Source organism: Amblyraja radiata, chromosome 9 (assembly GCF_010909765.2).
Source record: "Amblyraja radiata isolate CabotCenter1 chromosome 9, sAmbRad1.1.pri, whole genome shotgun sequence".
Lineage (NCBI taxonomy): Eukaryota > Metazoa > Chordata > Chondrichthyes > Rajiformes > Rajidae > Amblyraja > Amblyraja radiata.
This window is the reverse complement of record NC_045964.1, coordinates 52,484,372-52,772,729: the sequence shown is the minus strand read 5'-3', so window position 1 is coordinate 52,772,729 and position 288,358 is coordinate 52,484,372. Positions and strand designations below refer to the sequence as shown.

Genomic DNA, 288,358 nt, shown 5'->3' with positions numbered 1-288,358 from the left:
ACAAGCTGCCAGAGGAGGTAGATGAGACTGGTACTATGACAACTTTTAAAATACATTTGGATAGGGACATGGATGGGAAAGGTTTTGCAGGATATGGGTTAAATGTGGGCAAGTGGAACTAGTGTAGATGGGGCATTTTGGTCAGCATGCGAAAGTTGGGACGATGTTTGACTCTATGACTGCTTGATTTGTATATCTTCCTTCTTTGAATTGAACTAAGCAATTGAACTAACCAAATAAAAAAAATTGTCAGACAAATGTTTAATTGCTCAATGGGAGGTATTACAGGGACAATGGGAAGCATTTCAGGTGTAGTCTATGCATTTTGGGACAGATGATAAATGGAAAACAATTAAAGCTTATGCTCCCCAGATGGGCAAAGATGTAGCAAGCAGACTATATGCATTACTCTAGTTCGAATCAAGTCATGCTTCTTTCCTTGTTTAACGCAATATTTTGTTGAGAATGTTTCTGAATGTATAAAAATGTAACATTAAGAAAGGATTCTTGGAAGAGAACATTAAAATTGATAGAGGATTGGTTAAAGGACAGAAAACCGAGAAATAAACCATTTTTCTCACTGGGAGACAGTTCCTAATGAAGTGCCATAAAGCTTAAGTCGATAACTATTCAATTTATATATTCTGATGAAAAGTTTTTATCACTCAAAACATGAATTATGTTTCTCCCTCCACACATGCTCTCTGACCTAATGAACATTGCCAGCATTTTTTATTTAATTTCAGTTTTCTGACATCTGCAGCATTTTGGTTTTACATCGTTTATATTAATGGTGGAGGTCAAAAGACAATGTAAAACAAATCCAAGCTTGGGTTGCTAAGTGAACTAAAGGATAAGCGGGTTCAGATGGTGTTGGACAGAGTTGTGTAATTCATTATAATTGTCCACGGTGGTTATGGGAGATTTCAATAGGTGGACTGGAAAAATCAGGTTGGTACTGGACCCCAAGAAAGGGTGTTTGTAGAGTGTCTCCAAGATGGATTCTTAAAGCAGTTTGTACTAGAGCCTACCAGGGAGAAGGCAATTCTGGATTTAGTGTTGTGCAATGAACCGGATTTGATAAGGAAATTCAAGGTAAAGGAACCATTAGGAGGTCGTGACCATAATATGATGTTTTAATCTGCAATTTGTGAAGGAGAAGGTAAAATCAGAAGTGTCAGTATTGCAGTTGAACAAAGGGGACTATGGAGGCATGAGGGAGGAGCTGGCCAAAGTTGATGCAGAAGATGCAGGTTCATTTGATTCCAAAGACAAAGAAAGATTCGAAGAGGAGCAAGAGGCGACCATGGCTGACAAGAGAAGTCAAGGTTAGTATATAAAACTAAAAGAGAAGACGCATAACATAGCAAAGATAGTGGGAAGTCAGAGGATTTGGGGAACTTTTAGAGAACAACACAAGATAACTAAAAAGGCAATATGGGGAGAAAAGATGATGTACAAAGGTAAGCTAGCCAAGAATATAAAGGAGGATATTAAAAGCTTCTTTAGGCATGTGAAGAGGAAAAGATTAGTTAAGACAAATGTGGGTCCCTTGAAGACAGAAACAGGTGAATTTATTATGGGGAACAAGGAAATGGCAGACGAGTTGAACAGGTATTTTGGTTCTGTCTTCACCAAGGAGGACACAAACAATCCAGAAGTACAAGGGGACAGTGGATCTTAGGTGATGGAGGAACTGAAGGAAATTCACATTAGTCAGGAAATGGTGTTGGGTAGGCTGATGGGACCGAAGGCTGATAAATCCGCAGGGCCTGATGGTCTGCATCTCAGATGGCTCTAGAAATCATGGACGCATTGGTGATCATTTTCCAATGTTCTACAGATTCTGGATCAGTTCCTGTGGATTGGAGGGTAGCTAATGTTATCCCATTTTTACAGAAAGGAGGGAGAGAAAAAACAGGGAATTATAGACCAGTAAGCCTAACATCGGTGGTGGGGAAGATGCTAGAGTCAATTATTAAAGATGTAATTGCAGCGTATTTGGATAGCAGTAACAGGATCGGTCCAAGTCAGCATGGATTTATGAAGGGGAAATCTTGCTTGACTAATTTTCTGGAATTGTTTGAGGATGTAACAAGTAAAATGGATAAGGGAGAGCCAGTGGATGTTGTGTGTCTGGACTTTGAGAAAGCCTTTGATAAGGTCCCTCACAGGAGATTAGTGAGCAAAATTAGAGCACATGATAATGGGGGTAGGGTATTGACATGGATAGAAAATTTGTTGGCAGACAGGAAACAGAGTAGGAATTAACTTTCAGAATGGCAGGCAGTGACTAGTGGGGTGCCGCAAGGCTCGGTGCTGGTACCACAGCTATTCACAACATAATTGATTTAGATGAAGGAATTAAAAGTAACATTAGCAAATTTGCAGATGACACAAAGGCAGTGTGACGAGGATGCTATGAGGATGCAGGGTGACTTGGACAGGTTGGGTGAGTGGACAGATGCATAGCAGATGCAGTATAATGTGAATAAATGTGAGGTTATCCACTTTGGTGGCAACAACAAGGCGGCAGATTATTATCTGAATGGTGTCAGATTAGGAAAAGGGGAAGTGCAACGAGACTGAAAGTGAGCATGCAGTTACAGCAGGCAGTGAAGAAAGCTAATGGCATGTTGGCCTTCATAACAAGAGGATTTGAGTATAGGAGCAAAGAGATCCTTCTGCAGTTGTACAGGGCCCTGGTGAGACCACACCAGGAGTATTGTGTTCAGTTTTGGTCTCCTAATTTGAGGAAGCACATTCTTGCTATTGAAGGAGTGCAACGTAGGTTCACAAGGTTAATTCTCGGGATGGCGGGACTGTCATATGATAAAAGAATGGAACGACTGGGCTTGTATTCACTGGAATTTCAAAGGATGAGAGGGATTCTTATAGAAACAAAATTATTATGGGATTAGACAAGCTTGATGCAGGGAAACATGGTCCTGATGTTGGGGGAGTCCAGAACCAGCGGCCACAGTTTAAGAATAAGGGGTAGGCCATTTAGAACTGAGATGGGGAAACACTTTTTCACCCAGAGAGTTGTGAATTTGTGGAATTCTCTGTCTTAGAAGGCAGTGGAGGCCAATTCACTGGATGGATTCAAAAGAGAGTTTATTACAGACAGCTGTTGTCACAAGAGGATTTGGCTTTGAGTGGCGATGGGATTTATCCCCAGAAGGTAGAAAATTAAGCGAGCGTAAACTGAGTTTTTATGTCACTTGTGCCAGAGCGCACATACAAGGAGATCATGACATGCCTCTCACAGCCCTCACCTCTTCTCATGCTCTGGTTGTGAGAGAGATTGGAGTTCCAGCAAGGAACAGAAACATCAGTTGGATCCTGCCTCTGGTGGAAATAGTGGGAAATAGCCCTGCACTATCAGGGAAAAGTTAATGAAACTGATGAATAGTATTAATTCAGTCATGCCTTGAAACAATTAATGTGATGGAACAATGGTCGTGGTTACAGTTTCATTATTAGTTATCAACATTAAAATTTCATAAGGATTCTGTGTTTTTTTTTTAACCCTGTGCTTCACTGGCACTCCACTCCGCACTGGACCACTTGGACAATAAAAACACTTACGTCAGGCTGTTGTTTATAGACTACAGCTCGGCGTTCAATACCATCATTTCCTCCAAGCTGGTTACCTAGCTCATGGAACTGGGTCTCTGTGCATCCCTCCGCAATTGGAACCTCGACTTCCTCATCCACAGTCTGTTCGAATTGGCAGAAACATTTCATCCTCAGTAACAATCAATACGGGAGCACCTCAAGGCTGCGTGCTCAGCCTCCTGCTCTACTCACTGATAGGACAAAAGCTTGAGCAGCTTGGCATTCATTCCGTTCATTAAATCGATCTATTTCCAGGACAAATTACTTAATTTAGAAACATCAGCAGATTAAAAAGAGGCTTTATAGAGTATTTGTTAATGTTTATGTTCCTTTACATCCAAAGATCTCAGCCAGTGTTTCAGATCTCAATGACCAAACAGAGGTCGAGGTATAATATAGAATAGACGATCTTTCGTATAAAGTAAGAGCATACTGCAGAAATGTGTACTCTATTGCACTGCAGAAATGTGTACTCTATTGCACTGCAGAAATGTGTACTCTATTGCAAAGTGAGCAATACAGTAGTGTGCAAACATTGTATGACTGCTCGGTGACAGTTCCAGTTAGAATTTTTATGGTGTGAGTAAATTTTTGTACAGTATTGCTCATTGTGAGTCATAGCTTTTACTGTAGCAAGCTGACGTGTCTAAGCCACGTGTAGATAAAACTTACTGATATGTTTGAACGATGTTTAAAGTCTTTCTCACGTGCAGTAAAATACTGAAGATAAATCTGCCCCCACATCTCTTCCATTGCCCAATATTCATGGGCAGATTTAGATGTGTTGTTTATGGAATCTGTCTTTTTCCAGATTCGAATCAGGCCAAATGCCTTTTGGTTTTTGGAACCTTCCATTACATTTGAACAATGATTCATGCCTTCCAGACCCCATCATTGTTTCTACAACTGATTTTGACCCATCTCTGAGCACCAACTAAATAAACAAGATCATGTTGATCTGTCCATTTATTTCAACTTTCTATGTATGAGCATAGAACAATACAGCACAGGAATGAACCCTTCAGCCCACGATGTCTGTGCTGACATAATGCCTAGACTAACTCTTAACTGCTTGCACATAATCCATATCCCTCCATTCCATGCACATCCACTGTCTGGTTCTGACCATCTACCCTATTGATTCCACGCAAAATTTTATATGCTTCTATCAGGTTTCTCTTCAACCTCCCGAAAAAAGAATCCATCTGTTCAGCCTCTCCCTACAGCTAATACCTCCTAATCCAAGTATCATTCGGGTAAAACTCCTCTACACCCTTTTCAAAGCTTCCACATCCTGTAAATGGGCAACCAGAACTACATGCAACACTCCAAACATTGCCGAACCAAAGTTCTGCAAAGCTCCATCATTACTTCTTGACTCTTATACACTATGACCTAAACAATGAATACAAGGATACCATGTGCCTTCTTTACCACTTTGTCGACTTGAATTGATCAATTTCAAAAGTCAGTGTTTAGGATCAGGGCTACACTTTTAGCACATGAGAGGACCTTTCAGTAGTTCACCAGTGGAATATCATCCATCATTATACCACTGGTCCCAAATGTCGAAATTGCATCAGAATTACAAGAGTGATCCATCACCAGCAATGTACTATCCTGATTAGTACATTTGGCATAGAAATAGATGTAGGCACAATTTACTCTGGGTTAAATCAATTATTAATTGCATAGATATGTGATCAAATTCCTAAGAAAGAGTGTTGACTGACAATGTTATGTCAGTCAATGAAGTGGCAAAGTGGAGAGTCTAGGTCTCACAGTAATCAGTCCAACATAGCCACTTTAGTCAGAGTCTGGTGAAAAAGGAGACGGGCAAAATATTACAACAACTTTTTCCAATAAAAGCAATGTAATTTCTCCAGAAATGTTAAGTATGGAAAATAATTACATAAATTATATGTATAGAGTTAATCGTAGTAATTTATAGCTCATAAGGCCTCATTGATAACTCACTCTGGTGGTTATACCACTGTCATTATAAGCAGCTAGTCTGTGGTGAGAAGAAACATCCAGTTCTTTACTGGAAACAGCTGTTAATAATTTCCATCTACATCAACTCCTTTGACATTGCTCAGCCGCTTAGTAACTGATTGTTAGAAAACTCCAAAGCAGGGAAAGTAACTTTGCCTTTAAGGGTTAATTCCTCCAGAGACTTGCCAGATATGTGGATGACCTGTTCTTTTCCTACCATAATTGGCTCACCAATCCAATCCAAAAGAGAACCAGGACTTGACACGAGTTTGTAGAAGGCTTCCAACCCTGCTACATCACCCATTTCCTTTCTCCAGGGATGCTGCTGGACCGTTGAGTCACTCCAGCACTTTGTGTCTATCACGCGACATTTCATGGTCCATATTAGGCTTCCCTTCATCCACAAATTCAATACCAATTTAGGGCCAGAGGTAAAACCGAACCACAAGATAAACCAACGTGATTCAGTCTCAGTTTCCATTCATAAGTTATGGTCTCAATTTTAAACTAAGCAGTTGGGGGACATGTTGTCACTTGCACAGTTACTAAAGGTCACTTGAATAGTTCTTATTGCCACATGCAGCTGGAGACAGGGAAATTCTTGTTTTGCATAAAATCCAGTAAAATCATCTATACATAAGCACAATCATACTGTTGTGTACAAATAGATTGCTTCTGAGGCTGTGCTCAAAGAGTTGCCACATCTGGTGCCATCTTGCACCTCAAGTATCAAGTTCTTAAAAGTATTGAGTCTTATCTTGACCTTAGAGGCAGCACTGGCCCGGTGATGTAGGGGCTGGCCTGGACTGGTGATGCTATTAGCATCCTCCAGCACCACTCCGTGCTACTGCAAGCCACGTCCAATCTGCCTGCTCGTCTGACTTCCATGGGGTCTCCAGAAGCGCCTAATCCACGTCATCCCCCAGTTGTTGTAGGGCCTCCAACACTGCAACGTGCAAACATACCATCCTCTGGCCTCCCACAGCCACCGCTGCTGTGTGCTTCCCATAATTGATCACGGAACCCCCAGAGCGCTTCTAAGGGAATTGGAAACAAGCTCACAGACACTGATCATCTCTTCTGTCCACCACCATCTTGGCCAACATAATTGATGAAGCACTTTGTATGGCAACTACTCTATGTCTTAAACTTCGGCACATCATTTCTCCCACACAAACTTCTCAAACTCTGGCTTACTTTTAAAGGCACGTTTGAAAAAACTTCCTCTAATAATCAACTAATCATAATCTCGACTACTTGGGACATCAATTCTCTCTTTTGACCCTGTTAAGTATTTTCAGCATTAATAGTCATTACTATGAATACATAGTAATATCAATGCTAAGTTCAGCTTAATACAGCACAGATTTTTTTTAAAAGTGGATGCAGGAAAATATAATGAAACATTAAACTTATTGACAGAAAGATTTGGCTTCATGCTATACGGGGGAGGGTAGGAGAACCATCTCAGTGGAATAACCACGCAAGAGAGCCGTTCAAAAATGTGTCTGCAAGTTAAGTAACCTCAGATGACTCGCATGGGTTTACATCAGGTCAGAGTCCCAATGTGCTTCCTCAGCTGTGGAAGTGTATTGCCAAAAACTTGAATAACATATTTTGAGATGAATAAAATGGTCTCAACAAATTCAGGCAAGTCTGAACTACCAAAGAGTAATGTCTCTGCAATCTCAAAAGACAAAGTAAATATTTGCATTTTTCATTTCCATTCTGTCATGGAATGTTAAACCGCTCTCATTGGCTCCAATATCTGGCAATACCCAGTATTGACTCGAGATTAAGCAAATATGGAGATGGTTTAGATTTACATGGTTTTTCTGGTAACTTGGCTGTGAGCCCAACTTACTGACATTACATCAGCGCACTTTCATTGCCAGCTAACAGAAGAAGTGTTATTAATTTGAAACTCATCTTTCTCCAATCTGATTTTGATGTGGCATAAGGCCCTATTATTATTATGATGATGATTATGATAATTATTATTATTATGAGGCCTCAGCTCTTGCTGCGACCCCAGCAAATACACACCATTTAGATAATGTGCTTTTTTATTTTTTCCCACCATAAAATGGATTATTCCACATTTCCCCATTTACAAGATCTTCTGCAATTCACTTTTAGTTCAGTTTAGAGATACAGCGCGGAAACAGGCCCTTCGCCCCACCGAGTCCGTGCTGACCAGCGATCGCCGTACATTAGCACAAGAACTGCACACTAGAGACAATTCAAAATCTTTACTGAAGCTAATTAACCTACAAACCTGTACGCCTTTGGAGTGCGGAAGGAAACTAGAGCACCTGGGAAAACTCACGCAGTCACTGAGAGAGTGTCAAACTCCATACAGACATCATCCATGGTCAGGATCAAACCCGGGTCTCTGGCACTGCAAGGCTGCAACTCTACCGCTGCACCACCATTGCACCTTATCCTATATTGCCTTCACAGTTTACTCAATATTGTCGTATCGTCAATTTGATTGATAATGTAAGATTGTGGGGGATTTTGACAGGATGGATGTGAAGGGGGTATTTTCTCTTATGTTCAGGAGAAAGTTAAAATCCCCTACTATGATAACCCTATTAGTCTTGTCGCTGTCCGCAATCTCCTTTCCTCCAATTCCCATTGACATCTTTGGGGGCCTTTGGTACAATCCAAAAAGTTGATCATCCTTTTTTTTTTTTAAATTTCTTAGCTACACCCACATAGCCTTGCTGGAGGATCCTACAGTAATGTCATCTCAGACTGCTGCCATGACATTTTCCTTCATCAGGGCACGACCTTAGGAGTGAAAGGTATACTAGGAAGGTTTGTAGAGTAGAAGGATCTAGCAGTACAAGTTACATAGTTCCCCGAAAGTGGCATCGCAAGGAGATAGGGTCTTGGAGAAGTTTTGTTATGCTGGCCTTCATCAGTCTGGTTATAGAATATGGAAGTTGGGATGTTATATTACAGATGTACAAGAATTTGGTGAAACATCACTTGGAGTACTGTGAACTGTAACTGTTCACACTGGAATAGGAAAGATCCCATTGAGCTGAAAATAAAGCAGAAAAGATTTACAATAATGTTCCTCTACCCCCACCTCCCACCCCTCCTCCTCCAGGCAGAAGATCCAACGATTTTAGATTTAAGCTAAGAGGGGAAATATTTATTGGGAGCCTGAAAGGCAACTTTTTCCACAAAGAGGGTGATGAATGAATGGAATGAGCTGCCAGAAGTAGCTGAAGCACGTACAATAACACCATTTAAAATACATTTTGACAGGTAAATGGATAGGATTGTTTTATCTGGCTATGGGCCAGACCCAGGCAAATGGGACAAGCATCTTGGTCAGCAAAGTTGAATTGGGCTGAAGGGCCTGCTTCTGTGCTGAATGACTATGACTCAATGACTCTGTATTCATAACACAATATTCTGGATTCCGTTTTCTTTCTCTTTTGCATTAACTGTTGGACTCGTGTACAGTACAATTTGTCTGGATAGAATGGAAATGAACGTTTTTCATTGCAAACCAATACCAATAGTAATAATGTGGAGGCATTGGAGAAGATGCATAAGAGATTGATCAAGTTGTTGCCTGGATTGAAGTATATTTGCTGATGGAGAAGTTGTACAAGTTGAATTGAATCTGAAGCTTCGGAGACTGAAGGAACAAACCAAAAGAAGTGTATGCCTCTCATAATTTTATAGTCAGAGTAGGTAGTCAGTCTTTTCCCCCAGTGTTGAAATGCCAAATATTGGAGGGAATAAGTTTATGGTGAGGTTGTGAAAGTCTAAAGGAGATATGCAAGGTAAGTTTTTTTTTTAAAGTGATAGGCGCCTGGAACGTGCTGCCAAAGTGGTAAAGCAAATATAGTAGCAATTTAGACAGAACGGGCAGGGAATACAAGGATCGTGTGCAGGTAGATGACATTAGTTCAGGGTGGGTGTAGCCATGTTGGACCAAAGGTGTTCTTTTGCTGATTTTTGTTTCTATGATTTTGTTCCAGGACTGGCCAACTTCCAGATATATGGTTTTGAGACAGAAGGCACTCCCCATGTGAATATCCATGTCTGTTAATTTTTAATAGCTGAACACATGGTAATTGCTTCCAAGGAACTACTTAAGCGCTGAGAGATTAATTTTGCCAGGATGAGATCTCAATGAGAATTAATATTGTGGACTGTTTTATAAAAAGGATTATTAAGCAAGTTAAAATGCAAATAGCCATAGAAATAATGGATTCTAATATAATTGTTGCTTAAAAATCACACAGCTAAACAAGAAAAGATTAACAATACTTTATAAGACATTTTGCCTTTAAATTTAGATTAAATCTGATGACATAATTGCAAATTCTTTTTTGTGTGCATGACATTTAAAAAAAACGAATTATGCAATTGGGATACATTAAGAGTTTGCACAACTGCTGGAAGTTATGAAAGGCACAAAATGCTGGAGGCAGCATCTCTGGAGAGAAGGAATGGGTGACGTTTCAGGTCGAGACTCCTGCGAGTTCCTCCAGCAGTTTTTGTTTCCATCTTCCATTTAAACCAGCATCTGCAATTCCTTCCTACACATTTTGTCTGCTGTAAACTATGAATCCATATGGACATGTTTGATATTTAGAGATAGTTTCTTCATGAATCTTGTGGCCATTCTCTATATGTTTATGAATATGATAGCCATTGTCCTCCAAACCTACAGTTTAGCTCCACCAATGCTTGACCCATAAAATGAACCCTTCTGGTTTTTTTTGTATACAAACTTACATCATAGTGAAATAATTACTTTCCCCGTTGTCATTTAGGCCAATGAACCTAAATGTTGTCTCGTCATCGATGTTTGGTCCAAGAGGCTGAATACAGGTGCTATGGATGCTCCACAAAAATGCATCCTCAGCCCCTTACTATACTCCCTATACATTCACAACTATGCAGCAACATTCTGCTCTAATTCCATTTACAAATTTGGGGATGACACCACTGCAGTGGGTCAGATCTTGAACAACAATGACAGAATATAGAACGGAGATAGAGCGCTTAGTAACATGGTTTCAGGACACCAACCTCTCCCTCAATGTCAGCAAGATGAAGGAGCTAGTCATTGACATCCAGGAACATGGACTGGTTTGGCTTTACCTAAGATCACAAGAAATTAGAGAGCTCTGGATGCATCCCAGTCCATCACACAAACATGCTTCCCTCCCAATCACATCAGGAACGCAGTCAACAAAATCAAGGACCACATATAACCTGGTAATTCCCTTTTCTCCCTTCAAGCAGACGTTACAAAAGCTTGAAACCACCTACCACTAGATTCAGGAGCAGCATCTTCCCTGCTGTTATCAGCTACTTAACCATCCTCCCATGAACGAAGGGTGTAGTCCTGATCTCCCAACCTCTCTCATTATGGCTATTGCACGTTTAAAAAAATATAACAGATTCCAGCATGTGTATTTTTTTGTGTCTCCATAAAAGAGAGGTGGGGAGCTTATTGAAGAGTACTGAATTAAAAGATTAAAGAGAAATGCTTTAATAAGGCTTTTAAAGTGTCAGCGTTGGTGCAATGGACTGCATTGCCACTTTGCTTGAAAGTGATATACATCACATTTTAAGAGGCCCGTTCCCATACAAACAGCAAGAAGCACCCCATGGCCTGAGCTGAGAAAACAAAATAAGAAACTAATATGACCTTTATCAGGTAACATGGTAGAATCTCTTGTTTAATTTGCAACTAACATTATAGTGATAGAAGCCCTTCAGCCCAATTTGTCAATGTTGACCAAGACACCCCATCAACTATATGTTAGTCCATCTGCCTCCAATTGACCCATAATCTTCCAAACCTTTTCTATTCCTTTTAAATCTTTCACCTGTCCAGATGTCTGTTAAATGCTATAATAATACCAGTCTCAACTTCCTCCTCTGGCAACCAGTTCCATATACCCACCACCCTATGTGTGAATAGGTTACCTGTTAGGTTCCTGTTAAATCGTTCCCCTTTCATCTTAGACCCATGTCCTCTGATTCTTGATTCCCCTACTCTGGACAAAAGACTGCACCCTAACTACTTGTGATTTCTAAAGTGTAGTAAACAGAGTACACTGGTGGAAGAATTATGATTCAAAGTGACTGAAACTATCTATAGCAGCTCAGAAATTTGCCATTAAACCTAATAGTGACTGCAGTTAAATTGATAAATTTGAGATTAAACAGACTCACATAAAGTATTTCCTTTATACTGTTAGTGAAACAGAAATGAAGGTCATGACTTTAGCAAGTGATGCAAGGGAGTTTTTTTAATGACAGAGAAAGATGGTGAAATATCAGACAAAGTATTGAAAGAGGAAGTGAGCAATTTTCTGAGAATGGGAACAGCAGAGATGAGGTAAATGACGGCATAGCATTTGTTCAGCGTCTTAAGGGGCTGTCCCACTGCAGGGACCTAATTTGCGAGTTTAGAAGAGTTTGAACTCGACTCAAACTCGCAGCATGGTCGACACGTGGTCCTAGGAGGTCTAAGTAACTCTCCTTCATGCTCGAGAGAAGTTTCCGCATACTCGAGGCTTCAGTTTGGTCGAGGAGTATTTTTTAGCATGTTGAAAATTGTCCGCGAGTAAAAATTGGTCGGCATGTGAAAAAAAAACCAATATTTTTTTTACTCGTAGGTTTAGTCAAAGTAGGTCGGCACGTTATCGTAGGTAATTGAAGGCAATTGAAGGTAGTCGTAGATACTGTTAGTATAGTCGAAGGTGGTCGTGTTCACTCTCCACTATTTGGTATCCAACTTTCCCAAAGCTGGTCGAAGCTAGTTTTCAACAGTTGAAGGAGGTCTTCTACTTATTCGTAGGAGGTGTTCTACTTCGGCGATACAACAAGACCATGACACTTTAAAAAAAAAACTCCTAAACTATGCTAAACTCGAAAATTAGGTCCCCGCAGTGAGACAGGCCCTTTAGCATTGTGCTGAACTAATTTAGAAACTTTATATGTGCAGCATATTGTTGTTAGCAAATTGGCTTATTAGAAAATGCAAGTGAACAGCTATCCAATTGCTAACTTATTTAACATGCAAAACACTATCTGCTCCTCACACCTAGTCTCATGTCTCTTATAGTTTACAGTCTTGTTGATTTATTTATGAGAGCCCTATTGAATATTCGGAACTGATTACTGATGCATGTTTATCATGTTTATTGCAATCTATGATGCAATTTCAAAATGTTGAGTTCTTCATTTGCGAGGTTACAGTGGGAGGGACTAAACACCTTGTAGATGACAAGTAGCCAAGTAAAAATGCTTATTTAAAAAATATTTACTGATTCTATCTGGTGCAACTAACCTTCCAAAATCTGAGATATGGAAGTTGATTGCACCACATGGTGGATTACATATGGATTGGAATGGGATGCAATGACCTGGATGACCAATTCACCAATATCTGATCGAGTTTAGTTTAGAGATGCAGTGTGGAAACAGGCCCTTTGTCCCACCAAGTCCATGCAAAGCAGCAATCCTTGCACACCAACACTATCATACACACATACTAGGGACAATTTACCACTTTACCAAAGCCAATTAACCTACAAACCTTTATGTCTTTTGAGAGTGGGAGGAAACCGGACCACCTGGAGAAAACCCATGAAGACATACAGCACCCGTAGTCTGGATTAAACCCAGGTCTCTGGCTTTGTAAGGCAGCAACTCCACCACTATGCCATCCTGATATTTGGGAATTAAAATGAACCATACGAGAAAACATAATCAGCCCTTAGGACTAACTAGTGTTGAGTTCATAAATAGCCCTAAGGTTTACCTCTGTCAATGGAGACTCAGTCAGAACAACGTAACATTTAAATTGTAGTACAATGCTTTGATCAAGGAACTATTTGAGTCACTCCAGAAGGAGGCAAGGAAATGGAGCAAGAACAGGTCATATAACAGTGTATCTGCTCTCACATTTGATAAGATTATAATGATCCAATAACTCAGTTTAATTGTCCTCTCTAAACCCTGATCTCTCAATAGTACAAACATCTATTTCAACTTTGAATACATTTAATGATAATAACAGTAATTAATAACAGAATTAATGGGATGTGGAATAACATAGAACTAGTTGAATGAGTGATCAATTGTCGGCATGGACTTGGTGGGCTGAAGGGGCTTTTTCCATGCTGTATCTTTCAAACAATTTCTGCTGAAATAACATTTTGGAGGCTTTATTCAGAGGCAGTGTGCCTTCAGAGGCACATCACTAGCTGTATAGTTTAACACAAGGGTTAGAGTAACCCAATTATGATGAATGGTCTTAGACTCAAAGTTAACTCTTGTTTATCTTCCCACAGATGCAGTCTGACCCACCGAGTATTTCCAGAGTTTTCTGTTTTTATTTTAGGTTGATCGAAGTCTGGTATCAGTTGGCAGCTTTGGTGATTCACTACAAACCAAGAGTTGATCTTTGCCATCTTGTTTTGTTTTAGTAGCTAGGAAGTATTTCTACATAAAACATGAATCTTATAGTACAACACAAGATAAACTTAACCCCGAGTGGAAAATCAAAAACCTGCAGCCACTGAAAATCTACATTTAAAAAGGCAAAAAAATGCTGGAAACACTTAGTAGGTCAGGCAGAAAGCAAAGACAAAAGAAGACAGCTGGGTTACACTTCAGGTTTGAGTCCTTATTTAAAAAAAGGGTCTATGATCAGAATTGTTGACTATTTATTTGTCCACAGATCCTGCCTGGTCTGCTGAGTGTTAGAAATGTTAGCAACAAGGAGGAACTCAGAGTGCATTTGAATTAGCTTCCCAAAGCAAATATTATGGAGGCAAGTCGGAAACTGGTTATTTTGGATCTGATACTGGGCAATGAGTCAAGTTTACTAAATGATCTCCTGGGAAGTTGTAATCATGGCATGATTAAAAATTGGCATTCAGTTTAACAGTGAGGACCAGATCTGAAACAGCAGTGTTAAATTAAAATAAGGAGAATTAAGGGATTGAGTTGGATAAAGTGGACTAGGCAAATAGGTTGGCAATTAACACTGTAGACAAGAGAGCGGCAGACATTTAGGAAATGAAATAGGAGAAACAATTATGCATAGTTCTGGTCCTCCTGCTATGGAAAGGATGTCATAAATGGAAAGGATTAAAAAAAAAAAAGGATGTTGCTGGTCTGTAAGGAGTGAATTGTAAGGAAAGACTGGGCAGGTAAGGACTTCTTGTTCCTAGAGTCTAGGATGCTGAGGTTTGAGTTGAGTTGAGTTGACAGGATACTGAGTTGGATGATCAGCCATGATCATATTGAATGGCGGTGCAGGCTCGAAGGGCCAAAAGGCCTACTCCTGCACCTATTTTCTATGTTTCTGTTTCTATGTTTATAAAAATGGATAAGGTGAACAGCGACAGTCTTTTCCTCAGGGTAGGGGAGTTTCAAACTGGAGGGCATAGGTTTAAGGTGAGAGGGGAAGAAGAAGAGTCTCGATCCGAAACATCACCCATTCCTTCTATCTAGAGATGCTGCCCGTCCCTCTGAGTTACTCCAGCACTTTTTTGTCTATACTCAATGGACCCAAGAGGCAACATCTTCTCACTGAAAGTGGCTGGCAGATTGTACGAGCTGCACAGGAAGTGGGAAAGACAGATACAATTATAACATTTAAAACACTAGAACAGGCATATGGATACGGAAGGTTTGGAGGGATACGGGAAGGGCACAGGCATATGGAACTATTTTGGTTAAGCACCTCAGTAGCATGGGACAAATTGGGCCAAAGGCCCTATTCTCTATGAATCAACTACTTTATACAAAGAAAGAGGTTAAAATGAATATAGGCCCTTTTGAGAATGGGGTTGGAGGAAATAGCTATGGGTAACAAGAAAAGAGCAGTAGAGTTAAACCGATCAGACTTTATGATGGAAGAATCTCAGTGATCAAATCTGGAATCACTATCACCATGGCATTAGTATCAGGCAAACAATGAGGAGAAAAGCTGTCAAGTCCTCTGGTTCCAAAGCATCCTAGAATCTTAAAAGTAGCTGAGACAGTGGTAACATTGGTTGTTACGTTCCACAAATCCTTAGGTCTTTGAGTGGTACTGAAGAATTTGAGAATTGTCTCTATGATACAAGTATTCAGAGTGTGGTAGGCAAAACATTGGTAACTATAGACCAGTTAGCTTAACATCTATTATTGTTCAAATGTTAGAATCAATCATGGAGGAACATTTAGAAGATCATGGTAGAGACAAAATGCTGGAGTAACTCAGTGGGACACAGGATCATAATCTGATCAAGCAGAATCAGGAAGGCTTCAAGAAGGGGAAAAGATATCTGACAACTTAAAGTTCTTTGAGGAAGTATTGGCCAGAATGGATAGAGGTGAAGTGTTTTTTGCAATATATTTTGATTTTAAAAAATTGTTCAGCAAGATGCAACACTAATAGTTGCTTCACAAGATGGGAGCTAAATGGTAATATATTAACGTGGATAGAGAGTTGGCCAAAGCAAGAATTTCATTGTCCTATCTGGGACACATGACGATAAACTCTTGAACTTAAACCAAGTTGCAGGAAGCAATGAGTGAGGTTAAGGAGGTTATTTCCAGGTTGGTATCTGTGACCAGGCTGGGTACTGCAAGTGAAGCCGTTTACAATTTATACCAACAACTTAAAGGAAGGAAACCAATGTTGTGCTGCCAGTTTTGAACATTCTTATTCAGCTGGGCCCTTCTAAAAGGCCACGGCTGTGGAAGCAGCTGGGAATTGTTCCGAAAGTGAGCTTTGTCTTTAGTGTTGCAAATAAACAGATGATGATTCAGTTAGGGGGCTCTATTCCAGCTCTTAAATCAACATGGTCTAACCATAGGTACACAAAAATGCTGGAGAAACTCAGCGGGTGCAGCAGCATCTATGGAGCGAAGGAAATATGCAACGTTTCGGGCCGAAACCCTTCTTCAGACTGATGGGGGTGGGGCAGAGAAGGAAGGAAAAAGCGAGGAGGAGGAGCCCGAGGGCGGGAGAATGGGAGGAGACAGCTCGAGGGTTAAGGAAGGGGAGGAGACAGCAAGGGCTAGCAAAACTGGGAGAATTCAACGTTCATGCCATCCGGACGCAAGCAACCCAGGCGGAATATGAGGTGCTGTTCCTCCAATTTCCGGTGTTGCTCACTCTGGCAATGGAGGAGACCCAGGACAGAGAGGTCGGATTGGGAATGGGAGGGGGAGTTGAAGTGCTGAGCCACCGGGAGTTCAGGTAGGTTATCGCGGACTGAGCGGAGGTGTTCGGCGAAACGATCGCCCAACCTCCGCTTGGTCTCTCCGATGTAAATCAGCTGATATCTAGAGCAGCGGATGCAGTAGATGAGGTTGGAGGAGATACAGGTGAACCTTTGTCGCACCTGGAACGACTGCTTGGGTCCTTGAATGGAGTCGAGGGGGGAGGTGAAGGGACAAGTGTTGCATTTCTTGCGGTTGCAATGGAAAGTGCCCGGGGAGGGGGTGGTACGGGAGGGAAGGGAAGAATTGACAAGGGAGTTGCAGAGGGAGCGGTCTTTGTGGAAGGCAGACATGGGGGGAGATGGGAAGATGTGGCGAGTGGTGGGGTCACGTTGGAGGTGGCGGAAATGGCAGAGGATTATTTGTTGTATTTGCCGGCTGGTGGGGTGAAAGGTGAGGACTAGGGGGACTCTGTCCTTGTTGTGAGTGCGGGGATGGGGAGAGAGAGCAGTGTTGCGGGGTATGGATGAGACCCTGGTGCGAGCCTCATCAATGGTGGCGGAGGGGAATCCCCGTTCCCTGAAGAACGAGGATATTTCCGATGCCCTGGTGTGGAACGTCTCATCCTGGGAGCAGATGCGGCGTAGGCGGAGGAATTGGGAGTAGTGGATGGAGTCTTTACAGGGGGCAGGGTGGGAAGACGTGTAGTCCAGATAGCCATGTGGGTCAGTTGGTTTGTAGTGTAATAGCCATGTGAGTCAGTTGGTTTGTAGTGTAATAGCCATGTGAGTCAGATCGCATGGTCTAACCATATCCTAGATTGCAAAATCATTCCGATAACCTAAAATTGTGGGGGGAAAACAAACTGCTAGAAATTTGTGTGTGAGTGAGGGAGTGCTGTAGGGGGAAACCCTCAACACACATTTGGCCACATATTTTGGCAGATTGAACCAGATAATGAATCATTACAGTCACACGCGCGAAGATGCATTGAAAAACTTTGTTCAAATCGTACCATAAATTAGTACAATCAAACCATACACTAGTGCAACAAGTAGTGTAAAAGAGAAAGGAAACAGTAAAGAATTTAGTATTATTTGTTACAGAGAAAGTGCAGATTAAAAAAATGTGTGGGCCACAGCAATGTAGATTGGTAGATCGGGAATCTATCCCTGCACCATTATTTTTACTGTATAGGAAAGAGTCATTGTAATTCTGCAATAAATCATCTCATACAGAGTACACATAAATTTATGCATTTTGAACAATGGATACCATTCATCTCTTTTGTTATCTGAACCCAAAGGGGTTTTCAATTTGTCCTGTTGATCAATATTGTGGAGACAAAACTCTTTGGATGATCAGCCATGATCATATTGAATGGCGGTGCAGGCTCGAAGGGCCGAATGGCCTACTCCTGCAGCTATTTTCTATGTTTCTATGTTTATTGAGGTCTTCCCTGAACCACCCTCCTGCTGTTATAAATATTTGAAATTCTAATCTTCTTCAAAGCATGGATGGCCTCAAATGTTCATGGCAACAAGACTATAATTGGCTGGTGCTGAATCAATGGCTCTGCACAAGGTTTTCATCTAACTCCAGTCAATTTCACCATAATCACTGTTTACCAGAATACTTTAATTTTTATTTCAATTTAATGATATAGTTAAAATTTAAAAAATAACTATTTTAAGAGTTATATTTGAGACAAGAACTAAATGTTTCACATAATGCAAGTCTAAATTCTTCCAGACATGTAAATAATCCATCTCTTTGTACATTGGGGCATAGGTCCATGTACCTCCAGACTCCACAGACACCCAGCCAAGGAGGTTTGTGCTGCGTTATTCGATCATTCATTACATTGTCTCCAAGAATCATCAACAGCTTCCCAACAACTTACTGGACTGGACTTGGTAATTCCGAGTAGGATGCGTGCAAGTCATGTGTCATCTTTTATCCTGAACTGTGGAAGGAAATTTATGTGGCCTGGGGAATGCAGATAGTCATCAGTCACCAATTCAACTTATTTTCAACCCAGTCCTTTGTAAAATGTCTGGTTTGAGCAAATAACAACTATCAAATGATAGAGAGCAGTTGGTAATGCTAAATGTTGACAACACAATTAATTAATAATGAGAAATGGTAGCATTTTATCTAAAATCAATATACAGTGCAAACAGGAAGTTGTCAAGTTTAGACTATTAATCATGCTTTATTTCAAACCAACCACCACCAACCATTTTCTGCGCTTTATTTCAAACCAACCACCACCAGCAACCATTTGCTGTGCTTTATTTCAAACCAACCACATTTTCATTTTCAAACCACATTAAGGGCACTCAAGGTCAGTAAAACCACACTCACAGTTTAGTTGACATGTGTTCAGTGTTATTCACAGCTCAGGCTGAGATGTGACCCTCTCGCTCCCCCATCTTGCAGAGACTGACTGAGGCACTCAACACTTCCGTGTATTATAGTCCCTCTGGAAGCGGCTTGGCCTTCAAGAGAGATAATCTCAACATTTTTAAAACACTAATAACTCTTTTATTTTTTATCGATGGGAAAAATCCTCTTGTCCTGCGCAGCGGAGGGGGACTCTGAGTAAGATGGCCAAAGATCACAGCCGTAAGTGGCAGCGTTTTTTCTTAAATCAATATACAAAACAACAGGAAGTGGTCAAGATCAGACTTTTAGTAATATAGATAATAATACTGGCACATTCCAACTTAGCTATATTTTTAAGAGAGCTGCTGGAGAAACTCAATAGGTCAGACAGCTTCTGTGGAGGGAAATGGACTGACAACATTATGGCTCAAGACTCTTCATGTGGACTCAAAACCTTGAACATTCTTTTCCCTCTGCTGATGCTGCCTAGCCCGTCCACTTCCCCCTGCAGCTCATTTTATGCACCAGATTCCAACATCTGCATTCTCGTCTTTCCATTAGCCAACGGCATCACAGCAAGGCCTCTACCATAGAAAGTTCAGATGCACTTCCCCAGCTCCAAAACTCCCTGCAATCTGAATCCACCACACAATTCCCATCCTCCCGCACAAAGACTCCCAACATCACTGGCAGATATTCACATCTCCCTGGTCTGGAGGTTATGGTTTGAATCTACTCAGTGTGTAGACTTCCTGTTTGGCTGGAAGTTCAATCTTTCAGTCAAGCAGGTTGTTGGGAAGGAAGTCTTTCAGTGAATACTCCACTCTAGACTAGCACAAGGGCACAGCTGGTAGAGCAGCTGCCTCACAGTGCCAGGGACTCTGGGTCAATCCTGACCTCGGGTGCTGCCTGTGTGGAGTTTACATGTTCTCTCTGTGACTGCATGGATTTCCACCAGGTACTCTGGCTTCTTCCCACATCCCAAAGACAAGCGGGTTATGTCCATGTCCCACTTGGGTGATTTTTTAGGAGACTACAGGCGACTGGGCTGTCGCCACATGGTCGCTGGGTATCGCCTGTATGGTTGTGAGTAGTCTCCTCAGTCGCCCAAAGAACCGTAACGTTTTTCTGGACGGCGCCACAGTCCTTATTCTTAAACTGCGAGCCCTGGTTTTGGACTCCCCCAACATGGGGAACATTTTTCCTACATCTAGCCTGTCCACTCCCTTAAGAATTTTATATGTTTCTAAGATCATCCTCTCATCCTTCTAAATTCCAGTGAATACAAGCCCAATTGATCCATTATTTCATCATATGTCAGTCCCGCCATCCCAGGAATTAACCTGGTGAACCTACGCTCCCTCAATAGCAAGAATGTTGTTCCTCAAAATAGGAGACCAAAATTGCACACAATACTCCTGGTGCGGTCTCACCAGGGCCCAGTACAACTGCAGTAGGACCTCCTTGCTCCAATACTCAAATCCTCTTGCTATGAAGGCCAGCATCTACAATAGACAATAGGTGCAAGAGTAGGCCATTTGGCCCTTCGAGCCAGCACCGCCATTCAATGTGATCATGGCTGATCATCCACAATCAGGAACCCGTTCCTGCCTTCTCTCCATATCCCTTGACTCCGCTATCTTTAAGAATTCTATCTAACTCTCTCGATGCTTACATGCTTACTTTAATTGACTGATGAACAAGAACCCCCAGATCCCATTGTGCTTCCCCTTTTCCCAACTTGACACCATTTAGATAATAATCTGCCTTCCTGTTTTTGACACCAAAGTGGATAACCTCACATTAATCCACATTAAACTGCATCTGCCATGCATCTGCCCCCTCACCCAACCTGTCCAAGTCACCCTGCATCCTCATAGCATCCTCCTCACACTTCACACTGCCACCCAGCTTTGTGTCATCTGCAAATTTGCTAATGTTACTTTGAATCCCTTCATCCAAATCATTGATGTATATTGTAAATAGCTGAGGTCCCAGTAGTCACTGCCTGCCATTGTGAAAGGAACCCTTTAATCCCTGCTAATGTTACTTTGAATCCCTTCATCTAAATCATTAATATATATTGTAAATAGTTGCGGTCCCAGCACCGAGCCTTGCGGTATCCCACTAGTCACTGCCTACCATTCTGAAAAGGACTCGTTAATCCTTACTCTTTCTTTCCTGTTTGCCAACCAATTTTCTATCCATGTCAGCACCCTCCTCCCAATACCATGTGCTCTAATTTTGCCCACTAATCTCCTATGTGGGACCTTATCAAATGCTTTCTGAAAGTTCAGGTACAGTACATCCACTGGCTCTCCCTTGACCATTATCCTAGTTATAACCTCAAAAAACTCCAGAAGATTAGTCAAGCATGATTTCCCCTTCGTAAATCCATGCGGACGTGGACCTATCCTGCTACTGCTATCCAAATGTGCCGCTATTTCATCCTTTATAATTGACTCTAGCATTTTCCCCACCACCGATGTCAGGCTAACTGGTCTATAATTCCCTGTTTTCACTCTCCCGCCTTACTTCTGCAGTTCTTTCATAAACATTTTATCCCCTTTTACTAATCCCGTTTTCTAATGCATTGTACAAAGTAGCCAGACTGGTTATGGTATGCAATTGGCATGCAATTTCAACACAAAGGAATGCAAGAGGCTGCAGAGAGTAGTGTTCTCAGCCCAAACCATCACAGACACAGTCTTCCCCACCTTCAAAAGCATCTATATGAGGTGCTGTCTTAAGATTCAAGGGATTCCTAGGAAGGCAGCATCCATTATTAAAGATGCCACTATCAGAACCATGCCCTCTTCTTGCTGTTATCAACCAGACAGGTATGAGTTTTAAGGGCTCACTCACCAGCTTTTGGAACAGCCAATTTCCTGCAACCATTACATTTGTGAACCAGCCTGTACAACAAAAAGGTAGACACAAAATGCTGGAGTAACTCAGCAGGGCAGGCAGCATCCCTGGAGAGAAAGAATGGGTGACGTTTTGGGTCTTTTGCAAGAATTTCAATTTTATGTCAGTGCAGTTTTATTGCAAAGACAGTGCCAGCTCCGTTATCAGTAAGCAGTATTGACCCATTCCAACTGCAGGGCTGAGAAGTCAGTGTGAAAATGAACTACCATCTTGCTGCATCATTGTGGGACTATGCCTCAATTTTGAATGGGGAGGAGAAAAATACCACTGGTTTTCTCTGCCTCAAGTCAAACCTGAAGTGCAGTTCCCTGGTCCAAAGCAAGTTTTAAATTGTTGTGCTCACTCTATTTGCACGAGGGAATAAAACAAAGTAGTTCTCTTTAATTAAACGAAAAATCATCTGTAATCTTCCTTGTCGTGCAATAACCCGAGAGATATTTCTGATATTTCCAGTGCCAGCCTGGAAGCAGCCAGTTCTATACAACTTTAGTCACTGTCCATGCAATCCAGTGCCTGCTTTGAGACAGCACTGGCTGGCAAATCTCATCGAATAACCTTGTTGCAACAAACAACAAATTGGTGAGCCTTTCAAGCCATGGTGGAGAGCATAAACAACTTCTAGGTTGAAGAAAGTGTCAGAGGAAATCAACCAGTAGCTAGCTGCAAGCAGTTTTTGATTGTTTTATGTAATGACAAGGGTGACGGATTAGGGGCAAGGGCCCTTTGTGCTGATTAGTGCCTGTTCAGCTGTGTATGGTTAAAGGAAGTATTGACTAAAGTGTTCAGTTCCAAAATGATAACAATGGCTTTCAATTGCCATTGACTTTCTAACCTGCCTGGTCTTCGGACTTTCGGGGATTTAAGCCCTTCTTTTAAGGGCTTGTCCCACTTGGGCATCATTTGCCCGTCATTTACGCGACATCCTAAAAATTGGTTGGCGCTTCGTGATGTGCGCGTGAGGCGTGGTGGCGTATGCAGTGAAGCGCGGTGCCCCAGGATTTTGTGAGACTCACAATCCTCGCGCGCCACCTGCGTGAAATATCCCTTGCGCACGCTGACGTACTGATGGTGTACGCTGATGTACGTGTAGCGCGTGGTGATGCATGGTTACGCACTGTGACGCACGAACTTTGCCTATGCTAATTTATTATGCGCCACCGTCCGTAACCATGTGCCGCCCGTGCCATGTGAGCGCCGCACCACGTAACCACCCGGGTATAAAGCGAGCGTAGTTTTGAAAAATTTTCACCATAATATCTTTGATTTTCACTGGGAAAATCCATGCCACGGAGATCAGACTAAGTACGAATTATATCGCAAATGGCTCCCAAACAATGCAGGGCCCACAAGAGCACTTGGCACGCGACTGGCGTACTGCTAGACGATTTTTGCGCGACAGTCACTACCGGCCTGTCGCGTAAATGACGCCCAAGTGGGGCAGGCCCTTTAGATAGCACCTGGTGCACTATTGTGCACCACTAATATACTTTTGTGTGCTTGTTGAACCTGACAAAGGCAAGATACAACATCCAATTTTTGACCTCCCTACTCTCAGTAAAAATGCAATGCAGGGAAATTAAGGGAGAAATCAATTGATGATCTACAGTTATCCACTAAAAATTTAGCAATTTTAACAGAGTACCAGATTGGCTAACTGCCTAGAATGACTACATAAAAAAGTTTCTCCAGCTTTTTTGTGTACATAAAATCTATGATGGATCGAGGTGAGTTAGTGCCCTATGAAATAGAAGCAGGAGCTTCACCCCACCACATCTACACTAGCCATCAAACATCTAATTTGCACTGCTTCACTACATTAATCCCCACATCCCAGGTTAAAATTAAACCTGGGTCTCTGGTCGTGAAGCAACGCTCAACCTGCTTTGCCACTGCGCTGCTTTATAATCACGAGTTTCGTTACAGTTTAATTCTTTGCCTTTAGCTCTGAAAGAAGGCATGCTGAAAATAGATCAGCCCCAACAGCAGATGGGCACAGCCTAGAGCAGCTAGAACAAGGCTTCACTATCCGGCAGCCAAAACGGCAGCACAATGAAAAACAACAGAACAGATGAGAGAATGTGCTCTTGTGGGCAGTGGAACAGGGTCTCGAGCCAAGCATGTACCAGGGCAGATTCCAAACTGACACAATCATGGTTATGCTTGCGGGAAGTTTGCCCTTTTTCAGTAAAATACTTTTCCCAGTACACACAACAATTTGTATTATCGGTCAGTGCACTCCAGTCAACTGCTCCCTTGACTTACAGAGAAGAGTGAAGTAGAAGGGTGTACATAGACCAAACAAATTCAAAGGGAACTTGGCACGACGATTGACTTTTGGCTTGTTCAACAAGCTGTTTGATTCCTGGAGCCAATAAAAATCTCAACTTCAGCCAAAAATGAGCCATGGCCCCAGCTTCCTTACCACATATGGTTCCATCTGAGTGGTATTGTCACAAGCAAGATTTTTTTGTATTGAACACACTTTACACCTCATTTATTAATGCATTGCTCACTCCCAAAGCTATGATATTGATATTTTTTATTTTGCTTGGGTTGGGGATTTTATTGGAGTTTAAATTTTTAAGAGTTTCTCACTTGCACAGGGTCATTTTAACTGGTGAGATTGTGGGCTGGTATACATTAATATCACGAACATGAAGAGCCTGGTGATCAAAACTGCTTGGGTTCATCTAAATTTTGCTCTGTGGATTCTTGCACCTGATTACCAAGGTATCATATGGAAACAACCAAGTAGCAGGAGGATGTTTAGGAAGGAACTGCAGATGCTGGTTTAAACAGAAGATAGACACAAAAAGCTGGAGTAACTCAGCGGGTCAGACAGCATCTCTGGAGAAAACATCACCTATTCATTTTCTCCAGAGATTCTGTCTGACCCGCTGAGTTACTCCAGCTCTTTGTGTCTAAACAGGAAGAATTTACCTTAGTGGACCAGATTTTTCTGGGTGCTGGAATAGCTTAAAAATGCCATCACCGACCTACGCATGTGCACACTTTTCACATTTGTTTCACACGTTCACAGGTGTGGTGGAATGGGTGCTGAAAAACATCTTGTCGGCTGCCAGGGGTCAAATTTCAGTGAGATTTTTCTCCTGCTCCAGCCTCTGAGCTGGGTTTGAGCTGCACTGCCACAGTTATGAAAGCAAGATTGGTTGTTACACTACCTTCCGACTTGCACATCACCATATTAATTTCCTTCTTTTGGTCAAGTAATATTTCTAGCCGGGTTTTACACGCTTGCATGCACTTCCACAAAAATAACAGAACCATTCAGTAGTGTTCCCTCAGGCTACATTCTCAGCTTGCACAAACAATCTCATCTCTATTGGAGGGAGTGCTTCAACTCAATAAAACTGCAATTATCTGGTAACTGCCCTAACTCTGCTAAGAAAGCCAAGGATTCACTCGGCACTCAATTACAAGTATTGTTAACAGTTGGCCATTTCATTTCCAGGTGGGTTCTAATTTGGTTATGGTGCAACTGATGAACACTCATGCATTTCATGTGAGGACTTTCTGATATGCTACTAATATCTGCTCATGAGGCCAGACAAAAATAACAAACATATAGCAGAATCTCAACTTTCTTAACTCCAGTTAATCTTTCAAAACCAGTTCTTTATATCATGTAACATCTCCATTCTTTACATATGGTATTTGCTTGGGTAGGGTGTCAGTGTTTGTTTGCTCACTTCGAATCATGGTCACACAGTGGAAGAACAAGCTGCCCCACCCACTATAACCTTCAAGTACACATCAAGGTGACTTTATTTTTCAGAACTCGGCCTTCTGTGCTGTGGCATTTCTAGAGCTCGGCTAAATGCTTACACATTATGAGGACACTCGATTCAGGCGGTGCATTCCGGTTTTCAACTATCGTCTGGCAAGCCATCCAGTCTCTCATTACTAAGGCATTCAGGGCAATATCGTCGTGACACACGCACGCGCACACACACACACACGCACAGACAACACACACACACACACACACACACACACACACACACACACCACGCACACGCCCACGCGCACACCCACGCACACACCACACACCACACACACACACAACACACACAGACAACACACACACGCACACCCACGCCCACGCACACACACACACACACCACGCACAGACAACACACACACGCACACCCACACCCACACACAGACACCACACACCCACACACCCCCACACCCCCACACCCCCACACACCCACACACACACACACACACACACCCACACACACACACACACACACACACCACCCACACACCACCCACACACACACACACACACGTATTGGCATATCCTTGCTGCACCCAGCAATTAGGACATGACATAGTACTCCAGTTCTTCTCTCCGAAATGATGCTGTATGCCAAAATAAAGCAGTTTGCACCCCATGTCTCAGGAGTTTAGAAGAATGACATGATTGAAGCATTTGTTTCTGAAGTAGCTTAACAGATAGAGGGTGCTTTCCCTAATGGACAAGATTCAGTTCAGGAGCAGAGTCTCAGGACAAAGGGTTAGCCACCAAACCAATTTCTTTGCTCAGAAAGCTATTGATACAAATGATTATACACAATTCTATTCAGCAGCCAAAATAAAATGTCGGATTACAGTAGGATCTAGGGTTGTGGAGGTTGGTCAGGAAGGTGGGCAAAAACCAGATGAGCCATGAACGCTGATGATAGTGCAGGGTCCAGGAGCTGTGTGGTCTGCTTCTGCTCACATTTCTATGTTCTTAGGACTTCACTTCCCGGTGGATTCAGTCCTGTGGAGTGAATCACACTTTGACGTGGCAAGGAGATTGGAGAGAAAGTATGTGGGCACCAAGAAATGCCATAAAAAGAAAATTATATTGAACTACCATTTCAGAAGGTAATTATGTTGTCCAAGCAATATTACATCTTGATGCTCCTATAATTTGATTTTGCTGGAAGCCAGACTGAGTCAATGTTTGAAGAACAAAATAAATTTGAGCTTTGCACAGGAGTGGCTTCCCTTGGCCCTTTGACAGATACATTTAAAAGATCTTTCTCTGTACAGCATCGCCACAAATACCACCCCTCTTAACAGAGGAGAGCTGGAAAAGGCTCTCCAGCTTCTCCAAAAGCCACAAAGCCTCCTGAGAGTGGCAGAAGAAACGGGAGAGCCTTTATAGATTGTAGATCAGCAAAGAATAAAGTGTGACTTTTATTGCAGAAAATGGTCAGGAAAAGCAGGCACCAGAAACAAAATTGTAACACTGCAAATAGAGATTTGAGAACCCGAGATGTTCTCTCTGCTCCGAAACCCTTCAGCACGTGAAAGGTATAAAGCATGAGATATTAGAAGACAAGGAATCGCAGATGCTGGGGTTTGGTACAAAAAACCCACAAAATGGTGCTAGAGGAACTCACTGGGTTAGGTAGCATATGTGGAGGCAGAGGAGTAGTCGACAGTGCGATAGAAAATAAATTGTCAACTTTCCCTTTGCCTCTACAGATTTTGACTGACCGACAGTTTCTCTTGCATTCTTTTAAGCAAGTTAACTGTTTCCAAAAATAATATTTTATTCAGAATATAAAATATATCTATACACAAAACTAAAATTGTGCAAAATCTCTTCATACATTTTCAATGTCTCCACATTAAACTGTGTTATGCTCAATAATGTTCATAAGTTATAGCGACAGAATTAGGCCATTTGGCCTTAAGACTGCTCCACCATTCAATCATGGCTGATCTACCTTTCCCTCTCAACCCCATTCAAGCTTTCTCCCCATAACCCCTGACACCCGAATTGATCAAGAATCTATCAACTCTGCCTTAAAAATATTCATTGACTTGACAGGCTTGTGTGGTAATGAATTCCACAGATTCATCACCCTCTGACTAAAGAAATTCCTCTTCATCTCCTTTCTAAATGCAAGTCCCTTTATTCTGAGGCAATGGCCTCTGGACCTAGACTCTCCCACCCTCTCCACATCCACTCTATCCAGGCTTTCACTATTCGTTATGTTCCATACCCAACTTTAAACAAAACAGCCTCCAAATCAGAACAGGGAAAGACACAAAATGCTGGAGTAAATAACCAGTCCAGGCAGCAACCTTGGAGAACATGGATAGGTGATGTTTCAAGTTGGGACCCTTCTTTAGAACACTGGTTTGTCTTTGGACAAGCAGGGTGGAGATAATGGCAAGGCCCCCCCATACACTTTATCTCCAAAGATGTTCACATCTTAACCCAGTCATTTGCCAGCCTACCTGCAGGAAGTGGCAGGTTGATGCTGGACAAGGGCAGAAGAATGGCAGATGGCGTCAAATACAAGCTCCGTGATAAGCAGACACCTTCCAGGAGAGGATTTGTAGGGCATATTACAACTGCAGCATGGGAAGCTAGAACTCCAAAGAGCCAACCTCTATTATAAAGTTTCTATCTTGGATCCCAAAAAGTAAACATTGCCACAGCAATTCCAGCTCCAACAATCCAGGACAAAGAGCTTTTTAATTACCATACAATAATAAAAAACTATTTTACACGATGCTAGCAATCACAAGCCATTTTGCAAGACCATAATTTGCAATTCTGTGCTTACTTCAACCATTGTTAGTGCATGAATAGTGGCTATGAGGCCTGTCACAAGACTGTAATTAGGCTTGAGGAATCAGATGACATTACATGTTGCTTGTTCCCACAGTTTATATCATCACCATCTAGTCCCCTCCCATGTCAATCATCCCTCCTTCAATATTTACTTAAAATATTGTCCACCACATTCATTCTTCCTTTCCACAGTCCAAACTTGTCAATCAGTAACACCCAACAAAGTAATAAAACAACAAAAAGGCACGAACTCAACAGGGTCAGGCAGCATCTCTGTGGAGCATGGAGAGGTGATACTTCAGGCTGGGACATTCCTTCAGAAATTCTGTCTGATCTACTTGTATTCAGAAATATTTTATTCCTATACGTGCCGCCAATTCAGATTCCACATCTCATTACTGCTTAGATGTTTTTTAGTATTAAGTCATTCCAACTTTTATTTTGCGACAGGAATTGAAACAAAGAACATTTTTGAGTCAAATGTTTATTAGCTTAAACTCACATCCGGGACCATGAGAAAAGCAAGGATATTGGTGCTTGACTTTCCACTTTATCTTCACATTGAACTCTCTAAACACCACACCCACCAAGCATCTTGAAACAGGAAGGGTGATTAGGTCAAGGCAAGTTGATTGTCATATACACCAGTGCAAGGAAGGACCATTACAATGAAAATCTTGCTTGCAGCAGCCTCACAGACACATATGGTAAGACACACAAAAACAAATTATAGAAACATTTCTAAACGAAAGACCTTGCAAAAAGACATCAGTGTTCAGTTCAGTGCAAGACACAATTAGAAGGTAAATGTCCATGGTAGGGCAAGAAGTGGGCAGTAGCATTTTTTTTGTTGCAAAGGTAGGGTTGTGTAGGTTGGTTAAAGAATCTGATGGTCAAGAGTCAAGAGTGTTTAATTGTCATTTACCAGAAACAGGACAATGACATTCTCACTTTCTGCCACTTAAAAGCCCCATCAATACAATAACACACAAGCAAGTACACAATTAATACATATATTAATAATCAGTAATTTGGTAACCACAATTCCAAAACCCAAGTCTAGAGTGCAACCAAAAAAGTCCATGCAAGATCACAGTTGCTGAGATAGTGATTAGCGTTCAAGAGCCCGATAGCTGTTGTGAAGACGTTGTTTTTGAACCATGTGTTCATGGTTTTCAGGCTTCTGCCCAATGTAAGTAGTGGGGTGAGAGCATGGTCAGGATGGTGCAGGTATTTGACGATACTGGCTGCCTTTTTGATCCCTACAAATGTTGGAGAGGTCAGTCCCCATGATAAACCCGATAATGTCTCAGTAGCCATTTCTGAACCCAATGGCATGGTAGCCGCTCGTGTAGATTGTTCCAATGGTTAAATGGGTTGTGCCTGTGATAGACCGGGTTGAGCCCATTACTCTCTGCAGCCCGACACAAAATGCTGGAGTAACTCAGTGGGACAAGCAGCGTCTCTGGAGGGAAGGAATGGGTGACGTTTCGGGTCGAGACCTTTCCTCAGACTCCAGAGCGAGTTGTTACACAGGACAGATGCAGAAAAATCCAGCCCATTGCAGCTGTTCTTCCAGTCAGAAGAAGGGTCTTGACCCATCCTTCTATTAAGAGATGCTGCCTGTCACACTGGGTTACTCCAGCATTTTGTGTCTATCTTCAGTTTTAACCAGCATCTGCAGTTCCTTCCTACACTCACTGCTGTGTCTTGTGTTAGAAACATAGAAAATAAGTGCAGGAGGCCATTCGGCCCTTCAAGCCAGCACCGCCATCCATTGTGATCATGGCTGTGTTGCTGTGCATTGGAACTGCCACACCAAACAATAATGCAATCAGCCAGGATACTTTTGACAGTAGCACTGTAGACATTTGTTAGGCTATTTGGAGACATATCAATCTCTTTAAACTTCTTGTAAAATAGAAAGCACACACACTCTTGAAAGCAAGTGCCTTTTACATGATTACATTTACATACTGGGTCAAGGACAGATGATCCATGACGTTAACAGGCAGGAATTTGAAGTTACTAACTCTCTCCACTGCAGAACCACCAATTAAAATTGGCACATGATCTTCCCATTTCCCCATTCTGAAATCAGTACTTAGTCCCTCGTTGACATTCAGCGAGGGGTTGTTTCGTGCAATGCAAGGGTTATATAGACTTTTCAGCCAAGATGGAACGGTCTACTAGAAGCACCACATGTCAAGTAGGCTTGGTTAGAAAATGAATTGGATGCTTGGGGAAATGCTTTGGCTCACTTAGAAGAACCAGTAACCCATAGGGCCACCTGCAAGGACGCTGAGCAAGTAGATAAGATATTTTTTTCTTTCTCAGAGATATTAGAAACTAACGAAGCTTGGTGTAATAAATAACCCTCATTTGCAGTACCATGAAGAACAGTTAGTTTTTGAAAATATGATCTGCTGTGATCTGTAGATTAGGGTAGAAGTGCGAGCTCACTGGACTCCGCCTTAGGGGGATGGAGGGGGAGGGAAAGACTTCACCTTGGACCGAGATCTGGAATGGTGCCAGGACCTTAGAATACTCTAGACCAGGAATCTCTGTGAGACTACTCGCTGCCGACTGGTGCTCAAATCAGTGAAGACTTTATGAGCAGAAGGGCGTGAGATTTGTTGCTTTACTAATGCAGTTTACCCGAATAAATAGTTGTTGTTTGTAAACCCAAAATGTTCTTTCTCCATTCATTGATCCAAATCCTCAGTACGTTTTTCCAGCAGTCTCCATTTTTATTTTAAATTTCCAATATCTGCAGACTTTTGATTTTAATACCCATCATATTTTCCTTGCTCTAAAACAGAAATGTTCACAATTCAATACACCATCAGTTCACTAATCATTGTCATATACAACTGAAGGACATACAACATACAAATTTTGGAGTGAAGATTAATTGAGGGATGTGTGGGCAGGTGTATCATCAAAACAGTGCAATGCTCAGGCACTTATTACCCTTTCCACTGTGGTATCCCAAAAGCGATCTTTGATCATTTCTTGAATGTGCATGGTTTAAACAACGAATACAATTGATAATATAACCCATTTAAGTTTGGTTAAATAGGTTATATTATCAATTGTATTCCTTATTTTGCATTCCTCGAGGCAGAAGCTATTCTATGTGAGGCTTTAGTCAACCTGTCCTCATACTACAAAGAGAATCACCAATCCATCCAAAACCCAAGTCTACGCCTTCCACTTGAAGAATTAGAATGCAAATTGAAGGTTGAAGATCAATTGGAATGGAGTCAGATTGGAGCACAGTGACAACCCAATTTATCCGGTGTGACTCTCGATTGCTTAAAGGAAAAGTCAGTTCCAGAAATGCTCTTCTTAGTTAGCTGAATACCTCCAAATGGGGAGCAAATTCTACAACCATGCGATCAATAGCTTTGGCTCTCTGCTTCTCCGCTGCCAATAGACAATAGACAATAGGTGCAGGAGTAGGCCATTCAGCCCTTCGAGCCAGCACCGCCATTCAATGTGATCATGGCTGATCATCCCCAATCAGTGCCCCATTCCTGCCTATTCCTTATTCTTAAACTGCAGCCCCTGGTTCTGGACTCCCCCAACATCAGGAACATGTTTCCAGCCTCTAGCGTGTCCAAGCCCTTAACAATCTTATATGTTTCAATGAGATTCCCTTTCATCCTTCTAAGCTCCAGAGTGTACAAGCCCAGCTGCTCCATTCTCTCAGCATACGACAGTCTACGCTGCACTCCCTCAATAGCAAGAATGTCCTTCCTCAAATTAGGTACCAAAACTGCACACAATACTCCAGGTGTGGTCTCACTAGGGCTCTGTAAAACTGCAGAAGGACCTCTTTGCTCCTATCTTCGATTCCTCTTGTTATAAAGGCCAACATGCCATTCGCTTTCTTCACTGCCTGCTGTACCTGCATGCCGAGTATGCCTGTGCAGTATGGGAGCATTCAGCTCATGCAAGGAAGATTGACCCTGTGCTAAACTCAAGCTATCGCTGCATCAGTGGATGCATGAAACCTACCAAGACTGACAACATCTACCTACTCTCTGACATTGCACCTCCTGGAATCAGAAGAGCTGTACCTAGTCAAAAAGAACGCCTCAGACAATCAGAGGATGAAAGACCACCCTTTGCTACCTTAGCGTTTGAAATTATGCAGATGTTTCCTCTCTTCTGTCCATCGTTCACTAGGCTCACACTCTGGGAAGAGAGACTAGAGAAATCTCCAGAAGGCATTCACATGGCAATCGATCCCTCTGAGAAACTCCCACCAGGTTCTGACCAACCATGGACAACCTGGCCCAGTCTCAACAGACTGCGGACAGGCATGGGAAGGAGCAAATCGAACATGCTGAAGTGGGGGATATACTGAAGATGCGGCAGCATGCGAGTGCGGATGGGGCGTCTAGACAATGGAACATCTCCTGAGCTGTGACATGCGGCATGACACTTGCACTGTAAAGGATCTTGCAGAGGCCAACGACATGGCACTAAAATTTGCTCACTATTTATTGGCGAACAGTTGTGTGATGACACAAAATAATATAATTTTGGTTTGCAGACTACCCGATCAGTTTACAAGGTCTGGATTACCATACTCTTCAACACCAGTGCCATTCTGTACTCATTCCCAGACAGGACTGCATTCCTGATCTTTGAACCAGAGAATGTTCTACTTTCTATGCCTAGAATGGGGTGGACATTATTTCCCAATGGTTGAACTGATGACATACACAGCTTTGAAAAACACTTCAGTCCTTCATGTATATTCTGTAAACCCCAAGACTTGGCCACATGTACAATGGCAACAACAATATAAATATTGCACATTCACGATGGGTGTTCAGAGGGGAACGCTTGAAGAGTGGGCTGCGTCTTCCTCCAATCAGGGCGTACATGGATGACATGACCAAATAACAACAACAAAAGCATGCACCAAACGCCTGCTGGATAAACTCCAGGAAAACATCAAATGGGCACGAATGGAGATTAAATCAAGCAAATCCTGCAGTATTTCCATCGTCAAAGGCCGGCTCACTGACGAAAGGTTCCGCATCAACAACGAGACAATATCAACTGTCCAGGAGAAGCCTGTCAAAGCCTCGGGCGATGGTACACCGCATACCTCAAGGATGCAGAACAGGTGGAACAACTCAGGCAGGATACAATCAGTGGCCTCAAGCAAATCAACAACACTGCTCTCCCCAGGGAAGCTGAAGCTTTGGTGCCTTCAATTCGGTCTACTGCCCCGACTCATGTGGCCAATTACCATCTACGAGGTCGCTTTATCCCATGTCAACCAGCTGGAGAGACTGGTGAACTCACAAGTGAGGAAGTGGCTTGGACTACCATGATGCCTCAGCAGCACAGGGCTCTATGGGAATGGAGCCCTCTCACTGTCAGTCTCAAGCCTGGTGGAGGAATACAAATGTGCCAAAGTGAGGCTGAACATGACACTAACAGAATCCCGGGACCCAATAATAAGAGGTGTCGCTCCAACCCTAGCAACAGGGAAGAAATGGACTCCAGCAGCAGTGGTACTGGATGCAAAATCCACCCTTCAACATCGGGACATAGTGGGCCATGTCCAACAAGGCCGAGGGGGCTTTGGCCTGGGAGCAATGAAACCTACCTGGCAAAAGGCTACTCCAGCTGAACGTCGGCACCTGGTGGTGGAGGAGGTGCGCCACCAGGAAGAAGCAGCCAGGTGGGCCAAAGCCATATCCCAAGCCAAACAAGGCCGCTAGGTGATGTGGGATGGTGTTGAGAGGAGGAGGATCACATGGAGAGAGCTGTGGACCATGGAGTCAAATAAGTTGAGCTTCATTATCAAAGCCACATATGACGTCCTTCCCTCTCCCACAAACCTAAATCTTTGGCTGGGAGAGGATCCAGCCTGCCCCCTGTGTGCAGTTCCAGCAAACCTCAAGCACATCCTGGTCGGTTGTAAGACCAGCCTAACACGAGGCAGATACACCTGGTGCTGAGGTGTTTGGCAGCTGAACTCGAGTGCAAGAGTTACCACCATGCCTATCAATGCCCAAATAACATTCCCGCAAATACCATCCTTCATCCGGGAAGGAGAGAAACGTAGGACTAACCCCTCGCCTCTCAACTCATGCCCACTGAACGCAGCCAGGGGCTGGGAAATGCATGTTGACCTAGGCCAGAGGCTTTCGTTCCCAGTTGAAATCGCAGTTACCAACCTGCGGCCAGACCTCGGTCTCTGGTCCAACTCCTGTCGTCGTGTTTTCATCATTGAGCTGACGGTCCCATGGGAGGAGGCGGTGGACGAGGCTTATGAAAGAAAAAAGCTTCAATATTCAAACCTTGCAGCAGAGGCGGGGAGAGAGGTTGGAGGGTAAGGGTGTGTTCAGTGGAGGTGGGGTGCAGGAGCCAGTTCCACCGCAAGGCTCCTGAGGGAAGTAGGAGTCAAAGGGCAGGCACAAAGGAGGGCAATAAAAGAACTTGCAAATGCCGCCGGACGGAGCAGTCGCTGGCTGTGGCTGAAGAGGAAAGATGCTGTCTGGGCTGCCACATGACCATCTAGAGGCTAACAATAAGACACACACCCAGGTCTGATCACCCTGCGGTGGGCCTGCCTCGACTGAGGGTGTCTTGTGATGAAAGGCCGAAACACCCAGTGACGTTGAGGTGCACAACTGAAGATGCGTCTGATTGGTAGCAAATCACCTAGTGGTCTTACCCAAGAATGTCAATTGTAGTGAAAAATCTTAGGGATTGTAACATCCAGTCCTACTAATCAATCTGAACATCCTAAAATTATGTAAAGAAAACTAGGAGTGAAAAAAAATTTAATTACCACTGGAGTTGTAAAACCCTTCGATTAGAATGATTTAAAAAAAAAACCATTCCAACATCTAAACACCGGGCTTCAGCCCCATCCTACCCTTTCGGGCTTTGATTGCTGCATTTTTTTTTCTTGGAAAACTCGCTCAAAAAACCATGGTCTTCCCTAACAGGTTATATTACAGTAAATTTGGGAAATATCCTGCTATTTTGACTAGGTAGAGAGAAAAATAGATCAAATTTCCAGCTCCACTGCCATTAAAACCAATAAGAGCCTTAATACCAATGTCTTTAAGTATAGAAAAAAATATATAAATATCTGAATAAATTAAGTCATTCACCCTTCATTCATCCCTCTAGTTTCTTCCCCCCCCCCCCCCAAATAATTTCATTCACCCTCAGGTGAACCATTCACCAGTTTAAGAAGCACTGATCTAGGTTCATGTGACAATAAAGCTGCTAAAAAACAAAATATAAAACTGCTGGTGCTGGAAATCTGCAATAAAATAAAAGCTGGAAATATTTAGCTCATGCAGCATTTACAGAGCAACAGAGTTACTGTTTCAGGGTAACGACTTTCCATCAGACTTTTCTAAAAACAGCTGCTCAAACTAAAAGGTTAACCTTTTCATTCTCCTCTCGGTGCTGCCCGACCAGATGAGTAGTTTCATACTTTCCTCCATGACACTTCCTGTCCTCTGATGATGCTCCTTGTGCTCATCTCTGTGAAACCCCCCTTTGACATCAGCCCGAAGAAGGGTCTCGACCTGCAACTTCACCTATTCCTTCGCTCCATAGATGCAGCCTCACCCACTGAGTTTCTCCAGCATTTTTGTCTTCCTTCAATTTTTTTCAGCATCTGCAGTTCTTTCTTGAACATTTGGATCTCCTCCATGGCTTTCCCTGCAATCACCCTCCCAGCCACAGCTTACTGATTGCACAATGAAGAGCTACAGATCCTGACTGCCTGCCCCACATTCTCTGCTGTGTGCCATTTATTGCAGCCTTCCAAACTGTAAACCAAGCAACTAGTGTTACAATCCCAACCAAAGGCTGCAACCACAACATTTATCAGATTCTGCACTACCTTGCTTTCTTATCCAAGTCAAGTCAAGTGAGTTTATTGTCATGTGTCCCTGTATAGGACAATGACATTCTTGCTTTGCTTCAGCACACAGAACATAGTAGGCATTTACTACAAAACAGGTCAGTGTGTCCATATACCATAATATAAATATATACACACATGAATAAATAAACTGATAAACTGATAAAGTGCAAATAACAGATAATGGGTTATTAATAATCAGAGTTTTGTCCGAGCCAGGTTTAATAGCCTGATGGCTGTGGGGAAGTAGCTATTCCTGAAACTGGTTGTTGCAGACTTCAGGCTCCTGTACCTTCTACCTGAAGGTAGCAGGGAGATGAGTGTGTGGCCAGGATGGTGTGGGTCTTTGATGATACTGCCAGCCTTTTTGAGGCAGCGACTGCGATAAATTCCCACTCCTTGACCACCAACCAGCACTCTTCCCACTGTCCTGGATCCTCCAGGTTGCTCTTTCCCTCGCCTTCATCCCATGCCACGCCATGATCTTATGAATCGTCATTCCCTCTTCCTCCCATCACAGCTAAACCTATGTCCTATGCTCTCCTCCCTCCTCACCCAGTGTCACTGACATGATTAAATCCTCCCCACTTCATGACAAATGAGTGGCCCTTCCCATCTCCCCCATTAACACGCTTCCTCTAGACTTTGCATCTCAGTACTGGAACAAGACCACCTCCAGAGAGTATTATCTATGTACCTACTTCATTATCCTGCCACAAAACATTTATGAAATGCTTATAGACACAAAAAGCTGGAGCAACTCAGTGGGACAGGCAGTATCGCTGGAGAGAAGGAATGGGCGGCTTCTTCTTCTGAAATGTATATGTTACACCCTCAACCCTCCCCAGGCTTCTTCCTCCACTCTAGACTGAAGAGGATGGATAAATGCAAATTGTTTTCTTGGGGGTGTCGGTGGCATCCTGAAAGTATATAAAATGATGAGAGGTATAGATAGGGTAGAAAGCCACAGATTTGTCCCAAGGTGGAAATGTTAAATACCAGAGGGCATGGGGTTTAAGTGCGTGGCGAGGGGTAGGGAGTTTAAAGGAGATTTAGATGGATTTTTTTTCTATTTAAACATCAAGCATGGTTGGTGCCTGGAATACTCTGTCAGTGGAAGTAGTGGAAACAGATATGATAGGATTTTTTAAGATACCATTATAGGCACTAGAACAAACAAGGAATGGAGGGATAAACCACATGCAGGAAGATGGGTTAGTTTAATTAAGCCCCATGATCAACACAGACATTTTGAGTTGTTTTTGTGTATTACTCTATGGTTTACATTCCTACCTTGTTTAAACACTTTTTAACTTTGATGCCCATATATTTGTCTCTCTTTTGACTGGAGTTTTATTTCTCTCCAAGATCCCTTCAGAATTACACAGGATGAGTAATCCCAAGCCAAATGGACAAACACCTCTGATTCAAAGCAAAGCTCAGCTCCCCACTGTTTTAACCAGCTGACAGTGGGGGAGCTGTGTCAATTTTAAGAGAAATTACCGTCATAAAGTTCACATTCAAGAGATAGACACAGAGAATTTTTACTTTGACAAATGTATCAAAATATTTCAAGTAATATCAATCAAGGAATTTAAGTATTTCAAGAGATTATATTTAAGACATTATAAATACTTATCAGCTCACACCAAAATGATCACCTCAAACATGAGCAGCCACAGGCTTTTCAATAACCTGCAGTGAGATCTGACCAGAGCAAGCTACCTCTCACCCATTTCCTTCAGAAACAGATTTTGTGCAAATTAGTAACAAGGCAGATGTTACTGATCCCTGATCAGAATTTAACTGGCTATCTCCTTCCTTATTTTCATTGAGCAAAATGTCTACTAAAGGAGTCTGTGCGTTGATAAGTAAGAGCATGATTAATGTCAACTACAAAGCCCCATGACTGGTATTTTTCATCAGTGTTAACATTTTATATTGGCCCTTCCAACCAAGGCATCAAAATGCCTCATCAAAGCAAGCCTCAGGAAGACACACCTTTCACACCCTCAAGACATGGCAAATTGCTTTACAGCCAATTGAAGTACCTTTTGAAGTGTAGGCACTGTCACAATCAACAGTTTTAGGAGACGATGTGTAAAATTCAGGGGATTCAAGAATAATTTGATTGTCCCACGTGTGTGTGTTAAAGTAAATCGGTTACTGTGATAAGGCCACTATAAGCACAGCTGGTTGTGTACTTTCCACTTATTTTGATAAAGCTTCAAAAGACATGTTGATAACCCCCCTTATCTCTCTACTCTCCTGATAAGCCGAACAAATCAGGATGAGGATTTGATTCAGATGAGTTTATAGTCACATTCACCAGGTTGCAATGAAATTCCATGTTCGCATGCAGCTCAGAGAGAAAACTATACACATGGCACTATGCATAGAGCAAACAATGCAATGATGAATGCAAAACTGATGCAAAACAGCAGAATGGTGCAAAGATAGTAGTGCAGACCTGAATCTGAGCTATTTGTTACTCCACCCACCTGCCAATCAAGAAACAAAAAGCTTAAGAAGGAACTGCAGATGCTGGAAAATCGAAGGTACACAAAAATGCTGGAGAAACTCAGCAGGTGCAGCAGCATCTATGGAGCGAAGGAAATAGGCAACATTTCAGGTCGAAACGTTGCCTATTTCCTTCGCTCCATAGATGCGACTGCACCCGCTGAGTTTCTCCAGCATTTATGTGTACCTAAGAAACAAAGAGCTGCAGGTGCTGGTTAATACACAAAAGGAGCTTACACAAAAAAACTGGAGTAACTCAGCGGGACAGGCAGCATCTCTGGAGAGATGGAATGGGTGACGTTTCGGGTCAAGACCCTTCTTCAGCCTGTCAAATATCTCATTCACCTCTGTCAACCTATTACCTGCCGCACATTGTCCTGCATCCTGCCTTTTCCAGCTGTCTTCCCCCTTCCCCCGACAATCAGTCTGAAGAAGGGTCTCGACTGGAAATGTCACCCATTCCATCTCTCCAGTATGCTGCCTGACCTGCTAAGTTAACACTTAGCAGTCCTTTACTTAGTGTCCTTTGGTCGACACAAAATGCTGGAGTAACTCAACGGGACAGGCAGCCTCTCTGAAGAGAAGGAATGGGTGATGCGTCGGGTCGAGACCCTACTTCAGACTGTTGTCAGGGGAATGGGAAACAAGAGATATAAAGACAATGAAGTGGAAAGATATAGAACAAATTAATGAAAGATATGCAAAAAAGTAATGACGATAAATGAACCAGGCCATTGTTAACTGTTTGCTAGGTGAGAATGGGAACAATAGACAATAGGTGCAGGAGTAGGCCATTCGGCCCTTCGAGCCAGCACCTCCATTCAATGTGATCATGGCTGATCTTCCACAATCAGTACTCTGTTCCTGCCTTCTCCCCATATCCCCTGACTCCACTATCTTTAAGAGCCCTAGCTAGCTCTCTCTTGAAAGTATCCAGAGAACTGGCCTCCACCACCCTCTGAGGCAGAGAATTCCATAGACTCACAACTCTCTGTTTCTTCATCTCCGTTCTAAATGGCTTACCCCTTATTCTTAAATTGTGGCACCTGGTTCTGGACACCCCCAACATCGGGAACATGTTTCCTGCCTCTAGCGCGTCCAAACCCTTAATAATCTTATATGTTTCAATAAGATGCCCTCTCATCCTTCTAAATTCCAGAGTACTCAAGCCCAGCCATTCCATTCTCTCAGCATATGACAGTCCCGCCATCCCGGGAATTATCCTTGTGAACCTACGCTGCACTCCCTCAATAGCAATAACAGTACCTGGTGCGACTTGGGTGGGGGAGGGATGGAGAGAGAGGGAGTGCAGGGGTTACTTGAGGTTAGAGAAATCACTATTCATACTTGTAATGCTAACTTCCAATATTAACATGTACATTACTCCTGATGTACAGATCCTATTGTTCTGTAGGAGATTACTGGGCAACAGGGGAAGTGGTGAGAATCCACTTAATATAGAGAGATACTTGATGGGATCTTCCTATCGAGTCAACATCACAAGATTAGATATTGTTCAGCCAGAGCTGAACACGCTTCTAGGCACGTTCGTTGTAGGCAGCGAGATCGGCAGCTGTGCATTGGTTTTCCAGTTGAGGGCATTTCAGCAGATGTTCCATTGTTTGTGGTTCAATACCACACTCGCAGGTGACATCGTTGGAGTTATATCCCCACTTGTGTAGAGACACCTTGGCTCTGCCAACACCAGTTCTTAATCGAGTGCGGCATTTCCAACTGGCCCAACTTGCGTCTGCACCAGGAGGGAGTTGCTCACTTGCCGTTAGTCCCATGGTAGTTGGGGGAGATAGAGTGGATATTCTATCATCCCATACGGAGACTCATGTTTAACTTGTTGCAATGCCAGCCTCAAGAGGAGACACACAGTTAAGAAAACCTTTCCTCAACTATAGGCGACTCGGAAATGGTGTCTGGCCAAACATTGGATGTGGTTCATCTGTTATCTGCCGCTAGCGCTCCTTCATGCTGGCTCATGCTCTTCTGATGTCTAGTGGGTCTATGCCTGCCTGGTGGTAGAGGCTGTCAGTACTTGTTGGCTTGAGTCAATCTGTGAGAAGACTGCAGGAAGTATCGAGGGCTGGGTCCAGCTTCTAGGCATGGGTGGATCTTTCCCATACTGGGCATGCATAGCAGTAGAATAACAGAGTGCTAAGGCAATGGAACGTAGGGTCCGTGGGCTAGCACCCTATCTTGTGTTGGTGAGCTTACCAACAACATTGCTGCGTATGCTCACTTTCGCCTTTGTCTTCTCAATATGGCTCTTGAAGGTCAGACATCGGTTAAGAGTTACACCAAGGTAAACTGGATGCTCACAGTGCCCCAATGTTGTTCCAGACCAAGAGTTCTCCGCCCCTTGATGGGGTGAGAGCCTCTAATGCGCTGTATGATTCTTTGACTCCGTGGCTCTGCTGGAGTAATGCATTCATAAGTTGATGGCTCAGCCTTGGAATTCTCTTTTATTCACTAATTAAATTGGGATCGAGGCCAATTTCATCAAGCACTGACCTACAAACTTTTCAGTCTTTTATTGCAGCTGTCAAAATGACAAAGAGGAATTTTATTCTCACGAGTCCACACCTTCGTCCGTGAAATGAGATAGAGAATTAGGAGCAAACTTCAAAAATAAAACATTGCTTGCACTGAAACGTAACCTATCAAATGTCCTACTCTGGGAATTTGTCAGGCATTAATACCTCCAATATCCTGCAAGATTTTTTTTGTGTGCAGTCTCTTATCCATTGTGAACTTTGCAGGAAGCTGATTTAACAAACCAGTAACTGTCTTTGATTACACTATGTTTTTTTCCCCTGTGCTAATATTGATGTATTTAATTTATTGAATTTTTGTTTATAATATCTTATCTATTTGAAAACCCCCCCACAAAGTGCTGGTCAGGCAGCAACTGTGCAGAGCATAGATAGGTGAGATGTTTAGGAAGGAACTGCAGATGCTGGTTCGCACTGAAAATAGACACAAAATGCTGGAGTAACTCAGCAGGTCAGGCAGCATTTCTGGAGAAACATAGGTGATGCTTTGAGTTGGGACACTTCTTCAGACTGATTGTGGTGGGGGAGGGACAAAGCTGGAAGAGGGGAGGGGCAGAACAAAGCCTGGCAGAACATTAGGTGGATACAAGTCTGAAGAAGGGTTTCGGCCCGAAACGTCGCCTATTTCCTTCGCTCCATAGATGCTGCTGCACCCGCTGAGTTTCCCCAGCAATTTTGTGTATATATACACATGCACGCATACTCAATAAACAAACCATTATAGTGCAATAATAATAATAGTATATTGTAGTTCAGAGTTTATTTGTTGTCGTGTTTAATAGCCTGATGGCTGAAGGGAAGAAACTGTTCCTGAACGTGGATGTTACATTTTTCAGGCTCCTGAAACTTCTTCCCAAGAGCAATGGTGAAATGAGTGTGTGGCCAGGATGGTGTGGGTCTCTGATGATGTTGGCTGCCTTTTTTAGGCAGCGACTTTGATAAATCCCTTCGATGGTGGGGAGGTCAGAGTCGGTGATGGACTGGGTAGTGGCCACAACTTTCTGCAGTCTTTTCCGCTCCTGGACGTTCAAGTTGCCAATCCAGGCCACAATGCAACCAGTCAATACGCTCTCTGCTGCGCACCTGTAGAAGTTCAAGAGAATCCTCTTTGACATACCGAATCTCCGTAATCTTCTCAAGAAGTAGAGGCACTGATTTCATCAGTGTGCTGGGTCCAGGAAAGATCTTCGGAAATATGCACGCCCAGGAATTTGAAGTTTTTGACTCTCTCCACCATGATATAAACAGGATTGCGGGTCCTCAACCTTCCTCTTCCAAAGTCCACAATTAGTTCCTTGGTTTTACTGATGTTGAGAGCCAGGTTGTTGTGCTTGTACCATCTGGTCAATCGGTCAATCTCACATCTATACTCTGGATTATCACCATCTGTAATTCGTCCAACAACAGTGGTGTCATTGGCGAACTTGATGATGGAGTTTGCACTGTGAAGCCAGAGAAAAGAATAAAGAATATAGCTGGAAAGGTTAAAGCCCCTGTCCCACTTGGGCGACCCCACGGCGACATTAAGCGAACAAAAAAAAAGAATCAAGGTCGCGGTGACCTACGACCTCCTACGACCACCTACGACCTTCCACAACTATGTGAACCACCTCCTACGACTATGTTGAAGACCTCCCTCCACTATGAAGAAGACTGCCTTCGACCTCCTTCGACTATGTTGAAGACTGGCTTCGACCATGTACGTTTTACTCGAAGATGGTCTCTGGCAAATTGGTCCGTGAATGAACATGAACCCCTTCCACCTCAGAGGATCACAACAAAAACCAACAAAGACCAGTGACGAGTGTCCACAGCTCAAATGATCACCTGATAAAATGAGGTCATGTCTGCATTTTTTTTCTCACTAAAAAATGCTCCCAGGGTTGTTTTTAAATCACTCTGAACCATGCAAGCAAACAAGGAACTAGTTCGGAAGATGTTAGTAAAAATACTACTGCTGTTTGCAGTAGCCCTTTTGCTTCAGCAGCCTTTTAAGAAAGGCAGAAGGGGAAGAACAAGGGTGAAGAGGAAGCACAAGAAGGGGTCTCAATGGGTGAATGGAGCTGATGTGATGGACTGTCCCAGTACACCAGATGACTGGGAGAGAGTGGCGCTGGGCTTTGACAAAAGATGGAACTTTAAGCACACATGTGGGGCAGTGGATGGCAAGCATGCCATTCTTGTCCCTGTCCCTGTACCCCTCATTTTCCTTTTCATACAGGATGACATTCTGCTGGAACCATTCCTCAAGGTCCCCCTCCTGCTGCCTGGTGAAGGTGTAGGGCACAACCTTTCTCCTGCCCTCCCTCACCACCAATGGGGCATCTGCCTCTGATGCTGTGTCAGACACAGGAGAAAGGGCTGCTTTGCTGCCTTCTAATGAGGCAGTGAAGGATGGGGTGGTGGTGGGGACATATACGACCACCCTGGTCTCCTCCTACAGGGGTCTCTCATGCAGAGCTACCTCCTCCTGCACTATCACCTCCTGTGGCATCACTTCCTGCCACTCCTCCTCCTGGGTGGGCAACACCTGCATGGCAGCTTTTTTTTAGGGTTGTGCCCTCCCCCTGCACTGCTGCCTTTTTGGTGCCATCCCTAAAACACGTCTCCTCTCCAAAAAACGCTCCAGCTATGAATAAACATGCCCTGGAGTGACAGAGGTCATGTGCTGCTGTTTAAATCACCTTTTTTTTCTACTGACCTTTTTTTCACCCCAGAGCTATTACCTTCGACTACCTTCGACTAGCATCACGACCTACTACGACCGACTTCGACTAAAAAAATATCGATTGTTCCCACGGCGACCTATTTTTAGTCGCGATCAATTTTTAACATTTTGAAAAATACGCCGCGACCTAGCTGAAGCCTCGACTACGCGGAGACCACTCTCAACCAAGAAGGAGAGTGACGAAGACCTCCTACGACCATGTGGCGACCTTGCCGAGACTATGGGTCGCGGGCAAACTCGCCAGAGGTCGCGGTGGAGGTGGCCCAAGTGGGACAGGGGCTTAAGGGAGGAGGTGAAGTGGGTGCGACTCAAGGTGGGGCATAGGAAATCAGTGGGGAAGGAGAAAAAAATCTATGTGTATTGTGTTTATAAACCTGTTATGCTGCTGTAAATAAGAATGTGATTGTCTGTACATATGCAAATTAATTCTTAACTCTTGGTTTAACCCTTAAGGGCCTGTCCCACCAGCATGCGACTGCATGCGGCAAGCGCGACCAAATGTGGTGGCTTGAGGCGTACGGCCTCGCGGGGCCGGTCCCACTTCCAACCGCGGAGCCGTATGGAGCTGGTCCCGACATCATACTCACCAATCAGCTGGGCAGGAGGCGGGCCGACTGAATTTGGACGTCGCACGGCGTCGGGCGGTTACGTCATCACGCAACGGCACGCCGGGTGGTGACGTCATCGCGCAACGCCGCGCGCTAGGCGTACGCCGTCAAGAGGCTGTGTACGGCGTCCAGTAGCTGCAATCGGCGTCGAGACGGTGCGTACGCCCGTCGAGGTGCTGCGTACGGCCTCAATGCGGATGCAGATGCGGGCTGACAGGCCGTTGCCTCGTGGGATTTTTGGACAGTGTCAGTTTTTCGGAGCCCCGCGCGATGTCCGGACCAGCTCCGCACAACTCCATACGGCTCCGGCGATCGAAGTGGGACCAGCCCCGCGGGACCGTACGGCTCAAGCGACCACGTTAGGTCGCGCTAGCGCATGCAGTCGCATGCAGTCGCATGCTGGTGGGACAGGCCCTTTAATCTCTTTGTTTTAACCTATTTGTTACTCATCTCAGTTTGCACAGCAATGACCACCAGAGGAGCACTTTAAGATGCAAACCAGTGCTGTTAACATTTACTGGTAGATTTCATATAAACACAAAGGATATTCCCAGCAGAAGATTGTCGCCAACAGGAATGATCGGATCACAGTCAGGAGGGCTTGATCTTGTTAATCACCTTCACAGGGCTCATGAGACTATACGGTGTACTCCTATCCTTGCCACCTCTGAGATTGCTAGATCTGAGGTTGTGAAAAGAGTTGGGTCAGGTGGATTAAAGGTCTGTGAGAAAACTCAAACGTAAGAGTGATCGATCATTGGATCATAAATTTAGATTAGCAATGGAGAAGGACAAGGAAAAATATGAGGTAGACATTCTAAACTTGAAGAAAGCTAACTTCAATGGAATGATGGAATTCTTCAAAGGAGGACCAGGCTAAATGTAATATTCTGGGAGGCAAGGTGAAGAAGATAAAGAATCGGATAGAGACTATATGAGACTACGGGAATACAATGGAAGTTAACAAAAAAATGGACATCTAAAATCTTCTACTGCTATGTGAGCAGTGAATACGTTATAGTAGTGTGAATGGGACTAAGCTTGGCAGGTAGGCTGACACGGGTGAGATTGGACAATGGCTGGAGATAAAAAGATAGAAGGTGTGAGACAAAGGGTTGAAGAGTTGTGAATTGTGAAGCTAGAGGAAGGAATGTAGTTGGAAGGGGAAGGGAAGGGAGAAATAGGTGTCATTCCAGGTGGGGCACAGAGGAGGGTGGTAGAAAAGAAGGGGGCAGGATCATGTGGGGGAAGTAGGGAGAGGGTTATGTATTTACCTAAAATTGGAGAGTTCAATTTTCATACCGTTGGGTTATAAGCTACCCAAGCAGAATATTAGGTATCACTTCTCCTGTTTGAGTGTGGCCTCACCCTGGCAATGGAGGAGGCCCAGGACAGAACGGTCACTGTGAGAATGAGAAGGGGAGTTAAAATGGATAGCAACCAGGCGATCCAGCGGGCCTTGGCAGACTGAACATGTGTTCAGCAAAACGATCGATTTTACAGTCGTATTTGTCTTTTTCAAACAATGAAAATAGAATACTGCAGACAAGTATTGAACTTTTTAAACGTTTGGGATTCAGCCAAATCCAAATGTTTACAAGTATGTCAAGTGTCGAGTGTTTGTTTTATTGTCAGATGTCCAAATATGGAACAATAAACTCTTACTTACAAACTGAAGTGTTATTATTGTGGGAACAATGTTCCTTCTGTGAACTACATCCACCACATTTTCTTTGCATTTTGCAATCAATCCGGGCAAATGACTTCTCCACAGAAGCATAGGGAGGGATAGTTAAGCAGGTTGTTTTTGCTTGACCTTGCCACACTTGTCTGATCACATTTCATGGGTCAAAGCAGCTCACGGTACCGTGTTTGCCTTGGTGCATTTACACCTAATATTGAAATCCAAGCTCCAAAGGAATGCATTTCTGATGCAATCAGTACCCCTCCCTGTGTGTCTGCCAGTCACGCACAGTCCCGTGGTAGTTTTCGCTGTGTTGAAATCAAGGCTGGGTACTTTTTAAACTCTCAGTTTAACTCTCAGGATCACAAAGCTCTGACGTTTATTATCTCAACACCAAATTGTAAAAACAATATAATCTGGACACGGCAATCTACAAATAATCGTAGAATAAATACGAAAAATAAAGACTAGGCATTATCTCTGGAGAAGCAACAGATACAATTTCAGATTGAAAACTTTTCAATATTTCTCTCACTCCAGACACAGCCTGATATGGGGAATGTTTCCAACATTCTCTTATTACAAATCTATACACTGTAAATGGGTCGATTGTAATCATGTATTGTCTTTCTGCTGACTGGATAGTACGCAACAAAAGCTTTTCATTGTACCTCGGCACACGTGACAATAAACTAAACTGAACTGAACAGAAGATAAATAACCTGTCAGTCCTCTCAGAGGACAAAGCAATACATTTGTGAGCTTTGACAAGTGTAATAAAAGTTTTACAGCACTAGGGATTAGAGATCAGCCCAAAGAAGGCATATTATATCAGTAGCTCTGGCCTTTGAATGTCTTTTCAGCCATTACACAGATATTTTATAGTCTGATGCATGATTGGAAATAGCAGACAAAAATAGAGTGGTGTAGCTGAAAATGTCAGCGTCACCTGTAAAAGGTCATGAGGTGCAAAATGAAGTGGGCAGATTAAATAGGCAGTTTTGGCCTTGAACAGTGCTGCCCGCATCTTCAAATTATCATAAAGTAGGTAAAGGACAATGAATTACATTTGAAATGTAACCAGTCTGGTTTTATAGTCAAAACAGTAAACACCAAAGCCTTCCAATTGTCAGTGAAGTGATGAGTCAGGAACATGTTTACGATGGAGCTGATTGAAGGAAATGTGCTGGTCAGGGCACTGGGAGAATTCATTAATCTTCTTTGAACAGCACTGCAGTACTTTTATGCATACTGGGTGACTGACAAATGTTAGTTCAAGTTCAAGTGAGTTTATTGTCATGTGTCCCTGATAGGACAATGAATTTCTTGCTTTGCTTCAGCACACAGAACATAGTAGGCATTTACTACAAACATTGTCAACATTGGACTAGTAAGATTGTACCTTTGAGAGCATTGTGGAGGCTCAGCATGACTCTGGGCATAGAGGGGGTATATAAGTGGAGAATGGCGATATGTCAGAGAGATAGAGAGAAAGATATATATATATACATAATTAAAACACAAATCTTGACCACTTCCTGTTTGCACTGCATATTGATTTTAGAAAAAAACGCTACCACTTACGGCTGTGATTTTTGGCCATCTTACTCAGTCCCACTCCGCTGCGCAGGACAAGAGGATTTTCCCCATCGATGAAAAATAAAAGACTTATTAATGTTTAAAAAATGTTGAGATTCTCTCTCCTGTCAATCATGCTATGAAGGCCACGCCCCTTCCGGTTGGAGGGGGAGGGACTATAAAACCCGTAAGTGGGACTGCCTCAGTCTCTGCAAGATGGGAGGAGCGAGAGGTCACGACTCTCAGTGAATACATGTGAATACATGTCTACTAAACTGTGAGTGGTTTTATTGACCTGTGAGTGCCCTTAATGTGGTTTGAAAAAGCAAATGTGGTGGTGGTTAGTTTGAAAAAGCAAAGCAAATGTGGTGGTGGTTGGTTGGTTTGAAAAAGCTAAGCAAATGTGGTGGTGGTGGTTGGTTTGAAAAAGCTTATAATTAAAAGTCTAAACTTGACCACTTCCTGTTTGCACTCTATATTGATTTTAGAAAAAACACTACCACTTATGGCTGTGATATTTTGGCCATCTTACTCAGAGTCTCCTTCATCTCATCAGGTGCAGAGGATTTTTCCCATCAATGAAAAATAAAAGAGTTATTAGTGTTTAAAAAATGTTGCGATTCTCTCTCCTGTCAATCACGCCATGACGGCCACGCCCCTTCTGGTGGGACTATAAAACCCGGAAGTGTGGACTGCCTCAGTCTCTGCAAGATGGGGGGAGCGAGAGGTCACGACTCTCAGTCTGAGCTGAGATTACATGTCTACTAAACTGTGAGTGGTTTTATTGACCTGTGAGTGCCCTTAATGTGGTTTGAAAAAGCAAATGTGGTTGTGGTTGGTTGGTTTGAAAAAGCAAAGCAAATGTGGGGGTGGGGGTGGTTGTGGTTGGTTTGAAAAAGCTAAGCAAATGTGGTGGTTGGTTTGAAAAATGTAGGCAAATGTGGTGGTGGTTGGTTGGTTTGAAAAAGCTAAGCAAATGTGGTGGTGGTGGTGGTAGTGGTGGTAGTGGTGGTGGTTGGTTTGAAAAAGCTTATAATTAAAAGTCTAAACTTGACCACTTCCTGTTTGCACTGTATATTGATTTTAGAAAAAACACTACCACTTATGGCTGTTATTTTTTGGCCATCTTGCTCAGAGTCCCCTTCATCTCATCAGGTGCAGAGGATTTTTCCCATCAATGAAAAATGTGTGAGTTATTAGTGTTTAAAAAATGTTGAGATTCTCTCTCCTGTCAATCACGCCATGAAGACCACGCCCCTTCTGGTGGGAGGGGGAGGGACTATAAAACCCAGAAGTGTGGGTGTGGTTCCGTCTCTGCAAGATGGGGAGAGGGAGGTCACGACTCTTTGTCTGAGCTGTGACCCAACTGAACACACTGAATGTCCACTGAATCGTGAATGTTGTTTTTATGTGGTGTTTTGTGGTGTTTTATGTGGTTTTGTGGTGGTTGTGTGGTGGTTGTGTGGTGGTTTCACCATGCTTGAAATAGCATGAAACTGCACTTGAATTTGGTGGCCTTGCACCCTGCTTGAAGTGGCATGAAACTGCACTTGAATTTGGTGGCTTTGCACCCTGCTTGGTAGGAAATTGCATTTGAATTTGGTGGCCTTGCACCCTGCTTGAAATGGAATTTCAAGGAAAAGCCGTGAATCAACTGCCAGTCCACCAGCCGTGAGTGAGTGAGCTGCCAGCACGCCAAGTTTGAGTGACTGAGCTGCCAGCCCAAGAATCCATTTGGCCCACAATGTGCATACTAGCCCCTCAAAACCAGTCCCTTCAGCCCACAACACCATACTAGCGCTCCAGAAAGCCCACCCCCCTCTGGCCACCAATATTGGAATTGGGGGAGAGAGAGGGAGAGGGGGGTAGAGGGGGAGAGGGGGAGGGGGGTAGAGGGGGAGAGGGGGAGAGGGAGGGAGCTCACTATGCCCATTGTGAGCTGTAAGCATCTCACAAATCCACTGCCATTCAATCTATCTCTGCCATTCAATGGCTGATCTATCTTTCCTCCTAACCCCAATCTCCTGCCTTCTCCGGCATAACCCTTGACACCTTGTTGTTGAATGAGGACTGTGATCAGTTCATGTGCGACTTGAGATCTATCATGTGTGAGTTGAGCATCGATCCAGCACTGGGTGGATGTCAAGAGCTCCATGGTGGCATATTGCTGTTCTCTGAGAGCTTCAGGCAGCTCCTTTGTGGGAGAAACCAAACTTTTTGCTGGATTGGCTGTGCAGCTGGCAGAGTTGCTGCCTCACAGAGCCAGAGACCCGGGGTTGACCCTGACCTCGGGTGCTGTTTGTGTGGAGTTTGCATCTTCTCCTATGACTGGATGGGTTTCCTTAATCATTTGGTTTCCTCCCACATTCCACATTGTTTATTAATTGGCCTCTGTAAAATTGTACCTAGTGTGCAGGGAGTCAAAGAGAAAGTGGGATAACATAGAACTAGTGTGAACAGGTCAAGTCAAGTGAGTTTATTGCCATGTGTCCCAGATAGGACAATAAAATTCTTGCTTGCTGCAGCACAACAGAATATTGTAGGCATAATACAGAACAGGTGTCCATATACCATAGACCATATATATACACATAGATAAACACGTAAAGTGCAATAGGCTGTTATCGTTCAGAGTTTGTTTGATGTTGTGTTTAATAGCCTGATGGTTGTGGGGAAGTGGCTGTTCCTGAACCTGGATGTACCAGATTTCAAGCTCCTGTACCTTCTACATGATGGCAATGGAGAGATGAGTGTGTGGCCAGGATGGTGTGGGTCTTTGATGATGTTGGCAGCCTTTTTGAGGCAGTGACTGCGATAGAACCCTTCTCTGGTGGAGAGGTCAGAGCCGGTGATGGACTGGGCAGTGGTCACAACCTTCTGCATTCTTTTCCGCTCCTGGACGTTTAAGTTGCTGAACCAAGCCATGATGCAACCAGTCAGTATGTTCTCTATTGTGCACCTGTAGAAGTTTGAGAGAGTCCCCCTTGACATACCGCCTCTCCATAATCTTCTCAGGAAGTAGAGGCGCTGATGTGCTTTCTTTATGATTGCATCAGTGTGCTGGGACCAGGAAAGGTCTTCGGAAATATGCACGCCCAGGAATTTGAAGTTCTTGACCCTTTTCACCATCGTCTCGTTGATATAAACGGGATTGTGGGTATAAACAGGTGATCGATGGTCAGCGTGGCCAAAAGTGTAGGAAGAAACTGCAGATGCTGGTTTATGCTGAAGATAAACACAAATTGCTGGATCATATTGTAATTCAGCAGGACAGGAAGCATCTCTGGATAGAAAGAATAGGTGAGGTTTCGGGTCGGGACAGATGTTCTGTTACGACAGACAATAAAGTTTTCTGAATCTGAATCTGAATTTGTGAGTTACTCCAGCATTTTGTGTCTATCTATCCATTTAGTTTCTGTCTTCGGTGAGCTAATGGGCTAGTTTTCATGCTGTGCCTTTCAATCAATCAGTGTGTAAAGGGCCTGTCCCACCAGCATGCGACTGCATGCGGCTAGCGCGACTTAACGTGGTCGCTTGAGCCGTACGGCCTCGCGGGACTGGTCCCACTTCGATCGCCGGAGCCGTATGGAGTTGTGCGGGACTGGTCCCGACGTCGCGCGGGGCTCTGAAAAACTGACAATGTCCAAATATTCCGCGCGACAATGGCCTGTCGGCCCGCAGCCGCATTGTGGCCATATGCAGCGCCTCGACGGGCGTACGCAGCATCTCGATGCCGTACGCAGCATCTTGACGGCGTACGCCTAGCGCGTGGCATTGTGCGATGACGTCACCGCCCGGCGTGCCGTTACTTGATGACGTAACCGCCCGACGTCGTGCGCCGTCCAAATTCAGTCGGCCCGCCTCCTGCCCAGCTGATTGGTGAGTATGATGTCGGGACCAGCCCCGCACAACTCCAGACGGCTCCCCGCTTGGAATTAGGACCGGCCCCGCGAGGCCGTACGCCTCAAGCCACCACGTTTGATCGCGCTAGCCGCATGCAATCGCATGCTAGTGGGACAGGCCCTTTATTGCATGGTTGTTACAACATTTCAAGTAGCTTCTACCTGTGCACCCTTCACCTGAACCAGTGAGGTGTGAATGGATTTTCAATGAGACCTTGCAAAGAAGTGGAGATGGCTTTAGGGAGGTGGTCTCCTAGTTGTTCACAGCCTTTCATGAGAGCATTCATGTCCTTCCTATATTGTGGCAACCAGGATGGCACACATCACTCCATGCATGGTTAACTAAAGCAGTCAAAGGTAAGTTGTTTTGGCAAAACAATGTGGAATGTGAGAACTGGGGAGTTTTAAATTCAAGGCCTCAAACAATATTAGTAAAGTTTGAAACTAAAGTTGTTTAGCAGAAGACTTATTGCCTCAAGGATATCAAGAAAGGTAGTGCAGTCATGATAAGGTATTTGAAGAAAAGACAGACCATTTACGGGGGATGGTAAACATACAATAAAATCAGAGGGTTAGAAGTGTAAGCACTAAGAGACATACGTAATAAAAAGATAAATTCAAACGTGAGTTAACAGGACTGCATAGATTGGGAATTAATGTTCAAAACTATTTCACTCTAAGCCAAGGGGACATTTTTAGAAGAGTAATGAAGAACCTGAGAAATAAAAGCTTCTCCAAACTAGTAAACTTAAAATAAGCAAATATGGCTGCAAATGGATTAAAAAACAAATCCAGAGCGTGATAAAAGAGAAGCTAAAAGAATCTTGCTGCATGGAAGACTACAGAGTACGTTGAGATATACATCAAGTGCTGGAGTGACTCAGTGGGTTGGGACCAAAGGTACTAGAACTAGTGCAAGTGTTGGGACTCTTCAGATTTTTATTTGAATCAGTATATGAATTTGAAAGGACACGTTAAGAAGGTGTGATGTGTGAATAACGAGACCTAAGATTAAGCATGGCTTCAATAAAACCATTATACCACAAGATTTAGATCGATAAAAGATTGAAGCTGTAAACATGGTCGAAACTCGAGATAAGCATCAGACAGTAAAGATTTGAATAAACACTTCCTCCAACACGATACAATTACCCACCATATGTACTCTGATCAGCCCTCTTCTAAAACAGCAATCAACGTTCTGACCTGTGCTATAGGTAGGCCCTTGAATGACACTGATATTTGAAACAAGCAATATGTCTGAAGGTAGACAAATCTCCCAGACCTGTTCAGATATATCTGACGACACTGTGGGAAGCTGGAGAATAAATTGCAGGTGGCCTGGCTGAGATATACGAGTCACCAATAAATATGGGTGAGGCATCGTAAGACTGGAAGGTGGCAAATGTAATGCCTCTATTCAAGAAGGGCTGCTAGGAGAAGCCTGGAAACTGTCGGCCCGTGAGCCTAACATCTGGGTCTAATGGATGATGATGAATCAGAGTATAGGAGAGAAATTGATTGACTGACCAAATGGTTCCGGAAGAATAATCTTTCTCTCAACGTCAGTAAAACCAAGGAACTAATTGTTGACTTTGGAAGAGGAAGGTAGAGAATTCACATACCCTGACTCTGCTATCTTTAAGAGCTCTTCAAGAGAGTGTCAGATAGAGCTCTTAAAGATAGCAGAATCAGTGGATATGACGGGAAGGCAGGAACGGGGGGTACTGATTGTGGATGACCAGCCATGATCATATTGAATGGCGGTGCTGGCTCGAAGGGCCGAATGGCCTACCCCTGCATCTGTCTATTGTCTTCATCGACAGAACCGGTGGTGGAGAAAGTCAAAAACTTCAAATTCCAGGGGGTGCATATCGCTTAAGATCTGTCCTGGCTCCTCTACTTCCTTAGAAGATTGAGGATGTTCGGCATGGCAATGAATACTTTCTCGAACTTCTATGGGTGTAGAGAGCATATTGACTGGTTAAATCATGGCCTGGTTCGGCAATTGGAATACTCAGGAACAGAGACGATTGCAAAAAGTGGTGAACACTGCTCAGTGTGTCATGGGTACTGACCTCCCCCCACCATCGAAGGGATCTACAAGAGTCGCTGCCTCAAAATGGCAACCAGCATCATCAGAGACCGACACCACCCTGACCACACACTCATTTCACCCCTGCCATTGGAAAGAAGGTATTGGTGCCTGAAAACTAACATCCAGATTTAGGAGCAGCTTCTTCCCTACAACCATCAGGCTATTAAACACTGCCAGAGAAGGCAACTGAGGCAGAAACCATAACATTTAAAAAAACATTTGAACAAGCACATGGATAGGAAAGATTTAGAGGGATTTGGGCCAAACATGGCAGGTGGGACTATTGTATATGAGACACCTTTTGGTTAGCATGGGTAAGCTGAGCCAAAGGGCCTGTTTCCGTGCTATAAGACTCTATAACTCTAGGGCCTCTTATTCAATCATGGAAGCAAAAATCCTGGAATCATCCAATAAATAGTTGAATGTTGCAGATTGGAGGGAGGTGAGGGGAGATATTAGATCCAATTGATAGATTAAACTAAGGTCAAATGGATAATCATATGTTATTATTTAGTGATCTCGGCAAGTTTGCTTTGATACCCTCATAAACTACTTTAGAAATGTAATCACTTAATTCTCCAATAATCCTTCAAGAACATTATTTCAAGCATGTGTTTGCCAGTTTCTTCATTTCAATCCAAAACCCTAACTGTAGTAAAACATTCCCCACTTGCTAGGCAAATAGAAGAGAGACAATTGCACTCCCGTCTCAGAGCCATTTCTTAAAACATGGTTGATATATTTCCCACACTAAGATCTCCCTCTTGGTCGCTTATTCCCAGCTCCATTGCCTTCTGTCCCCTCCATCCAGACTCCTATCAGTAAACCAGCTTTGAATCCATATCACCAAATCACTGTTAATCCTGTTTATCTTTTAATCTTCTGGACCCGCCTACTATCTGAGAGTTTATCAAATCAAGTCAAGTCAAGTGAGTTTATTGTCATGTGTCCCTGTATAGGACAATGAAATTCTTGCTTTGCTTAAGCACACAGAAAATAGTAGGCATTTACTACAAAACAGATAAATGTGTCCATATACCATGATATAAATATATACACACATGAATAAATAAACTAATAACGTGCAAATAGCAGAAAGTGGTTATTAATAATCAGAGTTTTGTCCGAGCCAGGTTGAGCCTAACTAAATCCCGTGTTGACAATCTCCACTGCCCTACTTTCATTGATCACCTTCATCACGCCCTCAAATGACTCAATCAAATTAGTGAGCTGCTCCAGCAATTTGTAACCTCTTGTGTATGTTTCCCACAGTGTGTTCAGTGGCTTCTCATCAGAAGAATTGGATTTGAGTTCATAACCAACAAATAAAGTTACCTTTTCCCCTCCCAACTATCTTATTGGTGTAAATAAAGAACCAATTTGCTTTTGAGACGTTCATGGTAAGCAAATTCAACATTTTTATGTGATGCAAAGAATGTTGACCAAAATTATGCATCTCTTGATCCTCACACATGTACAAAAATGACAGGGTGAACTGTGGTTTATCTAAGAACTTAGTGTGTGTGCCGAACAAGATAAACTAATTTTGCTTGCACATGATCCATATCTCTCCATTCCCTGCATATCCATGTGCCTATCTAAAATCTTGTTAAACGCCACTACTGTATCTGCCTCCACCATCTCTGGCAGTGTGTTCCAGGCACCCATCACCTCAGTTTGAAAAACCTGCCTGCACATCTGTAAAAACGGTACCTGATAGTGCTACAATTTTTCGCCACCTTACTCGCCATTCTCCTGTGCTGCAAGTGCAGCACGTTGTGTTCCGATCGGTGGAATAGTACAAAAGTTATGAAGGTTTAAAAATCGTAAAAAACTGCCCTTTCTGGCACCTGCTGTCAATCACCAGCGGTGAGGAGAATAAAGCTGAAGAAGCGGAGTGAGCAGAGTGTGTTGAGCGAGTGCGGAGAGAGTAGCGTGCGGAGTGAGCAGCATGCGGAGTGAGCAGCATGAGGAGAGAGCAGCATGAGGAGAGCAGCATGAGGAGAGCAGCGTGCGGAGAGAGTAGCGTGCGGAGAGAGTAGCGTGCGGAGAGAGTAGCGTGCGGAGAGAGTAGCGTGCGGAGAGAGCAGCATGAGGAGTGAGCAGCGTGCAGGATGAGCAGCGTGCAGAGTGAGCAGCGTGTGGAGAGAGCAGCGTGCAGAGTGAGCAGCGTGCAGAGTGAGTAGCGTGCGGAGTGAGCAGCGTGCGGAGTGAGCAGCGTGCGGAGTGAGCAGCGTGCGGAGTGAGCAGCGTGTGGAGTGAGCAGCGTGCAGGATGAGCAGCGTGCAGGATGAGCAGCGTGCGGAGTGAGCAGCGTGCAGAGTGAGCAGCGTGCAGGATGAGCAGCGTGCAGGATGAGCAGCGTGCGGAGTGAGCAGCGTGCAGAGTGAGCAGCGTGCAGGATGAGCAGCGTGCAGGATGAGCAGCGTGCGGAGTGAGCAGCGTGCAGGATGAGCAGCGTGCAGGATGAGCAACGTGCAGGATGAGCAGCGTGTGGAGTGAGCAGCATGCGGAGTGAGCAGCGTGCGGAGTGAGCAGCGTGTGGAGTGAGCAGCGTGCAGGATGAGCAGCGTGCGGAGTGAGCAGCGTGCGGAGTGAGCAGCGTGAGGAGAGAGCAGCGTGCGGAGTGAGCAGCGTGCGGAATGAGCAGCGTGCGGAGTGAGCAGCGTGCGGAGTGAGCAGCGTACGGAGTGAGCAGCGTGCGGAGTGAGCAGCGTGCGGAGTGAGCAGCGTGCGGAGTGAGCAGCGTGCAGAGTGAGCAGCGTGCAGAGTGAGCAACGTGCGGGCTGCTTCTGCGGTGACCAGCACGATGATCCGGGAGCCGCTTAGTGGAACTGGGAGCCGTTGAGTGAAGCCAGAGCTGGACCGGGAGCCGCTGAGTGAGTCCGAAAGCTGAAGGTGCAGGGTGAGCAGAGTACAGGGTAAGCAGAGTGCGAGCTGCGTCTGCGGCGACACCCCCCCCCCCCATCCCACACCCCCCCCCTCACCACACACACCTCCTCCCCATACCCCCACCTCCCCACACCCTCACCTCCCCCACTGCCCCTCCCCCACACCCTGCCCTCCTACCCTGAGAAAAAGGTTCTGACTGTCAATGCCTCTTATAATTTTACATAAATATTTCTATCAGGTCTCCCTTCAACTTTCAGTGTTCCGCAGATAAAACAATCCAACTTTGTCCAACCTCTCAGAAATTCAAAATCACCAAAATCCATATTGGCCACCTGTTCTGGGTGCCATAATACTTGCCCTATGCTGATTCGACATGCCAAAAGATGGGTAAAAATGTAATAATGAAAATGATTAAAATTAACTTTTCATTAACTGCATGATTGAGTAAAAGTAAAAGTAACTAGGAATAACTGACTAGAATGATGGTTGCCATCACCTTATTAGAGTGACATTAAAAAATATGCGGATGGTAATTTAAGCAGGTTTATTAATATAGTTTAATGCTTCGGTCTTACATTAGGATTAACGGGATTTAAAATATTTGTTTACCATCTGAGCATTTGTTCCTGGCAATAACAAAGCTGTCACCCTGGAAGCTTGGAAATAGGAACTTTATTTTACCAATTAATTCCTTAAATTGCTCAGTACTGACTAATTGTACTTGTTTTTATGTTTCACAATACTTTAAAAATTCTCAAACGAGGGACACGTATGATATTGATTGATGACATTGGATCAATAACACGTATTATGTCAACTCACCATTTGGAAGTAACCTAGTTATTTTAATTGTGTTAACGATGATGTTAAAATAGCTAACAGATAAATATTGCATTCATCTGCTTTGCTTTGCAGAAGTTAATTCTTCCTATCCTATTATAAAGAAAGCACATCAGCGCCTCTACTTCCTGAGAAGACTACAGAGAGTCGGTATGTCAAAGAGGACCCTCTTGAACTTCTACATGTTGACCGGTTGCATCGTGGCTTGGTTCGGCAACCTGAGGATCCAGGAGTGGAAAAGGATGCAGAAAGTTGTAACCACTGCCCAGTCCACCATCGGCTCTGACCTCCTCACCATCGAAGGGATCTATCGCAGTCGCTGCCTCAAAAAGATAGCCAACATCATCAAGGACCCACACCATCCAGGCCACGCACTCATCTCTCCGCTACCATTGGGCAGAAGGGACAGGCGCCTGAGATCTGTTACATCCTGGTTCAGGCACAGCTTCTTCCCCACAGCCATCAGGCTATTAAACTCACCAACAAACAGACTCTGAACTGTAACAAAGTGTTCAAGAAGGAACTGCAGATGCTGGAAGATCGAAGGTACACAAAAATGCTGGAGACATTACTAGTTGAATTCTCCCAATGATGGCATGAACGTTGAATTCTCCCAGTTTTGCTAGCCTGATGGCATGAACGTTGAATTCTCCCAGTTTTGCTAGCCCTTGCTGTCTCCTCCCCTTCCTTAACCCTCGAGCTGTCTCCTCCCATCCCCTCGCCCTCGGGCTCCTCCTCCTCCCTTTTTCTTCCTTCTCCCCCCCACCCCCCATCAGTCTGAAGAAGGGTTTCGGCCCGAAACGTCGCCTATTTCCTTCGCTCCATAGATGCTGCTGCGCCCGCTGAGTTTCTCCAGCATTTTTGTGTACCTTCTGAACTGTAACAGCTTATTGCACTTTATCTGCTTATTTATATGTATATTGAACTGAACTGTTCTGCATTTTTCCTTACACAATTCTGTTGTGCTGCAGCAAGCAAGAATTTCATTGTCCAATCTGGGACATATGACAATAAACTCTCTTGACTTGACTTGACTCATGACAGTTTTCAGATAGGGGAAGATGTGGATTAGACAACTTTTTTTAACTTTAATGATACATTTGCATTTTAGAGTTCTTCTGGAAAATACAGCTAATATTTGAGTAATGCGAGACATGACTTGCGACAGCTTTGGCATGAATGTAAAGCGAAAAGCAACCTGGTTTGAAACCTACCTTTTCCCTCAGTAGTGTTCCTCCACCTCCTGCATGGGTTGGTTGTGGTTTCACTAATGAGAGAATGATCGCAAGAGGTAATCTACAAGTCTATCAGCGTTGTACCCACCATGATGGTGGCAAATAACCTTGTGGTAACTTGGTCATTATTTATCTTACAACTCCAGTTCTCTAAATGGGAATATGAACAATCAAAAGCTACAATTTGATGGTATATATGTTGTTACTGGTTTATAAATCATTGAGTGCTTTCCACTCTTGGATGTTTTTGAATCGATTCTGTCAAGCTACCACATTCAAATCTTTTAGACAACTCTTGACTTACCAGCAACTTCTTTGTAACCACATTGATAGCAATGAACTGATGATTAATTTCCATTCATTTCCAATGAATCATAAGTGTCTGTAACAATGGTTTCATTTTTCAAAGTTGACTGCACTTTTATTATATTTAAAGTGGACTATACGTTAATATATTTTGTGGATGAGGAAAAACATTTCTTCTGGTATTTCTTCATGGGTGACTTGTATGGTGAAATAGCAACAGGTTTGCAGGTACAGCTACAAACTTAAGTGCTGCCTACCAGCCAACTGTGGCGCATGGTGTTAAAGGAAGATAATGGCTTGTTCATCAGCAGTCAACGGAACACAAATTTTTTTTGACCAATTTGTGAAAGGTCCAAGGCAAAACCAGTATTTAATATCCATTCCTAGCTGCCCTCATGACGGGTCATCTTCTTAACTGCTGCTGTCTTTCTTGGGTAAAGAGAACATTTTAAATCCATTGGAAATGAAAACATATTATAGAACAGAGAATATGGGACATCTTCAATGTCAGTGGCTCCATGATTCCAAGGTAAACTAATCTCCACTGACAGAGACATCTTTGCCTGAGATGTGGTGTGGCTCGGAGTAGAACCTGCAAGTGGTTATGTTCACATGCAATGCTGCTCTCAACATTCTCGATGGTAGATGTCGGGTATTGGGTTGAGTAGAGATATAAGTGAGGAGAATCAACAACGTGCCAATGAGAAGCTCACTAATTTTCTTTGACTTCATTTGTTCTCTGTCTATTTGTAGGCACAAGTTTATACTTATAATTTTTCATCAACTATAATTAGCCATAAATACTGTACAACTGATTAGGACAATGCAGTATGGGCATTAGCAGCACTGAGAGAAGAGCACAGTCAGCGATCCTTCTTCATATCTCTCCCCATGCAGGAATTTACAAAGCTTTAATCACACAATGCATTTTGGGAAGTCAAATAGGGACATGACAACACATACAGTAAAAAATAGGGAGCGGAGGAATGATTATGGTCGGAGGGTTCATGTAGTTTCCTGCGAGTAACAACACAAGCAGACATAGTGGGGATACATCAGGCTATAGAATGTAAAAGTTGGGATAGACGCAAAAAGCTGAAGCAACTCAGCAGGACACACAGCATCTCTGAAAGAAAGGAATAGGTGACGTTTCACCTATTCCTTTTCTCCAGAGATGCTGTCTGACCCGCTGAGTTACTCCAACTTTTTGTTTCTATCTTCAGCTTAAACCAACATCTGCAGTTCTTTCCTACACATAAAAGTTGTGATGTTTTGTTACATCTTCATAAACACTGGTCAGACTGCACTTGAGGAATTGTGTGTAGTTCTGGTCACCACATTATAGGAAGGATTACGTTGCACTGTAAAGAGAGGAGAGGAGATGCATCAGGACTTTGCCTAGATTGATGGACTTTAGTTAAAGGGGATACTAGACTAAGTAGGACCCGTTGGGTCCCAGCATCAAATGGTCCCCCAACGTAATATTCCACCTCTCCACCAATTCCAATATTGGTGGCCAGTGGGAGGGGGGCTCTCTGGAGCGCTAGTATGGGTGTTGCGGGCTGAAGGGACTGGTTTCCAGAGGGCTAGTATGGACATTGTGGGCCGAATGGATTCTTGGGCTGGCGGCTCAGTCACTCAAGCCTGTTGTGCTGGCATCTCACTCACGGCTGGTGGGCTGGCAGTTGACTCAAGGCTATTCCTTGAAATTCCATTTCAAGCAAGGTGCAAGGCCACCAATTTCAAGTGCAGTTTCTTACCACTTCAAACAGGGTGCAAGGTCAACAAATTCAAGTGCAGTTTCATACCACTTCAAGCAGGGTGCAAGACCACCAAATTCAATTGCAGTTTCATACCATTTCAAGCAGGGTGCAAGGCCACTAAAGACAGCGAGACGTGACCTCTCTCTCCTCCATCTTGCAGAGACTGAGCCACGCCCACACTTCTGGGTTTTATAGTCCTTCCCTCCCTCGCACCAGAAGGGGCGTGGCCTTCATGGCGTGATTGACAGGAGAGAGAATCTCAACATTTTTTAAACACTAATAACTCTTTTATTCTTCATCGATGGGAAAAATCCTCGGCACCTGATGAGCGGAGGGAGACTGAGTAAGATGGCCAAAAATCACAGCCATACGTGGTAGCGTTTTTTCTAAAATTAATATAAAATGTAAGAGGAAGTGGTCAAGAATAGACTTTTAATTATATAGAAGGCAAGGCAACTTTAATTAGGCAAGGCAACTTTAATTAGGCAAGGCAACTTTAATTAGGCAACACAGCTTTAGCATTTCCAAACCAAAGGCAACACAGCTTTAGCATTTCCAAACCAAAGGCAACACAGCTTTAGCATTTCCAAACAAAAGGCAACACAGCGTTAGCATTTCCAAACCAAAGGCAACACAACTTTAGCATTTCAGTAAAACCAGGTCAGTAAAACCACTCGCAGTTTAGTAAACATGTGTTCAGTGTTATTCACAGCTCAGACTGAGAGATGTGACCCTCTCACTTCCCCCATCTTGCAGAGACTGACTGAGGCACTCAACACTTCCGGGTTTTATAGTCCCTCCGGAAGCGGCGTGGCTTTCAGGAGCGAGAATCACAACATTTTTTAAACACTAATATCTCTTTTATTTTTCATTGATGGGAAAAATCCTCTTGTCCTGCGCAGCGGAGGGGGACTCTGAGTAAGATGGCCAAAAATCACAGCCATAAGTGGCAGCGTTTTTTCTAAAATCAATATACAGAACAACAGGAAGTGGTCAAGATCAGACTTTCAGTAATATAGATTAGATAGATTGGGTTTATTTTTATATAGAGCAATATAAAACTGCAAGAGGCATAGATAGGGTAGGTAGAATCTTTTTCCAGTGGGCAAACATAGGTTAAAGCTGAGATAAAGAGATTTTAAAGGTAATTTCAGGGGAATTGTTTTTACACAAAGAATATGATTGATATGTGTAAAACGTTTTCAGAGGAAGTGATGGAGTCAGATACAATCACTAAGTTTAAGAGATATAGATGTTTAAATAGGTAACGTTAGAGGAAAATAGACCTGATGTGGTCAAATGGGATTAGTGTGGATGGCCATAAGGATCGGCATGGATGTGATGAGCCAAAGAGCTTGTTTGCGTGCTGTACAACTCCATGAATCACTGACAATGAGATCTGCTGTTTATTTGCTATGGTATCTTAAAGTCTCAATATTTTATTATATATTCCAAGCAGCTCAATGGCACAGCTAGAAGGACTGTCAGAAACTCCGGATCAATCCTGACAGTGTGCTATCCGTGTGGAGTTTACGTGCTTTCTCTATGACTGGGTAGATTTCCCCCAGGTTTTTCATCTCAAAGCTCTACGGGTTGGTAGGTTGATTGGTCACTGTAAGTTGCTCCTTGTGGTGAGTTGATGAGAATATGTGGAAAATAAAAAAGTTGGATATGTGTCAGAATAGTATAAATGGGTAGATGATGGTTGGTGTAAACTTGGTAGGCTGAAAGGCCCATTTCTGTGCTCCTATCTGAATCATATAACTTCAAGATCTGTCGCATTTTAACTTTTGTAAATACAATATATGCATTCCTTTTAACATTTATTTGCCAACAGCTACAACCTATATACACAAAAAATTCATACTCTTCATTCCACAGATAAATTCCTCCACAGTGCATCAAAATCTTATGATGTCTACTTCAAGCAGTTAGCAGAGTACAATACAAAATAGTCTGCAGGATGTACCTCCCCACCCATGCATGATCCCAGTAAATGAACATGGCGATCCCTGAAGATATCCTTCTATGTCATAAGGACATATGTGACAAAGAACCAAATATATTTTATGGAGTCTAGAACTGCTTACTATTAACAACTGTCAGATTCTGTTGATAGGTATACAGCTAATTAAATACCTAAACAGCTAAGTGCAAATGAAGGATGCATAAATTAATGATCCATTGTAACAATACTTATTTGTAAATGATTGCTTCATGATGACCCTCAGTTCTGTTATTCAAAAGACTGGTTGGTAGAAAGATAATGGACAATGAGTCAAAAGCCACTCAGTTTCACAAAGTTGCACAAACAAAAAAATAATCTAAACAGCATGCCAGTTCTCATTTCAATAATTGATACTGTCTGTATAAACTTCCTGTCCCACCAATCCATTTGCTTGTGGTGGGTTTTGCGATGCTGGTCCTTGTCAGGTCTCTAGAACTGTCCCCTGACTGATGAATTCATATTTCATGCACATGCATCTTCAGCAACAAAAGAAAATCCATTGAATTCATCTTGATTGATCATTCGGACAAGAGCCTCATCAATTGGTGTCAGTACAGGCTTCTCTGCAGTGAAGTCTCGATCAAAGTTGTTTACATCCCTGTTTGTTTTCTGAAGGGAAAGAAAAATATGATATAAGGCAACTGATCGTCTGTGCAGTGTGTAACTTTATTTTTAGATTGAAATTGTCTCTTATAATTTTCTACAGATACACCATAGAAAGCTTCTCGTTCTCACCTAGCAAACAGCTAACAATGGCCTGATTCTTTTATCATCGTTACTTTTTTGCAAATTTCTCATTCATTTGTTCTAGACAGTATCTCTCTACATCACCGTCTGTATCTCTCATTTCCTTTTCCCCTGACTGAAGAAGGGTCTCAACCCAAAACGTCATGCATTCCTTTTCTCCAGAGACTCTGCCTGTTTCACTGAGTTACTCCAGCACTTTATGTCTATCTTCAGTTTAAACCAGCATCTGCAGTTCTTTCCTAGTATAGAAAGTATACTGTCGGGTTGCATCATAACTTGGTACTGTGCGAGTGATTGCTGAGCAATAGGCACAGTTCTAGTCGTCCAACTACAGGAAGGTTGTCATTACGCTGGCAAAGATTTATAAGGATGTTTCTGGACTTGCAGCCATTGAGTTATAAAGAGAGGCTGGATAGATGGAGACTTTTTTTCCATTGAGCATAGGAGGTTGAAAGGTGATTTTACCGAGGTATACAAGAACATTGGAAATGTAAATAAGGTGGACGGTCACAGTCTTTATCCAGGGTAAAGTTGTGGGGGATGCGGGAGAAGGGGGGAAGGGGTGGGGGGAGTGGGAGTTAAGGGAAGAGAGCATAAAACTAGAGGACATAGATTTAAGATAAGAGGTGAAAGATTTAATCGAGATGTGAGGCGAACAAGCTGCCAGAGGAAGCTGTACAACCCGTGTGCGGACATGGCATCGAAGGACAAGAAGCCGAAGCTAAGAAGTGGAAGCCAAATAACTGAAAGCGTACAAAGCCGAAACGCCAAATAACTGAAAGGATGGGACGCCTAAAAGCTAACTAACCGAAAGGTTGCGTAGCCTAAAATCACTCACCGAATGGCCGCTCTGCCAAAACGCCACCTACCCGAAAGGCTGTGTCGCCTACAAGCCAACGAACCGAATGCCGCTCAACAGAAAAGTCAAATAACGGACATGACATTGCCTGGAGGCGGGACTTGTCAGCAATTGGTCCAGACCCCCGTGTCCATCACATCACCGGCCAGTGGAGACTGGAGGGTGGGGGTCATTTTCCCACACAAGCCATAGGTGACTGGGCAATCTGAACCCAAGCACCAAGTTGTAAGCGGCCGAAGGTGTACATCCCTCTGGACAGCCTCCACTCTCAACAAAGATTGTTCCCGATGTTGGGGGAAGTCCAGAACAAGGGGACACAGTTTAAGGATAAAGGGGAAATCTTTTAGGACTGAGATGAGAAAAACATTTTTCACACAGAGAGTGATGAATCTCTGGAATTCTCTGCCACAGAAGGTAGTTGAGGCCAGTTCATTGGCTATATTTAAGAGGGAGTTAGATGTGGCCCTTATGGCTAAAGGGATCAGGGGATATGGAGAGAAGGCAGGTACAGGATACTGAGTTGGATGATCAGCCATGATCATATTGAATGGTGGTGCTGGCTCGAAGGGCTGAATGGCCTACTCCTGCACCTATTTTCTATGTTTCTAGGACACGTGGCCATAGAGCGTACGGTGGGATGAACAGTGTTGGGAGTGAGAGGGCAGTAGAGATGGACTGTGTGGAAGCAGCGCCCACCTGCAGAGGCTGCCCATCCCCCTGAACCACGGCCGCTCTCCACCTCGTCTCCCCCCATGCGGCAGGTTATAAGTCCCGCCCCCCGGCAACGTCATGTCCGTTATTTGACTTTTATGTTGAGCGGCATTCGGTTCATTGGCTTGTAGGCGACACCACCTTTCGGGTAGGTGGAGATTGGGATAGGGACTGAGACATTTTATGTCATCCCAAATCACAACCTCCGAGGCACTAGTCAGTAGTGCGATGAAATACTTGCCATTTGGCTGGATGAGTGAGTGTAGATCCAAGAATATTTGAGGAACTTTTTATCATCCATGACAATGGCAACCCACATGATTAGTATCCAGCTTTTCACTGTACCTCAGTACACGTGACAATAAGCTAAACTAAACTAAACCTTTTATTCACATTTTGTCTCCTACACATTTTATTTAAACAATAATCCCATTCACCACCAGGCACCGCGGCTACCATGGAACAATCATCTAAAAGTGCACTACTGAACCCTGCTAAAGCTTCATCAATATAATCTTCCAAACCTTTGATCACTGCATCTGGAAGGAGGAGGGGAGGAAGTATTTGGGAAGAGCACCATTTCAACGATCAGTTCAAGTCATAAGCCTTGCAAATACACTGTCATTCTTTCATTGCTACTGGGACACATCTATGAAATGTATTACCATATGACAATACGAGAAATACTTTACCACAAGGACCACAGAGGCTGAAAACTGGGTCACTAACACTTTCTTCAAAACAATTAGGGATGGCCATTTAACGATACCTTGTCAATACTGTAATGATAATAATATCAATAAAATGTTTGGGAAAGAACTGCAGTTGCTGGTTTAAATCAAAGGTAGACACAAAATGCTGAGTAACTCAGCGGGACAGGCAGTATCTCTGGAGAGAAGGAATAGGTGACGATTCGGGTCGTGACCCGTCTGAAGAAGAAACATCACCCATTCCTTCTCTCCAGAGAGGCTGCCTGTCCCGCTGAGTTACTCCAGCATTTTGTGTCTACCTTCAATAAAACGTTTTCTTGGTCTATGCTAGGCTAACATGTCCTGAACTAATTCATTTTCTTTTCATTGAGTAAAACCTTCAGGAAAGCTGCATAGAAATGGTCAATAAACACATAATCCTGTTCAGAATTGGTGCTGAATTAGAACTGAGGATGCTTTATTTAACTTACAGTGCTTACAGTGATGAAAGTTCTGGCTTCAATGTGGGTGAAATGGGATGGCTTTGCTGACAGAGGTGAATAGCAAGAAAATAATCGCCTACAGATAGCTCTCATTCCTCGTCCTAGTGGCAGAGGTGGAGAAGCAGCTTTAGTGGCTCCTACTATTAGTATCTGAGACAGCCAGGCACACAAGCTTAGTCTTTCATAGCCAGTGGCTTTAGTTAATGTGGTTATAGGCTGTTCAGATTTTCCCAAAACTTCTGAAACTTTGAAATCTACGTGCACCGTAATATAAACTAGACACATTCCACAGCACCAAGTGCCAACCCAAACAAAACTGATTCTATCCTGTGGTGGATCAGTGAAAAATAATGGCACAGTGATGGTCTAAGGTATAATGCAGAAATTCAGACATCCATTTATGGGAAATCAGTATACTGTGTGTACATCTTGGCCGGGCAACATTCCAAAAGCAGACGTTTTACTGCCTGGAAAGACCATGGCACTTTAAGAAATCCAGCCAATGTCCAAAATAGATAAAATGAAGGAGGATAGGATTGTATAACATAGAAGCATAGAAAATAGGTGCAGGAGTAGGCCATTCGGCCCTTCGAGCCTGCACCACCATTCAATATGATCATGGCTGATCATCCAACTCAGTATCCTGTACCTGCCTTCTCTCCATACCCCCTGATCCCTTTAGCCACAAGGGCCACATCTAACTCCCTCTTAAATATAGCCAATGAACTGGCCTCAACTACCTTCTGTGGCAGAGAGTTCCAGAGATTCACCACTCTCTGTGTGAAAAATGTTTTTCTCATCTCGGTCCTAAAGGATTTCCCCTTTATCCTTAAACTGTGACCCCTTGTCCTGGACTTCCCCAACATCGGGAACAATCTTCCTGCATCTTGCCTGTCCAACCCCTTAAGAATTTTGTATGTTTCTATAAGATCCCCCCTCAATCTTCTAAATTCTAGCGAGTACAAGCCGAGTCTATCCAGTCTTTCTTCACATGAAAGTCGATATGGAATGGATATGAAAACGTGTTGCCTTAACAGAGAAAGTACACACTGTAAATTTTCTGAGCCTTCCGGCAAAACGTATCAAGTGCAGTTAAGTCACTTCAGTATAAAGTGCACCCTGTCAGAAACAGGAGGCAGGAGTGCAGTAGAAACATGCAGAGAAGTATTGTGAGAGATCTGTGTGTTATTGTTCTCGCACAACCAAAGTTGCAGCATTTTGATGGTCATTATAAAGGACAAACTTTTTAATATCAGTAAGAAAACTTACAATCCTGGGTTTGAAAGGCGGCTTGACTTTTCGTTGTTCAAGCAGTTCCCAATCGATTCCTTCAAAGAAGTGATGGTCCAAAATCGCCTGCTCCCCACCTTGTGCTGCGACACATCCCAGCCGCTTGCTTGGAATTTTTATCATGAACTGGGGAAGAAAGAATAAAACTGTTACACTTTGATTTTATAAAGTTGATAAGTTCTTAAGTTTATGGAGCAGAATTAGGCCATGTGACCCATCAAGTCTACTTTGCTATTCAATCATGGCTGATCTATCTTTCCCTCTCAACCTCATTCTTCTGCCTTATCCCCATAACACCTGACACCCTTACTAATCAAGAACGTATCAATCTCCACCTTAGCAATATCTATAGACTTGGCCTCCACAGCCTTCTGCGGCAATAAACTCCACACAAATAAAGTGGCACAATTAGCGCTCAGGCTAATTTGCCCAATTTCTTGCTGTGACACAGTTATCCTCTTTGACTGACAACTGTTTGTCCATGTCTCGCACAATTGAAAAGTATGACGTAGCAAACATATTCAATCCATTCCCTGATTTTAAATGGAGAGATGGAATTGTGGGTGAAAGGGCCCATTCCTGTGCTGTACTGTTCCAAGTCTTAGATAATTGGGAAGGAATCTAAATCTTGTGATGTAAGACCCGGTGTGGGGGGACCACCATGAAGAACAATGGGGACCTGGCATGGGGGGACCGCTGTGAGTGATGGTGGGAGAACAAAAGGGGATTCGGTGTGTGGGAGGTGGTGGGGCACTCTAGTTTAGAATTCTCTGCCCAGGGGATAAGCCTGTGCTTGTTTGTTTGTTTGTTCATTTCTCAAGTGAAGGCGCTGTGTACATGGCAGCCAGCCAACAGTCGCATGTCTTTTTCTTTTTGTTTTCATTTTTAATTTCATGTTTTTCAAGTGTATCTTGTGTGTTGTGACTGTCGGCAGACCAATTTCCCTCCGGGGATCAATAAAGTTTTATCTTATCGTATTGTTTAATTTAGTTTAGTTTAGAGATACGGCATGGAAACAGGCCCTTTGGCCCACCGTGTCTGAACCGAAGAGCGATTCCCGCACATTAACACTGCCCTACACACACCGAGGACAATTTACATTAATACCAAGCCAATTAACCTACAAACTTGTATGTCTTTGGAGCGTGGGAAGAAACCGAAGATCTCGTGGAAAACCCACCCAGTCACGAGGCGAGCGTATAAACTCCGTACAGGCAGCACCCGTAGTTGGGATCGAACACGCGCCTCTGGCGCTGAAAGTGCTGTAAGGCAGCAACTACCGCTGCGCCATCGTGTCACCCATGTGCTGCTCACCATGCATCAGAAGGTGCTAATGTTATGCCTTCTCCATGAGGTGAGCCATTGTAAGTGGCGTCAGCGTTTTGCCCTGAGAACAAGGATTAATTAAACTGGGGCTGCTCTCAGTTAGTGCACTAAAGCACAGTGCAACCAAAGACAGTCAGAGTGGCACAGGATGTTGGGAGTGAATGGAAAGAGCTTCACTAATATTAAAATGGGTCATCTGTCATTACCAGCTGTTAAAATCAGTTGCTGGTCAGTTTGTGGGTGCTCCTACTTGATAAGTGGGGCAGATTCCCAGCCACGTGGAGCTAACTTTTAAATAGGATCCAATAGTCCAATGTGCAACTGTAGCATTCCACCTTGTCGAAAGCCAAAGATATATTATCCCAACTTTTGTTTCCAGCGGTAATGGCAAGTAGTCCCATGAAGTGAGTTGTACAAGTGTATTGAAGGAAGGCACTGCTAAAATATTTCTGTAAGAGTACAAAATGAAGTGGTCCAGGGATTAATTTAACCCAGAAATACAGTGGATAGAGTGTTTAGAGTGGACATCATTATGGTCGACAAATGGTTAGTTCATTTTTTTACAGAAGAGTGTCAGCAATAGCATGATTGTGAAATGCAGCCTGATCTTGAACCAATGGATATGCTACCTATGTTCTAGTTTAAAGACACACCGTAAAGAGTAACTAGAGCATTTGGACTTGACTTACTAGTCAAACAAGTTACATATCTGTTGTAAACAATATCATACCCACATAAAGTAGAAACCAGATCAAACCTGTTTGTCCAAGATCCATGAAATCTGCCAACAAAGCTAATAGCCAAGTGCTTTTACAAACTGAGTGCTGTCAGCCAAATTCATGTAGATTGGTCAACAACTGATAAGAAGTACCTTTTGAAATACAATACAATAATACTTTATCAGCTAAGTATGCTTTGCAATATACGCGGGATTTCATTTGCCAAGTCAGTCATACAAATAAAAAGCAACAGAACACACAAAATATATTTTAACATAAACATCCACCACAGTGACTCTTCCACATTCCTCACTGTGATGGAAGGCGAAATAAAGTTCAATCTCTTCCCTTCTTTGTTCTCCCGTGGTCGGGGGCCTCGAGCCTCGAGCCTTCCGTTGACGGGAATCAAGTGAGAATAATCAGGGAAGTGATATTACAGTTTTGCTGAACTTAATCCAAATGTTACAGCTGGGGAGTTAGGCTGCTAGAACCAACTACACATACTGCAATAAACAGAGCATCCCCTCTGTAAAATAAATAGGCATTCAGGAACAATGAAAATGTAGCTCTCCAATGCTCTGGGCCTCAGAAGCTTTATATATGTGATGGGCAATGTTATTGAGTTTCAGGTAATAACATTTCTTTAATACAAATCTATGCCAACAGTCCTTCACTTATTCAACAAATTAATGGTGCTTGTGACTATTTCCTTATCCTTGTGCAGACATGCATTCTAATGTTACATGAAATGTTTTTGATGGGTGTAATTAAACATTGAAGGGAAAGGGCCGATGGGTGTATCCAAATTGTTGACATAAAAGTATTAAAATATGAAATACAACAAGGTTAAGAGATTACTAAAATGGTCTAGATATGTATCCTCTGTTGTTAGTACTAAAAAGTAGTAAAGTGGTTTTGTTAATCTTGGCGGATGAAATTATGTAATTAAATGCAATGACACCTAGCATTAGAGCAGAGATGGCCAGACCTGTTGCTGCATTGCACGATTAGCACGCACTACGACAGAAGATGTTTTACTCCAATATCAGTAAAACCAGAAAACTGATTGTGGACTTTGGAAGAGGAAGGATGAGGACCCACAATCCTGTTTATATCAATGAGACTATGGTGGAGAGTCAAAAACTTCAAATTCCTGGGCGTGCATATTTCCGACGATCTTTCCTGGACCCATCACATTGATGCAATTATAAGGAAAGCACATCAGCGCCTGTACTTCCTGAGAAGATTAGAGAGATTCGGCATGTCAAAGAGGATTCTCTTGAACTTCTACAGGTTCACAATAGAGAGCATATTGACTGGCTGCTTCGTGGGCTGGTTCGGAAACTTGAACGTCCGGGAGCAGAAAAGACTGGAAAAAGTTGTGAACACTGCCCAGTCCATCATCGGCTCTGACCTCCCCACCATCGAAGGGATTTATCATAGTCGCTGCCTCAAAAAGGCAGTCAACATCATCAAAGACCTACACCATCTTGGCCACGCACTCATTTCACCACTGCCATCGGGAAGAAGGTACAGGAGCCTGAAAACTGTAACGTCCAGGTTCAGGAACAGCTTCTTCCCTACAGCCATCAGGTTTTAAACACAACAACCTCATATAAGCTCTGAACTACAATAGACTATTATTATTATTATTGCACTATTTGGTTTGTTTTTTGAGTATGTGTATGTATATATATATATATATATATATATATAAACTAGACCAAGTGCAGACCCGTAGGGTCTGTTCCCCCAACGTGCGGTTGTGGGGGGGGGGAGGCGGCATGCAGCGTCACACACACTAACTATCCCCCCCCCCCCGCACTCACGTGGAGGGAGGAGAGAGGGGGAGAGAGGGGGGGGAGAAGAGAGGGGGAGGGGGGGAGAGAGGGGGAGGAGAGAGGGGGGAGGGGGAGAGAGAGGATGTGCTGAGAGGGGGGTGAGGTGAGGGGAGGGGGAGAGTTGGGGAGCAGGGAGGGGGAGGGAGGGTGGAGGGAAGGGGGTAGGGGTGTGTGGAGGGGAGCAGGGTTTAGGGGAGGGATGGTGGGGGAGAAAGAGAGGGGAGAGAGAGAGAGAGAGAGGGGGGGAGAGGGGAGAGAGAGGTGGGAGCAGGACGGGGGGAGAGGGATCGAGGGGGGCAGAGGAGAGGGAGGAGAGGAGAGGGGGCAGATGAGACGGAGAGGTCGGGAAGAGGAAGAGGGCCGGGGAGAGGAGAGGAGAGGGGGGAGAGCGTAGAGGGGGGGGAGAGTAGGGGGGAGAAGTGAGGAGGGGGGGGGGAGGAGAGGGGGGGAGGGAGGGGAGGAGGGGAGAGAGAGAGTTGAGAGGGGGGAGAGAGGGGGGAGAGGGGGAGGAGAGAGAGGGGGCAGAGAGGGGGGTAGAGAGGGGGGAGAGAGGAGGGGAGAGGAGAGGAGGGGGGGAGAGGAGGGGGGCAGAGGAGAGGAGGGGGGGGAGAGGATGTAGGGGGAGGGGGGAGGAGAGGAGGGGCGGAGAGAGGAGAGGGGGGGGAGAGGCAGAGGAGGAGGGGGGAGAGGAGAGGAGAGGGGGGGGAGAGGAGAGGCGGGGGAGAGGAGGGGGGGAGAGGAGGGGGGAGAGGAGAGGTGGGGAGAGGAGAGGGGGGAGAGGAGGGGGCGGAGAGGAGAGGGGAGGAGAGGTGAGGGGAGGAGAGGAGAGGGGGGAGAGGAGAGGGGGGGGGAGGAGAGGGGGGGATGGGGAGAGAGGTGGGGAGAGAGAGAAGGGGGAGAGAGAGAGAGAGAGAGAGAGAGAGAGAGAAAGGGAGAGAGACAGGGGGGGAGAGAGAGAATGAGAGAGGGATAGGGAGAGAGAGAGAGGTGGGGAGAGAGAGGAGGGGAGAGAGAAAGAGAATGCCTTTTTACTTCAACCCAAACCCCCCAAACAACCATTTGCAGGCAGTGCTTTTTTATTTCAAACTAACCATATTTTCATTTTCAAACCACATTAAGGGTACTTACTCACAGGTGTGAAGAAATTTGTTCAGTGTCATTCAGAGCTCAGAGTGACAGAGACTAATTGACAGAGCTCCATCTTGATGAGAGACTGATTGAGGCACACCACTTCCTGGTTTTATAGTCCCTCCCCCTCCCTCCAGCAGGGGCAGCAGAAAGAATGGGGAATTTTGTAAAAACATTAATATCTCTATCATTTTTCATCGACGGAGATCCTCGGCACACATACGGCGGAGGGAGGCTCTGAGCAAGGTGGCCAAAAATGACGGCCGTAGGTGGTGGCGTTCTCTCGGAAATCGCAGCACAGAAGGCCAAAAGCGGTCAAGAACAGAGATTTAGTAATATAGATATGTATGTATGTATGTATGTATGTATGTATGTATGTATGTATGTATGTATGTATGTATGTATGTATGTATATAAATATATGTGTGTATATACACACTGAACTTTTATTTACTCTCTCTCGTTTATCATATCATACTATGTTCACATATTCTGTTGTGCTACAGCAAGTAAGAATTTCATTGTTCTTTCTGGGACATATGACAATAAAACACTCTTGACGTGTTTATATTTAACACCTATTTTATAAAGTCAGTGGATAGTCAAGCAAATGCACATGTGCATTCACATACACATGCATGTATGTGCATGCACAAACACTCACAGATATGAACACACTTGCAAGCACGTGCATATACGTGTGCACACCCACACACAAACACGCATGCACGATTACACACACACACACTTTTTTATACAGATCCAGTTGGTGTTTAATCCACTCCAGTTGGTCTTTAATTTTTGATGTACAAATTTATTTTTTAAAGGTCATGTGCAAAAAAGGCTGTCACTGGCAAGGCCAAGGTATATGGCCCATCTTTAACAAGCCTTGAATCGAAAAGACAGGCTATTTGCTATGGCAAAGAGGAGTGAACGATGTTATGGGTTTGAGTAAAGTACAGGACAGAACAAGTAAAGGCACCAGTGATTGGGCTGATCACCAACGGTGATGAAACAAAATACAGGGCGGAGGTGCAGAACCTGGCAGACTGGTGCACACGTAACAACTTGTCACTAAACACCTCCAAGACCAAGGAGCTGATTATTGACTTCAGGAGGTCCCATAATGGAGAATACGCCCCAATCTCCATTTACGGGGAAAGTGTGGAGAGAGTGTCCAGCTTTAAGTTTCTGGGCACTCACATTTCAGAGGATCTCACATGGTCCACCAACACCGTTGCGCTGGTCAAGAAGGCACAGCAACGACTGTTCTTCCTGAGGACATTAAAAAAGACTGGTCTGCCCCAACAGCTGCTGACAACGTTTTACCGCTGCACCACAGAGAGCATATTAACGTAAGGAGATATTCAATTAGTTCTAATCTTCCCCTCTTTGAACTGTTATAAAGTTTAGAAATAAATTGCTCAACAATATCTGAAAGTAGATTCCAAGGAAACTATGGCATCCATAGAAATCCATATCCTAAATATAAATCAGCCATGCTTTCTAGGGTGACTACTGATGGGGAATGGGAATGTGTGAACACCTGACAGAGCCACCTGGTTGGTCATGGTGCTCCCCAAGGTAGGATCACCTGCTCTGATTTACACCCAACAACAGACCTGAACTTTAACAATGTTCAGTGCCTCGCAGGGCTAGAGGGAGAAAAAAGAACAGATTGGTGAAAGAATAAATTGTGTCATTTTATAATGTATCATTGTAGAGTTCTCTTTAATTTGTTAGGTTAGGTATTCTTGGATATTTTTTTTTAGCTCAGACCAGCTTTAATTGATTATAAATATTGCTCTAATCTAACTTAGTTTGTGTTGACAGCCACTGAATCGTATTTCCTTACCAGCAGTTGTGTCACTCGCTTGTTTGCAACTGCTGGTAAGGAAATACGATTCAGTGGCTGTCAAATTACTTAGCCAATCCATTAAGGAGGAGGAAAAGGACCAGGATATCAAACACTAGCCAAGTTTGTGCTGGCAAATTAATTAAAGGAGGGCTTCCTGCACAAGGTCTGAAAATGAAAGAATTGCACAACGTTCCTGGACTCATTTCCTGTCAGTAGGGCACCTTTGTTCACGTTATGTATGTTTTATTTGTTTGTGGCCAATTACTCATCCTGGTACTTTAGTCCTTACAGGGCAAACAGAGTGCAGCCAAATGAACGCTCCACACTTATTTCCATAAAGACATAGAAAATATCAACGCTAACATGGTACACAACGTCCGACAAATATGAAGTTAATCCCTCTCCTGTTCATTGGTGCGGTTTCAGTGTCATGCTGAGAAACAAAAAGGCTACAGAGTTGCTGGCAACACCAGCTTCCTGTAAACTGAAGGGGAAATAATGTTTAACAAAGGCGCTGTGGGTGTGACACACTGCACAATAACCAAAGGTTCACACCTCGCTGTGAATTGATGCATGTAGGAAGGTCATAGTTCCTGCATGTACAAATAAGGCCAGACTTCATAAAGTAAAGGAATCAGATCAGAACAGAGAAAGCTCGAACCATAAACTGTAATGCAACATTGCGACTCTGGAATTGACTCCCTTCATCTGAACTCCCTGTCTGAAGAAGGGGCTCGACACAACACGTCAACTATTCCTTTTCTCCAGAGATGCTGCCTGATCCACTGAGTTACTCCAGCATTTTGTGTACATCTTCCTTAATCTCTGCCTGTCTAACCCAATTTCTGCTCAATAAAACCCATCTCTTTAACCAAACTTCTAATGTACTATGAGCCAGCACTAATTCTTGCTTGGTATTCTTCAGCTTGAGGTGTTTTTGCTTCAGTGTTCGGTGGGCGGCGCGACTCTCGTCAGCAGCGGCCTCTGCAGTCCGTCTGTGTTTTTATTATTTTTTGTCTCGTTTTTATGTAGTTTTTGTTATTTTTTTTGTTGGGGTATGTGTGTGGGGGGGTGGGGGGGAAGGGGGTAACTTTAAAATCTTTCCCCTGCACGGGAGACCCAACCTTTTCTTTGTCGGGTCTCCGTTGTCGTTGGGGCTGCAACGTGGAGCGGCCTCCAGCAGGAACGACCTGGGGTTCCAGCTGCGGAGCTGCCGACTACTCACCGTCACGGGGCTGGCCGAGTCCGGAGCGGGTGGAGCTGTGGTGGCGCGCCGCTGCCACCCGACCTCCGGAGGTTCGGAGGCTGCAACTGCGGATTTGGCGGACGGCGGCACCGGGAGCCCGCGGGTCCCTGGTGGGAGACCGCTTTTCGGGGCTTCCGCAGCGGCGACTTCTCCCGCCCGAGTTGCGGGGTTGAAGAGCACCTGAGCGGGGCCTTACAGCATCGCCCCGCGCGGCTTGGAATGGCCGCGGGACTTTGTGAGCGTACGCCGGGGGCTCTAACAACTAGACCCGGTGTGCGACCTTGCATCACCCGGCGTGGCTTTAATGGCCGCGGGACAATCGCCATCGCCAGCCGGGGGCTTTGACTTTGACTCGGACATCGGGGGGGAGAGTGCAGTGGAGAGATAAGTTTTTTTGCCTTCCATCACAGCGAAGTGATGGATGTTTGTGTAAACTGTGTTGTGTCTCAGGTCTTTTTTGTTTTGTAATGTATGGCTGCAGAAACGACATTTCGTTTGGACCTCAAGGGGTCCAAATGACAAATAAATTGAATTGTAATTGTAATTGTAATTGTAATATAAATGGAAGTCAGGTACAGGATACTGAGTTGGATGATCAGCCATGATCATATTGAATTGCGGTGCAGGCTCGAAGGGCCGAATGGCCTACTCCTGCACCTATTTTCTATGTTTCTATCACTTATTCCTTTTCTCCAGAGATGCTGAGTTACTCCAGCGTTTTGGGTCCTAGATTCAAATCTTGGTCTCCACCTAGTTACTGAACTTTGCTGTGGCAACCACTGTGTTGCTGCAACTGGCCTATGGAACAGAAGAAGTTGTGAATGTTTCCACTCCTGTCAGCTATGGAGAAAGCTCTGTGGAATGGTGGACTTTAGCTGACACAGGCCAGGGCCCATCAGCATGATCCTCAAAGGATGAATCAATCTGAGCTCTCCCATGAAGAATAAGCACCTTCATGAGGTATCAGAAGGCAGTCTTCACCATTGGGTTTCCCCAATGGCAGACTCAGCACAAGGGCAAAGAAAAATGTTCAGGGTTTCATTTAAATGGTATATATGTTGGCAGTTATCTTCTGTTATATTAGTTCCCCACATACAACTGTCGACGGCCAATAACATTGCATGGTGTGAAGTCTCATATGAATCTCATCAGGTAATGATGGCAGATTTCCTTCATTGCAGAACATCAGTGGACCAGATTGGGTTTTATGGCATGCAATAGTTTTGTGGTTATTATTGCAGATACAAGCCTTTTATCTGAAATTAATTAAATTAATTGAAATTAACTCTCCTATTAACCTGGTGGAATTTGAAGCCATGTCTCCATATCAATAACCAAGGCCTTTCAATACCTGTCCAATAACTTAACAACTATGCTACCATCATTAGTATGTTGATCATTTGAATATACAGTTGGTTTAGCAATGGAAAGCAGGAAGCAGGGTTTGATAGATTGTTGGTCATTCTAATCTATAACTGAGTTAGCTCGTAAATATCAAAATGGATATTTCCTATCTAGAATTTGTTGATATTGCAAAAGATCCCTCGGACTTCTTTCTTGTGAATTGACACTCATCGCACCTTTCCCTTCCATACTAAAATCCTTGAATGTGTTGTTGCCTCCAAGATCCAAGCTCACCTATCTCTGAACTCTTTCCCTCAGGTTTCTGGGCACGTCATCAAACCTATGTGCTGTCATTGTCTGCTGCCACTGCCTTTGGCTCCTGTCCAAAGCTCTGTTCCCTCTCACTGACTTTGTTCCTCTCCTAGGAACCAACCTAAGGCTGAATCAGACTGCTTGCAACATCACAATAGCTGTAATTTGATCTTGTAACTTCAGTTTGAGATATCAACTCCAAAACATCACCACTTTAAGCCTTTAATATCTCCTGACCTTACATTGCCCTCAGATTGTCTGCTTCTGAAACCATCCACCTTGCCTCTGATACTGGAAAACATGGTAGTTCCATCATACACCTGACTGAAGAAAGGTCACGACCCAAAATGTCGCCTATCCATATCCCCCAGAGATGCTGGCTGACCCGTTGAGTTATTCGAGCACTTTGTGTTCTATGCAAGATTCCAGCATCTGCAGTTCCTTGTGTCTACACCTGACCATTTGCCCCTCTGTAAAGTTAAGCAAATATCCTAATTCACCAAGAATAATGCAAGACGAGGCCAAGAAAAGTGAATACATTAAGGAGAATAATCTTGTGCATTTTGGATAATTAACTTAAAAACAGTGAACATTACTCCTTCACACTGGTGGTAAAAGGAAAATCAATTTCAGTATGATCAGCAATTATTCACTGACTCATGATTCAAGAGTCAAGAATGTTTAAATGTCAGATGTATGGGGAACGAAACAATGAAATCCTTATTGTTGCAGCTTTACAGACATATTAACGCCACCCATAAATATGCAATAAACAATGAATTATTAGCTAAATGAGGTAACCAAACCATAAAAGTACACGGTGTACCTTTACAAAGTCCATCGTTTTTCGATGCTGAGTAGGACTGTGCAGTTTGGTTCAAGAGACTGATGGCAGATTGGATCAAGCTGTTCTTCAAGCTGGTGGTAATGGATTTCAGGCTCCACTACCTTTTTCCAGATGGTAGCAGTAATATGACAGTGTACCCAGGATGGTGTGGGTCTCTGATGGTACTAGCTGCCATCTTGATGTGGCGCTTCCTGTAGATCGCTTTGATGGGGGGAGTGGGGGAGTGGGGGGGGAGAGGTTGATACCTTTGATGGAATGGGCAATGACTACCACTTTCTGCAGCCTCCTTTAATCTTGGGTATTTGAGCCACCGAACCAGGCCATGATGCAACCAGGTCAGCATGATCTCTACCGTACACCTGTAGAAGCTCAATATAGTCTTCGGCAACATACCAAATCTCCTCAGTCTTCTTAGGAAGTGAAGTGAATGAATGAATGAATGAATACGTTTATTGGCCAAGTAGTCACGTACAAGGAATTTGCCTTGGTGCTCTGCCCACGAGTGACAACATGACATACAGTGACAGTTAAGAATGATACATAAAGCATTAAACATTAATAATATAACATAAAATGGGGAAGTTGATAAGCTTTCTTTGTGATTGTATCAATGTGGTAGACTCAGGATCTGCCCTTGAGATGCCCCTGTGCTGATGGTTATCGAGGAGGAAGTGTTTTTGCCTATTCGTATTGATGTCTGTTGATAAAGGAAGTCAATAATCTAGACGCATTGGGACAAGTAGAGACCCATTTCTCTGAATCATATGTATAATGAGGATGACGGTGTTGTATATCGAGCTGTAGTTGATGAACAACAGCCTGACGTACAGGCTGATCAATCGTATAGTCATATTTAGCATAGCAACTCTGGCTTCAGCTTCAAAGGAATACTGACAAAATGGCTCCAGAAGGCGTACCAGGATGATTTGGGGGCTTGGGTAACAAAGAGATTTGGACAACTTAAATTTGGAAATAAAAACTGAGCAGTGTTATGATACAGGTCTCCATAATATTTGCTTGAGCGAGTGGTGCTATATCCATGCTGTATGACTCTGAGACTCTAATATTGTGAATGCTGTAAGCAAAAATACCGTCAAATATAATTAAACGATTTTTTGTCCTTCTCTTTCCAACTTCAAACAAGAAAACACTGACACTTTAAATGAAAAACATCAGATTTCTCTTGTTGAGCAATGTTCTCTTATTAACATTTGTCCTGTTTCATGGACAGGTTTACATTCTGACATGTGAAGGCATGTTTTGTAATGTTTGTTGATATTATGGGATTCTGTAGGATATATGTTGTGACATAGTTATTCACAGACTAGTTTGATCAAGTGAGAAAATAGATGAATCATGATGGAAGGCTGAACTCTATAAACAGAGCATTGTCTTTTCATTGAGTGAAAGGTTATACTGTATGTGGTAACATTACCGACAAGCACAGGATCTGACTAGTGCTCTAGTAATTCACCTGCAGCATTATCATCAAAACTTGCACAACCAAGTTTCTGTGACGAGGTCATTTTGACCTTACTTCCCATGTCTTGATATGTTATAGATGCAACATATTAAGTGCACCATTTGCTGAACCAGCAATAATGGTAATGAAGGCTGGAATCTGTGTGATATATAACGTATCTAGCATAAAACTCAGCACAATCGTCTTGAATTGTAAGGCGCTTATTACTTTAGAGACTTTAGCGATACAGCGCAGAAACCGACTCCGCACCGACCAGTAATCACCCCGTACACTAGCACTATCCTGCACACTAGGGACAATTTACAATTTTACCGAAGCCAATTAACCTACAAACTAGTATGTCATTGGAGTATGGGAGGAAACCGGAGCATCCAGAGAAAACCCACGTAGTCATAGGGAGAATGTATAAACTCCGTACAGACAGCACCCTTGGTCAGGATCGAACCGGGTCTGAGGTGCTGTAAGGCAGCGACTGCCATTACGCCATTATGCCGCCCTAATTAGAGGGAAGCATGGAAATAAGCATGATACAGCCACATGCTGTGTGAAAACACAAAGTGAAGCAAACGGTTTGGTATTTAGAATGGAGTTAGCATGTCCATTTATTTTTCTCTAATGATGCAATGATATTAGGATTTCAGTGAACTTTCATTAGCAATTGTGTAAAAACTGAAGTCTCGAACATCCACCAGAGAATAAGCCTCAAATAAAATTGAAGAGAAATTGTTGCAGCACCATATTAATATTCTGTACAATGGATATATTTTATTTATTAATAATAACAGAGGGATTGGGATAGGGCATTTAAACCATTCAGGCAGAACTGCAGTTTAATAATGTCATGGCTGATCGGTGATCAAGGACTACTTAACAAAACAAAACTATCAATCTCAAATTACCACTTACAATTCACTGTGCATCAATTGACATTTGCTGAAGTGAGATCCACACTTGTACTTCTCTCTGCATACAGTAGTGTTTTCTAATTTCACTTACAGGGCAGAGCTGGAATGTTTAGTCTGGCCCCCTAGCACTGCACTCCCTACTCAATGGAAAATACTATTCTTTCTACCATAACAGCGTCCATTAAAATCATTAGAACTTCAATCTGATCACGCTTTAACTTTCTACATAAGGATCTATGCCAAAGACAATGTATATTAACAAAGCCATTTTAGTTTATTAGGTTGTGTTATGTGTGTGTGTGTGTGTGTGGGGGGGGCTGAAACATGGTTTTCTGTCTCTTCCTTCGGGGGAATGCGACTCTTTCTGTCGTATCCCGCCTTCTCTGCCTCCGTCTGTGCTGAGGCATAATGGCGGAGCTGGCGGCCTCCAACTGCGACCGACCTCGAGGCTCCGGAAGCAGAGCCAGCCAGGACTCACCAACGCGAGGCTGGCCGAATTCGGAACAGTAGCGGCGTTCTGGCGTTCCGGTGGCAGCGGCACGACTTGGGGCTGAGACGGTGCTCCAGAGGCAGTGGCACGACTCGGGGCTGAGGCGGTGCTCCGGTGGCTGAGACGGCGTTCCGGCGGCGGCGACCTGAATCCGGGGCTCGGCCGCGGGCCAGTGGACGACATCGTCGGGAGCTCGCAGGTCACAGGCTGGTGACCTGTTTTTACGGCGCTCCTGCGGCAACAGCTGCGTCCGCTGGACTGGAGGGCGGCATCTTCGGCAGCTTCGACCACCCCAGAGCTTGAACCGGCCCGTTCGCGGAGCTTGGTTGAGCCGCGGGACTGACTTACCATCGCCCGGTGGGGTGACAACATCGGTGGCCTGGATCGCCTCAGCGCAGAGGGAGAATAAGGAGGGGAATAGACAGTGACTTTAAGACTTTTGCCTCCATCACAGTGAGGAGGTGCCTGGTGAACTCACTGTGGTGGATGTTAATTTGTGTTTATTGTGTGTCTTGTTGTTTATTATTATATGTATGACTGCAGGCAACGAAATTTTGTTCAGACCGAAAGGTCTGAATGACAAATAAAGGATCTAATCTAATCTAATCTAATTAGAGGGAGCCTAAATATTTAGTTAAGTTTAAGTTTTAGTTTAGATACACAGCGCAGAAGCAAGCCTCTCGGGCCCACCAGCCGACCAGCAATCCCCATACACTAGCACCATCTTAGGGACAATTTACAATTTTTACCAAAGCCAATTAGCTTACAATCCTCTACGTCTTTGGAGTGTGGAAGGAAACCAGAGCACCCAGAGAAAACCTACGCAGTCACAGGGAGAGCATGCAAACTCTGAACAGAGAGCACCTGTAGTCAGAATCGAACCGGGGTCGCTGACGCTGTAAGTAAGCAACTCTCACTGTGCCATTGTGCTCCCCTCATTTAAGATTCTAAGACAATTTCAAGATTTGCATGGAATAGCACATGTACAAATCAAAGCCAAGCATGGAGAGTTTGAGGATGAATTTTAACTTACTGCTTTCAGGATGGCCATTGCTCGTTCACTCAGCCAGGCTGGGTAAAGGACCTCGTCATTCAGGATAGATTCAAACAGATCATCTTCATTTTCAGCTTCAAATGGGGGCTGACCACACATCATCTCATAGAGCAGGACCCCGAGTGCCCACCAGTCCACAGATGAGCCGTACTGCAACTCCTGTAAAATCTGCCCAAAGACATATTTCGTGTCAACCCATCGACTTTTCTCACAAAGTAACTGAACATTTTAATACAACTGAAGCATTACCGAAGCATTACAATTGTAATCCTTTAATGAGGAAACAGAGAATGTCGAAACAAGGAACTGCAAAATGCTGATTTACAAAAAAGGTCACAAAGTGCCGGAGCAACTCAGCGGGTCAGGCAGCATCTCTGTCGGACATGGATAGGTAACTTCTCTGGTCAGGACAGTGGTCTCTGGTCAGGTAACTTCTCTGGTCAGGTAACTTCTCTGGTCAGGACTTTGTGCCTTCCCCCATAATGGGAACCATTGTGGGGGGATGTTTTTATGTTAAAGCTATTTATTATTGTTATGTTTGTATTCTTTCTTATGTGCTGCATTGGCAAAAGGAATTTCACTACATCTAGGTGTATGTGACAATAAATCAACCTTTGAACCTTTGAACCTTTGGTCTCGACCCAAAACGTCACCTTCCAAGTTCTATAGAGATGCCGTCTGACTCGCTGAGATACTCCTGCACTCCTGCAGGTAGTGGAAGCAGGTAGGGAGACTGACAAAAACCTCCAGGAACCTCCGGGAACCACACGGAAACCTTGGGTGGGGCACAAAGTCCCCAGAGGTTTCCGTTCAGATTTCCTAAGTGGGACAGGGGCATAAAGTTCCTCGTAGCTCACCTGGTACATGGACAGAGCATCATAGTCATAGTCAGAAATCGACCCTGTGGCCCAACTTGCCAACCTGAAGAGGATCAGTGTTTGCTCAATCATCTGGAATGGGGACTGGTCTTCCAAGCCAACTGTTAAGCTTGGTCAGCTTCTAAGCTTCACTGCTCACATAGCAAAACATACAGATGAGATGGAGAGGGGAGATCAGATGGAGAGGGGAGATCAGATGGACGGGGGCCTAGAATGGCAGTGCAACAACATTCAACAACAGTGCTCAGTCACTAAACATGCCATTTCACAGGATGATGCAAGTTGGGATACAATCAGCAGAACTTTGCTTGAGCTGGTTTATGTTGGGTGGGAGTTCCTATGAGGATATGTTTTAGGATATATTGAACTTTCTTTTTTTGTTTGTTTATTATAGCGCTTACTATAAGTTTAACATATCTGTTGTGTTGCTCAAATGTCATCATTCCATTTTGGTACACATGACAATAAAACTCTTGACAACTGACTCTTGACTGATTGGGTCAAGTCGAGAAGTAACAAAGTTGAACATTCCAGTGTGAGATGAGCTGAGAGAATCAGATGGTGTCACAGAGGTGAAACTACGCTGTCTTAGTAATGATGCAGGTAAGTGTTGAAAGCCCACTTATGGTTCAATATGTCACTAGTTTGTGAACATAGAAACATAGAAAATAGGTGCAGGAGTAGGCCATTCGGCCCTTCGAGCCTGCACCGCCATTCAATATGATCATGGCTGATCATCCAACTCAGTATCCTGTACCTGCCTTCTCTCCATACCCCCTGATCCCATTAGCCACAAGGGCCACATCTAACTCCCTCTTAAATATAGGCAATGAACTGGCCTCAACTACCTTCTGCGGGAGAGAATTCCACAGATTCACCACTCTCTGTGTGAAAAAAGTTCTCCTCATCTCGGTCCTAAAAGATTTCCCCTTTATCCTTAAACTGTGACCCCTTGTTCTGGACTTCCCCAACATCGGGAACAATCTTCCTGCATCTAGCCTGTCCAACCCCTGAACAGTTTGGTTCAATTTCAAATAAAACTTGAAAATGCTCGAAACACTCAGGAGGTCAGGCAGAATCTGTGGAAAGAAGAACAATTAAAATTTCAGGTTCAGGAAGTGTCCAAAACTTGAAACGTTAACTGTTTCTCTTTCCACTGATGTTGCCCATCTGCACGTTAAAAAAAAAATCCATTTGCTGGTTTAATTTCGGACAGGTGTCAAGGAAAAGGATGGAATCAGTGACAGGGGACTGGAATGTGTGGCTGAGCGACTGACTGAGGGCTACTGGAGTAAATTACACTTTGAAAAGCCAAGTCAAGTCATGGCTCTCGTCCCAATGCTGCAGCAGTGAGCCACATAAACAGGCAGAAAATGGGGTTCTTTCATCTTGGGAACCTGGAAACTTATTCAGTACAAAGTGAAGGAGAAAAAAAATCTCTTCTCAAAAATTTAATAAGGTCTGAAAAATATGATTTGAATCAGTTCAACCTAGTGGAACACGTCCAGAATTTTTATTAAATATAGGACACAGAAAGCCACACACTAATTGTGCTAATGGGAAAGCACTCTTCTGGTGCAGGGATAAAGGTACTTTTTTGGGGGCAAAGTAAATAAATATGCTGATGATAACACTGAATACTACAGTGTATAAAGTATTCCACTCGCCAAATCCAATCATCTCATTTTATGTCAATACTATCAAGAGAACACTATGTTTTTATCATGTTTTATGTGCTGAAACATTTTTGTGTGATTCTGTGAATTTGTAGAGCTTACTAAATCTGTCTGTATCTGCACTTTACAGTTAATCAGATAAGTGAATCGTCCATCTTGTTTATACCAGCTGAGCAGATAGTTTAAGATTGATGTTGCAAGACAGCAATATAGTTAAAAGCACATAATTATGTCTTGAGGTTGTTTGGAAATGTTGGCATGGATCGTCCTGAATGGAGCTGACTGAACTTTCTGTCCTAGGCCTCTACCATTGCAGGAGTGAGACCACACCCAAACGGGAGGAACAGCACCTCATAATCTGCTTGAGCAGCTTACAATCCAACAATATGAACATTGAATTCTCTGATTTTAGGTAGCCTCTAACAACCGCCACTCCCCCTCCCCATTCTCCCCCACACCCCATCCCATTTGGTCCCCACTCCCCTGTGCCCCACCAAGACTTGGACCGATTTCTCCCTTCCCCTCTACCTACATTCCTTCCTCTGGCTTCACAACTCACAACCCTCCAATTCTTTTGTCTCACGCCTTTTGTTCATTTCTGACCTCTGCCCAACCATCTGCCTATCAAAAACCTTCTCACCTATGTTCACCTATTACCTGGTACATTTTGGCCTGACCTTCCACTCTTCTAGCTTTCTTAACCCCACCACCACCAAAACACACAATCAGTCTGAAGAAAGGTCCCGACCTGAAATGTCACATCTCCATGTTCTCCAGAGATGCTGCCTGACTTGCTGAGTTATTCTAACACTTTGTGTGTTTTATTTGGAACATTTGCACCTACTGGCCCCAATCCCACCGCACCTCAACCTACGTGTGTCTGTCTAACTGATTCCACTGGCAAGTCCTTCCAGAGCTGGGCAACAAGGCCCTTGGCCATGACAGGGCCTCAAGTGATGCCATTGGGGGATGGGTACAGACCAGGCCAAACCCTACCCATAGACCTCAGTGAAACCTGTGACCCCCAATAGCAAAGCAATCCCTTCAAAGCTCTCATTGTTTCAATGTTTGCAAATGCCCCTGATATTCAGAAACTTCTGAAAAATATTGAAAATTATCTCGACAATTTAAAATATGTAAAGTGCTGGAGTAACTCAATGGGTCAGGCAGCATCAGTGATAGGAATCGATAGGCGTATTTTGGGTCGGGACTCTTCTTCAGACTGACTGAAGTAGGGGGGAGAAAGCTGGAAAAGAGAATGGGGGGGAGGGGGGGGAATCGGGACAAGGCCTGGCAAGTGATAGATGTATCCACCTATCAATTGCGGGCTTTGCACCACCCACAGAGATAAACACAAAGTGCTGGAGTAACTCAGCGGGTCAGGCAGCATCTCCGGAGAAAAAATATGACGTTTTGGTTCAGATCCCATCTTCACATGAAACACTTTGTTATGAAGTGGTATGAACCAGCATCTGCAGTTCTTTATTTCTACATGTTGTCCTGCCCCCATCTCCTTTCCAGCTTCCTCCCCCCCCCCTCCCCCCCCACTACAATCAGACCAAAGAAGGATTCTGACCTGAGAGGTCATCTATCCATTCCTTCTACTAGTGTGTTGCCTAACCCACTGAGTTACTCCAGTACTTTGTCTTTTATGTAAGATTCCAGCTTCTGCTATTCTGTGTGTCTCCACTTGAAAATATGCATTTTGTTTATGAGCTCACCTCAAACAGATGGTTTAAAAAATTATAAAAGATTAAAACTAACACAAACAAGTGAAAACATATATAATAGTCAGCATATTATTTTCTTCATTGCAGCTGTACAATCCCCTGGTGGAGTGCAACTGGAAAAATCACTGGCAGAACCTGGCCAGCAAGGTTTGGACTTTTGATTTTTGGATGGAGATTTGAACTTACTTGCACTATTCTGAATAAATGCCATGAGTTCTGCAAAATCTCAGTCATTATCATTGTGTAACATGGAAATCAACCAAAGTCGGAACACATTGCTCATGCCATCAAAGATACTGTTTACAGATTATTTATTTCTGGGCCATGATTGACTTACTTTTTTTTCATACTTTCCATAGTTACCAGGGTGAAATGTGAAACTATGAAAAACAGTAAGTTCTGCAAATCAGTGTGTAGCTCAAGAGCCCTCAAACAGGCCAGTCATCAGCCAGGTCAGTAACAGAGTTGCTGAATTGACCTGTGAGGCCATTATAATTGGAAATGCATACCATTGATTATTATTATGTGGAGCTAAATAGAATATACTAAGAAGGCTAAATGTTGGCTTCTTCCAAAATAAATCACGTTGGGATCTGTAGAATTCATTGCCACAGAAGGCTGTGGAGGCCAAGTCAATGGATATTTTAAAGGCAGAGATACGTAGATTCTTGATTAGTACGGATGTCAGGGGTTATGGTGAGAAGGCAGGAAAATGGGATTAAGAGGGAAAGATAGATCATCCATGATTGAATGGCAGAGTAGACTTGGTGGGCCAAATGGCCCAATTCTGCGTCTTTCACTTATGACCTAATGACATAAGACTCCAGACAGAATCATGTGCCAAACATCAGAGCTAGCAATAAAAGTCTGCACAAGGAGTCCCCTCATTGTGGTGAAGGCTCATTCCATTAACAAAGCTTTCCACTTGATCCACCTCTTTACCCACCTCTGGTGCAATGTAGTCAGGTGTGCCGCAGAACGTACAAGTTGTGTAATTACTATAGATTCCCTCCTTGCACATTCCAAAATCAGCCAGCTTACAATGACCCTCCGAATCTAACAGGACATTATCCAGTTTCAAATCTCTGGAGAAGAAAAAAAAACATTAAAGTCATTTTGTTAGCAATTTTTAAATCTCAAGTCAAGTCAAGTTTATTCGTCACATACTCATACGAGATGTGCAGTGAAATGAAAAGTGGCAATGCTCGTGGACTTTGTGCAAAAAGACAAACAAACAAACAACCAAACAAACTATAAACACAATCACATATTCTTTTACATATTAAATATTGTGGGCGGAAGGAAAAACGTTCAGTCTATCCTCACGTTTAACTTGATTTCCCAGATGACTATTTATGTTAGATGGCAAGTATAAGCAAAAGACAGACACAAACCCTTGAACTAATAAATAGCAGCAAAAAAAACAGTAATTAGTCAACATTGGTAAGTGTTCCACAATTACTTCAGTATTCACAAGTTCAAAGAGAGAAATAAAGGGATAATGAGTTAGGTTTTCAATTCTTGACTAGTGCAGTAACAAGACCAAGAGTGGCTATTTGTCATATGTACTTGATTTGAATCGGAATAATGGAATTCTTACTGCAGTTTTACAGGCACATTAGCTGCAACAACAATAAATATCCAATAAATGATCAGTTATTCTAAAGTAAACCAGACCTTGATCGTGCAAGAATCAAAGTACCAAGAGTAGCCACAGTAATGCAAAGTCCATAGTGGTTCAGTGCGGTGCTATGGTAATGGTTGGGGTTGTTCAGGGCAGTTCAAGAGCCTGTTGCTAGTGTAAAGAAGCCTGGAGGTAATGGTTTGCATGCTCCTGGAGTTTCTTCCTGATGATAGCAGTGAGAAGAGATTATGGCAAGGATGGGTCAGATGATATTAGCTGCCTTTGTGAGGCTTCGCTTCCAATAGACCCATTCGATGGAGGGAGGTCCATACCCGTGTTGGTCCAGGCAATGTCCACTACTTTCTAAGCCACCTTCATATTTGAGCATTCAAACTACTGAACCACACAGTGGTGCAACTAGTCAGTATGCCCTCCATTGTACTTGCTTGATAGATTATTCAGTGACATGCTGAATCTCTTTAAGGATCTCTTCTAAGGATGTAGGGGTGTTAGTGAGCTTTCTATGAGATTACATCAATGTGCTGGGCTTAGGAGAGATTGTCAGAGATGTGTCCACCCAGGAACCTGAAGCTCATGATGCTCTCCACAAGTGTCCCACCAATGAAATCAGGTGCATGGTTGCTTGGTTTCCCTTCTGGAAATCAACAATCAGCTCCTTGGTCCTTTTAACATTGACAGAGAGGTTATTTCTCATGCATCATTCAACTAGCTTATCAATCTCTCTCCTGTTTTCTGACTCGTAGTTACCCATTATTCATCCAACAACGGTTGTATCACTGGCAAATTTAAAGATTGCATTGGACCAATGTCTGGCAACACAGTAGTAAGGCAGAGAGAAAGTCGAGCTAGGGGACTGAGTACACAGCTCTGCAGTGTGTTGTTGCCAATCCGTACTAATTGAGTTCACCAACTCGAGAACAATCCTGAGCTACTAGCTACCATCTACCTCATTGGCAACCCCTGGACAATCAGACTTTACTGGACTTTATCTTGCACTAAATGTTATTCACTTTATTCTGAATCGATACACTGTGGACGGCTTGATTGAAATCATGCACCATCTTTCCACTGACTGGATAGCACGCCACAAAAAAGCTTTTCACTGTACCTCAGTACATGTGACAATGAACTAAACTAACTAGTTAATGAGGGAGTTGAGGATACAGTTGCATGCGGAGGAGTAGAGATGTGGTTCCCTAAGTTTGAAGATGAGTTTGGAAGGGATGATTGTGTTGTACACTGAATTGCAATTGATGAACAAACAGCCTGAGAGATGTGTGCATGATGTTTAAATGGCCTAGCACAGATCTCATCCTCTGTCCATCTGCTGTGGTGGTGGGCAAACTAAAGTGGGTCCTCCGCCTCCCAACAGTTATGCTACAGGTTGGTGTTTGATGTGTTCAGAATAGAATTTATTCCTGTAGAGGGAATATCTGTGGGTGTGGGAGAGGAAATACTTTGGAGTTAAAAGTTTAGTACCAGGCACTACAACATTTGCTGTGATCAACTTCACGCTTCACATGGCTGCTGTATTTCTTGGCTTTACCCTCCAGCACTCAGACTTAGAATTTTTATGAATACTTTCTTTGCTTTACTGGTATGTTGGAAATTTGGCTGCAGAACACACATTTACAGTAAAAGCTCCCGGATGCTAGATCATGGAAACCAACGAGCCAGTGTTCCTGCCAGTCTTGGCTGGAAGCAAAACCAAGATTGAAATGACAGCAGCTTTCCAGTAAAGACTACAAGTCTGACTTTATTTCCGAGTTGATCCATTTAAAGGACCATTCATGGACCAGATATTTTTTTGTTTTTGAAAGAAAGAAAACAAGATGCATTTATATTGTGGGTTTCTCATCCTCAAGATTCCCAACGCATTTTGCCACTAGCAGATTATTTGCAAAATGTGGCTATTATTGTGACATGGATAAATGTGACAGTTTGCAGATAGCGAATGATCACAGGCCTAGAAATTGTGGCGCAAGGTTTATGTGGCTATGCAATATAATTCGAGTAAAAATGAGTCACAAATACTTAATTTAGGATTGAAAAGGTCTCTGTCTTTTTCTTCCAGCTCCTCTTCATGTGATGTGTGTGTCCATTGAGTGATGCACACTTACATGAGCAGCTCTTCATAGGAGTCTGGCTGTGTAAGTCCCAGACAGGTCCCTTTAACTAAAAACCTTTCGCAGCAGCTTCTCCTTGGGGGCCCCCAGTCCTAAGCACCCCCTTACCTCAGTCTACAAAGAGAGATTGTGTCCACTAGCTGAAGTATCAATAATCAGAGTGAACACATGTCTGGTGATCGGCAAAGAATCTGGGCAAAATGAGGAAAACTCTTTGTATTCATTAAGTTTAGAAATACAACATGGAAACAAGCCCTTCAGCCCAATGAGTCCATCATCAATCACCCTTTCACACTAGGTCTTTGTTATCCCACTTTATCATCTACTCTCTACACACCAAGGACAATTTTACAGAGGCCATTTAACCTACAAGCCTGCATGTCTTTGGGATGTGGGTGGAAACCAGAGCACCCGAAGGAAACCCATGTGGTTAAAGGGAGAATGAGCAAACTCCACACAAAAGGTATCCAAGGTCTCTGGCACTGCAAGGCAGCAGCTCTGCTGGCTGCACCACTGTGCCATCCTAAAATTAAGTGTTTAGGATATGGAATGCATTGCCTGACAGAATGATTGATACATTCAAAGGCAGCTTTTGAAAATAAATTTGATAAACGCTTGCAGAAATATAAGGATTTCCCACAATAGGGCTATAGGGAAGGAGCTTTAGACAGGGACCAAGATAATTGGTCCTGAAAGATCTGATGGGCTGAATGGCCTCCCATTGTGCTGTGTTGTTCTATAACTAAAGACAGACACAAAAATGCTGGAGTAACTCAGCAGGTCAGGTAGCATCTCTGGAGCCACTTCTCTGGAGATGCTACCTGCCTGACCCGCTGCGTTACTCCAGCTTCTTGTGTCTGTCTTTTGTTCTGTAACTACTTGAGATACTGAATAGGTGTTGACAATTTATCTCCTCCCGCCTAGATTACAGCAACTCTCTTTACACTGGCATCAGCCAATCATCCCTGTCCCGCCTGCAACTGGTCCAAAACGTCGCAGCGAGACTCCTGACGGGCACCCGAAAAAGGGACCACATCACCCCGATCCTGGCCTCTCCCCACTGGCTCCCTGTGCGGTTCCATATACATTTCAAGACCCTCCTCTCTGTCTACAAAGCCCTCAATGGGCTTGCCCCCTCCCACATTAAAAGTCTTCTCACCCACCACTCCACCTCCAGGTCCCTCAGATCAGCCGACTTGGGGCTGCTGAATATCCCGCGGTCTAGGCATAAGCTCAGGGGCGACCGCGCCTTTGCGGTGCAGCTCCTAGACTGTGGAACAACATCCCCCTTCCCATCAGAACTGCCCCCTCCATCGACTCCTTTAAGTCAAGACTAAAAACTTATCTATACTCCCAAGCCTTTCCTGACGTCCACTGAGCGAGGGCTATATATATATATATATATATATATAGCCCTCGCTCAGTTATATATATATATATATATATATATATATATATATATATATATATGTATGTAGTTTGTTTGTTTATACTATTCTTATAACAAATGTAAAGCACTTTGGCCAACGAGAGTTGTTTTTTAAATGTGCCATATAAATAAATGTGACTTGACTTGAATGACCTTATCCCAAGAATGAACTTTAAAAAGGACAGTAATTAAGAACAATGAAGGAGATTCCTGATATAAACATTTCAGAGATAAGGCAGATAATGGTCAAAAATATTATGATTGTCGCACATTTTCCCGTGTGATAAACAAATAAACTATTTTACACAAGATCTGTCAAAGTGTCTTCCAGAAGCACTAAAGTACAACTTTATGCATCTGAAGCAAAACTAGATATTATAGTTTTTAAAATGACAGATTGGCTCTCATAGTGGATTCTGCTGTAATCTGCTGCAACTGGGGAGATGGAAAACGGTGAGAAGGAATCACGCCACTACTGACAAAGTGGTGCTCTGCCAATCTGGAGTGCTAAATTCCCAGCCTAAGTGTTACAGGAGAGGCTTGGATCAGATGTTTAATGATTCTGAGATTCTTGGCAAGGTTTCCACCTTGTTGCTACCTCAATGGAATTCTAAAATACAAATATTCTACAAATATTGTAAGTAAGTTTAAACAAATACATTTTGGTTCTACCTGAGATAATTCTTTGACAGAGTGAAACTTTAATCACTATATAGAGAACATCAGATTCTGTAAAGAATTCAGATACTTGGGATTCAGCCTGTTTTCTCTATTAATTTATCTTATCTTCGACAGTAGAATGCAAAATGTAGCATTCAGGTCACAATTATTTAAAACGTAGCATTTTGCAACTTAATAGACTACTTTCATTTCCCCATTTATCTGTCAATGTTTAGTAGCAGGAAAAGACAAACTTCTGCCTTCTGGATGTTTATTTCGAGGAAGAGCGAGTGCCTTTTTTCACATAACTGTTTGCTAAAGCTTTGATGTTGCTGCTTGGATGGTGAATCACTTTTACAGCTGTATGTCAGGAGAGCTCACCCTAAAAAAGGAATACAGATGCAATTTGCCTCAACTGAACCTATTTACTAGGAGCTGATTTCGCTGACTTCGTCTGAAGAAGGGTTTCGGCCCGAAACGTTGCCCATTTCCTTTGCTCCATAGATGCTGCTGCACCCGCTGAGTTTCTCCAGCATTTTTGTGTACCTACTAGGAGCTGATGGAAGCTCAGACAGAATTTGAAACTAACCTTGTGAATTATTAACAAGTTTTATGTAGCTGAAATGAAGGGTTAGAAATTTATAAACACATGAAAAATATGGACCAAAGTGACAATGCGAGGGACAAGTCACTGTCCGATTCACCTCTACCCCATTGTGGACCTTGGACTTTATCTAAGGGATCAGTGCTAACAAACTCTGTATCTTCCCCTTTACTTTCCCTATTATACCTGAGTTTGGCCAGATTGTATTGATGTACTATTATCTGAACTGATTAAATAGCGTGCAAAATATCTTTTTTACTGTACATCAGTATAGGTGACAATAATAGCCCCAAACCTAAAGAATGGTGAGGTTTGTCCCATTGCATCCAATGATTTTCCTACCTGTTCCTAATGCAGGTACTCCAGTCTTCTGCTGGCACCAAGTGTTTAGTGCCAGGAATTTCAGGCGACTTGCCTCTCTGCTGTACTGACCAGAATTACCTGAGCCCTCTTGAAGGGAGGTCATCGTTGAATTCTATTATAACATGATATCATTGTGCAGTTTGTGGAATACTTGGTGCAGCCCTGATCAATGAATGAGCATACTGATTCACCCACACTAACCTTGGTGGAAAAGGTCGACATCTGCAGACCTAAAGTCTAGATCTGAAGTCTAAAATAGTGGAGCTATTACTTGAAATTGGAGATTTCAATGTTCATACCATTGGATTGTAAGCTAATCAAATGGAATACAAGATACTATTGTTCCAGTTTTTTGTCAGGCAATGGGGGAGGCCAAGGAGGGAAAGGTCAGAATGGGAATAGGAACGGGAGTTAAAATGGTTATCCAGGATTTGGGAAATTCATCGCAGTTCCTAAAGCATCTGGAAGACCCAGCGGGCCTTTGTGGACAGGGAGCGAATGTTCAGTGAAAAGGTCACCTAGTCTATGCTTGGTCTTGCCAATGTAATGGATCCCGCATCTGGAACCACAAATGCAGTAGACACAAGGTTCGAAGAGGTGCCTGTGAACCTCTGTCTCACCTAGAAGGGTTGCTGGGATCCCTGGATGGAGGTGAGAGAGGAGGTGTAAGGACAGGTGTTACATCTCCTGCAGTTGTAAGGGAAATACCTGGGAAGGAGGTTGAATTAAAAAGGATGAACAAATCAAGGAGCGGTTTTCGCTACAGAAAATGGTAAGGGGTGGGACAAGAAGATGCGACCAGCGGTGGGATTATGCTGAAGGCGTTTGAATAATAATATATTTTATTGTCATTGCACGTCAGTGCAACGGGATTTAGTATGCAGCTCCAACCGATGAAAAAGAAAAGTAAAATAAATAAATAAGCTGTGTGTCGTGACCATCCGAGGGAGACAGTCCAGGGGGGGTGGGGGGCACTCAGCAGGGCCAGTTCAGAGCCGCTATAGCTCTTGGAATAAAGCTGTTTCTGAGTCTGGAGGTTCAGGTGTAGAAGGCCTTGTAACGTCTGCCGGAGGGAAGTAGTTCGAACAGACTGTTACAGGGGTGTGATGAGTCTTTATGGATGCTGACGGCCTTCCTGAGGCACCGTGTGTGGTAGATGCCCTCCAAGGCTGGTAGCTCTGTCCCAATGATCCTCTGCGCTCTGTGGACGACGCGCTGAAGAGCTCTCCTCTCTGCCTCCGTGCAGCTGAGATACCACACAGAGATGCCATACGTTAATATGCTCTCTGTGGTGCAGCGGTAGAACGTTGTCAGCAGCTGTTGGGGCAGACCAGTCTTTTTTAATGTCCTCAGGAAGAACAGTCGTTGCTGTGCCTTCTTGACCAGCGCAGCGGTGTTGGTGGACCATGTGAGGTCCTCTGAAATGTGAGTGCCCAGAAACTTAAAGCTGGACACTCTCTCCACACTTTCCCCGTAAATGGAGATTGGGGCGTATTCTCCATTATGGGACCTCCTGAAGTCAATAATCAGCTCCTTGGTCTTGGAGGTGTTTAGTGACAAGTTGTTATGCGTGCACCAGTCCGCCAGGTTCTGCACCTCCGCCCTGTATTTTGTTTCATCACCGTTGGTGATCAGCCCAATCACTGTTGTGTCGTCTGCAAACTTCACGATGGTGTTGGTGTCGAATGCAGGAACACAGTCATGAGTGAAGAGGGAGTAGAGCATAGGGCTTAGTACACAGCCCTGTGGTGTGCCGGTGCTCAGGGTGATAGTGGAGGACAGGTGCGGGCCCAGTCTCACTGCCTGCGGTCGCTCCGTCAGAAAGTTCAGGATCCAATCGCATATCGGCGAGCTGAGGCCTAGCTGGTGGAGTTTGGTGGTGAGCTTGGTGGGGATGACCGTATTGAATGCAGAGCTATAGTCAACGAAGAGCATCCTCACGTACGTGCCCTGTCTGTCCAGGTGAGTCAGGACAGTGTGAAGAGCCAGAGAGATGGCATCCTCCTGTTGATCTATTTGACCTGTATGCAAATTGATGAGAGTCCAGTGAGGCAGGGATGCTGGATTTGATATGGGAGAGGACCAGCCTTTCGAAGAACTTCATTGGGATTGGAGTTAGGGCAACCAGGCGGTAGTCGTTCAGGTTGGTGACTTTGGACTTTTTCGGCACCGGCACTATGGTGGCTGTTTTCAGGCACTTGGGGACCGTTGCCAGAGATAGAGATAGATTGAAGATTCTCGTGAATACCTCCGCCAGCTGTCCAGCACAGTCCTTTAGTACCCTTCCCTGGACTCCATCCGGGCCTGCAGCCTTGCGTGGATTGATCCTACGCAGAGCGCACTGTACCTCCTGAGTGCTCAGTGTTAAGGCCTGTCCCTCCGCCATGGCCGTGGTTATTCCACTCCTGGTGGTGTTGCCAGTTTCGAACCGGGCAAAGAAGGTGTTCAGTTCGTTGGCCAGTGTGATATCACCGTGGGGGCAGGCGGGGCTGCTCTTGTAGTCAGTGATGTCCCCGACACCCTGCCACATGCTTCTGGTGTCCGCGGCATTGAAGTGTTCTTCTACCCTTTGCCTGTGGATGTCTTTGGCCTTTTTTATGCCTTTGTTCAGGTTCGACCTGGCCGCACTGTAGGCAGAAGTGTCCCTGGATTTAAAGGCATTGTTGCGTGCCCTTAGCGGCACGCAACAATGCGGTGGGATTATGCTGAAGTGGGAGTATGCTGAAAGGTTGGAGCATGAAGTGAAAAGTGAGTACTAGGTGAACTCTATCCTTGTTCCATCTGGAAGAAGGGAGAGTGAGAGCAGAACTGCAGGACAAAATGGAGACATGGATGAGAGCTCCATCCACAACTACAGGGCTCCATCCACAGAAACACCAGGATATGCAGATGCTGCAATCTTAAACAAAACACCCAGATCAGGCCGGTGGCATGCATGGATAGGCAATGTTGCAGGTCGGACTGAAGAAAGATGTCCTAGAGTGGAAGGCCTCATCGTTGGAGCAGATGCAGGGGACAGAGAGAGAGAAGTTGAGAGTAAAGGATGGCATCCTTGCAAGAGTATGGGTAGGAGGAAGTACAGTCAAGATTACTGGGAGCCAGTGATACTATAGCAGACGTCAGTACATATTCTGTACCCTGTGATGTTGACAAAGATCAGGAAAGGAGAGAGAGGTGTGAGAGGTAGTCCAAGTGAATCTGAGGACAGAGTGCAAGTTAGTAGTAAAGTTAATGAAATCAATGAGTTCTGCATGGGTACAGGTGGCATGCCCGATGCATCTGTTGAAGACCACAAAAGCACTTTGAGTAATATATAGTGCAGATCACAGTTCTGTGTGAAGTTTGTATTCAAAATCAATAACATACACTTCTAAAACAACAAGAATGAGATTGCCATTCTTTCAAAACATTCCATGTGCTCTGGGTTGATTTTAATATTTAGTAAACTATTATCCTGGGGCTTCAGTCCCATGGTTTAAAATGCTTACTCCATAAAATGCCATGTTTGGATAAACAAAGACAATAAATTGTATTAAGTTTGATAAATGCTTATAAAAAATTCACCTTTAATGCTTCACTGAAATCGTTGAGATAACTGAACAGAACTGAATGTGAACCATGGATGAGGCAACTATATTATGTGGGATATGATGGTTCCAGCACTACTTTGGATATTCATGCTTGTAGTAGAATGAATGCATGGATTATGCCGTGTTACCTGAGATTCAGAGCTACTGCTTTACTTACCTTTTGGGACAAGCTTATCTTTTGGATGACCATGCTTGTAGTAGACTGAATGAAAGGGGTAAAGCTGGAGTTGTCTGTAACCTTGGTGAACCTTTCCTCAATCTCATCTTCTATTGTGGCCTATTCTATTGATACAACTTTGTGATGAAGTAACACTGGATGAACTGTATAGAGATGATGAAGGTGCATTGGAAAATAACTCAGAAATGTCTAATCACGCAATGTTCCCGAGGCAGCGGCCTACTTTAGAAATGTCATTCCTTTTACGTTGGGAGGTTTACCAATAAGCCCATGGCAAAGTCACAGTTTTAATTATGTCTATTGGGTGATAATTGCTGGCCAGCCTCCGGGAGACCTCTTTGCATGATGCAATGGTTTTATTTGAGTACATGAGACTAGATGGTTTTATATCCAATCAAAAATGTGTGGTCATTAATCAAGAGTACCTCATTGTATTTCATTATTATTTAATTCCATTTATTTTTCTAGCCAGTATTGACCGGTCCTAAATTCAGATTAAATAAATACTTGTTACTTTGTTCATTGACAGCTATCATGGATTCTCAATAGTATGCCCTATATATCTTTCAAAAGGAAGTATATAATTTTAGTCCAGTTTACTCCTTTTTTCATTGTGATGTTTAAAGTTTTAATCAACCAAAGCCACTAAAAGTCCTTTGTTGGTAGCTGAATGAGATTCCCTCGGAACTGTCACATCGGAGCATTAGTTTTAAATGACAGCTGCAGGGCCTGACACAAGATATAGCGTGACCTAATTCCCCCTCTGGTTTGTTATCCAGACTCACCAAGCTGCTCCGTGCCTGCTCATGCTCAGGCTCAGATCATGGGGCCTTAAATGTGCAAGTTGTAACTCACAAATCACATTACTGCAACGCTAACCTTCACACTGCAAAGAAGGTTACGGTTGCACAAGAGCTGTCCAACTTCACCAAGGGTAAACTAAAGCTAGTTGCCTTAGAATTCAGATTTCTATATATGCAAATACAAATTGGAAACTCACATTTCACTATACTCCCAATAAGATAAAATCAGCTCTTGCAAAGAAAGCAATATAAATGGATTATATTGCCATATTGCAGTATAAAACAATACAATATAAATGGCTTATATTGCCATTATATTGAGAGTCCCAACCCAAGATGTCACTTATCCATGTTTTCCAGAGATGCTGTCTGACCTGCTGTGTTTCAGTATTCCAGCACTTTGTGCCCTTTTGTGTAAACCTGCATCAGCAATTCCTTGTATCCATAATATAAATGGCTTGTTTGGTAATGTTGATTAGGTTGAATGTTCGTACTGTAAAAAAAGTGGCCATTCAGCCCATAGAGATTATTCTGGCTCTCAATACATTTCCATCGATTGCATTCTCACACTATTTCTCAGTCACGTTCTCATGTGCATATGAACTCTAATGTCAATCACCAAACACGGGGTGACGTACAGTAATGAATTACACCACTGATCAGCATTCTTTAGCAGTGGCGCAGCGGTAGAGATGCTGCCTCACACCGCCAGAGACCTCAGTTCGATCTTGCCCTTGGATGCTGTCTGTGCAAAGTTTGTGTTCGTTCTCCCTGTGACTGTGTGGGTTTCCTCCCTCCTGGTTCTGCACTTTCTTCCCACATTCTAAAGACATGCAGATTCGTCAGGTTAATTGGCCTTAGTAAATTGGGCCTAATGCGTAGGATGCAAAAGTGGGATAACAGAACTAATGTATGGGCGATCGATGGTTGGCATGGACTCAGTACGCTGCAGGGCTTGTTTCTATGTTGAATCTCTAAACTAAACGTTGACTGGAATTTGGAGGAAAACCGGAGCACATGGAAAAACACATATGGCCACAAGGAGAACATGAAAACATCTGCAGTCTCTTGAAACTCCATTTTATTGCTCCACTGTAAAGTCTCTTCCTGACATGTCTTCATTTTTCCTCCTCTCTTCATAGGGGATTCTATGACCCTTTCTCAGCTTCCCACTTCTGCTCTTTGCCACTTCTCTTGCCAAACAGATTCTAAAATATGCCGCCCTTCACGGTCTGCATCACCTTGAGGAAGAGACTACAAAAAGTAGTAAACACTGCCCAGTCCATCATCGGCTCTGACCTTCCTTCCATCGAGGGGATTTATCGCACTCGCTGCCTCAAAAAGGCTGGCAGTATCATCAAAGACCCACACCATCCTGGCCACACACTCATCTCCCTGCTACCTTCAGGTAGAAGGTACAGGAGCCTGAAGACTGCAATGACCAGGTTCAGGAATAGCTACTTCCCCACAGCCATCAGGCTATTAAACCTGGCTCGGACAAAACTCTGAACATTAATAACCCATTATCTCTTATTTGCACTTTATCAGTTTATTTATTCATGTGTTTTGTAGTCAATGCCTACTATGTTCTGTTGTGCTGAAGCAAAGCAAGAATTTCATTGTCCTATCAGGGACACACGACAATAAACTCACTTGACTTGACTTGACTTGACTGCGAGTATTTGACTTCATCCACCCTTCACTCCCCTCACCTTGTTTCACTGAATGGCATTCCCTTCCTCATCTAGCTCCATTTATTGCCTGCCACTTCTTATTACTGGCTAACTCCCCTCGACACTCTCAGCCCTCATGCAGTTTGCCCCGACCCGATACATCTTCTATCCCCTTGCCTCCACAGATGCTGCCTGACCTGCTGCTTCAGATTACGGCAGTTTCTTGGTCAGCGTTGAATCTGATTGCAGGAGCTGTATAGTATAGTATAGTATAGTATAGTATAGTATAGTATATCTTTATTGTCATTTTCCTGAGTACTCACATACCCAGAGGAAACAAAAAAACGTTACTCAACCAGTGTCCATTCAGTGTGCAGTAAAAAATAAATAGAAATAAAAATACATATATCATGAACAAATTAAACACTCTACTCTCTACTAAACATCAACAGGCGTTCCGATCGGCAGCGGCACGACAGTGGCTCTGCTGCAGTGTGTCCAGGTTGGTGGTTGGTGCGCGATACTTTGGCAGGGGGAAAAGTCCGTTTATCAGTCTTATAGCCTGCGGGAAGAAGCTGAGGAGCATCCTGCTGGTTTTGCAGCTAATGCTCCTGTACCTCTTCCCAGATGGCAGGATGGAGAATATGTGATGCGATGGGTGGTAGGGGTCTTTGATGATGGAGATGGCTCTGCTGATACATCTCTTCCTGTATATGTCCAGCAGGAAAGGGAGTGGAGCACCAATAAACCTGCTGGCGGTCTTCACAATCCTGTCTAGTTGGTGCCGTTCGTAAGCCTTGCAGCTCCCGAACCAGGAAGTGATGCCGTAGGTTAATGTGCTCTCGATTGTCCCCCTAAAAAAAGTTCTTAGGTGTGTAGTGGGGAGACCTGCTTTCCGTAGTCTTCGGAGAGGGTGTAGTTGCTGCTGGGCTCTCTTGACCAGTGCTGTGGTGTTGGTCATGGACGTCAGGTCATCTGACAGGTGGAGTCCTAGGATCTTCACGCTGCTGACCCTTTCCACATCAGCTCCATCGATGTGCAGAGGTGTATAGTGTTGTTTTCCCGCCCTCCTGAAGTCAACCACCATCTCCTTAGTTTTTCCCACGTTGAGAATGAGGTTGTGGGACTTGCACCATCCTGTGAGCAGCTCCACCTCCATCCTGTACGCCGACTCATCATTGTCACTGATGAGACCCACCACTGTTGTGTCATCAGCGAACTGTGCAGCGTCAGCTCCTGTTTCCACCACTGAGTCACTCTTGTACAAGAGCAAAGTCCACTGAAAGGTGGCACATCATGCATTTACCATAGCTCCTGTGTATATTTCTGTTATACCCAGCAGTTAAAGCTCATTGTTATAAAACGCAACATCTGAATGGATTATAAAATTGATTCCACAGACTTTCAAGAATTTAGCACCAGAATAGAACAACAGTCTATTACATAAAATTGGATCTGAATCAATAATCGGTCCGGGCTGACAATGTCCAATTAAAATGTCTGAAGTGATATGTTAGATTGTGGGTAGACACAAAATGCTGGAGTAACTCAGCGGGACACGGAGCATCTCTGGAGAGAAGGAATTGGTGACGTTTCTTTGACCATTCTTCAGATAGGTGACCCTTCTTCAGACCATCAGTCTGAAGAAGGGTCTCGACCCGAAACGTCACCCATTCATTCCTTCTCTCCAGAGATGCTGCCTGTCCCGCTGAGTTACTCCAGCATTTTGTGTCTACCTTCGATTTAAACCAGCATCTGCAGTTCTTTCCTACATACCTGTAAGTTAGATTGTGACGGTTTTAACAACATTCCACTCTGTATCCTAATTTAACCTCAATGAATAGGAACTAAAATAGGATTAACTTTCAGTTTTTCTATGCATTCTTGTTAACAAATTCCAAAAGCTAACAGTAATGACTTACTACACATCACCAATGGGAAGAACTGTTTCGGCTGGCAGGTCACATAGGAACCATGATCTCACTGAATGGTGGAATCGGCTCGAGTGATAATTAGCTTAGTCTTGTTCTTATGACACAGATTAAAAATAACTGGCAGAACAAAACCAGGGGCAGATGAGGAATGTTTTTGCAATAAGCGAGCAGTTATAGTCTGGAACGCTCTGCCATAAAATTTCAATCATAATTTAAAAAGAAAATGCTTGCAGAGCCATGGGAATGAGCATGCAAGCAAGACTAATTGATAATTCTTTCGAGGAGATGGTACCAATGAATTTTGAAAATGACCACCATGTGTGCTGAAATGATTGTATGATGTGGCACTGTGTCACCATGACTACACAATGATTAACTGGCACCAGGGGTAAGGAAAGACCGTTCACATCGCGGCTCTGTTTCCACCAATCTTTCCACCACTATGCACAAGAAGCACAAGAAGCGCAAGGCGCGATTGTATGCAGATGCCGAGAAGTGTGTTCAGCTCTGACTGAACTATTTCTAATCTTCTGATATGGACTTGATAAGAAGAACTGGCACCAGTGGCTCATAATCATTAATTAAACAATCAAGTAAATAAAATAGTTTGTGGAAACTGTTTTCCACAAACGATCTCCCCCATCTCTTTTGGCTCTGCAGATAGCTGTCCACTCTGACTCTCTAATGGACCAATTTTATCCCTCGTTATCCTTTTGTGATTAATATAGCTGTAGAAACCCTTTGGATTTACTTTCACCTTACTTGCCAAAGCAACCTCATATCTTCTTTTAGCTTTTCTAATTTCTTTCTTAAGATTCTTTTTACATTCTTTATACTCCTCAAGCACCTCATTTACTCCATGCTGCCTATAATTATTGTAGACCTCTCTCTTTTTCCGAACCAAGTGTCCAATTTCCCTTGAAAACCATGGCTCTTTCCAATTATTACTATTTCCTTTCATATAACCATATAACAATTACAGCACGGAAACAGGCCATCTCGGCCCTACAAGTCCGCGCCGAACAATTTTTTTCCCTTAGTCCCACCTGCCTGCACTCATACCATAACCCTCCATTCCCTTCTCATCCATATGCCTATCCAATTTATTCTTAAATGATACCAACGAACCTGCCGCCACCACTTCCAGCTTTCAACCAAACAGGGACATAAAGATTCTGTACTCTTAAAATTTCACCTTTAAATGTCCTCCATTTCTCTTCTACATCCTTCCCATAAAACAAAATGTCCCAATTCACTCCTTTTAAATCCTTTCGCATCTCCTCAAAGTTAGCCTTTCTCCAATCAAAAATCTCAACCCTAGGTCCAGTTCTGACCTTCTCCATAATTATATTGAAACTAATGGTATTGTGATCACTGGACCCGAAGTGCTCCCCAACACATACCTCCGCCACCTGACTTGTCTTATTTCCTAACAGGAGGTCCAGCACTGCCCCTTCTCTAGTAGATACCTCTATGTATTGCTGCAAAAACCTATCCTGCATACATTTTACAAACTCCAAACTATCCAGCCCTTTTACAGAATGTGTTTCCCAGTCTGTGTGGAAAATTGAAATCTCCCAATCACTACCTTGTGCTTACTACTAATATCTGCTATCTCCTTACATATTTGCTCTTCCAATTCTCGCTCCCCATTAGGCGGTCTATAATACACCCCTATAAGTGTTGCTACACCTTTCCCATTTCTCAGTTCCACCCGAATAGCCTCCCTAGACGAGTCCTCTAATCTATCCTGCCAAAGCACTGCTGTAATATCTTCCCTGACAAGCAATGCAACACCTCCACCTCTTGCCCCTCCAATTCTATCACACCTGAAGCAATGAAATCCTGGAATATTTAGTTTCCAATCACAGCCCTCCTGCAACCATGTTTCACTAATCGCCACAACATCATACTTCCAGGTGTCAATCCAGGCTCTAAGCTCATCCACCTTTCTTACAATGCTCCTAGCATTAAAATATACACATTTATACATATATACATATATACACATATATTAAAATACATTAAAATATACACATTTACACATATAAACTTTAAAGCAAATGTTAAAGATTTGATGCAGAACTTCAATCTGCCCAGTGAGAGTTCTGATTTTTTTCAGATGCACTTTGTGGTGAGATTTTTAATTCTCTCCAATGGTCATCATCACAATTGCTGAGTTTGGATTTTTGAGGTAGCAGTCTTTATCCATGTATTCAAAGGAAGGATGATTTAAAAAACAACAAACTTTTTACAGTTGTGCGAATTAATTAATGAGTTTATGTAACAGCTTTATCAAATGAATGCTTTCTGTCACATGTTCCCTGACTGAAGTTACTTTCTATAAAAAGTTTATAAAACATTTAGTCCTTATTGTTTCTGGGTTTCTGAACAAATACCTTGGAATAATTCCAATCTCCAGCCAGAAAGTTCTGGTTCCTCATGGAGGGATTTCCAGATGCAACGTACACAAATGATGAAGACAGTAAATTGTTTCCCAGCTGTGATTTATTCCACTTGTAAAATATTGTGACAACTTTTCTTTCCTCTTGTGTTTAGTTTAGTTTGATTTTATTTACTGTCACGTGTACCGAGGTAGAGTGAAAAGCTTTTGTTGAGTGTTATCCAGTCAACAGAAAGACTACTGCTTTAAAAAACTCTTCATCAACTCTTCGAATCTCCATTTCCTGGATCAACTTTTTTTTTGCCTGGTCATATCTTTGGGTGCTATAGTTTTCTCAAGCAATTTGTCTAGCATCTTAACTTTGTAAAGATATACCAAATTGTAGGAATATAATTGAACAAAACATCACACTAGGCCACGTAAACAATATTATGATAGTTGACTAAAAGTTTGATCAGAATTGGTCAAAAACATATTAAAAAGAAAGTGTGTGAAGCGTTATAGGAGAAGCAGCTAAGCAAATGACAGCATTAAATGGATTGTAGAAAATAATACGATTGGAAGGTGATTCCAAGATGAATCCCCAGGAACTGCATTCTGCATCCTGAGATGAGTTGGATATGGCAATGGTGACTGCATTGATTCTAGAATGGTTCTCCTACATTAGAAAATAGAAAATTTCACCCCACTGTTTGCAAAAGGCAGGGAGAGTTAAACGTGGAACTATAGACAAGTTAGCCTGATATCCGTGTTGAGGAAAATGTTAAAGCTTTTATCAAGAATGTGATAACATGGTGCTTCTAAAATAAGAACAGGATTGGGTAAAATCAACATAGGTTTATGAAATGGAAATCATGTTTGACAAGTATGTTACAATTGCCTGAGGTTGTCTATTCAAGAGTAATTGAGTCATACTGCCATACATCATGGAAACAGGCCCTCCGGGCCAACTTGTCCATGCCGACCAAAATGCCCCATTTAAGCTAATCCCATTTGCCCCTGTTTGGCCTATATCCCTCTATATCTTTCCCATCCATGTAAGTTCAAAAGTCTTTTAAAAGGGGTCTAGAGGCTCAGTTACTGAGAATCATCGACTGAGATCAATTAATTTCTCTACGTTAAGTGAATGAAGGATATAGGTTATGAGGTAAGGAGCAAATCCTATGTTCCCATTTGCTCAACAATTCTCTTTTCCTCTTTAGTCAAAGATTACTTCCATTGGCCATTTCACCAATTCTGACAAAGCCCTATGAGATATTTTGCCTTGAAAGAGTTTAGATCAAGAGTTCAAGAGTTCAAGAGACATTTGTTATCACATGCACCAATTGGTACAGTGAGATTTGAATTACCATACAGCCATACGAATAAATAGAACACAATACACGATTGTGGAATCTCATGTAGATAGGGTGGTAAAGAAAGCTTTTGGTGTGCTGGCCTTTATAAATCAGAGCATTGAGTATAGAAGTTGGGATGTAATGTTAAAATTGTACAAGGCATTGGTGAGGCCAATTCTGGAGTATGGTGTACAATTTTGGTCGCCAAATTATAGGAAAGATGTCAACAAAATAGAGACAGTACAGAGGAGATTTACTAGAATGTTGCCTGGGTTTCAGCACCTAAGTTACAGAGAAAGGTTGAACAAGTTAGGTCTTTATTCTTTGGAGCACAGAAGGTTAAGGGGGGACTTGATAGAGGTCTTTAAAATTATGAGAGGGATAGACAGAGTTGACGTGGATAAGCTTTTTCCATTGAGAGTAGGGAAGATTCAAACAAGAGGACATGATTTGAGAATTAAGGGACAAAAGTTTAGGGACAACATGAGGGGGAACTTCTTTACTCAGAGAGTGGTAGCTGTTTGGAATGAGCTTCCAGTGGAAGTGGTGAAGGCAGGTTCATTTTTATCAATTAAAAATAAATTGGATAGGTATATGGACGGGAAAGGAATGGAGGGTTATGGTCTGAGTGCAGATAGATGGGACTAGGTGAGAGTAAGTGTTCAGCACGGACTAGAAGGGCCGAGATGGCCTGTTTCCGTGCTGTATTTGTTAAATGGTTATAGAATAGAATAGCCTTTTATTGTCATCCAGACCGAAGTCTGAACGAAATTTAAGCAGTCATACATATAATACAATACAATAAAAAACAACAATAAACACATATTAACATCCACCACAGTGAGTCCACCCAACATCTCCTCACTGTGATGGAGGCAAAAGTCTTAGGGCTGCATGGTTTAGTCACTTTTCAGAACGTGCTCCTCAAGATTTGATAATGGCCACGTTTCCAGAAAGCGTGAAGGAGCCAGGACATATTTCTTCTGTTTAGGCTTTTCTTAGTTAGAAAAATGTTTATCTGACTGGAAGATGACATTTTATTTCATTGCCATTGGTGTGGAAAAGATCTGCATTATTGTTTATTTTGCATTATTCTCGAAACAGACCAATCGCATCAGGTCAATGAGTTGAGTTACTCCCCCGCTAAATTACCCCAGCATTTTGTGTCTATCTAGCATCAGGTCAATGATTCAGTTCTGGATAAATGAGAAACCAAGAGAATTATAAGATGCACAGGAGGAGTGGGAAGAACAGATGGAGTCCATAAATGAAGGTTGTCTGGGCACTAGCCTAAAGTGAGAAATATAAAACTCAAGTTGCAAATGTGAGATGTAATTGAGGAGATAGAAAAACTGAGTTTATCTTATGGGTTGATGAAATTGTTCTAGAACTGACCCGTGTAAAATGTAAAATCCTGACTCAATATTGAATTTAATCAAGCAGCTTTTTCTGTTTCTGTCAGAACTGACCCATTCTGACACTTGAACTCTCACTTTTCCATTTCTGTTAAAGGAACATTGACATTAAATCTGTTTCTCTTTCCACAGATGGTGTCTGATCTGCTGATTGACTTTGTTTCAGATTCCCAGTACTTGCTGTTTTGCCTTTAAGCCTTTATTTCTGTCCACTCCCATCCACATATGCCGGACGTTACTTTTAATTGTACGAAGTATAAAGTAAATGACTGGTCACTGCATGTTAAATATTGCTGGAGAGTGTTGTTTGTTTCTTTTAATTTTATGTGAGTAATATCTACTTTTCCACAATAGTACCCCAGGGTCTCAACACAAAACATCACCTATCCTTGTTCTCCAGAGATGCTGCCTGACCTGCTGTTACCCCAGCACTTTGTGCCCATTTATGTATTAATCAGCATCTGCAGTTCCTTGTTTTTACATTTTAGTTTTTTTTAAGTCTCTTCTTACTGGGACTGTGCCCTACTGACCCCATTAACATGCCACCCTGTGCTCTCCATACCCCAATCAACTGCAGACAAACCAGCGATAATACTGCAAGCTGATATCGGGTAACTTTGCACAGATCATGCAGTCTTTATTTCATTATGACAGCTGATGTTGATACTAACCTACAGAAAGCTACATTAATGTAAAGTACTTGTGGGGGAAAAAACGGATTTTTTTTCCACAGGATATTAGAAATACTTGGCAAAATCACCTGATTTTTCTGTGCTAGCACATCATTATTTTCAGTTCAAATCATTGATGCCAGTTTTATCGGGATCAGAACCAAAAGCAGAAGGTAGCAAATGCCTCTGTTTATAAGTTGCTCTGTTGTTTGGAGCTGGCCAATCAACTTCGGCATCCAATACATTCTCAGGTGGTTTCTGGTTTTGTTGTCGAGAGCACATTCATTGGACCTCTCCACTATCCGGTAGATTTATTGATGGATTCTGGTGCAATATGTTCCTAGTGGTTTCAATGGCTGACAAATTTACAGGAAACCTCTGGGTGCTGTCAGTGAAACATTATATTTAGAGAATGCATTTCTGTGTACAGTGCTGAAAATCAGTCAATTTGTTGCTGCACTGAAAAAAGTATACTGTATATTCAACATGTTTACAGATAAATCCCACTGGGCAAGAAACAGAACATCCATTATACAGACACAGCAAGGAGAGAAGATTAATAACATTACCTATTTCCATTCAGAACAGTCAATCCTTTAGCAATTGAACTACATTCACAATGGTGCTCATTCACCACATTCAAAAGTTTTAACTAGCATTCCAAATTATTGAAGATCATTTGGATTTGATTTTATTTAGTTTTGTATTGTGAGTATGAATATGCATTGAAGACTTTGTTGCATAATTTGTTTGTGCATTCCGAGCATCGCATAGGTTTATCTGTTGAACTCATTTATCATTTCCAATGCAAATATTTACACCATAACTGTCACACCACAGTGTACTATGTGTTTACAAGCTAGCAATCAGGTTACTGCAACCCATGAGGTATTTTCTCAAAGTTGTAATTTTTAGGACAAGCTCCAACTGGCTCCAAATATATTCCTTTTTCAGTAAATTATGAGTACTTTACTGATTTATCAAAGCCCAAACATGTAGCAACATATCTCATGACTTTAACCTGCTTCTGAAACTCCCTATCAGTTTACAATCGTAGAATTGTTGCAGAGCAGAGGACAGCCATTCGGCCCATTTAGGCTATGTTAGTGCACAACATCTCCTCTCACATTCGGCAGCATTTAAACCTGCATATCCTTCACTAAAAGAAGCTTCAAGCTGATTACTGTCAGGATCATCTGACAGTCATCAGTATTTGGCTCTTGCCAACTCTGCAATACTGTTCAAAACTAGATTGTGGACAGGTAACGTACAGGAGAATAACAATTGGAAGAACAGCTTATCGTTTATAATCTTGAAAGTCCCTTCGACAATTGGATGATGGGAAAAGTTAAATTGCAATGAATAAAGAAAATGAAAGTCTGTTTGTAGGTTATTTGGCCTCTGTAAACTGCTCCTAATATATTGGGAGTGGATGAGAAAGGATAAAAGAGCTAGCGTGAGCAGGTGATCGCTGGTCGGCGTAGACTGAAGGGTCTGTTTCCACGCTGCATCTTTCAATCAATTAATTCAGTCAGTCAATCAGGTCTGTTACAGTAATCAACCTCTTTCACACTTTGCAAACATTCAGTGCGCTAAGTTAAATGTTTTTAAAATGGGTGATAAAGAGCTACCAGACCTTTTTTCAAAGAGAAAGCAGAACAGAAGAGGTTGCACTCATTTAGAAAATAACTGACACAATAGAGGCTGGCCTTCTTGCCCATAGAAACCTTTATGCTTCCAAGTGATTCACCGCTGACAATAACATGATGCAGACCAACTCCTTCATCTCCCAATGGCAGTGACACAGATTTCAGCCTTACCTGTATATAACTTTCTTATTGTGCAGAAAAATGAGTGCTGAGGTAATTTCGGCAGCGTAGAACTGGGCGCGCTTTTCATCGAATTTCCGTACTTGTTGAATCTGGAACATTAAGTCTCCCCCGTTTACATACTCCATCACAAAAAATAGCCGGTCCTGCAAGAGATAACGCAAATTGTTCAAAATAGTTTTGCTGAACTGTGACAGTTGCGGCCCACTCTTGAGCTCAGAACCTTCAAGCCTCTGTCTCAAAACTTATGATACACACACCTAGGTTGTCTCTCCACTGTGGAATTGCTCCACCAAAAGTAACCCATCTTTTGGATGAGACACTAAACTGAGGTTCCACTGTCCTCTGAGTAGATACGGAGGCAAGGTGTACAATAGTGGTACTATTTTTACCACTATTTTTTAGGGTAACTCAGTGGTGCAGCTAGTATAGCTGCTGCCTCACAGATCAAGTGATGACCAGATGCTTGGTCTGTGAGGTGGAGAGATAAAACAGAGAGGCAGCAGTGTTGGTGCAAGGGACATTTTGCAGAGGGATCGGAGACCCAGGTGTCAGTGACAGTCAGAGAACTGGTTATATAGTGGATGTGGTGGACATCTTAGAACATAGGAAGACAGGAGCAGCAGTAGACCACTCAGCCCCCAAATCTGTTCTGTCATTCAACACGATCTCCCACAGGCGTCATCTCCTTTTCTCTTCCGCAATTGTTTTTCTTGTCAAAAACGCATCTATTTCCTTTTTAATTATCACTGGAGGCCTTGCCCTCAGAACCCTCCAGGGTCAGCAATTCAACAGATTCACCACACTCTTTGAGAAGTTCCTATGCAACTGTTTTAAATGTGCATCCCCCTAACCTTGTAACTACGTCCCCTCGTTCTAGATTTGCCCACTTGTGGGAACATCTCCCCATTGCCTCTTTCCCCTCCTAGATTCCCCCCTAACTAATTTCAGGATTGTTTACTTCAATAAGATCACCTTACGAAGGTTGCTGAGAGTCAGCCTGCCCACCAGTGAGTAGCCAGTGGTACTTGTCCCGAGGGCTCGATCAGGCCATGTGATGACTGCTCGAGCAGACTCAGTGACCATTTCGCTGAACACTGCCGAGGTGTACAGGATCTCCCGGTTGTAAACCATTTCAACTCCCCTTCCCATTCTGACCTGGGCCTCCTCCATTGACAGATGAAGCCACATGTAAATTGGAGGAACAGCACCTCATATATATCGCTTGAGTAACTTACAACGCAGCAGTATAAATGTTCAATTCATTAATTTTAAGTAACTTCTCCCACTTTCCTCCCCTCCCCCCTTGCCCCCTTTTCCACCCTTGTCGTTTAACCAATTCCACAGATCGCCACAATATATTCCTCATGAGATCACACCTTCCCTAGCCAACAATTGGGCCACATGGGCCCCACTCTGCTGCCGACCCTGATTTGTCCTGGTCTTTTTGTGTCTCCAGCTCTGCTCTCCCCCTCACCCCCCACTTTCAGTCTGAAGAAGGGTCCTGACCTGAAACGTTACCTATCGTTTTTCTTCAGAGATACTGCCTTGCCCACTGAGTTACTCAAGCACTTTGTGCCTATCTTTGGTATAAACCAGCATCTACAGCTCTTTATTCAAGTGATGAGGTCGCTTCTCCCACACCCTTGTGTCAGAAACAGCCCCCGTTCACCTGGGTTGCACTCTATTCATTGAAAGACAATGCTGAAGAAGAATAATAGCTGGTTCTACCAGTAGTCACACAACATTTTTTTTAGAAGTATGAGAGGGGTTTATTTAATTAAGCTGCTTTTCTCCCTGAAACAGATGTGCCTATTGACTATTAGAATTCACCATTACTAACAAAATGACAATAATTTTCCTCAAATCTGCCTGCATTCATCTGCAATCCTTTGAAGTACACCCTGTAATTTACGCAGGGTCTTACACATAATACATCATCATTTTCATGACCTGCAACTCTGCAAAAGGTAATGGGTACATTCAACAGTTGCTTGGCAGTGGGCCAACGAACATTTTGCCTGCTAATGGAAAGTTCAGTAGCAGGTCACGTTGAGTTTATTGTCCTATGCATAAGTACGGTGAGGTGCAGGTACAATGAAAATCTTGCTTGCAGCAATATCACATGCACATAGCCACAAACAACACACATAATATAAATCATACATGAATTAACCATACATTCTACAAGACAATGAAAGAAAAACACTGCATAAAAAAAACAAGACATTATTGCAAAGGAATTAGACAATAAGTCAAAGATAGTGCAAGAGATGATCCATTGTCTCTTGTTGGTGGTGGTGTGGGATTTCAGGCATCTGTATCTCCTGCTCGATGGCGGCAGCTAGATGTGGGCATGTTCCGGATGGTGGGGATATGATGGACGATGTGTTCTTAAGTCAACGGCTCATGTAGATGTTTTAGATGGGGAAGAGGGCCATTCCCCTCAAGGACCGGGCTAAGTCCACCACACAAGATTATTGTGTTCCTGTACATTGGAATCACTTTATCTAGCTGTGATGCAACCAACATGTGAGGCCCAAGACATTGGTACTAACTAGGGCTTAAATGAACAAATATTTTCATACACATGCTTTGACACCGTGGATGGATAAAGGACATGAAAAAAAAGACGATGCCACAAGTACCTACGACTATCATCACGGCCTGCTACGACCTACCTACGACCTACTACGACCTACTACGACCTCGTGACGACTATGCTGCGAGTACGAGTCAAGGGCAAACTCGGCAGAGGTTGTGAATTAGGTTGTGAAAGTGGGACAGGCCCTTAACAGCACATGCAGCGCCGGAGACCCGGGTTTGATCCCATCTACAGGTGCTGTCTGTATGGAGTTTATACAATCTCCCCGTAACTGCATGAGTTTTCTCCGAGATCTTCGGTTTCCTCCCACATTCCAAAGACGTACAGGTTTGTAGGTTAATTGGCTTGGTGTAAGTGTAAATTGTCCCTAGTGTATGTAGGATAGTGTTAATGTACAAGGATCGCTGGTTTGTGCAGACTTCGTGAGCCGAAGGGCCTGTTTCCATGCTGTAGCTCTAAACTAAACAACAGATCCTTCCCCAATGAGCTTAATGCTCATTGTGATGAGGAGGGGAGGAGGGGAGGAGGGGAGGGTTAGTGAAATGGCGTAACCTGCCCAAATTACCTTGGGTTCACCTTCACCCATGGTCATCATTGAAAATATCGAATTGGGTTCATCTAAGAGTGAACCCACAGAAAGCAACTGCCCGGATGTAGTCCCTGGCGGTGTCCTCAGAACCTGCCCAGACTAGCGGGGAGGAATATTCATGAACATCTTCTACTCTCCCTACTCCAATCCCACTAACCAAGAAGCCTACTGTCATCCCAAAGAATTTATACATTAGAGACGAATGTCCAGTGGCTCCAACATCCATCACTACGAAGCGCTTTGATACGCTGGTCTTGGCACACGCCAACTCCATCCTCCCAGACAGCCGTGATCCACTGCAATTCACCCACTGCTGCAACATATCCATGGCAGATGCCATTTCCCTGGCACTACCCTCATCACTGGAGCATCTGCATAATAAGGAATAATAAGTACGATCTACGTCAGACTACTATTTATTGACTATAGTTCCATCTTCAACTCCTAATTGAAACAAAACTCATCTCCAAACTCCAGGACCTAGGAGTCAGAAAACCTCTTTGCAACTGGATCTTCGACTTCCTGACCTGCAGACTGCAATCAGTTAGAATAGGTGACAGCGTCTTCGCCGTCTTCTCAGCCCTTTAGTACACTCCCATTCCCAATCATGTAGTCAAGTTCTACTGCAACTCCACCTACAGGTTTGCAGATGACACCGCAATAGCAGGCTGGATCACAAACATCAAGACAGAGCACAGAAAGGAGATGGTTGATATGATATTAGGGAATCAACCGCTCCTTCAACGTTTGCAACATGACGGAGTTGGTCATTGACTTCAGTCAACGAGGTGGAGTATGTGACTGTGTGTGTATCAGTGGTGCTACGATGGAGAGGGTCAAATACTTTAAATTCCTGGATATAAACATCACCCAACAATTTGGCTGTTCCAACCACATTGTCATTGTGGTCAAGAAAGTAAGACAAGGCCTCAATTTTCTCAGAAGGATGAGGAAATTCTGTATATCCCCAATGAGTCTTACTTTTACCAATGTAACATAGAAAGCATCCTATCCAGATGTGTTATAGCAAGGCATGGGAAATGCTGTGCTCAAGACCACAAGCAATTGCAGAGTTGTGAACACATCCTACTGAACAACCTCCCTTTTATTGACTCCATCTACAATTCCCGCTACCTCAGGAAAGCAGCAACATAATCAATAACCACTCACAGACCGTTCATTCTCTCTTCTCCTGCAGGCAGAAGATACAAATGCTTGAAAGCATGTACAACTGGACTCAAGAACAGCTTCTTTCCCACTACAGGTGCACAACCTTTTATCCGAAATTCCAAATAACGAAAAGCTCCGAATAGCGGACATTTTTTCGGTCCTTGAAGAAAGGTCCTTGAAGACGTTCACCGAGGGTGGCCTGCAGAGGTGACAGCGGAACCTCCAGTCGGTCCTCGAAGAAAGGGGAACTAAATCCCCATTCATAAAAGAGAAGGTGAGGGTATATTGCACGGGAGGGTTAATAATTGACAATCTGCTGCTGCCTGCCCGCTGAGTTAAAAAGTTCCCACGGTAGACTCACGATACACAGTGTATCGTGAGTCTTGCATGGGAACTTTTAACTCAGCGGGCAGGCAGCAGCAGATTGTCGCTCCCTTCAGTTTCACCCCACCTACACCCCTCTGCTTCCCGGCCATGTGTGTGACCCCTTCCCTCCCCTCTCCAGCTCCCCGCCCATTGCACCGGCGCGGGGGCTTTGCACTTTCTTCACGTCGGCGATGCCAGCAGGTCAGTGCCAGTCACTGGAGACGTCAGGACCAACGGGACACCGAACCCCAGGCCCACTGCAAGCACGGAGATCCCAGAGACCCACAGCCAGCAGCAGCCCAGCCCCGTTCCAACTCCAGAGGAACACGCTCCCCGTAGGGACAGAAGCTGATGGTGTGCAAGGTACGTCTTGTTCTTGGGGTTGCGGAAGAGGGGGCGCAGCTCGGGCTGTAACGTCAGAACCAACGGGACACCGACTGCAAGCACGGAGATCCCAGGGACTCACAGCCAGCAGCAACTCTAGCCCAGCCCCATTCCAACTCCAGAGGAACCCGGGTTGCGGATGAGGGGGCGCAGCTCGGGCTGTGGGCGAACTGCCACTTGTCGCCGTAGCGGCCCATCGGGGAGCGGGTTCCTGTTGGTCATGATGTCTCCGGCCACCCCCCTGGACAGGAGATGAGACTGGGAACTGTACCGCCCTTGCCCCCTCCCTCTGCAACTGCAAACAACCCCATTCTCCTGGGGCGGTACAGTTCCCAGTATCAGCTCCTGTACAGGGGGGTGGCCGGAGACGTCAGGACCACCAGAAGCCGCTCCCCGATGGGCCGCTACGGCGACAAGTGACAGTTCGCCCACAGACCGAGCTGCGCCCCCTCATCGGGACACCGACCCCCAGGCCCACTGCAAGCATGGAGATCCCAGATCAGTAACTCCAGCCCAGCCCCGCTCCAACTCCAGAGGAACACGCTCCCCGTAGGCGCAGAAGCTGATAGTGTGCAAGGTACGTCTTGTTCTTGGGGTGGCGCTGCTCGGGCTGTGGGCGAACTGCCACTTGTCGCCGTAGTGGCCCATCGGGGAGCGGATTCCTCTGGAGTTTGAGGGGGAGGGGGTATTGTGCTGTTTGATCGCCCCCTGCTATCCCAGGGACAGGGAGGCACAGCGGTTTTTGAGAATGGTGGGCAATCACTTCCAAAGTTCTGCCCACACAGTCAGTACACCTCTCCTACACTTGTCTCCCGCACTAAGATCATCTCGCAGAGAATGATCCCAGCCTAACCCTCCCTATTCTCTCCTATTCTTCAAGAAAAAACCACATTGAAGACTCAAACTCGCGATTGAGTAACTGCCGGGATCGAGGCGCAAACTCGCGACCTTGCGGATATGAGCCGAGCACTCTACCACTGAGCCAGCCGTTAAAATCTACGCTAAAAATCTTCCATTCCGAAAGCCGAAAAATTCCGAATTACGAAAAGTGTCTGGTCCCAAGGCTTTCGGATAAAAGGTTGTGCACCTGTATTATCAAACTCTTGAACACTCCTCTCACTCGCAAAGATGAATTCTTGATCTCGCAACTCTCATTGCACTTTTTAATCTGTACCTTCTGCAGACGTAACACTGCATACTACATTGTTTTTCTTTCATTTTTTGCACAATCTTGATGTATGTATATAGTTATGTGTGATATGATTTGCCTGTATGGAATACAAGACAACATTTTCTTTGCATCTCAGTAAATGTGACAATAATAATAAAATGTAAATTTCCTCCCACATCCTAAAGAACTGTGGATTGGTAGGTTACATGGCCATTGTAAATTGCCCTTTGATATGTTGGTGATTGATAAAATCTGGGAGGTGTTGATGAGAATAAAATACACGGATTAATGTGGGATTATTGCAAATGGAGATTGATGGTCAACAAAGGCCACAGTAGGCCAAAGTTCCTGTATCCATGTTGTGTCTTTGCAGCCAGCAAAGATTCATTGTTTTTTTCTGTCTCAGCAACCATAAATGCAAGAAAAATGAACATGTGGTCTTCATTTACATCGTTTGCAGTTAAAAAAAACAATTTTTTTCTGATACTCAATCCAGGGCTCAAATGAACTTATGAAATGGTCTAAAGTACCAATTGTCCCCATCTCAGCATGAATATGCTATGACATGTTGATGTAAGCACAAAATTTGAGTAAATGAAATCCAACATAACCTTGTTGAACTACGGTACTTCACCACATCCAGAGAACCTGGCTCAAATTTTTATGAAAGCCACGCAACAACTATTCCTAAAATTATCCTAGTTAGTCTTTAACCTGGATTGGACCATTCAATATAGTCAAACATTGCATAAAAGCAGCACTTATGATTAAGCCATAGAAACAAGTACTACACTATGCAAGAGGAGACTTTTATTTTGTACACTATTGGGCTTGGATCACAATAAGATCATAAAAACAAGATTCTAACTGGTTCTAAAGCCCATGCACAGATTATCATTGGCAGGAATAAAAGTTGGCTGTCAGAGGCTTAGTGCGAATGCCGTTAAGATTAAACACTCAATGTGCTTTATTTTCTGGTCTCAGCTAGCACTGGCAACACATGCATAGCTGACCCTTCACTTTCCTGCAATGGTGTTATGAATCTTCTATTAAAACCAGTCTTTATCCAGTGGTAATCCCATAATAGTACCGGGCCGCTTCTTCTGGGATATTGTCCGGCAATGAACATCTAAACTATAGACCATTATGTGCAATTACAGGCTTTCAGGATTCTCAGCAGTATGGAGAAAAGTGTTTTTGGGAAACTAACAATACTGGATGGACTGTATGGATTGGTATTCAGTGTGAAAATATTTCAGAAATGTAGACGGTAGGGAATCATAATAAAAAATAATGGTTACACTTAGAGGAGTGAGAGCGTTACTGACAGGATATTGTCATTGACAAGTGAGAGGCAGCCACTGGCCCTCCATGAACGCTGGTCGCCGCAAGGGAACGAGAGAATTGTCGATACAGCTGACAATGTTGTAATCTGATGGTCGATATTTGCAAACTGCATGAATAGCAGTATTTATTAATGCAATTTTTTGTAAACTCTGAATTTGTAATAAAAGCTCTTTGTTAAGAAAAAAAGAGACAGCCCCTGTCAGACCCAGCTCATTACTGGTTTCCATCCCAAGGTTTAAATTGAACCAAAGATAGACACAAAAACCTGGAATAACACAGGGTCCGTCCGTCCATCCATCCATCCATCCATCCATCCATCCATCCATCCATCCATCCATCCATCCATCCATCCATCCATCCATCCATCCATCCATCCATCCATCCATCCATCCATCCATCCATCCGTCCATCCATCCATCCATCCATCCATCCATCTATCTATCTATCTATCTATACAAAACTAAAACTCTGATCTTGTTATCTTCCGGTTTGGCGGTCATTCTATTTGCGCAAAAACGGTATGTGATAGCGCCACAATTTTCCGCCAGCTTACTCACTGTTCCCTTGTGCTGCGATTGCACCAAGTTCATTCCGATCAGTGGAAGCTGGTAAGAGTTATCGAGGTTTAAAAATCTTAAAAACCGCGCATGCCATTCAGTGCTGCGCGGACTGGTCCCTTCTACTATCACTCCGCGGGACGGTCTGCCCCTTCATGCGCTATCGCGTCTTTACTGCAGCTGCGGGAGGCTCTGAATGGCCGGCGGAGGTCTCCAACCGGACACAATTTTCGGATGGAAGGACCGGAAACGGCCCGACCCAGCCCGACCCGACCCAGCCCAGCCCTGCGCGGAATCGCTGATGTCGCCAAATTGAAAGCGGAGACTTTGATCCCGGCGGAGGATATCGACCAGCGGCCAGCGCCCGCTGTGAGGCCCCATCGCACCTCCCCTTCCCCTCTTGTCCCCCTCGCTGGCTTCTGCCCCCCTCCCCATGATACCGCATTCTCCCCCATGGCTCTTCCCCGTCTTTTCTCCGAGCTCTCTCCCCCTCTGCCCCCACGTCCCTCCATCCCACACCCCTCTCTCCCCACAACCTAACCCCCCACACCCCTCATCCCCACAACGCTCCCCCAAAACCCCCCTCCCACACACCCCTCCCTCAGACACCCCTCCCTCCCACACACCCCTCCCAACCTCCCCCCTGCCCACACACACCCCTCTCCCACGAACTTTGGGTCACAAACTTAAACAAAAAAGCACCTCGGCCCACAGCCTATTCAGCACTTTATATCTTTTTGTGCCAGGAGTTTGACTCAGTGACAATGAAAAGAGGGCAGTATACCTCGCATTGAGGATACTGAAAAACAGCAACAAAAAGAAACGCTGAGATTCCATAGTCCCAATGCAACCAAGTGGTAGAGGTCATGATTTTAATTGATGCTGTTAAGGAGGGTTTAGCAAGTAAATGCAGTACACATGTGATGGTACACACTTCCAGCAGTTCATCCAGCAGGTTGTATGTTGCTCCAGATTCCAGCATCTGCAGTCTCTTGTGTCTCCAGTGTCTTGTGTCAAATATACTGAGGATGAAGGGCTGCTTTCCACCCTCAGAAACCTTGGATTGTCCTCAACCCTTAACCTATTCTGCTCAGAAGTGTAAGCAATGCAATAAAAAAAAACAATGTGCCACTAAAACACACCGCCAGTTGTTCAGAAATGAAGGTCAGCTATTATTGCAAATTTTGTAACAGAAAGGTCTATGACAGGATTACGACTGTTATTCCAAGGCCTTGTTTAATGCTGATGATTTCACATTCTCCACAGACTATGACCTGACCAGCCTCTCCACTGATGTACTAAATAATGCAAAGTACACACTCCGGCACTGTTCCTGGCTGGCAGCCAAGGGAACTTGATCTCAGTAATCAACAAATAATTACTGCTGGCAAACAGCCCAGTGGTCTGGGGAGAAAAACAAAAGGGCATAGTTCTTCCTTATTTACACAGAGGGACTAGTGAGTACAGAATGAGCCATGGTTCAAACAATGATACTGAGAAGCAGACAGTTCCAATGGTGTAAGCAGGCAACAAGAATAGAGCCTGTCTAATCTGTTTACCCCCTTAATTGTGTGCCATTCCCCTTCTGAAAAGATGCAGTTTCCCACAACCCTGCAATGGGAATGATAGAAATGTAATTGTCAGCAGATAGTTCCTCGTCATTCAGGCCAATGAAAGGAGCTGAGTTATTAACAAGAATAATTGTTTATTAATGCGCATCATTCAGCTTTTGAGGTATAAGCACTAACTAGATTTAAAATGAAATAGAAATCATTTGATATGATTAAAATCAAACTTTAGTTTGAAAGGCAAACCAAGGTGCTTCAATGTGTCTAGTACCTTTGACTTTAATTGAATCAGACAATGGAATCAAATCAGTTTTAGTCTGCTTCACTGCCCTAGCGTCTCACTTGCCCTTTTTGTTAATGAAATCCATTACAATGCTCTCTATGTCTGCAGTAATATATTAATGAGGCAAGGACAGCAGCCAAATTGCAGTGCATGTAAAGTACGGTACGTGCATTCAAACAGTTTGAATCATGTTTCATCAAGGCTTATTGATCAAATTCCGGACTACATGATCCTTACGTTCTCGTTGATATTAACTCTTCCTAGAGTAAGCTCCGAGAGTGAAGCAGACTAAAACTGATTTGATTCCATATGTTGGAAACATATAACATTCTTAAGGGATTGGACAGACTGGATGCAGGAAAAATGTTTCCGATGTTGGGCGAGTCCAGAACCAGGGGGGGTCACAGTTTAGGCATAAAGGGTAGGCAATTTGGGACTGAGGTGAGGAAAAACATTTTCACCCAGAGATTTGTGTATCTGTGGAATTCTCTGCCACAGAAAGCAGTGGAGGCCAATTCACTGGACATTTTCAAGGGAGAGTTAGATATAGCTCTTAGGGATAACAGAATCAAGGGATATGGAGAGAAAGCAGGAACGAGGTGCTGATTTAGGATGATCAGCCATGATCATTTTGAATGGTGGTGCTGGTTCGAAGGGCTGAATGGCCTACTCCTGCACCTATTTTCTATGTTTCTAATAATTAGAGTAATAGAGTGCAGAGACATTGCCTTCTGCCCAATTCATTCATATCAACTGGATTTTATAGCCAACTTGGTTCTATTAGCCTCGGTTTAGCCGATATCCCTATAAAAAAACTTTCCTACCCGTGTATCTGTCGAAATGTCTTTTAAAACTTACCATTGTATCCACCTCTTTTTGGAAAACCCCCATTACAGTCCCCCCCTCCACTTCACCTCATCAACAAACATTCTCTCTTCACCTCTTTCCAACAAACATTCACTCCTCTCCCCTCTGCCTCACATGTTCACTCCTGGCCCCTTCCACCACAAGCATTCACTCCTCACCTCCCCGCCACACGTATTCACTCTTCACCCGTCTGCAGCAAGCATTGATTCTTCACCTCTCCACAACACATATTCACTCCTCACCTCACTACAAGAAAGATGTGGTTAAGCTGGAAAATGTACAGAGATGATTTACGAGGATGTTGCCAGGTCTGAGCTATAGGGAGCGGTTGAACAGGCTGGGACTCTATTTCTTGGAGCGCTGGAGGATGAGGAGTGATTTTATAGAGATGTATACAATCATGAGAGAAATAGATCAGGTAAATGCACAAAGTCTCTTGCCCAGAGGACATAGGTTTAAGGTGAAGGGGAAAAGATTTAATAGGAATCTGAGTGGTAACTTTATCACACAAGGTTGGTGGGTGTATGGAATAAGCTGGTAGTTGAGGCAGGGACTATCGCAACGTTTAAGAAACAGTTTGACAGGTACAAGGATAGGACAGGTTTGGAAGGATATGGGCCAAATGCAGGCAGGTGGGGCTTGTGTTGCTGGGACATCTTGGCCGGTGTGGGCAAGTTGGGCCGAAAGGCCTGTTTCCATGCTATATTACTCTATTACTCTCCACAACACATACTAACTCTTCACACCTTTCCAACAAGCATTCACCCTTCACCCTTCCACAATAACCATCCACTCCTCACCCCACTGCAGCAAGCATTCATTCTTCACCCCTCCACAATAACTATTCACTCTTCACCCGACAGTTACATGGATAGGTATTCGATATTCGATATTCCAGCATCTGCAGTTCCTTTTTGAACAGTTACATGGATAGGGCAGGTTTAGAGGGATATGGACTAGTGTAGCTGGGACATTGTGGCCGGTGTGGGCAAGTTGGGCCGAAGGGCCTGTTTCCACACTGTAGCACTCTATGAAAACAAGCATTCACTCCTCTCCCCTCTGCACTGCATGCCGTCAGTCATTTCCTGCAGGCTGCACCAGCAATACCCTGATATGAGTGATACTGTCTGACATTGCCATCCAGAAAGCTGGCACTGGTTTTATCTTTACCACCAGCTCTGACTCTGAGTCAAATGTGTCTAAGCGCAGTTTACACTGCTGTCCTGACTTCTCAATTGCGCACAATGTCAGAGTTTGAGCTGTTAGCTGTGAGTGAAACCTATTGGCAGTGTATGTTCATTGTCACTGTTGTCTTGTTATTTCTGCACAAGTTGGCCAATCTGAAGCCTTGGAATCTAAAAGGGTGACGCAGTGGCATGGAGATAGTCGGGTGTAGTGGCTTGGGTGTAGGTGTGGGGGTTGGGAAAATGAATGGAGAAAACAAGAGGAGGCTCCTTATACCTCTGCAGCTTGTAAACTAGAAAAGAACATGGGCTGAAGGGGATCTAGGATGGGTGAAGGAGGATTAAGATACTAATGCCACTAATTTCAGGTCCACCATGTGCAGCTGCCTCAGCAACGACAAGCACCATCTCCTCCCTTGAAGTTGGAATATGCCAGCATACCTGTCCTTCTCTGGTCACTTTTTGCTGTTTGTGGTCATGCACCAACTTGTATTTCAATAGAGATAAAGCCTGTTGTAAGGTGTTGTAGGCTACGGTTCGAGACCCTTCTCCTATACTTTTGGGTATGGACCCTAAATCAGTCTGAACATGGTCCCGAGCTGAACTGTCCCCTGCCCATTTCCCTCGAGATGCTGCCTGGCCTGCTGTGTTCCTCCAACACCTTGTGTTTTGGCCAGACTAGCCACCAATGAAACTTACAAAATTCTTAAGGGGTTGGTCAGGCTAGATGCAGGAAGATTGTTCCCGATGTTGGGGAAGTCCAGAACAAGGGGGTCACAGTTTAAGAATAAGGGGAAAATCTTTTAGGACCGAGTTGAGGAAAACATTTTTCAAACAGAGAGTGGTGAATCTCTGGAATTCTCTGCCACAGAAGGTAGTTGAGGCCAGTTCATTGGCTATATTTAAGAGGGAGTTAGATGTGGCCCTTGTGTCTAAAGGGATCAGGGGGTACGGAGAGAAGGCAGGTTCAGGATACTGAGTTGGATGATCAGCCATGATCATATTGAATGGCGGTGCAGGCTCGAAGGGCCGAATGGCCTACTTCTGCACCTATTTTCTATGTTTCTATGTTTCTAATGATACTGCTCCCTGCTGATGCACCCAGTCTCTCAAATATATACATGTTGAATTAGCAGACAGCATCTCTTTGCATATACACCAATAGGCCAGGATTGATTATCTATCTTCAGCGATGAGCCACGAAACAGCAAATGCATTTAAAAAAACTCAAAATGGCCTTTTTTTTTACACGGCATTAACATCAATCTGAGTATGAATTGATTATTCAGATCTTGAACACACATTAACTGCTGAAAATAATCATTTTAACACTCTGTCACAATTATCACATTTGCTTGCTGGGATTTTAAAATCTAGTCCTCTCTATCTCTGCTCTTCCACTTTCACCACCTCTTTCTGTATGTTTCGAGAAAGACAAAAAAAATCAGTTTTTTTTCCAAAATCGATCATTTCAAAGAACCTCAGTAAAATTTGTGAGCTGCCTTTAATATCTTTAACTAGCTTCAGCAGCTCTTTGACTGTCATTCTGAAAATCGCCTTGGGAGCAAGGCAAGAATTAAAAATAGAATGCAGTGCAGTATTTAGATTCCCTGAGGTATTATATATGCTTATAATGTGCTTGCGTGCACACACATACACACTATGGTTTAAACTATTTGCAGGGTACATGTTCTAGTTTTTTTCAAGTATTTAAACTCAAAACTACATTCTTGTGTTCAAGTACATACAGAATCTGTTTGACATTATGTCTGCCTCTGCCCACAGGTCAAACGGACCTTTCAGTCTCTCGGTGTCGGTAAAGGCGCTGTGAGACAGCGCTCCTGTCAGCAGCGTGTTAGTCATTTTGTTTTTAATGTTTCTCTGTGTGTCTTGTGTGGGGTGGTGAGGGGGGGTAAGGGGGGGAACCGCTTTTGGACGCCTCCTCCACGGAGAGAGGCGACTTTTTCCATGTCACCTCCCTCGTGGCCTAACACCAAGCATCGGTGTGGCCTTTCCGGGAGATGGGCCCGGAGCTTCAGCAGCAGGCGCAGCGTCCGGAGCCTGGGATCCCTTGTTGGGGACCCCCGGAGAAGAGCTCCGACCGCCGGCCCGCGGCCTACATCATCTAGAAGCTGCGGACAGTGGTGCTTCTAGCCCCGGGCGCAGCGAGGACTTACCATCCGGAGAGGGATCCCTCGCCGGGGATCCCTGGAGAAGAGCTCCGACCGCTGGCCTGCGGCCTACGTCATCTTCCAGCCGCGGTTTCCGGTAGGGAAGCACCGATTCGGGACTTACCTTGCCTGTACATCTGGCCGCCCAGAGCGGCGACTGTGGAGGTTTATGGACCCAACCACGGGAAAAAATGGAGGAGGACTGAGTGAACTTTGTGCCTTCCACCACAGTGATGAATGCTGTGGTGGATGTTTTGTGTTATACGAAGGTGTTCGGCGAAACGATCGCCAAGCCTATGCTTGGTCTCATCGATGTAGATCAGCTGACATCTAGAGCAGCGGATGCAATAGATGAGGTTGGAGGAGATGCAGGTGAACCTCTGTTGCACCTGGAACGACTGCTTGGGTCCTTGAATGAAGTCGAGGAGGGAGGTAAAGCGACAAGTGTAGCATCTCTTGCGGTTGCAAGGGCAAGTGCCCGGGGAGGGGGTGGTGCGGGAGGGAAGGGAAGAATTGCCAAGGGAATTACGGAGGGAACGGTCTTTGAGGAAAGCAGACAGGGAGGGGGGGGGGGGGGGGGGAGATGGGAAGATGTGGCGAGTGGTGGGGTCACGTTGGATGTGGCGAAAATGACGGAGGACTATTTGTTGTATGTGACGGCTAGTGGGGTGAAAGGTGAGGACCAGGGGGACTCTGCCCTTGTTAAGAGTGGGGGGATGGGGAGAGAGAGCAGTGTTACGGGGTATGGAAGACACCCTGGTGCAAGCCACATCTATAGTGGGGGAGGGGAACCCCCGTTCCCTGAAGAATGAGGACATTTCCGATGCCCTGGTGTGGAACACCTCATCCTGGGAGCAGATGCGGCGTAGACGGAGGAATTGGGAGTAGGGGATGGAGTCCTTACAGGAAGCAGGGTGGGAAGAAAAGTAGTCTAGATAGCCATGGGAGTCAGTGGGTTTATAGTGGATGTCTAGACTACTCTTGTAACATCGCTACAATTAGTGTCCACTTTATTCATTAAATAATGGAGTGAGTGTTACTCTTACTGCGATATCCAGTTCAGTAGATTCTCACCTGATGGTGCTCTCTCCAACACTCTCACTTCTTGTTTTGGTAGAATAAGTGACAATGAGCTAATGCTCAGTGTTTAATGAGGAAAGTTCCAGTCCAAATGACCAAAAGGGTCCTTCGAGCAATGAAATATGTCCATACATTGCAGCCTCTAAATTTTGTTCACACTTGCCTCTTATCCGGAAATTTGAAAAGGAATGATTTCTGCAGTGGTTTCTGCAAGAAACTTAAATTTCTTGATATTACGATTGTATTGTTAACATTACTGATTTAACCCATTTGCCCGGTGTGCATCGGCTATTTCTTACCATACCAGCCAGTAACATATTATCCCATTTTACTTTCACCTCTGAATTTTCCCACAGTAAATGGGAAAGATACCAATATGTGGGCATTTTCTGTGATTATTTCATACTCCAATCCTCTACCTCCCCCTCTCCCCCTCTGGCCCTCTCTCCCCATCCCACTCCCCCCCCCCTCCCTCCCCATATCCCTTGATTCCATTAGCCCTAAGAGCTATATCTAACTCTCTCTTGAAAACATCCAGTGAATTGGGCTCCACTGCCTTTTGTGGCAGAGAATTCTACAGATTTACAGCTCTCTGGGCGAAAATGTTTTTCCTCATCTCAATCCTAAATGGCCTACCACTTATTCTTAAACCGTGACCCTTGGTTCTGGACTCCCCAAATATCGGGAACATTTTTCCTGCATCTAGCCTGTCCAGTCCCTTAAGAATTTTATGTAGATCCCCTGATCCCCCTGGGGAGCCACTAAGTCCCACAGAAAAGGCTGATTCATTCTGGTTTCCAGGATTTTTAAATGTGAGAGTAGCCTTAATTAATCACTAATAACATTTTATTGACATTACATCATTACTTTTGCAAGTGTGTAGTCAGATTATTCTTGGGGGTTAAAAGTGATGTAAACCTTTATTTTTCTGTTGGCTATTTACTTCTCTGTCTTAAACCGATACATAACGTTACATTCCATGTTCCACTTTGCATTAGTTGGTTTGTATTGTAACTGATTATTAACAGTTCTGTAATTAAATTGGTTAAGGGCACAGTTGTTTTTCCTGTTTTACAGGTACTAACAGAGCCTGGGTACTTAACACAACAACCTCAGTCAGACCTAGCCGTGTTGGTTTGGGATGGGTCCACATCTTGATAAAATATACAGGCTCTAGTCATTCTGTCCTAGCCCAGCCCAATCTGTTATTCAGGTCAGGATGACTTCCTCTCTATTGGATTCAGAACTGGATTATTGATAGAATACAGAGGATTGTGGTGTAAGGTAGATATTCTGGCCGAAGGTCTGTGACCTGTGCTCAGACCACTGCAGTTTGACATATATAAATGACCTAGATGTAAATGTATAGGAAGAAGGGTCTCGACCCAAAACGTCACCTATCCCTTCGCTCCATAGATGCTGCCGCACCCACTGAGTTTCTCCAGCATTTTTATCTACCTTAGATGTAAATGTAGATGGGTTGGTGTGTAAGTTTGCTGACGACACCAACATTGGAGGAGTTGCAGATAGTGAGGAATGCTGTCAGAAGATGCAGCAGGATATAGATCAGCTGCATAAATGGGCAGAGAAATGGCAGATTGAGTTTAAGGTGAACAAGTGTGAAGTGATGCACTTTGGGAGGTTGAATATAAGGAGGGAGTATATAGTTAATGGTAAGATCCTTAACAACACCGATCTTGGAGTCCAAGTTCATAGTTCACTGAAGGTGGCAGCACAAGTGGATAGGAGTGGTTAAGAAAGGTATGGTATGGTATGCTTGCCTTCATCGCTAGGGGGTTTGAATGTAAGAGGCAGGAAGTCATGATACATTTCTATAGGACTTTGGTTAGGCTGCATTTGGAGTGTCGCATACAATTCTGTATGTCCCATTACAGGAAAGATGTGGAGGCTTTCGAGAGGGGCAGAGGAGGCTTACCAGAATGTTGCCTGGATTAGAGGGTTTCAGCTATAAGGAGAGGTTGGATAGACTTAGATTGTTTTCTCTAAAAACATCGTAGATTGAGGAGAGACCCGATAGAAGTATATAAAATTATGAGAGCCTTAGATGGGATAAACAGCCAGAATCATTTTCCCAGGATGAAAATGCCCAACACTAGAGGGCATATCTATACGGTGAGAGGTGGAAAGTCTAATGGTGATGCATGGGGCAAGTTATTTTTTGCACAGAGAATGGTGGGGCAGTTACAATAGTGGTGTTTAAGAGGCTTTTGGATAGACAAATAGAAGTTCAGACAATAGAGAGGTATAGATCATGTACAGGCAGATGAGATCAGTTTAACTTGACATCATGATTGGCACAAACATTGTGGGCTGAAGGACCCGCTCCTGTTCTGTACTCTGATCCCCCACATGGCATCAAGATAAACATTAATCATATAGGAGTCAGATTTTGCATAGTTCAGTATAATTGTATCAGGACAATAAACCCAATCTTGGTACAGCATTAAAGTGTCAATTTCACAGTGTATCACATTTATTTCCAGAACAACCTCAATAGACAATAGACAATAGGTGCAGGAGTAGGCCATTCGGTCCTTCGAGCCAGCACCGCCATTTAATGTGATCATGGCTGATCATCCACAATCAGTACCCCGTTCCTGCCTTCTCACCATATCCTCCGACTCCTCTATCTTTAAGAGCTCTATCTAACTCTATCTAAAGCAACCAGAGAATTGGCCTCCAATTCTGAGGCAGAGAATGCCACAGAAGACCACCTTGGTCAGTGCAGTTGATCACAGAGAATTACATTGACCTCCTTGGTCAATGCAGTTTTCTACTTAATTCACTCAAAGCCAAGTTGTGATATTGGATGCCATCTGTTGTTAGATTGCTGGTATTGCAAAGCAAAAATCGCAGCACATAATTCAAACAAGACCAATGATATCAAGAATGAAAATACTGCAGTTAAGGGAAACTAAAAGAGTGGAAAGGTTTCAGCTATAGGGAGAGGTTGGATAGACTTGAATTGTTTTCTCTGTGAACGCTGTACGTTGAGGAGAGACTTCATAGAAGCATATAAAATTATGAGAGGCTAATGCCCCTGTCCCACTTAGGAAACCTGAACGGAAACCTCTGGAGACTTTGCACCCCACCCAAGGTTTCCGTGCGATTCCCGGAGGTTGCAGGTGGTGGCCAGAGGTTGCAGGTAGTGGAAACAGGTAGGGAGACTGACAAAAACCTCCAGGAACCGCACGGAAACCTTGGGTGGGGCGCAAAGTCTCCAGAGGTTTCCGTTCAGGTTTCCTAAGTGGGACAGGGGCATTTGATGGGATAGACAGTCAGAACCTGTTTTGTCAGAGTGTCAGAAAGCTTTTTTTGCCCCCCAAGATCAATTCTCTGATGCTTCCCCCCCCCCAGGACTTCTAGTTGTACATTAGGAAGGTGGGAAGTATATTCAAAGAGTTCTCTCCAGGGCAGTAACATCTTGAACATGCATGGAGGATTGGAAAGGCAATGGCTGATAATGGAATTTGCCTCCGGAAATGACAATTGATGACAGGTTAATTGATGATTTTAATTGAAAATTTCTCAATTAAAGGTATTATGGGATATGAAGGTTAGGAAGATAAATAGACTTTAGTCACAGGTCAGCCAGGAATTCACTGAATGACAGAGTAGGCTGGAGGGGCTGCAGAGCTCATACTTGTTTCTTTGCTCCCCATGAATGATGACGAGGGAAATTACCTCAACAACACCAAATCTTTCCTTTCATCTCAAAGCTCAGGAAGAGCAAGGGAGGGTGGTTATAATCACATTACCAGGCTTCTAATGAAAGACATGGGCAGCACAGTGGGGCAATAGTAGAGTAGCTGCCTTACAGCACCAGAGACCCGGATTCGATCCTTCAAAGTAACATGAGCAAATTTGCAGATGACACAAAGCTGGGTGGCAGTGTGAACTGTGAGGAGGATGCTATGAGGATGCAGGGTGACTTGGACAGGTTGGGTGAGTGGGCAGATGCATGGGAATTGCAGTTTAATATGGATAAATGTGAGGTTATCCACTTTGGTGGCAAGAACAGGAAGGCAGATTATTATTTGAATTGTGTCAAGTTAGGAAAAAGAGAAGTGTTCTTGTTCATCAGTCACTGAAAGTAAGTATGCAGATACAGTAGACAGTGAAGAAGGATAGAAACATAGAAACATAGAAACATAGAAAATAGGTGCAGGAGTAGGCCATTCGGCCCTTCGAGCCAGCACCGCTATTCAATATGATCATGGCTGATCATCCAACTCAGTATCCTGTACCTGCCTTCTCTCCATACCCCCTGATCCCTTTAGCCACAAGGGCCACATCTAACTCCCTCTTAAATATAGCCAATGAACTGGCCTCAACTACCTTCTGTAGCAGAGAATTCCAGAGATTCACCACTCTCTGTGTGAAAAATGTTTTTCTCATCGTGATAATGGCATGATGACCTTCATAACAAGAGAAGTTGAGTATAGGAGCAAAGAGGCCCTTCTGCAGTTGTACAGGGCTTAGTGAGACAACACCTTGAGTATTGTGTGCAATTTTGGTCTCCAAATTTGAGGAAGGATATTCTTGCTATTGAGGAGTGCAGCGTAGGTTCACAAAGTTAATTCCCAGCATAGCGAGTCTGGCATATGTTGAAAGAATGGAACTGTGCTTGTATACACTGGAATTTAGAAGGATAAGAGGGATTCTTATTGAAACATATAAGATTATTAAGGGATTGGACAAGCTAGAGGCAGGAATCATGATCCCGATGTTGGGGGAGTCCAGAACTTGGAGCCACAGTTTAAGAATAAGGGGTTGGCCATTTAGAACGGAGATGAGGAAAAACGTTTTCACCCAGAGAGTTGTGAATCTGCGGAATTCTCTTCCTCTGAAGACACTGGAGGCAAATTATCTGGATGCTTTCAAGAGAGTGTTAGATAGAGCTCTTAAAGATAGCAGTCAAGGGATATGGTGAGAAGGCAGGAACGGGGTACTGATCGTGGATGATCAGCCATGATCACAGTGAATGGTGGTGCTGGCTCGAAGGGCCAAATGGCCTACTCCTGCACCTACTGTCTATTAGTCCTGACCATGGGTGCTGTCTGTACGGAGTTTGTATGTGCTACTTGTGACTGCACAGGTTTCCTTCAGGTGCTCTGGCTTCCTTCCACTATGCAAAGACATGCATGTTTGTGGGTTAATTGGCTTCTGCAACTTGCCCCTAGTGGGTAGGATACAACTAGTGTATGGATGATTGCTGGTTGGCACAGACTCGGTGGGCTGAAAGGCCTGTTTCCAGGCTGTATCCCTCAATTAAACTAAACATGGGCAACATTCTGCAGTGGCTGAGCACGTTGGGTATTAACAGAATGTTTCCCCTTGTGGGGGACTAAGAATCTAGGGGGAACGGCCCAAAATGAGGAGATAACCACTTCAGAGAGAGGTGAGTTAGAACAAATTCTACCAGTCGACCATGCATTTTCAGACCTCGGGACCAGAAAATGGTGATGGTATGGTCACGGAGTATGCTCAAAGGACAGGTAGAGTTTTGACGTGGAGAAAAGTAAAGTTGAAGGCAGGAACTGTTTAACCATGAACTCACTGAACAACAGCTGGGGATGTGGGAGAAAGACTACGAACATTCCCCTGGTTAAACCTTTATGATACAAAAATATTTAAATGACTTTCATGCAGTTGAATTTTATGACATCCTGAAATGGAAATTCAGATGGTCCACTCTTTACCACACTACTAGAAACATAGAAAATAGGTGCAGGAGTAGGCCATTCAGCCCTTCGAGCCTGCACCGCCATTCAATATGATCATGGCTGATCATCCAACTCAGTATCCTGTACCTGCCTTCTCTCCATACCCCCTGATCCCTTTAGCCACAAGGGCCACATCTAACTCCCTCTTAAATATAGCCAATGAACTGGCCTCAACTACCTTCTGTGGCAGAGAATTCCACAGATTCACCACTCTCTGTGTGAAAAATGTTTTTCTTTAATGTAATTGACAAAGACTTTGCTCACCGGAGTTTGGAAACAGCAGAAGATCTGTGTGAGGTATGGATGGTTTTTGGCCAGCGACAGGATCCGTTTCTCGATCATCGTGCACTCCACATCATCATCCTGGAGGATCATGTCTTTCTTCAGTATTTTCACAGCGTACACATCTTCTGTGCTTTTGAACTCTGCCAGCATTACCTGTAGTCAGAGAGCAGATGCATGTAATAATCCAGAACTAGGAAGCACTTGCATCATTTGGGAATTGGGAGGAAACAGAGGAGCCAGTGAAGAATTTGCGAGATCGCAGAGAGAGCATGCGGCCTCCACAATGTTAGCTTGATACAGCTGGGTCGAAGGGCCCGTATCGATGTTGAAAGGCTCTATGAATCCATGACACGTGAAAACAAACTCCGTAGAAAGACATTATTAAACTTGCCACTGTTACAACAAATCTCCATGCTGTCCAATCCTTAGAAATGTACCTATTTCCTCCTCCCACTGCCAAAAGTGAGTCAATTTAGGAATTTTGCACATAATTCCTGAATGATTTGCAGCAGAAGAGAGTGTTTGACCTTTATTAATCCCAGCTTTAAAATATATTATTTTGTTTGAGGAGAAAAGGTCAGATTCACTGGGGATCTGCATGCTGCTCTCACATTATTGCATGTAATAAATCTGAATTGCTTTATGCATAATAGACCCGTCCATAAATAATAGAGAATCAGCAACCAGGTTTGCAGTCAGTCCGTCTTTACAAAGCTGACAGTTATGTGCTGTGGCGCATTACACAATGGGACTACATATATCGCATCTTAAGCTTCCTACTGGTTCATCCAAGTGCAGTGTGACTTACCTTCCCAAAGCTGCCTTTCCCTAGGACACTGATGAAGGTAAAATCGTCAATGCTTAATTTGCGTTCCGTTCGCTGGCTCTCCTTGTCATTGCTGTCAGGTATGTCTCCAGGCGTCTCGTCTTCTTTGTGGTTTTTGTAACTTTGCCCCTTTTTCAAGTAAAAGGATAAGCAAATAATTAATGCAGAATACAGGGAACTTAACACTTAACATCAGCCAATAAATAAACCTTTAGTTGTATGACTAAAAGGGCAGCCCAGAAATTTGCTGTGATGCAAAGATTTTGTACACCACACTACCAAATGTTACCTATCACCCAAACGCTTGTGCATACATAGCCCATAACCTCAAAATCAACCCTTCTACTCAATGCCATCAAACAAAGCTCATCGAAAGGTTCTACTTGCATAAATATTTTAACACAATGAGTTTCAGTTTGCCTGACTTGAAGGTTGGTACAGGAATGAGAAAGCATTTAGATGTTGCCACGACTCGAGGGCCTAAGCTATTGGGAGATGTTGAGCAAGTTAGGACTCTAATCCTTGGAGCACAGGAGGATGAGGAGTCGTATAGTTGTAAAGGTGTATAAAATCATGAGGAGTGTATAATATCACGAGAGGAATAGATCAGGTAGACCCACAGAGTCTCTTGCCCAGTGTAGGGGAATCGAGAACCAGAGGACATAATGGAGAGGGGAAAAATATTTAATAAGCATCTGAGGGGTAACCTTTTCACGCAATGGGTGGAAGATGTATGGAACGAGCTAGCAGAGGAGATAGTCGAGGAAGGTACTATTGCAATGTTTAAGAAAAGTTTAGACAGGTACATGGATATGACAGGTGTAGAGAGATATGGGCCAAATGCAGGTAGGTCTGAGCAGTGTAGATAGGAAATGTTGGCCGGTATGGGCAAATTGGGCCTAAGGACCTGTTTTCACGCTGTAAGATCATATATAACTCTATAACTGAGGCATGGAGACTAGCAAAAACAATGCATTGTTTGCCATAGGAAGGACACTTTACCTATACTTTGTAGAATTGGATATTGAAGGCACATATCCTAAAACTAAGGTACAAGGATAGTTACTAGGGATAAAGAAAGAAGCTGGGAAAATTGGAAAACCACTGCATGCTTTGCTGCTCAGTAACAAATGTCTTGTTTAATGTGGCATGTAAAGTATTAAACTTGCTGGTGAAGTGTCACCATTTAGTACAAATAAAATCACTGGAACACACACATTGGGAGAATTGTTTTCTGTCTTTAAGGATATATAATTTTTCTGAAAACGTTACTAAATCTCCCTCCCCATCTCTTCCATACAACATCACCATTTGTGCTGTTTAAATGACCAGTACAATATTTTATATTTAAGAACTACAGTCAGAGCGCAGTTCTTGCAAAGTGATGCCAACATTAGCCGTATTTATTTTGACAATGGGTATATCTGCAACAGTGTGATATATATGATAAATGGGAGAGATTGAGAAGAACAGAGAAATAGGAGTGCATGTCCATAGGTCCCTGAAGATAGAAAAAAAAATTAAGGAACTATATAGGATAATATCCTTTATTGGCCATGACACCAAATGTAAGGGCAAAAGGGTATAGAATAGAGTTATAAAATTCTGAAACTGTGGAATGTTTTTAAGGGGGAACGTGGGGAATGGATTTATTTTGTGTAATACAGGAGGAATTTGACAGTTTGGTGGTAGGTGTTGCCATTGTCTAGAGTGGAGGCTAATCCCCGCAGCAGATAGGACTGGCTAACTCAACATGCTTTCCCCCTAGCCTGCCTGACTGGTCCTCTTGGGGAAATAAATTAACTCAACAAGGATTGAACCCAAACAAACTGAAGGAAGTAGGAATCAACAAGAAAAAAATCAATATGTAGGAAGAACTGCAGATGCTGGTTTAAACTGAAGATAGACACAAAATGCTGGAGTAACTCAGTTGAACAGGCAGCATCTATGGAGAGAAGGAATGTGTGACGTCTCGACCCAAAACGTCTCCCATTCCGTCTCTCCAGAGATGCTGCCTGTCCCGCTGAGTTACTCCAGCATTTTGGCTCTATCAGAAAAAAAACGATTTTCCTCTTAGCATGAATGGTGCTCCAGTTGTGATCTACCACTCTGGAAATTACTGTAGGATCATCTTGGTTAGACAGCCATGTTTAAGAGAGAAAGAACTAAGACATATTTCTCTGAGAGGGTCGTGAATTTATTGAAATTCTTCAACATAGAGTTTAGTTTTACTTTAGTTTGTCATTGTCACATGTACAGAGGTACAGTGAAAAGCGGTACAGGGAATATTGTTTAGAGCAAGATGAAGCCCAGTAAAGACTGATTAAAGATCCGAGGTTCTCCAATGAGGTGGATGGTAAATCAGGTCAGCTCTCTAGTTGGTGATAGGATGATTCAGTTGCCTGAGAATCCATGAATCTGGTGGTATCCATTTTCACACTTCTGTACCTTTTGCTTGATGGGAAAGGGGAGAAGAGGGACTAACTGGGGTGAGACTCGTTCTTGATTGAGCTGTTGGCCTTGTTGAGGCAGTGTGAAGTGTAGATGGAGCCAATGGAAGGGACCTTGATTTGCATGATGGTCTGGGCAGCATCCACAATTCCCTGCTATTTCTTGTGGTCTTGGTGGAGCTGTTCCCAAACCATGCTGTTACGCATACCGATAAAATGCTTTCTGCAACGCATCTGTAGAAGCTGGTTTTCCCCGAAATGTATTGCCTTGCGGGTATCTTGTCTGAATCGTTTATTTTGGGAACAGGGAGACTAACAGACATCAGCGAGTCAATTGGGGAGAGAGCAGGAAAGTGATGGTGAAGTCTTGAATGGATCTACTATGATCTTATTAAATAGCCAACCTGGCTCGAGGGACCAATTGACCTGTTCCTGCTACTCTTTCTTTTCCAACACGTGATGTAAATAGAATTGCTATCATTTGTTTGCTGATCCAGGCATAGTTAAATACTAGAGAAGCACTGTCTTCCGAAAACACAAAGCAACATTTTCTGTCACCAATATATGATATTTGGGGAAGTGGAATTAAAAAGGTACGAACAAAACATATACATGTGTATTTCCAATGAACATAATCAACAGGGAAAATCTTCCTGACGAAAATATTAAGTGAGGTATTAAATAGCTTTCATTCCTGCAGCAGATTTCACAGCTAATGGATGATCGCATGGAAGGAAAAATTACAAATTAAATTCAGTCCAGACAAGGCAATACATTTCGCTAAAATAAACGATGAAAAAGAAAAGATAATAAATGGGAGAAAACTGAGAAACATAGAAGAATCTTGGATGCATGGCCGCTGTTCCCTGAAGGTGGAGAAAATTGTTAGGAAATTATATAGGAAAATACCATTTATTGACTATGACATAAAATATAAGGGCACAAGGTCATAAAATTGAATTATAAAACATAGAATCATTATGCCAGATGTTTAGAACACTAATTAAACTATAGTTTGAATACCATGCACCGCTCTGATCACCACCATCACCATGTAAAAGAGATAGGATTACAATGGAGAGTTTACGCAGAAATTTCCAGGGGAATTTCCAGGACTAAAGAATTTTGGCAACAAGGAAAAAGCAGTGACAATTATTTGCTTTAAGATAGATGATGTGAGTGGGTACATTTAACTAGAGTGTATAAAATTATGAGCAAAGACCAAAGTGCTGGAGTAACTCAGCAAGTCAGGCAGCATGTCTGGAAAACATGGATAGGTGTCTTGTTCCTCGTTTAGCATCAAGTTCCTTGTTTCTCCAAAATTATGAGAAGCCTGGGGGGGGGGAATGGATAGGAAGAACCCGTTTCCCTAAGCAGAGAGGTCAATGATCAAGGAGGGTATTGGTTGTACAGTAATTGGAAGAAAGATTGGTACTTGGAAAGGGGCAGAAGTAATGACAACATTAGACACAATTAAGCAAATGGTCTTCTCCTGTACCATGTATTCCTAGATTGTACCAATCTGCCCTTGAGCTGTCCCACATTACTCCACAGCTGAAGAGGATATTATAGCATATATTGTACATAAAATCATGAGAGCCATAGATAATGAAGACAACCAGGACCTGTTTCCCAGGATGGAAATATATCAAATATTTGAGGCCACAGGTTCAAGGTCAGAGGGGCAAAGTTTAAAGGAGATGTGTGGGGTATGTTTTTTTTTTAATGCAGAAGGTGATGAATGGTTGGAACGTGTTGCTGGGCCTAGTGGTGGAGGCAGATACAATAGTGGCATTTAAGATACTTTTAGATTGGTGCATGGATATGGAGGGTTATGGATTATGTGCGGGCAGGTAAGAGTTGGTCTTGACATCATATTCGGCACAGGCATTGTGGGCTGGTGAGCCTGTTCCTGTGTTGCACTGTTCTATGTTCGATTTACTGTTGTCATGTTGAAAGCATTCCAGCCATGGTTAGCTTCCAGCACTGGCAATGTTCTCCTACACTGAGGTCCAGCATTCCACCGTTTAACCAGTGGCAGCATCCTTACCGTCTGTCTCCTCTTCAGAGTCGCTATGCTCCCCGCACTGAGCCCCATCTCTGCCAGCTTCCTGGCCAGCTCCACAGAGTTCACTCCGCAGCCTGGAGCCACGTTGTTCTCGCAGCGAATGTGAATGTTCATTTTGCAAACTGTCAAAAGGAGAGAAAATAGATCTGCATCAGCATCTACTGGTGCACGAAGCCCATTCAGTGCCGAAAGCAACTTGAGTCTGACAATCGATTATAAAACTTCACCGCAGTATTTTACACGGCCAGCATACCGTGCAACACATTTACTTCGAGCTCCCGTTGGCAGGTGTGCAAAAATAACACAACCTCTCCCAGTCCTTCTGACTCCTTCAAAGTCTCAGCTGCCAGCCTGTGTGACCCCAGGATTCCTACACTGACAGAGCATCCATTACAGGATGCCAATTAAAAAGACCACACTGTGCACATCTTTGCTTGAGGTAGCGGAGGGGGCCCACGACAATCTTGCTGGAGTTTATGGAATTTGCTGACTTTCATTGAAGGACTCCGATTTTGAGTTGTATAGCGGTGGATTCCTATGCTCAATCTCTTGCTGTCGTTCAGTAACTTTAACGATGACAGCCAGCTGACCAAAGGAACTGCATGTCTGTTGGATTTATGGGTTGTAACTATACTATCAGCAAAACCAATATTAAACAAAGCTTTTAGTCAACTACATTTGTTTTTGTGCATTATTGAAACATTATGTGTAAATAATTAAATGTGAATGTAGTGGATGTTCCTGGCTGATTTCACATAATTATGGTCAAGTTAATTGTCTCACCTAATCCTAAACAATAATTGCAAACTATTGTGCACTATATTTCTCCCATCTCCAATCATCCATGCTACCTCCCCCTCCTCTACCACACTTGGTATTCAAATGTGTTACACAGACAACTGCTGTTAATGTCATTCATTCAATGTCATTCATTCAAAGAAATCATCTCTCACAGTCCACCTTGAAGCTTACAAACTCCACCTCACTGACTACAAAGATGCCCTCATTGCTGCAAAATCTGCCTACCTCTCCTCCATATTCACCGATCCCTGCCTAAACCACAGAACCCTCTTCTCCACAGTGGGCAACCTCCTCAAGCCTCGAGCCAACACTCTCCCTACCTCTACTCCGGATCTCTGCAACTCATTCCTCCACTTTTTCGCTGATAAAATCAGCACCATCTATCAATCTTTATCCCCTGTACCCGACTCCCCAGCATCTACTCCACCACCTACCACGGCCCCTCCTTTCAACATCTCCACTGACCTCCTTACCCCTCCTCCACACTGCTTCCTCTCCCAGTTTGACCTGGTCACCCCTATTGAAATCTCCAAACTCATCAGCTCTTCCAAACCCACCACCTGCTCCCTCGACCCTCTCCCCACTCCCCTGTTGAAGTCCTGCCTCCCCGTACTCTGCCCCTACCTCACTAATCTCTTCAACTCCTCATTGTCCCAAGGAATTGTCCCCTCCGCTTTCAAAACTGCTGCCGTTACACCAATCCTAAAGAAACCTGGTCTTGATCCCTCCTCTCTCATTAACTACCGCCCAATCTCAAACCTCCCCTTCCTTTCAAAAACCCTGGAGCGTATCGTTGCGTCGCAACTTCATTCCCACCTCCTTGCGTATAACCTACTTGAACCCCTCCAATCTGGCTTTCGCCCCCTCCATAGCACAGAAACTGCTCTCCTCAAAGTCCTCAACGACCTCCTCACCTCTGCTGACACTGGTTCCCTCAACATCCTCATCCTCCTCGACCTGAGCGCAGCCTTCGATACAGTGAACCATAACATCCTGCTCACCAGACTCAAGGACCTCGGCATTGAAGGCTCTGCACTCAGCTGGCTCCGTTCCTACCTTTCCAACAGATCCCACTTCATCTCTCTCCACAACCACACCTCTGCTACAGCCGCAGTCACTCAAGGCGTTCCCCAAGGCTCCGTACTCGGCCCCCTCCTCTTCATCATCTACATCCTCCCCCTTGGTCAGATACTCCGCCACTTCAATCTGGACTTCCACTGTTACGCTGATGACACCCAGATTTACCTTGGCACCAAATCCCCCCACAACCCCCCCCTCTCCCATATCAACTCCTGTTTGTCAGCTATAAAAACCTGGATGCAACATAATTTCCTCAAACTCAACAGCGATAAGACAGAATTCCTCCTCATAGGCTCCAAAGCCACACTCAGCAAAATCAATAACCCCACTCTCACCATCGACGGCACCACTGTCTCCCCATCTCCCCAGGCCCGCAACCTTGGCGTGATCTTTGATTCCACCCTCTCCCTTGAGCCTCACATCCGCCATGTCATTAAAACCTCCTTCTTTCATCTCCGCAACATCGCCAAACTCAGACCCTCTCTCACTCCGCCTGCTGCTGAAAGACTCATCCATGCCTTCATCTCCTCCCGACTGGACTATTGCAACTCACTTCTCCTTGGCATCAGCTCCACCTACATCAACCGACTCCAACTGGTCCAGAACGCAGCCGCCCGACTCATCACCCACACCAAATCCTGGCATCACATCACTCCAGTCCTCAAAAAACTTCACTGGCTTCCCATCTCCCACCGGATCACCTACAAAATCCTGGTCCTCACCTACAAAGCCCTCCACCATCTGGCCCCCACATATCTCATTGACCTCCTCTCCCCCTACCAACCCTCACGGTCCCTCAGATCCACATCAGCCGGTCTCCTCTCCATCCACAAGTCCAACCTCCGCAGTTTTGGGGACAGAGCCTTCTCCAGGGCAGCTCCCAGGCTCTGGAACTCCCTCCCCCAACTGATCCGCAATTCCGTGTCCCTCCCCATCTTCCAGTCCCGCCTCAAGACCCATCTCTTCACCTCTGCCTATCCTTAGCCCCACGTCCCCGTCCCTTTTCATCTGTGCATTAATTGCCTCATGCTGTGTTTTGTATTGAATTCTGTCTTTACTTTGTGTACTAGTCATGTCTCTACTATTTATTTCATTCCCCTTACATGTTTTTCCTATACATGCTCAATTTTTGTAAGGTGTCCTTGAGACTCTTGAAAGGCGCCCATAAAATAAAATAAATGTATTATTCATTGTCATGTTATGTCTGCTGACCTGAGCACATGGAGGTGCATTTTAATGGCCTTCTGCTCACTTTCTGTGCAAAGTCAACAGGGCTTCCTTTACCACAGGAACTAAAGGAAGCCATTTACCTTTACATTGTTTCCCTTGCCCCATTAGTCCATAGAGCAGAGAGCCACAATGGTCACAGAAGGTTGGCTTCTTGTAGTTGTGGACGTGGAACTGGTGATGCACATTGATGCTGAATCTTTGTTCACATACCTGCAAGATGAAAATCATCAATTAATTAAGATGTGCATAGGTAGAGATATAGAAAGAGACAGTTGTTCTGCTTTGGTGTAACTCTGGATTTTATTATCTCCTTTTCACTTTATGATGCAGCTTGTAGGACGTTGGTTAGGACACATTTGAGGTATTGTCTGTATTTCTGGTCACCCCAATATAGGAAGGATGCGCAAGCTTTGGAGAAGGCACGGAGGAGATTTATCAGAATTATGCCTCAATTAGGGGGTATTAGCTACAAGGAGATTGTTAGACATACTGGGCTGTTTTCTCTGGCATTATGAGAGGCATATATAGGGCAAGCAGTCAGAATCTTTCCCAGAATGGAAATATCAAATACCAGAGGGCATTGCTTTAAGGTGAAAGGGGAAAAGTTTTAAGGAGATTTTTTTAATATACCGAGGGTGTTGAGTGCCTGGAACATGCTGCTGGGGGATGTATTTCAGAGACTTTTGGATTTGCAGATGGATATGCAGGGAATGGAGGGATATGGAATGGGCTAAGAGTTGGTCTTGACATAATGTTCAGCACAGGCATTGTGTACTGTTCTATGTTCTAATCTTCTAACCATTGCAATCACGCATTTGTGGTTGGAAGAATCTAGTTCGGTATGAAACGGGCAATATCATGCCAGCCACTTTTTCACAGAATGCAAGCGTGTGTTCCAGCCAAAGCTGTAGCCTCTCTTGGTCATATTAACACATTATATAGTACAGTGGGAGGCCATTCAGCCCCTATCACCCTCTATAATCATCTTACACAAGAAGGAAAGCCAGCCATGAGTTTTGATCTTGAGTGACTTGGGTCCCACTGTGCCTAGTACATTCTCAGTTCATCCCCGGAGTTTGTAAACTGAGCTCAGGGAACTCAAGTAATGAAGAAAGACACAAAAAGCTGGAGTAACTCCGTTTGTCAGGGAGCATCTCTGGAGAAAAGGAATAGATGACGTTTTGGGTCGAGGCCCTTCTTCAGACCGATGGTCAGGGGAAAGGGATATAGACGGTGATATAGAGAGAGCAATGGAATAAATGAACGAAAGGTACGAGTTCTGCGGGGGATTTCCCCTCAAATAAATGAAAGCGTTTGGATATGGGCGCTCATATTTTCTAACACCAGGGGGCGCTTTTGTTTTACTTAACAGACTATGAGCCAACGACAATAAAACTGGAAGTCAAACAGTGGGGTAAGCAGAGCAATGATTGAGGATCTGAAAGCTGTCAACTCCTCAACCAAAAATAAAGTTACAGCTACTGGAAAGAATCCAGTTTTGTCAAGTGTAATTTCTGATGGGGAGACAATGTGCCTTCTGCGAGTCTGGCGTGGGTTCCTATCTGGTGCAGAACATCTGGGACAGCTACATTGTGTGGCATGTCAGAGAGTGTAATTTTAGCTTTCAAATATTTCTGGGCATGAGTTGAACATGCAGTCAGGGTATGACCACAGAGGTATGGCCACTGATGCACGAACCCCATTTTTTCACTGCACGTTGATATGTTCAATTGAAATCCATGCCTGCCTTTTCCACTCAACCATTCCTTTAGGTTCAAACCTCTCTGTGCTGATCTGCAGAGGTTGTGACAGGCTGAACAAACACAGGAAGACAAACAGGAGGATACATTATGTTGGATACATAGTGGGAAAAAGACCTTTCTGCACAGCCCACACTCTATATATCTTCAGGCTCAAAAGAAAGAATTCCCTTTTCCCTAACACCATTCATCATCTCAGGATATTCCAAAAGGACTTTTAAAACCGGCAGAATGTAGAAACAAAGAACTGCAGATGCCAGTTTACAAAAAATGACACAAAGTGCTGGAGTAATTCAGCGGGGTCAGGCAGCATCCTTGGAGAACAAGGATAGGTGAAGTTTTGGGTTGGGACCCTTTCTTGTGATGAAAGGAACATGACACAAACTTGCGCATGTCAAGCTAGTAAAGTTGCTGCCTCAAAGTACCAGCGACAAAAGTTCCTGACCTCCTGTGGTGACTGTGATCATGTTGGTTTATTCCGGTTTCAGATCCAAAGATGTGTGGATGATAGATTAATTAGCCATTCTAAATCGACCCGTGTGTGTAGGTGAGTGTTACAATCTGTTGTGAGGAATGTGGGGAGAATATATTACAGGGAAAATGAGGAGTGGAAAGGGACTGCTCTGTCGACCAGCATTGTTTCGATGGAGTGAAATGACTTCCTTTATGTTGCACAGCAATACAGTAATAAATAGGTTACTATGGTAGGCATTTCTCTGATGCAGAGAGAATGTTAAATATTGTCGAGGGTGTTGGGCAAAACTTTCTCATTTTTCTTCAAATGAGTGCAAAGGGATCCCTCGTCTATGAGGAGACTTATTTGAGGCAGGTATGGTAACAACATTTAAAGACATTTGGGCAGGTATATGGATCAGAATGATGCACAGAATCTCTTGCCCAGAGTAGGGGAATTGAGGACCAGAGGACATAGGTTCAAGGTGAAGGGGAAAAGATTTGATAGGAATCTGAGGGGGAACCTTTTCACACAAAGGGTGGAGGGTGTATGGAACAAGCTTCCAGAGGAGGTAGTTGAGGCTGGGACTATCCCAACATTTAAGAAAAAGTTAGACAGGTACATTAATAGGACAAGGTTGGAGGAATATGGACCAAACACAGGCAGGTGGGACTAGTGTAGCTGGGACATGTTGGCCGCTGTGAGCAAGTTGGGTCGAAGGGCCTGATTCCACAGTGTATCACTCTATGATTCTATGAAAGGTTCAGATGAATATGATCCAACATTGGTAAAAGCAAGCTTAGATGGGGCATCATGGACAAGTTGGGCTGAGAGGGCCTGGTTCTGTGCTGTAATACTCTATGACTCCACCATTGGGTTTTTGGAGTTGTATACACCAAGAGTCTGACCGGAACCTCCCAAGTTCAAACAGTTGGGTGCAATCAACTGAGTTGCAGTTACAATTAGGGAAGATCCTTGACCTTACACACTAGTATGTTTCCCATCGCTAAAGTACATTTCAATTTATCTCACAAAGAAATTGCCCACTAGAGGTGAAATCCTTTCATTTTGAGCTACTGAGTAATGAACGTGAGTCCAATGTTTCCAATGCAGGGAAATGTACCTCAGGCACAGGGTTAGCCACGATATTAGTTAATGGCAGTTTAATCTCTAGGACTCAGTGACCTACCCCTGCTACGTTTTCTGTTCATCAGAAAATTCCACAGGTTCATTATGTCCATCACAGTGAGGAGGAGATTCGCTGTGATGGATGTTTGTGTAAATTGTGTTGTGTCTTGGTTCTTCTACTTGTTTGTATGACTGCAGAAACCAAATTTCGTTTGAACCTCAATGAGGTGTGTGGAACAAGCTGTCAGAGGAGGTAGTTGAGGCTGGGAATATCCCAACATTTAGGAAAAAGTTAGACAGGTACATTAATAGGACAAGGTTGGAGAAATATGGACCAAACGCAGGCAGGTGGGACTAGTGTAGCTGGGACATGTTGGCCGGTGTGAGCAAGTTGGGCTGAAGGGCCTGATTCCACACTCTATGATTCTATGAACCTCAATGAGGTTCAAATGACAACAAATAAATTGTATCATTGTATCATCCCCTGGGGGGAGAACCTTCACTTTAGCCCCTTGCTGAATGACTCTATTTTAAGACTGTGACCCTGTTTCTAGATACCTAACATCTGTTCTATCAAGCTCCCTCAGAACGAGGCAGGTTTCATTGAAGAAGTGGACACAGCTGGCAAAGAAGTATGAACTGTCCACCTCCCGAACTAAGCAATAGTTAAGATTCAAGCATATTTGTGGGGCTGGAATCATACGTAGGCCAGACCGTGTACAATAAACAGATGTTGTACCCTGGACAATCTCAGCAGGTCAGGCGGCATTTGTGGCAGTAAATGGATGGTTGACATTTTGAGTTGGGATTCTGCATCAGGCAAGACGGTACCCGGACGTGGCGCCGAGGGACGAGAAGCCGAAGCAAAGAAGTGGAAGCCAAAAAACGAATGGAAACGAAGCCGAAACGCCAACTAACCGAATGGAAACGAAGCCGAAACGCCAACTAACCGAAAGGGTGGGACGCCTAAATCCAAACTAACCGAAGGGGCGGGATGCTGAAACGCCACCTACCCAAAAGGCGGCGTCGCCTACAAGCAAACAACCGAAAGGTTGCGTCGCCTAAAAGCAAACTCACCGAATGGCCGCTCTGCCGAAACGCCACCTACTCAAAAGGCGGCGTCGCCTACAAGCCAATGGACCGAATGCCTCTCAACAGAAAAGTCAAATAACGGACAGGACGTTGCCGGGGGGCGGGACTTGTCAGCGATTGGTCCATCACATCACTGTGGAGGGATGAACATTGTCCCACACCTCCGCTCCACCCGACCCGCAGCCCGCAGAGGATGGCCGTGGGAGAGTGGGGGCTGTCCCGAGGGATGCGCACCTTCGGCCGCTTACAACTTGGTGCTTGGGTTCAGATTGTCCAGTCACCTATGGCTTGTGTGGGACAGCCCCCACTCTCGCTCGGAACGCACACAGCAAGCTCCCACGCACAAAACACCAGAATCGGTAAACTGTTTAAACCTAAGATGGACACAAATAGCTGTAGTGGGACAGCGGAACAGGCAGCATCTCTGGAGAGAAGGAATGGGTGGCATTTCGTGTCGAGACCATTCTTCAGACCTGAAGACTGAGTCTGAAGAGTCTCGACCCGAATGCCACCCATTCCTTCTCTCCAGAGATGCTACCTGTCCCACTGAGTCACTCCAGCATTTTGTGTCTATCTTTGTTGTCAGTGCCAGTTTTCTCAACTTTTATAGTCGCTCTGCATAAGTGGGGGGGGAGAGAGAGAGAAGAGAGAGTGAGAAGGGAGAAGAGAGAGAAATGGGTGAGAGAGGAGAGAAAGGGAAGAGAGAGGGGGGGGAAGAGAGAGGAGGAGAGAGAGAGATAGGGTGGAGAGAGAAGGGTGAGAGCGGGGAGAGAGAGGGGGAGAGAAAGGGAGAGAGAGAAGGAGAGAGAGGGGGAGAGGAGGGGGAAAAGAGGAGGGAGATACAAGGGGAGAGAGAGAGAGAGAGAAGGAGAGAGGTGAGAGAGAGAGAGGGGATGAGGGTATACAGGGTTGGAGATGAGGAAGAGAGGGGATGGGAGAGAGAAGGAGAAGGGGATGAGAGAGGGGAGGGAAGAAAGGGAGAGGGAGGGGGGATTTTCCCACACAAGCCATATGTGACTGAGCAATCTGAACCCAAGCACAAGTTGTAAGGGCCGAAGGTGCGCATCCCTCGGGACAGCCCCCACTCTCCCACCTCCACCCTCGCTGTGGGTCGGGTGGAGCGGAGGTGTGGGACAATGTTCATCCCTCCACAGTGATGTGATGGACGCGGGGGTCTGGACCAATCGCTAACAAGTCCCGCCCCCTGACAACGTCCTGTCCATTATTTGACTTTTCTGTTGAGCGGCAGTCGGTCCGTTGGCCTGTAGGCGACACCGCCTTTTGGGTAGGTGGCGTTTTGGCAGAGCGGCCATTCGGTGAGTTTGCTTTTATGCGACGCAACCTTTCAGTTAGTTGGCTTTTAGGCGTTCCACATTTTCGGTTAGTTGGCGCTTTGGCTTTGTTTCCGTTCGGTTATTTGCCGTTTCGGCCTAGTTTCCATTCGGTTATTTGGCTTCCACTTCTTTACTTCGTCCATCGGCGCCATGTCCGCACACGGGCAAGACACCCTCAATACCACTGGACCAAAATTATCCACAGGTGCTGCTTGGCATGCTGAATTCCCCAAGCAGTTTGTTTTTTGCACCAGATTTCATCATCGGCAGACTCTTGTGTTTCCAGATTTCTTCCCCTATAGGATATTTGTTCCCCTATAGGATATTTGTGACCCTGTTAGGATTTTAAACAGGAAACTAATCATTGGTTTTCTTTACTTACCTTAACTTCTTCATAAATCAACTTTATTTACTTATTCAAATTTAACGTTTCCTTTCTGTGTGAACTGGTGAGGGAACTACATAGATATATACTACTACCAGTGAGAGAACTACACATATATAGTCACTCAGCCACATCTGACCACATTTCACTGAACACATGCACTCAGGCCTGCACTTACCTCTGCTTTCATCTCCTTCTTTATTCTGGGGCATGCTGTGACAATTAGCTGGTGGCAGCGTTTGTGAACCACACATGTACAAACTGCGAACCAAACAGGAACCAGGATTAATAAAGCACAGCGTTGTGGAGCGAAATTCTGTGAGCGCATCATATTTCTTACTAATTTTTGTAGCTTTTATTATGCAAAACACTGAAATGGTTAAGCTCATGAAGCACCTTGGTTTGCGGGAGCAGTAATGTTTTCGAAGAATCACATCTCAGCCTAGCGAACCAGGAATGAGCATGACGTAAGTTTGTTTGTTCCTCGTTTTTGGCTTTTGTGGTCAGGTAAAGTCTACCTTCAAACACTTGAGGAAATACTGTCAGCAAAAAAAACTGCAGGCTAGGAATTTAAAAAAGCAAATGGTTTCTTTAAAATTTTTTTTTAATTGATTACATTTAAAAAAAAATTTAATCAATTGACTTTGTTCAAATGTAATGCAGATGTTTCTTAACTCCCATGCGACTCTTCACAAGGATATGTCCCAGTCAGCAGTGTTAAATTGCACCTAATGAATGTTCTTTACACCGGCTGCTGGAGTTCGAGACAAAGGGTCCAACCAGTAAAAATGGATGAGAATCCAGATTCCAAATCCGATGATCCGATTGGGATGAATAGAGGGTTAGTTGATTCTCAAATCTGGCAGTAAAGTTGAAAATCTGCTTAGATGCAGGTTAACACGGATGTTTTTCCCCAATGCCTGCCCCAATGACCACACCCCCCCCTCCCCCCCAGAGGTTGCCGGAGGTTGCAGCTAGTGGAAGGTAAGACCTTCTTCCACTACCTGCAACCTCCGGCAACCACCTTCAACTAGCATCGCAACCGGCTTCGACTAAAAAATTACCGATTTTTAAAACGGCAACCTATTTTTAGTCGCGGCTGGTTTTTAATTTTTTGAAATAATCGCCGGAACATAGAAGAAGCGGAAACCACTTTCGACTGACAAAAACCTCCGGGAACCGCATGGAAACCTTGGGTGGGGCGTAAAGTCTCCAGAGGTTTCCGTTCAGGTTTCCTAAGTGGGACAGGGGCATTACCTGCTTCCACTCTGATCCCATGGTGATTGAGATAGCTGACGTCAATGTGGGAATGGAGGGTTCCACCACAGTTGAGACAAGAAATTCTGTTTCTGCTGTTGGTGTTAAGCTTCTGTGTATCATGGATGATGAACTCGAGGTTTGCAGTGCCATTCTGAATGCTCCCTCTCTGTATCGAACAGTTATGGGCTAAGGATTCCCACATATTGGTGCGAATGTTACTGTTTCCCAAATAATCTTTGAGGGCATCTTAATGTCGATACTTCTGTCCACTTAATAAACCCTTTCCGTTACAGACCAAGTTAGTTCACATCATGGAGGTCCCCAGGAAGGTGGGGATCACTGGGGTCTGGTATACCATAAGTTTATATGACGGGCTTTAGGTACAGTGGGAGGGGGAGGTGTGGTGCTGTGTACTGTACTTGGGAAACCATGTTTTATGGTGGGTGGCCATGTGATGATGTTATATGGCAGTGTATCATGGTCAGAAAGCTATGTGCTGTGGTTGGGAAGGTAGGCTATGTATCATAGCAAGAGGAATGGTATCGCAGTTGTTGAGGGGTGGGGGTGGGGGGGTTATTTGTGGCTGTATGTTACTGTGGGGACTACTATTTGAGTATGCTGGGCTGTGTATTGTGACTGAGTGGACTGCATAGCACATTTACAGGACTATACATTGGGACTTAGAGAGTTCTTTTTTTTCCATTGAAAATACGGCATGGAAACAGGCCTTTCAACCCACACGTCCACACCAACTGTTGATTACCCGCTCATACAAGCTCTATGTTATCACACGTTCCAATCCACTCCCTACACATTAGCCGCAATTCACAGAGGCCAATTAATACACAAAATCACACGTCTGTGGAATGTGGAAGGAGACCAGATCACGTGGAAGAAACCCACAGTCACAGTGAAAACTTGTTAACTCCACACACACAGTAGCCGAGGACAGGATTGAACCCACGTCTCAGGTGTTGTGAGGATGCTGCTCTACCAGCCTGAACCACTGTGCCACTCTTTTATGCCCCTGCCCCACTTAGGAAACCTGGGACACCTCTGGAGACTTTGCGCCCCGCCCAAGGTTTCCGTGCGGTTCCCGGAGGTTGCAGGTGGTTGCCGGAGGTTGCAGGTAGTGGAAGCAGGTAGGGAGACTGACAAAAACCTCCGGGAACCTCCAGGAACCGCACGGAAACCTTGGGTGGGGCGCAAGGTCTCCAGAGGTTTCCGTTCAGGTTTCCTAAGTGGGACAGGGGCATTATAGTTGTGTTCCATGGTAAGGGGCTGTGTGGTGCAGTCAGGTGAGCAGCATGTTGGGGTCGGGTGAGCTGTGTAGTGCAGTTGGATGCAGTTGTGTGGTTTGTGTGGTGGGTTCGGGAGGACTGCAGGTCCATGGCTCTGTGTGGTGTTTGGTGGCTCTATATCAACATTAGGAGGCTGTGTTTTTGACAAATTCCATTCCAGATCCAATGCAATTTATTACAATTTATGCAATTTGTCTCATTAGATTAAAGAATGATTGATTACCTTGACATTGGTATCCTTGTTTGCCAAAGATTCCCCTGTGGATTATACAGAAATAGAAATCACTGGTTAGATTGGGACGGAGACCAGTTGTCAGTCCATTTCCCCTCATCTCTCTACTTCCCTCACATGATCACAGCTCTATCGGCATCTAGCTCCCTCCTGTCAACCACCCTGCCTGCCAGTCTGCTCATACATTGATTATGCACCATACAAAGAAATAACTCCTAATGTCTGTTCTCTCTTGTCTGCCACATTACTTTGGCAATATGGTAATCTGGGATTTGCCTTTCTGCAGCACCCTTCCCAGTCGATATTTCAGCTCTTAGTTCTCAGAATAAATAAATAGAGACAATACATTTATTTTAAGTAAGCTTCATTCTTAAGTACTCTGATGCACAAGGCAAACTCCTTTTGCTATTCAAAGAAATTCAGCAGCAAATGCGTTTCAACAACAGGGCTCTCTTTGCAGTCTTTACATGAACAAGAGCCTGAAATTAAGTGTTTTTTTAGAGATACAGCATGGAAACGGGCCCTTCAACCCACAGAATCCACACTGACCATTGATCACTAGTTCGATGTTTCACATCCTCCATACTAGAGGCAATTTACAGAAGCCAATTAACCTACAAACGTGCATGTCATCGGGGTGTGCGAGGACACCGGAGTGCCCGGTGAAAGCCCATGCGGTCACAGGGAGAACATGCAAAGTCCATACAGACAGCACCCTCAGTCAAGATTGAACCCAGATCTCTGGCGCTGTAAGGCAGAAACTCTACCACTGTGCCACTGCCCCAAGAGGTGGAACACAGTTGTACTTTACTATAAAAGCAACTTTTTATTTGAAGGCATGTCCCAGATACAGAGAGATCCTGGTAGATGTGCAGGGTATAACTTCTAAACAAATGGCAAGTGACAACTTTAACACCATAGGTTTAAGGTGAAGGGGAAAAGTTTAAATAGGAATCTAAAAATTGGGCCAAAGGGCCTGTTTCCACGCTGATATAATTCTCTATGACCAGTAGCTAAACACAGAAGCTTCCTACCAGATGAATTCCCTGCAGTGGGAGCAGTACGTGGGCTGGCGCAGGTAGGTAGCCATGAACTTGTGGTTGTTGACCTGGTGAATCTTTCGCCGCATCGCACCTTGCCGTTTCCTGGAAACGATGCGTTCCTTGAATGCCCTTTCAGGTACATTGTGCTTCACTTGTTCTTCAGGCTCTAAGAAACAGAAAGTACAAGATAAAAGCATCACCGAATCCCCTGAATCAAGAGCAACATTCTGGTCAGCAACATCATGCTTGCTTGTGTCCAGCACAGAAGGGGATTTAAATCAGACTTGCTGAACCATCACTGCTACTGAGTATAAAGGTCATCCTGCAGACCTTGGAATTAAATAAAACACACACAAAATGTTCTGGGGTAACTCGCGAGTCAGGCAGCATCACTGGTAGACATGGATAGATGACGTTTTGGGTTAGGACACTTCTTCAAATCTTGGAATTATTTGCCTTTAATACTCCCATCTGCCACCAAGGACAAGAGCTGCTTCTCCTTCAAATCGCAACTTCAAGTTCCAGTTCAAGTGAGTTTATTGCCATGTGTCCCTGATAGGACAATGAAATTCTTGCTTTGCTTCAACACATGGAACATAGTAGGTATTTACTACAAAACAGATCAGTGTGTCCATATACCATAATATAAATATATACACACATGAATAAATAAACTGATCAAGTGCAAATAACAGATAATGGGTTATTAATAATCAGAGTTTTGTCCGAGCCAGGTTTAAGAGCCTGATGGCTGCGGGGAAGCAGCTATCCCTGAACCTGGTCGTTGCAGTCTTCAGGCTCCTGTATCTTCCACCTGAAGGTAGCAGGGAGATGAGTGTGTGGCCAGGATGGTGTGGGTCTTTGATGATATTGCCAGCCTTTTTGAGGCAGCGACTGCGATAAATCCCCTCGATGGAAGGAAGGTCAGAGCCGATGATGGACTGGGCAGTGTTTACTACTTTTTGTAGTCTTTTCCTCTCCAGGGTGCTCAAGTTGCCGAACCAAGCCACGATGCAACCGGTCAGCATGCTCTCTATATCATGCCTTAGAAAATATTGCTCTACCTTCAGCTTTGCTGGGTCTAAATCCTGGAATTTGCCTCCCAAAACATTATGGGCGAACTACTCTCCAAGAAGGTGGCTCACTACCTTCTTGCGGCCTGTACCCACTGGGATTTGGAAGGAGGAGGGTGTATCTCATTGAAACCTATCTGATAATAAAAGGCGGAGATGGCGTATACGTTGAAAGGATGATTCCAGTAATAGTAGAGTCTATAACCAGAGGGCACAGCCTCAGAATAAAAGAACATGCCTTCAGAATGGAGATGAGGAGGAATTTCTTTAGGCAGAGGGTGGCGATTCTGTGGAATTCATTGCCACAGACCGTTGTGGCGGGTATTTGGGTATTTTTAAGACGGAAATTCATAAGTTCGTGATTAGGAGGGGGGTTAATGGTTATGGGGAGAAGGCAGGAGAATGGGGTGAAAAATTGATCAGCCACGATTGAATGGGGGAGTAGACGTGATGGGTTGAATGGCTTAATTCTGCTCCTATGTCTATGGTCTTACCAACACTCAAGGGAAATTAGGGATGAGCAATAAATGATGGCCCACGATACCAATGATGCCACCTCTCGATCAGCATTGAGCATTCTTCTTACGTTATATACCTTATTCAGTTCTCTGATTGTAATAGTACCCTTTATAAAGCCAGTCAAAGTCAATTTTATTCGTCACATGCACCCAAAGGTGCAGTGAAAGCATTGCTCAGGCAATCTTAATTAATGATCAATGAGCAATATTTCAAATGGTGGGGAAGAAAGTTCCAAGTTTCCTAAAGAGGCCTTTAGATGCTTGGGAGAGTCTCAGTTTGCGTGGAAAAATATTTAACCAAAAAAAAAATTGCAAAGCCGTAATAATGTGCACATAGGTTTCCTAGTCGCCAAGCTCTCACTAATCAGAAAAGTATTATGTAAGGAAGTTTTTATTTAAAAATGGCCTTGATCTTTGCTGGCTTAAAGAATATTTACCAATATAGTTCTAACAGTCCCCCAGACTCTCTAGTTCGGCGACCTTCTGTTCATTAATTCATAAATTCAAAGGTTCTAGGAGCAGAATTAGGCCATTCAGCCTATCAAGTCTACTCCGCCATTCAATCATGGCTGATCTATCTTTCCCTCTCAACCCCGTTCTCCTGTCTTCTCCCCATAACCCTTGACACCCATACTAATCAAGAATCTGTCAATCTCCACCTTAAAAATATTAATTGACTTGACCTCCACAGCCAGCAATGAATTCCACAGATTCACCACCCTCTGACTGAAGACATTCCTTCTCATCTTTCTAAAGGTATATCCTCTTATTCTGAGGCTATGGCCTCTGGTCCTAGACTCTCCCACTTGTGGAAATTTACTAGTTGTAACTTTGTCGGCACCAGAAACGTGGCGACTCTTGTGTACTGCGTAGGTGAGGACTGCTCTATGATTTTACCGAGTTGTATGCAAAGCAAAGCATTTCACTGTTTCTAGGAATATGTGAAAGTAAAATATAATTGAATCACTGAGACAGCAGCCCAAGTCCTGTTTTGTACAGAAGATATGGGAGCAACAAAGGGAATAGGTAATTTGGCCCTTTGAGTTTGCTAGTACATCTCAGCATTTCTTTGAATGGATAGAATGTAAAAGGAAGCAATTGCCATGACAACGAGCTATCCCAGCATTCAAGTTGGCTGTTAAATTGATCCACTAAAATTAGTGTAAGATTTTCACCATCGCCCGGTGGTATTGCCATCATACCTGCCAACTACAAAGCAAGGAAAAGCTGACGAGCAGTATAAACTTGACAGACCCTGAAATCTCCAAGAACAATAACAGAAATACAGCTCTGAATAAAAGCACAAGTGTGACTGAACAAATTTAACCCCCTTCCTTTGCTCGAAATCAAGACATCTGAATTGATATTTAAACATCACTTTCCAAATTCCAGTCAATTTATGTGAGAAACAAGAATTTCAGATGTGACCCACCACAAGAAATGAACTGGGGGGAAAAAATGGTCATAAAGCTGTACTCATGTATGAACTATATAAAATTATGAAGATTTTGTTAAGGTGTACTGACAAATTTCTGAAGGGGAATGATCTACTTTCTCAGAATTCATAAGCATGATCATGTTGGGAAAATTCACCCTTTCATATTTTATGATTTGCTCCAATTATTTTCACCATCTGCCTTTGCTGTTCCACATCAGTGAGCAGATAACACAATTGAAAAAATAAAGGTGGATTGACACATTATCAACTGAGATTAAAAACTCACAGTAAATGTTGCAAAGTTTATAGATGCTACACCATGTTACCTATTAATAACCCATATTCTATAAAATTGGTTAATAAATGAAGTGCAATAGAAGCAAGGCTTCCTGCATTCCATAAAACGGAACTCTGCGAGAAGCTTCCCAATTTCCTACTTGCAGCATAACCTTTATTAAAATAATTGTAATATGATCAACTGACTATAAATGGTGCTAAATACTTAAGAACTGGGTTATTTCTCTTAAAAAAGTGCTGTTCAGAGAAGCAATGACATAAAGTCAACTAATATAATACTAAGGTACACAGAAAAGCTGGAGAAACTCAGCGGGTGCAGCAGCATCTATGGAGCGAAGGAAATAGGCAACGTTTCGGGCCGAAACCCTAATATAATACTAATCCTGAATGTCAAAATGCAGGGAAAATTATCTACATAACCATGACCGTGAAAGCAAAGGTTGAAATCCCCAACCAATAAAACAAACATACTTTAGTGGTCTGAGAAACGACTACTGGAGTTTTCAACAGATCTTTATTCAAAAGTTCGATATCCAGTATACAGGTTCTCCAGACACGTCTGCCCACAACGGTGGTCAGCGCTGAACTAACGCGCGCAGGTGAAAATCCGCGCGAAACAAGCAGCCCCTCCCGTGTCACGTGACCGCGGCATCCGAACGCCGGGTTCGATATCGGCGTGCGCTAGCAGGTGCCGCAATACTCCAGAAAGTTTTCCACTTCACAAAGATGATCCACACTACACTGGGTTAAGCACAGGTTTAGCACACAAGCATCCCTGAATCACCTCCCTACTGGATGGTCACGCTCTTTTTGAAGGGTGGCATGGTAGCGCAGTGGTAGAGTTGCTGTCTTACAGCACCAGAGATCCAGCTTCGATCCTGATTATGGATGTTGTCTGCACGGAGTTTGTACATTCTCCCCATGACCGCGTGGGTTTTCCCCAGGCGTTCTGGTTTCCTCCCACACTCCAAAGACGTACAGGTTTGCAGGTTAATTGGCTTCGTTAAAAATTGTACATTGTACAGTAGGATAGCGCTAGTTTACAGGGACCTCTGGTCGGCATGGATTCGATGGGCTGAAAGGCCTGTTTCCATGCTGTATCTTCAGGCTAAACTAAACCCTCCAAATATCAAGGTTGAAATACAAAACACAGAAATTAATGAGAAAGGTAGCAGTTTGTGAATAGATCAGCCGTGGTTTCAGTGATAAAAAGTGGCCACACCTAGTTTCAAATTACCTTCAGTTTGGTAGGAATTACAATATGTGTGAGGGCGCCTGCAAACCTCAATGCCGTAATAAGCCATTAGGTGGATAAAATAACCATCTCCGCCTCTTGTTCTGCTTAATAGAGCAGCAGAGCATATTTTAAAACAGGGTGCAATAGGTACGGGGACTCTTACAAGATTAATACAAGTGAGGTTGAGATTTTCTTATCCTTTAACGAAACATAGTTCCACATCATTTCATCCAAATGGATGCTAAATATGCTTGTGTATTTGGAAACTATTTTAAGCATTGATCACAACCTTGCAATTTTAATTGGACTTAAATTAGTTTTCAACCATTTTCAGTTTTTCTCCCTTGTTCTCCAGCTTTGAATTAGCGCTGTGCATCTTCTATCTGTTCTGTCTCTGTCAAACTTCGGCACCTTCAAGATTTCACTCATCAATCCCCCTCTGGCAACTAATGGATCTAGTTTTTCCAGTCTCTCCTCATAGTTCAATCCTTGAACACTGCAAATAAATATCATAGTTATAGTGTCATAGATTCAGAAATGCGTAAACAGGCCCTTCGGCCCAACTTGCCAATGCCGACCAAGTTGCCCCAGTTATACAAGTCCTACCTACACAAATTAAAAACATATCCCTCTAAACTTTTCCTGTCCATGTACCTACCCAAATGTCTTTTAAATATTCTTATAGTATCTGCCTCTACCATCTCCTCTGGCAGCTCATTCCATATATCCCCCCTGTGTGTGAAATATTTGCACTTCTTTCCCCTCTCACCTTACTGATTTAAAAGCAACACGCCGATCCCCTGGATCAGGTGCTTATGGATTGGGAGAGAAAGAAGTGAATGTGAACACTGCCTCACCATTTAACAGCAACTGACAATTCTCCTTGACAATGTGATGATGATTTGCCTCTCGACCTGCCATAGTACACATAGAAAATGTACATAGAGTTTGTGCATTCACCCTGTGACCGCGTGGGTTTTCTCTGGGTGCTCTGGTTTCCTCGCACACTCCGGACATATAGGTTTGTAGGTTAATTGGCTTGGGTGAAAAATAGTAAATTGTGGGCCAAAGGGCATGTTTCCACGTTGTATTTCTAAAGGCTAAAGTAAAAGTCTAAATCGTGAAATGAACACAGCCCACCCCAATATGTAGAGCAGAGGCCAGTCTGAAGCTAAGATATATTCCCAGTGTTGTGTGGCTTGGCTACATCATCCTTACAGGACCCAACATCGATCTGTAGTTCAAATCTGATCTGAAACGTTGTCTGTCCATTTCCCTCCTCAGATGACCCACTGAGTTTCTCCACCAGTTTGTTTTTAATACCCAAACACGTTTCTGAGAAAGATCGTCATTCAAATTTGCAAGTCCTATACTTTTATTCACTACCAGAACATTTTGTGAATGCTACGGTTTGCAAGTTACACAGCATCTGATTTGTAAAATAGAAACATGTCATGGTTGCCACTTCATTTATGTCACAATTTACAAGTCAGATGCTGATCCAGATTTGAAATATTGGGTTGTTTTTCCATTCGGACCATGCTACATTAATTGTTAGATACGCATTTGTTGAATAAAGTAGGTTTTGTGCTGTGGGAAACAATAGCAAGACCACATTTGTTGCCCTTGTCTGGTGGACTTGATGCCTCAGTTGCAGACATTTGAGGGATGGCAGTTTCTCAAGGCCTTATTGACTCAGGGATTAGGAAGGAATGCGAGGATGGGTTGTGTTGTCAGGAGGATTTGTAAAATGAAGGAGTTATTGGTTCACACACACACAATAGAAATACAAATAAAGTCTATTATAGACTTTATATCTCTATGGTAGATTGGAAAGCAATCAAAATGCGCGCTTAAAAAGTGCCTGTGAGAATGGACCAAACAGATCTAAGCTACATTTTAATATAAAATTGCATACATGCAAGCCTACAAGTAACAAACAAAATATGTAGATCACCTCTGAAAAGTACATAGTTACAATATCACTTGTTTTAGTGACTGTGAAATGAAAAAAAAAATTATCTAGATCCTGGCAAACCAATAACTATTGGCGAAGAACCAGTCCAGGCATTACATTTTGGGCTTCTACCCCATCCTAACTTGGGGGCGGGTGTGAGAGTGTGTGTGTGTGTGTGTGTGTGTGTGTGTGTGTGTGTGTGTGTGTGTGTGTGTGTGTGTGTGTGTGTGTGTGTGTGTGTGTGTGCGCGTGCGTGTGCGTGTGCGTGTGCGTGTGTGTGTGTGTGTGTGTGTTGTCTGTGCGTGATGTGTGTGTGTGTGTGTGTGTGTGTGTGTGTGTGTGTGTGTGTGTGTGTGTGTGTGTGTGTGTGTGTTGTCTGTGCGTGATGTGTGTGTGTGTTAGTTGTCTGTTCGTTATGTATGTGGGAGGAAAGGAGAGAAGGGAGGTAGGGAGGAAGGAGAGTGGGGAGTGAGGGAAGTAGAGAAAGAAGGGAGGGAGGGAAGGAGAGAAAGAAGGGAGGGAGGGAAGGAGGGAAGGAGAGAAGGGAAAAGAGAGAGAGGAAGGAGAGAAAGAAGGGAGGGCGGGAAGGAGAGAAGGGAAAAGAGAGAGAGGAAGGAGAGAAAGAAGGGAGGGAGGGAAGGAGAGAAGGGAAAAGTGAGAGATGAAGGAGGGAGGGAAGGAGAGAAGGGAGGGAAGGGAAGGAGAGAAGGGAGGGAGAGTGCCGGCGGTGGGAGCGGATGCCGGGGTCCGTGTGGACGGGTGTGAGCTGAGGCCGAGGTTTGTAAACGTTGCTCCAACCCCCGGCCCAGCCCTCCCTGTATTGTTCACCGCGTTTCCCTGGGGAGAGAGAGGGGTGGAGCCGGGGCTGTGTGTGTGAAGCACGGCGACTGGAGGGGCGGGAGCGCTGCCCTGGGACTGCGGGAACGACCCACCTCCCCCTCTCCCCCTTCTCCATTCCCCTTCACACACCCACCCAATCTATCCCATTCTTCACCTTCCATCCCTCTACTCTCTCTCCACCCCTCTCTCCCCCCTCCACCCGGGGTAGATGTACCTGAGCCGAGAGTAGATTACTCTGGCGGGGGACCCCCTTAGGTGTGGGGCCCAATTGGGAGCAATTGGTCCAATCGGCTTAAGGTCAGCCCTGCCAGAATGGTGTTGAATAGTATTTGTGCTGAGTCCCTTGAGCATTGATTCAGCTGGGCCAATCCAGGCAAATTACATCACAACATTGCCTGGAGCATGTGATGCCCAAACTCGGTTGGATTAGCCCAGCTTCTGCCCCTGTCTTGCATCCATTACAAGTAGCGTAGCTAATAACAACTGTTTTTTCTTCTGTAAATGTCTAGGTCAGTGCTGACTCCCATCATGTTGATTCCTGGGATCTTGATAACTGCAGTGAAATGAAGATCCCAGGAATTGATAGGTTCTCGTTTGTTCACGATGGATACTGCCATATATTTAGGTGGAGCAAAAGATGCCTGTTGGATGCCAGATCAAACCTTTATGTCATAAAGATCCTATCACAAGCTGGCACAACTACTTCATTATTACAGGAGTTGTGAATATACAGTTGATCACTGTTAGCAAACTGCCCATTTGTGAAAGAAGCTCAATAATAAAGCAATTGTAGGTGGCTGGGTTGGAGGCACAACCACAAATGGCTTAGACCTGGGATAATCGGCCTACCGATAACCACCCGATATTTGATTTCTACTGACCTCAGAATCTTCAGGTTTTGTTTACACACCATTTGGTCAAGAACTCTTATGATGTCAAGAACAACTTCTCTTAACTCTGCTCTTGCCCTCAGTCCTTGTGTTATGTCTGTGTCAAGGCTGTGATAAGGTCTGGAGCTGAAATATTCTGGCGGAAATTTAGGATTACCAAACATTCCTTTGGTGAGGGAAAGATATAATGATTCAATGATATTTTATGGCCACATATACCCAAGTACAGTGCAATTCTTTGTTTTTGCATACAATCTGGAAAAATCATACAACAGACTAGGCAGTACACAAAGAGTGGCCGCGTTTCAGTCGCCGACAAGTTTCAAAGGTTCTCAGTAGCTTCTCGCAGCGGTGAACTAGGCCCTGCTGCTGCATGTGGCCACATGTCACAGAATCCCTCTTGGTTCTTGCAGGCCCCTCCACCAGGTCGCTCTTAGTTCTCAGTGGCTCCTCTTAGTGCTCGGCGGCGTGGCACGTCGGGTCCCTTTTAGTTCTCAGGTGCTGATTTACAAAAAAAAGATGACTCAGTGCTGGAGTAACTCCGCGGGCCAGGCAGCATGTCTTGAGGACATGGATAGGTGACACTCCAGGTCAGGACCCTTCGACAGAATGATTGTAGTAAGTGGGAGAAAGCTGGATGAGATGGGGGGGGCAGGGGAGGACAAAGTCTGGCAAATGACAGGTGGATATAGGTGAGGGGTTGGGTGGTTAATTGGCAGATGGCAGGACAAAGGCCAGAGATGAAAAGAGAAAAAAGCATGACACAATGATTGATGAAGTACGAAATGTGAAGCCAGAGTGAGGATTATAGGTGGAAGAGAATGGAAGTGGCGGTGGGAAGGGGAAAGAGTAAAATGGCCGTACAACTACATGGGGCGCAGGTGAAATGACATTGTTTAACAGTTCTATTAATCACTCAGTCCTTCAGTTAACTGATAATTAAATGAAAACTGAAGAGTAGTAATTTAGTAGGTTACAGTTACCTACTTATCTGCGGCAGCGTTTACATTGTTGAATAAATTCCTGTGTCAATATGATACTCCACCACTTGGCCAGGTAGTATAGGTAGTATGTGCAATCAACATGTACCGGTCCATTTCTCAGCTAGTGGACGATCACATGGAGTGCATCAAATTAGCTGCGCAATGGTTTCACTGAAAGTTGATCCTTTGCAAAATACCAAGTAGAGTGGTCCTTTGAATTGAAGATTTAAAAACAATTCAATCTTATTTCTTCCATTCACAGTTGGGTTCAACAATGTTTGAGGATGAGCATTTTCATGGAGCCTTCTTGTCTTGGTTTGTGCAGCACATACTAATGTTCCACCCCATTTATAAGTAAACTGAATTTACAAAACCAGAGGCATCCTGTGTACTCATTAATGTATAGCAATCAGACACTGGTGCAGCCACACCACAATTGCACTGCAACAGTTATTTACTGATGCATCGCACTTGCAAACCAAAACTGCAAATTATTTACAAATACAGCACTGCATTTGTTTTGATATTTAAATATTACTCCTTCACTGCAACTCCTTCACAGCCATTGTATTTTCCTGATCACTCTTTGCCATCTGCTAGTATTTTGGTTTCAAAATATATTTTCTCCCAAAAATTCAACAACGATGCCATTATTTTAATCTTTCTCCCATTATGAGAGTTACATTTTGCTAACAATTTGCCCTGACTAAAGTTGCATCCCACAGGAACAAGTCATTCTGCCAAATAACTTTTGACTAAAGGGACATTTCATGCCAAATTAGGTCAAGTTAATGGTCTGGAGACCTATCAAACCATGAATGCCAATGGACAATTGAACATGCAACAAGAATCAGAGGCTCCAAATATATTTCTATCTTAACAATGGCATGCCCAGCACATGAGAGGCATAGCAAAAAAACCCATTCACAATCATATTCACCCCGAAGTGTCAAAGAGATGATCCAGCTCAAGAACTTCCTCCTGAGATCCCCAGCCTGATAGGAGCCATTCTCCATTTTTTTCAGTTCATTTCACATGATTGAAAGAGATGGATAAGAGCTCTAGGCAGAGCTAAGAGCAGGCATCATCCCAGTTATTGCACTGAAGACTTGCAGTCCACAACTGGCTGCACCCCTAACCAAGCTGTTATATAACGACTACAGTCAAGGGACTGTCCCACTTAGGCGAGTTTTCAGCGGACTGCCGGCGGCTGTCAAGTTCATGGCACTCGCCTGAAACACCGGGAACTGGAATGGTGACTGTCAGAGTGGAACACACACATACACAAACACATCGCAAAGGCAGGGGCCGGGGAAAGCGGGGGGAGTGCTGTTTGAAATTCACACAGGGCAAAGCCAAGATGATACAGACACACACCACGATGAACAGGAAGGTTAAAATGGTTAGCACAGTGTAAGCTAAGTCCTTTAAAAGAGGGGGAGGGGGGTGGGGGGAGGAGAGAAGGGGGGGAGAAGGGGGGAAAAGTGGGGGGAGAAGGGGGAGGAGGAGGGGGGAGAAGGGGAGGGGAGAAGGTGGAGGGGAGAAGGTGGAGGGGAGAAAGGGGAGGGGAGAAGGAGTGGAGACACTTTCAAGAAGTCAGACAGCTTTTGATAAGCCAGAGATACACAGCTGTGAAGCTGGGCATTTAACATTAGTGGTCGGCTATCCTTTGTTCTGAAAGCTTGTGCTTATGTTTTTTTCCCCCAATGAGTCAATGAAAATGACTGGTCAGCAAAGGCGATTAACTAAAACTACCTACGACTACCTCGACAACCCATAACTACATGGCAACTCCACTACAACTGCACCTACGACTACAGGATTATCGATTTTCTCCATGGCGACCAATTTTCGGTCGCAGGAAATTTTTCAACATGTTGAAAAATTTCCTGCGACCATACTGAGGCCGCGACTAGTTCCCAGAATGCGGGAACTCCTCTTCTCTGCTGATCGGACGATTCGCTGCAGTCTCCAAGTGTCGTGCTTGGCGGCTGAGCCAAACCAGACCATGATGGAGAAGGTGAGAACAGACTCTACGATGGCCACAAGTGAGAAGTATAATGGAATACTCTCCACTAAACTGCATATGGAGAGTATTCTATTGTAATCTAGCACCCAGCATCTCTCATGTTGCTTAACACCATTCAGGGCAAAGCAGCCTGAAGAAGGCTGAAGAAGGGTCTCAACCCATAGCATCACACATTTCTTTTCTCCAGAGATGCTATCTGTTCCGCTGAGTTACTCCAGCATTTTGTGTCCATCATTGGTGTAAACGAGCATTTGCAGTTCCTTCCTACACAAAGCAATATGATTATCATCACATCATCATCCTAGACATTCACCCCATCCACAACATTTTAGAAAGATGAAGAGCCTGATTTACCTTAACAATGCACAGAAAGAAAGTCCAAATTACACTTTGCATTTTGAAAAATACAACATTCTCCGGTTCTTGGAATGATAGAACACTTGAGCATTTATTATGTTCTTGTTAGAGAAGAGGTTTATAGATTGATTGATGATGGTCAGGTCGGGGGGAGTTTTCCCCACCACGGGTACCATGTAATCCCGTGCTACCTGCTTCATGGTCGGAATGTCGGTGACTAATCCATCTTCCCCACCTGGTTTGCCACATGAGAAGGGGCCTGTGAACCCCCAGCAGGACCAAAAACAAGACCTGTCAAAGGGCGGATGAACTCCTAGCGAGCCAACGGCCATCCACACCAGCTGAAGTTGCGATCACTGTCGTACATAGCATTGTAAGGCACCGTGCCCGTTGATGTTTTCAATGGTGATGATGATGATGTTGTTACTTTTAGAGAATATTATGTGGTAGCCTACAAAAGACACCAGCACATGCCCCACTTCCCAAAATGTGTGACTTTGTTGAAAGAATGTTTGGAAACTTACACCCAGTAAACAGATTTTCTTTTCAACACTGGGTCCTTATTTTAAGCATCATTTCCAGCAGGGCTGGAGGTGTAATTGGCAGCACAGATTCAGCAGAAGAATAAATAATGAAAAGGAAAGGGCCAAATGATTCCCTCTCTTCCGTGCTTAAACTAATCTCTCAACTCCCCTGGAGCTTGCTCCAGTGCAATATCCCATCTAATTCTGAAAGACCACGACAAATGCCTAACGCATGATGAATGAAATCTCTAATTTACAGAGCTATTGCATTTATTCACTAAATATTTTTATGTATAATTTGTACATTTCGTTGAGACGATTTTTGCTTAGTGGTTAAAATGAAACATTTTTTTGCTAATCAGCTATCATGGAAGAAAAGACTTTCGCAAACAATGGATTTTTCTTCATTCTAGTTCCATCTGCAAAAAAAACTTCAACTTTTAAGATTTTCAGTTTCATGTATGAACCAAAAATATGTAACCGAGCCAATCCTCATTAAGTCCTCAGTAATGGGAAACCGAAGAGAAATGAACTCTACAGCTGAGTAAGAGGGAACCATAAACTAACACATGGGATAGCAATGTGTACCGCAAATGCTGCCTAACCCACTGAATTCCTGCAGCTCTTTGATTTTTGCCCAATGTGAAACAACCACATTTAGTCAAATTACCAAGAAACCCTCTCGGAGGATTAGTATAGCTAATACATTTGTTTTTATTCATCGAGGGATGCAGGCTTCGCAGGCTGCATCAATATTTAATACACATCCACAACTACCCTTGAGAAGATGGTGGTGCGCTGCCTTCTTGAACGGCTGCAGTTCTTCAGGTGCAACTGTCTACAGCATTAAAGTGCGATTGGTCTGCCGATCCCTTACAAATATTTGGTCACCAACAGCAACAGGAAAACTGCTTGGAGTAAAGCTGGAGCTCCTTATTAATATTGGAACCACTAGAACAATGTCAAAATAAAAAGCCTACGCACTATCAGTGTGAATCTTCACACGCTGCAAATCCTGTATTTAGATCTTTCATCCAGGTAACGTCATCGTTTGCACTTCAGTCCCCGTTTTAAACACAATGCTAACAAGCACTCATTCAACAGAGGAATGGATGAGCACGTAACAAACTGAGACCTGAGGTTGGTGTCCTTGCTCTTTTAGCCTACCATTTCTTTGCAAACTCTTAGCAACCACTTGGATCAATTCTGAAAATTCTGTTCCAGTTAATGCACCAAAAGGATTTCAGGTACCATGTGAAACCTATATATTTGATCAGCGAGGATGGGTGAACAATATATCCTCCACAATAAATCTCAACACCAGTGCCCTATAATGATGAATTCTCAGTCCCTTACTCTGCTCCCCGCACACCCATGACTGCATGGCCAAATCCAGCTCTAACTCCATCTATATGATTGCAGATGGCACTACTATGGTGAGCCGGAAAACGAATAATGATGAGATGGAGTAACATGGTGTCAGGACAACAAGCTCTCCCTTGTCAGCAAGAGGAAGGTGCTAGTTATCGACACCAGGAAGTGTGGTGGAGTATAAGTTCCAATTAGCATCAATGGTGCCGAGATAAGTTTGAGTATAAGAGCAGGGAGGTTCTACTGCAGTTGTACAGGGTCTTGGTGAGACCACACCTGGAGTATTGCGTACAGTTTTGGTCTCCTAATCTGAGGAAAGACATTCTTGCCATAGAGGGAGTGCAGAGAAGGTTCACCAGACTGATTCCTGGGATGGCAGGACTTTCATATGAAGAAAGACTGGATAGACTCGGCTTGTACACGCTAGAATTTAGAAGATTGAGGGGGGATCTTATAGAAACTTACAAAATTCTTAAGGGGTTGGACAGGCTAGATGCAGGAAGATTATTCCCGATGTTGGGGAAGTCCAGAACAAGGGGTCACAGTTTAAGGATAGGAGGGAAGTCTTTTAGGACCGAGATGAGAAAATCATTTTTTACACAGAGAGTGGTGAATCTGTGGAATCTCTGCCACAGAAGGTAGTTGAGGCCAGTTCATTGGCTGGATTTAAGAGGGAGTTAGATGTGGCCCTTGTGGCTAAAGGGATCAGGGGGTATGGAGAGAATGCAGGTATGGGATATTGATTTGGATGATCAGCCATGATCATATTTAATGGCGGTGCAGGCTCGAAGGGCCGAATGGCCTACTCCTGCACCTATTTTCTATGTTTGTATGTTTCTATGATAGAAATGGTTATGAGCTTCAAGTTCCTTAGTGTAAATATTATCTACCATAGGCCAACCATATTAATGTGGCAGCCAAGAAGATACATCGCTGCCTCTACCTCCTTAGCAGACTGAGGAGATTCAACATGACATAGAAACATAGAAACATAGAAATTAGGTGCAGGAGTAGGCCATTCGGCCCTTCGAGCCTGCACCGCCATTCAATATGATCATGGCTGATCATCCAACTCAGTATCCCGTACCTGCCTTCTCTCCATACCCTCTGATCCCCTTAGCCACAAGGGCCACATCTAACTCCCTCTTAAATATAGCCAATGAACTGGCCTCGACTACCCTCTGTGGCAGGGAGTTCCAGAGATTCACCACTCTCTGTGTGAAAAAAGTTCACCCTGATAACTCTTACAAACTTCTACACATGCACAATTGAAAGCATACTGTTGTGATGCATCACAGCTTGCTTTGGGAACAGCTCTGTCCAAGACAAGAAATTGCGGGAAATTGTGGATGTAGCCTAGTCTATCACACAGACCAGATGCCCCACTATAGATTAAATCAGCACTTCATGCTGCTTCGAAAAAGCCATCAACATAATCAAAGAATTATCCCAACTCAGTCATTCTTTCTTCTCCCCACTCCCACCAAGCAGCAGATGCAGAAAGCTTCAAAGCATGAACCACCATACTCAGAAACAGTTCTTCCCCTCTGTTATCATGCTTCTGAAAGATCCTTCCAGAAGCTAGGGTACAGTCCAATTCATCTCTACCTCATTGTGGACATTGGACCACTCTGGACCACTTGGACAACAAAAACTCATATGTCAGGCTGTTATTCATTTACTACAGCTCAACGTTTAATACCATCCTCCCCTCCAAGCTGGTTACCAAGCTCTCAAATCTGGGTCTCTGCACATCCCTCTGCAATTGGATCCTCGACTTCAGACCACAGTCTGTCCGTATTGGTGAAAATGTGTCATCCTCAATAACAATCAGCACGGGAGCACCTCAAGGCTGCGTGCTCAGCCCCCTGCTGTACTCACTCTATACTCATGACTGCGTAGCCGGATATAGTACGAACTCCATCATAAAATTTGCTGATGATACCACTGTTGTGGGACAAATCACTGATGGTGACCAGTCAGAGTATAGAAGTGAGATCGACCGATTGACCAAATGGTGCCAGCGCAACAACCTGGCTCTCAACACTAGCAAAACCAAGAGCTGATTGTGGACTTTGGAAGGGGTAGTATAGGGACCCACAGTCCCGCTTCTATCAATGGGACTGAAAAAGCTACTTTTCTTAACAACTAAACCAGGTTCGCTTCTTAATAAACAGACACCACACAAACTGTTTGGTAGACCAGTTCAAAACTTTACTTAACATCGGCCGATGGAAGGGAAGGAGAACTCCAGTCAAGTTACCAATACAGACACTTGACTGTGCTCAGCCACCTTCTCTTAACAACAGAATTACATTGCCTTAAATAGGGTTTTTTTGTCCCCTTAGCACATTTCACAGACATTAGTCATGGTCAGAGGTACAGGAAAAGGTTTCCACAGAATGCATCACATCAAAGGCCTTTTGTTTACATGTTACAAGATAACATTGGCCATTTGGTATACGACATTTTATCTTTCTACTTCCCTGGTTCCTCTCTCGTCCTTCATAAACATTGGCCATTTGGATAATGCCATTTTATCTTCACAGAGATCACCCTAGCTCTTTCGCTGCTTCCTCGCTGTCATTTGGTCCCTCATAAACATTGGCCATTTGGTTTATGGCATCTTACTTCAAAGAGATCTCTCTAGCTTCTCCTCTCTGCTTGTCACTTGGGAGACAATGTTATAGGATTTATTATCTCACACACCGCAACCTGAGGCAAGCCTAATTTGAGACTAAATATAAGCTGTAAACTAGCCCAGAAGCCAATTTAATATCTTCTTATATTTTTAACTAAAATTCGGCTTCATCAGGACAATGGTGGAAAGGGTCAAGAACTTCAAATTCCTGGGCATGCTTATTTCCGAAGATCTTTCCTGGTCCCAGCATACTGATGCAATTATAAAGAAAGTACATCAGCGCGTCTACTTCCTGAGAAGATTACGGAGAGTCGACATGTCAAGGAGAACTCTCTCGAACTTCTACAGTGCACAGTAGAGAGCATACTGACTGGTTGCGTCATGGCTTGGTTCGGCAACTTGAACGTCCAGGAGCGGAAAAGAATGCACAAAGTTGTGACCACTGCCCAGTCCATCATCGGCTCTGACATCCCCACCATCGAAGGGATCTATCACAGTCGCTGCCTCAAAGAGGCTGCCAACATCATCAAAGACCCTCACCATCCTGGCCACACACTCATCTCTCCGTTGCCAGAAGCCTGATATCTGTTACATCCACGTTCAGGAACAGCTACTTCCCACAGCCATCAGGCTATTAAATACAACATCAAACAAACTCTGAACTATAACAGCCTATTGCACTTTATCTGTTTATTTATATGTATATAAAGGGTCTATGGTATATGGACACCTGTTCTGTATTATGCCTACAATATTCTGTTGTGCTGCAGCAAGCAAGAATTTCATTGTCCTATCTGGGACACATGACGATAAACTCTCTTGACTTGACTTGGACTGTGTCTCTGGAACAAATCTGAGAACTATATTCTACACTCTGTATCTATTCCTTTGCTCTACCTATTGTACTTGACTTTGACCTGATTGGATTGATGGTATGGTATTATCTGATTTGATTGGATAGTATGCAAACCAAAACTTTTCACTGTACAAAAATAAACCACAAACGAAAATAGACACAAAGTGCTGGAGTAACTCAGCGGATCAGTCAGCATCTCAGGATAAAAAGATCCTTTTTCCTTTTCCCATCCTTTTTCTCCAGAGATGCTTCTTGACCAGCTGAGTTACTCCAGTACTTTGTGTCTATCTTCGGTATATACCAGCATCTGCAGTTCCTTTTTTACACATTAAACCTAAAACCTTTGTCTGACGTTTACAAGGACGAGAAAAATAACCAGTGCTTGCTTGGATTATTTCCTCATTAGGGCAGCTGACATTGTTTAAATCACCGATCAGGTTAGAAAAAGAACAAAGGAGGCCCAAAAGAGAAAAAGTTTGAGAAAAGCTCCACCCATGACCACAAGAAATTACAGAGGGTTATGGATGTAGCCCGATACATATTCATTAGCTCTTACCCTTAATTATTCAATTTTCAAAACCACAGGATAACAATTAGACAAACCTTCAAGGGCATAAAGACATAATTAGATAAACCAACACAAGAGATCTGAGATTACTAATTTCATGTTTTGAAGATGGTATTCTGCTTATTTTTAAATGAAAGCTACTGTGGACTCTCCCTTGGTTACATATTGAAGGCTTGTACCTGGAGAAGGCCAGGGCTGCCAACATTGGGTGAGAGTTGGGAGTGAGAAATTGCGAGAGACCAAGCCCGAGGTAGCATAGCGACCGGGGGGGGGAGGGTGTTCCCCTCCCATTGGTATGGAACATTTGCATTTTTCAGCTTGAAATTGTGCAATATGGTGCATACTGTAGCGAGTCTTTTAACTTACACTTGAATGCAATATATATGCTTTAAATTGGATTGGGGCGTTTTTGAAAGGGGGGAGGCTGTGCGATCACTGATCATTGGCCTTGGGGGTACCCGGTGAGGGAGTGGAGCAACCGAGTGGGGAGAGGGTGTGGAAGAAGGGTGTCCCCCCTCCCAGGGTAGGAACTTTTTGAAATTTGATGTATTAAAATCATGTTTTAGTGCACTGTATGATTTCAATGTTTTTTGTATGAAGTATTTTTAAGAGGTAACTTTTTAAGGGGTAACTTTATCCACACAAAGGGTCCACACATGTCAATTGGCCTGCACTGCCTTGTGGCAGAGAATTCCACAGATTCACAACTCTCTGCGTGAAGAAAGTTTGTCCTCATCTCAGTCCTAACTGGCCCCCCCTTTATTCTTAAACTGTGACCCATGGTTCTGAACGCCCCCAACATCGGGAAGATTTTTCCTGCAGTTACAGTAAGTGAAAATCTAGCAGGCAAGCAGGATGCTTTCACCAACCACCCTCATTTGAAGTCCACTATCTTCCACCGTATCTACCCAGTGCTTGGTACTTACTTCCTGCAGCCACTGATTGTTCTCCAGGATGTACCGAGCCGCAGCCTGATCCATGCCGGTCACCTGGGCGAATTCGGCACAGAGACTCTCACGGCAGCGGCGCAATGCTTCGACGCCTCCGACGGCCCGGGACTCTTGCACTGAGGCTGCTCCATGGCGGGAGCTGCAGTGAGCAACTCGCCAGCCCGGCAAACACTCGCCAGTCCCGCTCCCCGTCCGCATCTGTCCCCGCCGCTGCTTCTGCTTTCAACACCTGCGGCCATTGCAGTTGATATGAGTTTTGAAATTTTCGTTGATCACAGAATTTCTCACAACAGAGCGAGAGAAATTTGTGATCAGCGTGAGAATTTGGTGAAATGCGTGATTCTCACGCTCAATGCATGGGAGTAGGCAGCCCTGCCTCTCTATCCCCCCTTTCTCTCCTCTCTCTCTCCCCTCTATCTCCACCTCTCTTTCTCTCCCCTCTCTCTCTCCCTCCCCCTCTCTCTCCCCTCTCCCCTCACACCCCTCTCACTCTCTCCCCTTCCCTCTCTCTTCTCTCTCCCCCTCTCCCTCTCCCCTCTCTCCCCCCTCTCTCTCTCTCCCTCTCTCTCTCTTCCCCCTCTCCCTCTCCCACCTCACTCTCCCCTTCTCTCGTCCCCTCTCCCCTCCTCCCTCTCTCTCCCTTCTCTTTTCCCTAACTCTCTCTCCCCTCTCTTTCCAATAACTCTCTCTTCTCCTCTCTCTCCCCCTCTCTCTCTCTCCCTCTCTCTCTTCCCCCTCTCTCCCTCCCACCTCACTTTCCCCCTCTCTCTCGTCCCCTCTCTCCTCCTTCTCCTTCCCATAACTCTCTCTCCCCTCTCTTTCCCTCTCCCCTCTCTTTCCCCTAACTCTTTCCCCTAACTCTCCCCCCCCTCTCTCTCTCCCCCTCTCTTTCTTCTCTCTCCCCCTCTTCTCTCTCTCGCCCTCTCTTCCCCCCTCTCTCCCCCCTCTCTCCCCCCCTCTCTCTCTCTCCCTCCCTCTCTATCTCTCCCTCTCTCTCCCTCTCTACACTCTCCCCTCTCTCGCTGTCTCTCCTCTCACCTCTCTCTCTTCCCCCTCTCTCTCTCTCTCATCTCTCTCTCCCTCTCTCTCCCCCATTTCTCCCTCCCACCTCACTCTCCCCCTGGCTCTCTCTCCCCTCTCTCTTTCCCCCCCATCTCTCTCTCTTTCCCCCTCTCTCTTTTACCACCCCTCTCTCCTACCCTCTCCTCCCTCTCCACCCCCTCTCTCTTCCCTCTTTCTTCCCTCACCCCTCTCTCTCTCTTCCCCCCCTCTCCCACCTCACCACCCCCCTCTCTCTCCCCTACCTCTCTCTCCCCCCTCTCCATCTTCTCTCTCACCATTCACGCCCCCTCTGTCTCTCCCCCCTCTCCCCCCCCCCGTCTCCCTGTCTCATTACCCCCTCTCTCTCTCCACCTCCCTTTGAGAGCCTGTCCCTTTGGCACAGAGACTCTCGCGGCAGCGGCAGCGGCGCAACATTTCCGACGCTTCCGACGGCTTGCACTGTCCGGAGTGCTCCATGGCCAGAGCTGCAGCGAGCGACTCGTCAGCGCCGCAAACACTCGACAGTCTCGGCTCCCCGCATCTGTTCCCGCTGCAGGTTCTGCTCCCATCCCTCCCGCAGCCCCGGCTCTCCAACACCCGCGGACCATGCAGTTTATCCGAGTTTTGAAATTTTCGTTGATCACAAAATATCTCACCACTGAGCGTGAGAAATTTCTGATCAGCGTGAGGGCGTGAGTCTCACGCACAAAGCGTGAGAGTTGGCAGCCCTGAGAAAGCCCACAAGAGTGAACGGTGTACGGCCTAGGGATCCTTCATGCCAAACAATAATGTTTGGTTTTAAACATTAATGGATTCCTTTTTTGTCCAGATATATATGTGAGGAGATGCAAAGATTCAGTTACATCTGGTGCCTATTGAGTAGCAAAGTAAAGTAAATGGAAAATTCCAACTTTTAAATTATAAAAGGATATAAAAATGGCCGGCTCATGTTACAACACTGGGATGAATGTCAAATGGATTAAATTTAAGATCCATTAATTAGAGTGGAACTCAAGCAATGATTAAACAAACATTGCCTTGTTAAGTAGCTATTTATTGTATTGGATTTAAACCCTTTGCTGCATTGTGCTGCAGAACATAGAGTTGAATGCATGTATAACATTACCCTTTGTTGGGATATTAAGATATCCACCCAGTTCAAAATAGAAACAAGGATTATGTAGAGAACTCAAAAACACCTTCAGTAGTCAGTGGAACAGTCTCCACAGCTGGATGAAAACTCAGTGTGTGTTTTCTTGCTTATCAGATTGACTCCAGATTGATAATCAGTGCCTGCCGAGATGAGAAAAAGCTGCAATCCTCAAATTGTATCCTTTACAAACCTATTTTGCAATTCACTGTAAAAATTTAAATTAAAGGCCCAGAATCCCAGAGAAAGGCTTCCTTCACATATAATGGCAGCCAGCAGGTGACAGGTAATGATGATCACCTGGAGGCAAAATCTTGTCAGTGTCAGCATCAGCCTAAAGAAAAGCAATTCATTTTCCTGGGGCTCACTCACCTGTTAAATGAGCTTTACAGACAGCCAGCAGCTCAAGTGACATCTGCTGACTTACGCCTTTCCTCTGACCACAGCAGACATTTTTTACTCTGTTTTAGAACACCTTAGTCGGGCAAGAAGCATACCTTTTGTTGCTTTCATTCAATGTGGCGTGGGATTTACAGACCTTGTCAATGCCTCAACACCTAAAAAATGGACCAACTACTCAAAGTAGCAAACCAATGAATCTTCTGTAACCCGAAACTGCTGGGCTTCAAATTCTTGCATTTGAGTATACAATAATTCAAACGCCACAGAATAAGACTGTCACACGGTGGAATTAGTAGATAGTGGGATCAGGAGTATGGTACTTCAGCCTCTGCGAAATATTGTGCACAATCACTGGGATCGAGATCGGAAATAATTTAGTTTACTTCAGAGATACAGTGTGGAAACAGGCCCTTCAGCCCACCTAGTCGGCACCGACCAACGATCACCCGTACACTAGTTTTATCCTACACACAAAGGGACAATTTTACAAAAGCCAATTCATGGGCCTGTCCCACTTAGGCGATTTTTTAGGCAACTACAGGCGATTAGTTTGTCACCACATGTTCGCCGGGAGTAGTCTCCTTAGTCGCGCAAAAAGTCGTAGCATCTTTCTGGTCGCCGCTAAATTTTCAACACAGTGGGTTTGACGCCAATGGGCATAGCATGACTTCTCCTGATATAGGTGCTGTCGTAGGTTGTTGCCAGGATGACGTAGGTTGTCACCGTTTTTTTGGTGACCTGCTACGACTTTGACAGTCGCCGCAGTTGCCTAAAAAAATCGGCAAGTGGGACAGGCCCATTACCTACAAACCCGCACATCTTTGGGATGCGGGAGGAAACCGGAACCATTGGAGAAAACCCACAGGGAGAACGTGCAAACTCTGTGCAGACATCACCTGTAGTCCGGTCAAACCCAGGTGTCTGGTACTGTAAAGCAGCAGCTCTAACGCCGTGCCACTGTGGTGCAATTTGTGAGGGAATATATGTATTTAATTAATTTTAACAAATCTCTCTAGAGTTTAAAATATCTCTTGAGTTAAATTTCAATCAATTCTAATCCAATCAATGCATCTTAATTACTTAAGTCAATTATAAGGATATGCATGCTCATTCACAGTGTGGGATAATTCACAAATGCACCCTTCAAATGAGAACCCACTTTCACAAATGTATTTACTGCAACTTACATGCAAAGCAGGTGCACAATAGTTGAAGAAGTGATAGCAAGAGTTTAGCCTTATGTCAGGAATAATCTGAACTGGACAGATGATGTTTAAAATGGATTGATGATTCAGAAGATTAGCTCAGGTCAGCTCAGTATGACAATGCTGATCAACTTTCACTGTAAAAAGCTGAGGTTTATCACAAATTTCACTTCATTTATATACAAAAAAAGCTTAGAACAGTAAAAGTAACAATAGCCACAGCAGAAGCATGTAAATAACCGTGCCACCACCTTCCTTATAACTAGCATATAGCTTGATCTGGATTAGCCTCCATCTTGCTCAGCTGATACAATGGTGACCAACTTCTCCAAGTTTGATCCTGGTTCTTTTTCTGTTTTTGTTCAGTGCTAATTCTAACATATATAACTTATTTCTGAAAAATACATAACGTCTTCACATTTAATGTTGAATTGGTCTGATATCATGTAAATGAACAATGCAAAGCAAGTATTGTAAATGAGCTCATGCATCCAGCTAATATATTGTCTAATGATGCGTCAAAATGGTGAAATGTTCTTTGATGACACAATACAAATCGAAAAATATGCGTCAACTAATGTGGGATCAGATACTAAATGCAATACAAAGTATGTCACAGCAGAATTGGACTTGATCTCAATAAATTTCACTGTTTGCAACGTACCACCTCCAGCTAGATAAAACAATTTTATCAGTGAGACACATTCTAAGCCACAATAAATGAGCAATTTGAGACAATGGTGTGAGTGCAATGTGGTTTGAAACGATGATGATAACATTCTCAAATATCTCCACCACTGGGTTTCTTCTTTTATGTTTGGCTTTAGTTTAGTTTAGTGATACAACATGGAAACAGGCCCTTCGGCCCAATGAGTCCACACTGACCATCAACTATCCATTTACATTATTGCTACATTAATCCCTATTTTTTATTCAACACAGATTCACATTAATTGCTCTCCAGTCTCCTCCAGATTCCATGCCTCACCTACAAACCAGGGACACTTCGGTGCAGTCAATTTGTCTACCGACATGTACGTCTTTGTGGTGTGGGAGGAAACCAGAGCAGCCAGAAGAAACCCACATGCTCACAGGGTGAGAGAGCAAACTTCAATCAGACATACATGAGATCAGGTTTAAACCCGAGTCTCTGGTGCTGGGAGGAATGGTTCTACGAGGAGCACAAATTTGCCATCAACAGCGTTATCATTATAACAACTAGGAGGATGACTAGAATGAATGGAACAATATCTGTGTTTTTACAGCTTGGAAATCCTATGTTCCTAAATACTAGTTCTAAATAGGCAAAACTAAATGATGTTCCTTTTGTTTTGGGAGCTTGGGACTCAATGGTTTTTGAAGCCATCATGACTGAAACTAGTTGTTGTCTTCCAAATTCCAGATAATTAACTGAATGTAAATTCCTTGGCTGTCATGTAAGTCCACACCTCTGGATTACAAGAACCATAATTGTGCCACACCACATCCAGTCATCACTATTTTAACTTTTAAAGCCATGTGCAATGACATAAGCTGCACACAGACTGTAATTAGAAAATGGAGGGATCGTTTGGAAAATAACTTGTTGGAAATTAGTTTGGTAAGATTGCTTGATCAATTATACTTCTTTAAAGCCATTTGTTTCCAGGAATGAGTAGGTTAACCTATGATAAGCGTTTGTCGGCACTGGGCCTGTACTCGCTGGAGTTTAGAAGAATGAGGGGGGACCTAATTGAAACATATAGAATAGTGAAAGGCTTGGATTGTGTGGATGTGGAGAGGATGTTTCCACTAGTGGGAGAGTGGGAGAGTCTAGGGACAGTCTTAGCCTTAGAATTAAAGGACGTTCTTTTAGGAAGGAGAAGAGGAGAATTTTATTTAGACAGATGGTGGTGAATCTGTGGAATTCTTTGCCACAGATGGCTGTGGAGACCAAGTCAGTGGATATTTTTTAGGTATAGATAGTTCCTTGATTAGTACAGGTGTCTGAGGTTATGGGGAAGAGGCAGGAGAATGGGGTTAGGAGGGAGAGATAGATCAGCCATGATTGAATGGCGTAGACTTGATGGGCCAAATGGCCTAATTTTACTCCTATTCCTTATGACCTTATGTTTCCAAGGCAATTAGTTTGCAAGGAAACAAAAACAGTTATTTCTTCCAGTGCAGTGGAAGATCGTTCAGTTTGTGTTTTGTGTTTGTGGGGTGGTTACTCTCATTTCAGGAAGTACTGAAAACAGCACCACAATACCATGAATTTCACCTCAAAATAGGAACTTTAACTTTTCATCTTACTCATCAGTCAAGGAATGCGTGGCTTGGATCAAAAATTTGTGACCAGCCAATTAACCATCATATTGCCAACACCAAATGGCTTTGTAGGGTTAAATGTGGGAATAGGTATGCGCTACCATAAGCTAGTTGTGATAGGATTATGCGGGAGGACAGGCATAGTCAGGGAGTCTGACGCGAGTGAGAACAGAGGGGTCAATATTTGCTACATTCATCAGTGATGAGGATGTGAATGTACGATGTGTGGTTAGCAGGTTCACAGTAACGCTAACACTGGAGCACAGGGAGGGTGTCTTTGGGAACCGAGTGACATTGATCAGTTGGTAAGATGGGCAGAAAAATGATGGCTGGAATTCAATGTTGAGATGTGTGAGGTGATACATTTTGGGGGGACTAATAAGGCTATGATCCATAATGAATCAGTAAACATGCTGCTGGCGGAACATAGTGGGTCAGGCAACATCAATGAGGTAAAGGGACAGTGAACTTCAGGTCGAGATTCTGCATCAGTCCTGCTAAAAGTACATGTACTATTTAATGGAACAATGGTTAAAGCAATGGGTGCAATTTGTTGGGAAATGCCACTGCATGGAGCTCCCTCTGAAGACATCAGAAAGTTTTGGACTCCCACACAAAGACAGAGGTCTCAGATATGCAATGGTTTTGCTTATTGTCTTCCTCAGAGCCAGGGCCGGTGCTAGGAATTGCGGGGCCCAATTAGAAAATTGATGGCGGGGCCCCTACTCTAGAAAAGTAAAAATTTATGTATGTTTATATTTCGTGTAGTATGCTCGTCTTTAACCAAAAAAAACATTAAATGCTTGATATACTAACATTTTGAAAAACTATATGAAAGTGTCACACATCTAATAAAATGAGCGGCACTTTGAAAGATTGAATGTGTGTGTGTGTGTGTGTTTATGAGTGTATGCGATTGTGTCTCTGTGTCTGTGTGACTGAGTGCGTGTGTTTGTGTGTATGCGTCTGTGTGTGTGCGTGCATGGCCGGCCTTAGGGGGTTTAAACGGTTTAGAGATGTTTAGAGGGCTTCAGATGGGTTCAGGTGTGTTTACAATTGTTTAGAGGGAAATAGGGGGGCTAGAGGGGGTTTAGAGGTGTTCAGAGGGTCCCAGAGGGGTTTAGAGACGTTATAAGCCCCCCGTGAGAAATTGTATTTCTCTGAAATTGAAGATAGACATAAAGCTGGAGTAACTCAGCAGACAGGCAGCGCAGCGACTCTGGAGAGAAGACCCTTCTTCAGACCGAACTGAACTCGCGTCGGTGAGAGTACTTGTGATTGTCTGAAGAAGGGTCTCGACCAGAAACACAACCCTCTCCCCAGAGCCGCTGCCCGTCCCGCTGAGCCACCTTCAACTTCAGAGCCAAACAAAAAACGCAGAGTGCTGGAGGAACTCAGCGGGCCAGGCGAATGCCTCACCAGCTGAGTTTCTCCAGCATTTTTGTCTACCGCTAAACATCAATGATTCCGGGAATGCTGAGGGGACAGGGTGATAGAGAGGGAGTAGGAGAGCTAGAGAGAGACGAGACGGGGAGCGGGAGAGAGAGCGCGAGAGAAAGAGGGAGGGAGGGAGTGAGCAAAAGACAGAGAGACACAACGTGGGTCGGTAGGTGAATGACTAACCTGCACACCAGGAAGAAGCCCCTTCTCGCGGTCCGGGGCCCTCACTCATGATGGTGAGTTAAATGAAATTCTCAACGTGTCATCCATCTACATTCCTCAGTAATGTAATTGTGTTTTAAACAAGTATTAATGACGCAATGGACGTCAGCATTACTGCAATTGCCCCACACTTACGATGTACAATCTGCCTGCTCAACCTGGCTGGGATGGTCCTGGCAGTGAACCACTGTGTTTATTTATTTCAAAGGAAAGAACCATCTGCAAAGGACAGGGCCAAGTGTTGTAATTATAATGCTAATTAACCAAATATAATTAACAAATATTGGTTACCAGCTCATTCACCATCAAATTATTCCAAAAATTGTCTAGTGAACTCATGATGTCTACAATTTGTTTATCTCCATCTCCCTAATCCTTAAGTATCCCAGGGTACTTAAGGAAGTAGCTCTAGAAATTGTGGACGCATTGGTGATCATTTTCCAATGTTCTATAGATTCAAGATCAGTTCCTGTGGCTGGAGGGTGGCGAATGTTATCCCACTTTTCAAGAAAGGCAGGAAAGAGAAAACAGGGAATTATAGACCAGTTAGCCTTACATGGTGGGAAAGATGCTGGAGTCAATCATAAAAGATGAAATAGCGGCACATTTGGATAGCAGTAACAGGATCGGTACGAGTTAGCACGGATTTATGAAGGGGAAATCATGCTTGACTAATCTTCTGGAATTTTCTGAGGATGTAACTAGGAAAATGGACAAGGGAGAGCCTGTGGATGTAGTGTACCTGGACTTTCAAAAAGCATTTGATAAGGTCCCACATAGGAGATTAGTGGGCAAAATTCGGGCACGTGGTATTGGTGGTCGAGTGCTGACATGGATAGAAAATTGGTTGGCAGACAGGAAACAAAGAGTAGGGATTAACGGGTCCCTTTCAGAATGTCAGGCAGTGAGTGACTAGTGGGGTGCCGCAAGGCTCGGTGCTGGGATCACAGCTATTTACAATATATATTAATGATTAGATGAAGGGATTATAAATAACATTAGCAAATTTGCAGACGACACAAAGCTGGTTGGCAGTGTGAACTGTGAGGAGGATGCTATGAGAATGCAGAGTGTCTTGGACAGGTTGGGTGAGTGGGAAGATGCATGGCAGGTGCAGTTTCATGTGGATAAATGTAAGTTTATCTACTTTGGTAGCAAAAACGGGAAGGAAGATTATTATCTAAATTGTGTCATGTTGGGAAAAGTGGCGGTACAACGGGACCTGGGGGTCCTTGTTCATCAGTCAATGAAAGTAAGCATACAGGTAGAGCAGGCAGTGAAGAAAGCGAATGAAATGTTTGCCTTCACAACAAGAGGAGTTGAGTATAGGAGCAAAGAGGTCCTTCTGCAGTTGTACAGGGCCCTAGTGAGACCACACCTGGAGTATTGTGTACAGTTTTGGTCTCCAAATTTGAGGAAGGACATTCTTACTATTGAGGGAGTGCAGTGTAGGTTCACGGTTAATTCCCGGGATGGCGGGACTGTCATATGCTGAGAGAATGGGGAGTCTGGGCTTGTATACTCTGGAATTTAGAAGGACAAGAGGGGATCTTATTGAAACATATAATACCATTAAGGCTAGAGGCAGGAAACATGGTCCTGATGTTGGGGGAAGTCCAAAACCAGGGGCCACAGTTGAAGAATAAGGGGTAAGCCATATACAACGGAGATGAGGAAACACTTTTTCACACAGAGAGTTGTGAGTCTGAGGAATTCTCTACCTCAGAGGGCAGTGGAGGCCGGTTCTCTAGATAGTTTCAAGAGAGAGCTAGATAGCGCTCTTGAAGATAGCGGAGTCAGGGGATATGGGGAGAAGGCAGGAATGGGGTGTTGATTGTGGATGATCAGCCATGATCACATTGAATGGCGGTGCTGGCTTGAAGGGCCGTATGGCCCACTCCTGCACCTATTGTCTATTGTCTAATTAGCCCCGTGTAGCAGGGCCAGTTTGTATCAAATAAAGACCAGATAGTGCTCCCATTTTTTGGACATGTTTGGTCAGTTTTGTTGCTTAGCCCACTTTTGTTGCAGAGCCCACTTTGCACCCTGGTTGAAATTAGGCACTGGTTTACACAGCTGCCAGAGTAACACGTCATATTTTATGAAAGGCCAAATCTGCTTAAGAAACTTCACAATCTGTGTCACTGAACTGTAAAGTTAGTCTTGCTTGATACTTCCATTATCAGAGATCATATTTAATTATTTTTATTGCATTCATTCGTATGAAATTGCAAAGAAAATGTATTTGATGCGGTTTCACTACAATTACCTCATTTAGTTCACCAACCTTAACTTTTTTCATGTTAATTAATATGATAGTACTTCAATAAGCTGACTGATTATTAAAGAGTTGAATAGAAACATAGAAACAGAAACATAGAAAATAGGTGCAGGAGTAGGCCATTCAGCTCTTCGAGCCAGCACTGCCACTGATCATCCAAAATCAGTATCCCGTTCCTGCTTTTCTCCCATTTCCCTTGATTCCATTAGCCCTAAGAACTTAAGAACTTAAAAATGTTTTGAAACAAAATCTAAATCTCAGTTTGCCTTGAAATTCCAGTAGGCAGGATGAGATGATCAAACAGCATTCGTTTTATTTATCTGTGACATTGATACAATGATATCTGTCTGCGTTTCTCTTCACCTTTGTCCGGAGGCAAATATACTGTTCAATAGACAATAAGGCAGGAATAGGCCATTCAACCCTTCGAGCCAGCACTGGCATTCAATGCGATCATGGTTGATCATCCATAACCAGTACCCTGTTCCCGCCTTCTCCCCATATCCCCTGACTTCGCTATCTTCAAGAGCCCTATCTAGCTCTCTCTTGAAAGTATCCAGAGAACCGGCCTGAGGCAGAGAATTCCACACTCACAACTCTCTATGTTCAAAACTGGAATCCAATGCTCTTGTAATTAATTGATATTGATATGAATTATTTTAATACATGTGGGAACTTGCATCAGCTTGAATCAGATTCATGGGCATACAGTCCTGACTACTTCAAAAACGTCTCAACCATTCTGAAGCCTAATAAACCAATAAATCCACTTAAACTTACTGTTGCTTGTTATTTGAAAAATTCCTCTTTTGCCTCTCTGCTCCATTCTCATTGTATTTTTTGGCATTTATCATTGCAAATATTACATCTAGACTGCTTAACTGAAAGAGTGACTGAAGGGATAATATTGTCTTATTCTGCTTGAGACAGCATTAAACACGTCTCAATTTTAAAAACATCTTCAATTTCCATATTTCCTTTTCTGTTTCCAATAAAAGGGTAGATCCAAAACATCCTTCAAGTAGACGACAGTAGATAAAAGAATAGTCAGGTAGCATTGGAGTATGGTGAATCATTCACATACTGGAAACAATAACGTATGGATGTAAAGAGAAGGAAAGACCAAGTCTATCGTGCAGCATGAAAAACAGGTCAACTATTTTTCCTGTGGCTTTGGTGGCACTTCAACCACACAAAACATCGAGGGCTTATACTTCTCCTGTGCATGGATACCAATATTCAAATATGCACAAGGTCTAAGACATAATTGGAGTAGGACAGCCAGTTAATAGCCAAATACACAAAGTCTGGGATTGAAAATACATTTGATCTTTTGGGAATTGAGGGGAGGGGGGTGGTGTGAGGAGAGGGGCAAGGGGGAACAGGGCTTGCGGTAAGTTGTGAGGAAGAATGAATGTGGTGTCAATAATGTAATTCGCGGTTGCTGCGCACTAAAGCATGTAACAAGAATAACGCTACGAACAAGACATCCTTCTCCGAAGACGGCCAATAATCACAAGCCAAACAGCAGTGCCTGTTTCAATTATGTATCAAAGGTCATACCACATGGTAAACCAAGTATTTAAAGTTACAATTAATCACATTGCTTCACTTTAAAAAAATCTGATTCACCTCATTCATTACTTACATAAACACAAACCTTGTCAAGTTATGCTGCTGCAATGGATGAAGGTACACCAACAGTTGTATCACCTCATTCATTGCAACAGACACCATTTGACTTGAACCGATCTCACTTATGCACATTTCACCATAAGTGTGAATCCTTGCAATGGCAAATCTGTTATCCTGACACTGAATAACTGGTTGTTTCGTATTTTCCAACAGATTACGGTATATACACTCTTCTTTCAAACTGCTTGCTGTTAAGATCATGCAGTACTATGTTTTTTACCCCCTCTCCCACTTGAGAAATGAACATATGCTTGGCCATTGGTGAACACATAGAAAACCAACCACAGACTGTGGCTTTAAACAGCTGCTCTTAAACAGGTCCTTATGACCCGAAATATTAATTGAGATTATGAACACACATAACAACCCAACTTCTGGGAACATGAGATTTCTACACACTCGCATGCAATAGCTCTTGGCTCTGTAACACAAGTTTTTATTGATTTATTTGGCCAACAAGATCTTTAAAGATCTCGTGTTAGGTTGCATATCCTCATCTCTGCGCTTTCTGATGGATAGGACTACCCATCATTGCTACACTCTTATATAAATTATCTGACATTCTCAGGTAATGAGATACTTTCAATCACGTGCTCACCACGATTACCCTGTTGGAGCTGCATAAAGTGACTTGGAATAGATAGTGTCGAAAGGCTTTGCTCCTGTGAAGCCCAGTTTACAAATGACCTGCTTGCGTGAGCAATTTAATAGTTTAAGACTCCTGAGTCAAGAGTGTTTTATTGTCATACTAGACTAAGTGGGACCCGTTGGGACCCTGTCACACAGGAGGCTTGGTCCCCCAACGCAATATTCCTCTCCCTTCTTGCGTGCCCCGGAGGAGCATTAGCTGTCGGCACCCTCAGAGCCAGGCCTCCGATCGGCCTGGAAGCAGCAGCAGCTATGGCCGCGCCGGCATGTCGGCGGGGAGGGGGGGGAGAGCTTGGAGAAAAGGTGGGGGAAGAGCCATAGGGGAGAGGGGTTATCACGGGGGAGGGGGCAGGAGAAGGCAGGAGAAGAGATTGATTTGCGCACAAGCGGTTTCTAAGATTTTTTAAACCTCGCTAACTTTGACGACATTCAACCGATCGGAACGAAACCTGGGGGACTCGGAGTATAGGAGAACGGTGAGTGAGCTGACGATAAATCGTAGCGCTATCGCAAACAGTTTTTGCGCAAATAGAATGACCACCAAACCGGAAGATAACATGATCAGAGTTTTAGTTATGTATAGATGTAGTGGGAATGGAATAGTGAAATTCTTACTTGCTGCAGCCTTACAGGACCATTAACGCAAGTATCACAACAAATAAATCTACAATAATCACTTATACAATAAATTAATAATGAGTAATTCAAGTTAACCAGACCATAATAGTGCAATGCCGAAGTATACATCGTAACCAAACTGAAGCCCATAGAAACATAGAAACTTAGAAATTAGGTGCAGGATTAGGCCATTCGGCCCTTCGAGCCTGCACCGCCATTCAATATGATCATGGCTGATCATCCAACTCAGTATCCCGTACCTGCCTTCTCTCCATACCCTCTGATCCCCTTAGCCACAAGGGCCACATCTAACTCCCACTTAAATATAGCCAATGAACTGGCCTGAACTACCCTCTGTGGCAGAGAGTTCCAGAGATTCACCACACTCTGTGTGAAAAAAGTTCTTCTCATCTCGGTTTTAAAGGATTTCCCCCTTATCCTTAAGCTGTGACCCCTTGTCCTGGACTTCCCCAACATCGGGAGCAATCTTCCTGCATCTAGCCTGTCCAACCCCTTAAGAATTTTGTAAGTTTCTGTAAGATCCCCTCTCAATCTCCTAAATTCTAGAGAGTATAAACCAAGTCCATCCAGTCTTTCTTCATAAGACAGTCCTGACATCCCAGGAATCAGTCTGGTGAACCTTCTCTGCACTCCCTCTATGGCAATAATGTCCTTCCTCAGATTTGGAGACCAAAACTACGCAATACTCCAGGTGTGGTCTCACCAAGACCCTGTATAACTGCAGTAGAACCTCCCTGCTCCTATACTCAAATCCTTTTGCTATGAAAGCTAACATACCATTCGCTTTCTTCACTGCCTGCTGCACCTGCATGTCTACTTTCAATGACTGGTGTACCATGACACCCAGGTCTCGCTGCATCTCCCCTTTTCCTAGTCGGCCACCATTTAGATAATAGTCTGCTTTTTTTTGCCACCAAAATGGATAACCTCACATTTATCCACATTATACTGCATCTGCCAAACATTTGCCCACTCACCCAGCCTATCCAAGTCACCTTGCAGTCTCCTAGCATCCTCCTCACAGCTAACACTGCCCCCCAGCTTAGTGTCATCCGCAAACCTGGAGATATTGCCTTCAATTCCCTCATCCAGATCATTAATATGGATCATAGTAGCTGAGTTAGGGTTGTTGTTAGTGTTATGCAGCATTCAAGAGCCTGATGGCTGCAGGGAAGATGCTGTTCTTGAACCTGGATGTCACAGGTACAGAGAGAATAAAGGGGACTGAGCACACATCTTCAAGGTTGATGGTCATCGAGTGTTGTTGTCAATTCATACTGACTAGAAAAGCACGCAACAAAAGCCTCTGTACACGTGACAATAAACTAAACTAAACTGATTGTGGTCTACCAATGAGGAAATCAAACACCCAGCTGCATTGGGATGAGCAGAGACCCAGTTCCCTGAGTTTGATAGTAGGTTTAGAGGAGATGATGGAATTGAATGGCAAGCTGAACTTGTTTCCACTGATAATCTAACTGTTCATCTCTATAAAGACTTGGCGGTACCCGCCTGTATAAGTGCCCAAGTTGATTTACTGTGCCTCAATGAAATGCTTTCAGGCATTTCCGATAAACATGATTGCCTAAAACAGACCAGTGTATAGGCGATAGGAATGCCCATACTTTGCATAATGTTATATGGTCATAAGGTCATAAGGAATAGGAGTAGAATTAGGCCAGGGTACACAAAATTGCTGGAGGAACTCAGCGGGTGCAGCAGCATCTATGGAGCGAAGGAAATAGGCGACGTTTCGGGCCGAAACCCTTCTTCAGACAATTAGGCCAGTTGGCCCATCAACTACTCCACCATTCTATCATGACTGATCTATCTCTCCACCCTTACCCCATTCTCTTGCCTTCCCCCCTGTAACCTCTCACACCTGTACTAGTCAAGAATCTATCTATCTCTGCCTTAAACATATCCACTGACTTGGCCTCCACAGCCTTCTGTGGCAAAGAATTCCACAGATTCACCACCGTCTGACTAAATAAATTTCTTCTCATCTCCTTCCTAAAATAATGTCCTTTAATTCTGAGGCTTTGACCTCTAGTCCTAGACTCTCCCACTGGTGGAAACATCCTCTCCACATCCACTCTATCTAAGCCTTTCACTATTCTCATTTAATGTACTGTCATTATCCTTCACACAAAACTCCATTCAACATATTAATTTCCATTCCTTCATTGTCCCGATGCCAGTGGGTAAATTATATTCAGTAAGAGATGGAGGCGAGAGAGAGAGAGATAGAAACAAATGACCAAACATGTATTTTCATGATCGGAGAGCAGAGAGATAGTGCTAACAAGTAGAATGCTCACGGACAGAGACTGATTTGGTCAATTTTCACCACAGATGCCCTTGTCAGATATATATGTACTCACAGGACAACAAAATAAAAACATTTTGGTCCCACATGTTCCTCCAACAAATCAGGGCTACTCTTCATTGGGAAATTTAAAGTTAGCAATTTTGGGATATTCAGCCTGGGTCATAAAATAACAAGTGTCCAGTGATTCTGGAGAGAAAATGCTAATTTCCAATGAAAATAGTAACAACAGATGCTGGATATCTGAAATTATAACAGAAATGTTGGAAATACCCAGCATGTCAGGCAGCATCTGTGGAAAGATAACCTGAATTAATGTCTCAGGTCATCAGAAATAGAAAAACAAGTCCGTTTCTAAAAGATAGAAAGCTGAGATCTGGAGAACAGGTTGCCAAACCTGAATTCCATAGAAACATAGAAAAATAGGTGCAGGCCATTCAGTCCTTTGAGCCAGCACAGCCATTCAACTCTGATCATGGCTGATCATCTAAAATCAGTATCCCATTCCTGCTTTTTCCCCATATCCCTTGATTCCTTTAGATCTAAGAGCTAAATCTAACTCTCTGTTGAAAACATCCAATGAATTGGCCTCCACTGCCTTCTGTGGCAGGGAATTCCACAGATTCACAACTCTCTGGGTGAAAAAGTGTTTCCTCATCTCAGTCCTAAATGGACTACCATAGGTCATTCCAACCATAATGACATGGTTAATTTAGGTAGTAATGGTTGAGACACCTGGGCTTCCTGTTTCCGAATCCCATCAAGGAATAGTGTGGGACTATGGACATCTGGTGCTGCCAGTAGAGGCTTGCAGACCTTCCAAAGCTAGAATATCAAGGGGTTCATGTTAAGTTTATTCAGTCTCTGGCTAGATTAAGAAATGTGTAAATGCCACCTGGCCATGGGTCCGCAGGATTCTGGCAGCTCATTCAATGCACTGTAATTTAGTCTTAGCAAGATATTTTCATTGCTGCGCCAGCATTAAAATGGCAGCGTGAATTGCCTAGTCAAAATATAACCCACCAAATTATTACCACTAATGGTAAATAACCTTAAATAAGGGATGGCAGGTGGTGCAGCGGTAGAGTTGCTACCTTACGGCGCCAGAGACCAGTGTTAGATCCTGATTACCGATGCTTGTCTGTACGGATTATGTACGTTCTCTCCTTGACCTGTGTGGGTTTTCTCCCACACTCCAAAGATGTACAGGTGTGTAAGTTAATTGGCTTGGTGTAGTGAGACCACACAGGGCTCTAGTGAGACCACACCTGGAGTATTGTGTGCAGTTTTGGTCTCCAAATTTGAGGAAGGACATTCTTGCTATTGAGGGAGTGTAGCGTAGGTTCACACGGATAATTCCCAGGATGGCGGGAATGTCATATGGTGAGAGATTGGAGCGGCTGGGCTTGTATATGCTAGAGGCAGGAAACATGATCCCGATGTTGGGGGAGTCCAGAACCAGGGGCCAGTTTAAGAATAAGGGGTAAGCCATTTTGAAAAGTGATGAGGAAGCTCTTTTTCACACAGAGAGTTGTGAGTGTGGAATTCTCTGCCTCAGGTGGAGGCCAGTTCTCTGGATACTTTCAAGAGAGTGCTAGATAGGGCTCTTAAAGATAATGGAGTCAGGGTACATGGGGAGAAGGCAGGAACTGATTGTGGATGATCAGCCACAATCACATTGAATGGCGGTGCTGGCTCGAAGGGCTGATTGGCCTACTCTTGCAACTATTGTCTATTGTTTAAATGTAAAATTGTCCTTAGTGTGTATAGGAAAGTGTGTAGGTATTGCTGGTCAGCGTGGACTCGGTGGGTCGACGGGTCTGTTTCTGTGCTGTATCTCTAAACTAAACTAAACTAAACTGGTTTCTGTAACGAGAGCAAAACATGATTGTGCAGCAAAAAATAACACAAAGCGCCTTGAGAAGATTTTTTTGCAGAGGTTGGGGTGGATGTAGAATGAGGGGGAGTTTATAAAGGAAACTGTGCAACATCTTTGCACCTCGTCAAGGAAGGAGCAAGATTACTCTGTGCTGAAGCAATGTTGTAATTGCATGGCAGTGTGCTCTCATTTATGTGGAGTGAAAGAATTTGAATTTACTTGTCTGTAATGAACATGTATAAAACCAAACAGTAAAAGGGCGTGGTCATCTTGTTAACATTTTACTGACAGACATAAAGGCTCACAGTGTTTCCAGGCTTCCTCAGCCAGAGCTTTTCATTCATTTAGTATTAACCAGGATGTTTTGAACAACAGCAGTGACTTTTCTATGTTTTTAAGATAGAAACATAGAACATAGAAAATAGGTGCAGGAGGAGGCCATTCGGCCCTTCGAGCCAGCACCACCATTCATTGTGATCATGGCTGATCATCCCCTATCAATAACCTGTGCCTGCCTTCTCCCCATATCCCCTAGAGCTCTATCTAACTCTCGCTTAAATCCATCCAGTGACTTGGCCTCCACTGCCCTCTGTGGCAGGGAATTCCATAAATTCACAACTCTCTGGGTGAAAAAGTTTTTTCTCACCTCAGTCTTAAATGACCTTCCCTTTATTCTAAGACTGTGGCCCCTGGTTCTGGACCCGCCCAATATTGGGAACATTTTTCCTGCATCTAGCTTGTCCAGTCCTTTTATAATTTTATATGTTTCTATAAGATCCTCCCTCATCCTTCTAAACTCCAGTGAATACAAGCCTAGTCTTTTCAATCTTTCCTCATATGACAGTCCCGCCATCCCAGGGATCAATCTCGTGAACCTACGCTGCACTGCCTCAATCACAAGGATGTCCTTCCTCAAATTAGGAGATCAAAACTGTACACAATACTCCAGATGTGGTCTCACCAGATCCCTATACAACTACAGAAGAACCTCTTTGCTCCTATACTGAAATCCTCTTCTTATGAAGGCCAACATTCCATTAGCTTTCTTCACTGCCTGCTGTATCTGCACGCCAACTTTCAGTGACCAGTGTACAAGGACACCCAGGTTTCGCTGTACCTCCCCCTTACCTAACCTAACCCCATTGAGATAATAATCTGCCCCCTTGTTTTTGCCTCCAAAGTGGATAACCTCACATTTATCTATATTATACTGCATTTGCCACGCATCTGCCCACTCACTCAACCTGTCCAGGTCACACTGCAACCTCCTAACATCCTCTTCACAGTTCACACTGCCACCCAGCTTTGTGTCATCCGCAAACTTGCTAGTGTTGCTCCTAATTCCCTCTTCCAAATCATTAATATATATGGTAAACAGTTGCGGCCCCAACACCGAGCCTTGCGGCACTCCACTCGCCACTGCCTGCCATTCTGGACCCGTTCACTCCTACTCTTTGCTTCTGGTCTGCCAACCAATTTTCTATCCATGTCAACACTCAAAACTGTCATACCCCCAATACCATGTGCTCCAATTTTAGTCACCAGTCTCCTGTGCGGGACCTTATCAAAGGCTTTCTGAAAGTCTAGATACACTACATCCACTGGCACCCATTCATTCATTTTACTTGTCACATCCTCAAATTTTTTTCATTTCCTCTACCTCCTTAGATCCTCTGTCCTCCAGTACATCTGGGAGATTGTTTGTGTCTTCCTAGTGAAGACAGATCCGAAGTACCTATTCAACTCTTCTGCCATTTCCTTGTTGCCCATAATAATTTCACCCGTGTCTGCCTTCAAGGGACCTACATTTGACTTTGCTACTCTTTTTCCCTTAACATATCTAAAGAAGCTTTTACTGTCCTTCTTTATATTCCTGGCCAGTTCCCTTCGTACTTCATCTTTTCAGCCCGTATTGCCCGTTTTGTTTCCTTCTGTTGTCCTATAAAAGTTTCCCAATCCTCTAGCTTCCGGCTACTCTTTGCTGTGTTATACATCTTTTCTTTTAGTTTTATTCTATCCCTAACTTCTCTTGTCATCCACAGTTGCCTCCTACTCCCCTTAGAATCTTTCTTCCTTTTTGGAATGAAATGATCCTGCGTCTCCCGGATTATGCCCAGAAATTCGTGCCATTACTGTTCCACCATCATTCCTGCTAGGATCCCTTTCCAGTCTACTTTGGCCAGCTCCCCTCTCATGCCTTCATAGTCCCCTGCTCTAAAAATCCATCTCGGAGGCATTCTACAAACTCTCTTTCTTGGGATCCTGAACCAACCTGATTTTCCCAGTTTACCTGCATATTAAAATCCCCCATCACCACAGTGGCGTTACCTTTGTTACATGCTAGTTTTAACTCCTGCTGCAACTTTCACCCTACATCCGGGCTACTATTTGGGGGTCTGTAAATAACACCAATCAGTGTCTTCTTGCCTTTACAATTCCTCAACTCAATCCACAGTGACTCTACCTCGTCAGTCCCTATGTCTTCCCTCGCAAGGGACTGAATTCCATCCCTCACCAGCAGAGCTACCCCCCCTCCTCTGCCCACCTGCCTGTCCTTTCTATAGGATGTATAACCCTGAATATTAAGTTCCCAGGCCCGATCCTCCTGCGGCCTTGTCTCAGTAATCCCCACAATGTCATATCTACCAACCTCTAACTGAGCCTCAAACTCATCTACTTTACTTCTTATACTTTGCGCATTCATATGCAATACTTTTAATTCCTTACGCATCTCACCTTTCACATCGATCCCTATTATACTTGGCCATACTCTCCTATCCCTTTGTGAGCTTCCTTTCCCATTAATTCTGGGATTATTAACCATCCCTTTATTCTCTTTCCCTTTAACTCCATCCTCCAATATCCCATTTGACACCCCACCCCCCTTATTCAGTTTAAAACCACCCGTGTAGCAGTGGCAAACCTGCCTGCCAGAATGCTGGTCCCCCACCTGTTAAGATGCCATTAATCCTTTTTGTATAGTTCCCCCTTACTCCAAAACAGATCCCAGTGATCTAAGAATCTAAATCCCTGCCCCCTGCACCAGTTCCTCAGCCACCCATTCAGGTCCTGTATCTTCCTGTTCCTGCTCTCGCCAGCACGAGGAACTGGAAGCAAACTGGAGATAACAACCCTGGAGGTCATGCTTTTCAGCATTTTTCCGAGCTCTCTAAAGTCACGCTGCAGAATATTCATCCCCTTCTTTCCGACATCGTTTGTGCCGACATACACTACCACTTCAGGCTGTTCACCTTCGCCCTTGAGGATTTTCTGCACTCTGGATCCTGGATCCTGGCACCAGAAAGGCAGCACACCATCGTCGAATCCCGTCTGTTCCTGCAGAAACCCCTGTCCGTACCTCTCACAATGGAGTCTCCAACTACAATGGCGTTGCCTGACATTGGCCTCTTTGGTTTTGGCTCAACAGCCCTTTTTGCTTCGCAAGCCAGTCCGCCGCTCAGTGTGATAACGTCTTCTGTCCCGACGGCTTCTAAGTGGGCGAACCTGTTCACAAGAGGTACAACACCCGGGGACCTTTGCGTTCCAAGTTTCCCTCCCTTTCTCACCGTCACCCACTGATGGCTAATTCTTAAGAACCAATGGCATACCAAATGATTATTGCATAGCATTCATATTGTAATCAAATCATTTGCTCACATTACAGAAGCCTGCTAATTTTGCCTGTAAACAGCAATCAAGTTGTGGAAACTTTCCTGGGCCATGCACATGCTGAAGTTCTTCACAATATGTCAGGGCACACAAAAAAAAAATGCCACTTCACTCTTATATGTATATTCTAAAGCACTGTGGGACTCCATCTTTGCACAGTGTGTCTTTCAATGATAGAGCAGTTCATTGAACACTGTGAACAACCTTGAAGTGTCCAATTCATTCATAGGACTGTTAATTTCCAGCTATTAATTTGAATGATCTGAAAGTCATAAGTGTGGCACCACAGAATACTGATCTTAATGCTATGGTTTTTCTCTACATTACGTAGAATATAGAAAAGTACAGCACTGGAACAGGCCCTTTGGCCCACTGTGTCACTGCTCAACATGATGCCAGGATAAACTAATCTCCTCTGCCAGCACGTTATTCACACCTCTCCATTCCCTACATATCCATGCAACTATTTGAAAGCCTCTTAAATTATATCTACCCCCACCAACACCACCCCAAGCAGTGTGTCCCAGGGCTCCACCATCATCTGTGTGAAAAACATGCACTGCAAATCCCCTTTAAACTTTGTCTCTCCCCCCTTAACATGCATCTCCAACTTGGAAGCTCACAGTTTTGGTACAGTCATATATTTCATAAGACCAAAAGATATTTAAGACAGGACCTGAAATATGCCCTGATGATTTATTTGCTTAAAGTAAGGGACAGGTGACAGGAGGTGAGCTTGTGGTTTCCAGGGGGACATTTTGCCGGACAGAACCAATCATATTCAGCATTGAATACTGCCTGCAGTATTACATTAAAAAAATTAAATAGGGAATTTAGATGAAGCCTCTTCACTCAGAGAATAGTTAGGATTTGCCAATGACCGCCCCATTGATATGTTGAGGGAGTAGCACAGATGTGTGTAAGAGGACGTACGGGAGGAAGAAAAGTACAAAGTACAACACAAACTACTTGATGTGATGATTAGCAGGAAGAGGCTCAGGTGAAGCATAATTAGATGATCATTGATTAGGTGAGCCTCGTAGGCTGTTTCTGTGCAGTCAATGTCTGCACTGAAAGAGGTTTGAAACAAACAGCAGCTTATGTAAGAATGCATCAATAAAATACATTTCTTACAGTGAGCTTTGTAATAAAATCCATCGTACTCACAGTGTGAGGTAACAGCAAAAACAGGACACTGAACCAAAGAAAAAAAGTGTTCCAACCATAATATTTTTACTTAATTCTAGATTATTAACCCAGAGAATAACTTTATGTTAATGGTTATGTTTCTATTAAATTTAAACACAAATTTGATCTAATTTCTTGATTGTCTAAGATGGTGATTGGACAATCTGCCTTTATCAACTCTGAAATCAGGAAGAAACATAGAAACATAGAAAATAGGTGCAGGAGTAGGCCATTCGGCCCTTCGAACCTGCACCGCCATTCAATATGATCATGGCTGATCATCCAACTCAGTATCTGAGTATCAGAGTATCAGACTGGGCTCCCAGTCACGATTGATAGTCTGTGACTGTTTTAATTCAGTCTGCGCACATAGGCACACATTTACACAGCAAATCTTGACCTATGGCAGGATCAGGCTTCAGAATAGAACATTCCACCATCTTCATAGTTATTAGTTCATAAGAGGCAGCAGAGGCAGTTGGACTTCGACAAGGTAGCGGTACGACATGTACAGTAAATGATCAGACACTGAGGAATATTGATGAAGAGAGGTATCACGGGTTCAAGTCCATTGTTCCCAGAAAATATCAATACACTTAGATTGGGTGGTGAAGCCTATCATAGGATTCTTTAGTAACTTGTCAGTTTCTTTGTTGAACTAAATTAAGGCGCATGTTGCAATCAAAAGCGCTTGAACAATGGTATGCTCGCCTTCACTGATCAGGCATAGAATATAAAAGCTGGGATGTTAAGTTGCAACTTTACTAAACACTGGCTGGAGCCGTGCAGTTTAGGTTACAAAACAATACAAGGGTGCAGTTGTGCTGGAGAGTGTGTTGAGGAGATTCACCAGCAGGTTGCCTGGATTAGAGGACATTAATTATAGAGAGAGGTTAGATAGGTTGGGCTTGTTTTCCCTGGAGCAAAGAAGACTGAGGGGTGACCAGATAGAGGTACAGTATATACAATTCTAAAAGGCATGGGAGGATAGATATTCCGGATCTTTTTCCCCCAGTAAGAGTATCAAAAACAAGAGGGACCATATGGTGAGAGAAATGAGATTTGAGGGTATATATTTTTTTACTGAGAGTGGTTAATATTTGGAACTTGCTACTGGAGTTCCGGTACAAACTCCGGAAGTTACTTCAGACTTTACTGGACTTTATCCTGCACTAAACGCCGTTGTGTATCTGTTCATTGTGGTTGGCTGGATTGTAATCATATGTGGTCTTTCTGCTGACTGCTTAGCACACAACAAGAGCTTTTCACTGTACCTCGGTACACGTGACAATAAACAAAACTAACCTAATTATTGGTGTAAAATATTCTGTTTCCACTAAATTAACCAAAGAGGTGAAACAATTCTGGAATATTACAGCTATCGCAGAAACATGGTTGAGGACTGGGCGGGACTGGCAACTCGATGTTCTGGGGTAGAAATACTACCTAAGGAGGGGGAATTGCTTTGTCCATTAAGGGGAATATCATAGCAGTAAGTAGTGGCGATATTCCTCAGGATTTGTCCAGAGGCCAGGCGGGTGGTACTCAGAAATACACGGTGGGTGATTACTTTGATGGGGTTGTACTGTAGGCACCCCCAATAGTCAGTGAGGATTAGTGGAGCAAAAATGTGGGGAGATTGCAGATAACAGTAAGAATAATAGGGATATCATAGGCAATTTTAATTTCCCTAACATTGTCAATGACTACCATAATGCTAAGGGCTTGAATGGGGTTCAAATTATTAAATGTGTCCCACATGATGTAAGTGGTCCCTCTGGAGAAGGAGTAATATTGAATCTCCTATTGCAAAAGTTCAACAAATATATTTTTATTCAGGCCATTAATTTGGAACAGTTTGTACTTCAACTGGCATTTTGGAAGGATGTTGGTCAGATGCATTGTGTGGCATGTCATGGCTTAAGGTGACAGAGTCAGAAAATGTGTGAGAAGGAATTGCAAATGCTGGTTTACAGAAAGTGGTTGGTTTCAATGTGAGAAGACAATTTACAGCAGTCACTCGGTTTTAAGCTGTCCATTCTGAGGCTTGTGGTGAGTGGAAGCAGCACAAATGTTATTTATTTTCTTGAAGTGGTTCTGTAACAGGAAATTGAAAAAAACGTTTCTGCAAGTGCTACGATCAAAATGCCAAGGGTGGTGCATGGAATACATTTTAATTTGTCACACTAAGCCCTTAATCTGCAGCATTGCCAGTGCAGAAACCTTTCAAACTCACATTTGGTGTCACTGGTGTTGCACATATTCAGCTGGTCACGGCTTTACTCACCCCTGCTCTTTCCAATTGTAATAAACTAAGATCTGTTTTCACCCTTTGTCCTTTGTAGACATTAATGATAACCGTGCCGGTCTGACTTTTCCCCCCGATGTGGTAACAGATTGAGTTGACACGGGTAATGCAATTAATATGGTGTTCATGGCTTTTGAAAAAAGTGCCACATTACAGGCTTATCAACAAACCTCAGACACATGACACAAAAGATACATTAACATCCCAGATATAAAGTTGGCCAACTAACTGACAACGCAGGGACATAGTAAATGGTTGTTTCTCGGATTGGAGAAATGTGAATAGGTGTGTTTCAATGTTGGGGATGTTGCTTTATTGATGACCGAGGGTGGGGTTGAAAGTCATATTTCTAAATTTGGGGATGACACAAAGCTTGACAGTATTGTGAGTTACAAAGGAGATGGTGATATATGGCAACAAGAGGTAAACAGACTGGCGAAACAGGCAGTTGCAGTTTAATGCAAAGAAATGTGGAATGGAATGCTTTGTCACATGAAAAATTCTTTGCTTGCATACCTAAGGAATGCCAATAGTGGCCACCTATGGCGCTGACAAAGTTACAAAGTATGGCGGCTCCTCCTTTGTTCTGCCCCCCCTCCCCCCTCCCCCACAATGGGTCCCACTTTGTTCTTCCACTCTCCCTCCCTCGTGGCGGTCCCCCCATGCCGGGTCCTCCATTGTTCTTCCCCTCACCCCCACCACGGCGGGTCGACCCGCGAGGCTTCACCGCCACTGCAAGGCTTCACCGCCGCTGCCGAGGCTTCACCACCGCCACTGAGGCTTCAACATCGTCGGTGAATGCATTTAGGCGAGTAGAAGAAGGGTGATAATATAGAATAAAGGGCACCATTCTTAAATGGGAGTAAGAACAGACTTGCAAGAATTGTCCAGGGGTGAGGAATTACATTTACAAGGATTGATTTGTGAGACTTTAACTGTTTTCCTTGGCGAAGGCTGAGGGGAGACTTGACAGAAGTAATTAAAATAATGAGGTATTTAAAAAAATGAATAATATAAAATAATATAAAACATCTCATCTTTGGTCAACACAGCCTACCTCTCTCCTTTCCTCCAGCCCTACTGTTTAGTTTAATTTTTACAGCTTAGAATCAGGTCCTTTGGTCCACTAATTCCACGCTACCCACCAATCATCCATTCACATTAGTTCCCTGTCATCCCACTCTCTCATCAACTCCATTCACATTGGGGGCAATTTTACAGCAACCAATTAACTTACAAACCCACACATGTTTGGGACTTGGGAAGAGACTGGAGCACCTGGAGGAAACCAATGGTGTTACAGGGAGAACGTGCATACTCACGTAGACAACACCCAAGGTCAGGATTGAACCCAGGTCTATGGTGCTGTGATGCGGCAGCTCTGCAGCCATGCCTGTGTACAGTCTACCTCACTGAGCAATTTTTTGTTCACCTATCGTTACTGGTTGGTAGGTTACTGTAAGTAATCCTTAGTGTTCATGAGTGGTATGAAATCTATGGGACTGAGAGAGAAAATATTTCAGGGAAATGTAGGGGAATGGGATTGATGAAAATGCTCTTAAGAGCCATCATTGACAAGGTGGGCCAAATAGAAAATTGTGAGAAAAAAGTAACGTCTTGTGTGTCTTGGTATCAAATTTTGGTGCCGTGGGACATTTTCTTGCTTCAAAGCATGTTGTTGAAGTTCTGAGATGTTTCTGAGTAATTGGAGAAGGCATTAAATAAGTTTGATCATATCATATATGTTTAATTAATGCCATTAGTTATTCCACTCTGTCGCTGAGAAAAGAATATATGCTTTCTAAAGCATTTGGCCAGGTTGCCAAACAAGACATTTTAAAATTAATGTCCTACAAACCCCACCGTAAATGCAGCGGCCTTTTCTTACAACATCTGGACAATCAGATTAAATGAAAAATAATCTCTCCTCTGAACAAAGAGAACTAAACAAATTCTGCCGGCTTCAATTCATGAGCATTCACAGTCCAGGCAGAGTAGTTTGCGGTTTGTCCACCTGTGGTTAAAACTATGTGTTTTATATGAGACCGGTCAAAACAAAGTTCTGAGTATCCATGATTGTGTGTAGTTAATGTTTTTTTAAGCATTCAGAATAGCCTGCTCCAGATGGCCACTGAGTTCTTGACTTTACAAGTACCATTTAAGTCGGTCAAAACTGTTCAAACTACTCTAAAACAGGAGCATGCAACATAAAGCAGCACAGTGTGGAGGGTTGTGTTGCCTAGTCAAGAACTTTCAAGTGAAATCATAGATTGTCAATCATATGGACATATTTAAAGGAAGGAGCAGTATTTAATGAGCAAGATATCACATGCAGTACAATATTTCCAAAAACAAAATTTTTAGGTGCAGTTATCAGAAAGATGAATTAAAATATCGTTACTATCATCAAAAGAACAAAGAACAGGAAAGCCATCACTTGCTTTATAGAGGTTACACAGGGCAAATATCAGTGATGACTATGCCCTTGCTGTTCCCCTCTGACCAGCAGTTGTCATGATCACTCTAATTGTTCCAGTTCCTGCTCTGTGTGCCATTCTGTGTGCTGTGTGTTGTGGCACGTTACTTCATTAATGTGCTTGATTTTGTGTTCCTGAATCTTTACAAGACATACACTTTTGCAGTTCAAAAAAAAACACACAGCATGAAACCACAGTAATGTCGTAGTATGGTGGTGATAAATCTCAACCGAAATGGAATAAAAATCCCCTGGATGTCTGAAGTAAAAAATCTCTGAAATGTTGCCTGTAACCTCTTTTCAAATACTGCTCTGTGGTAAGAAGGAACTGTAGATGCTCGTTTACACTGAAGGTAGGCACAAAATGTTGGAGGAACTCAGTAGATCAGGCAGCATCTCTGGAGAAAATGGGTAGGTGACATTTCAAGTCAGATCTGACAAAGGGTCCCGACCCGAAACGTCACCTTTTCATTTTCTCCCGAAATACTGCCTGAACTGCTGAGTTACTCCAGCATTTTGTGTCTATCACTAATATGCATTTCCGGGATAAAACATGCACCTACACTATACTGTCATGTAAACTACTAGTGCCCATGTCTGCTGATGCACAGCATGAAAGTATTGGTGGTGTTGAGCTGGGAAGAAGCACGGGTGGCTGCTGTAAATGGTGGAAGAATGGTGTCAACATTATTGTCTGAGGTGCTTGCATTTCCAGAACCAAGTAACAGATAATATAACATGCCTTGGTGTACTTATTAATGACTGTTGTGTATCTCACCAGACATAGCATTAGTCGAAGGAGGTAACAACAGATGGCCAATAATAAAGTCAATTAAACATTTTCCTAATAAGTGCCGGCATGAACTAAAATGAACGGAAGGGATCTTATGTTTTTCAATGTGACAGCTTATTTACAGGGATCCAAGCATCTCATATTTTGTTAACACCTTTTATACGTGGGCTGAAAGCTAGGGGAAGTGGATGCAGGCCCTGGTCCAAAAGGGGTTGAAAATTTAATCCTCAACACTTTTGGCAGCAATTATTCTTTGCTTGACTCTGTCTTAAAGAGTTGATACCATTACTCAATACCTGCAGTTAGCTTAAACAATCAACAAGGCCCAATTTCCTTCATTGTGGCCTCAGCTGGTTCCAGAAACGTGCATGAATAAGGACTAAACATAATTGCCTTCATTATTGGCTTAGATGGTTAAGAGCATGCCTATCCCAAAAACTAGATTTAATAGACAGACATGTTGCTCTGTGGTCTGCAACAGTACTGAGGCACTTTACTTGTATTAGCCAAGTTTTTAAGGAGGCTGAGGTCATTTAACATCTGCCAACCCCTGCTGTGCAGTGTCTACCATTCAGTGGTGGCCAGTGCTCTGTTTTTTGCTGTGGCCTGTTGGGGAGATGGCGCCCGCATAGCGGACAAAAACAGACTGGACAAGCTGATCAGGAAGGCCGGCTCAGTGGTCGGGGCTGAGCAACGAACGGTCCAGCAGGTGGCAGAGGCCAGAACTCTGAACAAACTGGGTTCAATGATGACCAACCCCACTCACCCACTCCATGCCCTGAAGGTGATCAAGAGCAGCATCTTCAGTCAGAGACTGATTGCACCAATGTGCAAAACTGAGAGACATAGGAAGTCTTGTATATCAGCTGCTATAAGGTTATATAATGCGCATAAATACCTGCACTTTTTTTCATTCATTGTATTTTAACTTGTATTTTAACTTGTATTTTAACTTGTTAAGCATGGAAGCTATTTGAGGAAATGTGTGGTGTTATGTCTGTCTTGAAGCTGTCGTAGCACTGTAATTTCCTGTAAAGGATTATTAAAGGTATAATTAATTAATTAATTATCTGGTGAAACAGGAAGCAATGAACTCAAGGTGCAATCAGGAGATTTTCACCACTTGGAGTTTCTGACGATTTTATTTGTCAACAGTACAGGGTTATCATCATTATTTAAAAATCATCTTTAAGATGTTTAAAGCAGATACAATTGGGAATCAGTAGCAATCATTGTTGTTCATCTCCACTGCATCGTATCCAGTTGGCACTGCTGATGAAGAACTCGGATCACACAGAAGTCTGTGATACTATTTCTATTTTTGGTAAATCAACACGAGAAAGCAATTTCAGTGCTGCATTATCTTTCAACCAATTTCTTCATTATTTTAGATCAGTGAGATTTCAGAGCAAACAGAATAGGCCTCTTGTATTGATAATGCTTTCAGATACTCTTTGCTAAAATAATCTACAAAGAATTCCACACATTCCAATTTACCTCCTTTTCTGAATGTTATTCTATACTGACCACATATCTCGTAATTTTTTTTAATCTTCTTATAGAAACATAGAAAATAGGTGCAGGAGGAGCCATTCGGCCCTTCGAGCCTGCACCGCCATTCAATATGATCATGGCTGATCATCCAACTCTTCTTTAATTGTATCATCTTTACCAAAAGATCTTGGAGGGAATAAAGAAAAATATTAAACATTTTCACTGTATTAATGTATTGACCGAAAATTAACAAGGGAAATATTTTTATATTTGGCATGAGATTGTCTGAGGTTAATGGGTCAACAAATCCTATGGCTTGTCATTTCTGATACAGGTGCACAACCTTTTATCCGAAATTCCAAATAACGAAAAGCTCCGAATAGCGGACATTCTTTCGGTCCTTGAAGAAAGATCCTTGAAGACATTCACCGAGGACGGCCCGCAGAGGTGACAGCGGAACCTCCGGCCGGTCCTCGAAGAAAGGGGAACTAAATCCCCATTCATAAAAGAGAAGGTGAGGGTATATTGCGCGGGAGGGTTAATAATTGACAATCTGCTGCTGCCTGCCCGCTGAGTTAAAAAGTTCCCACGTTAGACTCACGATACACAGTGTACCGTGAGTCTTGCGTGGGAACTTTTTAACTCAGCGGGCAGGCAGCAGCAGATTGTCGCTCCCTTCAGTTTCACGCCACCTACACCCCTCTGCTTCCCTGCCATGTGTGTGACCCCTTTCCCTCCCCTTTCCAGCTCCCCGCCCATTGCACCAGCGCGGGGGCTTTGCACTGTCTTCACGTCGGCGATGCCAGCAGGTCAGTGCCAGTCACCAGAGACGTCAGGACCAACGGGACACCGACCCCCAGGCCCACTGCAAGCACGGAGATCCCAGAGACCCACAGCCAGGAGCAGCCCAGCCCCGTTCCAACTCCAGAGGAACACGCTCCCCGTAGGGACAGAAGCTGATGGTGTGCAAGGTACGTCTTGTTTTTGGGGTTGTGGATGAGGGGGCGCAGCTCGGGCTGTGACGTCTCCGTCCACCCCCCTGTACAGGAGCTGAGACTGGGAACTGTACCGCCCTTGCAGGTGAGCAGGAGAGTGAGGTTGTTTGCAGTTGCAGAGGGAGGGGGCAAGGGCGGTACAGGTCCCAGTCTCAGCTCCTGTCCAGGGGGGTGTTCGGAGACGTCAGGACCAATGGGACACCGACTGCAAGCACGGAGGTCCCAGAGACTCACAGCCAGCAGCAACTCTAGCCCAGCCCTGCTCCAACTCCAGAGGAACCTGGGTTGCGGATGAGGGGGCGCAGCTCGGGCTGTGGGCGAACTGCCACTTGTCGCTGTAGCGGCCCATCGGGGAGCGGGTTCCTGTTGGTCCTGACATCTCCGGCCACCCCCCTGGACAGGAGCTGAGACACGTCAGGACCACCAGAAGCCGCTCCCCGATGGGCCGCTACGGCGACAAGTGGCAGTTCGCCCACAGCCCGAGCTGCGCCCCCTCATCGGGACACCGACCCCCAGGCCCACTGCAAGCACGGAGATCCCAGATCGGCAACTCCAGCCCAGCCCCGCTCCAACTCCAGAGGAACACGCTCCCCGTAGGGGCAGAAGCTGATGGTGTGCAAGGTACGTCTTGTTCTTGGGGTGGCGCAGCTCGGGCTGTGGGCGAACTGCCACTTGTCGCCGTAGCGGCCCATCGGGGAGCGGATTCCTCTGGAGTTGGAGGGGGGTATTGTGCTGTTTGATCGCCCCCTGCTATCCCAGGGACAGGGAGACACAGCGGCTTTTGAGAATGGTGGACAATCACTTCCAAAGTTCTGCCCACACAGTCAGTACACCTCTCCTACACTTGTCTCCTGCACTAAGATCATCTTGCAGAGAATGATCCCAGCCTAACCCTCCCTATTCTCTCCTATTCTGCAAGAAAAAACTACATTGAAGACTCAAACTCGCGATCGAGTAACTGCCGGATCGAGGCGCAAACTCGCGACCTTGCGGATATGAGCCGAGCACTCTACCACTGAGCCAGCCGTTAAAATCTACGCTAAAAATCTTCCATTCCGAAAGCCGAAAAATTCCGAATTACAAAAAGTGTCTGGTCCCAAGGCTTTCGGATAAAAGGTTGTGCATCTGTACTGACACTTTCAAATTATCTGCAAAAGCCATTATCTTTTAAATAATGCATTTAATAATTTTCCTATTATCAACCAATAAAATGCAATCTCCATGGCAGTGAATGACCACATACATACAGTGTAACATGCCAAAGCAATTATTTTAATTGACAATATAAAAATGAACTGCTGGGCTTCCTAAATAATCGATGGTAGAACAAGAGACTGGTCTTACCTTCACAAGTCACTTCCTTCATGTCTATCACGATATAAATTTTGCCCTCAGGCTCCAAATCAACCTGCCAAAAGGAACATATGAAGTATGAGGACATGCATGTGACAAAACATATTATATCAAACATTACCACCCCATAACCACAATAGCCAAGTAAATATAATAATCGTAGCAAAATACTGCAGCTGCCGGGAACCTGAAATAATGACAGAAAATCCTGGATAACTCGGCATTGGCAGTTTGTATTTTAGATTCTCAGCACCTGTGGGTCAAGCAACGTCAGCGGAGAGAGAAACAGATTTACTGGTCCAAGTGAATGATCTTTCGTCAAGCTTCTTGTTGAAAGTTACGAAGGATGATCATGGTGGCTGGTAGGGTGGAGGGCAAGGGCAAGGAGAACCTTAACTTTGTTCTGGGTGGGAGAAAAGGTGGCAGGAGCAGAGGTACAGGAAATGAAACAAGCGCAGACAAGACAATTGAGTGATGGTGCAGCAGAAGCCATGGTTGAATGAACAAGAAAAACATTTCTGAAGTCTGGGTACAGAGGTGGCATCATCATTATAAATGGGATGAAAATGGCTAAGAGAATGGAATGGAATCCATACAGGAAGCAAGATGGAAAGAAGTGTAGTTTGGCCTTTCAGTATGTTCTAGTGAATGTCACAGAGGAGGAACAATAGCTCCATTTGTGACCACAGATGCTGCCTAATTTGCTGAGTATTTCCGATTTTATTTTAAAGATTAAAAGATTAAAAGATTGCCGAGTTCAACTCAGGTGAAGACCTAAAATCAGTGTAAGAGCAGCGGCTCATTGCAAAGAGGCCATTCGGAGCAACCCAGAATGAATGAAAGGATCACCTTTGCTTCCTTGAAAGCCCACATCTCCTTCTGCAACAAATTTGTATCCACTTTCCATAAGATACTGATGATCAACCATAGGAATTGCATGTAATGTCTCAACAGTGCAGACATCTCTAATCTTTCCCCTCATTAATTAAAATGGATTTCACACATTGCCAATGTTCCAATATCAATGAGACAATTTTCCACAGTAGCTGCCTGGGCAATACAAACCAGAAAAACAGTACAAAATTATTTCAATGTCATATTTTTCCAGCTCCTAGAATATTTTGTCAAAGATATTGTAGATGAACTGAAAAATCTTACATTCCCTTCACTTTCTTGATGTTATAATCCCCTTCGCCGTTCCAAGTCAGTTGTCCTAGCCTTCTCAGGTCCACCCTCCTATTCCTATCCATCCCATATGTGTTCAATGTAATGCATCTCCTGCACAATTCAATGACAGTAGGAGTTGACATGTGAGTGTGTCTGTGTGCGTGAGTATATGGGCGACGAGAGGAATAAGAGAAAGAAGGAAGTTTACAAAAATTGTGAATAGGTTGGGTTGAGGAACTGAAACTAAAGGACATACATTAATGATCGAGAGTATGACGCACTGAAGTTGACTCAGCAAATTAATATACCATGACATCAGGGTAAAATATTCCTTTTGCGGATGAAAAGTTGTACAGGTTTACAGACATTCTGAAAATGTTTTGTTTTTTGCTGTGACATACATGTTGTTATGTTTAATGTTTTCAGTATCATTCTTAACTGTCATTGTATGCCATGTTGTCACTTGTGGGCGGAGCACCAAGGCAAATTCCTTGTGTGTGAATACTTGGCCAATAAACTTATTCATTCATTCATTCATTGTTATAGACCCACATAGATGCATATATGCAGGTGCATGACACACACAGCCCTGAACATGTTGGATCACAATGCATGATTCACCCATGTCTATAGCCAAAGTTAATTGCAGGCCAATATCATGAATAATTAGCAACACAAAGCCACCTGAAGAGATGAGGCCATTGTGGCTAGTGCAGGTGCTGAGAAGTATTATTCAATTATTCAGATCTGGGTTGAAGCATTGGACAACATGGAAGACAACAGGTCCCGTGAATCTCTAATAGTGCACTGGCAGGAGGAGGTGAGCTTTCTATCCAAAGGGTCAAGAGATCCTTCAGGCTGCAGTATCAGTCAATTCAAAAAGGTGTTTAAAATGCCATATTTAGAGCAGTCAGTCAATCCAATCTCTGCTGTTGAAGGATTTCAACAACTAAACTCCAGAACTGAACTGAACTGCTGTGTCCGTTATTTGACTCCACATGCTTCTGCTGAACATGCAAAAACCAAGGAAACGGGACAACATTTGTTAAGTGAATCACACCACATCATAGTTCTACACAAAGTGACTGTATTCAGCAACCCTTTAATTTGGCGTTTTTATAAAACAAAAATAGGAAATTGACAATTTGCTTCTCGGTAAACCTGTTGCAACAAAGAAACAAAATATCCAATTGGCCTTTATAAACTAGCTCACGGATAATCTTCAGATAACATCTGTTTGTTTGTGTATAATCACATCTTCTCGAAATAAACGATGTGCTAACGGTACAAATTTTACATATTCCGGTAGAGATTACCCCCCTGGAGTCCGAAATCGCCTTATCTGAAAATGTACTGCTTTATTTCTCGAGTTAATAATGAAAATGTTCAAGATTCTGACAAAACTTTGAAATAAAAACGACTCTTTCGCTGATGACGTCACAATGGGTCTGCGTTGTCTTGCTCGCGCTGCGAGTGACGCTACTTGTTCGCCGCTTCTTCCCCCCTTGCTGCTCGCTCCCTGGTCACCCGCCTCACTCCCCTCCCCTTCTCGCCCCTCCTATTCCCCCCCTCCTCCTCTTCCCCCCTCCTCCTCTCCCCCCTCTCTGTGTCCCTCTCTGTGCCCCTCTCTCTCTATCCCCCTCCCTCTCTAGCCGCGCCTGCGAGTTGGGGACTATGCGTGAGTGGATAGGGCGGGGGATGGGGTAAAGGGAGTGAATTAATAATATTAATATAATATCAAGGGGGGTGGTTAGTGTGTGTGTGTGTGTGTGTGGGGGGGGGGGGGTTAGTGTGTGTGTGGGGGGTAGTTAGTGTGTGTGTGATGCCACAGGCTACACCCCCCTCTCCCCCAACCGCGCGTTGAAGGGACATTGAAATAACACAGCATGTATATCACATAAGTAATTTAATGTTAAAGAATAAAATGCATGGCCACGGATTCCTTCTTTAGTTTCAATCTAATGAAATTCTCCAGCTTCCCATAGAAGAAACAAAATGCACCTGTTGATTTGACAAGTAACTAATATCAGGCAAGGGGCAAATTCAAAAAACAATTCCGAGGCAGATGTCACTGGAAAATGAATTCTACATAATAGTAAATAAGTGAGGAATCAATAAAATAATAATTAAAGATTTCTAAAAGTAAATCCATTTTCGCTGTTACTGAATGTATTCTTAAAATGGAAGTCAATTATGGAAATAAGGAACTGCAGATGCTGCCTTACAAAAAAATAAAGACACAAAGTGCTGGAGTAACTCAGCGGGTCAGGCAGCATCTCCAGAAACATGGATAGGTGATGTTTCCTCATCTTATAGCTGATTTCTTCCTGGTCAGGACTCTTCTGGAGACTTTGTATCTGGAAATCAATATATTTATACTTCAAACTTTTCATCAAACAAGTTCTCAGTATTGGCCACAGACCATAAAATTATAAATACCATTTAACTAAACAATGGACAAATTGGAGACCAAATCACCATTGATGAGTTGTTGCTGCATGCTTCCAATTGCACTGATGAACAATGTTTCAATGAAGTGCCAACTCAAGAGCTTTGAAAGAGATGGGAAGAATAATAGTGGATCTCATTTTCCAAAGTTCGATGCGTGATCTGTTTCAGCAATTTGACAAAGGTGGACACCTGCACTATTTCCAAGTTTGCTACTGATACTCAACTAGATGGTATTGTGAATAGGAGAAAGGATATAAAGAGGGGATTCTAAAAAAGTTGAGTGAGTGGCAATAACGTGACAGATCAAATATAATGTGGAAAAATGTGAAGTTATTCACTTTGCTGCACAAAACAGAAGTATTTTTTAAATTATGAGAGATTGTGTATTTTTTAAATTATGAGAGATTGTGTAGTGTCAATGTTCAAAGTCAGTGGTGGACATGATGATATTGGGTAACCTGGCACAAAGGACTTCCAGAGTAACTGCCATGGAAATGCAGCAAATCAACACCGCCACTTTATTCCATGTAGACTCCAATATTGGAATAGATTCAGAATTACAGTGTCTGGATTTTCAATAATTTTAGAAACATAGAAAATAGGTGCAGGAGTAGGCTATTCGGCACTCCGAGCCAGCACCGCCATTCAATATGATTATGACTGATCATCCTAAATCTGTACCCCGTACCTGCTTTCTCCCCATAACCCTTAGCAGCAGGTATGTTCGTACAAGTGGTCTTGTACCATATCATGGTTGTTCACCACTATCCTAGCTCTCAGTGAACCCGAGGAGAGCACATTGTAGGAATGCTAACCAATAAAATGTATCCTCTCTTCTCCCCTCCTTGGAGTGTCATTCTGTGTGAAGTGAACAGGATAGAGTATCAACTGGATTAGATCCAAACTTGAACTTCAGACATTGAATATTAGGCTCCATAGCAGACCTGGATGAAATCAAATGGAACACACAAAGATCACATATATTGTTTTCTTTAGAGCTTCGGAGATTGAGGGTAGATGATTGTAATCATCTGTAGTCTTTCCGCTGACTGGACAGCATGCAATAAAAGCTTTTCACTGTACCTCGGTGCAGGAGACAATAAACTAAATTAAACTTTTCAGAAGCATAGATACGATAGTCAGAACCTTTATCTCCAGGGTGGAAATGTTACAGACTAGAGGGCATAGCTTCAGTGTGAGAGAGGCAAAGTTTAAAGGAGATGTGCAGGGCAAGCTTTTTTACAAGGAGGGTGGTGGGTGCCTGGCCTGTGTTGCTGGTTGTAGTAGTGGAGTCAGTTACAATTGTGGCATTTAAGAGGCTTTTAGAATGGAAGGATGTGGATCATGTGCAGGCAGAGGAGATTAGTTGGTTTCATGTTCAGCAAGGACATTGTGAGCCAAAGGGCCTATTCCTGTGCTGTCCTGTTCTCTGTTCTAAAGACTGCTGGGTCAGAGCTGGGGAATGTGTCTCAGGTCACCATCATTTAAACTCAACTCGGTTTACATCACTTCATTGGTATGGAATAAGTAAGGTGTGCACAACATAACAGATAATACAGCAAAGGAGATCATTCAGACTGTATTATGATAGAGTACACTACAGTCACCCTTTTATTACACTAGTCTGCTCTCCAGTAATAGCCTTGTCCCGCGGTATGAGTTCATTCCAAGAGCTCTCCCGAGTTTTTAAAAAATCAAACTTGTGGTAAGCACGGAGAATGAACGTAGCGGGTACGTCGGAGCTCGGGTACGTCTCTTACCGGCTCGTAACGCGAACGGCAGGTACTCGGGAAGACTCGCTAACAGTAGGTAAGCACGGGAAGACTCGTGAAGATTTCTCAACATGTTGAAAAACGTCCACGAGAGCCCCGAGTACCGACGAGTGGCCAATACCGTAAATCTCCGAGTTCGAATCAGGGCAAACTCGGGAGAGCTCTTGGAATGAACTCGTACCGTGGGACAGGGTTTTAACCATGATCTCCTAATCTTTTTATAATACTTTTCAAATATTTAGCCTATATTAGATGAGATTAGATTAGATGATAATATTCACCACTTCAATCAATAATCGTGGTGATGTATTCCATTGTCTAATAGCCTTTCACACAAAAAACAGCCTACTATCTATTGCTTCAATCAACATTATTAAGATAGATTATCTGGTCGTCATATTTTTGTTTCAGGTCATAAGTTTATAAGCCATAGGAGCAGAATTAGACCATTAGACCCCTCTTAACCCCATTCTCAGCCTCCTATCCATAACCCTTGACTGTCTATCTCCACCTTAAAAATACCCAATGACCTGGCCTCCAGAGCCGTCTGTCATTATTACATTGGTGTCTGTGAGCAGATTGATTGTAGCACCTCCAACATTTCAATATCCACACTTCAAGAGTTCTTCATTGGCTGCAGAGCACGTTGGAAAGTACTTAAGTTGTAAATGCATGTGTCTTTCACAATAATTCCATGCATCCTAACCTGTATCATGTCTTCGATGTAGTACTTTATCTTAACTTTATTGAATTAAAAATATATTACATCCATCACATAATCCATGCCTCTTCTTCTTGTCACTTTTTCATTACCCCACAAGCAAATTGAAATATTTAAATCCAAGTTCCATTTTTAGGAAGGCTTTGTTATGACTGGGAGATTTTCACAATGTTGAAACACTGCATAAATACAAGTTGGTGTTAATTCAGTACTATTAAAATAAAGCCAGTTCTGATAATTAGACATTTTTGTTAACACATTTTTAATGTGAGCAAACTCAGCGGGTGCAGCAGTATCTATGGGGTGAAGGAAATAGGCAATGTCTAGGGCCGAAACCCTTCTTCAGACTGATGGGGGGTGGCGGGGAGAAGAAAGAAAAAAGGAGGAGACAGTGCTGTCTCCTCCCCTTCCTCAGCCCTCGGGCTCCTCCTGCTCCTTTTTCCTTTCTTCTCCCCGCCACCCCCCATCAGTCTGAAGAAGGGTTTCGGCCCGAAACGTTGCCTATTTCTTTCGCCCCATAGATGCTGCTGCACCCGCTGAGTTTCTCCAGCATTTTTGTGTACCTTCGATTTTCCAGCATCTGCAATTCCTTCTTAAACATTTAATGTGAACAACTTGTGTATCTTCAGCATTCTTTCACAATGGAAACGACTGGTAATAACAGAAAATAAATGGTTTGCATACTTATATATACTTCTGTCCATTATCCTGGTCTTGCTAAAACATATATAATGCCTTCTATCATAGGAAAGTAATTTAAATAGGATTACATCATTTCTATGTTTCTATCGTCAATGGTGACTTGGTCGCTAATTTTGTCATTGTTTAGTTAAATGGTATTTATAATCTTAAAACATGTGGCCAAGACTGGGAACTGGTAGGGATGGGAAATAACATGCACCGTTGGCACCTTGTGATACCATGCTGCTTGTGACCAGCTCAATGAAGGTCAGATCCTCATGAATTTTGCGTATGGTTACAGATACCTGCAACACATCCTGCAGTGGACCACAGCGTATTCAGCTTGGGGGAATCTCCCTTTATTGTAAAACCTGCTTCACTTCTGCCATTTCCTGCTCTAGGAGTTTACGATATTTGTAGATCTTTTTCACCTGGCGAACAGAATTAACTGCCCTAAAGATTAGATTTGTTTTGGTGTTTCCCTGAAGATTGACACACATGAAATTTTGTTTCGGGGATGATTAATTCCAGTCAAGCAATTCTTCATATCGATTTGAATTAGATGCATCATGGTGTAAAATAATGGTGTGAATGTGCAAATTGTTTTATCTGGTAAAATGTTCCCATGTGAAGCAATCCCCAACATGTCCACAGTCTGAAAAGATGCCTCCACTGTGTATGCATTACTTAGATCAGGTGGGACTTCATCTGAGGAAACACAGATAACACTTCATCTGAGGAAACACAGGTAATCCTTGACAGATATCTTTGTCTATCTGATCTACAGACAGTTCCTTTGACGAATTAAAATATTACATTGGACACCTGAATCAGGAAGTAGATTCCTCAGTATATATTTAAAAGAGAACTGCAGATGCTGAAAAAATCGAAGGTACACAAAAATGCTGGAGAAACTCAGCGGGTGAGGCAGCATCGATGGAGCGAAGGGATAGGTGACTTTTCGGGTCGAGACGCTTCTTCAGTCTGAAGTAGGGTCTCGACCCGAAACGTCACCTATTCCTTCGCTTCATAGATGCTGCCTCACCAGCTGAGTTTCTCCGGCATTTTTGTCTTCATCAGTATATAAATCACAAAGTAATGAGTATTCACAGTTCAATTTATGTTCTATGCTTAGTTTAGTTTAGTTTAGAGATACAGCGGGGAAACGGGGCCTTTGGCCCAACGAGTCCGCGTCAACCAGCGATCCCCATACACTAGCACTATCCTACACACCAGGGATAATATTTGCAATTTAACCAAAGTCAATGAACCTGCAAACCTGTACATCTTTGGAGTGTGGGAGGAAACCAGATCACCCGGAGAAAACCTACACGATCACGGGAAGAATGTACAAACTCCGTACAGACAGCACCCGTAGTCAGGATCGAATCCAGGTCTCTGTCACTGTAAGGCAGCAACTCTACTGCTGCGCCACCCCAAATGATTCCAAATAATCTTCCACTTAAATAAATTTATCTCTTTTAATAGTACAGGCATTTTGTAAATTGCTTTTTAAGTTATAATGATCAATCCCCAAATATATTAAACATTTATCTGTGATTGGATGCACTCTAATGTGGCATTTGGAGCCAGTTCAACAGGATTAGCATCACGGATTTTAGCTTCAGGAAATTATGCTTATTGGAGATTTAAGCCAATGTAATGAAAAGGTAGAAAGCTTAAACAATAGCACTATAAGTGTAGCCCTCCCTCTGTAGATACAGCGCCCGCCATAATGTTTGGGGCAAATATCCATTATTTATTTATTTAAATCACATATGGTTAAAGTGCACATTGTCAGATTTTAATAAAGGCCATTTTTAAACATTTTGGTTTCACCATGTAGAAATTACAGCAGTGTTTATACATAGTCCCCCCCATTTCAGGGCACCATAGTGTTTGGGACAGCAATGTAATGTAAATGAAAGTAGCCATGTTTAGTATTTTGTTACATATTCTTTGCATGCAATGACTGCTTGAAGTCTGCGATTCATGGACCACCAGTTGCTGGGTGTCTTCTCTGGTGATGCTCTGCCAGACCTGTATTGCAGCCATCTTTAGCTTATGCTAGTTTTGGGGGCTAGTCCCCTTCAGTTTTCTTTTCAGCATATAATAGGCATGCTCAATTGGGTTCAGATCGGGTGATTGACTTGGCCACTCAAGAATTGACCATTTTCAGCTTTGAAAAACTCCTTTGTTGCTTTAGCAGTATGTTTGGGATCATTGTCTTGCTGTATGTTAATCTTTGTCCCATCTGTCCACAAGACCTTTTTCTAGAACTGTGGTTGCTCTTTTAAACACTTCTTGGCAAACTGTAACCTGACCATCCTATTTTTGCTGCTAACCAGTGGTTTGCATCTTGCAGTGTAGCCTCTGTATTTCTGTTCATGAAGTCTTCTGCGGACAGTGGTCATTGACAAATCCACACCTGACTCCTGAAGAGTGTTTCTGATCTGTTGGACAGTTGTGTGGAGATTTTTCTTTATTATAGAGAGAATTCTTCTGTCATCAGCTGTGGAGGTCTTCCTTGGCCTGCCAGTCCCTTTGCGATTAGTAAGCTCACCAGTGCTCTCTTTCTTCTTAATGATGTTCCAAACAGTTGATTTGGGTATGCCTTAGGTTTGGCTGATGCCTCTAACAATTTTATTCTTGTTTCTCAGTCTCATAATGGCTTTTTTGACTTCCATTGGCACAACTTTAGTCCTCGTGTTGATTAACAGCAATAAAAGTTTTCAAAGGTGATGGAAAAACTGGTGGAAAGACTAGGTGCTGAGAGCTCCTCTTGTACCTGAATTAAGGAGGCAATTAAAAACACCTGAGCAATTACGAACGCCTGTGCAGCCATGTGTCCCAAACATTATGGTGCCCTGAAATGGGGGGAACAATGTATAAACACAGCTGTAATTTCTACATGGTGAAACCAAAATGTATAAAAATGGCTTTTAATAAAATCTGACTATGTGCACTTTAACCACATGTGATTTTTTCTATTACAAATCTCAAATTGTGGAGTACAGAGACAAATAAATAAATGATGGGTCTTTGTCCCAAACATTATGGAGGGCACTGTATTTAGATATAGCTTCACCAGAGTTTATTTCGAATATTTTAGAGTATCAGTTATTTCTTGCCCGATTTCTTAATGCCTTCAGCAGCAACTAGCCATCTGGTTGCAGCTTTCATTCAATCAATATAGTTTTTTTCTACACTCTTCCAGCCCTATTGTTCCCTCCTTTCTCCAGCTGCTTTTAATTAAACAAATCACCAAAGGACTGAAGAGTTCCTCGTTGGAGTGTGGCTTCCTTTACAGGTCCAACCCCTGATGCTGCTCTCGCGATCGGTCTTTAAGTTACAGATGACACCAATGAAGTTCATTAGCAGGACATGCATTTCATTTCCTGTCCTGACACAATTGAGTCCATCAAATAGGACAAATTAGATAATTCTCACAAAAGATTCTCATCCCCATAACTCAAATTATTTGTTTAAGAAGGAACTGCAGATGCTGGAAAATCGAAGGTAGACAAAAATGCTGGAGAAACTCAGCGGGTGAGGCAGCATCTATAGAGCAAAGAATCTCCCACATATCCTTTGCTCCATAGATGCTGCCTCACCCGCTGAGTTTCTCCAGCATTTTTGTCTAACTCAAATTATTTGCCATTTTGTCTATATCTTCAATTTCCAACCAAATCTGGTATAAAATATCAGCTTATTTTGGATATCATGTTTCCTTAGGTGTTTTGCAATTTTGATTAATTTCCACCTTGCCAAGATATTTAAAATTATTACTGGAAACACCCAACTAATCTCCCACATTCCTTGCTGTTAACTAGCGTCTCTGGGGCTATTAGTGCACAGATCACACCTGACCACAGCACCCAACCAGCTTCAATTTATAATACGCAAATGGGAATGATACAGAGAGAAGGAGATAGGGAGAATGGATATAAAGGGAGATAAGGAAGTGGGCAGGGGTGAGGGAGAAAGGAATAAAAACATAGTACTTTTGAAAGTGGAGAAAGGAGGTGCAAAGAGACTTGGGTGTGCAGGTACATGATTCCCAAATGGTTGAGTCAGCGGTAAGGAAGGCAAATGCAGTGTTTAGCATTCATTTCCAGGGAACAAAAAAGCAAAAATAAGGATGTATCGTTGAGGCTTCATTTGGAATATTATGAGCAGTTTTGGGCCCCATATCTGATGATCTGCTGGCTTTGGAAATGGTCCAGAGGAGGTTTATGAGAATGATCCCAGGGTTAACATATGAAGAGCATTTGCTAGCTCTGGGCCTGTACTCAATGGACTTTAGAAGGATGAGGGGCGGATCTCATTGAAACTGTTCGGATAATGAAAGGCCGACACAGAGTGGATGTGGAAAGGATGTTTCCAGTAATGGGAGAGTTTAGAACCAGAGGGCAGAGTCTCAAAATAAAAAGATGTACCTCCAAAATGGAGTTGAGATGGAATTTCTTTAGCCAAAGGGTGATGAATCTGTGGAATTCATTGCCACAGACGGCTGTGGAGGCCAAGCCATTGGGTATTTTTAAAGTGGAGATTAAAATGTTCTTGATTAGGAAGGGCGTTGATGGTGATGGAGAGAAGGTAGAAATATGCGATTGAGAGGGAAAAACAGATAGACAATAGACAATAGGTGCAGGAGTAGGCCATTCGGCCCGTCGAGCCAGCATGATTGAATGGCGGAGTAGGCTCGATGGGCATAAATGGTCTAATTCTACTCCTAATGTCTTATAGTCATTGTGAATGGTTAAAAGTAAGCAACACGTTTTTCTCTATGAACAGTGGTAATATTGCTTCATTTAAAAAAATGTACTATCAGACACTGACATCAAAATTGTGGGTTGAAAAACCTAGGTATGAAGAAAATGAAAGCAATTCCCCTTTGCTGATCTCACAGGCTCAAACAGAAATTCTTCACAGGTCACACTACATGTTGGACAAAGATTTTTCCGGTTAGTAAACTTAGCCAAAATTTCAGATATGCAGCAGCCATTGTTTGTAAGTAACGAAGCTAAACTGGTCCACACATGATAACCAATTTATTTGTGGTGCGAGTTGTGCCAATAGGTTAACACGCGTATTGCTATCACTGACTGGATGTATGCAGAGTAGCTGGATTGGAGGAGCGTACAGCACCCATTTGTCACCATGCTATTAAATAAAAAAATCAGATGCTCATCTTCACATGCACAAGTAAGCCAGCACATGCATAGCAAAGACTGAAACATATACCAATTGGTTGAAAGATACGGCATGGAACCAGACCCCACAGTCCAGTGTCCACACTGACCCTTGCTCACAAATTCTACGTAATCCCACTCTCTCATCCACTCTCAACACACTAGGAACAATTTACAGAAGCCAACTAACCTACAAACCCTCACATCTTTGGGTTGTGGGAGGAAACATGAACACGCAGAGGAAATCCACGCGGTCACACGGAGAATGTGCAAACTTTACACAGACAGCACCCGAGGTCAGAATTGAATCCGGGTGGCTGCCACTGTGAGGCAGCAAGTCTACCAGCTGCGTGCAATGTCTTCAGCTAGAAAGGCCAGGGTGGATAGTCCATGACAATCAGTTCAATTTATTCCACATGATATTAAGAAGCAGGTAAGAGCAGGGAAAAGGACAGTGCGAGCCAACAAGTTAAAGTTCTGAATGGGGGAAAGGCCAACTTTGATCATATTAGGCAGGAATTTGCAAAGCTGTATATGTTTGTCTATTGTGATTTCTGCAAGGCATTTGATGAAGTTCCACATGGTAGGCTGCTCTGGAAGGCTAGATTGCATGGGGTCCAGGGAGAGCTAGCCGACTGGATAGAGAATTGGCTTCATGGAAGGAAGCAGCTGGTGGAAGATTGTTTTGCACACTGGATGACAGTGACTAGTGGTGTGCCTCAGGGATCAGTGCTGAGTCCATTAATTTTTGTGGTTTATATCAATGATGTGGATGAAAAAGTAGAAGGCATGATTAGCAGATTACACTAAAGTGGGTGGCATTGTAGATAGCGAAGATGGTTATCAAAAATTACAGCAGAATCTTGAAAAACTGGGCAAGTGGGCTGAGGATGTTCAGGGAACTTCTGCCAACCAACCAGTTGGCTGTGGGATCCCATAGCATGCACTGATGTCATGGGAACAGAGAAACCTCATTATGGCAAATCTAAAAGATTCACAATTGAAGAGTTCATAGTCAGCCGTTAGTTTTACTGTTCATCTTGGACCTCACTGATAGAACCCACAGACATGTGGCACCCAAGCCATTAGTTTTACACCAGGGGTGGCTAGTTATTATTGATACTGTGGATAAAACCAAATGCAACTGTCTGAACTATTTCTCATACTTTTAAGGTACTAAATTAATTAATATATATTTTTTACAATGTTATACATTATTCTTCATATTTACAATTTTATTTAACTATTTTATGGACAGCAGAGTACTTGCTCCTCCTGTTATCTTTTTTATTTAATCACCCGAGATTATTAACCTTACCGATCTGGCCCAGATTAGGGTTCAGGTTAGCTTTGTAGCTGATGGCCCATGAGCTCATGGAAGCCCAGTTATTAGCTGCTAGATAGAGTCATTGAGTCACACAGCGTGGAAGCAGGCCTTTGGCCCAACTTGCCCATGCCGACCAACATGCCCCATCTATACTAGTCCCACCTGCCTGCATTTGGCCCATTTCCCTCTAAACCTATCCATGTCCCTGTCTAAATGTTTCTTGTTGCAATAGTACCAACCTCAACTACAGTATCTTCTCTACCAGCTTGTTCCATACAACATCACCGTTTGTGTAAAATAGATACCCCTCAAGTTCCTATTAAATCATTTCCCCCTCACCATAGACCCATGTCCTCTCGATCCCCCTACTCTGGGCAAGAGTCCGCGTTTACCCGATTATTCCTCTCATGATTTTGTGCACCTCTCCAAGGTCACACCTCATTGTTTCCAAAATTTTGAAGAAAAACGTGAGAAAAGAAACTGCATGTACCGTATGACCAACATGACTTTGTGACTTCCAAAACATTCTACCATGAAGTCAAGTCAAGTTGAGTCAAGTGCTTTGTTATATATTGTAGTTATGCACAATTGCAGTGAGGTACAGGCACAATGAAATCGTGTTTGCAGCAGCAACAGCAGTTACATAGATTCAGACAAAAATATAAATTATACATGAAATGACTACAAAACTGAAAATAAAAAAAGATTGTGGTCCAGGAGGTGCCTCCTGCAGCCAACCATGAAGGCTCTGGAGGTAGTTATAGGCACAGGCATGTCTTCTTCATGATTACGATACAATACGATAGAACTTTATTTATCCCAGGAGGGAAACTGATCTGCCAACAGTCATAAAACACAAAATACAGGAAGCATGAAATTAAAGTGACAAATGAAAAGGGTTGGGGATGTGCAAAGATTGGGGAGGGGAGTCAGTCTTCCCCACGACCGAAGGGGGGGGGAGTTGTACAGTTCGATAGCCACAGGGAAGAAGGATCTCCTGTGGCGTTCTGTACTGCATCTTGGTGGAGGTGGCTGAAGGTACTCCTCAGGTTGACCAGTGTGTCATGGAGGGGATGTGCTGTATTATGTTTGTGCTGCACCCAGGATGTCATTCCAGATGTTAACACCTGGAAATTTGAAGCTGCTCTCTCTCTCTCTCTCTCTCCACTGGCGTCCCTCCAATGAAAGCAGATGCATGGTATCCTGACTTCCCCCTTTCTGAAGTCAATCATTATTTTCCCGATTTCATTGATGTTGAGAGTGATGTTGTCACTGTCACACTATCCAGTCTGGTGTTCTATCTTTCTTCTGTTCGTTGACTTATCAGCATCTGTGATTCAGCCAGCAACAGCCGTGTCATCGGCTGATCTGTAGATGGCATTGGAGCTTGCTTAGATGTGCTTCTGATATAATCCAGGAGATAATCCAGAAAATCCCAACTGCAGGTTGAGCTCCACCACTCAATAAAAGTATCGGGTTTGAAGAAATAATTATGGTAATCAATCGGTTTCAGTTCTGAATTTCGGAAAATGGGAACACTAAGTTCTAACATAAACTTGTCAGAAATCCAATTCAAAATAAGTAAAATATGGTTTAATGAGAAAACAACAGGCTTGTTAATGCAATTTTCACACTTCATATAATGTTTTCACAAGTTTATTTTTTAATACAACCAGCTGAAGCTAAATCAAAGCCCATGAACAAATGGAGGCAGCTCCATTCGTTCTCCCTAACAATTTCAGTTGTGCTCAGATTTCTAACCTGCACTAATTGGGTTCAGCATAAAATGTTAAATGTCACAGCCTATTCTTCCAGTTTAGAATTACAGAATGCAATTGACAGTGCTGGACGTAATGTGTAAAATTCTTCTTAATCTTTTATTTTTCAAAATAGCATCTTAACTAGATGACACACCTTCTGTTTGCAGCCAGGTTGTGCCATCTATTTGTGACACAAATGAAACCTGACCTCTCTCTAGTGACAATGCATTCTGCTGTGTAACCCTCATCTTCCTTTCCTTTCCACCTTTTGGCATCCAGGGTACCAAGCAGGAGATCACATACAAGGACTAAGAGTGTAGAACTCTAGGAACTCCATTCCTTTTACCCAGTTTCTCTGGTTCATATTTATTCTGTCGATGATTTCTTCCATAACTGTGCTTCTGCTGTTTTGCATTCGTCATTGTATTTATTGCTGCATGTATCATTGCCATGTACACTGTTTATTCTATGTGCTTTGCGCGAACAAGGAATTCAATTGCACCGGAGTAACAATAAACTAATCTGAATCAGAGGAGTCTTCATTAGTCCGCAAACATATTTAACAAAGTTTCCAACAGTGTCTCTTTCATATCCTCCTCACTCCCCACCTCATTCCACCCAGAGCAAGGATAAGGTTCTCCTTGTCCTTGCCTTCCCCAGGCGGCTTCTGCATCTACTCAATCATCCTCCATCATTTTGGCCACCGTCAATACCACCAGGCATCTTCGCCTCGCCTCTCCGACTGACATTCCAAAGGGATCGTTTCTTCTTTCATCTCGAATGACAGCAACATAACAGCTTTCCATGCAACCGCAGGAGTTGCAGTACCTAATCATTTACCATTTCATTTTTCACCATGCATGGAGCCAAACACTCTCATGGGAAGGGTGCTTCCAATTTAGTGTAAGCTTTTTATGTTCACCAATGTCTTCACATTGGGGAATCCAACTGCAAGTGGATGACAGCTCTGCAGAACAGCTCCATTTAGTCTGCAATGGTGACTAAGCCCTGGCTGTCTGCCACTTTAAATCTTCACCCCACTGATCCCGACCCCCCCCATTTTTGACCTCCTAAACTATCCTCTGCATTGATCAACAGTATCTCACTTTTGAACTGGCCACGTCGAGCCTCTGTGAACAACATGGAGTTCCACTATTTCAGAAAATCGGCCTTTCATCCCGTGTCAGAGCTATCCAGTCCATGAATAATCAGCAATCTGTAACTCAATTTTTTCCAGATCCACTGAACATTTCCAACCATCAACTAATTTCAGACTTAAAGCAACTGCAGTGTTTTCTATCTCACATTTCCAGAATATTTTCTCCTTTCCTTTGTTTTCACTCATCTACTTATACCTCCTCCACACAGATTAGCTGTAACAAGCCATAACCACCTTCTCTCAGATGGCACTTCCTCCATATACGTCATTCAGTCTTTATTGTCTCCATCTTCTCTACAATTTGAATCCTTTGACTTGTACTTTTTCCTCTTTCTGATGAAAGGACATTGAGATGTAACATGAACTTTTATCTTCCTTGTCCCTGAAGATGCTGCGTAGCGGTAGAGCTACTACCTTACAGTGCCACAGACCCAGGTTCCATCCCGACTATGGGTGCTCGGCTGTACGGAGTTTGTACATTCTCCCCGTGGGTTTTCCCTGAGATCTCTGGTTACCTCCCATACTGCAAAGACGTACAGGTTTGTAGGTTAATTGGCTTGGTGTAAATGTAAAATTGTCCCTAGTGTTTAGGATGGTGTTAATGTGCGGGGATTGCTGGAGGGTATGGACTCAGTGGGCCAAAAGGCCCGTTCTCGCACTGTATCTTTAAAAAAGTCCTATTTCCATCGTTGGCAGATTTTGCTTTACAGTATAAAAATGCTGTTGGTTTGAACATTTTTTTCTCTTCACTGCAACTAATAAAATATATTCCAAGTAATTTGGGTATAAAATTGCAACTGAGCTAGTCTTTTGACCTTTTGCAAGTTTTTCTACATCCAGCATCTCTTTAGTACTCCATGTCTTTGCTTTCTCTCCAACAGGCTCTGAATCACAGAGAATTATTTTTGAACACCTCCCACTGTCTTACTGACATTTTGTGAATCAGGCCTTTGAAGCATTGAATTTAAAAATGAAATGTTCGTCTCTCTCTATCCTTGACTTGTTTACAAATATGTCTGAAACGCACAGTAACTAGAGAAAATCTGCCAATTGCGAGCAATTTCTGAACCATTATTTTAGCTTCTCAATTCTAATCTGATTTCACCTTTGAAAAATAAATTTACTGTCTGATATTACAAATATAGTGGGTGCCAGTAAAATTCTCCTCGCTGTCAACTTGTGATGACAGATGACAGTCGAGATGACGCCTGATAAATCAGTGGTAAAATGAGGGAAACTTGAAGGTTTTAAACACTTGTGACTGCAAGGTCGTAGCACTTTGAGATACGACGAACACGTGCCGAAACTCTACTCAAACATGCGTGCATAAGTTCTAGGAGCAGAATAAGGTCATTCGCCCCATCAAGTCTACTCCGCCATTCAATCAAGGCTGATCTATCGTTCCCTCACAACCTCATTCTCCTGCCTTCTCCCCATAACCCTTGACACCCCTCACTAATCAAGAATCTGTCAATCTCCGCCTTAAAATATAAATTGAATTGGCATCCTCAACCTTCTGTTAAGGATGAATTCCACAGATTCACCACCCTCTGACAAAAGAAACTCCTCCTCATCTCCTTTCGAAAGGTTCATCCTTTTATTCTGAGGCTATGGCCTCTGGTCCTAGTCTCTCTCACTAGTCAAAACATCCTCTCCAAATTGACCCAATCCAGTGCAAAATTTACTCCAGCCAATTCCACCAGCAGGTTCTACTACTGCCTTAATAAACTGTGTCCTTCATTACAGCTCACATCTCAGTTCTGCTGTAAAGAGTAGACTCCAGATTGATGAAGCTGACCCATCTTCCTCAACCCCAAGTCTAACTGAACGTTCTTGAAACGTTACGTTTTACTAAGCTAGAGCAACCCAAATGTTGATCAATTATATAAACTCCAAAAAAATAAATAAACTTCAACAACTTTAAAATGGGCCATTTTCAGGCTTGCAATCTCTCAATACAGCCAAAGCTTTCCCAAGGCATTCAGAATATTAAAGAGATTATCAGCATGACCAATATTGGACATGTGGCATCACAGGGTGCATTTTACTCAAAATGTTTGTCAATTTTCTTGCTCTCTGCCTGTTGATGTAAAAAGACTTTCACATGCCTCTGAATGGCCCAATACATTTCACAGCCAAGTACATTTTGAAGTGTAGCAAGGCTAGAAACATGGGAAACATTGTATGTAACATAAAACAATGATGAGCAGTCAGCAGAGAACCTGTTCTTTCTTTTTAAAACTGTTGAATTACGATAAATGTTGACCAACAACACACTGCATGTAGCAATGCTTTAAATGTGTGCAATTGCAAATTCAACTTGAGAAACCAATGAAAATGGAGTATTAACATCTCATCCACCAAACTCCCGTGTTGCAGAGAGGGAGGGTCAGCCTCAATCTTTCTGCTCAAGCCTCTGCAGAGTGAATCCAGAACCTTTTGAACTTCAGCGGCAGAAGCATTGTGTGCATTTGATTAAAGCTGAAGATCAGGCACATTCACAGCCAGCATGGAGTATCACAGCAGTAAAAGCACAGCTGCCCTTCATCATTCTCAAGCCTGTTGCTGTTGGAAGGGAGAGTCAGAATAAGGCAATGTCAGGGGTCTAACATTTGTACTCTCAAAGCTGAATCACAACCAAACCTTGATCCTGACCGCGGGTGCTGTCTGTATGGAGTTTGTACATTCTCCCTGTGACCGCGTGGGTTTCCTCCCACATTCCAAAGACTTGCAGGTTTGTTGGTTAATTGGCTTCTGCAAATTGCTGCTAGTGTGTATGACAGACCTAGTGTATGCGTGATTATTGGTCGGGTGGGCTCGGTGGGCTGAAAAACCTATTTCCATGCTGTATCTCTAAACAAAAATACATTTTGTGCAGGCTATTTGCCTGTAGCCTCTGTGGGAAGGGAAGGTGAAGACTTCCTGATCCCATTTCTCGGACTCCATATCCAGATTTCTGAACTTTGCAATGGTGGTTCAGAAAGTGTCTTCAATGAGAAACTGAGCAGTGCAGAACTCTGGAAGTCTCAGATTTAATTGAGAATTTGTTGTCGAGCCATTGGTCAGCTGTCTATAGTTGTCCTGCTTTCTACTTAAAGGCAAAAAGGGGACAAGGAATTTCCAATTTCAGAAAGTTTATATCATTAAAAGACATATTTAAGAACCACACATCAATGACTGCCTCCATTGTTGATATTCTAGTGGGGATTCAGCTTAAATCACCAATTGGAGAATAGAAATTACTTTGTCCAACTTGAACAGCAGTTGACATCTCAAACACAATAAAACCAACCAACCAGTTTTAAAGAAAGTTTTTAGGAAATGTAAAGACTGTGGCAGCACAGTGGTGCAGCAGTAGAGTTGCTGCCTTACAGCACCAGAAACCTGGGTTCAATCCTGACTGCAGGTGCTGTACACTGTTGGTGTGTTCTCTTTGTGACCACTTGTGCTTTCTCCACGAGCTCCTGTTTCCTCCCACATTCGAAAGAGCACAGGTTTGTAGGCTAATTAGCCTCTATAAATTGTCCCTAGTGTGTAGGATAGTGCTAATGTATGGGGTGATCGTTGGATGGTGCAGACTCGATGGGCCAAAGGGCCTGTTTCCACGCTGTATTCTAAAGTCCAGACAACTTTACCATTGTCAGACCTTATACAAGCCATGGAATCGTTTTACACCAGTGTAGCAAAGAGCACACATAGCAACACTCTCACACTCACTCTTTATTGCACATGTGTTCAGCTAGAATGACTAGAACAGAAAATATTTAGTGCCATTAACCAAGATAAAGGGTTGGCATTGGACCAATAGAAATAGTGAGAATATAATACTTAAATATTGTAACTAACCCAGTCCTGCAACTATTTCAGATTAAAAGATTAACTTTCACTCATTTGCTCAGGCGAGCCTTAGAGCTTTGATCAATTCTGCTAAGGACAGGAAACCCGTTTCTTTCTGAAAGCCCACACAGCATCCCTCTATGTTATAATCTACTCACAATGAGTCTAAATGTCTGCAGCAATCTGCTATGTGAAGGAGCGTTTGGCTCCTTACATCTACGTACCAGTCGTGAGAATGTAAAGCATTATGCAAAGTTTGCAACAGAAAGAAAGTTTCAACCATTTGGATGAAGCATACACAAGGGACTCAGTCAATGATCTCATGCTGGAGTTACAACACTGGTCACAGGTCACAGCTTAGCTACTGATGAAGTATGCATTGCCAGACACATTGGTTGAGACATCTTAAATGAGACTCAACTGGGTAATTAAGACCAGGAACCCAATCTATGTAGACTTCTGCTGAGAATAAGATGCAAAAATCAACGACTTTAAATGTTACTGAATAACCTCTTCTGAGCACTACAAAAATCTCTTTCAGATAAATCATCACTGTACATTTGGAGGGCAATTAACCCATTATAAAAATGGATTATCGATAGCCTGTGTCTGCACACCCAATAACATTAATGCATAAAACCAACAGAGCCATAGGAAGCTCATGACAAGAACAGATATTAAAGAGTGAAAAGACAAACTAATCACAAGCTTGCCTTACCCTTCCATAACATTGTTGATTTCTGTTTATTCATAGTCCATACCTCCAGTCCGATAAACCCTCCCACCATATTCCTTCTTCCTTGGATATCTCATCCTCCTGCTTCTTTACGTCTAAGACTCACATGCTGAAATTCCTGGCGTATCTCCACATTCTTCTACACCATCCAAAATCCTCACCCAAGGATTTATTCTCATCCTCTTTATTTTTTCCACCCATTCACAAAAAAAGGGCAATTGCAATCATTCAGTAGTCATGCGGCTCTGGTCAAAGATGGGAAGGAACAGGGATCATGCTGAAAATCATGTGGTGAGGGTCTTTACAGGAAGGATAGGAAAGCAGGAAAAACAGGAAAGCAGACTATTATCTAAATGGTGGCCGATTAGGAAAAGGGGAGATGCAGCGAGACCTGGGTGTCATGGTACACCAGTCATTGAAAGTAGGCATGCAGGTGCAGCAGGCAGTGAAGAAAGCAAATGGTATGTTAGCTTTCATAGCAAAAGGATTCGAGTATAGGAGCAGGGAGGTTCTACTGCAGTTGTACAGGGTCTTGGTGAGACCACACCTGGAGTATTGCATACAGTTTTGGTCTCCAAATCTGAGGAAGGACATTATAGCCATAGAGGGAGTGCAGAGAATGTTCACCAGACTGATTCCTGGGATGTCAGGACTTTCATATGAAGAAAGACTGGATAGACTTGGCTTATACTCGCTAGAATTTAGGAGATTGAGAGGGGATCTTATAGAAACGTACAAAATTCTTATGGGGTTGGACAGGCTAGATGCAGGAAGATTGTTCCCGATGTTGGGGAAGTCCAGGACAAGGGGTCACAGCTTAAGGATAAGGGGGAAATCCTTTAGGACCGAGATGAGAAGAAACTTTTTCACACAGAGAGTGGTGAATCTCTGGAACTCTCTGCCACAGAGGGTAGTTGAGGCCAGTTCATTGGCTATATTTAAGAGGGAGTTAGATGTGGCCCTTGTGGCTAAAGGGATCAGGGGGTATGGAGAGAAGGCAGGTACAGGATACTGAGTTGGATGATCAGCCATGATCATATTGAATGGCGGTGCAGGCTCGAAGGGCCGAATGGCCTACTCCTGCACCTATTTTCTATGTATCTATGTAGGAGTGGGTGTGCAGGATGCTGTGCGTGTGGGTGTTCTGGCTCTGACAAAATGTCAGTACCTAAATATAATCTGCACTTTTAGCATTACTACACTGAAGTATTCTGAGAAGAATGGACGAGATAAATGCCGCAAGACCATATCCTTTGGCAGGAGAGACTACAATAGGAAGCATCATCTCAGAATAAGAGATGAACCATCGAGCTCAAAGGAGAGCAAAAACAAAGTGCTGGAGAAACTCAGCAGACCTGCTAGCATTTGTGGAGTGAAATGGACAGACAACGTTTCAAGTCCAGAGCCTTCTACACACCCAAGCCAAATTGTCTTCTGTCTGTTTCCCTCCACAGATGCTACCTGGACTGCTGAGTTCCTCCAGCAGTTCGGGGGGTTTTTTTACTCACAATTCCAGCATCTGCAGTCTCTTGTATCTCAAGGTCTACGGACAAATGTCTGTACTCCAGAAACTTTGGAATGCCCTACCTCGGAGTGTAGAGAATACTTAGTTATTGAGTATATGCAAGACTCAGATCAATCAGTTTGGTGACACTAAGAAAGTCAAGGTGTATGGCAAAATGTGAACGAGAGACAGGATGAAGCTTCATCTCAAAGACTGACCAACCAGGGAGCCTGGTTTATTTTTCTCCTGTTCTCTGCTTCTCTTTCCACAGATGCTGTCTGACCTACTACTGAATGTTTCCAGCATTTTGCATTTAAATGTCAGATTTTTAACACTTGCCGTATTGTGGTGTCGCTCTGAAGGTTAGTGATGAGTCATACACAAAGCATACAATAACGTTTCCTTTAATTTCAGAGGCCTGCCCACACTTGTCCTTTTATATTTACTGCATGAGCTCTAGATCCTGGGTGGGACAAGCTAGCACTGAACAGATGGCAGAAGTATGAATCAAAGTGAGACACGATCTCATCCTTTAAAGATCTGTCTTTAATTGCATCTATCATACTGTAGATTCTGTGTCAAAACTGCAATACAGTTGACACAATCTCAAGTCAATTCAGCAAATTGACGGGATTATATTTATATTTATAAAGTACGTTTACAATGGCAGGATGCAGGACAATATTTTAAATTGGCAATACTTAGAGCCAGACGGAGGACACTGTGGGACCCTGAGATTGTAATCTATAAGCTTTGTTCATGGCCCGAAGTTTAAGGGAGGTCTGTCTTAAAGGGAGATTAGGTGTCAGAATAGCGCAGCGAGAGAATCCTAGAGTTCCTGCCTGGACTGATTGCTCAATGGTGAAGCAAAGCAAGACTAGAGAGTGGCACGCAAGAGGCCATGGATGTAGATATTGGAGGAGTTTACAAAGACTGTGGAGGAATCCAACTACAGGGTGAGTTCAAATAGAGAATTTGATGAACCAGGACCAGGTGATGGCTGGTATGACGTGGGTTAGAAACCAGCCCACAGTGCTTGGGATGAGTTTAAGATTACCGCTGTTGGGAGTTGGGAGGGGAAGGGAAGGCATGGCTGATCATGTCAGCAACAGATGGCCTGAGGCACAGAGAGAGAGAGAGACAGGCGGTCCAGTAAATAGAAGCTGTGTGAAATCACCTGCCACGAGGTGCAAATGCTGGGAAAGATTTTAAAGCATTTCTGTAACTTCACATTGGCTTTCGTGAGGGCTTGTGGCATAACTAGTCGATTTAAGAAGAGAGAGGTTCTACCGAAAAAATGCTTTGCTCACAGGAGAAAAGCCAAAGTGATAAACAAGATATCAAAAAGTGTATCCTACTTTAAATAATCTCAACCAGACAATCACTTATCTTTTAGGCGCAAAATGCTGGAATAACTCAGCATCTCTGGAGAATAGGGATAGGTAACGTCACGACCCGAAACATCACCTATTCCTTTTCTCCAGAGATGCTGCTTGACCCACTGAGTTACTCCAGCATTTTGTGTCTATCTTCAGTGTAAACCAGCACCTGCAGTTCCTTCCTACATTTTCATTTTAGGTTTAGTACTGTCATGTGCACCATGTTACTCCATGAAAAGTTTTGTTTTGCACGCTATCCAAATAGATCAGATATACCACACATAAATACAATCTAGGGGGCGCCGTCCTGTATGGTATGGCTGCCCAACCTGCAGCTGTCCGTTTTTTCACCTCTTTTTTTTTTTTAGTGAGTTTTAGTGTTTTGTTGCTGGAGCGGTATCGCGGAGTGGAGCAGGCGATGCCTTGCCCGGGTCGTCGCGCTGGAACTCCGGTGAGCTGAGACCGCCGTGAAAAACATCGCCGAGCTGGGGTCTGTGGAGCGGCCAGCTGCGGGCGGCGGCGCTGAACTTTAACATCGGGAGCCTGCGATCTCTCGCCGAGATCGCCAGTGGTGGAGCTCCATCCAGCGTGGCCTGTCGGCTTCGGAAGCCGCGGTCTCCGGTAAGGAAGCTGCCATTCCAGTTGTCCCAAGCAGCTGAGAGGATTCTCCCGACGCTGGAGCACCATCATCCGGCGAGAACGGCCTGGAACATCGGGCCTCCGTAAAGACGACTGAGGAGGCCATAATAGGCCTGACTATGGGTGGACATGGGATGGGGACTGGACATTGTGCCTTCCCTCATAATGGGAACCATTGTGGGGGGATGTTTTTTATGTTTAAATCTCTTTATTATGGTTATGTCTGTATTTTTTTTTTATGTGCTGCATTGGCAATAAGTATTTCACACCTCTGGTGTATGTGACTAATAAATAACCTTTGAACCTTTGAGTAAAATAGATAGAGCAAAGGAGAAGATGCAGAGAGCAGAATATAGTCCTCAGCATTGTAATGCATCAGTTCCATAGACAAAGTCCAATGGAGCTCAAAGTCTCTGATGCAGGCCTAAAAAAAAAAAAATAGATGAACCCGACCAGAGGAACCTCTGGTGATCATGGCCAGGGTTAGGAGATTAGAGGGCTTGGGGATAGTTGAGAAAGGGGGTAATGGTCAGTGGTGGTCTGAAGGATTGGAAAGGTTTTGGGCTCACGAGAGTAATATACTCTGGTAATTGAGTGGCGAGGTGGGGCGCAGAGTGAAAGGTGGGGCTCAGAAGGACAAGTTATGAACTTGCTTGAAGGACAACTCGATCCAGTGAACAACCACTCATCTCAGGAGCGACCATCGGTAGTTGCCCCTTGGTTAATGTGTTCTCAGTTTCCTGAGATGCTCAAAAACAAGAGGACCACATTGACATGGGATTCAGGACCGTGTACAAGAATGAGAAAATCCAGGAAATACCCAATAAAACATCAGAAGTGTCTCTGAACAACCCAGAAATGGTTATTGTATTTCAATCTGGGAAAACAATGATTTGCAATTGCGTAATTCTGAAACAAAAACATAATTGAGCTGTTGAATTGCTAGACAAATATCTGGCGTGCACTCACCCTCCTCTTCTAGAACGGAGATTGCAGAGGTTCCACGAATTACTGTTAGTCACCTGGGATTGTTCATAAGTACTTTATGAACGTGGGGGGACGACAGATGGCACAATGGGCTAAGTGTTCGGCTGGCAACCGGAAGGTAGCTGGTTCGAATCCCGCTTGGAGTGCATACTGTCGTTGTGTCCTTGGGCAAGACACTTCACCCACCTTTGCCTGTGTGTGTCCTTGGGCAAGACACTTCACCCACCTTTGCCTGTGTGTGTGGATGTAATTATGTGAAGCACTTTGGGGTCAATGCAAGTTGACTAAAAATGTGCTATATAAATAAAAAAGACATTTATTTACTTCTGATTAACCCGTCTTTATTCCAAGAGTCAGGAGTGAGAGAACAGAACAAGCAAGAGGTGTTTGGCTTCTGCTTTGACAGATATGAAAGATTTTCTTCAGCAAAGAGATTTTTCTTGTTTTACAGAACGTGCTGTGTGGGGCTGGTTGTTGTATCTTGTTATATCTTGTCAGAGCATGTTCAACATTTTGAAAGCTTACACATAATCAGATAATGGATCCACTTGTCAGAAGTGTAGTGCCTTCACGTTCACCTCTGTGCAATTGGCCACATCGTGCCAATCAGAGGAACATGTGAACAGAAAGAAGTTTATTTCCAGAATGGTAAGATAATTTCTGACCTAAAAACAGTTCTGCACCTATAATATCACAGGCATTACTGAAGGGCCATTATATACCCGAGTGCAAAAGAAAATCCGGCGCTGGGGTCTTGGGCCAGATCTATCGCGGTGTGAGCAAGGGTTGTGGGGCAGCAACCCAATTGGGTCCTCGGGTAGAGCGGGAGTGATGGGTGATCAGTGAATACAGGTTCCAATGGGGAACAAGGAGTGAAGGGTGGGTGTAATTGGAACTGCGGAGGAGGGAAGGAAGGCAAATAAAGAGACTTGACCAAGTGTAGTCTCAACCTAGAGTGACATTAATTCAACTTGCCCACAATGATGCAGGGGCAATATTGCTGGGGCACTTTGGCACTTAATGTGCTCATAATGCTGCGTGCCAGGATGAATTCTGAGCTTGAATATCCATACGAATTTCTCTAGCATGGGGATTCTGCCTAGAAATTAGTGCATTGCAGGGGAAGAGAAAATCACTTTTCAGTTATATAGCAATGAAAAACATTGTGTACGTGTCCAATTTTCTGTTAAAATATTCTTCCTGAGGTAGCACTTTCTAAAAAAAATCAAAATTATTACTTTTCCTTGGGAAATTTTGTTTTTAAAATCAACAAACCCCAGTAAAGAAAAAAGAAAATAAACTTGCTAAAATCAAGCCGAATGGTTATTAACAAGGGGACAACGTTGGAAAGGTGTGCAGTTAGAATTCTGAGGCTATTTTTTCTCATCAGAAACAAACATTTACTGGAGAGCATATTCGCTGCAAAATCAACAAGACCTTAAGCTGTTACTTGACCAAAGCATAGAAAAACATGGATAATTCAAAGGTGTTTGGCGCCTTGCTCGCCACTCCCACTCTTTTTCCATTGCCCACAATAATGATCATATAAAACTGAGAGAATAAAAATGCTCTCCATCTGTCAAGAAAAAATAATTGGAAGATGGTGATCCAGCAGGGGAAATTTTTATCTATCAAGGAACAAGGAACAAGGATGCTGGTTTACCCCCCAAAAAATACCTGCCTTTTGTGACCTACTGAGTTGAATTCAGTTCAGACGCACACACATAATTCTTTCCCAACATCTCCTTCTTGGATGGAAGGAGCATAAGCTGCCACGACCTTGCCTCATTCTTTCATCAGCAGTCTGACCCCACAATACACGCCTGTCGAGGTGGTAGTTGATAGAAAAACCTTTACACATTTGCAGAAGAAAATTCTGGGAGAAAGCAGGTTACTTGGGAAATTTCAGGTTATCAGCAGGCACCGAGCTTTAGATGTTATTCCTTTCTTCCATCCATTTTTAATTAAATCTTCAATAAATATCCTTCTTTAATGACAAATGCTTGGTAGATCTGCTGGATCCTTCAACTCCAACAGCCATTCAATGTGATCATGGCTGATCATCCCCTTCTTTCCTGCCTTCTCCCCATATCCACTGACTCCGCTATCTTTGAGCACTGTCTAGCTCTCTTGAAAGTATCCAGAGAACAGACCTCCACCATCCTCCGAGGCAGAGAATACCACAGACTCACAACTCTCTGTGAGAAAAAGTGTTTCCTCGTCTCTGTTCTAAATGCTTACCCCTTATTCTTAAACTGTGGCCCCTGGTTCTGGACTACCCCAACATTGGGATCATGTTTCCTGCCTCTAGCGTATACACGCCCAGCCGCTCCATTCTCTCAGCATATGACATGGTTTCCTGCCTCCAGCATGTCCAAACCCCTAATAATCTTATATGTTTCAATAAGATCTCCTCTCATCCTTTTAAATTCCAGAGTATACAAGCCCAACCGCTCCATTCTCTCAGCATATGACAGTCCCACCTTCCCGGGAATTAACCTTGTAAACCTACGCTGCACTTACCCAATAGCAAGAATGTCCTTCCACAAATTCCACAAAAACTGCACAAAATACTCCAGGTGTGGTCTTGCTAGGGCCCTATACAACTGCAGAAGGACCTCTTTGCTCTTATACTCAACTCCTCTTGTTATAAAGGCCAACATGCCATTCGCATTCTTAACTGCCTGCTGTACCTGCATGCTTACTTTCATTTTTAATGAACAAGGACCCTCAGATCCCGTTGTACTTCCTCTTTTCCCAACTTGACACTATTTAGATAGTAATCTGCCATCCTGTTTTTGCTATCAAAGTGGATAACCTCACTTTTATCCACATTAAACAGCATCTGCCATGCATCTGCCCACTCACCCAACCTGTCCAAGTCACCCTGCATTCTCATAGCATCCTCCTCACAGTTCACACTGCCAGCCAGCTTTGTGCCATCTGCAAATTTGTTAATGTTACTTTAAATCCCTTCATCTAAATCATTGATGTATATTGTAAATATCTGCGGTCCCAGCACCGAGCCTTGCGGTAGGTACCCCGCTAGTCACTGCCTGCCATTCTGAAAGGGACCCGTTAATCCTTACTCTTTGTTTCCTGTCTGCCAACCAATTGTCTATCCATGTCAGCACTCTAACCCCAATACCATGTGCCCTAATTTTGCCCACTAATCTCTTATGTGGGACCTTATCAAATGCTTTCTGAAAGTCCAGGTACACTACATCCACTGGCTCTCCCTTGTCCATTTTCCTAGTTACATCCTCAAAAATTCCAGGAGATTAGTCAAGCATGATTTCCCCTTGGTAAATCCACACTGACTCGGACCGATCCTGTTACTGCTATCCAAATGTACCGCAATTTCACCTTTTATAATTGACCTGCATGCTTACTTTCATCTTCCCCACCAACGATGTCTCGCTAACTGGTCTATAATTCCCTGTTTTCTCTCTCCCGCCTCTCTTAAAAAGTGGGATAACATTAGCTGCCCTCCAATCCACAGGAATTGTTGGCAAAAATGTTAGTCAATCACCAAAGAGGAATTAACAAATCATTTTGAAAGCTAAATTTAATCAAATCTAGTCATCATTTGATGAGAAGCAAATCAATTTGACAAATTGCTTGAATTCTTTGAGGTTGTGAATAAGGAGAGTTTATAAAGGGGATTGTGTACATGACATGTTTTAAATCTCAAAAGGCATTTAACAAAGTTCCACATAAGAAGCTGGCTCATACAATAAAATCCCGTGGTATTGATGGAAGTGTGGACTGAAAACAGGCCGCCATGTGGATAACAAAGATTTGGAATAATTAGGACCATTCCAAACTGGATGGAGAAGCATTGAGACATCCAGCACTGAAACAAGGTATTTGGCTTAACTCATCCATGCCACCAGGTTCTATAGCTGAATGAGTCCCTTTGCTTGCATTTAGTCCATGTTCCCATCAACCTTTCCTATCCATGTACTGGTCTGTCTTGCCATTGTATCCACTTCTTTAGCTTCCTCTGGTTGCTCGTTCTCTATACGCATCACCCTCTGCATGAGAAAATTGCCCTTCAGGATGCTTTCAAATTTTTTCCTTTCCCACCTTAAGAAGTAATGGTGGGGTTCTCCAGGGATTGGTTCTTGGTCCTCAATTGATAATTATTTATATTAATGACCTTCAGGAGGGAATGAAATGCAAGGTTTCCGCTTGCTGATGACACAAAAATAGGTGGCAGAGCATTATGTGATGAGGACATTGTGATTCTGCAATGGGATTTTGATAGATTGAGTGATGAGGTGAAAATCTAGGTGCAAATTAGGTTTAATGTGGGGATTTGCGAGGTCATGCAGCTCAGTAAGAAGAATTAATAGATGGATTATTATCGGAATGGCATGACATTAATTAAATTAATGACATTCATTCAGTCTATGTGTTCTGGTGTAAAAATCACAAAACATTAGCATGCAGGTCCAATGGGTAGTTTAGAAGGCAATGGCATTCTGGCCTTTATTGAGAAAGGCTGGGGAAGAACTAATTTCACTGTTTGCATCCTTGTATCCCTGTTATTAGCACATCTTCCACAGCCACCCATGGACCATTATGGACTCCACCCTCCCAAGGTCATCTGTTGCTGCCCCTGCTTTGTTCTGGCCTTCTCTACCTTTCAGTCCGAAGAAAGGTTCCGACCCGAAACGTCACCTCCTTTTCTCCAGAGATGCTGTCTGAACCGTTGAGTTACTCCAGCATTTTGTGTCAGTCTATGGAAGGAGAAATTGAGGTTTAATGAGCCTGGGAGGTTGGTGATGAGCGGGGGTGGTGGGGTTGATGGGTGGGGGTGTTGGAGTTGAGACGAGTCTAATTTATAGCAAAACTGATGAAGGCTGATTTAAAATGTAATACTGCTCCTAATTCCTGGCCTGCAAGTGATAGATGTAACAGAGATTGCATTTGCAAATATTAATTTTAGCATTAAGTTCCATGTCATTTAAATCAAATCATGTTACTTTGACCTGAATGCATGAGTTGATGTGCATTGAGAGAAGGGCCAACCTTGCACCACACCTCACTGGACGACAGAACTCAGGGTTGCCTTCGAGTTGAGAAGGGAAGGGCATTCTGCGTTGTATACCATATCCCTCTTCAACTATACTTTCTCTCACCTTTATGTGAGAGCTGCCTCTACACAATCACCTGGCTTCACAATTGCCTGGTGTAAATGCACAGGCTCACCCTGAAGCTCAGGAAGGGCTTCAACTGCAAACTACAATGACCAGTGAAGGGGGGGGACCATTGAAACACCTCACATTTTTCAATAAAATTTGAAGCTGGCAGGTGCTGTGAGGAAGATATTAATGTGATGGTGTTGACCCTTTTAATTGCAGTTTCTTTCCCAAATCTTTGTATGTCTAGAAATAAATGGCGAATGCCCTTGCCTTCTCCCAAACTGAATCTTGTATTCAGCATTGTTGCCAATAATGTGTCCTCCTGACCTATTCGACACTTAAAGCAGAGTCTTCTGTAAATTCACTTTGTACTAATTGCTGCAAACTGGATTGAAAATATGTGCTGAGCAGCCCATGATGCCATTTGGTGCGTGACTGATGCTGGGCAAACATTGCCCACACCCAGTCGTGGCCAGGACAATCTGCCGATGGACAGTTTCACATGAAAAGTTATCACTGCGACAGGCTTCCCCTAAATAAAACCGGTCTCTAATTACATTTATTCTTTATAGACTTTAGAGATACAGCATGGAAACAGGCCCATCAGCCACAAAGTCTGCACCGACCAGCTATCACAATACAATAGAACTTCATTTATCCCTGGAGGAAAATTGGTCTGCCAACAGTCATAAAACACAACAAGATACATGAAATTAAAGTGACAAGTGGAAAGTCCAGGATTGAGGATGTGCAAAGATTGGGGAGGGGAGCCAGTCTACCCCATGGCAGAAGGGGCAGGTGTTGTACAGTTTGATAGCCACAGGGAAAAGGGATCTCCTGTGGCATTCTGTGCTGCTTCTTGGTGGAACCAGTCTGTTGCTGAAGGTGCTCCTTAGGTTGACGAGTGCACCATGGAGGGGGTGAGCTCCATTGTCCAGGATGCTCCGCAGTTTGAAGAGCATCCTTCCCTCTAAGACCACCTCCCACGAATCCTACTCCACTACCAAGATGGAGCCAGTCATCCTGATGAGCTTGTTGATTCTGTTGGCATCCGCAGCCTTCACCCTAGCACACGACGGCACGATCACCCCCCTACATTAGCACTATCCTACACACCAAGGACAATTTACAATTTAAAGAAGCCTAATAAGCTACAAACCTCTTCGTCAATGGAGTGTGGGAGGAAACCAGATCATCTGGAGAAAACCCATGTGGGCACAGGGAGAACGTACAAACTCTATACAGACTGGTCCCATAGTCAGGATCGAACCCGGGTCTCTGGCGCTGTAAGGCAGCAACTCTACCGCTGCGCCACTGTGCTGCCCCGTCATGCACAGGTTTCACATTTAAACAAAGGAGGGAAGGTTTTCTCACTAATATTACACTTTGAGGACACATATGGAGGAATAACATTCATGTTAGCTGACAGAATTATTTATATCATACATAATATAGTGAAATATGCAGCTTAAAATAGTGGCACAACTCTTCCTCCCCCACAGGGACTTTGCCAGTCATCTCCACAAAGTCTCCGCTTCCAATCCAAAGGCAGCAGCAGGGGCTCAGTCTGCCCCCGACTGCTCCAGTGGTTTCTTCATGAATCCAACAAAGTGAACTGACCCTGCTCTTGGCATGAAAATGCTTCCCCGAAGCAGTGCCTAGTTTAACCGTGGCTCAAACAATATTTTCTTCAACTTTTATTTAAGATTCTATACACTTTACTTTTGCAGCTTCTATCAACTTGTCCACCCACTCACACTGTCATCTGAAAGTCGACACCCACAAGTGCAGAGAATTTAATGCATTATACATATGAAATAAACAAATATGTAAGTGTGAGATAACACATGTTAGGGTTTGAATTTAATTATTTCAAGTGTGGAAAGAAATGCATATTTTACAAAAGTATATTGCATTTTTCTAGTTTCTGGAGGACATCAGTAAAACTGGTGGGTTGGCACGAGTTCACAAGAATTCTCTGCCATCATGATACTGGTGGGGTGGGACCATCTGCAGAATGGAGAGCAGGAGGTGGCTGCGGCAGCCAGTAGGAAGAGAAGCAGCAGGAGGCCATGGGGAGCTTGGAGCAAGCAGGAATGGCAAACAGGAGGCCAGACCCAATAACCTGCAGCCGCAAAATAAAGGCAGTGAAGGTGAAAGCCAAGAGCCCTTAAGAAATAGGAGAGGTTTGATACTGATTGCTCTGGAGACTTTAGTTTATTTTAGAGAGTGCAGAAACAGGCCCTTTGGCCCTCCGAATCCACATTGACCAGAGATCCCCTTGCACTAGCACTACCCTACACACTAGGGACAATTTACAATATTTACCAAAGCCAATTAACCTCCAAACCTGTATGTCTTGGGAGTGTGGGAGAAAACCGGAGCACCCAGGGAAAACCCAAGCGGTAACAGGGAGAATGTACAAACTACATACGGACAGCACCCATCGTCAGGATCGAACAAAGGCCTCTAGTAACTCTACTCATGCGTCATCAATGTCACCCCTTATGCCCAGAGACATCTGAAGATCTTTAACAGATATATTATTTCGTCATTGGATTGGAAACTGTGGATTTCCAGGAGTTAGTAAACCACGAATTCTTCCCCAAAGTTAGGAGACAGCTACAGAAGGATTTTCTTTTAACTTGGTTGTTTGAAGGACAACGGGGAAATTTACAGATATGGGCAATGTGATGATGTACGTCTGCAAAAATCTATACACTTTATGGTTTAAATTTAATTTAATTAAAATTTCACAATTTAATTTCTACCTCACTGCTTCTGACATGCCTAGTGGTTGCATTCAAGAATTAGACATTACACTTGCATCAGATGGGATGCTGGTTATTGTATTTGACGGGGTGGCACTGCGAGCACAGTTCTTCGTGCTGCTGCCAGCCATGCTGAACCTCCCGACTGACACTGCTGCTGGCTTCACGTTCTGCTGCTGCCCCTCTCACACCACGCAAAGCCATACTGTTCTCTCTGTTCTTTCGGAGTACCAACCCCACCCTCTGAGCTGCCGAACACTTATTCTCTCCTAGTCCCATCTACCTGCACTCAGACCATAACCCTCCATTCCTTTCCGGTCCATATACCTATCCAATTTATTTTTAAATGATAAAATCGAACCTGCCTTCACCACTTCCACTGGAAGCTCATTCCACACAGCTACCACTCTGAGTAAAGAAGTTCCCCCTCATGTTATCCCTAAACTTCTGTCCCTTAATTCTCAAATCATGTCCTCTTGTTTGAATCTTCTACTCTCAATGGAAAAAGCTTATCCACATCAACTCTGTCTATCCCGATAACATCACCCTAACCCCCCCCCCCCCCCCCCCCCCACCCCACTCTCTGGGCTGTGTCGTCACCACTGGGCACCTTGGACCAGGTTCTGAAGCCATATTCACATCCATGCACAAAAGGAACAGGCTTCAACTTTGCTTCTAAAATAGAAATCATCAGGCCCACTTTTACCAAGTATAACCAATAGAACCTGCATTAATGTTTAAACTGATTCCCTGATCACAATAAAAATCCACCACAGTGCTTTCCTCAACGTTGGAGGCAGAGATCTGTGAAGATTCTTTTCCCATAAAGGCACACAATATGCAAATGATAATTGAATTGAATTATCCTTTATTGTCATTCAGACCGTTCGGTCTGAACGAAATTTCATGCCTTGCAGTCATACATATAATAAAATAACAAAAACACACAATAAACACAAATTTAACATCCACCACAGTGAGTTCACCAGGCACCTCCTCACTGTGATGGAAGGAATAATATTTCAATTAGGCTGTCTTGGGAGATCAGTGGCAAATTCCTCCAGTCTTTTAGAAAACAACTTCCTTTGATAGCCTTCTCCATCTTGATAACTACGCTTTGATCAGAAGGAGCCTTGGCCGAATTGTGGGTAGAGGTCTCCTAACCACATTTCCAATTTCCCCTGCAGGTGGCTTGGTTAAGCATAGTAAACTCACCTCTACAGGAAGTTATCAAAATGTCAGTCAACTGAGGGATTCAAACTTTCTTAGCTTTGAGAATCCAATGTTCTAAACATCTACTAATAGCAAAGCTAATGGTGTTGAGCACGCTCCCTTCCCGCCATCCTTATTAACTCACCAAGGCTGTTGAATGTAATCCCGTGTCACAAGTCCACTTTCCCACCTGATCCCAACATTCCTTCATTCCTATGGTGTCCGAATATCAATCCATATTAGTCTTGAGAAATAGAGCATCCATTGAATGTCTGACAATCCTCGATGTTAAGAAATTTCCTCCCAGCCCAAAACGCAACCACTAACTGTGCTCCCACATGCTAGATTGTCCACTTGTGGAAAGTGAATTTCAAACTCTCCCCTTCCACTTTTTCTCGGACGAGCAATCTGAGAGTAGTGTTGGTGAGAAGCCTGAATGCCCGATAGTGGTCTCTCCTCTCGCTTCCCCTTCTCGCTTCCCCTTCCCGCCCCCCCAACCACACACTCAGTCTGAATACGCCTATCCATGTTCTCCAGAGAGATTGCCTGACTTGCTGAGTTACTCTAGGGCTTTGTGTCCTTTATAATACAATGGAGTGTCTGCCTATATTTTTGTACTTAAATCTCTCAAATTGTGAACACACCCTTCTGACTCAGGGCTGAATACATGACCAACTAAGCTACATCTGGCATCCTTGTGTAAAATAATGCATGGCTGTACCATTATAATAGTGAGGAAGACCAAGGAGGTGAAAATTTAAACAAGGTCTAAGTAGAATAGGCAAGATATCAGATCAAGCCCCTTCTTTTCCCAAGGGAGTAGTTAGGCCAGGTAATTGACTGTTGGCAGACACGATGGGTGCAGGCCTCAGAAAGATGTGGTATGGTTGGTTATAGGGACAAAGGGTACATAGCAGATTTACAAGGAGCACCTAGTACTTCTAACTTCTTGGTATGGTTTCACTCGCTAGAAAGGTTGAATAGAGGATGTCACTAGACTGAAGAAGGGTCTCAACCCGAAACGTCACCCATCCCTTCTCTCCAGAGATGCTGCCTGGCCCGCTGAGTTACTCCAGCTTTTTGTGTCTATCACCAGATTATTGTTTTTCTCCTTACTGGCCCGGGAGAGATCTATGTTTTTTTTGTAGATATCACAGAAACAATATGGAGTTTAGTGTAGGAAAATATGATCTTACTGAATGGTACAGCAGAGCATGGAACCCATGGCTTCTGTTTCTATTGTTTTTAATTCAACCTCTCCAAGGATTTGGGGGTAGGTTGTATCTAATGGTTTAGTTCTGCCATTATGAGTGTGAGATAAGTTGTGCCTGTGAGAGTTAAAATACAAACATGTAAAATGGGCAAGAGAAGAAAAGCTTACCTTGCTTGTTAGTTTTACCTATCTGCATTTGAACTGAACATAGTGGAATTACTTACTTACAAAAATGGCACCAATAATAACATTCAATCCATAGAGTCAAACAAAGAAAGTTAAGAAAACAAACAGAGGTAGAACACATACTAGACACAAAAAGGCTTTGTGCAAAAAGTGCATGTTATGTTTATAAATGGAAAAAAGTTAATCGTACTTGCACCCACACAGTTATTCCACCCACACATCTCTGTGGTGGGCTGAACCGCTGAATGCCGTCAATGGTGCTTACATTTTAGCGTTGCACGTTTGACCAAATCAATCTTTGCCTACAAAACAATATAAGGAAGTTGAAGAAACATGTCAAATCTGCCCAGCATGATACCGTCACACACAGTCAATGCCAGTTGGCAATTATCCAAACTAAAACCTCATTTTGATTGTTTATCATTTAGCTAATGGAAACAGAAAAAGAACCAAGAAGTGGAAATAAATTGTTAAAAGGTGTAAGAATAAGCAAGCGTTTCCCCAGAGGATTCAATGGCCAAACTCTAGTGTCACAAAGGTTATTATTAATGAGAGGAAGTGTACGACAAACGGGTTATATTATCTCAAGTCACACATGTAGAAAACTGAGAGCCGTTTTGGTTTAGTTTGAACATACAGCATGGAAACAGGTGCTTCTGCCCACCGAATCCACGCTAACCATCCATCACCTGCTCACACAAGTTCTGTATTATCCCAATTCCTCACAAACATGGGACAATTTACATACGCCAACTAACCTACAAACCCATAAGTATTTGGGATGTGGGAGGAAACCCACTCATTCACAGGGAGAATGTACACACCCCTCACAGACAACACCCGAGGTCTGGATCAAAGTCGGGTCTCTGGCGCTGTGTGGCAGCAGCTTCTGCACCACAGTGCCCCACTTGATTAATATTTTATTTTTTATTTAATAAATCCATATGTGGGTGCAGTCTTACACCAGGATCCTTACAGAGAGCATGGGATAACTCTCCACTGAACTAATTTCTGTAAAATTATAGATCTTGAAATGTATCCTATACCACATATTGTTTAATATTTATGCTCAGCATGGATTTAATTGCACTCCAATTGCAGAAATTAGTTCTATATTTAGCACTTACATCTTTAATATTGAAATTAAATAATATTTCTCATCAATTCACAAAATGTTCAGTTAAAATGAATTACAACTGTGCAGTATAGATTAATTTGATTGTTTAACACGGAAATTCTCAAAGTGAGAGATCTGAATGATACTCCACGTAATTCAGCTTTACTGAATAGTAAGTTCAGTCCTTCTCGGAGAAACTGTTGGTTAAAGCTCTTTGTGGAAGCAAGGCAGCCATCTGGTCTCAAAATTGCACTGTGACTGCACAGACTCAAAAAAGAGTGCATACTGCTCAACACTGAAGCAGCAGTGACAAGCATTCACAAATGTTGCTTCAATTAAAGCAGATATGGACCAAATAATAAAACCATGTGACAAAAATATGAAACAATATTCATCGGAAGATAGGCGAGGAATGTCACCAAAATGAATAGAGACTCTTACCAAAACATGTGGTCAGAAGGAGAAAGGAAAATTGTATGGCAGTGGACCTCTAGAGGCCAAATATATAGCAATAAATCTTTTGGTATTATCAAAAAGTGTTGATACGTTAAAAGGACCAAATTGAATTATAAAAACTATTTACTGAAATTAATCTTGGAAGACAGAAAGCAGATTCTTGCTAGTTAAAATACAATAAGCATCACACCCAATTTAATTTGTTCTCTTGCTAAAGGGCAAATGATTTTGATACGATTTGAAATGGTGTTCAACAGTGCCATGGTTTTTACTGACCTGGGGTAATAAGGAGTATGTGATTAGTTATCTAGAGAATGTAGTTAAAATCTCACCAGGCCATATGCAAGAAACAGCAATCGCCAGTTGGCACCGGGAGAATATGAAACGGTGTTGGCTCATCAGCTCAATGACCCAGGACTGATGAATTGAAACCAAGATACCAAACGGACACGACACCGAAAGTACACAAAGCCAAACGGACACGACGCGGAACGGACACGATGCCGAACGGACATGACGTCGAAAAGCCATGACGCCAAACAGACATGACGTCGCCGGGGATGGGATTGGTCCACACCCTGTCAGTCATTGACAAAGGTCAGCGATTGGTCCAGACGCCCGCACCCATCATATCACTGGCCGGGGGAGACGGGAGGGTGGGGGGGGGGGGGAGGGAAGCTTGAGTTCGTAAAATGGTGGCAGTGACTCCGACCCGCTGTGATTGCCACAGAGGCAGTGACGTGCATTATTGGCCGGGGGGGGGAAGGAGCTTGAGCTTACGTTTGTAAAATGAAGGCAGTGACTCCAAGCTGCTGCGATTGCCACAGAGGCCACGGGGGTTCTGGACCAATCGCTGGCCTTTGTCGATGAGTGACAAGGTGTCGGACCAATCCCGTTCCCGAAGACGTACAACAATTTAACTATTTTTAAATGTAACAGTGTACAACAATTCATGCAGCAAATATAGATTTTTAAAAGTGTTTCATACCTTTTTATCATTTCGGTTTCATGTCAGTTCGGCGTCATAGATTTTCGACTTCATGTCCGTTTGACGTCATTTCCTATTGGCGTCATGTCCATTTGGCTTCATGTCCTTTCAACGTTGTGTCCGTTCGGCATCTCGGGTTTTCGACGCAATGTCCGTTCAGCATCTTGGCTTCGACTTCTTGGCTTTGGCTTCTCGTCCTTTGGCGTCCCGTCCGGGTATTGGGCAGTAAGGAGAGGGTGGGTAGTGGACGAGGGCCCAGTCTTTGCAGACTGGGGAGTCAGGCTGTAAGTGGGTGTGAAGTGGTGAGTGTGGAGGAGTGGGAGGGCGTATGCTTCTGTCTATCAAACCTGCAGTAGAACTCGTTCAGGTCGTTGATCAGCTGACGATTGTCCAAGAAGCAGGATGTTTTCCTCTTGCAGCTGGTGATTTCTTGCAAGCCCTTCCTGAGGTAGTGACTGAAGATGAGTCACTAGCTGAGAACTTGCTCCTCAACTTCTGAGTACCTTTCCTTGGCAGATCCAATTCCTCTTCTCAGCTTGTACTTGGCCTGCCTGTAGAGGTCTGCATCCCCGCTCCTGTAGGCCTCATCTTTAGACTGGTGGAGCTGTCTGAGTTCTGCTGTAAACCAAGGTTTGGCATTGTTGAACGTGATACAGGCCCTAGTGGGAATGCAACTGTCCTCACAAACGTGGACATATGATGTCATTGATGTGAGTGTTGACCTCAAATTTTTCTGCAACGATCCGGCCTAAAGAAGCATTTAACTTTTTCTAATGGCAGTTTTATAAATTCAATCCTGGCTTGTCCCCAGCTCAAGGGCCAGTTGTCTGTTAGAAGCCTTCTGAGTTATATCAAAATATTACAAGCCATTCCAGAATCTCAAGGGCAAACACACACTTTGACTGAAGAAACAACATGAGCATTTATTGGTGATCCTTCAGTTTCACCACTTGAGCCGAATTCCCAAACACAGGTTGGTCCCAACATCAGATAACTGAAACAGGTCAAAGTGAAGCCCTTGTCTCAACTACTCAGACCAAAGAGGAATGGACCAATTGTTCTTAAAATTTAAGACCAATAGTCTGGACATCAAATATGTTTGAAACATTACATCTGGAAGAGATGAGATTCCTCTTAGCAGGTAAAGCAAACCAATTCCAAAAGACGTGGTCTACGTTTATGGACCTATTACAAGCATGAAGTGCAATAGTAATTTTAAAAATAAATAAATAAATAAATGGTATCAGGACCTGGCAATGGGAGGTAAAACAACAAAAACAGACTTGGTTGGTAGTCTTTCTGCGGAGTTTAATGTTATAATAGAGCGATTGTCCTTACTTTCTTTTTCTTTCTTTTCTAGGGTCTACTTTCTTACTTTACTTCCTTCTCTAACTTCTTTTCTAAGGGGCTTTCTTTTCCCAACACTCTCTTGCACTTCACGACTCTTGCGCACCTTCTTTACTTTCCTTACTTCTATCTTTTTCTTAAAGCTTAAAAAAAAAATGAAGCGGTACAAAAAAATGTATTAAGATATATGTGTTGTGTGTTATTGTAATTTACCGTACTTCTAATAAAAATAATTTAAAAAAAAAAAAAAAAATTTAAGACCAATAGATTTTTGTTTGGCTTGTACAAATAAACCTATCGGTCTAAAATACAGCAGCATGGTAACTTGGTGAGAAATTGAACTGGGATACAGATTAGCATTACATTTGTTGCTGGCTGTTACTTGTTCCCAGTATTACAGGAATAGGGATACATTATGAAAATAGTTGTACCTTGCTGGAAAGTAGAGAAAGAATTCACGTTAATATTCCATCTTCTATGTCCTCAGGATGTCCCGTTGCTTTTGTCGATGAAATGTCAACATTGAAGTGCAATGTTGGCAAACATTAATCCAATTTATACACAGACGCAATCATATAGACCATTAGCGAGATAAATAAACAGATAATCTGCTATTGATAGTGTTTGTTAAAAGTTAAAGATTGGCAGTGCATTGGAAGAACCCCAATCCTCATGGATGAACACAATCAGGGAATCTCTTATACCCACCCAAGGGGATTTATTGATGTTTGACAACTAATCTTAAACTGTCTGCTGATAACATTCAGATCTAAACTGGAGCCCGAACGTTCCAACTCGGATGGTAAGGATGCCATTGATCCAAGCTGACACGCAGGATGCCAAGTTAAAGTTAATCAATATTTTAAGTGAAAGTCTGCAGGAACAGTTCAGGAAGCACCACTTCACACAAAGAATGAGTGATGTTTAGCATAATCACATAAATGCAGTTAACATTCTTAAATCAATTAAGAAATAAATACTGTGCAGTATATGGAGACAAGGAGAGCTTGGTAAATTTCTGTGGAAGGTCGTGTAGTTAGAGCAAAACATGTTATACCTTTATCTTAATTACAAACATTGACTTGCCTGAAGTCTGGAGCTGTAGCAGTTCATAGCCTCAAAAGGTAAATTATTAACTCATGTTTCACTGCATTGTGGAATGCATTACAATTGACATGCCAAAGAATAAACCTATTGCTTCTAGCTTATAGTCACTTTGCAACTCGAGACCAATAATTTGTGCTGCAACATGGAACTTGAAAACTAGCAGTTCAAAACAGCAGCTCACCACAAACAAGTATCTGGCCGTAGACATTAAAAAAGTCATGCGAAGCGGATAAAAAAACCCTTTAGCCCCACCTATGTATAAAATGTTCCTTGAAACTATTTGAGGTTTTCATGCTTGTGCTTTTGTCCCAGTCATGTCAATGCGGGCGACAGCATGGTAGAAAGAAAGTATTCAGTCTCTGGTGCATGTGTTTCTGTTTGCCTCCGGCCCTGCAAGCTATTCCTTTCAAGTATTTATCCAACTCCAAAATTATCAAATTACAGAGGACATTTAATGACCAATATTAAAAACCATTGCGATTTGCCTACTGGATGTAACACAGCGACATTGTACTTCCTGCCCAACTCCATGGACAACAATGGAAAGTGAAATAGTGGAGGCTTGCCCATTGTTTGAATGTCTTGGATTCCAATGGAAAGTGAAGCAGCAGAGGCTTGGCCAATGCTTGTATATCCTGCTCAACACCATGGATTCCAATGGAAAATGAAATCACGCAGCTCATGTGACTGGAGCTATCTGTCACCACCTAAATTCCACCCTCATTGAAGCTGCAAGCTCTGCCTGGGGCCCTGCCTTAGATGTAAAATTGAAAATGAAACTATGTTCTGGCATTTTTGTCAAAGCTTGCAATTTATCTACATTGATGGATGCTAACTCCAATTCGCTGGATCCAGCTTGCATTTAGAATTGTAATCTCTATATATTTTCTCACACTGGAGTAGGCAGAACAATTTAACTGAAAGTCACTCAGTATCCAAGTCTGTGAAACAATAATCTTACTAATCACAGACTGTTATAAAAAATGATTCTGAGTATGTGGGCAGCTCCATTCACAAAGCTCAGTGTCATCTGAGTTAAAGAAACACACAGCCACCTACCATCCTAAACATCCCCCCCACCCCCCAAATATTATCCCCACAAGATGAAGGGTCCCTACCCAAAATGTCGACTGCCTATTTCCCTCTACTGATGGTGTCCGACCTGCGGACTTCCTCCAGCTGCTCTCCTTTATTTAAGCAGATCACAGCATCTGCAGCCTCTTTAGCCTCTAATAGTCCCTCTCCAGCTACAAGACACCTGTAGCGTTGCCAAGATTTCTTTGATAATTCCTTCCAACCCTTTTTCCTTGACTGTCTCAGAGGACAAAGCCAGCAGGTAACACTATAATCTTCACATTTCTCTTTCGGTCACATACCATCTTGACATAGCAATATTCTGTCACCACCGGGTCAATATCCTGAGAGTCTGAAACACTGTGGCAGCACCTTACCACAAAGATTGCGAAAGTTCAAGGCATTAGCTCATCGTCACCTTCTCAAAGACACCCACGTCCCATAGAAGGATTTATATATTTTTAAAATCGTTTGCCCGCCCACCTAACATATATAATTCAGAACTAATTCCCACACTTATTCATGCATCTTTCTGCCAATGCCCGATATATTTTATCTCTCCACTGTCCAACTTGCCCTCCCTCAGGGAAAACAAAATGTCCGTCAGGTGAACATACAGCCTCTCTTACAAGATTTTTTGTTCACCTTACGTTGCTGTGAAGAATACAGAGCAGAGGAGTGGAGCAGGATCATTAAAATGACATCTCTCAGAGTAGCTTGAAGGAGACAATGGAGATAATTCATACATCTCTGTTGTACTCAAAGAAGGAATGACTAACAAAACTTGCCTGGGTGATTAATTAAATCTGCGCACCCACACCATTATCATTTTTTAACAATGAGCGAACGATGAGAAGGTAAAATATGGTGACTGTTACATCACCAAGATCAATTGAAAGTCCTTTCCCTTCTCTTCCAGGATCTGTAGGAGCAGAGCATCACCCTGTGGGTATGCAGGATTCTTCAGAAGACCATATTTCTTCTTAAGTTGCACATACGCAAGACTGAGAGGCACACACTCATACATGCACTTACACTTTAGTGGCTCAGTGAGAGAATTAGCTGGGAGATCTGCAAATGCACATGCAGGCACCAGCATCAAAGTCTGCTCAGCTGGGCATGGTTGAGGAAGAGAACGGTAGAAGTGGGAAACAACATTTGTGAATAAGATTTGCTTTGTACATTCACTCATGGGGAGCATGAAGGATGTGTTGTGGGAGGTAACCACTCAATATTGGCCATGGACATGTACACAAGCATGGTTTTCAAATAAACTGAAGATTTTGATTGAATGCACTAAATCACTGGCTGAACATTGAGGTATTAAATCCACTCTGGCATCTGAACAGCAATGCTAGCAGCCAGTCAGGTTGCAGATGCCCATTATTGCCCAGGGATGGTGGGACTGTCATATGCTGTGAGAATGGAGCGGCTGGGCTTGTATACTCTTTGAAGGACGAGAGGGGATCTTATTGAGACATATAAAATTATAAACTGGTTTGGACACGCTAGAGGCAGGAAATATGTTCCCGATGTTGGTGGAGTCCAGAACCAGGGGCCAGAGTTTAAGAATAAGGGGTAAGCCATTTAGAACTGAGATGAGGAAACACGTTTTCACACAGAGAGTTGTGAGTCTGTGGAATTTTCTGCCTCAGAGGGCGGTGGAGGCCGGTTCTCTGGATACTTTCGAGAGAGAGCTAGATAGGGTTCTTGAAGATAGCGGAATCCGGGGATATGGGGAGTAGGCAGGAACGGGGTACTGATTGGGAATGATCAACCTTGATCACGTTGAATGGCGGTGCTGGCTCGAAGGGCCGAATGGCCTACTCCTGCACCTATTGTCTATATGCAAGACTCTCCATGTTCCTCCTCTTATCACAACGAGCATCTCAAGTTTCCAGAGCATCCTCCTGCTCCATTATGCAATATGGTGCAGTCTGCCACTATTCTATGGCCATCCTTGCTGGTAGGTACTGAGGGCACATCCAGGCCTGCTGACTCAGACTGGGTGGCATGCAGCTCAAGTTGTGGGGTTCTTCAACCCATCTGCCGGTAATTTTTCTTTCCCTTCAGTTCCACTTTCTCGTTCTAACTCTTAGTGTGTATGTCTGGAACTAGCAGAGTGGTGGCAAAATAACTAGTCTGAAGATAAAATGGAGGGGTGTCACCTACGCTGTGTGTAGGAGGGATTTCTTGTCTGAAATTTGCACAACTTTGGGATTTCTAGCTCAAGATCTATTTAGTTTCTATCATAAATAGTTTTTTAAACCATTGAAAAATCTAGGGTTTACATGGATCAGGAAATAATGCGTTGTTAAGCTCAAAGGTCAAAACAGCCAGCTCATGTTTGGTGTTCTTTAATCCATTTACAGCTGCATGATTAATGTCATAGAACAACAACTGCATGTTGAAAATGAAATCAGGTGTGGTTTATAAAACATCCAGGTAGATGTGGTAACCCTTGCAATACTAGATGTGCAACGAACACCAACCTATGGAAGGTCAGACAAGCTCAGTCCCAGTAATTGGCCTCCTACTCATTCTCACTCATTATCAATACAAGGGAACTGGACACGACAAACAATCCATCTGCGATGTACTGAAAGGACACACAAAATAGGAGCAGGAGTGAAGAACAGAGACATGAAACTACAGATGATGGTTTACAAAAGAAGACACAGAGTGCTGAAGTAGCTCAGCGGGTCAGGAAGCATCTCATGAGAACATGGACAGTCGACATTTCAGGGACAGGATCCGAAAAGTCACCAATCCAGGTTCACCTGGGATAGTACCTGACCTGCAGAGCTACTCTGTCATTCTGTGTCTGCAGGAGTGAGTAATTTAGCCACAGTAGCCCGATTCATCTTTCAATAAGGTCATGGGTGATCTAACCTTTCAACTCAATATGCCTTTAGTTCTTGATCCCCATAACCTGATCCTCTGATTTTCAGACAGGGGAAAATCTCTCTGTTGATTCTACATAAATAGATTTTTTTGCTAGAAATCCACACAATGCTCAAGGAAGAAATCTTCCCTAGATGCACCCCATCTTTAAACTAATTCCTCTCCCTCTCTGCCCCGTTAGCAAACCTCCCCACTCAGGTTAGAACAAAAAAGTGGTATTGAGATAAAAGAAGAATCAATCGTAATATTATTGACTGGTTGAACAGGTACAAGGGACCAAATGGCCTGTCTCTGCTTCTATTCTTTTCTCGGAACTAAATCACCACACATTTCTCCAAAAACAATCCTCATTAAGCTTAAATTCTCTCTCTCTCTCTCGAGAAGCAGCTCAAGCAATGCGAGGTTATGACTTTTTTTCCCCCGAGGAATTCTTGACTTTACTGAATCTGCAATGGGCATCTCTCCCATGCATTTCTAAAAACTCCCATATTCCATGAATGACAAATGTCCAGTTTGTCTGGTCCTTTTGAAAATATCACCATCCGATCCTGATCATCCAATTTTATTACATCTGTTTGAGATCCTCTTCTCTTTGGCAACACAATCTACAGTCACAAGGAGCAAGCAAAAATTTGCTGGAGGAAACTCAGAAAGAAGTTGGAGGCACTGAATCTTTTTTTTTTTTTTTATAGTCAGATGTTTGAATGCCACCATGAATTGTCACTCAGTCCTGCCTCAGTTTCACTGGCAAGTTTCCCAAATCCTGGAAAACCACCGGTGGAGGCGTTAATTTCAAATCCCTGCTGAAATCATCTTAAGAAACATTTCTTCAGGTTTTGATAATGAGCGTCCCACCTCCACTGACATGCAGAGAATTATTGTTTAATCCAGAAGTTCCCAGACACATTTAAACCATAAGTGAATGGCGGGAGAGAGATAAAAAATTTCTCTCAACTGATTACTGTGGGGAAAATGGTTTTTAACGATTAGCAAAATAACTTGGCAAATGAATCAGTGGGCGATTAAACACATATTCTCCATCAATCCAATTTGTTAAAGGCAATGGATTAATATTAAATAAATTATCCCTCGCATTACTCATATCAGTAAACCACCACATTGATGTTTTCAGCAAATATCTTCAACAGTTGGAAACACAAAACTCATCTCAGTTAATTACATTGCCAAATGCAGAAGAATTTAAAATCAACAACAAACTAGAACACAGAAAAAGTACACAGTAAAAAAATAACACTATTACTTTGTTCTGTGTGAATGGAGCAATCCAAAGTGATACCCCGAGCTACTAAAGCCACAATAATCCAACTAAATGTAGCCAAAGGGTATATAAATGAACAAGGCCCCATTTATTTGAGGATGCAGCTTATTGCAAGCCACAATTAGAGTAAACTGGAAAAACTAATGCTTTGAAATTGAAATTTCACTTTCTATTCATTTTGCTATGTGCAGTCTTCACGTCCAGGTAGATTCCCTGCAAATGCTGGTTTAAACCGAAAATGTGGAATTGGATCATATACAATGAAGGGGTGGGGTGGGGGGGGTGGGGGGGCTTGCATCCAAAGCCAGGCATTAAAAAATAACCGGCATTGTTCCCAATGAGGTGCAGATTCTAATAAAATTCAACAGCAGATTGAGGGTGGTATCGGTCCTCAAAGCCACAACCCATGGCAGCCCAGGCTCTGGGAGACCAATAAAGAGCAATGTTGAAAACAGCTTGGAAGATATAGCTCCAAATCCCTTCCCCAGGCGTGAGAATCTCCACTCAATAAATTATCACCCTCACGCGATAGGTCAGGTCAGCTCCACACAACTGGCAGCAATAACAACAGGTCATTTTAGTAAATGGAACATTCATTCATTTATTATGGTTAGTGAGAGTGGACCTGCCAAGTTTCATGTGAAGAATAAGCCTAATATATCTGCGCTCACTCATGTGAACAATGGTGGAGGATGAAGAAAGTTACTTTGCATTGGGACAATTAGCAAGTTCAAATGAAATTGACTCTTAGTCTGGCCATCTCATATCCTGAACTGTCGATGCCTTCCTCCAACATTTTGCTGGAAGATTAGCAATGTTCACCCTGGAGTTCCCACTGGATAGCTCTCTGATCTTCCCACTCCTCTGGCTCCTGCTGTTTAATTTAATTTAGAGATACAGTATGGAAACAGGCCCTTCAGCCCACCGAATCCATGCTGGCCAATGATCACTCATACACTGGCGATACTCAACATCCTAGGGACAATTTACAGAAGCCAATTAACATACAAATCTGTACATCTTGTGAGTGAGGGAGGAAACCAGAGCAGCCAGAGAAAATGCATGCAGTCACAGGGAGAATGTACAAACTCCGTGTAGACAGCACCCTTAGTCACGATCGAACCCGGGTCTCTGGCACTGCAAGGCAGCAACTCTACCACTGTTCTTCAGCTTGTGTCGTTTCTGCCTCTCCAAACCACTCTTGCTCTGCCACCATCTACTTTCTGATCACTGGGTTTTATAGGAGGCAGCATAAGGATGATGTATCCACACCTGCTGGGAATGCGCTGCAGGGCACTTCAGACTGATACAGGCACCAGGAACAATGGCTTTCATCTACTGTGGTAGGACTGAACAGGTATCAGAAGTTCTTTCCTCCAGGTCTGTTCCTCCAGGAAGCGCAAGAACATGACGAGCAATTCAGTCTTTCTGAGGATGATTTTGTTTTGCTTCCTAGAAACATAGCAATGACCATTGTGAAATCTTCTGATGATCCACTCTTACGTGAATATTGAGGGCAGAGGATTCCTTTCTCTTGAGGAAAAGGTTAGAGTAATAAGTAGATGGCAGTCTGTTTGTGGGAAACCAGTTATACTGGCAGAGCGCATTGCCCGAGATGCCATCTGTTCCTCACTGAAATTGATGAAAATGAACTTGTTTCTTCCTGAACATAGTGTCGGGTGACCTCCATGATGCGACGGTGAGGAGCAAAGTATGAACGAAGTGGAGATCTGCTGCAGTCACTCAATAAATCTCAAGTGACTGTTCATTACCGAATCGGAACCTCAAATTTTAGAGTGCTGGCAACACTGAAGCACCTATCGGATGAATACCTCAGCTGCCAAATGCTGAAGAAAATACCCAAGCCAAGAGCAAGCTGAGGAGTTAGGAAGATTTAAATGTCCTGCCGTCTGAAGCCGACTATTCAAACATCTCCATATCAGCAGTGTTCCTTTGAATAGACGCTAATTCAAAGGAGCATAATTTACTCTTAATTGTACTGTGAATATTCAACCAAGATTATAACTTGTAAAATAAACCCTTTAATGCCAGAAAGAGACAAAATGAGTCGCATAAGTGCAAGACCACAAGAAAGAATAGGAGTTAGTGATTCAGCCTTGAGTTTGGTCCACCACATAACAACTTTGATGTTGATCCTGCATTCATCCTGTCCATTTTCTTGATCACCCCCAATAATTCTTGATTACCTTAGTGATAATTATTGGTCACACTTCCTATGCCAGAATAAATGACAGACACAATGATTATGTGGAACTGTGCGGCAGGTGCCTAGTTCAATTTACAAATAGAGCCCGACAGAAGGAAACGGGCCCTTCCAAAGTCAAAGTCAAAGTTATTCGTCACATGCACCAACGAAGGAGCAGTGAAATAAATTTGCCAGCAGCGATACACTTAAAAAAAGAACATACAATACACAATAGAATTTAACACAAACATCCACCACAGCATTGTTCACTGTGGTGGAAGGAACAAGTTCAGTCAGTCCTCCTTCTTTGTTCATCCGTGGTCGGGGCCATAAACCCTCCGTAGTCGCCACTACAGACGGATGTACAGGCCCTCTCGTCAGGATGATCTAAACTCCGATGTCGGGACAGTCAAACACACTCCGCGGCTTGGAGCGCCCGAATTGGCACTTTCCTACTGGATACCGCGGCTTCGGGATGCTATAGGCCGCAGGCCGACGGTCAGAGCTCTTCTCCGGCGGTCCCCGGCAAGGGATCCTAGACTCCTGATGGCAAGTCCATGCCACGCTCGCAGCTAGAAGCTCCGCAGACCACAGCCCCATGATGCCAAAGTCACCAGGCCAACGATCGGAGCACTCCTCTCTGGCGACCCCCAGCAAGGGTTCACCCGCTCCGAGATGGAAATGTCCACGCTGCGCCTGCTACTGAAGCTCCGGGCCCGACTCAGGGAAAGGCCGCTCCAATCCAAGCTGTTAGGGCGCGAGGGAAGCGACATGGAAAAAGTCGCCTCTCCGTTGTGGAGGCGACCGAAAAGCAGTTTTCCCCTTTTCTCCCCCACTACTCCCTACACAAGACATACAGAGAGACACCTAAACTCGCATTTGGACACACCAAAAAAACCCCAAAAAAGTAAAAACAATGAAAACGCTGCTGGCAGGGCAGCCGACTCGTAGCGACCCCCACAACATGCATCATGCAACCATTTTGAACATTTATATTAATCCCACTTGGTTGTGCCAAGATTGTGCCCTAATAAATTTAATTTCACCAAAAAATGAGCACAAGGACATGCAGAATATAATTCTAGTTAAAACTAAAGTCATACATAAAATTGTTTCCATTTTTAGGCATAAGTTTATGTTATAAGAGTTTAAGTTGTAATAAAGAGAAATAAAACGGAAAGACCTAATATTTATTGGAGAGGGTTTTCCATATCACATTGAGAATGGTTTGGAATGAGAAGAATGCATATATTCTGGTCACAGAATACAATTTGAGTTTGTCTCTTCATTGCTTTTGTGTCTATTTAAATAGTTTCCCTATGAAAATGATTAATGGGCTTGTCAACCTGTTAGGAACCTCACAGCACAGATCGCATCCACAGGTTGGTAAGTTTATGCTGCCATAAAAATGAGTGCAAGGTTGAGCGGGGTGGGGGTGGGAGAGAGATGTTGAGTAAAGTATGGTTTGCAGAGCCAGGATAAGATTGGTTGAACAGGGAACATGTCACGTCGAGTGAAGTTTATTGTCAAATGCACAAGTACGGTGAGATACAGGTTCAATGGAAATTTTGTTTGTAGCAGTATCATAAGCACATAGACTAGACCAGTGGTTCCCAACCTTTTTTAGCTCATGGCCCCCTGTGGCCCTCCCTGACATTATTAACGGAAAAAAGGTGCCCCCCTTCATTGAACCTGTGGCCCCTTAAATCCCCAAATTTTTCTGTGCCCCCCCCCCCCCCTGAAATTTGCCATGTGTCCATATGCCCAGGTTGGGAATCACTGGACTAGACCAACTGACAACACAAATTATACAAAGAAAAGAGTTTGCCAAAGCAATACATTAGTGTGAAAATACAATTAGTAAGCATGTCCATGCTAGTACAAAAGGTAATCCATAGAATTCCATTGCTGAGGTAGGATTAAGATTGTGCAGGTTGGTTCAAGAACCTGATGGTTACAGAGAAGCAGCTGTTCCTGAACCTGATGGTGTGGGTCCAAGTTTCTGAACCTCTAGCCTGCTAGTGGTCAGTGAGAAGAGGGCATAGCTTAGATGGTGGGGACCCTTGATGGTGGATGCTTGAGGCAGCATGTTGATGTAGGGAAGCCAATGTCCCTAATGGACTGGGCTGAGCCCACTACTCTACAGCCTCTTGAGTTCCTGTGTGTTGGAATTGCTGTACCAGGTCATGCAGCATTTAATCAGGATACTTTCTACAGTAAATATATCGAAGTTTGTTAGAATATTCAGTGAAATGCAAAATCTCCTTAAAGAAAGCGGAAACGCTGGTGCACATTCTCAGTCCAGGCCCAAGACAAGTCATCCAAAATGGTAATAACAAGGAATTTTAGGCTTCCATTCCCTCCACCGCCACTCCACCAATGAAAACTGGCACCGAGTCTACCAATTCTGCTGAGGGGAACCAAGCTTACTTGGGAGCTGGAAGCAAACAATCTAATGGCTGCCTTGGAAGGCAGGGTTGGATAATGATTTACCCCATGCACAAGGTAGTCCTCATCTCTATTAATCTGTCAGATTTCTGCAGAATGGAAAACCTAGTCTGCCAAAGTAAGACCTAAAAATGAAATACAATCTGAGACAAGCAACCATACTAAAAGAGCCAACATTTATCAATGCTTATTTTCTATAAGTAGATTAGTTGTCCACCCCCTTTCAAACTAAAGATATGCACATTATGTCTGGATTTGAGATCTTTATTTTTATTTCAATCCCACCTAAACATAACTTACTGAATTTTAAAGAGTAAAATTTGTGCTGTTACTGTTTGAGCTGCACATGGCTGATCTATAATCTTAGATTATATCTGAAGAAATGCAAGTAACGGTCAAATTTTTTTTTAAAACGACTTAAATACAAACTCTAGAATCACCTCAGTAGAAACATAGAAAATAGGTGCAGGAGTAGGCCATTTGGCCCTTCGAGCCTGCACTGCCATTCAATATGATCATGGCTGATCATCCAACTCAGTATCCGGTACCTGCCTTCTCTCCATACCCCCTGATCCCTTTAGCCACAAGGGCCACATCTAACTCCCTCTTAAATATAGCCAATGAACTGGCCTCAACTACATTCTGTGGCAGAGAATTCCACAGATTCACCAATCTCTGTGTGAAAAATGTTTTTCTCATCTCAGTCCTAAAAGATTTCCCCTTTATCCTTAAACTGTGACCCCTTGTTCTGGACTGTCCCAACATCGGGAACAATCTTCCTGCATCTAGCCTGTCCAACCCCTTAAGAATTTTGTAAGTTTCTATAAGATCCCCCCTCAATCTTCTAAATTCTGGCGAGTACAAGCCGAGTCTATCCAGTCTTTCTTCATATGAAAGTCCTGACATCCCAGGAATCAGTCTGGTGAACCTTCTCTGTACTTTCTCAATGGCAAGAATGTCCTTCCTCAGATTAGGAGACCAAAACTGTACACACTACTCCAGGTGTGGTCTCACCAAGACCCTGTACAACTGCAGTAGAACATCCCTCCTCCTATACTCAAATCCTTTTGCTATGAATGCTAACATACCATTCGCTTTCTTCACTGCCTGCTGCACCTGCATGCCTACTTTCAATGACTGGTGTACCATGACACCCAGGTCTCGTTGCATCTCCCCTTTACCTAATCGGCCACCATTCAGGTAATAGTCTGCTTTCCTGTTTTTGCCACCAAAGTGGATAACCAGTAATGACGGTGATAAGAAATGGGACCAAGAGAATGAGCTTGGAGCCTTCCTGGTCTACACAGCTCGGCCACACGGCTTCAATAAACTCATCAATAGCAGCCATGAATGGTACCTATTAATAAATACATAGGAATTATTGATGCCCATGTATATTGCACTGATTCATGTTAATAACAATATTTGTTGATCTAACCACATTTAATCAGTGTAGAAATATGCTGGAAAACCAAGTGGATTCAGAACATTACACTTTGCAGCCAAAAACATACTGTTTTTGCTAAAGATTATGTTGTGGGCTTGGATATTATTTATGCAGTGAATGAAGAAGTGTTCTGAGCTAAGATTCTGAAAAAAGACACTGTGACTGCATCATCCTCCCTTAACACCCACCCACCCACACGACTCAAGCATATTAGTGCCGCAAAACAATATGTGGATCCAGGGATTTGCATTCAAGACAGATCCGAACTCCTAAACTCCATGAATATTAATACATACAGAGCCTTTCAGATGTTCACACTGGTGAAACTAGCTCTGTTTCAATCTGTAGCTATTTTGAGAATCAGAAGAAGCCCCAGAACATTCTTAATCCAAATGGTTTTGTGTTTAACTCATAATTGTGCTGTCATTTGTTCTGCTGCATCTCAGCCCCTGCAACCCGGTTTCAATCCACACCTCGGGTGATGAATGTGTGAGGTTTGCATGTCATGCTTGTACCGCTGTAGGTGGTCTGGTTTCTTCCCATATCCAAAGGATGTGGCTAATAGGTTAATTAAGCAGTGTAAATCATCCAAAGCATCAACATATGGCAAGAGAATCAGAAAGAAGATGATGGATATGCAAGAGAGGAAGGTCACAGGGAGATAGACAAAAACGCTGGAGAAACTCCCTGGTCAATTCGTCCTTTCCCACCCAAACCACCCTCTCTCCTGGTACACCGGGAATTACAGACCAGTTAGCCTGACTTAGGTGGTGGGAAAGATGCTGGAGTCAATTATTAAAGAGGTAATAATGGGGCATTTGGATAGCAGTAAAAGGATTAGTCCAAGTCAACATGGATTTATGAAAGGGAAATCATGCTTGACTAATCTTCTGGAATTTTTTGAGGATGTGACATGTAAAATGGATGAAGGGGTGCCAGTGGATGTAGTGTATCTAGACTTTCAGAAAGCCTTTGATAAGGTCCCGAACGGGAGACTGGTGACTAAAATTAGAGCACATGGTAATGGGGGTAGGGTGTTGACATGGATAGCAAATTGGTTGGCAGACCGGAAGCAAAGAGTAGGAGTGAACGGGTCCTTTTCAGAATGGCAGGCAGTGGCGAGTGGAGTGCCGCAAGGCTCAGTGTTGGGGCCGTAACTGTTTACCATATATATTAATGATTTGCAACACTAGCAAGTTTTTGGATGACACAAAGCTGGGTGGCAGTGTGAACTGTGAAGGGGATGGTAGGAGGTTGCAGGGTGACCTGGACAGGTTGAGTGAGTGGGCAGATGCGTGGCAGATGCAGTATAATATAGATAAATGTGAGGTTATCCGCTTTGGCGGCAAAAACAAGGGGGGCAGATTATTATTACAATGGGGTTAGGTTAGGTAAGGGGGAGGTACAGCGAGACCTGGGTGTCCGTGTACACCGGTCACTGAAAGTCGGCGTGCAGATACAGCAGGCAGTGAAGAAAGCTAATGGAATGTTGGCCTTCATAACAAGAGGATTTCAGTATAGGAGTAAAGAGGTTCTTCAGCAGTTGTATAGGGCTCTGGTGAGACCACATCTGGAGTTTTGTGTACAGTTTTTGTCTGCTAATTTGAGGAAGGACATCCTTGTGATTGAGGCAGTGCAGCGTAGGTTCACGAGATTGATCCCTGGGATGGCGGGACTGTCATATGAGGAAAGATTGAAAAGACTAGGCTTGTATTCACTGCAGTTTAGAAGGATGAGGGGGTTTCTTATAGAAATATATAAAATTATAAAAGGACTGGACAAGCTAGATGCAGGAAAAATGTTCCCAATGTTGGGCAAGTCCAGAACCAGGGGCCACAGTCTTAGAATAAAGGGGAGGTCATTTAAAACTGTGCTGAGAAAAAAACTTTTTCACCCAGAGAGTTGTGAATTTATGGAATTCCCTGCCACAGAGGGCAGTGGCGGCCAAATCACTGGATGGATTTAAGAGAGAGTTAGATAGAGCTCTAGGGGCTAGTGGAGTCAAGGGATATGGGGAGAAGGCAGACACGGGTTATTGATAGGGGACGATCAGCCATGATCACAATGAATGCCGGTGCTGGCTCGAACGGCCGAATGGCCTCCTCCTGCACCTATTTTCTAGGTTTCTATGTTTCCCCTGCAACCCCAGGAAATGCTACACTTGTCGCTTTACCTCCCCCCTTGACTCTATCCAAGGACCCAAGCAGTCTTTCCAGGCGAGGCAGAGGTTCACCTGCACCTCCTCCAACCTCATCTATTGCATCCGCTGCTCCAGGTAGCAACTGCTCTATATCGGTGAGACCAAGCGCAGGCTTGATGATCGCTTCGCCCAACACCTCCACTCAGTTCGCACTAACCAACCTGATCTCCCGGTGGCCCAGCACTTCAACTTCCCCCTCCCATTCTGAATCCAACCTTTCTGTCCTGGGCCTCCTCCATGGCCAGAGTGAGTCCCACCGTAAATTGGAGGAGCAGCACCTCATATTTCGCTTGGGTAGTTTACACCCCGGCGGTATGAACATTGACTTCTCCATCCTTCCCATCCCCTTCCCAGCTGCCCCACAGCCTACTGTCTCCACCTCTTCCTTTCTTCTCTCTGCCCCCCCCCCCCCGCCCCCCATCAGTCTGAAGAAGGGCCTCGAAGGGTTTCTCCAGCATTTTTGTCTACCTTCAATTTTTCCAGCATCTGCAGTTCTTTCTTAAACATAGGTCACAGGGAAATGAGGGAGAATGAGACTTGCTATGCCATGAGCGTACATGGATATGAAGGACCAAAAATCATTCTCAAGTAATATATAAAAATCATGGAACACAATGTTCCGGCTAAGTAAGCAACGCTGTTCGAAATATAATTCTTAAAAGGAATTATGTGTGGTATTTGCTTTCTCCTCAGTATGTTGGTAAATACACTTCCACATAATTTCATAATAGAGGTGACGAGAGGCTCGCTCATTGTCTCTGACATTTCCCAGCTCATTCCCTTCCAGCTATTCTCAACCCAATTTATATTGCATTACACTCTCGCTTCTTCACCCAGTTATTGAACTTTCCATTCTTTTGATCAGAGCACCAAAACAGCACTAATTTACCAAAGCAAAAACTTAATGCTCTCGCTACCTCTTCTTTCTTAAATATAATGCAACCGCAGTCCAACCCAACTACAACTATAGGGTTCATCATCGACCTTGGGTGGAGCTTCAAACTCCAGATCAGATTTATCAGGCTGCCCCCAGTGCAATCTCACATAATGTTCAATCTCACTTATTGCCATTTTCAGCTTGTTTCATCACCTCTTCCCACTGACACCATTTGTCCGGCATCCATCCCTTATCTGGTTCTATTCATCACCTTCCGTTCTTATCAAATTACATAATCTGAAGTCCTTTACAGTCTGCACTAATCACCTCCCAGAGTCGGTTGGTATCTCCACCCTTCCCTCTTCCTCATCTAGTTCCATCTGCCCATCAACCCTTCCTCAATTGGAACTACCTGTCACTTGGCAGTTCCTGCCTCACCTCTCCCCCTCGCCACTTTATACTGGTTATCTCTCCTTCATATTTTGTCCTGATGCAAGATCTTGGCCTGAAATATTGACCATTTATTTGCCTCCACTGACACACTGAATTCCTCCAGCAGTTTTTTTTCCCCTTCAGATCCCAGCATCTTCTGTTTCCCAAGAATATATTTATTTCCACTTCCACCTTATATTAAGTTCACCTCATCAAATTAAATTGTGCTAAATGGAAACTGGTGCTGACCTGCTACCTCAAGTCCCTGTTGGCTTCCACTGGCTCTTTGTCTAGTTATGTATACCGATCAGACCGAATATTTACATTGCGGATTCCACACTGCAATTATATTTGGGCCCTAGAAGACCACATTTGGACAATTATTGTAAAACTGATCTCCCTGCCACCTTCCCTTCCATTTGAGTGAGTAAGTGGTTTAGAAAGGATACGAGGAAGAACTTTATCACCCAAATGGGGGCTGGGATCCGGAACACGGTTTGAGTCGTGATTGAGGCAGGAACTCTCATAACATTTAAGAAGTACTTGAATTGCCAAGGCATTGAAGGTTACAGACCAAATGGCGGTAAATGGAATTAGTATCGATAGATACTTAACAACTAGCACGGGCAAGGTTGGCTGAAGATTTTAATTCTGTGCTGTATAACTCAATGATTCTATAACCTCGTGTCTCCATCAGCAGGTTTTGACACTTTTTGGATCTAAAACCAGTTATGAAGTACCTTATGAAGGATATTTCACTACAAAAAGAAAATAAAGGAATTAAATACGAGCTGTTGTGTGCAGATGAACATTCGCCCACTGCTATCAGACTATTGAACCAATCACCATTTTCACCTCCTGCTTCCCGGAGATGCTGATAACCAAATTCTTACAGAATTGTACGGCTGGTACAATGAGCCATATGATCCATGCCTGCTTCTATGTTGTTATATTCTCAGTTCCATCTATTATTTCACGTTCTCATCAAGATTTTGACTATTCAAGCAGACATTTCTGCGTTTTCACAAAGAAGTCTCCAATCCAATCAGTAGATGATGCTTGTTGTCACTAGCCCAGTCACCATCAGCTCTGGATCACCTGGTAAGATGACCACACTGTACTAGACACTCAATAGTGGCATATTGCCACAGAAAACCCTAGGCAAATTATGTAGGCCTATTGCACGAGTAATTAATGGCATGAGCCATGCATTATCTCAACTACAGAATTTGGCCCAACGTGTTCAAATCTTTGTATAGGAACAAAGCCTCATTGAAAAATCCAGGTTAAGCGTTAAATAACGCAAGGCTGGAATCCCATACCTTATGCTTCAGAAGGCGAGCAAAATGACATTTATAAGAAACAGGAATAGCAAATAACTCCTGCTGTGTACATATTTTTAACGATACTTATAGGTGAATGAATCTCCATGTTAGATTATATTGACTCATGCCATCTGCTGCATAACCTCATTAAATAACCAATTTAAACTCCATGGTATGAAACTGTGTTTGATTACGGATTACTTTTAACACCAAAAACCCACAAATTCATAAAAATCAAAGGTTTATCATAAAGTATTTATACTTCCACATCACAGATGTTAAGTAAAGAATTCAAGTTCCCAAAATGCATCTTTTCTCATCATAAGTAGTTGCATGCAAATTATGTTTGTGCTTTCCAGCTGGAAATAGTTTTCTGATAATCGCTACAATTGTTTTTCTGCCCCTATCACACACTTGCTCACAACGTTGTGGTTTTCCTGTCATTTTCTCACACCGACCTATTTTATCCCACCTCAACAACTGCCCTCGCCTTGACAAAACAATAATTCTCACACTTTTGGCAGCATGTGTGTGCAGACAATGAGATTCTGAGGAAAAGAACCATCACAGTCAAAACCAGTCTTGTGCTGATCTGATGGCTGATATCTATTGGGCAATTTTCCATTTTTGCAATTACTGTACAGTAATCACCTGCAAGCATCCCAGCTGTTTATATACTTCTCAATCATAAGCTATTCAGGACATAGTGTTGATCCCTTCCAGTCGTCTGGTTGAGATAAGCTAATTTAGCCATCTTCAGATTTCACGCCTATGCTCAGTGAATAAAATATGCCACCATCACAAAACATGTCCTACATATAAAGGCATTAGCTTTTGTTCAAGGTAGACAAAAATGCTGGAGAAACTCAGCGGGTGAGGCAGCATCTATGGAGCGAAGGAAATAGGCAACGTTTCGGGCCAAAACCAGCTTTGGTTCATTGGTAGTTCTTACTCTGTACCAGATCATTATGGGTCAATTCCACTGCATATACATGGGTACCTAGTGCAGATTGGCAAGATCATAAAAAGTACAATGAAGAAGTCTTGTATTCTTTTGAGCAAGACATTAAACCAAGGTCCTGTTTGTCCTATTACAGATAGTCCCCTGGCAGATTTAAGATGAGCTGGACAGTATTCCTGGCCCACAATGATATGATAGCGACAAATACAGAAACAAATTACTGGGTAATTTCTTTCAATGCTCTTTGTGAAATCTTCCTGTATGTAAATTGGCTCTTGCTTTTCCCTATATCTATCATCTCTATCCTTCAAATGGAACTTAATTATCTGTCAGACGTGCTGGCACATCCCAAACTTTAAAAAAATGGCAAAGTGTTTTGTTTCTATTTATTTATTAACCCAAATTGATAGTGAATGTACAGCAAACTAACTGCATGGAATACATTCTCATAAACTCAACTACATGGGTATATTGCTCACGCCATGACAGTTTCCCACATAATCTAACACCTCGCTCATTGAAGTGTCCACTTGAACCACTAGTAACCATAGAACTTGTCATTCAGGCAGATTCCAGTGAATTTTGTTTTTTTAAAGCTTACAAACTTGCATCCTAATACTCCGATATAGAATTTCTCCACACTATGGATGCTTAGACATATTGATCTTTAATGCAACTCACAGATTCAAACAGCCCTTTTATAACAATGAAAGTATACTGTATATTATAACATACCATATATAATAAACAATAGTGTGGTTGATTCTGAACTTTGCTAATATCTTGGTACAGTAGTTCTGAATTAACATTTTAAGAAACAGAAATTTGCAGGTAATTGGCTCCTGAAGTCCATGCCACTAAAAAAAATCATCCATTGGGTTAATTCCACTTCTCAGATCATAGCTGTTCAGGGTGCGTTCCTAACCCCTGCCGATTTTTGTACAAAAGAAAATCCTTCTACTCACGCAAATCAATATTACCCTTAGTTATTGACCTCTTTGCTAACAGGAATAGGTTCACCCTAACCAGCCTGTCAAACTTTGGCTGAAGAAGGGTCTCGACCCGAAACATTATCCATTCCTTCTCTTCAGACATGCTGCCTGTCCCGCTGAGTTACTTCAGCTTTTTGTGTCTACCTCACAAATTTTTATGCACCTCAAGTAAATTTCCCACATTTCAAATAAACAACGCCAGCCCAACCAATCCTTCCTCGTGAAGAAAAATAAATAGCAGACCCTGGAAATCCGAAACAGAAACAGGATTTGTGGCACCAGTCGCAGATCAGACATAATCTGTGGAAAGGGAAACATTTCAGGTAGAAGACCATCTCACAAAGCGGGCCTTTGATCTGGAGCAATCTGTCCTCATAAACATCTTCCGGCGATGCTAGCATCCTTGTAAAATCTTTGGAATCTTTCTTAGACAAGAATATTTTTCCTGTAATGCCTCTTGCAGAGCCACGCTGTTCTTCTACTCCAGGAATAAGAATTAATTGCTGAAATACTGTCCCGCTGAGTTACTCTAGCATTTTGTGTCTATCTATGCTGAAATTCTCTTTGATTAAAAAGAAACAAGGGAAATGCACAGCCAGAAAGAAATCTTGCAGTTATGTAGTTAAATGTAGTGCAATGTAGTTAAATAATCATATTATTTTTAAAGTACCCCTGACATATGGTCACTTCATAGAACAGTATAGCACAGGAACAGGCCCTTTGGGCCACCATGTCTTCCCCCACCATGATGCCAATCCAACATAAAGCAATTTTCTACACAGCATCTCTGTCCCTCTATTCCCAGTCTAACTGACTCTTAATCAATGCTATTATATCTGTTTCTACCATCTCTGCTGGCAGAATGATACAGGCACCTACCACCACTCTCTATGTAAAGGTTCAGGCCTGGCAAGTTCCCCTAAAACTTTCCATCTCTCATTGTAAACCCATACTCTCTAGTATTTGACATTTCCACCCAGGGAAAAACGTTTTTAACTGCCTACCCTATCAATGCCTTTCATAATTTTATTTACATCTACCTGGTCTCTCTTCAGCATCCAACATTCCAGCAAAAACAATCCAATTTGGTCCAACCTCTTCTTATTGCTAACACACTCCAATCCAGGCAACATCCATCACACAGTCCATCACACAGACCAAACGTCTGCATTTTTCTCTGAAGCCTTCACATTCTTCCTACCTTATGTGATAACATACTGCAATTTTCCAAATGCAGCTTAATCAAAAATTTCTACCTTCCCTTAAAACTCTTTAGGCACCTCAGAGTTACATTTTCTTTTGTGATGATGTACCTTGCAATAATGCACTCAGTTAGAACTAAAAGATAAGTTGTTTTTGAACATTTATTATATGCACCATGCTGGATAGAACTATGTGATAGCTAGCTCATAGACCTTCTTTTAGGAAGGAGATGAGGAGGAATTTCTTTAGTCAGAGGGTGGTGAATCTGTGGAGTTCTTTGCCACAGAAGGCTGTGGAGGCTTAGTTAGTGGATATATTTAAGGCAGAGATAGATAGATTCTCGATTAGTACAGGTGTCAGAGGTTATGGGGAGAAGGCAAGAGAATGGGGTTCGGAGGGAGAGATAGATTAGCCATGATTGAATGGTGGAGTAGACTTGATGGGCCGAATGGCCTAATTCTGCTCCTATCACTTATGACCTTATGATCTCCATTTCTGAAACCAAACATACCATGGAAGGGCACACATTTTACTCCGTGATGGCATGAATAGAGGACATGACTAAAGAGGACTAGCACATTCCTATTCACATTACAAACACACTTCAAACCCTGGCATTTGGGTTGTATTTAGTGATCCACACATATTTGCACTCCTGTGCATTGCTTCTGTTCTCAGTGACGGAGGGTTATTTGAGATTACCAGTCTATCAGACTTTTATCTGTGGGTGGACAGAAATGTACACATTTGACGACCATTAATGGACTTTTCTGGCATCCATAACTCAAAAGTAAGGAGCGTTATCAAATTCTCTATTTGCCTGGACTAGCAGTGCTTCTACTTCACCGATAAAGCTCATTAACATAGAAACATAGAAAATAGGTGCAGGAGTAGGCCATTCGGCCCTTCGAGCCTGCACCGCCATTCAATATGATCATGGCTGATCATCCAACTCAGTATCCTGTACCTGCCTTCTCTCCATACCCCCTGATCCCTTTAGCCACAAGGGCCACATCTAACTCCCTCTTAAATATAGTCAATGAACTGGCCTCAACTACCTTCTGTGGCAGAGAATTCCACAGATTCACCACTCTCTGTGTGAAAAATGTTTTTCTCATCTCATCCTAAAAGACTTCCACCTTATTCTTAAACTGTGACCCCCTTGTTCTGGACTTCTCCAACATCGGGAACAATCTTCCTGCATCTAGCCTGTCCAACACCTAGCCTATCCAACATCCAGGATAAAGCCACTCATTTCATAAGTGCCCCATTCACCACACTAAATGTTAACTGCATCCACCACCAATGCATTGTGGTTGAGGTATGTAACATCTACAACAATGCACCGCAGCAATTTACCAAATTGTGTTCAACAGCACCTCCTATGCCTCTGACCTCTATTGTTTAAAAATAAAAGGTGCTTAGTACGCCACCTCCATTGCAAAGATCATCATGGGCAGCACAGTGACACAGTGGTAGAGCTGCTGCCTCACAGCGCCAGAGACCCGGGTTCGATCCTGACGTTGGGTGTTGTCTGTGCAGAGTTTACATGTTCTCCCTGTGACCACATGGGTATTCTACGGGTGCTCCGGTTTCCTCTCATGTCCAAAAGACGTGCAGGTTTGTAGGTTAATTGGCCCTCTGTAAATTGACCCTAGTGTGTAGGGTATGGGCGATCATTGGGCACCACAAGCTCAGTGGGCCAAAGGCCCCATTTCCACACTCTATCTCTAAACTAAATCCTGACTTTAATATACGACACCACAGCTTCAACATTGTTCTGATAAAATCCTTGAACTCCATTACCTAAACAAGAATATCGTCACCATGACGTTCAAGCATCGTAACCTTTAAGGCCAATATCGACCGTCATTATACGCTGCCCATTCCAGTGATACCCATACCCCAGGAGATACCAACTCAAGACCTCTGGTAAGCAAAATCACCTCATGTTACTCTGGGGCTGTGAGCTAACCTGTACAGACAGCTCAATCCGTGTTGGGCCTGCAACTCAAAACGTTGGTCATCATTTAAGAGCCTCATCAAATAGCCATTTTTACCATTCAAAAGCCTAACACGTGATCAATACGAATGCAATCAAGAAACAAGAGTGGAAAGAGAGGAGAAATTAATACCGTCCAAATATGGGTCAAGAGGAGAAAATCTTTTTTTCCCCAAATTTCTCTTGAACCTAGATGTTCAGCCAACTAACAAATTTACATGATGTGGAAACATTTTGTTTTCTAAATATAAGCGACCATCACTGGGCAAAGCAATTTGGTTTGGAGGCTCCGAATTTTCTAAATTTTGTTAACCAATATCAGAAAGTTAAATGGCTCTGCAACTTTGATGTGAGAATATTGATTAAACTGGTACAATTTGTAATTACGCTCAGAACTATCTATCTAAGGTTTTTTATTTTAATACACTTTTCTTTTCTTGGTATGAATTTATTTGATCTGATTGTATTTTTAAAAGACACTGTTTACGTGCAGCATTTGTGCACAGAAGGAATGATATTTGCCTTAACAATAAATTCACTTTAAAAGGTCATGGCCAATGTTGGCTTCTGCATTGGTCAGTAAACGGCAGCCAGGAACAGCTGTAATGAGTTCTGGCATTTTAAACCTCACTGTTACGGGTTGAATATTATTTTATAAAGAAAACTCGTTGTAGAGTCATGGGGTAACTTATATTCTCAAACCCAGCATGCATGTTTCCATAAAGCCTTTCCGAACTGCAAGAACAATATTCAAGTAAATGTCAGTCTGGGAATGTCACATATATCAAGAACTTACCCAGCCCTCGAAGGTTTTCGTGCCAGTTTTCAGTAACTCCTCGAACTGTAAGGTGCAGTTGGCCACGAAGTCATCGTACCCGATAGGGGTGTCGTGGAAGACGGTCAGTTCGATCTCGCTGCTTCTCCATATCCGAGTGCTGAAGTCCTCGTTGAACGTGGGGCGGCTGGTTTTCTGCTTGGTGACCGTCTGCCCGACCCTCCGATTGTCAACTTTCACCATGACATACGGATCCAACAACTGGTAATTCTTGCTGGATATCGAGTGCCGGAGAGCGCAGCGGGTGGGTTTCAGATCCACAGCCTCTCCGATCTTCACCTTCAGGGAGCCGCTGAAAAGCACCATCCTTGCACCCCTGTCAGCCCGGCTTGGGGAAGGTACGCGCTGCGGGGACTGGAACTAGGTCTGGGACTGTTCTGACTGTCAGAGATACAAGAGGCCACTTGAAAGTGGAAACAAAATAAAAATAAATACCAGAAACATAGACACAAAAAAAAACGCTGCTTAATTTGATCGCGGGGTGGGGAAAAAAGTTAAAGTTGAATGTTGCAGGAATGACAAGCAGTAGATTGCTGGTTTTATTCGCCCTTCTCCCTCCTCGACAAAGCGAGTTGGCCACGAGTAAACATCACAGGTGTGGGGGGAATGAACCCGGACGAGCCCCCTATATCGCGCCGAGGCGGAGCCCAGGGGAAGAGTCGACCGCACTTCTCCTCCCGCACTTGTTAGCGCTTCTCCCGGTCACTCTGCCCCGCCTGGCTCGGTGACCCGCTCTTCAAACAGTCGCCCCGGACAACCCCGTTCAACGTGAGCGCCTCCGAGCCAAGTGTTATTTTCTGTCACCCGAGCACCGTGATGCAGGAAGCAATTACACACCAAATTTCCGTGTGTCAATAGGCGAGGTGTGTGGGGCTTTAAATAAAGGAACACACTCCAACACAGCGCGTCCTACCTTCTGACAAAGGGTATTTGGAATTGAGTAGTCGATCTCAAACAACAAACTTATTTAATGACTTTTTTTTTAATCACAAAAATAGTTATCTTATTTTAAGAGTGCATGTTGCAGGGGAATTGTGGTGGTTGTAGTCCACTGTTCCTCTTGCTACAGACAATTTGAACATGAGGAACTACGATTCCCAGAAGACAAAGCGAGTGCTTTTATTCCGCGTTTCTAATCCAACCTTGCTCTGGTTGTGATTGGCCTTCATAATGTAAAAGTTGGCGAATGACTGCCGACGAACCAATGGTCTCGACCAATCGATGGCTGGCAACTATTTCCCCACCACCACCGGTTGTTGGAACAAGGAACTGCAGATGCTGGTTTACACACAAAAGGACACAAAGTGCTGGAGTAACTCAGCAGGTCAGGCAGCATCTCTGGAGAACATGGATAGGCACTGTTTCGGGTTGAGACCCTCCTTCAGGATGAACGTGGGTAGGCAACGTTTTGGATCGAGACCCTTCTTCAGTCTGAGGAAGGATCGCGACCCAAAACATCGCCTATCTGTGTTCTTCAGAGATGCTGTCTGACCTGCTGGGTTACTCCAACATTTTGTGTCCTTTCCCCACCTGTTGGGCGGGCTGTACGATCCAGGTTCCAGCATCTATAGTCTTTTGTGTCTCCATCCTTATATACAATCAGGCAAATGTTTTGTTCACTTAGTTTACGAACAATAGATGACATGATTCTCCGATCCCAATCGTACTTTGTTTTCCTTAAATATCTTTACAGTGTGAGGGTGTGGCAGGCAGTGTTTTTCCAGAATGCAACAACCCTCTGGATGAAAATGTTTTCCTCATGTCCCCTCTAAATCTCTTACTCCTCACATTAAACCTAAGCCTTCTGGTCTTGCACATCTCCCCCTGTGGTACCCTTTCTTAAGATCCACCCTATCTACACCTCATAATTTTTGAATACCCCTATTATGTCCTTCCACTGCCTCCTCTGCCCCAAAGAAATCCAGCCTATTCAGGCTCTCTTTATAAGTAAAACACATTCCTACAGCTCTTCCTTTCCCTCTTCCCCATCCTTCTCCCTCTTCCTCCCTTTCCCTCTCCCCATCCATCCAATTTCCCACTTTTCTCCTCTTCCTGCTCTTATCCTTCCTGCCTCTTCTATTCTTCTCCATCTTAACTTTCCGTCTCTCCCACCACTTCCCTCACTTCGCTTCTCCATTCTTCCATTTATCCTTTCTTTCCTTCATTATCCCCTTTGCTCTCTCTCTCCTCCACCTCTCCTACCTTTCTCCCTTACCCTTCTCCATATCTCCCAGACTCATTTCCTCTCCTACCCTTTCACTTGGCTTCATCACCCTCCTCCACATTCCTTTGCCTCCCCCCCCCCTCGTTCAGTCACTTTCTGTGCCCTCTCCTCTCTTTTTCCTTCTCCGTTTTCCTTCTCCCTTGTTCCTTTCATGTTTGCTTTCTCTTCAAAATATTCCTCCTCTCCACTTGTCCCCTGCTGTACTCCCCATTTTTATCTTCCTCCTTCTTTCTCTCCCTTTTTCTCCAACTCCTTCCTTGTCCTCTCCCCTTCAACACCAGAAAGCACACCAACGCCTCTACTTTCTTAGAATGCTTGGGAAGTTTGGCATGTCCCCTACAACTCTCACCAACTTCTACAGATGCACAATAGAAAGCATTTTATCAGGCTGCATCACAGCCTGGTTTGGGAACAGCTCCAACCAAGACTGCAATAAATTGCAGCGAATTGTGGATGTAGCCTGGACTATCATACAAACCAACCACCCTTCCATTGACTACATTTATACCTCACGCTGCCTCGGCAAGGCCAGCAGCATAATCAAGGATGAGTCGCACTCCCTCTTTTCCCTGCACCCATCAAACAAAAGGTATAGAAGGCTCCTCCCCTCCTAATGATCTCCTCCCAGTTAATTCCTCCTTCATGTATCCCCACCTCTTCCTTTCCTCCCACCATGCCTTTCTTCCTTCCTAGTCTCTCCCTCTTTTTTCTCCCCTTCCCCTCCTCTGCCCCTTTTATTCACCTACACATTTTCATCGCCCAACCATTTCCTGTCCCCTTTCCTGCTCTCCTTTCTTTCTCCCCTCCCCTCCCCTTCTCTCCTTCCACTTTTCCCATTTCTCCTTTTCCCCATTCCTCTTTGTTCCTTGCTCCCCTCTTCCTTCTTTTTCATGCAAGCTTTGCACCTTCCTCTCTCCTCTTTTGTTCCTTCCTGATCCCTCCTCGCTTGCGCCTCCTTTGCACTACCCTCCAAGATGAAGAAGGTTTCACTCGCCTCCATGCATGGAGTCCCTATGTGCAAATGTATGGCCTGCAAGTTAATTTTTTTGAAAACGTTGTGCTGGTGGCAATGTACGTTTTCTATATGATCATTTAAAATGGTGTGTGCGCATATATTATAAAACAAGCAACATCAAATGTAACACAAGAGAAAGTAATGAAGAAAAGTACCACAGTAATGTATGATATTTAAAGGACAATATAAAACTTAATTTGATAAGTGCTATTCACGTCATCAGAGACACGGATCTGGCCAATTGAATGTCCCAATTATGTAGGGGTGTCTGGCACATGGAATCTAAACTAAGCCTCCCATGTTGATGTCATCTGCAATACAATTATTTAGCTGCCTCTTTAAGAGCTCATTAACTTCTCCAAGATATTTTCATTTATTATAATTTTACATGCAACTCTCTAAACAATACATATTATACAAATATAAAGACACTTAACAATTATTTCCAATTATTTAAATTTTTCAAATAAATCCTGAATCCCAGATTTAACATTGACAGATGGATGGCAAGGGATATTTTAGGAAATTATGTGGATTAATTAAATTTGCTTTTGTAATAAATGTTAATAGTCAATCAGGAAGGAGAAACGATGGAAGCAATCCAATTATTTGGGGAATTTCAAAATCTCAACCTATTTTCAGGGCTTTTAGATTGAATGTTTTGCTTGGTTGTGTTCCATATGCATCATGGAGTGAATGTCAGGCATTGAATCGCGAATACACCATCTGCTGGTTTTGGATGTCACTGCACAGTTATCACAGGTTCTCATCATCTTCTTGATGAGCATGGCTTGTTTCCAAAGGTTTAAAAAATATGTAGGTACATTTGTCGCCTCTCCAGTTTCAATAATGTTACTGCAAAGAGAACAAAAATATTTAAGGCTGCAAAATGATTTGCTCTTTAGATTTTCTTATGGGGAAATGGTAGTGAAGGGATACAAATTACCATTGAGAAGAAATTGTAAAAGTGAAACAATTATTTTCTTTTTTATTTCTGCCTTTCAATGAAAATCAATGAAAATCATTTAAAGATCAAGTCACAGTATGAACTCAATTTCTTTCTCAATGGATGCTCCCTGAGTGAGTGCTTCCAGCATATTCGGTTTCATTTTATCTTATTTCTCAAGCTATAATAATGAATGAATGAATGAATGAATGAATAAGTTTATTGGCCAAGTATTCACATACAAGGAATTTGCCTTGGTGCTCCGCCAGTAAGTGACAACATGACATACAGTGACAATTAGGAATGACACATAAAAGATTAAACATTAATAATAAAACTAATTAAATAAAATTAATTAAATAAAATACCAGAGCAAAAGAAGGCTACAGATTTTAGGTTATTGAGTAGAGCTACTACTCGTGGAAAAAAGCTGTTTTTATGTCTGGCTGTGGCAGCTTTGACAGTGATTGATTGATTGTTCCGTGGTGGATTGATTGCGAATCACAGCATGTAAACAGGCTCCTCGACCTGCTGAGTTCACATCAAACATCGATCACCCGTTCAACTAGTTCTATGTTATCACATTCACCTCCTGCAGACTCGCGACAATTTACAGAGGCCAATTAACCTACAAACCTGCACACCTTTGGGATATGTAAGGAATCTAGGGCATATAGGAGCCCCATGTGGTCACAGGAAGAACATGCAAATTCCACACAGAAACACCCGAGGTCAGGATCGAAGCCACGTCTCTGGCGCTGTGAGATTGCAGTTCTATCAGCTTTGCCACTCTGCCACCTGGTCTGTGGGTAGATTATGCACAGCTCAGTTGAAGGATATGTTTTCCTCAATTTATTCTCTTCTCGAGGTTTTCATTTATGCTCATAAACACAGCCCGATGACTGTGTATAGTCATCATATGTTTTATTTTAAGATAAAAACAGAAAGTGCTGGAAATAATCACAGGCCTCATCTGTGGGAAGAGTTAGTATTTCTGGTTGAAGACACTTCATTGGAACTAGGAAAGAGACAAATTAAGCTTCTTAAATTGCAGGGAGATTGGAGAGATGGGTGGGTGAGATGGGAGGAGGGGGGGGGGGGGGATTCTGATAGCTTAAAACCAGAGTGGCCAGAAGAAAAGTTATCTGGTCAATGTGTGACTGGGAGCAGTTAGAGAAAAGGGAACATGGACAGGAGTAGCAAAATGGAGAGCAGGAAGACATGCCTGGCAAGTCAGACTGAAGTGGCTTCCACGCCTAGAGAGAAAAAAAAGAAAGGGGAGGAAAACACGGAACAAAAAAGCTCAGCCAGTATCAAAAATGAACAACTGATATACACATAGAACATAGAACAGTACTGCATAGGAACAGGAGCTTCGGGCTACAACTTCAATGCTGAACGTGATACAAAGTTAGTCTTTGCATATACATGATGGATATTCCTCCATATCCTTCATATCCATATGACTTTCTAAAAGCTTCTTTATTTAAATGGTCATTTTGATCCTTCTTTGATTGGGGCATTGAGTATAAGAATCAGGAAGTCATTAAGCAGCTTTATAGAACTTTGCGTAGACCACTTTGGAGAATTGCATACAGTTCTGGTCATCCCCATTACAGGAAAAGATGTGCAAGCTTTGCAGAGGGTGCACGAGAGGTTTAACAGAATGCTGCCTGGATTAGAGAGTATTTGCTATAAGGTATTAGAGGGTATTAGCTATCTTCTCCAGAGCATCAGAGCCTGAGGGGATATCTGATAGAAGTATAGAAAATTATGAGAGGTGTCGATAGGGTAGACAATCAGAACCTTTCACCCAGGGTGGAAATGTCAAAGACTACATAGAGGACATAACTTTATGATGAAACGGGAAAAGTCTAAATGATATGTGCGGGGCAAGTTTTTTTACCCAGAGGGTGGTGGGTGCCTGGAACGTACTGCCATGGGACAGATATGATGAGAGTGGCATTTAAGGGGCTTGTAGGCTGTGATATGCAGGTAATAGAGGGGTATGTGTCATGTATATGCAGATGAGATTTGTTCATCTTGGCATCATGTTCGGCACAGTCATGGTGGACTGAAAGACTTGGTCTTCTACTGTACTGTTCTATCTTCCATGTTCATTGTTTCATCCTTTTAGATTCTTAACAAGAAAAACACTAATGCCATCTAATACTAAATGTTGTACTATTTATTACAGTTTTTCTGGCAACATTGTCACCGAATACCATGGAAGTGGCAAAATATTAATTCCATCAGCATGAATCAGTTCCAAGCCCACATACTCCAGACAAAATACTGTAAACCTTTTCTTACCTTTTCCTCACTTTTTGTTGAAAGTTTTTAGAATATCCTGAAGTGGAATTCACTGCTATTTCCCTTTTTCATTAGCTGTTTATATTACTTATAATTGGTGTAAAGTAAATGATTAGCTGATTAGTAAAAATCATTACAATGCATCCCAATGACCCATTTATACATGAAAGAAAAAGCTTGTCATAAGAACCATCATACAAAGACGAGGGTACACAAAAATGCTGGAGAAACTCAGCGGGTGCAGCAGCATCTATGGAGCGAAGGAAATAGGCAATGTTTCGGGCCGAAACCCTTCTTCAGACTGGTCGGGGGGGGGGGGGGGCGGGGAGAAGAAAGGAAAAAGGAGGAGGAGGAGCCCGAGGGCTGAGGAAGGGGAGGAGACAGCAAGGGCTAACAAAATTGGGAGAATTCAATGTTCATGCCCGCAGGATGCAGACTCCCCAAGCGGAATATGAGGTGCTGTTCCTCCAATTTCCGGTGTTGCTCGCTCTGGCCATGGAGGAGACCCAGGCCAGAGAGATCGGATGGGGAATGGGAGGGGAAGTTGAAGTGCTGAGCCACCGGGAGGTCAGGTTGGTTAATGCGGACCGAGCGGAGGTGTTCGGCGAAACGATCGCCCAACCTCCGCTTGGTCTCACCGATGTAGATCAGCTGACATCTAGAGCAGCGGATACAATAGATGAGGTTGGAGGAGATGCAGGTGAACCTCTGTCACACCTGGAACGACTGCTTGGGTCCTTGAATGGAGTCGAGGGGGGAGGTAAAGGGACAAGTGTTGCATCTCTTGCGGTTGCAACGGAAAGTGCCCGGGGAGGGGGTGGTACGGGAGGGAAGGGAAGAATTGACAAGGGAGTTACGGAGGGAGCGGTCTTTGTGGAAGGCAGACATGGGGAGAGATGGGAAGATGTGGCGAGTGGTGGGGTCACGTTGGAGGTGGCGAAACTGACGGAGGATTACTTGTTGTATGTGACGGCTGGTGGGGTGAAAGGTGAGGACTAGGGGGACTCTGCCCTTGTTGTGAGTGGGGGGATGGGGAGAGAGAGCAGAGTTGCGGGGTATGGAAGAGACCCTGGTGCGAGCCTCATCTATAGTGGAGGAGGGGAACCCCTGTTCCCTGAAGAGTGAGGACATTTCAGATGCCCTGGTGTGGAACGCCTCATCCTGGGAGCAGAGGCGGTGTAGACGGAGGAATTGGGAGTAGGGGATGGAGTCCTTACAGGAAGCAGGATGGGAAGAAGTGTAGTCCAGATAGCCATGGGAGTCAGTAGGTTTATAGTGGATGTCGGTCAGAAGTCTATCACCTGTGGTGGAGATAGTGAGGTCAAGGAATAGTAGGGAAGTGTCGGAAATGGTCCAGGTGTATTTGAGTGCCGGATGGAAGTTGGTGGTGAATTGGATGAGGTCAGTCAGTTGTGTGTGGGTGCAGGAGTTGGCCCCAAAGCAGTCGTCGATGTAAAGGAGGTAGAGGTCGGGGATGGGGTCCTGATACGTATTGAACAAGGATTGTTCAACGTACCCGACAAAGAGGCAGGTGTAGCTGGGGCCCATGCTTGTGCCCATAGCTACGCCTTGTGTTTGGAGGAAACAAAGACGAGGAGGCTTTATATATTAGATCTATGAACAGATGGTAATTTGTGAATCAATCATCAATCAATGACAATTGAGTAGATTCTTCCTGCACATAACAACCTTCCTTTTTTTCTCTAGCTCTATTCCTGTCATTTGTGAAACAACTGACCTATTGTTTTGTCACCGTTCCAATATTGTTTGACATGATGAATATCCTACCCGATTACTGCTCGTCACATATCCTTGTATCAGCAGGCTATATCACCTTGAAAGATATCACCCATAAATTAATCCCACTGGTAGTCTGTTGTTCGTTTGATCAAGTGAACTGGATCGGGATTGGAAATATCCCTGGGCTTTACAGAGTGTGAAATGAGAGCAGTGCTTTTTTAGCAGATTAATAGGTGCCAATATGCATATCAATTAAAAATTAAGCCCTCTTCAGTTTTGATTTAGTGACCAAACAACTTCTAATTTAATAAACTAATAATTAAAAAGTATAAAATAAAAATAAAAATCTGAAAATGTGAAAATCTAGTTTTTATCTCTTCGGAGGTGTCTGTACGCCATATTGGATGAGAGTAACAACACCACAGCTACTCGGTCTGAAGAAGGATCTCGGCCCTAAACGTCACCCATTCCTTCTCTCCAGAGATGCTGCCTGTCCCGCTGAGTTAATCCAGAATTTTGTGCCTATCTTTGATTTAAACCAGCATCTGTAGTTCCTTCCTACACAGCTACTCATTTAAAATCTTTAATCCAATAGTTGAGGAATTTAATCTACAATTCACTGTCCATTTTACTGATGACAGTCAGAGGTCGGCACCACAGAGGTGTGAAGTGGGGCGTCGACAGGGGTAAGGCCTCGACGGTGGCAGCCGTGAAGCCTCGTGATGGCGGCAATGCCTCGCGGGTCGACCCATGGTCAATGAGAGTGCGGAGAACCAGCGTGAGGGGGGAGGGGAAGAACAATGGAGGACCCGGCATGGGGGGACTGCCATGAGGGGAGAGGGGAAGAACAATGGACAATGTGGGGGGGGGGCGGGGGAATTGGGAACAAAGGGTAATGTGGACCTGGCGTGGGGGAATTGCTGTGCTGGGGGGGGGGGGGGGATGGGCAAAAGGGGGAGCCGGCGTGCTTTATAACTTTGTCAGCGCTGTAGATGGCTGCTATTTGTATACATAGTGAATGCAACCAATGAATCTCACTGTGCTTAGTCACGAGACAATAAAAAAATCCTCCTCCTTCCTCCTCCTGCTCCTATGGTTGCCAACGGGTGTAGGTTGTTTTGGATATCAATCTCCAATAAACAGATTGAATTTGAAGATTAGAGTTGTTTAGGTATTGCAACATATGAATATAGAGATATCTTCACTTCACGTTCTTCTCACTGAACCATTACCCTGTGGAAGATTGTTCCAAAATATTCAAAGCAATCAGCACAACAGTGCAACCCATAGCAAACAACTGCAGATTAATTAGCACTCATTGTGCCCCCTGCTGCATTTCAACCATCCCTCTGGGGATTTTACACATCATTAAAACCAACGCTTTCATTTTCTTACCAAATTAATTTACCGAATGTTATAATAAAGTACATTACGAAACCCATTGGGATTTAATTAGGTTCACTCTTGGGATTTCAATGTTATCTGATGGAATTGTTTCTCTTTATGACTGACACCTTAACATTTATATTTCCACTGCTTTAAAAGGAACTTAATAGAGTAAAATATTAGCTGTTCATTACGATCATTTTTTTTCTTGATAGTGCCAAAGAAAGTCTTCTCTTTCATGAATGAAATTGTAGTTAATAGCAGTAGAAGTTAGTGCAACCAGTCATATTTTGTGCATCTTCAGAACTCTTCTGATGAAAGCTTTGATGGAAGGTAATTAGCCAGAAAATTCTAACTGTATAAATGTTAACTCGACATATCCTGCCCAGTTTAGTTTGGTGATCCAACATAGAAACAGGCATTTAGGCCCACTAAGTCCATGGTGACCATCGATCACCTGCACTCTAATTCCATGTTATCCTACTTTTACATCCTATACACTCGGGTCAATTTACTAAAGCCAATTAACCCACGAACCTGCACGTCTTTGGAATGTGGAAGGAAACTGGAGAAAACACACACAGACACAAGGCGAATGTACAAACTCCGCACAGTCAGTGCCCAAAGTCAGGATTGAACCCAGGGCTCTTGCTCTGAGAGGCAGCAGTTCTACTGTTGCGCCACCCTGCCTCCCCTGATGAAGATGTCCAGCATTGTTATTTCAGATTTCTGTCACACTCGTTGTTGTTTCCTTTTCAATAAGAGCTTTTCCCAACTTTCTTGTTTTGATACTTGCATGTCACAGGGTCTGCGAAACTGCCGTGGGAAATGCTATCAACACTAAATATACTGCTAGTTGCCACAAAATTTGCTTTCAAGACAGCAACAAACATGATTGGTTGGATTCCAAATATATTTCCTAAATTTGGAGCTTAAAGCCGCCAATACAAATAAGGTTATTTAATTTGAATATAAATTTTAATTTATTGGTATAATTTGACTACAAGATAGATGTTATACCAGAGGTCATAAAGTGGTCATGAGGTGCCGCATAAAACTCCATTTTAAATAATTACACTGGAAATGACTATAATTAACTACAATTATTAATTGTTATGGTGTCAAACTGATTAATCTCTTTCTCAGGGTAGCTTTGGCTTACTGATTTCTGTCTGCCCATTCTTTCCCTAGACATGATTTAGTGATTGTGATGCAAAAAACATTTAACAATTAAAATAACCATTGAATTACATGCTGTGTTTAGAGGAAAATTCACTTACAAAATTGAAGTACATTTTCGTGAAGGGGAGAGGTAGAGCATTTGAAACCAGGTATTTCCTCTGATCAGTTGTATAGGGCTCCGGTGAGACCACATCTAGAGTATTGTGTACAGTTTTGGTCTCCTAATTTGAGGAAGGACATCCTTGTGATTGAGGCAGTGCAGCGTAGGTTCACGAGATTGATCCCTGGGATGGCGGGACTGTCATATGAGGAAAGATTGAAAAGACTAGGCTTGTATTCATGGGAGTTTAGAAGGATAAGGGGGGATCTTATAGAAACATATAAAATTATAAAAGGGCTGGACAAGCTAGATGCAGGAAAAATGTTCCCAACGTTGGGTGAGTCCAGAACCAGGGGCCACAGTCTTAGAATAAAGGGGAAGTCATTTAAAACTGAGGTGAGAAAAAACTTTTTCACCCAGAGAGTTGTGAATTCATGGAATTCCCTGCCACAGAGGGCAGTGAAGGCCAAGTCACTGGATGGAGTTAGATAGAGATAGATAGAGCTCAAGGGGCTAGTGGAGTCAAGGGATATGGGGAGAAGGCAGGCACGGGTTATTGATAGGGGATGATCAGCCATGATCACAATGGCTTGAAGGGCCAAATGGCCTCCTCCTGCAGCTATTTTCTATGTTTCTATGTTTCTATGTTTCTAATGCAATAGAGAGTGAAATAAAACAATAAAAAATGGTGTATGAGGACAGCATAGGAGATTGATGAGGCCGTGCGATCGAAAGAGTCTTTTGCATTTTTCAGGCACCCTGATGAGGCATTGATTTAATTTGTAGGGGAATGAGGGGAGAAGAGGATAAATGTTTTGAACCAGAGCATTGGAGGTTGTTTGAAACTCATGGCTTGAAACGAAGCTGAAACCCACACGGCATATAAAATATCCATGGACATGTACTTGAGGAGCCTTGACCTGCATGACTATGAGATTGATGCTGGGATTAGATGAATAGAGTCAAGAGTCAAGAGTCAAGAGTGTTTTATTGTCATATGTCATGGAGGGGACAATGAAATTCTTACTTGCTGTTGCATAACAGAATATATGAATATGTAAACATTGTATATAACGGGAAAAAAAAGAAAAAGTTCAATAAATAACAAATATAGTGCAGTGCAAATAACAAATAATAATATAGTATTTTGCAGTTCAGAGCTCATTAGTTAGTTAGTTCCGGAAGTGGTGGCGCTGTGAAACGGCTGCGGCTCGCCTGCAGTCTGTCTGTTTTTACTTTTTTTGTGTTGTTTTTTTTTGTCTAGTTCAGTTAAACTTTTGGTTATTAGGTGGTGTCATGTGTGGGGGGGGGGGGGGGGGGGGCTGAAACAGGGCTTTCTGTCTCTCCCTTCAGGGGAATGCGACTTTTTTGTCGTATCCCCCTTCTCTTCCCCCGTCTGAGCTGTGGCCTAATGGCGGAGCTGGCGGCCTCCAACCTGCGACCGACCTCGAGGCTCCGGAGGTAGAGCCAGCCAGGACTTACCAACGCGAGGCTGGCCGTCTTCGAGCTGCGGCGACGTTCGGGCAGCGGCACGACTCGGCGCTCCGGTGAGGGCGGACGGCGCGGGGCTGAGACACTCCTGTGTGGGCGGCCTGGCTACCGGCTGGAAGGCGCTCCCGTGGGGGCGGCCTGGGTCCCGGCTGGAATGCGCTCCCGTGTGGGCGGCCCGGTGCGGGGCTGCGACGCTCCGTGTGGGCGGCCCGGTGCGGGGCGGAGACGGTGCTCCAGTGGCTGAGGCTGCGTTCTGGCGGCGGCGACCTAAATCCGGGGCCGGCCGCGGGCCAGTGGACGACATCGTCGGGAGCTCGCAGGTCACAGGCTGGTGCCTGTTTTCCGGAGCTCCCGTGGCAACAGCTGCGTCCGCTGGACTGGAGGGCGGCAGCTTCGACAACCCCCCGGGCCGCGGAGCTTGAACCGCGGGACTGACTTACCATCGCCCGGTGGGGTATCGTCTCGGCGCAGAGGGAGAAGAGGAGGGAAGAGACAGTAACTCTAAGACTTTTGCCTCCATCACAGTGAGGAGGTGCTTGGTGAACTCACTGTGGTGGATGTTAATTTGTGTTTATTGTGTGTTGTTATTATTACATGTATGGCTGCAGGCAACAACATTTCGTTCAGACCGAAAGGTCTGAATGACAAATAAAGGATTCAATTCAATTCAATTCAATAACTTATTCGTTGTGTTTAATAGCCTGATGGCTGTGGGGAAGTAGCTGTTCCTGAACCTGGATGTTACAGTCTTCAGGCTCATGTACCTTCTTCCTGATGGCAGTGGTGAGATAAGTGTGTGGCCAGAATGGTGTAGGTCCTTGATGATTTTGGCTGCCTTTTGAGGCAGCGACTACGATAGATCCCTTCGAAGGTGGGGAGGTTAAAGCCGGTGATGGACTGGGCAGTAGTCACAACTTTTTGTAGTCTTTTTCGCTCCTGGACATTCAAGTTGCCGAACCAGGCCACGATGCAACCAGTCAGAATGTTCTCTACCATGCACCTGTAGAAGTTTAGGGGAATCCTCTTCGACATGTCGAATGTCCGTAATCTTCTCAGGAAGTAGAGTCGCTGATGTGCCTTCTTTACAATTGCATCGGTGTGCTGGGTCCTTCTTAGCCAAGGGCACAAGGAGACAAGTGGCCTCCTTCTGTGTTGTAAAGTTTCAAAGACTCTATAATTCTCCAATCTTGCGACTAGTGTCACATACATATCACAAATTGAGAAGCAGGCTGATTAGAGGAAGTTTGGAGGGGAAGTAAATTGGAAATTGGAGGAAAAATGGTGTGAGAAAATCTGGAGCCAATCACAGAAGGGATTTGGAAAATCTTCAATAGCCATGTAATAAGTAAATGAGCAGTAAATGGAGAATCTGAAGGATTCTGGATTCTACACATAGGGCCCAGAGTATAAGAGCAAGGAAGTCATGATCCACCTTTATAAAGTACTATTCCACACAAAGGGTGGTGGGTGTATGGAACAAGCATCTAAAGGTGGTAGTTGAGGCTGGGACTATCCCAACATTTAAGAAACAGTTAGACAGGTACATGGATAGGACAAGTTTGAAGGGATATGGACCAAGCGCAGGCAGGTGGGACGAGTGCAGCTGGGACATGTTGGCAGATGTGGGCAAGTTGGGCCGAAGGGCTTGTTGTCACACTGTATCACACTATGACTCTATGACACTGGTTTAGCCACAACTGGAGTATAGTGTCCAATTCTGGGCACCACACTTTAGGAATGATTTGAAGGTGCAGGGAGATTTACAAGAATGGTTCCAGGGAGGAGAGAATTAAGTTATCTGGATCGACTGGAGAATTTGGAGTTGTTCTTTTTTGAGAGTCTCTTGCCCAGTGTAGGGGAATTAAGCGCCAGAGGACATAGGTTTAAGGTGAAGGGGAAAAGATTTAATAGGAATCTGAGCGATTACTAAATCACACAAAGGGTGGTGGATGTATGGAACAAACTGCCAGAGGAGGTAATTGAGGCTGGGACTATTGCAATGTTTAAGAAACAATTAGACAGGTACATGGATAGGACAGGTTTAGAGGGATCTGGGCTAAATGCAGGCAGATGGGACTAGTGTAGCTGGGACATGTTGGCCAGTGGGGGCAAGTTGGGCTGAAAGGCCTGTTTCTAGCTTAAGGGTGAAACGGAATCCAATGATAAAAGGATGAAAAACCAGAGATGAAGAAGAGCATGATTGTGAATTGCAAAAGTAACATGAGACAAATTTATTTTGCACAATGATTGAGTAGCATCAGGAATCCGTTGCCAAGGAGAGCAGTAGATCTGCACTTAAGTTTTGTTATTCATAAAAAAATGAAATAAGAACTGGAAATTATATAAATACCTTTATCCCTTATTTGAACATTCTCAATCCACTCTTTCAATGATCTACTAATCAATTTAATGATACAATGATACAATGATACAATTCATTTGTTGTCATTTGAACCTCATTGAGGTTCAAACAAAATTTGGTTTCTGCAGTCATACAAACAAGAAAAAGAACCAAGACACAACATAATTTACACAAGCATCCATCACAGCGAATCTCCTCCTCACTGTGATGGAAGGCAAAGTCTTATCTCTCCCCTGCTCTCCCCATTCTCCTCCAGATGTCAAAGTCAAAGCCCCCGGCGGGCGATGGTAAATAAGTCCCACGGCCATTAAGGCCGCGTGGGGCGATGCAAGGCCATACTCCATGTCTTGGTGTTAAAGCCCCCGGCGGGCGCTAGCAAGTCCCGCGGCCATTAAAGCCGTGCCGGGCGATGTAAGGCCCTGCTCCAGGTCATTTTCAACCCCGCAACTCGGGCGGGAGAAGTTGCCATTGCGGAAGCTCCGAAAAGCGGTCTCCCACCAGGGACCCGCGAGCTCCCAATGTCACCGTCCACCGTCATAATGGTTATGGTTTCAAGTATATGGAATACTAATAAAGGCAATTGTAATGTTATAAAGGGCAAGCTTAATTAAATGAAAATCAAAAATGTAATTATTATTTAAATGGCTAACATCATTTAAACTGGGTGTATCAGATACTCGGTGTTGTTGCCAGATATAGAATATAAAGGACAATGGCAGAGGTTTACAAGGGTGGATAGTCTTGTGTCATGTTCCTCAAAGTTAAAGTTAATTTTCAGGTATTTTGGAATCTAAAGCAATGTGGGTGGGATTGTGGTCCTGCACAGGGCCAAATGCCCCTCCTCTGATCTGTAACCTCTAATATGATTCAGCCATCTTCATTCCTGGATCTCTCCTCTACTTCAAACTCTTGTCCTCTTCTCCACTCTAATCCACGGTTCAAAAATAGGAAACATATTTCAGCCACAATTTTCTGTTGGCATGCATGCCGCCACCACGTTGCATGCACATGCACAGCTGCAGATAGTAGAGGTGGGTCTTCAAGCCCATGGAGTTTATCCTGATGATCCTCAACGATATTACCAGAGATCCTGGGTGAGATCTGGAGATTTTCCAGGTCTGCCACTGAGACTGATTACGTGTCCAAATCCAATTAATTCATGAAGGTCTCCTCACAGTTGTGAACTAAGAGATATGGTGAATGAAGAGTTTAACCTCAAACTATTTAACTATTTCTCTCTAAGAGCCTGCTGAAATGTCTGTACTTTTTGAAATCACTCTTTCATTGAACTGCAGACTTTCATTGAACCCAAGGGTTTGGGCAATTTCAGAGTCCAGCTTGGGTATGGAGTTAAATTTAGATCTGACCAGGTAGGATTAGTAGATTTTGGTCATGAAGGGATATTGCAATCAGATGGACTTTTTTTTAACATTGATCACCATTTTTGATATTATCTTTTTTTATTGTAGATTAATTGCCCTGCTAACCTGGTGGATTTGGACTCATGTCCATAGATTAGTAGTTCAAACTTTAGGATTATCCGTCTAAACTAACATCTGATGCTGATCAGCTAGGAAATGGTGTTTCAGATGAATGTTTGAAACATTGCCCGGCTGCAATAAACATGAAAAGGTTTATTGTTGTATCAGTGCTTATATCAATGCTTTTGTTGACTCCGTTTACACTTAGAAAGAGGAAAATATTAAATGCCATTTAATTTAATTAGTCAGTATTGCAAGCCTTGAAAAGTAATTTAAAGTAAACCCCATAATCATTGAAATTAATTATCAGAACACCAGCAAAGGACAGATGGAAGGACACAATTTTAATTCATCATGGATTTTGTATTTCTTGTCTCGCCACAAGCAATCATTATGACCAGGGGTAAAACTACAGCAAAACCTGTTAAAAGTAAAGGACCATCTGGAGAAGCAAGCTGCTCAATTTTAGCAACTTGTGATGAATTTGTTTCTCGCAAACTTAATTTTGTCTCAGCTACATTTAAAATAATAAATGCTCAGAAACGTCAATAACGGCAACACGGCAATTTGCAATGAAATCTAAAACATCTATAAATAAGTTTTTCATACCAATGTAGATGCAGGAAAATCATCTGGAAATAAATCACCACAAATAGCTTTGGTCTTGACTTGCAAGGCAAAAATTTGGCAAGAATACTACTCCTCACCAATGGCCAGTGACCTTCATTGGGGATATGAGTGCGAAGGCCAGGGAGTGACATGATCAGGGACAACTATGATCCATCAGTAGAAACCCTGATAAAGACTTAGCTTTTACAACTGGCCCATTCATTCTTCTGCAGGCAAGAAACTAACGAAATGCCCAAGATCTGGAAATTGGATGAAGAAAAGCTAGTGTACAAATGGCAGCAATTTGCATTTATTTAGGACCTTTATATAAAACCATCCTCTATTGGCTGATGAGGGTTACACAGTAACACAGCTGGTAGAGCTGTTGCCTCACATCATTCGCAAGCCAGTTTCAATTGTGATCTTAGTTGCTGTCTGTGTGGAGTTTGCACATTCTCCCTGGGTTTTCTTCAGGTACTATGGTTTCCTCCCACATCTCAAAAATGTGTGGGTTGGTAGGTTAATTAGCTCCTGTAAATTGCTCTTGATACGTAGACACATTGTAGAGGGCACAGAGTGCGGTGAAAGGAATGTGTGAGTATGAAATGGGTTTGGGTAGAATTGCTGTAGAAATGTGTGGGTGACAGTCAGTTTGGTCTCAGTGGATCGGAGGCCCTATTTTCATGTTGTTTATGTCTTTGACTCTTAAATCAAAGAAAGAGTGATATTAACCCCCCAAAAGCGATAGGTGGTTGATGAAAAGAAGAAATCTTATTGAGGAAAGAATGAAACAGAGACTTAAGGAGGGAATTAAGGGCTATTCATCAATAGTGGTGGCCAGAGGAGTGTGAAGATTTTGGAGATTTGGGGCTAGTTAAAGAGATTGAGGGAGCCACGTTCATGGAGGGATATAGCAGCAAGAGTGAAAGTTTTAGAGATTAAATGTTCTGGCTGGGAACTCATGAAAGTCATGGCAAGAAATCAGAACCTGGCAGGACATGGGCAGCAGAGTTACAGATCAGCTCCAGCTTTTGGCAAAGGCTTCTGATCGAATGGCATTTTCATGAAGAAACTGTTTCACGCGCTTCAATCAGTCAAGTACAGAGATAACAATAGCATGATTGGTGACTTGGGTAGAACCTGTACTGAGTCCAAGGGAAGTGATGTTACAGAAGTGTAAGTGGATAGACATGGTGGCCCAGGAAATACATGGCTGGTAACTCACCTCATTATCAAGTATGATGCCAACATTTAGTGCAGCTTAGTTCATCCCCATAATAGCTGGGGAGAGGGATGGAGAACTAAGTTTGCGATGGGGAGCAAAGTCAAAGCCCTCTTCTGTTTCTTGATCCTGCAGGAAATGTCTATTCATCAAGACAGTGGCGGAAAACCCTGGGGGAGCCAGAGGGGACACGTCCCCCCCATGTTTTTGAGAGGTGGGAACATCCCCCCCAAGTTTTTGTGATCCCGATTTTAAAATCGTCGTTTTTAGCGCTGGATTGAGCCTCCGAAGCCTCGCACGTGTGTGTGAGTGTGCGCATGCGCGCGTGGCCGCCAAAAAATTGTGTCCCACGTCCCCTCCATGTTTTGATAGTGATTTCCGTTCTTGCATCAAGAGGACATAGCTTCAAGGTGAAAGGGAAAATATTTTGTAGGAATCCGACAGGTAACTTTTTCACATAGAAGGGATGGGTGTATGGAACAAGCTGCCAGAGCAGGTAGTTGAGGCTGGGACTATTCCATCTTTTAAGAAGCAGTCAAACAGGTACATAGATAGGACAAGATTGGAGGAATAAGGACCAGGCGCAGGCAGGTGGGGCTAGTGTAGCTGGGCCACATTAGCCGGTGTGGGTAAGTTGGGCTGAAGGGCCTGTTTCCACACTGTATCAGTCTATGACTATGACTTTAATTGGATGTCACAAGAGCAGTGAAAGAGAGTAGAGAAGTTTGGGGGGCCAAGGATATTGGTAGTATCGTCAATGTGGATGGTAAACCTGACATTATGTTTTTGGACAATGAAAACATGAATAATGGGATGTGCTTTATGTGACAGCAGATTATACAGTATGGAACTGGGAAAATAATCAGGGGAAACTGGATAAAAAGTATTGAGTATATTTATCTTTTATCTGAGATTTCTGAATCCACTCTTTCAAATGCTCTACTAATCAATTTAAAGTTTATGGTTAAAAGTATATGGTATAATGGTTCAAGTTTCAAGTTTATACTTATTATCACATGCACCTTTTTGTACAGTGACATTTGGGAAATGTGAAACACAGCTAGCATTACACAGGTAAACCTTCATCTAATGAAAATCAAAAATCTAATCATCAGTTAAATAACGACCATCGTTTAAGCTGGGTGTGCCCGATACTCAGTTTTATTGCCAGGAATAGAATATGAAGCACAACGGCAGAAGTTCACAAGGAAGTTCACAAGGTCTTGGGCCATGTTCCTCCAAGTTCCAGTTATTCTTCTGCTATTTTAGAATTTACAGTAATTCTGCCTCGCGGACCTAGAAGAAGATAAGATTATTGAATATGAGAATAAAATTGTACAAACTTCAATAAGATTTGACATAATCCATATCCTTCTAAAACGAGAGAGAGAGAGAGAGAGAGAGAGAGAGAGAGAGAGAGAGAGAGAGAGAGAGAGAGAGAGAGAGAGAGAGAGAGAGAGAGAGAGAGAGAGAGAGAGAGAGAGAGAGAGAGAGAGAGAGAGAGAGAGAATGAATATGAATACAAATGGAAAAAACATAAAATAAATGAAAGAGAAAGGCAAAGAAAAAAAGAGAGAATAACATGTGTAAGTAAACAAATTGTATATAATACTTACAGATAGAAAGAAATACAGGAAGTATACATAAACATATATGATAAAAAGTGGATGTAACTAGGAAAATGGACAAGGGAGAGCGTGTGGATGTAGTGTACCTGGACTTTCAGAAAACATTTGATACAGTCCCACATAGGAGATTAGTGGGCAAAATTAGAACACATGGTATTGGGGGTAGGGTATTAACATGGATAGAAAATTGGTTGGCAGACAGGAAACAAAGAGATGGGATTAACGGGTCCCTTTCAGAATGGCAGGCAATGACTAGTGGGGTACCGCAAGGCTCGGAGCTGGGACCGCAGCTATCTACAATATACATTAATGATTTAGATGAAGGGACTAAAGGTAACATTAGCAAATTTGCAGATGACACAAAGCTGTGTGCAGTGTGAAGTGTGAGGATGCTATGAGGATGCAGGGTGACTTAGACAGGTTGGGGGAGTGGGCAGATGCAGGGCAGATGCAGTTGAATGTGGATAAGTGTAGGGTTATCCACTTTGGTGGCAAAAACAGGAAGGCAGATTATTATGTGAATGGTGTCAAGTTGGGAAAAGGGGAAGTACAACGAGATTCACGAAGGTCTCTTAGAAAATAGACAATAGACAATAGGCAATACAGGGTCCTTGTTCATCAGTCACAGAAAGTAAGCATGCAGGCACAGCAGGCAGTGAATGGCATGTTGGCCTTCATAACAAGAGGAGTTGTGTATAGGAGCAAAGAGGTCCTTCTGCAGTTGCACAGGGCCCTAGTGAGACCACACCTGGAGTATTGTGTGCAGTTTTGGTCTCCAAATTTGAGGAAGGGCATTCTTGCTATTGAGGGAGTGCAGCGTAGGTTAACAAGGTTAATTCCCTGGATGGCGGGACTGTCATATGTTGATATAGAATGGTGCGGCTGGGCTTGTATATTTTGGAATTTAGAAGGATGAGAGGGTATCTTATTGAAATATATAAGATTATTAATGGTTTGGACATGCTAGAAGCAGGAAACATGTTCCCGATGTTGGGGGAGTCCTGAACCAGGGGCCACAGTTTAAGAATAAGGGGTAAGCCATTTAAAACGGAGATGAGGAAAAACTTTTTCACACAGAGAGTTGTGAATCTGTGAAATTCTCTGCCTCAGAAGGCAGTGGTGGCCAATTCTTTGGATGCTTTCAAGAAAGAGTTAGATAGAGCTCTTAAAAATAGGATATGGGGAGAAGGCAGGAAAGGGGTACTGATTGTAGATGATCAGCCATGATCACAGTGAATCGCAGTGCTGGCTTGAAGGGCCGAATGGCCTACTCCTGCACCTATTGTCTATTGTCTACTCTTCAGCCCACCGAGTCCTTGCAGACCAGCGATCACCTCACATGCTAGCACTATCCTACACACTAGGGATATTTACACTTTTTACAGAAGCCAATTAACATACAAACCTGTACATGTTTGGAGCGTGGGAGGAAAACGGACCTGGAGAAAACCTATGTTGTCACAGGGAGAAAGTACAAACTCCATACAGACAGCACCAATAGTCAGGATTGAAACCGGGTCCCTGGCGCTGTAATGCAGCAACTTTATCGCTGTGCAACTGTGCCGCCCTCAAACAATTACTGAACACTTCAATATGTTCAAACTCAAAAGTGTGATAAGGCAGGAGAAGAAGAGAAATAGTAAAAAAATTCTAAAATGAAAAATACTCTTAATTAATTGTTATTTCACTATTTCTTTTGCTTAAAAACTATAACCTTGGTCAGATTGAATTGCTTCATTTTGAATGCATTTTAACTCCAAATATACCAAAATGTAAGTTATTCCAGTCTACCTTATATTCAATGTGCAGAATATTCCACAGCTGTTTGATATTTAGTCTTTCCACCACTAAGCCCATTAAACCATTGAAAATGTCAAATTCTGCACTTACAATCAAATTTCAGTATTGATGCTGTATGCTCTTCCTATATTCCAGTCTCGCTCAATGACTGAATCTTGTGAGTTATTGAGTTTCAGTTGATGTATCGATCTACATTTAGTCATATTTTAGCAATAAATGGCCACATGAACCTTGTCCTGAAGGCTGCCATCTGTTTTGCGTACAACACAACCACCCATGGAGCCACGGGAGATCCCCTGCCGCTGCCAGGCAACCGGTTTTATTGATTTTTTTTTTCCCCCCCAACCCTTTAAAGAGATGAAAGTTCTTAAAAACTTTTTGATGGTCTGTGTTAATGAGCCAAGCAGCTGTCGGGTGAGTGAAGGTCACTCTGAAATGAATTACTCCGGGGCAATTCACCTAAAAGTTGTACTGGTTTGGTGTGGCGATTAGTAGGTGATGACAAGCCCTCAGAGTAATCACCTAAGAATGCACTGTGTAACTATGAATCTCACAGGGAGTGATAATACAGTTAATAGGCAATGGGGAGCTCACTGATGTCTCTGTATCAGAGGTGTCGACTCACGCGGCACTTCTGTTAACTCCTTCACTGCAAATAAGATGGAATAAAACGCTGTCAGTGCAGTAGAGCTATAAATATCCTCTCAAGAAGCATAATAGACTTGCATGTATACAGTGGCTTTAATGACCTCTGGACATTCCCCAAACACTTTACAGCTAATCAAGTAATTTTATACTGGGGCCATTGTTGCAATGCAGGAAAGATGTTGCATATTTTCTTCATGCATTTGTTTACCGAACGCATTATTTTTCTCAGGCGAATGTACCTAGAAATTGTATTTCTCCTGTTTGTGGTGAGCTTCACTGGCACGACAAATTGTCGAGAAGCACCCATTTACAAAATGGAATGAAATGAGCTGGAGGGCGATCTGAAACAATGTTTGGATGCTTGACACTCAAAAGTGGGACGTTCACTGTCCCTCCAGAACTACACTCAGTTGAATGTACGTTTCTGACAATTTGTCGTGCACCATCTGAGAAGCGCATTGACTTTTAAAAGCCGCTCCCAAAGGCAGCTGGAAACGATCAACACCCACGATGGCTGCCTTGGAGGAGACAGGGGCTGCAAGGAAGAGGGAGAAAGCATCCAGCATTTGTGAAAGAGACCTGACATTCTCATCAATGGGGAAAATGCCAGAAGGTAGGTCTTATATGCAAGGAGGCAGGAGACCAGCCAGGTTCACCATTGGAAGGGAATGGCACCAACTCTCTTCAACAGGGGTGGGAATCACTACACACATAAATCTAATGTCCTCATAAGAAATATCAGTGAACTGTAAGCATTTCCAGTAGTGGAGCAGGGATTAATTCATTGATGTGTTGCCTTCAAAGGAGGATGTTAATGTGTAGCTATGTGTCACTTGGGCTCTTTCAGTGGATTACTAGTCAACCACGCTGTCGTTAAGGATTAGAGCATGGACTTTGTCGAGACTAGGAACACATTAGTAGGATGCTATGAAAAGTGTCCCTCAATCAAGGACTTCCCTCTTGATCTGCTGAAAGATGAAACTGGTGGTGTTCAGCTGGGGCTCCCTTTTGCGTAGTTCCCACATCCTCCTACTCCTGTGTCTCATGTCCCTCAGATTCTAGGTCTATGAGCGGTTCTTCTTTTGGCATTAACTGCTTTTTTGGGATGGTGGGTTTTTATAAGAGTTAGCACACAAGGATGAGGCCTCCACACCTACTGGGCAAGTGCTGCAGATGCAAGGACTGATGCAAGCACTGCATTCACTCCTTCAAAAGACCAATGACTTTTTCCACAATGATTCCACAATGCGTCACAGTGTTGCAGCTGTAGAGTTGCTGCCTAAAGGGCCTGTCCCTCGAGCATGCGACTGCATGTGGCAAGCGCGACCAAACCGGAAGCGGGGGCCGTGTGGGGGCCGTGCGGAGGTTAAGTGATCCCCATACAGGGCCTGTCCCACCAGCATGCAACTGCATGCGGCAAGCGCGACCAAACCAGAAGTGGGGGCCGTGCGGAGGTCGAGTGATCCCGTACGAGTTGACGTGAAGTTCGAGCGAAGAACGCGGGAAGTTCGCGCTAGGCGTACGCCGCCAAGACGCTGTGGGACCGGACCCGTGACGCCGTACGGCTCAAGTGACCACGTTAGGTCGTGCTTGCCGCATGCAGTCGCATGCTCGTGGGACAGGCCCTTTACAGTGCTAGCGACCCTGGTTCGATTTTGATCACAAGTGCTGTCAGTACAGAGTTTGTGTGATCTCCCTTTGACTGCCTGGGTTTTCTCCAGGTGCTCCAGTTTTGTCCCACACTCCAAAGATGTACAGGCTTGTAGGTTAATTGGCTTCAGCAAAATTGTAAATTATCCATAGCATATAGGATGGTGCTCGTGTACGGGGTGTTTCCTCATCGGCGCAGACAGGGTTTTAGCAGGAGCCTTCATGGGCTTTGTAAGCACATTCATCGACTCCTGACACTTTGAGAAGCCAGCAATACTGGGGAATTCTCCATTCCTCACTGAAGATGAAGTATATTAAATTATTTTTTCATGTATACAGTGCGTGGGTGAGCCCTTGGCTGTTGAGGTGAACGGCGAATTAAAAGAGCGGCCACGAGCTGCTGCAGTCATGTGGAAAGGAACTCTGGCACAGTAACACTTTCAGGAATAAACATGCCAGCGACGTCACCACTGTGGCACCTATTGGTTGAGGATCTCAGCAGGTGACCCGTGGAGAAAACATGCCCTGTTTGATGTGGCTCACCCTGTGATCTTTGGAATGTGTGAGCAGACTGTCGTCAGTTCAGAAACTACCAAGCCATATTTCAGGTCTGAAGAAGTTGTCCCGAACCGAAACGTCGCCCATCCTTTCTCTCCAGAGATGCTGCCTGACCCACTGAGTCAGCACTAGTGTGTGAAACAAAGCCAACCCAGCTTACATCATTTATTGCACAATTTGCATACTGAAAAGGTAGCAACCGCAACACAGTTTCTGTTTGGTTCAGGTGAACCAATGAATGCTGAGATTGTTAGAAGGTGTGTCTATTATTGAAGAGTGACATAAGAAGTGTGCTGAAATATTACATACATCATCATCCATAGGTCAGGGGTGAGAGAAACAAAGTTAATGTTATGGGTGAATGATCCCTCATTGGAACTGGAAAAGTGAGATACCAAGCATGTTTTCAGATCTTAGGGGAAGAGGGAGGAGGAGGAGGTGGAAAGCAAAGATATTAGTATCTTTGGTGGAAAATACAAAGGAAATGGCTCTGCAAGGATGCAGACCAAGGTTGTCAAGGTAACCATTACTTTAAAAAGCATCGCCAAGTGATAGATTAAAAAAAAACATGAAATAAATTATGGCTGGAGGGTTTCCAAGGATCAGCTCATGAAGAAATAATGCAAATCTCTAAGAATCTTGCAGAAGATTCCCGTTTTCATGGTAAACAAGCAAACCTCATGCAAAACAGTGATAGATGTTTATCCCTTCGTATCTCTGTCCAATCTGTGGTCTACTGCCAGATTTGATGCACTGCCAATTTCATTTAAAAAAAATGCATTGTGGGGCCAATGATGTGACTGGGTCACCAACTTCCACAATTTCCAATAGCTTCCCTGGCTATTTGTGGCAAATCATCTCTGTCACTTCATGAATCCTACCAGTTAAAGTAGCAGGGAGGCAGCAATTTCCAAGATGCCTTTTTAATATTCCCTGCACCATCTTCTCACTGCAATTGTCCATTCCTGCTCCATTTATCCTCACACAACCTGCCCCCTTCCCACTAGCCAACTGTGGCACAGTGGCGCTGTGGCAGAGATGCTGCCTTACAGTGCCGGAGACCCGGGTTTGATCCTGAGTACTTGTTGTACGGAGTTTGTATGTTCGCCCCTTGACTGTGTGAATTTTCTCCAAGATCTTCGGTTTCCTCCCACACTTCAAAAACGTACAGATTTGTAGGCTGATTGGCTTGGTATATATGTAAATTATTCAAGGATAGTGTCAATGTGTGGGAGTTGCTGGTGGGTGCGGACATGGTGGGCCGAAGGGACTGTTTCCACGCTGTATCTCTAAACTAAACTGTGATAAAACAGGAGCTACAAAACACTGGGAACATGAAGAAGCCTATTACTGATTGGATTTGTATCACCTTCATCATTTGCTGAAAATGTAACT

The 288,358-nt window shown here is 43.5% G+C and overlaps 1 protein-coding gene and 1 long non-coding RNA gene across 2 annotated transcripts; one reads left to right on the top strand and one right to left on the bottom strand.

The window, feature by feature from the left end:
* Positions 1 to 14,226: 14,226 nt before the first annotated feature.
* On the top strand, positions 14,227 to 33,744 carry LOC116977113. Its single transcript, XR_004413123.1, has 3 exons — positions 14,227 to 14,237; positions 29,619 to 29,624; positions 33,607 to 33,744. It is a non-coding gene; the product is annotated as an uncharacterized LOC116977113 (long non-coding RNA).
* A 29,431-nt stretch (positions 33,745 to 63,175) lies between these two features.
* prkch (protein kinase C eta) lies at positions 63,176 to 263,484 on the bottom strand. Its single transcript, XM_033027436.1, has 14 exons — positions 262,570 to 263,484; positions 199,553 to 199,616; positions 149,510 to 149,684; positions 148,467 to 148,501; positions 145,861 to 145,943; positions 139,610 to 139,739; positions 136,401 to 136,540; positions 131,883 to 132,029; positions 131,054 to 131,227; positions 109,692 to 109,846; positions 87,986 to 88,124; positions 82,735 to 82,923; positions 68,182 to 68,328; positions 63,176 to 64,012 (listed from the first exon to the last, which is right to left on the bottom strand). The coding sequence occupies exons 1-14, from the start codon at positions 262,912 to 262,914 to the stop codon at positions 63,866 to 63,868; spliced, it is 2,070 nt and encodes a 689-aa protein (XP_032883327.1). The 5' UTR covers positions 262,915 to 263,484; the 3' UTR covers positions 63,176 to 63,865.
* Positions 263,485 to 288,358: the final 24,874 nt, after the last annotated feature.

Excerpts from the sequence above, each read along its gene's own strand:
- prkch (XM_033027436.1), bottom strand. The coding sequence starts at position 262,914 with ATGGTGCTTTTCAGCGGCTCCCTGAAGGTGAAGATCGGAGAGGCTGTG. Across the intron at positions 148,502-149,509 it reads CACTGCAGGGAATTCATCTG|GGGAATCTTTGGCAAACAAG; the intron begins GTAGGAAGCTTC and ends TATAATCCACAG. Across the intron at positions 88,125-109,691 it reads AATAAGAAAGTTATATACAG|AGATTTGAAACTGGATAATG; the intron begins GTAAGGCTGAAA and ends TTTCTTCTCCAG.